The sequence below is a fragment of the Rhineura floridana genome, chromosome 7 (genome assembly GCF_030035675.1).
Source record: "Rhineura floridana isolate rRhiFlo1 chromosome 7, rRhiFlo1.hap2, whole genome shotgun sequence".
NCBI lineage: Eukaryota > Metazoa > Chordata > Lepidosauria > Squamata > Rhineuridae > Rhineura > Rhineura floridana.
In genome coordinates, this window is record NC_084486.1 from 91,884,240 (window position 1) to 92,141,387 (window position 257,148).

General features: G+C 42.4%; 6 protein-coding genes and 1 long non-coding RNA gene across 19 annotated transcripts; 4 read left to right on the plus strand and 3 right to left on the minus strand.

Moving 5' to 3' along the window:
• Positions 1-518: 518 nt before the first annotated feature.
• LOC133388452 (nuclear body protein SP140-like protein) lies at positions 519-59,774 on the plus strand. 2 transcript variants are annotated; one of them, XM_061634412.1, is made up of 13 exons: positions 519-687; positions 3,863-4,004; positions 5,608-5,773; positions 10,799-10,897; positions 21,452-21,562; positions 37,813-37,958; positions 38,861-38,908; positions 47,762-47,833; positions 49,738-49,844; positions 54,496-54,601; positions 56,389-56,460; positions 57,546-57,657; positions 59,007-59,774. In XM_061634412.1, exons 2-12 carry the CDS (start codon positions 3,864-3,866, stop codon positions 57,627-57,629), a joined length of 1,152 nt encoding a protein of 383 aa, XP_061490396.1. In that variant the 5' UTR covers positions 519-687; position 3,863; the 3' UTR covers positions 57,630-57,657; positions 59,007-59,774. The 2 variants fall into 2 exon arrangements, with proteins under 2 accessions (XP_061490396.1, XP_061490395.1); XM_061634411.1 differs by having other exon boundaries at positions 57,546-59,774.
• A 2,940-nt stretch (positions 59,775-62,714) lies between these two features.
• LOC133388454 (uncharacterized) lies at positions 62,715-72,297 on the minus strand. The gene is made up of 3 exons (XR_009763814.1): positions 72,209-72,297; positions 71,414-71,707; positions 62,715-62,916 (listed from the first exon to the last, which is right to left on the minus strand). It is a non-coding gene; the product is annotated as an uncharacterized LOC133388454 (long non-coding RNA).
• LOC133388453 (nuclear body protein SP140-like protein) lies at positions 71,549-122,204 on the plus strand. Of its 2 annotated transcripts, XM_061634413.1 has the most exons (12): positions 71,549-71,728; positions 90,169-90,310; positions 91,862-92,027; positions 95,687-95,785; positions 102,612-102,713; positions 105,381-105,523; positions 107,299-107,346; positions 114,856-114,974; positions 118,445-118,541; positions 120,212-120,283; positions 120,400-120,543; positions 121,234-122,203. In XM_061634413.1, exons 2-12 carry the CDS (start codon positions 90,170-90,172, stop codon positions 121,315-121,317), a joined length of 1,215 nt encoding a protein of 404 aa, XP_061490397.1. In that variant the 5' UTR covers positions 71,549-71,728; position 90,169; the 3' UTR covers positions 121,318-122,203. The 2 variants fall into 2 exon arrangements, with proteins under 2 accessions (XP_061490397.1, XP_061490398.1); XM_061634414.1 differs by lacking the exons at positions 71,549-71,728; positions 90,169-90,310; positions 91,862-92,027; positions 95,687-95,785 and adding an exon at positions 99,539-99,986 and having other exon boundaries at positions 121,234-122,204.
• A 2,652-nt stretch (positions 122,205-124,856) lies between these two features.
• Positions 124,857-150,108, minus strand: AIRE (autoimmune regulator). Its single transcript, XM_061637708.1, has 16 exons — positions 149,956-150,108; positions 149,087-149,261; positions 148,151-148,306; positions 145,064-145,138; positions 144,565-144,698; positions 144,054-144,209; positions 143,179-143,256; positions 139,564-139,632; positions 138,943-139,055; positions 137,902-137,998; positions 136,623-136,664; positions 133,720-133,872; positions 131,284-131,405; positions 129,402-129,504; positions 128,052-128,120; positions 124,857-127,631 (listed from the first exon to the last, which is right to left on the minus strand). Exons 1-16 carry the CDS (start codon positions 150,106-150,108, stop codon positions 127,551-127,553), a joined length of 1,776 nt encoding a protein of 591 aa, XP_061493692.1. The 3' UTR covers positions 124,857-127,550.
• Positions 150,109-159,405: 9,297 nt separating this feature from the next.
• LOC133389222 (uncharacterized) lies at positions 159,406-163,576 on the minus strand. 5 transcript variants are annotated; one of them, XM_061636479.1, is made up of 2 exons: positions 163,416-163,576; positions 159,406-161,367 (listed from the first exon to the last, which is right to left on the minus strand). In XM_061636479.1, the coding sequence occupies exons 1-2, from the start codon at positions 163,513-163,515 to the stop codon at positions 160,460-160,462; spliced, it is 1,008 nt and encodes a 335-aa protein (XP_061492463.1). In that variant the 5' UTR covers positions 163,516-163,576; the 3' UTR covers positions 159,406-160,459. The 5 variants fall into 5 exon arrangements, with proteins under 5 accessions (XP_061492463.1, XP_061492464.1, XP_061492467.1 ...); XM_061636480.1 differs by having other exon boundaries at positions 163,040-163,492; XM_061636483.1 differs by lacking the exon at positions 163,416-163,576 and adding an exon at positions 162,934-162,957.
• Positions 163,244-186,143, plus strand: SCLY (selenocysteine lyase). 7 transcript variants are annotated; one of them, XM_061636474.1, is made up of 14 exons: positions 163,953-164,175; positions 165,950-166,020; positions 166,129-166,243; positions 166,830-166,942; positions 167,300-167,400; positions 167,836-168,019; positions 168,840-168,967; positions 170,777-170,941; positions 174,691-174,797; positions 175,757-175,793; positions 179,966-180,049; positions 180,484-180,586; positions 181,407-181,482; positions 184,981-186,143. In XM_061636474.1, the coding sequence occupies exons 3-14, from the start codon at positions 166,146-166,148 to the stop codon at positions 185,123-185,125; spliced, it is 1,341 nt and encodes a 446-aa protein (XP_061492458.1). In that variant the 5' UTR covers positions 163,953-164,175; positions 165,950-166,020; positions 166,129-166,145; the 3' UTR covers positions 185,126-186,143. The 7 variants fall into 7 exon arrangements, with proteins under 7 accessions (XP_061492457.1, XP_061492461.1, XP_061492460.1 ...); XM_061636473.1 differs by lacking the exons at positions 163,953-164,175; positions 165,950-166,020 and adding an exon at positions 163,244-163,453; XM_061636477.1 differs by lacking the exons at positions 163,953-164,175; positions 165,950-166,020 and adding an exon at positions 163,700-163,798.
• Positions 186,144-189,250: 3,107 nt separating this feature from the next.
• On the plus strand, positions 189,251-246,684 carry ESPNL (espin like). The gene is made up of 10 exons (XM_061637709.1): positions 189,251-189,784; positions 191,735-191,925; positions 205,528-205,714; positions 207,220-207,402; positions 209,153-209,284; positions 226,196-226,276; positions 227,784-227,877; positions 230,596-230,681; positions 231,222-231,407; positions 244,754-246,684. The coding sequence occupies exons 1-10, from the start codon at positions 189,491-189,493 to the stop codon at positions 246,311-246,313; spliced, it is 2,994 nt and encodes a 997-aa protein (XP_061493693.1). The 5' UTR covers positions 189,251-189,490; the 3' UTR covers positions 246,314-246,684.
• The last annotated feature ends 10,464 nt before the right edge of the window (positions 246,685-257,148 follow it).

Below are 257,148 nucleotides of genomic sequence, written 5' to 3' on the forward strand. Positions count from 1 at the left end.
TCCAAATTGGCGCTCCATATAACATTTGAGGGATGATTTTATTTTTAAATATCTGGATGGCCGCTGGAATGAATTTTCCCCCTTTGTAGTAGAAGTAAAGGGTCAGACTGTTTAGGGAATTTTTGATTCTCCTTAACATCGTTCTTACATGAAAAGACCAATTCATTGAAGAGTGAAAGGAGATACCAAGGTATTTATAGTGGGCTACTTGTTCAATTGGATGATTGTTGACTATCCAAACTGGGGTGGTTATTCGCTTGGAGAACACTAGAATTTTGGTTTTATCAAAATTTATCGCTAGATGGTTCTTTGTGCAATAGGACATAAACGCCCTTAGTGTACATTTTAGGCCAACCTTCGATAATGAGAGAATCACAGCATCATCCGCATAAAGTAGCAGAGGGCATCTCTCATCTGCAATCTTGGGGGTATGGAAATCATGAGCCCCACCTGTTAACAACCAGCCATGGCCAACAACGGGATCTCCTCAGCTAAGAGGAAGGAATACGGTCAGTTTCGTTTCCTTGAGAGAAAGATTGACGGAGAAGCTTGAGTCATCCATGCGTATTTCGAGCTCTCCCTTATGTGAGGGGACATCTTGTGCTGGAGTGTTTTGCTTTTATTGGAGCCCGGTGCAGCTTCCTCCCGGCCTCTCCTGGCTCTACTCTGTTGAGGAAACGCAGAAAGGTAAGTGACTGGCTGGTTGATCTCCGCAAGGAAAAAGGCGCCTCCGAGGCTCTGATTTTCTCTGCTCATCCTTTTGTACCTGAAATACCTATAAAAGGGCCGCCCATCTCTTTCCACTGACCCAATTGAAAACGCAGGGAGATCGGGGCGTTGGCCCAAGTGTGTAAGGCGTAGCTTGCTCAGGACAGTCCTAAATACCTTTCTGCTAGCGCAAATCGGGGCAACGCACCGGTCCAAGTCCCCGTGCATCGCCCTGCAAACATATCCGAACGAAGGCTGGGTAAAGACCGGATATAATTTAATCTCGACTAAGCTTGGTGCAAGCAAATCAGGATAAAATGCTCAATAAATCAGTCTCCTGGAGGAACCCTTGCCTCTAAAATACCAGGTTGTCTTGAAAATAGCATACTGAGGCTGCGATCCTACAAACTCTACCTGGGCTGGGAATAAGTGCCGTCGAACTCGGTTGGCCATACTTACGAGCAGGCAAGCCTAGGATTGTTTTTCTGCTATTTGCCAAAGTGTGTCTTTCCTCCATATCGGGCTGGACTAGAGAAGATGCTCTTTATTCGGGCGTTCTCCCTCCGAGGTTAAAAGGCGGGGCGGGGCGGGGGAGAGAGACTGCACGTCTGCAAAGGAGAGCCTGCTTTACGTGTAAGGTCCCGGCCCTCCCGGACTGGAACACGCGCTCCTGGTTCTGAAGTTCAGTAAGATGCGATTTCGAGGTGCAAACGTACTTCTCATTTGGGATTCGAGCTCAAATATAAAGCGCCAAAGGGCACACCCCATGTGAACCCAATTTCCCTCTTCCTGCTCTTACTTCAAAAGAGGTCCCCGCCTTCTTCTCACCCCTTCTGGACAAGCTCTAAAGAAACAAGCTGTGCTGGCTTCCCTCAGCCAATGCAGTCAGTTTCTCCCTCCCTGATAAGCAAACTAGTACGGTTAGCACACTTGGAATGAAAAGAATATGTCCTGCTTCCGGTAAACATATTGGAAGTACCAGAAGTCTAGGAGGAAAGCCACTGTTCAGCTAAAATCACCCATACCTCTGAAACAGAAGAGTTTCAAAAATAAATACGGATAGGATTTTAGATGGTTGTCAATACCTTTGTCACACAGCTATCAACTGAAATGTTCAGCTTTTTATTATAAATATCTGAATCAAATGGTAATTTCACTGGACTAAAGGGCAGCACCTGTTTGCTGCTGCCAGGGATATTCAGATTGCAGGGATATTCAGATATGCCATCAATGGGCACAGCCAGTTTTAGCCTCCCCCAAACTCTGTGGAATTTGGTGACAGCCAGGTACAAACCTCAAATCAGACATAAAGGTGATCTTGGGACAGTCATGTAGCCTACCTCACAATGTTGTTGTATGGATAAAATAATGGTGGAGAGCCTTGTATGAAATTCTCCTTGAAGGAAGAGTAGGATTGAAATGAAACGAATAACCTTTCAGCCTTCTTTGAAACCTATTCCCATCCCCACTTTCTTTGTGTCTCTTGATTATTCTGATTAAAATGAACCCTGCTATGCTGCTTAACTCACCTTGAGATTTCACTTTGGCTACAACTGGGTATTCTAAGTAGAAATAATAGAATATCCATTTAATTCTGTTCAGTGATAATCACAATCTTTCAGCCTTCTCAGACCTTTCTCTCTCCCCTGCGCCCCCTATGTATGACTCTTGTTAATCCATGTTAAAATGAATCCAACTAGGCTGCTAAATTCACTTTGAGCTCTCACTTGGTAGTCACTTTGGTTACAGCTGCATTCTCAAAGTAAATATATAAGAATACTCATTTAAGCTAGGTTGGTAATAGTTATACATATCACCCGAAACTGGGTAGAAGTGGGAAGAGGAATCATAATTGTGCAGGCTGATCTCAGGCTAAGAATTTGTTAAGCCTCAAATATTTTATTTTATTTTATTTTGGAAGTGAGATCTTTCTAGTTGTTGTTGTTGTTGTTATGTGCCTCCAAGTCAACTACGACTTTTGGCGTCCCTATGAATCAGAGACCTCCAAGAGCATCTGTCATGAACCACCCTGTTCACATCTTGTAAGTTCAGGTCAGTGGATTCCTTTATGGAATCAATCCATCTCGTTTGGCCTTCCTCTTTTTCTATTCCCTTCAGTCTTTCCCAGCATTATTGTCTTTTCTAACGAATCATGTCCTCATTATGTGTCCAAAGTATGATAACCTCAGTTTCATCATTTTTGCTTCTAGTGACAGTTCTGGTTTAACTGACCCAATTATTTATCTTTTCCGCAGTCCATGGTATGCGCAAAGCTCTCCTCCAACACATTTCAAATGAGTTGATTTTTCTCTTATCCACTTTTTTCACTGTGCAACTTTCACATCCATACATTGGGAATACCATGGTCTGAATGATCCTGACTTTAGTGTTCAGTGATATATCTTTGCATTTGAGGACCTTTTCTAGTTCTCTCAAAGCGGCCCTCCCCAGTCCTAGCCTTCTTCTGATTTCTTGACTATTGTCTCCATTTTGGGTAATGACTGTGCCAAGGTATTGATAATCCTTGACAAGTTCAATGTCCTCATTGTCAACTGTAAAGTTACATAAATCTTCTGTTGTCATTACTTTAGTCTTTTTGACGTTCAGCTGTAGTGCTGCTTTTGTGCTTTCCTCTTTAATTTTCATCAGCATTCGTTTCAAATCATTACTGGTTTCTGGTCCAGTCCTGCTTTCCGTACGATATGTTCCGTGTATAGATTAAATAAATAGGGTGATAAAATACACCCGTCTCACACCCTTTTCAATGGGGAACCAATCGGTTTCTCCATATTCTGTCCATACAGTAGCCTCTTGTCCAGAGTATAGGTTGCACATCAGAACAATCAGATGCTGTGGTACCCTCATTTCTTTTAAAGCATTCCATAGTTTTTCATGATCTACACCATCAAAGGCTTTGCTGTAATCTGTAAAGCACAGGGTGATTTTCTTCTGAAATTCCTTGGTCGGTTCCATTATCCAATGTATGTTTGCGATATGATCTCTGGTGCCTCTTCCCTTTCTAAAATGCAGATAATTATTGATTTTGGTTGTGATTATAATGCTAGAAAGTCTTCTTTAACTAGCCATATAATTTCTATTACTTTCCTTTAGGTTTTGAAGGTATTTGACAAATTGTCTTGCTTTTTATTTACAGCATGGCTAATCCAAGTACTTCAAATGAAATTTTGAAATGGTTCAGAGCCCATAAAGTGCTGATTTCTGATGCAATCAACGATTTGTTTCCTTTTCTCTATGTTCTACGAGACAAGCAAATAATCTCTGAAGAAGAATTCAAGGTGACTATTTTTAGGCATAGAATTCATTTTCCAAGCCCTACCTGGGCATTTGGAGTTCCTATAGGCTTTTCCTGGGGCCAAACCTAATGTGATGGGGGCCTCTGTTCACGTGTCTGCCCAGCTAATACATAAAGCAAGGGATGGGAGGAGTCTTACTTTAACAATAAGGACCACACTGGAGAGGGCGCTGAACCTTCCTCCTGTGTCTTAACTCCCTGGAGTCAGTTGCTCTTGGCACTTTGTCCTTTCCCAGGTCCAATGCTAGAAGCCAGCCAAGAAGGGAGGAAAATGGCTGAAGCACTGGGCTAAGGAAAAATAGGAGGCAAGAGGTGGAAAACTGCAGCACTCTTCTCCCATGTGCTGTTTAAATGTTGTATAGGGAAACATTATACCCGACTTGCAACTGGAAAGGTTTTCAGAATGACATGAGGAACACCAATGAGAGATAGTGTAGTGTAGTGTAGAGAGTGTCAGACTCAGATTCAAAGATCTGGGCTCAAGCTCCACTCATTGATAGAGTTCCCTGGGTGAACATGGGCCAGTTGGATTTCTCCCAGCTGCCCTAACCTTCCCCACAGGATTCTGGGATAATCTTCCTATAACCCATCCTGAGTTCCTTTAGGAGAGGTTGGGATACAAACAGTATGAGAACAGCAGCCATTGCACAGAAGAAAAAACCTTGGAAGTGTTACTTTGAATCAGTATAGCGACAGATGAGACAAGATACTTGATCACAGGTTTGCACACAAGAGTTTACCAGAAGGAAGACATGTTTACATCTTGGAGCAAAGAACTCGCAGTACCAGGCATAGCTGCCTATCAACAGGAGGGTTAGAAGGAAGAAAAGAAAAAGAACAAAGGGAGGGAAGTGAAGCAGGGAGATAAGGAGAGAGAGACTGGAGGTGACAAAGTGTTTTGACCAATATGCCCTTCCGCCATCTCAACAAGATTAACCCTTGGAGTTCAGGTTCCCAGTGACTTAAAGGTCGTGGGTCACTGGAGTAGTCCCGTGCCCATTCAGTGATGCTGATGCTGTGAGCCCGGCAGGAGCTTCATCAGCCACCATTTACTCAGATGGGCAATATCTCAATTCAACCACCTTCTGCTCCACCAAGTCCCTTATCTGGTGATACTTGATGTCGATGTGCTTCATCCATGGTCACAGCTTCTCACTAGGTGCCAACTTTATAAACCCTTGGCTGTCCTCATGTATCACTGTGGCTTCAGAGGTCTCCAGTCCCATTTTGGTGAATAGCTGTGTAAGCCACGTCACCTCACAGTATGCAGTGGCTGTTGGCACATGTTCTGCTTGTGTGGATGAACCAGCCACAATTTCCTGCATCTTGCTGGCCCAGCTAATGCTCCCCCCCCCCAGCCATACATAAACAGGATCCCTGACGTGAACTTGCAACCCGACTCATCCCTTGCATTTGACTTGGTGAAGGAGATAAATTAAAACTGCCTTGATTAGTTTTGATTCCTTTAGTTGTGCTGGACTAGCTGCTCAACTAATCTGTTGGATATGGTGGGAAATGGTGAGTTACTCTATACATTCAGTCTAAAAGATGTTTTGAAGACAAACAACCTGTGTGGTTTCTTTTAGAATTGCCAAGATAAGGTAGATTCAAATCCAAATGGTATTCATAAAGCGGTATATGAGGTCCTTGAAAACATTAAAACCAATGTGTCTGCAGTAATGGAGGTCTTCTCCAAGGAGAATTTGAAAAAACATCAAGATTTACAGCCATTACACTCAAGCCTACAAAATGGTAAGTTGTCTTGTTGGCTGTGCTAAACCTAAAAGGTGAGCCTTAAAAATAAATAGCCCAAACAAAACAAAAATCATCAGCATTTATTGAGAAAGAGGGTAGTGAGTGTTTTAGCCATGGAGACCTTGTTCAAGGCTCTCCCTAGCCATGCATTCACTTTGTCTCAGCTCTCTGACTGCCATCTGGGAATAACAATAATATTGGTGCATCTGTCTATCTATCTGTCTGTCTGTCTAAAATAATTTATAGGCTGCTCATTACTGTGAAAAATAAAAAGGTGGTTTGCAAAATGGAACCATTAAAATAACATAACAAGCTAACATAAACCAGAATATTCAAAGTTCAGTAAAGCCAGTACTAAGGCTCAGTGCTGTCTGAATAAATAGGCAAGCTTTTATCAACCTGTACCTGTCATGTCTGTAAAGGGAGGTCATTCCACCTTCTTCGAGGTGCCATAAAATGTATCTCTGCTGCACACATCACAGCTAGAAGGGCTTCCAGCAATAACAGCAACATATGAAAGGTGGCACACTCTCAGGTAGTCTGGTCCCAAGCTGTTTAGAGCTTTATATGTCAACAACAAAATCTTAAAACTTGGCTCAGTAGCAATCAGTGCAGTTCCTCCAGCACTGGTGTAATATGTGCATGGAAGGATAAGATAATTGGTCAGATAATTGGTCAGTTGCCTGCTTTGGATGGGGTCGTACTCCCTCTGAAAAAGCAGGACTTCCCAGGAGGAATCGCTCCGCCTGTGCTGCCTCTGGGACGGGCTCCCGTCTTGGTGGAAACTTTTTCAGTTTAAAAACCAGTCAGAAGGGCTTTTTGACTGGGGAAGATTTCTTCCGGATAAGGAAGAAACGTAGAGATTTTCCACAGAGCTTTGTTGCGTTTTGTTGGAGGTTGGAATTCTGTGAAAGAAGGTCTTCCAGCACGGAGCTAGGATTTCCAACCAGCTCAACTGATTAAGTGAGCCGTTTTTTTTTCTTCAAAGAAAAACGGATTAACAGGCAAGCATTCTCCTGTCCTTTCTCATTATTTTGTTATCAATACAGCTAAAGAGAGTTGTCAAAGAATCAGCAATTAAGAAATCCTGGATGAGTCATAGCTTTCTCTTTTATTCACGGAGCTAAGGGGAAGAAAATAGAAATAGTCTATCTTTATTTTTATTGCAAAAAGCTGGCATGGAATTCAGCATTATAAAGATTACAAACGGCTGAGGGGTTTCTAATTTAAAGAGAGAAATTGTTTTCTTTGATTTATAAGACTTTTGAGTAATATATGTCTGGGACTATTTTTCCGGTTTACTTTTTTTTTTTTTGACGAATCTGCTCATTCTTCCTGCTACTAATTATTTGGATGCTGTGAATTAAAGTTGTTTTGGCACTTTTGGACATACAAGAGATAAGGCAGTTCGTCTTGTCTAGAGGGTGACGTCAGCTGGCTTGAAAGATTAACTCCTTTGTAACTGGATAAAGAAATAAACTGTTCTTTGCTTGGGACATTGGAAATTGAAGGGATTGTGTTTTTTTTTTGGTTTTAAGAATGACAATCAAGAAGGTGGTTGAGATCATGGATGTACAAGAAGGGACTTTCTCTTTAGATATGTTTCAGAAAATAATGAATGAGATTAAGCTAATAAAACAAGAATTCAGAGATAACAGACAAGTGATGATAAGTGGATTTGGTGAAATGAGACAGGAGCTGAAAGAAATTCAGGATTCTATGAGAAAGGAGAACAAAGATAAATTTGGGAAATTAAAAAAGGATGAAAGAAAAATTAAAGGGAAGGTTCAAGCCCTGGAGATTGGATTAAATATGGTCTTGGAAAAAGATTTGGATTTCCTGGCTGTGATGGATCCTGGAGACAAATATTACTGTTTGGAATTCAGCGGTGTCCCTGAAGGAATTGGTGAAGAGATTGGAGATAAAGATATCATCGGTTCGAAAAAATTCATGGACTGGAAGGATTTGATGGAACTTGAAATGGAGAAAGTTTACAGAATTAATTCCTGTTTTGTGACAATGAAAAACTCTTCAAGAGATGTGCTAGTGCATTCTGTAAAAAAGAGGAACAGAGATGCGGTTCTGCAACAATACTTCAGTGATATGTTCGGAAATGATGGCAAGAAAATATTTGTGATGACGGAAATCCCTATTAGACTCTTATCATATGACTATGACAGCAAGATTATTGGGTGCGTAAAGATGGAAGATGGAATCAACACGGATAAAGGAAGAAGAGCGATTTGAAATTACTGGATTTAATAGACTTGAAGAGTTGGATTAATTGACATGTTTATCTAGAAAAAAATTGATGGACATATATCTCAAGGATTGGAAACTTCTCTTTGACTTTTTGTAGAAGAATAAAATGATATGATGTTAATGAGATTTGATACCAACTAAGATAACTGCTGGAGGAAGGTGATTTTATAATTTATCAAGAGACAGGTTTGTTATATATTATAGACCTGTAGCTGAACTACGACAAATCGGAAGTCAAAAGTTTTTCTTTTTTTTCTTTTTATTGTATTAGTTTTAATTTGTGTTTTTCTTTTTGTATTGTCTTGATTTTGAAAATTTGAATAAAAATTAATTGGAAAAAAAAAAATGAAAGAGCAGGTCTGTAGTCCGGAGGTGCTCCTAGTTCCATCTTCGTCGCTAGAGTGACTTCAGTGGCTAGGAGTGCCTTTTACCAGCTTCGGCTGATAAGACATCTGCGGCCATTTCTGGACCGGGATAGCCTGACCACTGTTGTCCATGCACTGGTAACCTCCAGGCTGGATTACTGTAATGCCCTCTATGTGGGGCTGCCCTTGACTGCAGCTGGTGCAAAATATGGCAGCGAGACTGCTCACTGGGGCAGGGTATCGCCAACATGTCACCCCGCTGCTGAAAGAATTGCACTGGCTGCCCATTTGCTACCAGACCAAGTTCAAGGTTCCAGTTTTGGTGTACAAAGCCCTATACAGATTGGGACCAGGATACCTGAAAGACTGTCTTGTCCCTTATATACCCAGTTGATCACTGCGCTCTGCAGGTGAGGGCCTCCTGCAGATACCATCTTATGAGGAGGTCCATTCCGCACAACATAGGAAATGGACCTTTAGTGTAGTGGCACCTACCCTGTGGAATTCCCTCCCCTTAAATATTAGACAGGCGGCATCTCTGTTATCTTTTCAGCGCCTATTGAAGACCTTCCTCTTTCAACAAGCCTTTTAAGTTGAGACCTTATCCCAGTCTGCGTGTTTTGTAATTGCCTTTTAGTATGTTTTTAAACCTTTTTTTACAAACATTTTTTAACCTTTTTTTAAAAAAAAGTCTTCAAAGCTTTTTAAAAAAATGTTTTTAAAGTTGTTTTATTTTAATGTATTTTAAAGTCTGTTTTTATGATGTTTTTAGTGCTTGTGTTTGCTGCCTTGGGCTCCTGATGGGAGGAAGAGCGGGATATAAATCAAATAATAAATATATAAATAAATAAGGATGTTCCCAGGGCTAGCGCCAGAAGGCGGCCAGGTTGGGCCGTAGCTGAGGGCCCCTGAAGGTCCCCACCTTAGGGTGGGTGGGTAGCACTCCCATGATCTGCAGTAGCATTGGTTCTGACCCTGCTGCAGATTACAGATAGGGAGCTCCCAGGCACTCCCCCTACAACTGTTGTGTACCGAGCCCAATTCAAGGTGTTGGTGTTAACCTTTAAAGCCCTATACAGTGTCGGTCCAGTTTATCTAAAGGAGCACCTCCAGCATCACCAAATATGCCGCCTGACGAGATCTGCCTCACAAGACCTTCTCTCGGTCCCACCAGTTAAGACAGCTAGGCTGGTGCGGACCAGAGAGAGGGCATTCTCAGTTGTGGCCCCCACCCTCTGGAACTCTCTGCCATACGACCTTCGCCATGCCCCCTCCCTGGTAGGTTTCCGCCAAGGATTGAAAACTTGGTTGTTTCAGCGGGCATACAAGTCTCCTAGATAATTTTAGTTTACAGTGTATAGATGTAGGTTGGTGGATTATAATTGTTTTATATGTTAAAACTGTATTATATGTTGTATTTTTAATTATGTACGCCGCCTAGAGTGGCCGTTCATTCGGCCAGATAGGCGGCCTAAAAATAAAATTTTATTATTATTATTATTAACTGTGCAGGCCCGCAATTCCCACCTGCACGCCCAACCTACCTCTCCCATTGTGTTGACAGCTGGCTGCACTGTGCGTGCATGCCTGCCATCAACCAAGATGGCGGCTGAGGCTTCCCTAAGGAGCTGATGCCCTTGACGCCATCTTGGTTGATGGCAGGCATGCACACACAGCATGGCCAGCATTTACCACAGCGGGAGAGGTAGCTGTGAGTGGGCATCATGGGCCCGGCGCAGGCTAGTGCCCAAGGGCCCAGTCATGCCTGGTGCCGGCCCTGGATACTCCACTAAGCATTTTGCCTGAGCTGCAGTTTCTTACAGGCTGTTGTAAGGATTACTGAGAATGAATGTGAAATGCTTTGAATATGTGAAACAGGCTGTTTAAATGCTATGTATTATTATGATCAAGTGCACAAGTATTACCTTTTTGTGTTATGTATCACAGAGCAACTAGACTGGTGTGTCTGACAAGTTATATGTGCCTGGGAAGAATTGAGCGTTGATATGACTAAGTGGCTATTGGAAGGGTGGTTTAAAGTAGGGGTTAGAAATTGGGGCTCCTGGGCCAACTTTGACTACTGGAGAAGTGCCACTTGGCCCCCTCAGTTGCCAACCTTGGCACAAAACAGGTTTTTAGCAGTTATATTACTAGACCCTGCTGGCAGGCCAGATCAAACTGCCCCTCCAAATGTGTAGAATTTTTGCTTACTAGTGCAGCTGGTTCTGACACTACAGGGGAAACGAAACCGTTAAAAAGATTGTCCAAACCAAACATCTGAAATTTACTTGAGGCTGTAGGCTCTTTTCTAAACAATAAATGATTAGACTTTACAATGCACTTTTGCCATTTAATTTAATATTAAGGAATCAATCTGAATACATATTTTCTTCAGTTCTCCAGCCTGCTGGAAATAACTCTGCCACAGAACCTGGGAGCAGCAACTTGCTCCAGACAAACAAGGACAACTCTGAGTCCTCTATAAGGAAAGAAGGTAAGCTCCACACCAGTCTGTAAATGAGTTTAAGGCTTAAATAGTGGCAAGATCTCTCTGACGAGGTGCGCCTGGTGCCAACACTGTTATCTTTTCGGCGCCAGGTCAAGACTTTCCTCTTCTCCCAGGCATTTTAGCATGTGTTTTATATTGTTTTAAACTTTTAAATTGTAATTGTTATTTTTAAAATATGTGTTTTAAATTGTATATTTGTTTTAATGTTTTTGATTGCTGTAAACCGCCCAGAGAGCTTTGGCTATGGGGTGGTATACAAGTGCAATACAAAAAAAAGAGAGAAAAATAAGCAGAATAATTTAAGGCAGGGATTCTCAAACTTTTTACCATTAGTGTAGTGGCAAATGCAGAAGTGTAGGGTCCCTTCATAATAGTCACAACCACGCCCCTTCTAAGATGATAAATAATGTGGCCAGGCTTGAATACTGCTTTCTGCTTCTCTGTCAGTGTCACCATTTGACTGTCTTTTCTCACTGTCAGATATACTGCTTGAATTATGAATTCAGTGTCTACACATTGATCTCTTGCTACCACAAAACTGGTTGATGAGGTAGATGGGATGCTATCATTAGGATTCACTGTGCCTTCTTCTGCAGTTACAGAACTCTCACTCTCCAAAATATAGCTTTTCAAAGTAGGAACTGATAGGAACTCCTTTCACGCTGCACCGATCAGCAGGAAAGGACAAAGAGGCACAATAGAAGACTCTTCCCAATGGTTAACACACTCCCTTTTCATGCTGATTGGCTCATAGGATGCTGGAGACATAGAACCCTGCTGGGACCTGGCTCCCCAAAAAGTAAGGGGTCTAAGACCCCCTGAGACCCTGGATGGCTACACTCCTGCTTTCTACCCACAGAGCCCTCTTGAGACAGCTGAAAATTCCTGAGCCCCACCAGTCACATAATGGTGGCATATGGAGACAAAGTTTGGCATAATCAGCTGGGAATTACTGCCATCTTTTTCAACTGATATATAACCCATCTTTGGACATTACTAAATTCTTTGCCACAGCATTTCCTTGAGGCAAGGACTTCCATAACTTAGCTTTCCTCAAGGCAGTGCAGACATTTACTCTGGAGGAATTGTGACTCAGCCTCCCCATTCTAGGCACAATTTGTTAATCCAGAGGCTCTCAACAGAGGTTTTTCTCTCTTTTTTTTACATTTCCCTCTTCCCCTCCCCACTTTCATCCCACAGTATTCTTACCCATCTGCTATCATTTCTTCTCCCGTTCCCCTTTCACGCTCAACTGCCTAATTTTCCCCACACACCCTAATTTTCATTCCTCCTCCCTGGTCCTTTTATGTTAACGTCTTCATCTTAAATAATTAACCTATTAAACTTCTATCTTGCCATCTAATTTCCTTCAACATACTTAAAAGTATTGAACACCAACAGATTTTCTGTGCTACTTGGTGGAACTTTATTACTTATGCTAATAATGCTGTCTTACAATGTTCATTCCAAATGTCATGTGATGTAGGTAATGTAACTTTTTGGAAATCTGGCTTTTACCCGATACTGACTGACGCTTGTAGTATGGAATATGTATGCTCTTTATGAAGCAATGTATGGTTTTCCCTGGATTCCTCTTGTTGATGCTATATTGTCTTTTTTCCTTTGTTCTTTAAACAAAAATACCTAAAAGAAAAAAAAAAGGCACAGTAAGATGCTAGTTCATCGCTTGGGATCAGCCCTGTAGTCAGCCTCCCTTGTTAGGTGGGGCAGCCACATTTCTAGGTGGGACATTGGGGGGCAGATTCAATGAGCCAGCCAATCCCTCCCCTCCCCCCATTGGTGGAGAGGACATGAGGGCTGGGCCAGGGGAAGGGAAATGCAGTGACCTTCCCCCTCACTCCTCCTCCACCCAGAATGTGTTAACTTTTAATGAAGTTTAAACGGTTCAACTGTCTCATCCTTTTTTGAGAGATCTCCAGGAATACCAAACTCAAACGCTTGCCTTTGCCTATAGCTACAGTCTTCTTTCACCTGTGGTCTGTCCCTGTGTTCTGATTCTTCATGAACTGAACTACTTTGGGAATGACAGCGAGCTTCTGAGCTTGGCTGTGATGCTGCATTAGGTTTTAGATTCCACCCGAAAAACAAACTGGTCCATGCTACAAGTTTAGGGAAGGGCAGAGAGAAAATAAATACTTTAGGGTGTGTTTGTTAACTCATCCTTGAGAGCCTCTCCTTCAAGACTTGTTCCTGACCTTTAGATTTTCATTCTTGTTGGATAATCAAGGGAAAGCTTTTTACCTGCTGCTATATAAAGTTCTAACCAGAGCTTGGAAGATTACTTTTAAAAAGTAATAAATTACCGTTACAGTTACATGGCCCCAAAAAGTAGTAATCACCATTACACTTACAATTGCTCTGAAAGTAACTGATTACTTTACTTTTCCTTCAAAGTAATCACTACAATTACATTTCAGTTACTTTAAACAATAGCCCAGAAGGTGCTGGCCTTGGCTGCTGCACATCTACGTAGCCTAAAACAACATTAAAAATAAACCCACACATACAGAAGTAGTAGAATAATTATTTTTATTCATAAGATAGAAATGGTGGTCTCTCCGCTGGTAAGGGTGGTGGGGAGGGAGGCTGAGGCCACTACTCAGATCTTTGCACGTCAAACCAAGTGCAACCCCTCCACTCAGCCAGCCAGTATAATCTCTCTCACTCAACCACCTCCCAGACCGTGCCCTGCCACCAACTAAGGGACACTCACTCAAGCAAACATTTTCCCCTGAGATGCAAAAAAGTTAAAATACGGCAAATGTAGCACAGTAGCCAGAGAGGGTGGTGGAGGCCACTTTGTGTGCCAAGTGCAAACACAGTATTCTCTCTCTCTCTCTCTCTCTCTCTCTCTCTCTCTCTCACACACACACACACACACACACACACACACACACACACACGTCATCTTTCACCTCCACAGTTCTTTATCTCCATTCTGCTGCTGCCTCCTTCTCCTCCTTTATCCATGTTCTTGACCTCTGGATCCTTTTCCCCTCCACTCCATTCTTCATCACCACTACCCATTTTTTTAAATAATTGTTTTCTCCACTCCACCCCGTCTCACTCTCCACCTCCTCCCTCGTCGCCTCCTACTCATCCACAGAGCGTGAGGAAAGAGCGACACTGCACAGAAACCCAGTTTGAGGCACATGATTTTCATCCACAAATCAGAGGAGCAGAAGGCTTCCCCTGCTCCCCCCCAAGTAATGCCCAAAAGTAATTCTGGAAACATTACAATTACTCCACAAAAGTAGTAAAATTACTCCTAGTTCTATTACAATCAAAATGTAAAGGAATTACCCACTCGTTACTCAAAAAAGTAATGAATTGCAAGTAATTCGTTACTTGTAACTAGTTACTTCCAAGCTCTGGTTCTAACTAAACAATTGGAAACTAATTATGGAAATCAGTTTAATTTTTTTAAGTGATTGCTGGGTTGATTTTTCCATCCACAAACCCCGAAAAGGCATCATGCTGAGCTGCACATATTGGGAAAATCAGAAATTGGGCCTGAATTACATCCGAGGTGGCCAGCCAGCCAGCCAGGTAGCTAACTGTAGTGTACACAGCAATATTTCTGTTCCACTATGGCTGTTTTCATCCTTTGCCATCAAGTATTTAAGAAAATGAAGGGAGGAAGTCACTACGTGAGTATAGTGAATGCTTTAAAAGAGTAAAGTGTAGTCATTTTTTCAGATCACTTTAAGTTATCTCTTTATTTCACCCTTTAGCAATAAGCCCCCAATCCGACTTTATTCATTATAATAACTGCAGAATAAACAAACTACTTCTTATTGCAAGCAAGCAAACTGTTGTATTGTAAACAATTTAAGAGACACCAGAAATCAGTCTTCATCCTCTTTATTCCAGCCACATTCTGCTCCACGTTCAAACTCCTCCCCTTCCTGTTCTATATCTCCCAGCCTTATTTTACTACCAATCCCAATATGCAATTCCCTTAGCACGATATCACATATCCCTTTTATCTAAGAAAACTACTTCCTGCCACCCTACCAAACATATATGTAACACAGCAAACAATAACCAACCTAGTAACCTTCTTTGCTTTAGAAATTACATAACATAGTCTTTAGCCCACACCTGCTGCGTGTCAACTGTTGATCAAGAGGGAGTTCTGGTTGGCAATTTTGTGCATGAGGCAATCCATTAGAGCAATCAGTATGAACTAGGTTATCAGTAATATTATTCGCTGGATCACCACAATCAGGGGCCAGATGCATAGCCTGCCCGATCTGGTCATATGAAGTTGGGTCATGCTGAATAGGGGCCACATGGCAGGCATTCCATATACGGCCATCTGACAGTTTATAGGTGTATTTCACTACTCTGGCAAGTACCTTGAAGGGGAGCGTAAATCATGTTTCCCCTTTCCGCAGGATGCCTTGTTTCCTGACCCGTACAAATGAACCACATCGTATCCCTGGTTCCTTAGCTCCATTTTGGCAATCTGCATACCTCTTATATTTTTGTTGTTTTTGGTGTACTATTTGTTTCATGCCTGGCTGTAAAGAAGCATCTGACTTAGGCATGAGCAGCCCAGCAACATTCAGCTTTGTGCACATCTCCCGTCCATGTAACAATTCAGCTGGAGACTTTTGTGTTGTGGCATGCTGGGTAGATCTATAAACTTGTAAGAAATCTGTGACAAAGGGTTCCCACGCTTTACCTTCTAGTTCAGCCATTTGTAGACTTTGTTTCAAACTCCTATTAAAATGTTCTATCTCACCATTTGCCTGCGGATAATAAACTGATGAGCGCCTGTGGCGAATATTTCTTTCTGACAGGAAAATCTCAAATTCTACCGAGGTAAACTGGGTGCCATTGTCAGAAATCAGTTCCATTGGATCTCCTTCTTGACTGAAAACTGCAGAAAGGAAGGTGATAGCAGCAGCAGAAGTAGCGTGGGAAGTAAAAGCTACTTCAGGCCACTTACTAAAATAGTCTATAAGGGTAATGGCATAACGACAATCAGCAGGTGCCCTCTCAAATGGGCCCACAATATCAATGGCCAACTTCTCCCAAGCTGAATCAGGAAGTGGGACAGGCTGCAATGGTGTGATTGCAGTCTTGTCATGACGCTGGCAAGTCACACAAGATTTAATAGTATCTTCAACCTGCTTATCCATACCAGGCCACCAATATAAATCATGCAATCGTTGCTTCATTCGTACAATCCCTTGGTGTGTTTCATGGGCCAATTGTATCAATTTCGCTTGTAACTCTGGTGGGACAATGAGACGATGAGTACCACGGATTACAAGACCATCATATAGAGACAGCTCATTGCGTATTTTAAAGAAAGGCAACAGAGTCTGATCCTCATTACGCATGTGGCATGGCCATTTCCCTTCAAGGAAATCCCGTAACTTGCCATGTATTGGACGGGCCAAACAAGCAGCTGTAAACTGCTCTTTGGAAATGGCTGTCAGGGCAGGTGCAATGAGAGCAACCACTTCTGCATCATCTTCATGCTCACTGTCTGTGGATGGCAGACGTAGGCAGGATAAACAGTCGCTGTTACATTCTCAGTCCCAGGCCTGTACTCCATCTTGTATGTGAAAGCCAACAGCTTAGCTGACCACCTAGCAATTCCCATTCCAGCTCTCCCTAAACCTTTAGATGTCAGGAAGGTTGTCAAAGGGCTGTGGTCAGTGCGTAATGTGAATGTGTGACCCCACAGATATGTGTGCCATTTCTCTGTGGGCCAGACATATGCAAGTGCCTCTTTCTCAACTGTAGAATATGACCTTTCTGCCTCTTGTAATGTCCTGGATGCAAATGCAACTGTCCTTTCTTGCTTGTCTCCATGAACTTGAGTTAGAACAGGACCAAGCCCATAATGAGAGGCATCAGTAGTCACAATAGTAGGTAAGGCTGGATCAAATAAGGCTAGAGCCGGGCTATGTACAATCAAAGACTTCACTGCGTCAAAACTGGTTTGTGCATCTGATGTCCAAGCCCAGGTTGTAGATCCACGGAGCAGCCGCCTTAGAGGTTCCACTATAGATGTGTAATCAGGCACAAATTTTGCATACCAAGATGTAAGACCCAAGAAGGAGCGTAGTGTTTGTACATCTTTAGGTGGTGGGGCCTCTGTAACTGCTCTAACATGGTCTGGATCAGGTTTTAACCCATCTTGTGATATATGTCCCAAAAAAGGTAGCTCAGTCCATCTGAACACGCATTTAGAAAGGTTCAACTTTAATCCTGCATCAGCTATACACTGTAAGACAGCCTGTAGTCGTTCATCATGCTCTGCTGGCGTCTGTCCCACCACAATGACATCATCCAAATAACACTGTACTCCTGATTGGTTCTTAAGGATGAGCAACATCATCTTTTGAAAAGCACTGGGGGGGCGATGCTAAACCATATGGGACACGCTTAAAATGAAACAAGCATCATGGGTGATGAATGCTGTGAGGTCCCTACTATCTTCATGCAATAAAACTTGATGATAAGCACTTTGCAAGTCAAGAGTAGAGAATACTGTGCCCCCCCTCAGTTCAGCGAAGACTTCCTCTATATGAGGGAGTGGGTGGCTATCAATTACCACTGCCTTGTTTGGCTCCCTCAAATCCACACAGAGACGAATACTTCCTGTGTTTTTTTGTATTACCACAATTGGAGAAACCCACTCAGAAGAATCAATTGCCTCAATGATGTCATTCTGCACTATATTTTTTAAGTTCCTGTGATACAGCCTCTCTCACAGCAAATGGCAACTGGTGCAGCCTCTGTTGTCTTCACATTATCTTTAATTTTAACTCTGTGAATGAACCCCTTTGCACAGCCCACAGGTTCCTCCCGTCTGTGAGTGATTATAGTTGCAAGCGATGCTGGCTCCATAGTACTGTTGGAAGGTATTGAAGTGATAGTCCCATTCAGTACTTGCATATGCAATGCAACAAACAGGTCTCTGCCCAGAATGGGAGTTCCCTCTGGTACCACATAGAATTCAGCTGCCACAGCATTTTTCTCAAATGCTACTGTTGCTGCTAGACAACCAAGAACTGCAGTTGGATGCCTTGAATAACTTATGAGACGCAGTTTAGGTGCTGTAAGTGGTGAGCTACAAAAGTATTGCATATAAACTGACTTGGGTAGTATGGAAACTGCAGAGCCTGTGTCTAACATCAACTCAATATCCTAAGAAGTGTTTTCTGCAAGAGCAGACACTGTTACAATGCATGTCAATCTATCCACTATAGCAGCCTGAGCAAGATCATCCATGCTCAAAACAGTAACTTCTGGTACAGCAACTTCATTTGTAGGTTGCAAGGACTGGGAACTCTGGCAGACCCGTGCAAAATGTCCTTCTTTTTGCACTGTCTGCATTGAGCTTCCTTTGCAGGGCAGTTAGCATAATTTGCTGCATGTTGTCTCGAACCACAGTGGTAACATTGTACACATTTTGCAGGTTGCAAAGTTTTATTTGCACCATCTTTAACATTGCCCAAAGATCTTTTTGTTTTCTGCAGTTGCAAAGGCTGCACAGTCTGTACAGGTTCTGTCATGCTTTGACCCATTAACTTCGCTTCTGCCACTGCAGTTTCTATCTGGCTAGCAATTGTTATGGCTTTCTGCAGGGTAAGGTCAGGTTCTAGCAAGAGGCATTCCCTGATGCGAGGCATCCCTGTCTTCTCTATCAACTGATTACAAATCATTTCCTCTGCCATATTTCCAAAATTACAAGTAACAGCTAATTCTCTTAAAGCAGCAATATATTGATCTGTCTTTTCTCCATGCTTCTGTCCCCGCTGGCGAAATTTATAGCGTTCTGCCACAATATTGACTCTAGGCACAAAGAAATTCCTTAAAGCAGTCAACGCTGTCTCATATTTATGATCCACAATAGGCAGATTATGGAAGATTCTCTGAGCTTCTGCTCCCAAACAATGAATAAGTAATGTTCTTGCCTCTGGAAGTTCCTCATCATGACTAGTACATATGTATCAAACATTCTAATCCAAGAAGTAAATGGAATCACAGGCTAACCCGGGGTTTGAAGGAAAGGTGATGGGGGAGACAAAGGCAAAAGCGCTATCCCACCTTCGTCGCCAAAGTTGTTGTATTGTAAACAGTTTAAGAGAGACACCAGATATCAGTCTTCATCCTCTTTATTCCAGCCACATTCTGCTCCATCCGTTCAAACTCCTCCCCTTCCTGTTCTATATCTCCCAGCCTTATTTTACTACCAATCCCAATATGCAATTCCTTTAGCACGATATCACACAAACATGCTACTGTATTGCTGGCTGGGTAGAGAACACAAATGAAAATGAAAACAGAGCAAAGGAAAGTCCAAGAGGTGGAGTCTAACTGTAGGCCATAGTACAAAGTTCTAATATTTAACTCTTCAAGGATCATGTCACTATACAGGATGTTTTTTTTCAGAATCACTTAAGAAATTATAGGGTGATTGTGATCATTCCATCCTGAGTTAGGGACAATCTTGAATGAGCAGACTTTGGGGATTCTTCCAGATGAGGCTTTTGCTGTGCACTTGCCCTGCCTTACTTTAAGGGCTCTGCTCTTAAATTGTTCCTGTTCTTAAAACAAGCTGTTGTTCTTTAAATGGAGGTTGTCATCATCTGTCCTGTCACAAATTAAAAAGACAATATCTCTAAAAATCCTGGGGGGGGGGGAAGCACAGCTCAGGGAGGCAGTGCCCCATTTGTTCCCCCTGCTACAGGCCTACTTGGGGGTACTCCTGAATCCAACATTGTCACTTGAGGTCGAGGTGGCCTCAGTGCTAGATGCATCTATTTCCAGCTCTGACTGGTTTGCCAGCCCTGGCTCCATTTGGGCAGAGATGACCTGGCCACTGTAGTCCACAGACAGGTAACTTCCAGATTTGATTATTGCAATGCACTCTGCGTGGGGCTGGCATTGAAGATGACTTGAAAACTTTAACTGGTCCAAAACACAGCAGCCAGATTACTGGCTGGGGTTACTTTTAAGCTAGCGTTTAAAGCTCTAAACTATTTAAGGCCTAAATATCTGAGAGACTGCCTCCTTCCCTATAGACCCTCTCGTGTGTTAAGATCAGTGGAGAAGGCGCTCTTAGTAATTCCACCACCCTTAGTTCAGGGGGTGGTAGCTCAGGAGAGGACATTCTTAGTGGCATTTCCCTCCTGAAGATGTTCATTTGACACCTTCACTGTACGGTTTTTGGAAAATGCTGAAGATTCACCTCTTTAACCTGGCCTTTGACACCTAAGATGTATGTTTTCAGGACCCACCCTATTACTGTAATATGTTTCAATTGTTTTTAAGATTAAATTTTAAACTATTGTAACCTGCCCTAGGACCTATTGGTGAATGGCAGGTAATAAATTTAATGATGATGATCATGATGATAAATATGGGTCCAAGGAACTTTTTTCAGATTGTTATAACCTGACTTTCCAGTTCTCTTAACAATTGATAGAAACCAATTGTTTCCTATTCTCTCTCAAGCCTAATTGCAAAATATAGGTGCATCCCTGTGCCATTAGTGATGATAGGAATTATAGTTCAATGACATTTGGAGGGCACAACATTGCTCTCCCTTCTGTGAGCTATAAGGGGCTCAGACAGGGCATTCCACCACCTCCAACTGACTTAATATTTTGTAGCTGCTCTGCATGGGCAGTCCTTATTGGACTACTTGGGGAAAATTTTGTTTTTTTAGCTTTGTTTCCTAGTGATTTTTTTTGTACTTCTGCAAATCCCAGGTTTTCCTGAACATGGTTTCCTCTTGCTTCTATATGGGCCCCATTTTGGCACTCACCACCGGAGTCCCTACTTTCTCCAATAAACATTGGAGAAATTGCAGGAGCCATACAGGAGAAGCCTCTAATTTGGCCACTATACTCCATGCTCTGGTAACTTCCAGATTGGATTATTGCAATGCAATCTACGTGGGGTTGCCCTTGAAAATGACTTGAAAACTCCAACTGGTTCAAAATACAACTGATAGATTACTGGCTAGGGTTCCATTTGGAACCACAAGCCTGCTGTTTTAAAATAGCTGTGTTGGTTGCCAGCTTGTTTCCTGACCCTTTCAAGGTCTTCTGTGCTGTTATCAGGGGCAAGAATGTGGTATTAGGAGGTAAAGGGTTTGGTATATGTTTGCTCTTCCTTTCTCACCCACATCTCCTTCCTATTTTGGGACTTAAGTTGATGGAGCTGTGCTGGTGGAGCACACATGTTTGCAAAGGGTTGCACCAGAGTATCTGCACAATTGTTGCACCAGTATATCTCTATGGTGGAGGTGTAACTTGAGTTCTTCTGGCAGAGTGCGCCTTCCATCATGTCCTGTGGCTTTTCAACCAGTGAATCTTTGGGATAGGGTTGAGACCTAATATCTTAAAATGACATGAAATGTACATTCCATACTACATCCTGTTCAGCAGAATCAATAGTCTGGTAGGATCACTGTCATTTTCTGGAAGCCAAGAAAAAAAATGGAATTGTAAACTTTGATATCAATGTCTTGATTTCATCTAGGGGAGAAAATGCAAAATCAGAAAAAACAAAATCTGGTTGTCCAGGTCCAAAGACTGAAGGTAACCTGTGGAAAATCAAAAGGTTTCTTATATAAGACCAAACTGGAAACAGGTAACCATTGCTTTGGGAGAGTATAATTATATGTTTAATTCATCTGTTAAAGTTGATACCAAGAGCAGATTAAAATCTTTGTGTTTGTGTGCATATGTGTATACGGAGGAGGGGGCAACCATGTGAGCATTATAAGGTATCATTTATCTTTAGGAACACTTAAAATACTCATTTCCTATAAGACTATTTATTTTCCTCTGTATCCTTCGTCGTGGAGATAGCCTACAACAATTCCATCAGTATCACAGTGGGTTTTCAGTACTTTTGAAATCCTTTCTTAATCATAAATACATCCTTAAGTGATTTTCTTCAGCTTTAAAAGCATGATTATCAGGGGCGTACCTAGCGATTATCAGGGGCGTATTTGATACCCGGAGTGGATAATTTTTTAACACCCGCCTCCTCTATACGGCAAAATTATTTTCAGTAATAAACATGAAAAGAAACAAATAATAATAATGGCCAGAAAATAAACGCAGACAGTGAAAATTTTCTTATATTGAACTTCATATATATAATCATGCCAGTAAAATAAATAAAAAAATTACAGTACAAAAAAGGAAAAAAGTAATGGATTAATACTTTTAAATTACATTAATGTATTTTTTGAAAAAAGGGAAAAATATATACCTATATATTGGTCTGTCGCAGTAATGAATAATAACATTATAGTTTCTGTTCTTGAGCCTTAACTTCTGCAAATCTGTCAATGACTTCATCAAAATTGATCTTCTTTGCATATTCACGTTCGATAGACAGTAGAGCCAGATTAGTCAATCTATCTTCGCTCACAGTTGATCGAAGAACACTTTTTAATTTATTTTAATTTTGACAAGTTTCTTTCACATGAAGCAACAGATATACAAATAGTTAGGAAAAGTCTTAAACATAAGGATAAGTTTGGCAGAGATTAATAAAAATCCAATTTCACAATACATTCCAGAAATTGCAATATTGTCCATGTCTTTGTTTCTTTGGGATCGATTCTAGCGGCTTTCAGTTGTCTCCGCAGTTGAAAAATTTCCACTAAAATGTAAGGTGGTTAGGCTGAGAGACTGTACCTGGCCCAAGGTCACCAGTGAGCTTCATGGATGAGTGGGGATTTGAACTATGGTCTCCTAGGTCCTAGTATGACACTCTAACCACTACACCACAAAAGTGTGACACTCTAACCACTACACCACAAAATTGAACCCTTTGTCAGGGCAAGATTGACTAGCAGACCGGAGGTTCCCCACCGCTGATACAGTGCATACTGCATGTCAAATCCATTTTAACATTTGAAAATGCCAGGAAATAAATGGAAAGAAAGCACAACGTGGACCTGCTTTCCCAACCCTCATTAAAACAATGAAAGTTATGTACTGTGATCACAGCATGTCCTGTCAATAGTAAGCATGATTATACTATCCACAATATGGAAGGCAAGTAACGGGGAGACCTAACTCTAAACAGGCTAACTGCAAACATTTAGGCTATTCCTATTTACCACAGACATTTCTAATTCCTGTCTGTTATATTCACTTTCTGACTTCCAGGCAAGATGGAGGCAGGTACGCAGCTCATTTTACAGCTCTCTTCCTATGAACTATTTTAACAGTTTAAAAAAGGGCTACTGCAGCAGATAGTAGGCTATTAGTCTCCCGGTTTAGCCTCCCTGCCTCCCCCCCTCTGGAATGTGTTTTTGCTGCTCAGAGTTTTATTGTTTTATTGTTAGACGGACATAAACCTGTCACCATTAAACGCAGCGTTTGGGGAGTGCCCAACGCCGAACATTTCTACTAGTAGAAGCTGAAACAGAAGCAGAAACCCGAAGAGGCAAGGCGTTTTTCTACTGATAAAGTCATTATCCAAGACAGATAATTTTTCCACCTTGTCTCTCAGTTTTATGTTTCCTACAACATGGTTTTAACTAGGAAAAAGTGCAAAGAACTTGAGGGGAAATCTCAGTTGGTTGAAATTCCTCCACCTGATTTACAGCCAAAGATCACCCAATTTTTCCCATCTTCAATGGAAACTTACCTCTTTACAGAAAGGCCTTTGTCGCCTCCCCCTCATTTGCCTCCTTCGCCTCCTATCATGGACTGGTCCTTGGACCACATAAATGATATTTACGAGCTGAAAGGAGGCCCTCCTTCCCTGTCCTTGGCAGGGGAGCTTGCACTGGCAGACAACCATCATTCTCCAGAACCCACGCTCCTTGCTACAGAACTGGCACGATCATCCCCACTTTCTCTCGATTCTGCCAAGTCTGCAAGGAATATATCAGCCCCTTCCTTGGAAGTAAAATCTAACAACAACTCCCTGGTAGGATGGTCCCTTTTGATTTTGGATGAATTAGAAAGTATTAAAACCTTCCTCTCCGAGTGCAACGCCCTCCTAAATACACTGGTGTCAGCTGCCAAAACGCTTAAGTCTGACAACATGACCCAAGCAGGAGATGTTAGCGCTAAGCACCCCAGGAAGCTGAAAACTAAGCCAAAGAAGCCCACCTTCCAACCCCCCTATTTGAGGCTAGGAAAGACCAAACATCATCCAACTTCTTGTTGTCGAAGGAACGCATCACAAAAGAAAACAAAGAATATTAAGAACTTTAAACAACCTCGCTACAAGAAGCTAAACTTTAAACCGCTCTTTGCTCTCCTAAAATCTCTATCCAACGGGACTTTTCAATCCCCCAGAGGGACCCGCTCTCCAGCGAATTTTAAGGAACAGGGAAGTGCTAAAGGGAAATACGTGGCTGGTATTACTACCACTATTCCAACTCCACTGGTGAGCGTCCCTTCCTCCCCTCCTCCAGCCCGGCCCCGTCCCATAAACCGGCTCCCAGTCCTAGTTCTCCTTTGGCAGTACAGGAGGCCCCACCATGTATTTTCCAGGCAAAATGGTACTGGAACTTGATTCTGGTACAGAACAAACTGGTCTTCCTCAATTATCCTAAGCCCCCTCGAAAGCAGGAGCAACATCTTAGTAAATTTCAGTTTTGGGAAATTTTGGAGCCCTTTTTTCCAGCACAGCTCCATCTTTCAGATATTCTACATATCTACTTTCTTTATAACAGCTACAAGACTGTGAAAATAATTGTTACCTTTAAGAATCCAGCCATTGTAAAAATGGCCTATAGCCTAAAAGAGCGCCTAGGAAACTCTGGTATACACATTCGACGGTATTTCAAAAATGCGGCTCCCCCGCAGCCTCTCTTCCCTTTCCCTCATACATCTCCAACCTATAAGCCAAGAACTGTTCCACAATTGGTCAGACCTGAGATGAATCCGCCAACCCATCCTCCAGTCACTTTACATTCTCTTACTTCACTAGAAGTTCAAGCTCCTCCAACTGCTCCCTCCGATGATCCACGTGAACCAGAGGATCTACAGCTGTTGGAAGTTTTCGGGGACTTACCCAAGGAGGAACAGCTGGCAATAATCCATAGACTAGACCGTCTTAGAATGGATTTGTCAGACCTGCAAGCCAACAATCCTAACCAAAGCAAACATGGAGGGACTGACAACATTCCAGCCCTCTGAGACAGGATTACAATTGCTGCTAGACCAAAATCTTCTGACAACCTGACATGGATTGACATGACCCGCTTGGACCCAGAGGAATTGGGGTCTCCAGTCAAGATCTCCCACGCACCACAATCTCCATTACGTTACAATAGCCCTCCATTCTCTAATGTCTGTATTCAGAGTTCAGAAATTGATCAAATCACACCCCTGAGAGACGACAGGGAATGACAAGATCGGCCCTCTGTTGTGTCGACTTTACCCCCGATAAAGTCCTCCCTAGACAGCGCTGTTTCGCCTCTGTCCCTTACAAACTTCGTCTTTTGGAACATAGCAGGTTGGAACAATAAGGCAGCAGACCTGGAATTAATCACCTTTCTTCAATCTTTTGACTTGGTCTGCTTACAAGAGACATGGCTACTTAAAGAAAACCATATCCTCATTGATGGCTTTAAATCTTGGTCTAAACCGGCGAAGCGCTCTGCTAACATGGGCTGTGGCAGTGGCGGCCTTGCAATTCTGATAGCCACTTCTATGGATGTGCTTGCCGTGGAATTACCCTGTGCAGCTCCCGATTTTTGTCAAGCTCTTCATATAACACCTACCTCAGATTTCCCACCTTTTATCTGTATCAATGTCTATCTCCCTCCCTTACGTTCTTCACAAATGATGTTAAAGTGGCAGGAATTTGATGATTTTATCGATAATGTTCTATGTGAATTCCCCCTGTGTTCTTTGCTTGTGGGAGGGGATTTCAATGCCAGGATGGGTGTTAGCTATCCAGGAATTTATGATACTCTTGACTTCACCCCCTGCGAGCTAGCGCTTCTGCCCCGAGCTTCCCGAGATAGGCTAACCAATAGCAACGGTTTAGCTTTATTCAGGAGGTTGATCAAATTCCAACTAATTTGCCTAAATGGCACCCACCTGGATTCCTCCAAAGGTTTCTTCACTTATATATCTAGTAAGGGAGCTAGTGTGGTGGACTATGTATTGGGTTCCCCTTCATTGATTAGCCTTGTCGGGGAACTATCTATAGGAGATAGACTTGACAGTGACCATCTTCCCCTGAAACTATCCTTCTGCAGCCCTCTCCACCACGTCATTCCTCACCCATCGATGCTGCTATTAGATGATTTGCAATGGACCAGGCGCCTTAAATGGTCTCAAGCTATAGAGGCTACCATAAGACAATCCTTGGTGGTCACAAAGCTAACTGAGCTACGCCAAAAGGTCCTCTCCTCTCCAAATGCTATCCTCCCGGCGTACGAGGAGGTCATTTCAACCCTTAAACCCCTAGTCTCTACATCAATTGCCCCTAGACCCTCCCAGGGCTCCAAACCGTGGTACGATAAGGTCTGTCAAGCCAAAAAAAGAGAACTCTGTACCCAAATAAGATTCACTAGACGCCATCACTCAGAAGCAGCAGTTTCTTGTCTCCTTTTTTTGAAAAGGGAATATAAGAAACTTCTTAATGAGAAAAAACTAATCTTTATTGCCAATAGTTGGCACTCATTGGGTCTTGCTGCTCTGCAAAGGAATGACGTGGAGTTCTGGAGACTGGCCCGGGGAGGGTTGTCCCAAAATGTTTCAGTACCGGTGCCACCAATCCTCCCGGAAACCTGGACTTCTCATTTTCACTTAATTTTTGGGAACTCAGTCTCAATATCCCCAAACACTAAGGTAGTTCCCTCTGATTTACCCCCCTGGCCGCCAGTTACATGTGCGGATATTGGAGACTTAATATCCGCTCTCCGACCAGGGAAAGCCCCAGGAGAGGACATGATTCCACCTGAGTTATTTTTACTCGATCCCTTATGGTGGAGCCCCATTCTCACAATACTCTTCACAAAGATCAATGACACCGGTACCATTCCCCCAGGCTGGCACACCAGCATTGTGATACCCATATTTAAAAAAGGCGACCCCTCTGATCCACGTAACTATAGACCGATCAGCTTGCTGGACGTGACATCTAAATTATATGGGCGATTCTTACTGAATAAATTACTTGAGTGGGAAAATAGCCACTCCATTATTTATGAAGAACAGGCAGGGTTTAGAGAAGGCAGAAGCACTCTCGATCACGTGTTTCTATTACAGCACCTTATAAGCAAGATCAAAACGGGCGTTTAAGTCCCTATATTTGGCATTTATCGATTTCTCAGCGGCGTTTGACTCTATCGACAGGACACTACTATGGCAGAAACTCAATCAGGCAGGTATCGAGAAGAGATTACTGTGGCTCCTCCAAGTCCTGCACCAGGATACATTCCTAAGGATCCGCTTAGGTTTAAACGGATCCCTCTCCCACAAAATCCCCATTAAAAGAGGCGTAAAGCAAGGATGTATCCTGGCCCCTTTTTTGTTTAACTTCTTCATTAATGATATTATTCCCTCAATGACCTCCCCTGCCTTTTCCCCCCAGTAAAGCTCAGGAAGATCTCGGCATTACTTTATGCCGATGACCTGGTTCTCCTTTCATTAAATAAGATTGGACTCAAAAGAATGCTGTCTTGACTGCAAGAATATAGTGAGGTCCAACATTTACAGGTCAATCATACTAAATCTAAAATCATGGTCTGTGGGGAGTATAATAGAACAGTGTCAATTTGGACCCTAGATGGTCAGCCATTAGAACAGGTAAATACCTTTAAATATCTTGGTATTTGTTTCATCAATAATCTGGTGTGGACCCCCCACTTGGAATGCGTTAAGCTTCAGGCCTCCAGATCTTGCAGCCAACTAAAGAAATTATTTTATTCCCATGGTGGCCAATTAATAAGACCAATGACCAAACTCTTTGTGGCCAAAATTCTTCCCAAAATCCTTTATGGGATAGAACTGTGGGGGTACCCTGTACGCCCTAATCTTGAAGTTCTTCAAAATTCTTTTTTGAAACAGATTATGGGGCTTCCTAAAGGCACCCCCTCAGCACACATCAGGGCTGAGCTTGGCCTACCATCTTTACTGGCCTGGACCGACCTTGCATTCCTTTGCTTTTGGAAAAAATTGTCCTTGTTGGAGACTCCATCTCCTGTGAAACTGTGTTGGGAAGAAGACCAATTGGAGAAAGGGGGTTGGGCAGCTAAATTTGATGAGCTAGCGTCCCGTTACAATCTCACTCAAAATAATCTTAAGAACTTTAACCATGCTGAACCGCGCAATAGGATCTTTGATTATGATACGCAGCAAGACAGGGCTTTGATAGCCACTGGACCCTTTTCCTTATGGTTCCCATACATTAAACCTAACCACGCTTGGGCTCCCTATCTTGATATTTTGACATGTGCACCTCTCCGCAGGGCCTTCACGGAATTAAGATTCCAAACCATGCCGACTGCATTTTTACAAGGCAGGTATGATGGCACACCACATGCAGAACGCCTCTGTATCAATGGCTGTACGGTCCCCGAAGATCTAGTCCATTACATGTTTTTCTGCCCTTTATACCAGTCTCCGAGAGAGAAATTTATAGTCCCTCTCATAGATACGATCGAAGGGATTCCCATCGCCTAATTGGTAATTAGTTTATTGTCGGCCCCACATAAGCAAATCATAATTGCAGTTGCTAATTTTGCGCTGGCTGCTAAAAAGATTAGAGCTGCATTTGTTAAAACCATCTGAGATGTACAGAATTCTTCCCTCATGCTGCAAATTTTACTCTGTATAGATGTTTTTAACCTTGTTGTGTTGTTTTATTTTTATCTGTTTATGTTGCAACGGCTTTTTGGCTATATGCAATAAATATACTTTAATCACAGACATTTCTAATTCCTGTCTGTTATAATCACTTTCTCTAGTTTGCCTTAAAAAAAAAAGGTTAGTGTGTGAACACACACCAAAAGTCTTCAGTTTCCAACCCCTTCCCAGCATCTAGAAGTTGAACTGTGAGGTGCGGCAAGGTGGCACAGGAAGAGATACAACTTGAATCTAGTGCATATGCATGTAAATGCACAATAACTAACACCAAATATCAGAGAACTGCTCAACCTCTACACACACCACAAAACAGATAATGAAACTGATCAACTTTTTATTATAGAATTATTAGCAAAATGTCCATCATATATACATCCACGGCCGGTTCTAAAGGGCAGCCAAGTTGGGCACTGGCCCAAGGGCCCCAGAGCTACAGGAGCCCCTGAGGGGCCCTCCACCCCCCCACGTGATCTGCGCCCCCCCATGCCCCCACTTACCTGTCAGCCAGCTTTTTAGCATTGCCCTTAATGAAGATGGTGGCCGCAGCTTCCCAAAGGTACTGAAGCCGCTGCCGCCATCTTAGTTGATGGCAGAGATGTGTGTGAGTATCACGCATGTGTGCCATGAACAAAGATGGTGGCGGAGGCTTCATTCCCCTTAGGGAAGCCACGGCCGCCATCTTCATTAAGGGCAATGCTAAAACAGACCATTAAGGGCAATGCTAATGCCCAGACAGGTAAGGGGGGCTGTGGGGGGGGCACCGGGGGGCAGGACAATCTGATGCCCAAGGGCCCCCGCATGCCTGGAGCCAGCCCTGTATACATCAATAGTCTCCATTTATCAGGCGTGCTCTCTATTTTCTGCTACCTGTCTCTATATTGTGTGATTGTGTGTGATTGCTTTTAGCTACACACCACTGCTGTTCCTGCTTTGGCTTTTAGGGAGATGGCCATTTAAAAAGAGTGTACCAGTTTCCCTTTCAACCTCCTAAAGCTAACCTGTTGTTATAGTAAATGCAACAGAACATGTTTTGAGCTGAAGATATTTTACTTGAAACATGAACAACCTGATCTGTACTGAAAATTAAGATATTCTATTAGTCATCCTTAAGATTAAAAAATAAGAAACTGTTAGGGATTAGTTTAGTAATATATTTGCTTCAGAAGCTAGTTCAGGGCAGAGGATTACAGCAAATTAACTTTTATTGTTTCAACTAAAGTAGCCAATTTAAGAGAATGCAGAGGTAAATTAACAGAAAAACCTTTAGCAAAGGCAGGGTGAGTGGCTTCAGTCAGACTGTGATCCCTGCTGTAAGAAAAGAATAGAATATCAATGATATTTGATTTTTGTTTTCTCTCTTCCTCTGGAACATACTGGAGGTGGCAGCGAACGGTCACCTTAGAGCAGAGATGGGGAACCTCAGGCCGGGGAGTTAAATGCAGCCCTCAGATCTCTCTATCTGGCCCCTGGGACTCTCCCTAAACCACCCCCCTGTGCATTTGTCAGTGCAGAACAAACTCTGATCATGCCTCTTACTCTCCTGGATGGAGGATAGAGAGCGATGTCTGGGAGCCTATAGGAAATAGCCTACTATACAAAGGTAAAATATACTCTGTCCACTTTTGCTTCTGGCCCCATCAACCACTGGCATGTACCCCTCCCCTCCAGGTTGCCCAGATAGGAATGCAACCCTCAGGTAGGGAAAAAACCCTCCTCTTTTTAGAGCTTTGCAGGCCCAATCCTAATCATGTTTTGACTTTGATATAAGTCCCATGGAAGCCAACACGCCTTGCCTCATAGTAAGGGGAAGATATAACTATGGACTAGGGCTAAAAAAACTAATAATTCTCCTTTTCCCCCCCACATCATCTTACAAAATTCTTGAGCAGGCACTGGGAAGCCCCTCTCCCCTCTTTTTCTTACCAGAGAGTCCATAGAGCTGTTCCTCAAGCCGGAGGCTGCGATGACCAGCAAAAACCACAGATGCGCAAGACTAAGTCCCTTCTCCCATATTTGAAAACGTTGCTTTATCCCACGGCGCACGCGCACCAATAGAAAAGGCCATTCATTGGCCAGGCGTCTTTTGTGAGGTGTCTCACAAAAAGGAGGCAGGGGGTGGTGGACGGAAAGGATGGAAGGAAAACCGAAGTTTTTAAAAATTCTATACTTGATGTAGACCCGCACAGAAGATTAACTTGTGGGTTTACTTTGGCCACCTGGGCGGAAGTTGAATGTGTCCATAGGCAACAGAGGAGAAAGCTTGGATTTTAACGTGACCGTGATTGAACTGCAGCACGTCTTCACCACCCCAAAACAGCACTAAAAAAAAGCAGTTTCTGCTGTAACTCAGGACTTCCTCTGTATGAAAGTTAAGATTTTTTAAAAGAATATTTTTTTTTTATGGGAACAGTGACCGCAACAATTGGGTATAATAGACAATGCACCCCCTTATTGCCTACACCCGTGGCGGACCACACCCACCGCTCTGCCCTTGGTACGCCACTGATGATTATAACAAAACAAGATTTTTTAATTTCTTCAGCTTTACTTGGTATAGCATATCATTTATGCATTAGACTAAATTTAAACACAGTAGTTATGATAACAATCTATAAATTGTGAACTGAAAATAATTGGCAATTCCACTTTTTCTTTTTAAAGAGACAACTGATTGTGTACAAATATGTGATGCTAGTTTTCAGAACCATGTATTTATAATCCTACCAAATACACATTACATTAGAAACACATTTTACTCATCACCTTATTTGAAAATGAAATTGATGCTGTTTTACTGATATCACTCTCAGGCCTGGCATTGGGATTACGAATTAGTCAGGTTGGGCACTGGCCGAAGACCCCAGAGCTCGGAATGGCCCCTCACTGGCCTAACTTGCCACCCACTTTCCCTCAGTCCCAGGAGGCGGAATATGGGCACTGCTTGGGAGTCAAATTTGGCTCCCATTCACAGCAGCCAGCTAGCCACCTACATTCCCTTCCCAGCTGCCTCGCCTCTTAGAAAGAGCCAATGGGCTCCTTCTTTTCAGAGCCAGGCATGCTAGGTGAGCTGGCCAGGAAAATGCCTGTGCCACTGCAATGGTTTGCCACAGTGGCTAGAAAGTTTTTTAAAACATCTTTCTAGCTCCCAGGGCAAACCACAGTGATGGCACAGACATTCTTTGGACTGCTTGTTGGTCGGTTCCGGTTTCGGCGTCGGTTCGCTGGTTGCCGTGGCTGCGACATGTTTATGAGTCCTGGATCGCTGGATCGCTGCTGCTGGGTTTCTGCCTGCTTGCCGCCACTCCATTCAAGCTCGCTGGATTGCTGCTGCTGGGTTCCGCTGCTTCTGTCTGCTCCTTGTAGCTGTTTCACCGTGGCTTTCTGCCTGCTTGCCGCCACTCCATTCAAGTTCGCTGGATCGCTGCTGCTGGGTTCCACTGCTTCTGCCTGCTCCTTTGTCGCTGTTTCATCGTGGCTTTCTGCCTGCTTGCCGCCACTCCATTCAAGTTCGCTGCTTGGGGCGTGTCCTGTCCTTCTGGCTTGCTTACTTGTTTGCTTATTGGGTCGCGGGTAGATATTTTACAACTTTATTTGAAGACATTACTTACGGACGAAGCTTGATGCGGAGGAGTATTTTTAATGCCGGCTATTGCTGTTGTTTGGGTGCATTTTAATTGTTTGTTTGTTTGTTTGTTGTGTGTGTGAATGAGATTGTGTGGATGTGTTTGTATGTATTTATGTGCATTTTATGTGTTGCTGTGTGAATGTGCCTGTTGTGTTTAAGTATTTTTAAATATGTGCCTGGGAAAGCATACTTTGTATTCAACGGGGGGGCTTTCGGGGGCCCCAATTAGCGTAGTGACGGGTTATGGGAGGTATGGTGCTAGGAGGAGAACGTGCCAGGTAAGGGGAACTCGCCCCAGACAAGTTGTGTCTGTGCCTTGTTCCAGTTCTCCTCAAGGCCACAGAACTGCTGGTTGTTCTATCAGCCAGCCCTTAGATCTCCAGGTGCTGCTTTTGAATGCCAGGTCGGTATATAATAAAACCTCCCTTGTCCACGATTTAATTGTGGATAAGGGTGCCGACCTGGCATGTATAACCGAGACCTGGGTGGGTGAGCAGGGAGAAGTTGCTCTCTCTCAGCTTTGTCCACCTGGGTATATGGTGCAGCACTATGGTAGATCTGAGGGTCGGGGAGGCGGGGTCGCTGTGGTCTATAGGAGTACTTTCTCTCTCACCAGGCATCCTGTCCAGATGGCGACTGGAAAACTGGTAGAAAGTATTATTAAAGCTAGATTAACTAAGCACATAGAAGAACAAGCCTTGCTGAAGCAGAGCCAGCATGTCTTCTGCAAGGGAAAGTCCTGTCTCAGTAACCTATTAGAATTCTTTGAGAGTGTCAACAAGCATATAGATAGAGGTGATCCAGTGGACATAGTGTACTTAGACTTTCAAAAAGCGTTTGACAAGGTACCTCACCAAAGGCTTCTTAGGAAGCTTAGCAGTCATGGAATAAGAGGAGAGGTCCTCTTGTGGATAAGGAATTGGTTAAGAAGCAGAAAGCAGAGAGTAGGAATAAATGGACAGTTCTCCCAATGGAGGGCTGTAGAAAGTGGAGTCCCTCAAGGATCGGTATTGGGACCTGTACTTTTCAACTTGTTCATTAATGACCTAGAATTAGGAGTGAGCAGTGAAGTGGCCAAGTTTGCTGACGACACTAAATTGTTTAGGGTTGTTAAAACAAAAAGGGATTGCGAAGAGCTCCAAAAAGACCTCTCCAAACTGAGTGAATGGGCGGAAAAATGGCAAATGCAATTCAATATAAACAAGTGTAAAATTATGCATATTGGAGCAAAAAATCTTAATTTCACATATACGCTCATGGGGTCTGAACTGGCGGTGACCGACCAGGAGAGAGACCTCGGGGTTGTAGTGGACAGCACGATGAAAATGTCGACCCAGTGTGCGGCAGCTGTGAAAAAGGCAAATTCCATGCTAGCAATAATTAGGAAAGGTATTGAAAATAAAACAGCCGATATCATAATGCCGTTGTATAAATCTATGGTGCGGCCGCATTTGGAATACTGTGTACAGTTCTGGTCGCCTCATCTCAAAAAGGATATTCTAGAGTTGGAAAAGGTTCAGAAGAGGGCAACCAGAATGATCAAGGGGATGGAGCGACTCCCTTACGAGGAAAGGTTGCAGCATTTGGGGCTTTATAGTTTAGAGAAAAGGCGGGTCAGAGGAGACATGATAGAAGTGTATAAAATTATGCATGGCATTGAGAAAGTGGATAGAGAAAAGTTCTCCCTCTCTCATAATACTAGAACTCGTGGACATTCAAAGAAGCTGGATGTTGGAAGATTCAGGACAGACAAAAGGAAGTACTTCTTTACTCAGCGCATAGTTAAACTATGGAATTTGCTCCCACAAGATGCAGTAATGGCCACCAGCTTGGATGGCTTTAAAAGAAGATTAGACAAATTCATGGAGGACAGGGCTATCAATGGCTACTAGCCATGATGGCTGTGCTGTGCCACCCTAGTCAGAGGCAGCATGCTTCTGAAAACCAGTTGCCGAAAGCCTCAGGAGGGGAGAGTGTTCTTGCACTCGGGTCCTGCTTGCGGGCTTCCCCCAGGCACCTGGTTGGCCACTGTGAGAACAGGATGCTGGACTAGATGGGCCACTGGCCTGATCCAGCAGGCTCTTCTTATGTTCTTATGAGTGCCTCCACCTTGTGCTGGGCCAAGGAGACAGACTGGGAATCCTGTTGGTGTACCGCCCACCTTGCTGCCCAACAGCTTCCCTAGCTGAGCTGACAGAGATAGTCTCGGGGGTATTGTTGAGGTCCCCCAAACTTGTAGTGTTGGGGGATATCAACATTCATGCCGAGACTGTCTTATCTGGGGCGGCTCAGGACTTCATGGCCTCCATGACAACCATGGGGCTGTCTCAATTTGTTACTGGCCCAACGCATGTGTCGGGTCACACTCTTGATTTGATCTTCGCCACTGGTCATGGAGATGGCGATCTGGAGGTGGGGTGTTTTTCATCTACTCCATTGTCATGGACAGATCACCGGCTGCTGAGTTTTAGACTTACGACGACTCTTTCCCTCTGCAAGGGTGGGGGACCTATTAAGTTGGTCCGCTCTCGGAGGCTTATGGATCCTATTGGTTTTCAGAGGGCTCTGGGAGTTTTTCCAGCTGATAGTACTGGCGCTCCTGTCGAGGCCTTGGTCGAACTGCGGAATACGGAGATGGCCCGGGCTATCGACATGATTGCTCCCGCGTGCCCTCTTCGATGCAGAGCTCATACAGCTCTGTGGTATACCCCGGAGCTGAGAGTGATGAAGCAAGAGAGAAGGAGGCTGGAGTGCAGATGGAGACGAACTCCAGACGGATGCAGTTATGCTTTGGTAAGTGCCTCCACTAAGTCGTATATAAAAGCGGTAAGGGCGGCGAAGAAGTCCCACTTCGCTGCCTCTATCAGGACATCTCTCTGCCGCCCTGCAGAGCTTTTTAGGGTTGTATGAGGACTCTTACATTCTGGTCCTCGAGATACCATTGAAACATCTGAAGCTCGTTGTAACGACATCGCAGGGCACTTCCAAAATAAAATCGCATGCATCCGTAGGGACCTAGACTCCGATGTTATGACAGATGAATCCATTGAAGTGTCCAGAACACGGTCTTGTCTTTCATTATTGGATGAGTTTCAGTTGGTGCAGCTTGAGGAAGTGGACAAGGTGCTTGGATTGGTGCGGGCGACCACGTCTGCTCTAGATCCTTGTCCATCTTGGCTAGTGAAGGCTAGCAGGACTAGTACCACCGGCTGGGCCAAGGAAGTGATAAATGCCTCCTTGAGTGAGGGAGTAGTCCCTAGTAGTCTCAAGGAGGCAGTAGTGAGACCTCTTTTGAAGAAACCTTCCTTAGACCCAGATAACTTGAACAATTATAGACCGGTGGCGAATGTCACCTTTTTGGGCAAGGTTCTGGAGCGGGTGGTCACCGGTCAACTCCAGGTGCTCTTGGATGAGACCGATTATCTGGATCCGTTTCAATCCGGTTTTAGGCCTGGTTTTGGCACTGAAACAGCCTTGGTCGCCCTGTATGATGACCTCTGTCAGGAGAGGGACAGAGGGAGTGTGACTCTGTTGATTCTCCTTGATCTCTCAGCGGCGTTTGATACCATCGACCATGGTATCCTTCTGGGGAGACTCGCGGAGTTGGGAGTTGGAGGCACTGCTTGGCAGTGGTTCCGCTCCTACTTGGCGGATCGTCGCCAGAAGGTAGTACTTGGGGAACATTGCTCGACACCTTGGACTCTCCATTGTGGAGTCCCTCAGGGGTCGGTTTTGTCCCCCATGCTTTTTAACATCTACATGCAGCCTCTGGGTGCTGTCATCAGGAGTTTTGGAGTGCGTTGCCACCAGTACGCTGATGACACGCAGCTCTATTTCTCCTTTTCATCTTCTACAGGTGAGTCTGTGGATGTGCTGAATCACTGCCTGACCGCGATAATGGACTGGATGAGAGCTAATAAACTGAGACTCAATCCAGACAAGACTGAGACACTGTTGGTGAGTGCCTTCCCTGCCCAGATGGTGGATGTTTACCCTGTTCTAGATGGGGTTACACTCCCCTTGAAGGAACAGGTTCATAGTCTTGGGGTTCTTTTCGATCCTTCCTTGTCTCTTGAGGCGCAAGTGGCCTCGGTGGCAAGGAATGCGTTCTACCACCTTCGGTTGGTAGCCCAGCTACGCCACTATCTGGACAGGGATGACCTCGCCTCAGTTGTTCATGCTCTGGTAACTTCTAGGTTGGATTACTGTAATGCGCTCTACGTAGGGCTGCCCTTGAAGACAGTTCGGAAGCTTCAGCTAGTGCAAAATGCAGCAGCCAGACTGCTGACGAGGACCAGCCGGTCAGCGCATATAACACCTGTTCTGGCCCGTTTGCACTGGCTACCCATTTGTTTCCGAGCCAGATTCAAGGTGCTGGTTTTGACCTATAAAGCCTTACATGGCGTGGGACCACAGTATCTTGTGGAACGCCTTTCCCGTTATGAACCGACCCGGTCACTTCGCTCAGCATCTAAGGCCCTCCTCCGGGTACCAACCCATCAGGAAGCCCGGAGGACAGTTACTCAATCTAGGGCCTTTTCTGTAGTGGCCCCCGAACTGTGGAACAGCCTCCCCGAAGAAGTACGCCTGGTGCCGCTTCTATCTTTTCGGCGCCAGGTTAAGACCTGGCTATGCTCCCAGGCATTTTAAGCGTTTAATGTTATAACTTTAAATCTTTTTTGTTTGCTGTTTATGTTTACTGTTGGTAGGTTGATTTTATTGTGATATTCTGTATTTTAAGCTTCTTGTACACCGCCCAGAGAGCCACTCGCTATGGGCGGTTTAAAAATGAAACAAATAAATAAATAAATACATTCTCCTGGCCATGTCACCCAGAATGCTTGGCTTTGAGAGGAAGGACTCCCTTGGCCCTTCCTCAGTGCCCGAGTGCTGTGCAGCTGCCAATGCTGTCACTGGTATTGCATCAGTGAAGAATGTTTTTTAAAGCATTCAAGAGAAGGTGCAGGGGCCAGAGCAGGAGGATTGGAAGGGGGAGGAAGAGGGTGGTGGCGGTGCTGCCATAAAGAAGATGGGTGGCAGGGAGTCCAGCAACAGTGAGGGGTGAGTGTCCCCTGAACCTAGACCATGCTGAAGGCCCCCTGCAGTCTGATTTCAGGCCTGGTCAGGTCACATGCTGACATTTCTTTCCAACAAGCATACCACAATCTCTGTTCATATGTTTTTCCTTAGGTTTGTTTGCTTGGGTTGTTTTTAACTGTTTTTAATTATATGTTTTTAAATTGTTGTAACCCACCCTGGAACCTTTGAGTGAATGGCAGGTAATAAATTTGGATGATGAAGATAATAAGTAGACATTGCATAAGAACCACATTTTGGCCGAACTTCTTTCTCTCTTCAGTGAACTCTGCAGAACTGGAGATGTTTGTAACGTTGATGTGACTTCTGTTTATCAGGCCCAGGAAGTCCAAAGTGTATCAAGGCTTCTAATGGAAACTGGTACACACTAAGAGAATTTGTGATTAAAGGAGGACATGCAAGTTGGAAAAGTTGGAGAAGTAGTATCCAATATAATGGACTTCCTTTAGAAAAATTAATAAAGGTATGTAACTTATATTACTTGTAACTTGTAATACCTCTAATTTTATTGCCTCATATTTTTTACTTGTAATCTGAAAGGAATTTCAGATACCATCAAACCTTTCTAGACAATTATCCACACATTTTATTCTTATCACAAGAATAATATCCTGCACCACAACTGAATAGCAGCACAATTGTTGCATGCAAAAGCCATTGTGTAAATTCTAGAATGCCCTTCTGTTATATAACATTGGGCAGACATAAGGTATGTGCCAAATAAAGGTAAGATGTATATTCCATGGAACAATAATCTATGAACATTTTGTGCATGCATTGCAATAAAAGGTATCTGTGATACTTATAAAAACAACAAAGAATCTTGTGGCACTTTAAAGAGTAACACATTTTATGGGGTACTCTTTTCTGGACTGGAGTCCACTTCAGATGTATGAAGTGTAATCTTCAGTTGTGGTGATGGGGACTTGTAAGCAGTGAGGTCAAAGGAAACTGAAATATAAAGTCAGTGACAGTTCAGTTAGAGCTGGCATGTATGCCAATTACATTGTAATAAGTGAAAAAACAATCAACTTAGTAATGCTGAGTTAATTAACACCTGTAGTGGGAGAATAAACCACTCTCTCTCTTTTCAATCCCAAATGAACTGAATTGAACTTTTTGATTAACTGTAGTTCAATTTCACATTGGAGCCTATCTTAGACATTCCTTTGTTCAAGTATGGCCACCTTAAGATCAGTTGCAGAGTGTCCAAGCAGAATGAGATTTTCTCCTACTAGTTTTTTTTACATAAATATCTATAGTAAATTGCCAGTAATGGGTCTAATTTCTTTTGAGTTTATTCCCTAGATTCAGATGGTATTTTGGGATTCTGTTTGTGCCTAATAATTGTGATGTTTATTTCAGTGGGGAGATGTGCTGAATCTATATCAGAGACGCTTGAGGATAAAGAAGGTAAACAATTCTGGAACAGTTTTACTAGATTGTTGAGTTATCCACAATCTGAAATGGCATATGTAATTCCACTTCATTCCAGGTTATTTATTCATTCCAGACAGGCTTCATGCCATGTAGGCAAATTACAGACCCCATTTGTAAACTGAATTTATTAGCTAATAGTAAAAACATACATTCTCCATTAGCAATGTTAACTTTGGATGTATTCAAAGCTTTTGTTACAGCAGAATGGGGTTTTCTAAAAAATAGAAATAATCTGAATTTGGATTGAAATTTGTTAGTTTAATTGGACAAATATATTCACCATCAATGGCAACTGTAACAATCAGTAAGCTAGATTCTAAACAACTTCAGCTCCTGTGAGGTACCAAGTAAGGATGCCCTTTATCTCCCCTTCTATTTGCCCTTATAATGGAACCCCTAGCAACTAAAGTAAGAACAAATATTCAGGTCAAAGCAATAGAAACAAACAAGAATGAAGGTAAATTGGGATTATGCGCGCAGATTATATATTTATTACATTAAAAAAGCCAGAGGAAGCAGTAGGAGCAATAAAGGAAGAATTGGAGGAGTATTATAGGGTTGCTGGTTTAAGAGTAAAATGTGGCAAATCTGAAATAATGTTTAGTAATATTCCCCTATTACATATACATTACAACACTTGGCATGACTGAATGGACAGGAATGGGGCATTTTCAATCAGACAACTACAAAATATTTTATGCAGGAAATGAGAAATTAAGAAGAAATGGGGTTGCTTTAATAGTGAGAAGTGATGTAGCAAAAGCAATTAGGAGCTACAACGCAAGGCCTGAGCGAGCAATATCAATGAGATTAAATGGGAAACCTATTAACATAACCATCGTCCAAGTCTATGCTCCAAAGGCAAACAGAGAAGAAGAGGAATTGGAGAGATTTTACACAGAAGTACAGGAGGAAATTGATTACACACCAAAACAAGATGTGCTGATAATCATGAGGGATTGGAATGCAAAAGTAGGGAACAGAGAAGAACTAGGAATTGTGGGGAAATGGGGCTTAAGAGACAAATGAAGCAGGAGAAAGTAGGGCCCCGCCGTAAAGTGGAAATTGCCGTAAAGCAGAACCCCATTCATTTTAATGGGACGCATCGCGCGAAAATGCCGCAAAATGTCACAAAAGCGGCTTTAAAAGGGGAGAAAAGCCGCCGCATTAGCGGAGTCCCGGGAAGCGGAGTCCCGGGAAGCGGGGCCCTACTGTATTGAATTCTGTGAAGCCAATAATTTGTTTCTTGCCAACACATTTTTTGAACAACCGAAAGGAAGACTGTACACATGGACATCACCAAATAGTCAATATAGGAATCAAATTGATTACATAATTGGTAGCAGAAGATGGAGAAGTTCCATACGTTCTGCAAGAACAAGACCAGGAGCAGACTGTGGTACAGATCGTGAACTGGTTGTATCGAAAATCAGAGTAAATCTAAAGAACAACAACAAAGCAATCATAATGCCAAAATACAATTTAAATAACATCCCAGAAGAATATAAAGATCAAATAAGGAACACATTTGAGGCTTTAAACTTAGTTGACAGAGAACCAGAAGAACTATGGACTGAAGTCAGAGACATTATCAGGGAAGAATGCAAAAAGACAATACCTCTAGTTAAAAAGTGGGAAGGACCTCAGTAGATGACTGAAGAAACTCTTAAAATGGTTAAAGAGAGAAGGAAAGCAAAAGAAAGGAGATAGAAACATGGTCAGAACCCTAAATGCAACAATACAGCAACTAGTGTGTAGGGACAAAGAGAACTATTACAATAGTTATTGCATAGAAATAGGTCAACAAAAAGGGAAGGACAAGAGTCCTATTCCAAAAGATTAGAGAAATTAAAGGGAAATTTAAACCACAAGTAGGGATGTGGAATAATCAACAGGGGAACACACTGACAGACCTAGATGAAATAAAAGGAAGATGGAAGCAATACACTGAAGAACTCTATAGGGAATCCAGGATGACAGATTCATTCATGGAGGAACCGTATGATGAAGAACCAGAAATTTTCGAATGTGAGGTGAAAGCTGCTCTTAAAATACTTGGAAGAAACAAATCACTGGGAACAGATGACAATAGAGTTGCTACAAGCTACTGAGACTGAATCTGTCCAAAGTTTGACAAAAATTTGTCAAGAAATATGGAAAACTAAACAATGGCCCATGGACTGGAAGCATTCAATATATATCCCAATTCCAAAGAAAGGGGATCCCAGGGAATGCAGTAATTATCGAACTATTGCCTTAATATCCCATGCAAGTAAAGTAATGCTCAAGATTCTACAACAAAGGCTCTTACCATATATGGAGCAAGAAATGCCAGATGTCCAAACTGGATTTAGAAAAGGAAGAGGTACCAGAGATCATATCGCAAACATACATTGGATAATGGAACAGACCAAGGAATTTCAGAAGAAAATCACTCTGTGCTTTATAGATTACAGCAAAGCCTTTGACTATGTAGATCATGAAAAACTATGGAATGCTTTAAAAGAAATGGGGATACCACAGCATCTGATTGTCCTGATGCGCAACCTATACTCTGCACAAGAGGCTACTGTAAGGACAGAATATGGAGAAACCGATTGGCTCCCAATAGGAAAGGGTGTGAGACAGGTGTGTATTTTATCACCCTATTTGTTTAATCTATACATACGGAAAGCAGGATTGGACCAAGATGAAGGAGGTATGAAAATTGGAGGGAGAAATATCAATAATTTAAGATATGCAGATGATACCATACTACTAGCAGAAACCAGTAATGATATGAAACGAATACAGATGAAAGTTAAAGAGGAAAACACAAAAGCAGGACTACAGCTGAATGTCAAAAATGCTAAAGTAATGACAACAGATTTATGTAACTTTAAAGTTGACAATGAGGACATTGAACTTGTCAAGGTTATCAATAGCTCATCACAGTCATTAACCAAAATGGAGACAATAATCAAGAAATCAGAAGAAGGCTAGGACTGGGGAGGGCAGCTATGAGAGAACTAGAAAAGGCCCTCAAATGCAAAGATGTATCACTGAACACCAAAGTCAGGATAATTCAGACCATGGTATTCCCGATCTCTATGTATGGATGTGAAAGTTGCACAGTGAAAAAAGCGGATAAGAGAAAAATCAACTCATTTGAAATGTGGTGTTGAAGGAGAGCTTTGTGCATACCATGGACTGCAAAAAAGACAAATAATTGGGTGTTAGAACAAATTAAACCAGAACTGTCACTAGAAGCTAAAATGATGAAACTGAGGTTATCATACTTTGGACACATAATGAGAAGACAGGATTCACTAGAAAAGACCATAACCATAATGCTGGGAAAAACAGAAAGGAGTAGAAAAAGAGGAAGGCCAAACAAGAGATGGATTGATTCCATAAAGGAAGCCACTGACCTGAGCGTACAAGATCTGAACAGGGTGGTTCGTGACTGATGCTCTTGGAGGTCGCTGATTCATAGGGTCACCATACGTTGTAATCGACTTGAAGGCATGTAACAACAACAAATATTCCCCCGTGAATCCAGCAAGAAATAGTTAAAGAATTTCAAATATGTAATTGTTATACCAACTTCAGATATTTAGCAGCAAAAATCCCCTGAAACCTTAGTATACTTCATAAAATTAAGGTTTGGTATGGAAGGGCATTAGTCAGGATATAATTAGATGGGGAAAAGCCTGTATGTCCATTATAGATAGGTTAACAGCAGTAAAGATTATAATATTACCTAGAGTTTATTTTTATTTAGAACAATTCCAATTTTAGTTTCTTGGGTGCAATAAATATAATGGCAGAGACAGATTAATAAATTTATATTAGCAACATCTAAAGTTTGGATACGTAAGTAACTATTATACTGAGCAGTTAATCAGATTGGGGAATATCAGATTTTCTGTTCTATTTTGAAGCATGTCAACTTACAAATATAATTTCGTTTGCTAAAGAAGATCCCTTGGACCAATGGGTGAAATTGGAAAGGATAGTTATTGACAGGACTCAGATTCACAATTGCCTATATTCATTAATAGGCAAAAAACCTTGCGGTTTAAGAACGTACCTATAGCCCACAGATATTTCTATCTCGAAAATTGAAACGGGCACACAAGGACAAAGCCTATTGCCAATAAAATCAATGATTATCAAACAGTTTATTAAACTTTTATTGAGACATGGCATGATGGTGCAATTTTAGTCAAAGGCAGGCATCCTGCTCAAAGTTTCTTTGAAATTTAAACTACAGCTGCTCACACTGCCAAAGAGGTGGCATATATTCTTAGGGAAGGTGATTGAGAGGGTTGTGGTGCAGCAATTGCAGGTAGTCTTGGATGAAACAGATTATCTTGACCCATCCCAGTCTGGGTTCAGGCCTGATTATGGGACTGAATCGGCCTTGGTCGCCCTGATGGATGACCTTTATCGGGAGAAGGACAGGGGGAATGCAACCCTGTTATTCTTACTTGATCTCTCAGCGGCTTTTGATACCATTGACCATGGTATTCTTGTGGGCCGACTTGATGAGCTGGGTATTGGGGGCACTGTTTTACAGTGGTTCCGATCCTATCTGTAGGGTTGGTCTCAGAGAATACCATTGGGTGACTGCCTTTCGGCCCTCTGGCAGCTGTGCTGTGGGGTGCCGCAGGGTACCATCTTGTCCCCCATGCTGTTTAACATCTGTATGAAGCCCTTGGGAGCACTCATCAGGAGCTTTGGGATGAGGTGTCAGCAGTATGCTGATGATACCCAGCTCTATTTCTCTGTAACATCTGAATCGGAAGAGGCCGTGCAAGCCCTGGACCGCTGCCTGGACTCGGTGGTGGGCTGGATGAGGGCCAATAAACTGAGTCTGAATCCTAGCAAGACGGAGGCGCTGTGGGTTGGTGGATCCCGAGTTGGGATAATTGGTCAGTTGCCTGCTTTGAGCGGGATCGTACTCCCTCTGAAAGAGCAGGTCCGTAGCCTGGGGGTGCTCCTGGATCCATCTTTGTTGCTAGAGGCCCAGGTGACCTCAGTGGCTAGGAGTGCCTTTTACCAGCTTCGGCTGGTGAGACACCTGTGGCCATTTCTGGACCAGGATAGCCTGACCACTGTTGTCCATGCACTGGTAACCTCCAGGCTGGATTACTGTAATGCGCTCTATGTGGGTCTGCCCTTGAGGTTGGTCCGGAAGCTGCAGCTGGTGCAAAATGCGGCGGCTAGACTGCTCACTGGGGCAGGGTATCACCAACATGTCACCCTGCTGCTGAAAGAATTGTACTGGCTGCCTGTTTGCTACCGGGCCAAGTTCAAGGTTCTAGTTTTGTTTTTTTTTTACAATAATTTTTATTCAAATTTTCATAAAACATAGAAAACAAAATCATAAAACATTCAAAGACAAAAAACAAAACAAAACAAAAATGATTAAACAAAAAAAAATAAAATGTTGACTTCCCATTTGTCACATATCAAATCAGTTATAGGTCTACAATATATAACAATCCTGTCTCTTAAATCATATTATAAAATCACTTTCCTCCAGTAGTTATCTTAATTAATCATCAAATCTCATAAACATTACTTTATTCTTTCCACAAAAAGTCAAAGAGAGGTTTCAATTCTTTAAGAAATATATCTATCAATTTTTCTCCAAATAAACATGTCAATTAATCCATCTCGTTAATAATTATAATAATCTTATTGTCATAACCATAGTCCAAATAAACATTTCGATTAATCCATCTCATCAGAATCTGTTAGGTCCAATAATTTCAATAGCCATTATTCCATTATCCCTATTAGTTCCATCTTCCATCTTCAATAGTCCTGTTAAGTCCAGTAATTTCAGTGTCCAATCTTCCATTATCAGTATTCCATAATAATCTTGCTGTTGTAGCCATAGTCATATAATAAGAGTCTGATGGGAATTTCCTCTATCCCAAATATTTTCTTGCCATCCATTCTGAATAAGTTGCTGAAATACTGTTGTAAAGTCATATCTGTGTTCTTCTTTTTTACAAAATGCACTGGCTCATCTCTTAAGAGTTTTTCCATTGTCACATGGCTGCAGTTAATTCCATAGATTTTCTCTATATCAAGCTCCATCACATCATTCCAGTCCAGAAGATTATCCAAGCCATTGATAACTTTATCTCTAATATCTTCATTAATTTCTTCAGAGATAACGTTAAATTCCAAACAGTAGATTTTATTTCTAAAATCCATAAACTCCAGATCTTTTTCCAATTCCACATTTGTTCCAATCTCCAGGGCTTGTATCTTCCCTTTATTTTTTCTTTTCTCATCTCTGATCTCATTCTCCTCTCTCACAGGATCCCCTATTTCTTTAAGCTCCTGCGTCATTTTGCTCAGTTCAATTTTCAGCTCCTTACTACCCTGTCGCAGGGTTTGTTTCGTTATCTCAATCTCATCCATTATTTTCTGAAACATAATTACTTCCAGATTCTCAGCCACTTTCTTGATTGCCATTTTTAAAACCACGAAAACAAAGCAAAACAAAAATAAAGAAGAACCACTTCTTATTTCAGCAACAATTGGGTTAATATTCCAGGCTTGATGACATCACAGTATAAACAGAGCAACCTGCCTTATCTCTCTATGCTCAAGAATGCAAAACAAATTTAGTTCCCAGCATCAAAACAGTTAGTGGCGTCGTGAAGAAGCAGATTCGTCAAAATAAAATAGACCAAAAAGAGAATAGTCCCAGACAATATAATATTCCTCGGAATAGAAATCAGGAATAGAAATCCCTCTTCTGTTTATTATCTTTAGAATGCACTTCCAGGACAGCTTTTTGCGACAGAAACAGAGATAAGCTGTTAATTTCGTGAATAACAGAGAAGAGCTATATCTCACCCAGAAGTTGTCCAAAGCCGATCAATCTGACAAATCTCCTTTTGCTGCAACAATTTAAACCAAGTAAAAAAAATAATAGAAAGAAGGGTGCTTGCCTGTTAGTCCGTTCTCTCTTTAAAGAAAAGATAAACGTATCGCTTAAGCAGATAGAGCTTGTTAGGAAGTCCGTCCGGCATTGTTGGCTGGACCTTATCTCATAAATTAATGAAATCCAGTCCTCCCAACAAAAACAGGCTTTTGAGGTTGATCTCTACGTTTCTCCCTGCCTGGGAGAAATTTCATCAGTCAAAAAAAAAATGTTCTGACTGATTTATATCTGAATAAGCTTCTTTTGAGGCGGGAGCCCGTCCCAAAAGCAGGCACAAGCGAAGTCACCCTTCCCGGAAGTCCCAAGGTTCTAGTTTTGGTGTACAAAGCCCTATACAGCTCAGGACCAGGATACCTGAAAGACTGTCTTATCCCTTATGTACCCAGTCGATCACTGCGCTCTGCAGGTGAGGGCCTCCTGCAGATTCCATCTTATCAGGAGGTTCGTTCTGCAGAATATAGGAAACGGACCTTTAGTGTGGCAGCACCTACCCTGTGGAATTCCCACCCTGTGGAATTCCCTCCCTTTGAATATTAGGCAAGCACCATCTCTGCTATATTTTCGGCGCCTTTTGAAGACTTTCCTCTTTCAACAAGCCTTTTAGGTTGAGACCTATCCCAGTCTGCGTCTGTGTTAGAATTGCTTAATTGTTTTTTAATAATGCTTTTAACCCTTTTTTAAAGTTGGTTTTCTTTAATGTTTTAATGCTGTTTTGTCTTAATGTATTTTAAGATCTGTTTTTATGATTTTTAAAGTGTTTTTAGCGCTTTGTGTGCTGCCCTGGGCTCCTGCTGGGAGGAAGGGCGGGATACAAATTAAATAATAAATAAATGAATAAAATATATTAAACCATAAATCTGAAGCTGCTTTTAGCTCAAGGGCTGCATTCCCTTGTAGTTAACCCAGGGGCTATATGCCAGTAGTGAGCGGAGCCAAAGTCACAAACACACCCTTTTCATACTTAGGAGCCAGCTGGCCCAGTGTGGTGGAGTTGCATACTTTCATAACCTTACAGCATGGGCATGACTGCCACTCACCAGGAGGGGCTATGTGGGTGCACCAGCAGGAGCACTGGATTCTACTGGTAGACCCACACAGCTCCAACCTTACTGTCACCATAACCCTCCTCTCCTGGTAAGTGGCAGCAATGCTGCTGCTTAGAGGCTATTGCTGTGGCTCCAACCCAATGGGCAAGCCCCTCCTGCTCACACTCATGTTCAGCTAATTGATAGGCCCGTCAATGTTTGATCCCTACTGGTTGACTTAGGTCTACACATACTATGAGCCAGTATCTCTCTTAGGCTCTTCTATCTTCTATATGCAAATAAGGAGCCGTTTTACATATAGAAGATAGAGGAACCTAAGAGATATACTGGTTCATAGTATGTGTAGACCTAGGTCAACCAGTAGGGATCAAATATTGATTGGTACAGCAGTAAGAGGTAATTTTCCCTGTGGGAATTGCAGTGTTTGTGAGAATTGTAATAAAGGGGAATTATTTGTGAACCCAATTAATCATATTTTTTATTACAGCTGGTTGATAGGAACAGCTGAGAAGTGGGGGGGAAGAGTTGGCAAAGGTGACACAGGGTTGAGGAGAGTGCACAGGGCATAGGAGGAGAGGCTGGCAGGGCAGATTGGGTCAGAGGTTCCCTGCTCTGGCTTTACACTGAAATGTGGCTTGCCTGTTTAGCTGTTCAAGCAACTGCAGTGGGAGCTAGTGTGGTTTTCCTTTATACATCCATGTAGTTTTGGCAGATCATAGTCAAAAGTGTGCTAATTTATACTGGTTTTGTGAAAGATGGGAAATGCAAAAACACTGAAAACCACATCAAGCACAATACGTAAATGACTATGAAATTCTATATGCTCAGACCAAGACTGGAACTGTAAATGTAGCAGATCATGGAATGACTCCTCCCTCTCAACATCCTTTGTCTTCCCAGGTTAGTTCTTCTGACTTCTTAGACTTATGACTGCCCTGCAGATCACCCTTTTTCTATGTGTTGCTCATTTATGTTTTTTATATCACATGTGTTTATGGTAAACTTTCTTATCACTGCTTCAATGGTAGAAGTATACAAGTGGGATCGGCTACATGTTGTAGTGTATCTTCATCTGCTAGCAGAAGTGTTCCTTTTCAGGATTCCTGCCAGCCAGCTATGACCTTCTGCAGGATACGGTAAGGAGTGCCCTCTAGATGATATTGAACTCCAGCTCCCATCGGCCTCAGCCAGCATGGCCAGTAGTCAGAGTATATGGGAGTTACAGGCCAACAACATTTAGAGGGCACACAAACACACACATACATGTTATTTACTTTTTAACCTGCTACTTTGTGCAAATCTAAGAGATCAAATATTCTGCATTTAAAAGATTTTTTTAAATGGCTTTTTAAACTTTGTTTTGTAAGACATTTGCTGGTTTCCAGAGCTGTGTGGAAGCACTAATTGAGGGGAGGATGAAATAACACACAGTGTGAATGCGTCCCATCAAGCACCACCCCCTCATGTGGATTGGCAACAACTATACAGATTTTGAAGGCATTAAATTGAAAGTGCTTGTGTCTGTGGACCATGGTGTGCAAACGCACACACAGTAACCCATATTCGTATTAACACCCTAGGGTGGACACTGCCTACATTGGCTACCCCTGCTATAGGGAGCTCAGACATGGTATTCTACCACCACCCCTTTTCCATTTTCCTTTTCTGACTGATGCTCTACATCCTATAGCTGCTGCACATGGTCAGTCCTAATTGGGCTGTTTTGGGGAGGCTTTTTCCTTAAAGATATTTCATACTTCATCACTTCCTCTTGTTTCCCAGTGGCCCTGTTTTGGCACTCATCACCTGAGTGTGCTATCCCTGCTCTTTCCCAACATAAATGGGGATCATTGCAGGACCACCCAGGACAAGCCTATGGTAGCAGTACAAAAATATTGACGGGAAAAGGTTGACCAAGGCTGTGAGCACACTAGCCACTTATAGCAAAGTGTTTTAGCCACACCTGGAGGGGGAACAGGTTGATCTGCCGATCAGTTGCGAGATCTCTTTTAAGTGAATTGTGGGGGGGGGGGCGCACTCAAGCTGATCCTGTCAGTAAAAAGGGACCGGGTTTCACTAGAGTTGTGCACCTCCATTTTCAGAAAAGAGAGGTGGAGATGCACTAAAACTGGCAGAACAGTGAGTGTTTCTCTACCCCAAGAAAAGGCAACGTACCCCTATGGAACAAGCACTGCTTCATGTGTGCAATTTAAGAAGGGAGAATATACAAAATGGGGACATTCAAAAAGGCTTTTGTTCGCCATGACAATTTACTAGTGCTGTGAGTGGTAGTCTGTCAGTGGTGAGTAATTTTACAAGGAAGCATTTGTTTATACACCCTCTCCTTAGTGCAGCAAGAAGTGATGCTTTCATGGTCCAAAACATGTTACCTGTTTGTCAGCATCCTGCACTTCTATTTGCCACAAAAGTAGAGACTTAAGAAAACAGGACTATACCAAGAGGATATTGTCTAATAAATTAGATACCTTCAGTGACTACTATATATTTAAAGAGAAAGAGAGAGGTTTTAACTGGTCACATTCTTCAGGTTATCAGTTGCAGCAAAAATATCTGTCTATTTAATTTTTTCCTCCATACCAATATATATGTTGTTGTCGATGATATGATATACCTGCCAACTAAAGTTTCTTTATTAAAGCATTTTTAAACCACTTTTGGGACACATTGCCGTCACAAGGTGGCATACAAGAAATTTCACAGGTTAAAACCTCTCTTTCTCTCTCTCTCACATAACGTTTGATAAATTTATTTTTCACAGTGACTATTTTTTCTTTTTCCTTTAGCCACAATGTGCTGCTTGTAAAGAAGGAGGGTCACTGGTGTGCTGCTGTTCATGCTCTCGATTCTTTCATTGTTTTTGCCATGTTCCACAGGAATCTGCTGGGAAAAGGTAGTCCCCCACCCTTCATCCCAGAATTCTAGAGTAAGGTGAACTATGAAATAGCCAGGAAAGGCTTGCGTAGACACTGTCAGTATTTTTGCAGCTAAGGCAGCTGCTACACTTGTCAAATAGAACAAAGTTTCACAACATTATTGTAGGTCATGATTCAGATTAAAACTGGACCTATGTGAAGCCCAACAATAACTTGCTAAACTCTAGGTATCTCAGCTGTGAACTTTTGAATTAATATTGACAGTAGCATACTTTGTATTGTAAACCAATCTTAGTAGTATTCTCATTATACAGCCACAAGAGTGGCTGTATACTATAGCCAGTGTGGATTTTTCGCATTCCGCAATGTTAAATTGAAGATAGCCCCCATGCCATTCTGATGCTTCCCATAAGCTCATTTCAAAACAAAACCTTACAAAACCTATAGTCCTAAACTCAGAAACATTTGCTTAACAACCCTCTAAATTTCCATAGCGATACACAAAACAGTCAGAGAGAATCGAGAGTTCAAAGTGTAAAAAGAGAGAAAAAAACCCAGACCCCTTGTGGACTTGTTTCTGTCAGAGTTCTCATAATTTGTTGAAATTAATTAAAAATCAGCCATATTCACAGAGTACCCATAATCCTATTACTAACCTTACCCTGTACTCTGACCTTCATCTTCTGCAGTTTAAACGTTTTTTAAAAAGCCTGGCTGATTTTTAATTAATTTAAGAAATTTTGCATTAAACTCGATGATAATGTCAGGCGTGCTCAGTAGGAACCAACTGTCAGTGTTCTAAAAGCCACACTCACAGCTGCTGGGCTTGCCTAATCAGGGGGCCACACCAGACTTTTATTTCACTAACTACACTTACCAGGATTCTTTGGGGGAGCTATGACTGTCTAAAGTGAAATAAAGACCTAGTGTGGATGTGGCCAGAGACAGGTTTGGTTTAAATTTGGCTGGGAGGCTATGTGCGCCTGCTGTAGAATAAAAAGGTGGGGGAAATGCTGAAAAGCAATGATACTGTTCACAACGTTTTCCTTTTGGAAAGGAAAGGGGCTTCCTCTCTGCCCAGTGCCCACCCACCCAATCTCTTGCCCCTTCCTGTCCCTCCCCCAGGTCGGTTTTACCTATCCTAAACATAATTACACAGAAATAAATCCCACTGCACTCAAAAAGTATGCAAATGATCAAACCCACCCTCCCTTCTCCTCCTCCCTCCCTCCTGCCCCTTCCCTCCCCCTCCTCTTCCAATCTCCTCCTTCCCCCTCCACCTCCTCCTCCCCATGGTCAGTTTTACCTATCTTAAGCATGATTGCATGGGAGTAAATCCCATTGAACTCCATAAACATGCAAATTATCAAACCTGCCCTCACCTCCTCCTTCCTCCCATCACCTCCCTTTTGCCCCTTCCCTCCCCCTTCCTTTGCCCGTCCCCTTCTAATCCCCTCCTTCCGCTCCCCTCTCCCCTCCCTTTCTCCTTCCCTCTCCTCTCCCCTCCCCCTTCTCCTCCCCCATGGTCACTTTTATCTATCCTAACCATGACTGCATGGGAGTAAATCCCATTGACCACAATAAGCATGCAAATGATCAGATCTGCATTTTCTCTCCTACCCCTCTCCCTTCCTCCTCCCCTCCCCAGTCTAGCCCTCCCCCCCGGTTAGTTTTACCTATCCTAAGCATTATTGCATGAGAGTAATTCCCACTGAACTCAATAAACATGCAAATGATCAAACCTACCCTTCTTCTCCCCTCCCCCTACTACCTGCTCCCCTCCACCTCCTCCCCTCTGCCCTTCCTCCCATCCCCTGTGGTCAGTTTCACCTATCCTAAGCATGGTTGCAGGGGAGTAAATCCCACTGAAGTCAATAAGCATGCAAATGATCAATCCATTCTCAGCAAACTTGTACAGGATCCCATTTCTTACCTCTGGGATTAAAAAGCAGAGAAATTCACTAATAGGCAAAAAAACATTGTGGTTTAAGAACATACCTATAACCCATAGATATTTCTATCAAATTTTAAAAAGCAAGGAGATTGGGCAGCTATAGTGAATGCACCAGGGGAGCAGGAGACCTGACCTCCTCTCTGAGATATTGTACTGCCCTGCAAATTTGTCAAAATGCAAACACAATTTGGGTTGGTCTTTCACAGTCCAATCTACTTCCTGTGTAGCTTGGAAAAATTTGGTAACATGTACCCCTGAGCATATGGTGAGTGGTGGCAACATCTGCTATCAGTGCAAGTAATAGAAAGAAGACATGTACTGTGCTGATCTTGTTTTAGCAGGGAAGAAGCAACAATATTAAGATACAGTTGATATAGTTCAGATAGTCACTTTAAATATGTTTGATTTACTTTACAATTTTAGTGAAGTTTCCTATAGTAAATCATTTTCTTTTGTTTTTGTTTCTGTGAATACGTGAAGCACAACAACGCTTTGCAAAATATACACTAAAAAGCTTCAAAAACAATTGTGGAATAATAGCACTGACTCTTCTGCAGAATAGTCTCCAGTGGACATTAGGAGTGAAATATATTCTAGCAAATTTCTAGGTGTGCTCTATATTTTAATTGACCATGCCCATCTTTCCTTAAATGAAGTGGTTTAAACATAGCAGGCTGAAAACATGCATATTGGACAGGCCAAGTTTGTTTTTTCCAACAGCTAGAGTCATTGTTCAAGTAGCAACAAATTGTAATCAGTCTGATTTTACATCAAACTTCAGTTTCAGATTCAACTGTTAATGCACCCAAAATAGAAATAGAACATTACCTCCAATTTGAAACACAAAAAGCTATCTTCACCATCATATGACATTGACCAATAAAAAGGCTTTGAAATTAATAAAAATAAATTTGACAGTTTTCTAGGATGAATAATGAGGGGAATATCTTCTAGATAGATTCTCTGTAGAAACAATAATAACACAGGAAAGAAGCAAAGTAAGAAGTGTCAAAGATCCATCCCCTTGGGGTTCCTTACCCTCAGTACTCCAAGGGGGTTCTTTGCTTCTGAGAACAGTCCCCACCCCACTGGGTTCCCGCTTCTCAGGCACACTCCTCCCTTTCCACGGAAGTAACTATCCCTGGTATTCACTGCCACCACCCTTCTTTCTAAATTCTTCCCCTGAGTGAAGGGACCTCAGAGAACTATGTGATTTTAGAGGGATTTACCCTCACTAATCAATCTGTAGTGTTCAGCCTTCCAGCACTAGATTAGAATCCTTCATTCCAAGCCAATACACACCTTTTATACAAAGATTGTTTATTTAAGAGCAGATACGTTGGTATATACAGAAGGAGAAATAGTAGTTTGATTCCTTAAAGCTAATCACCCTCAGGCGGGTTACACACGGTCACTGGCATAACAAAAGGAGAGATGTTCAATACAGACACAAAACAAAAGAAAGACTTATCCTAACTGAGATCCTATACTTACATCCAGGTAGCTCTATTCTTTCGTGGAGCAGCCGGGTTCCCTAACGGCTGTCCCTGTTGCACGTCAGCGAGTCGAGGTAGATGGAACAAGAGGGAACTCTGTTTTGAAAGAACCCTCTTCATATTTATGGGTTTCTTTTCCTCAACAAGGAGGGGGGTCAGTAAATAGCCATATCCCGCCCCTGCTGGGGATCCCTTCCTTTGAAGTCTTTGAAGATTGAGAAAGCTAGACAGAATCATCCACAACATCCCCTCTTCCTGACTTTTAATCCCAGGAAGCTGATAAGGGGCAACACCTAAGAATCAATTGCATTTCCTTGCAAGGTTGTAAATTGCCTGTCTGACACTGAGCTTCGGATCTTCCCCAGTAGGGAATCTTAAGGAGGCCACAGGCTCCCAGAATTCTCTCTGGTTGCCTCACTTCAGCTTGACCCAAGTTAGCTATCCTTGACAAGAAGAACAGCAACAAACATACAAAAATGTAATTCTCCATCTTTGGAGATGGCAGGTGTTGCCACCGCTCCCCATATGCTCAGAGGCACAGGTTAACAAATTCTTCCAAGCTACACAGGAAGTGGATTGAACCGTGAAAGACCAATCCAAATTGTGTTTGCCTTTAGACAAATTTGATGGGCAGTTCAATATCTCAGAGAGGAGGTCAGGTCTCCTGCTCCCCTGGTGCATTCACTATAGCTGCCCAATTTCCTTGCTTTTTAAAGTTTGATAGAAATATATTTTGGCTATAGGTACGTTCTTAATCCGCAAGGTTTTTTGCATCTTAGTGAATATTAAGTAAAGGTGCACATCTATGTAAGCAAAACTGCACTGATTAAAAAAACCTTGTAAAAGTATTTCATCTCCGCTGTTAAATGAATATTAGTCCTGTTCTGTATTGAAGCTATACTAAACTATAATGGTAGCTTTCAATGATATGTTGTAGCCAAGTGAGTAGCACTACTTTTTTTTTGTAGAATATCTAGTTCATGGTAGTGCTTAATATAAATGAATATTATAATTAGTCCTCTTCTTATAGTTAATTCGGGCGCTTACTTAGATCTAATGGAGGATTTAATATTCCAAGTTGCTTCCTGTAAGGAGTTTCAAAATAAGGAAGTCTAGGTTATATAGCAACCCTACCACTGTGCTATTAACAATAACAACTTCCAGTAGTCTCTGCAAATTGCATGCAACAGTATTATCGCACTTTGTACTGCATTTTAGAAAGAAGTGGAAATGCACCCTTTGCAAATTGGAAATGCACTGTGCAGCATATTCCCTTTCCGATGACCAGGTTTTAAAATTGAAAATAATTGGCAAGAATACTCTGGTGAGTTACATCCAACTTTTTCTATTTCAGTTTAATGATTGGCAAAGTAGTGAAATTAGAAGTGTATCATTAATTGCTTAAAAATGCTGGATGATGAAAACCTTGCCTCCTTTTAATTACGCCAGCCACTTCTGGCTGCCAGTGAGCTATTGGACCCAATTCCAGGTGTTAGTACTAGCATACAAAGCCCTATATAAACTGCTGTTTCTCTGTTTTTGGAGGACAGAGGAAGTTGCATGTCGCTGGCTACTGTTTTGTGCAGAGATTGCCAACTTTTTTGGACCAAAGGACACATTTCAAATTTTAAGAGAGTGCTGGGGGCATCAATCACAAAATGGCTGCCATGGGGGTGTGGCATAACACAAAATTAGAGAGTAGTCAAGGTGAAGCTTCTCCCATAATTGTATTTCAATATGAGAAAAGGCTTGACCTGTTGAATTTCTGCTTGCCATACAGCTAAAGGCATAAGAACCCTGTTTTTCCCCAATGCCAACCCAGAACAAAAGCCTAGGCTGCCACCCTGTACGCACATACCTGCAAGTAAGCCCCATCAAACACAGAGACTTACTTCTGAGTAGACATTTATATCATTGTACTGAAGATAAACTATACAGTAAATACTTCATGAGTGCCTGGTCTTTAGCTCCTGCAAAGCAGAACACATGTCGAAGCCTTTAAATTGCTTGGAAGGGTCCCTGCACATTTTGCTGCAAAACTTTCTTTCTAGGAGGGCTAGAGACTTACTTCTGTATTAAAATGAAAGCTCAGATTCGTACCACTGAAGGGCTTTGTGGGTGTCATGCACCCACAGGTGACAGGTTGGCAAGCAGCCCCTGGTTTGGGGCATCTTAGGAGTCAAGAAGGACCGCTGTTATTTTCTTGGGGATGGCCTATAACTGGCTATTGCTGGGAATTGTGGCAGGAGGGAGGATGAAATGCCTATAGCTGGCCTCTACTGGGAATCTGCTGTGAGTATTTGTGACCTACAAGACTGTTCTAATCATATTGAACCTTAAAGGGAAAAGTTATGCAGAACTCGAAAGCTTGTCACTGTCATGATCCTGGAGCGAGATTCCTCATCTTCAGGGGATGAGGGTGAGGACTCTGCAGCAGAAGAGGAAGGACACGTGACCAGCCCCAAAAGCACATCCATCATTGGTGCCTTGGATGTAGCATTGCCATCCTCAGATTTGGAGGACTCCAGGGCAGAAGGCCCAGTCAAACCAGTCTGTTGCAGTAGGGGACTACTGGAGAGGGCTGGGTCCCCTTAATTAAAGCAGCATATTACAATGCTGGTGGTGCTAGCAATTAGGATGCAACTGCTACTATATGGGGCTCAGTCTCAGTTGATTTCTAGCTGAAGCAACATTAGAGCTTGGCTTTCCCCAGTGTTAGTGCTTGCTTCACAACGGTCGCTATTGGCACTAATAAAGGTATTGCCCTACAGGGGAGTTTGGGGTTTGTTTTTTTCGTATTGACTAACATGGCTACCTTTGCTTATTAAAGTTATTATTCCTGCTTAAGCTTGATTATTGATTACAGTTTTTTAATTCGGTTGCATTCTTAAGTAAAGTTTCTGAAGGTAACATTACCAAGGAAACAGTGATAATCTCTTTTTGGTGAATATATATATTGTATATATATAATTAAGGACACTTCTTTGAATGCAAGTTTCATTCAAATAACTGGGATTTGTTTCCAAGTAAATATAATAAAGCTATGTCTATTGGCATGGGCTCTCTATTTTATTTGAGGCCTCTTAAACATTGATTTCTTCTATTTTATAGAAATGTGCGTTCCTGCTTTTGAAGATCTGGTGTGAGCCTAAAAGTTTTCATTTTGCTGACAAACCAACTACAGTAAGTTGCACTTCCAAGGAAGCCCTTTAGTGAACTGAAAACTTACTTTGTGGGGAGGCCTCAAGATATTACTTGGGGAGCAGGAGTTCTCCTTTGCTGGAGTTCTTCTAGCAGAAACTGGACAGCCATCTGTTGGTTGGGCGTGTTCCAGCAGTGGATATCCTGCATCAAGTGGAGGGATGAACTAGATGCCCTCTAAGACCCCCTTGAACTCTGTTGTTATGCTATCTGCCTTTATTTAAAACATTTATTTTCATTTCTAAGTAGTGTACATAAAAAGCCATACATAAAATAAACTATAGAATAAAATAATTGTAACGCTCAAACACTATCTTCAAATGCCTGCTGGAACAAGAAGGTTTAATCATGTGCCTAACGTTCAATAAGGAGGTGCTTGTCTGGGAGGGCCTTCCACAGGCTTGAACCCACTAGTCAGCTTCTAGTCATTACGAGCTGTGAATTTGAGCCCTGGGGGATCGCCAACAGAGACACCCCGCAAAATTTCACTGATCAGACTGGAGTGTAAGGGATTAGGTAGTCCTCAAGATATCCCGGAGCCAAGTTATTAAAGGCCTTGTAAATTAATATAGAACCTTGAACCTGGCCTGGAAACATATGAGCAGCCAATGCCAGCTTTTAAGCACTAGAGTTAGGTGCTGAAAGCATTTTGCACCAGAGTTGTGTGCTGAAGGCATTTTGCTGGAGTTTCTGGACCAGGCACAAGGGTCGCCCCACATAGAGCACATTGCAGTAATCAAGTCTTCAGGTTACCAATGCATGAATCATTGCAGCCAGACTATTCCTGTTCAAGAATGGCCGTAGTTGGCACAGCAGCCATAGGCACTCCTAGCCACCCAGACTACCTGAGCCTCAAGTGACAAAGATGGATCCAGGAGCAGTCCCAAACTACAGACTTGTGTATAAGCTGCCATGAGAAACTGAACTGGGTAGTTTAGAGGAACAACAGAAATATTTCAACCAGTTCAATTGCTGTAGATGTTTTGAAGAGAAATGGTAAAATGTAAAAATCAAGCAACAAGCTTCATACATATCAAAGTGAACATTTCAATATTTTTTCCATTCAGGGTCAGAAAATTGCAGAAGATGGAAGAGAACTGCAAAATGAATTTGAGAAGAGCTTTGACGAAGTGTTTCTATTTTGTAACTAATCGCTTAAGTTCATCTGTCTTCAGACATGTGAGCCACTTTCTCAGCTAACCAGCTTTTTGTGCGTTATTTAAAAATTGGAGAAAAATTAAGTAGATTTCTCTACTTCTCTGTGTGCCTGGAATTAAAGATGCTATACTGGCAGGCACATGGGAAAGAGCCTTTCCAGCCATAGCCCCCAAACTTTAGAACACCCTACCCCAAAAAGCCCACTCTGCTCCCTCCCTGATGGTGTTCCGGAGATGTTTGAAAACCGTTTTGTTCTGGAGAGCCTTTGCGGGTGGGGCTGAAGATAGAGCCTGAAACTAATTTTATACCCTCTTTTAGTTTTACCTCTTTAGTCCCCTTTTCATATTACTCCCCTAGATTTCTTAATTGTGTTTTAGGTATTTTTATTTATTTTAATGTTTTTTACTGTGTATGATTTTATTGTAAGCCGCCCAGAGTGCCCTACTGTAGGGGAAAAGGGCAGAATAGAAATATTTTAAATAAATAAAATATACATCAAACTTTACACAAGTTTCTTAAAAGAAATGTCCTTTATATATCTATAAATAAATCATTTTTATTATTTGGGATAGCAGAATGCTATCTGGATTCTTTAGGAATTAGAATTTGAATTGCCACAGGGGTTTTAGATGGGTTTGCAGGGATTACTGGGAAAATTTCTTCTGTTCTCAGATCGTAGGGCCAAACAAAGAGAGATTTGTATCAGTGATGGGATGGTTTCCACAGTTTCTCTGACTTAATCCTGTCATTCTCTCCCCCCTTCTCCCACTCCCATTAGCAATGGACAGAGGGAAAAGGAGCAGGCATTTGTATCATACTTATTTCTCCCCCCCCCTCCACCTAGTAGCACCTTTTCAGATGAAGTACAGTTTAAATCAGGGAAAAGACAGTGGGAGGCTTAATCCCCCCCCCCTCTTGCAGCAGCTATAATCCAAATTTGCTCCCACGGCCGGTTTTAGCCAAATAAAAATTTCAGGATATCAGATGTTGGCTCTGGCTGGCACATCACATTAAGTTTGGCCCTTAGTCTTTTATTAGCTTGCTAAAGTGTGGCAAGTTTACTGAGAAAATTGTGGCTGGACTGAATTTTGTTGAGGTTCTGTTTGGGGAAAAAAACAGATATTACTGTGTTTCTGATTCTTCCTTCTGCCGTTGGATTCCCTTGATTTACAACGGACTCCTACTGGGAGGAAGGGTGGGATATAAATATAAATAAATAAATGAAGGTTATTTAACCAGTGCAGTGTGGAGAGCATATGAGCCCAAGGCATGCTCTCATGTTCCACCTTCCACCTTTTATTATGTATTCTCCAGTATATGCATGAACTCATTGTTTGTATCAAGCTTAAACTTCTGGGTTTCTTCTACAGATCACTTAGCACACATAAGGTACTTTTTATGACCCTGAGAGTGTGTAGAAGAACTGCTGTTGTGACAAAAACACACAGAAAAAACAAAAAGTCTTGTGGCATTTTAAAGGTTGACACATTTCTGGTGACAGGAGCAGACACAAAGGACAGAAGAGAATGGAAGAGAGCCCAGACCAGACCATAATTTGAGTTAGGGTTCTTTAGGGCAGTAAAGCAGGGATCTCATAAATCCTGTGGAGCATTCCTGGAGTGATCAAGAAGAAGAGAGGGGCCTATTGGCTTGCAACAAAAAGGTGCCGAAACAGAATGCTTCAGCACTTTTGACAGGAACAGCTCCTCTCCCTTAGCTCCAGTTACAACCGAGGGAATGCTGGCTGACCAGGAGCCAACCCCTTCTCCTCCGCTCGACCTCCCACTTCGCCCGAACTGCCACCAGCATGCACACCACCTCTAGAGGAGGAGGATCTCAATGAGGTGCCATCGCCTTGGATGAGCAGACAGCTGCGCTGGTAGGCTCAGATGGCCCCACTTTTCCAACTAGGAGGAGTGCTTGCTTGCTCATGCACTTCCATTCTGTGACACCTTACTCACGCAAGCAAAAAGAGCCTACCCTGAACCTCCTTAAGGGCTTTAGGGTGTGTGTCTAAATGTTGTGACAATGTCTTAACTTTGAGTGTCATGCCTAGTTATGCTGTGTAGAGATGGAGAATCCTGTATAACCTGTAATTTGATCCATGAAATGCTTTGGACATGAAATTCAACATTAAACATAACACAGAAAAATATGCTAGCGAGTCTGAGTCTGAATCCAACAGGGTTGGCCAGGACAAGGGGTAACGGGGAACAAGTGGCCCTCCAGATGTCGTTGGATTCTAACTCCCATTAGCCCCAACTAGCATGACTAATAGTCAGGGATGATGGAAGCTGGGGTGCAACAGCTGGAGGAGCACAGGTTCCCAATCCCTGATGTAAAGCACTGGGGTCTATCTGAACATGTACATATGCATTTCCCAAGGGAAGCCCAAAGTAACTTCAGAGCAATTCAACATAAATTATTATTTTTATTACTATTCTGCTTATATACCAAAATCACTTCTAAGAGGTTTACAGCATAAGATCAATTATGAAATACATACACAATTAAAATACCCAAGTGCAATTCAATCAGAACGTTAAAATATCCTTAATTAAAATATACAATGAAACAAGCCAGTTAAAAATATGACAATGAAAACAAGCAATCAAACCAGTTAATAAAACTGAAAGTTCAAGTGCAGAGGAACACTTGCCTAAACAGGTATGCCTTCAGGAGCCAGCGGAATACCAATACGGATGGAACTTCTTATATTTCAATAGGGGGAAACATTCCACAACACTGGTACCACCTGTGAAAAAGCCTGCCTCAGTGTCACTACAGCACAAGCCAATAATCACCAGGTCATGGCAAAACTAACCAGGTTCCATTTGCTGAATGCAATGCCTTTACCAGGCAATTGGAGTGGAAGACAGTTTTTGAGGTAACCTGGTCCAGAGTTATTTAGGGTTTTGTGTTAATAGCAGAACCTTAAATCTGGCTTGATGGCTAATAGACAGGCAGTGCAAATCCCTCAGCACTGACATATGCCCAATACGGACCAACACTCATTACCCAGGCTATGTTCTGCATCAGCTGCACCCTCTAGGCCAGTGGCAAGGGAAGCCCCACACAGAGTACCTTAGGATAGTTCACATGTGAGGTTACCAGTGCATGTGTCGCAGTGGCCAAATTATACCTGTCCAACAAAGGGCACAATTGATATACCAGCCAAGGCTAGTGATCAGCACTCTTTGACATGGAGGCCACTTGGGCCTCCATGGACAGATGGTTCCAAGATCACCCTTAAACCGCACACCTGTTCCACCAGAGGGAATGCAACCCTGTCTAGAACAGACAGTGCTCTTGGAGGTCGCTGATTCAGAGGGTCACCATAAGTCGTAGTCGACTTGAAGGAACATAACAAACTAGAACACACAAAGACTTCCTGGTTCGTGGCGCTGGGAACCACTTACCCATAGTGTCAGTCCAATAACAAAGCATGGGCTATATCAAAATATTGTTATTGGGTTGAGATAGATTATTTCTATGAGTCCCCTTCCAGCCTCTGATTTGGAACCCTGCACCTGGAGGTCAGCTCTGCAGCTGAGAAATCTGCTCTGCCTGTCAGATGAGTCTCCTTTGTTAATCTAACAGAGTGGGCAGGTGGGCTAATGTGTCTGTCAGGTGCCCGTTAACTGGTGAATGGGCCAGGAGATCCTATTGTTATTGAAACTCTTCAGGAGAGCCCCGCCCCTGGGCCTAAGACAGGCTTGTGTTTTTAGTGAGTCTGAGGAAAAGCTGGGAACTGGAGACATGCAGAGAGGCCTGCTCCCCGCACGATGGCTTCAGGATGCCTCTTATAAGCCTGATGGAAAAGCAAGATCTATTGGACTGCTGATGCTTTGAACCCCTCCATTTTATGCTCAGACTGTGGACATGTGTAAATAAACCAGTCTTCATAAAGACACCACAGACTCTGCTGATGTTCTTTCCTAGGTAACCAAACCCTGGGCAAGCGCAGGGCCCCTGGAAGTCTTGCACTGCTCGAAGATTAGGGTGGCTCACAACAATATAAAGCATGAAGTCTAAATAAATGTCAAAACAGGCCCAAATGCAATCTATTTAACACAATAATTCATTCAACAAAATAGTCTCCTTTTGACCTTAGTGTCCCCACCCTATGTCCCCATACCTGGCCTCCTTTGCTGTAGTACAAAGCTCTGCAAGACGGCAGCATCCAGGGTGGCAAGACGTGTACCTCCCTGCAGAAGTCACCTTAAGAACATAAGAAGAGCCTGCTGGATCAGGCCAGTGGCCCATCTAGTCCAGCATCCTGTTCTCACAGTGGCCAACCAGGTGCCTGGGGGAAGCCCGCAAGCAGGACCCGAGTGCAAGAACACTCTCCCCTCCTGAGGCTTCCAGCAACTGGTTTTCAGAAGCATGCTGCCTCTGACTAGGGTGGCAGAGCACAAACATCACGGCTAGTAGCCATTGATAGCCCTGTCCTCCATGAATTTGTCTAATCTTTTAAAGCCATCCAAGCTGGTGGCCATTACTGCATCTTGTGGGAGCAAATTCCATAGTTTAACTATGCACTGAGTAAAGAAGTACTTCCTTTTGTCTGTCCTGAATCTTCCAACATTCAGCTTCTTTGAATGTCCACGAGTTCTAGTATTATGAGAGAGGGAGAAGAACTTTTCTCTATCCACTTTCTCAATGCCATGCATAATTTTATACACTTCTATCATGTCTCCTCTGACCCGCCTTTTCTCTAAACTAAAAAGCCCCAAATGCTGCAACCTTTCCTCGTAAGGGAGTCGCTCCATCCCCTTGATCATTCTGGTTGCTCTCTTCTGAACCTTTTCCAACTCTATAATATCCTTTTTGAGATAAGGCAACCAGAACTGTACACAGTATTCCAAATGCGGCCGCACCATAGATTTATTAACCTTGAAGCCAAATGTTAATGTCCAAAGGTGGGAATTCTCTAGCCTAGAGCGGTTCCTCTGTCAGCTCAGCTCTTTACTCTTCACCACCATGGCAGCAACAAGGAACCGGGATCTTCAAGTATTACAAAGACCTACTTGCTCATCAGCCCTTCCTGGTCACTGCACTCTAAGCCGGATGAATTCACTAGATCATTCATTCAGAGGTAACAGATTAAAATGCACCTCTTTCAAGCCAATTGGTCATGTCTCTGGACAGGTAGCTTCCCAAATAAGTACCTGGGCTTGGGTGAGACTAGCAAAGCAATTTCAGTTGCTGCCTTCAGGTGGTATCAATCCAGTCCAATTGCTCAACCATTATTGAGGCCCATCAGATGTCTTGTAAGATCTAGATGGAAAAAAATACTGATTTCAAAATGATTCCAGTTTCCAATATAAGAAATTAATTTTTGAGGCATCACATTCCCAAAACAGTCTAATGCTGTGGTGGGAAACTTTAGGCTTTGGAGCTTTTTTTCAGATGACACCCTTCATCGGCCCTGCTCCACATTCGCTTCAAGTGCTTTTACCAGGCTATATAGAACATGGTCTTAAACAGTGATAATTGCTTTTCTTTGCTCACTCACTCTCTGTGTGGAAAACTCTGACTTTTGCATGGCTGGAATGTCACCTACTGGAGAAAATTAAGAGTTTCGCCCACTTCTTGCCTCTAGCTGGCAAAAAGGTTTTGGCACCAGAAGATTGCCCAGGAGGGAATATGGCCCTCAGTCTAGAAAAGGTTCTGCACCCTTCCTCTAACACAGGAGCTGTTGGGGTACATTGGACCCCACAGTGCTATCTTAAATTCCTCATAGGGTATTGAGAACCCCAGGAGAAGAAATCATAAGATGTACATAAGTGAAATACTGGGTTCTAGATAAATAATGAGAGGGCCTCAATGTCCCCCCAATAGACTAATAGTTTTTTAATTAAAAAGAACATTATAGATACAAAATCAGTGCTGTAAATTTGCTCTTTGAGACTCTTAATTCCTATGTCAAGACAGAGCCAGCTTATGACAGAATTAATCCCCTAAGGGCAAGACTCCTGGGGTCCAATGAACCTCTGCAATGGTATGTAAATGGTATTTTGAGGCAACGGGGCAACCAGGAGTTTATAAGTGGAAAATACAAAAACAAATCTACTCCATTGCTCTTGAAGTTCAAATGCAAAGATGCATCACAGAACACTAAAGTCAGGATCATTCAGACCATGGTATTTCTGATCTCTATGTATGGATGTGAAAGTTGGACAGTGAAAAAAGCTGATAAGAGAAAAATCAATGCATCTGAAATGTGGTGTTGGAGAAGAGCTTTGCAGATACCATGGACTGCAAAAAAGGCAAATAATTGGGTGTTAGAACAAATTAAACCAGAACTATCACTAGAAGCTAAAATGATGAAACTGAGGTTATCATACTTTGGACACATAATGAGAGGGCATGATTCATTAGAAAAGATAATAATGCTTGGGAAAAAAGAAGGAAGTAGAAAAAGAGGAAGGCCAAACAAGAGATGGATTGATTCCATAAAAGAAGCCACAGAGCTGAACTTACAAGATCTGAACAGGGTGGTTCATGACAGATGCTCTTGGAGGTCACTGATTCATAGGGTTGCCATAAGTCGTAATCGACTTGGAGGCACATAACAACAACAAGCTCTTGAAGTGATATAGCTAAAAAAAAAAAAAGATTCAGGCAAAACGTTATTTTTCCCAACCTATTTTTGAGAGGTTGCCAGGGATAGAATGGTCCCTGGTACTTTCATTTTTCAGTAGGGGTAAATCAGGCTCCTGATAGCGTTGGGAAATCTTTATATACAAACAATAAGCAAAATATATTATTTTATAAAGCTATAAAGGTTTATAACATTTTAATAGATTAGTTTAACATTAACTGCCCTGTTGAGTGGCAATAACTTGTTTAAAAAATAATTAGAACACTAGATCATAGAACTTTGCTAATTTATTAAAAATACAAGGATCAATAGTAGTATAACAGACTGAAAGAATGGGATGAGGTAAGTGTTTTTCACTCCGATACACAAAATAATGGTAATAATGTTCTGTGTATATATGTTAGGTGATCCTGGAAAATACCTAGAACTTTTTGGAAATAGTCTCTGGATTGCAACCTTATATACGTGCTTGAATCTTAGCAATTAATAGTCCATACAACCAGGAGACAGGCTGCAAATGGATACCTAATAATTTTACCTAATAAACCCCAAACCAATACTTTCTTTAATGGTGTATAATATGGTATTTTTAAGAGTGTAGGAGTTTGAAAATTATTGATTAGGGGTATAAAGGGGAATTTATAACAAGGAATTTTGAGAGGTCTGGTTTGACATGAGTTTGATATGAACAGAAAATATCACTCGCGTAAAGAAATTTGTAAGAGAACTAGGAACAACCACAAAACTTCCTGTTATTCCAGCTAGAGAGAATTGCTACAGAGATGACCACAAGAAAAAGGGGAAGTATAACTAAACTGGTTAGAGAATCTTCATAAATTGAGCATTCATGCTAAAATCTACTATAGAAGTAGCAGAAGATATGACCGCTGGTTCCCACATCACATTAAGCAAAGGCTCACGGTTTGTTGCTCCTACATCTTACTCACCATGATGTGGCAATGAGGCCTGGGTGTTGTTTTCGTTGCTACATGCCCAATCATGTCTTTCCCATGGCATATAGAGAAGGCCTCCCTCCCCACCAAAAGTTGCATGCCACACAGGTACATGTTGATTCCTGTACAGAAGTGGCTTCCACTTAAATTTGTGAAAGAATGAATTATTGAAAATATGTCTTTTGCCTATAATTTGATGAATGCAAAATAGACACTGAAATATCTCAATAATAATAAAAATAAATCTTTTTTCAAACAATAATAGCCAGTGCTGTTGCTAGATCCTTAAAAGACACAGGGTGCATTGGTCCATGAGAGAAATTTACACGTGCTAATTCATATACCACAGCTCTTCGCAATTCTTGCATGAGTGAGGACTACAGAATGAAAGTAGTGTTAAATGTAAATCATGGTGTGAGCAACCAGCAATGTTGTGCATATATTTGCACAAGTAAAATGCTAACACACGAGGGGGGGGTGAAGCTTGGATGCATGCAAGATGGCAGCGTAGAGTGGGAGCTCCCAAGCCCTCTTACAAAATAACCAGGAGAAAGAGAGAGAGGCAATAGCACTGGACCCCAGTTAGAGATGCCCAAGAGGGGAATGCCAGAGGGAACACCGTGATATAAAGATTACGATCTTACTCAATACTTTAAAACAATGGGGAAGAAAAAGAAGGCCGCTCTGGATCGAGTGACAGGAAGAAGGACGAAGATGGCACCAGTTCACGCTAAAGCGTCTACAGGAGCGCATATTGATGACCTGCCTGGCACTCTGGCAGTGGCCACAGCAATAACAAAGGAAGATATGAATGAACAGTTTTAAATCTTTTAAACAAGAAATCCTTGATTGCTGGTTGACGATATTGGAAACTACGTTAGGTGAGCTGCACAATAGGACTGAACTGGCTGAGTCAACCATGACGAGCATAGCAGTGCGGTTAAACATACAGAAGGAAAAAGGTAAGAACCTGCAGAAAGACCACAAAAATAAGAAGCTGGAGGATTTGGAAAATCAGAATGGGCAATTATATGTACACGTTCGTGGTGTGGAGGATATAGAAAAAGGCTTCCTGGTGTAATGGTTGAATTTGCTCCTGACAGCCTTTACTTTGGAGGAGGAGGACTTTGAGAGGGCGCACACGGCACTTGGGCCTAAGCAGAAAGATGGTCCCAGGGATATTATAGTCTGATTTGCACAATATACTAAGAAGGAGAGACTGCTTAAATATCTGCAGGATACGGAGTTGGTGAAACATGACGACTCAGCTGTTTTAGTCTTAAAAGATCTGGCCCCCAAGACTCTGCAAAGGTGAACGACAGATAAGACTTTTACCCTAAAGATTCAGGAAACCAGGCTCCGGCATTACTGGGGCTTTCCCTTCCATCTTATTCTTCAATGCAAAGGCACCACTTACTTCAGCAGCGAATGGCAGAGGGAGGGATGGTGGTTGGAGAGGGAAGGGGGATGGATGGAACCACCTCTGAGAGGCAAGGAGGCAAAATAAGGCAGGAGTTGGTATGGATATATTGTGGCAAGTAACATAAAGGTCATTTAAAGTGCATTTTGTGGATTGAACCTGGAAGCATCAAGAGCGGCATTGGGGCTAGTAGGTTTTTCCTATTCTCCAGCAACTTTGAAAATGCACTCAAAAAGGCGGGTAAAGCCTAAGGGTTCAATCCTCAGAAAGTGTCTGGGCATGCAAAATGCACTTCTGTACCAGGTCTCACCATCCCCTTTCCTGATTGGTTAGGGCTTCAAAACTTCCCCCTATTGGGTGACGTAGCTGTAGAGGGGTCACTTGTCCCTATTGGGCCGACCTGGAGAGGGGGGTGGAAATTTCCGGCACCTTAATTTGACCTAAGGGACATAAACCTCTTCAGATTGGTCTCCTGGAGACCACGTGCTTGTAGAGGGGTCACATGCCCTTATAGAGACCAATCTGGGACCCCGTTATGAGTAAAAATATGCCCTTTGGTCCAGTGGGGGGCATATGCTCACAGGAGGTCACATGGCTTCCTTTTCCAGGATGGAACATGAGGGATGGGGCTTCTGGGGGGCAGGATATCCGGTGAAGTCATTGGGGGACCGGAACTACCAGGGTGGGATTTCTGGGGTGCGAGTTCTGGGGAGGGGTATCTGCTGACATCATCAATCAAACTCAAAAGGGGCGGGGCATAACAGCTTGACAGGAGGAGGTCTTATCCACTACTCAGGCTCTACAAATTTGTTTGGGACTTGCAACCCAAAGTGTTAATGCTACAAAAAAACACATAAGGCCAAATTAATGGAGGCATTCCTTAACAGCAAGCAATGGAAACAAATTTCTGGCAAAAGGAAGCAGCAAGGCAAGGGGAATGGCAGTATTGTTTCATGAGGATATTCAATTTGAACCTCAAAGGATCCACACTGATAGGCAAGGGAGGTCTCTTTTTGTAGAAGGGCATCTGGACAAAACAAGGCTGGTCACCTTTGTTACTTTCTATGCACCCAATGTTGGTCAGCTATTTCCCCCCCATAAATTGTTGGATCACTTGCAAAGGCAGATGCCATTCTGGACGGTGACACAAATCTGAATCTGAGAGAGAGAAGTGGAATAAGGGAGGTAGGAGGACGAGGAGAGATGGGACTTGAGGCAGTGCAATCTCTAAATGTAGGACACAAACTCAGTAATATATGGACTTGCTGCACAAGGAAGGCCTGAGGGAAATTTGGTTTGAGGTAAATCCTGTAGATTTCAGCCACACCTACTCCAGGCTGCATGGCACATTCTTGAATTGGATTCCCTTAGTGTCTCAGATCTTCTACTGAAATGGGTACAGAATTTGGATATTTGTGGTATTTGGGTCACACACCATGAGCCAGTAAGCATGAGCTTGGCAAATGCACCAGGTGAGCCAGTGCGTATCTCTTGGAGGCTCAGCCCACTGTTGCTGTCTTCATTGTTGAGTAGGAAGAGAACTGTTGGAATGTATGAGGTTCAACTCCAACTTGGTGGGTTGAGGCTGCATTTATTATTTATTTATTTATTATTTAATTTATTAGTCGCCCATCTGGCTGGTTGACCAGCCACTCTGGGCGACGTACAAGGTAAAAACAGTACATTAGGCATAAAAAATTTAAAACATAACAATAAAAGCCTAACCCATCTTAAAAGCTTTCCTGAAGAGCCAGGTCTTCAAAGTCCGGCGGAAGGTCATCTCAGAAGGGGCATGATGGAGGTCATTTGGGAGAGAGTTCCATAGGGTGGGGGCCACTATTGAGAAAGCCCTCTCTCTAGTCCTCACCAGTCTCGCTGTTCTTACCGGTGGGATTGAGAGAAGGTCTTCTGAGGCTGATCTTGTTGAGCGGCATCCCTGATGATGCTGGAGGCGCTCCTTCAGATAGACTGGGCCAAAACCGTATAGGGTTTTAAAGGTCAAAACCAACACCTTGAATTGGGTTCGGTAAACAACCGGTAACCAGTGCAACTCCTTCAGCACTGGAGTGATGTGATCTTGCCGGCGGCTGCCTTTAATCAGACGAGCTGCCGCATTCTGTACCAGTTGCAACTTCCGGACCGTTTTCAAGGGTAACCCTACGTAGAGTGCATTACAGTAGTCTAGGCGAGAGGTGACCAAGGCATGTACCACCGGTGGGAGCAGATGGTTGGGAAGGTAGGGGCACAGCCTCCGTATCAGATGGAGTTGATACAGCGCCCTCCGGCTCACAGCAGAGACTTGAGCCTCCATGGACAGCTGGGAGTCCAAAATGACCCCCAGGCTGCAGACCTGGTCTTTCAGGGGTAAACGTACCCCATTGAGCACCAGGTCCACATCCCCCAACCTTCCCTTGTCTCCCACAAACAGTACCTCGGGGTTAAAAAGGGTAGCTAGGGAGACCTTGTTGCTAAGCTATATCTGTCCTTTGATCCTTGCCATCTCTCCCCCTCCTGCTAGACTGATATGCAAAGGATGTTGATCCCAGTTCTTTCCCTCCTTCCCAGTTCCTTCTTCTCTCTCGAGAGGGGAGCAGACATCTTTCCTTTGTCTCTCCCTCTCAACCAGCATGAGAGCTGCACTGGGACCAGTGCAGACTGCTCCAACATAGCTAATTAGCAAGGTCCTTGAACATGTGGTTGCGGGCTGGTTCCAGACGCTCTTGGATGAGACCGATTATCTGGATCCATTTCAGTCGGGTTTCAGGCCTGGTTTTGGCACAGAAACAGCCTTGGTTGCCCTGTATGATGACCTTTGTTGGGAGAGAGACAGGGGGAGTGTGACTCTATTGATTCTCCTTGATCTCTCAGCGGCTTTCGATACCATCGACCATGGTATCCTTCTGGGGAGACTGGCTGAGTTGGGAGTGGGAGGTACTGCATTGCAGTGGTTCTGCTCCTACTTGGCAGGTCGCCTCCAGAAGGTGGTGCTTGGGGAGCATTGCTCGGCACCCTGGACTCTCCAGTATGCGGTTCGGCAGGGATCAGTTCTATCCCCCATGTAGTTCAACATCTACATGAAACCGTTGGGTGCGGTCATCCGGAGCTTTGGAGTGCATTGCCATCAGTATGCTGATGACACGCAGCTCTATTTCTCCTTTTCATCTTCCTCAGGTGAGGCTGTCAGTGTGCTGAACCGGTGTCTGGCTGTGACAATGGACTGGATGAGGGCTAATAAACTGAGGCTCAATGCAGACAAGACTGAGATGCTGCTAGTGGGTGGTTCTTCTGACCGGATGGTGGATGTCCAACCTGTCCTGGATGGGGTTGCACTCTCCCTGAAGGAGCAGGTTCATAGCTTGGGGGTACTCCTAGAATCATCTCTGTCACTTGAGGCTCAGGTAGCCTCAGTGGCACGGACTGCCTTCCACCAACTTCGGTTGGTGGCCCAGATAAGCTCCTATCTGGACAGGGATAACCTGGCTTCAGTTGTCCATGCTCTGGTAACCTCCAAGTTAGATTACTGCAATGAGCTCTACATGGGGCTGCCTTTGAAGACGGTTCGGAAACTGCAGCTTGTGCAAAATGTAGCGGCCAGATTGGTAACAGGGACCAGACGGTCCGAACATATAAAACCGATTCTGGCCCGCTTGCACTGGCTGCCTGTATGTTTCCAAGCTCGATTCAAGGTGCTGGTTTTGACCTATAAAGCCTTACACGGCTTGGGGCCACAATACCTGATGGAACGCCTCTCCTGATACAAACCCACCCATACACTACGTTCAAGATCAAAGGCTCTCCTCCAGGTGCCTACTCCAAGGGAAGCTCGGAGGATGGCAACAAGGGAGAGGGCCTTCTCAGTGGTGGCCCCCAAATTATGGAATGATTGTGATGACGAGGTGCGCCTGGCGCCAACACTGTTATCTTTTTAGCTCCAGGTCAAGACTTTCCTCTTCTCCCAGGCATTTTAGCATGTGTTTTGTATTGTTTTAAATTTTTAAATTGTGTTTTACATTGTTTTTTTAAAAAAGATGTATTTTAAATTCTATTTGTTTTTAGTTACTGTAAACCGCCCAGAGAGCTTCGGCTGTGGGGCGGTATACAAGTATAATAAAATAAATAAATAAATAAATAAATAAATATAGGACTCTTTCCTGTCAAGCATGTACTTCTAGAATAAAGTAGTTGTTTCTTATTTTACAGCTTAAAGTCTCTGACTAATTTGCAGGGAAGGTAGAATCTTAGTAAAGATTCAAACGTACACATGTAAGCTCGCTCAATACTCTCCGTTCTGCTACGCAACTCAATAGAATTCCGACAAGAACAATGCTGCAGAGGAAATTATGGAGGAAGTTTGGTGGGAGGCAATGAAGACAGTGATATGGAGCATCTGTGTAAGTGAATGGACTTACATTAAAAGAAGTAAGAAACAACGGAGGGTTAGACTGGAAAAGAAATTGGCAACTTATCGGCAGGTCAGTCCATTCCCCCTCCAGATGTGACTAATGGAAACGCTTTGCTCTGGCCGCCCTTGACTCTGCTCAACCATTGCTTTAAGTCGCAACCATATTTATACAAGTATTCATGATAAGAAGACCAGATTGCCCATTGCAATATTATCTCAAAATTCGTAAAGAAAGGCACTGAAGGGGAACTAGAGGGAAATCCCAAGATTGTACTCATGCCAGTAAGGCTGCAAGCTGTAGTCATGATTGGTGATGGAAAGAGGAGACTCCGAGTAAGAGATTGTGACAAGAGCAATAATTTTAAAAAGTAAGACATATCGTAAGCATAACTCACAGGGGAGGGGACACTCATCATTTTTCTGCCAGAGTTAATCACCGTTTTCTATTCTGACTTGAAATTGGCCAAGTTCGAAGTTTTTCCAGCCCCGCCTTTTAACAACGGGATCTCCTCAGCTAAGAGGAAGGAATACGGTCAGTTTCGTTTCCTTGAGAGAAAGATTGACGGAGAAGCTTGAGTCATCCATGCGTATTTCGAGCTCTCCCTTATGTGAGGGGACATCTTGTGCTGGAGTGTTTTGCTTTTATTGGAGCCCGGTGCAGCTTCCTCCCGGCCTCTCCCGGCTCTACTCTGTTGAGGAAACGCAGAAAGGTAAGTGACTGGCTGGTTGATCTCCGCAAGGAAAAAGGCGCCTCCCAGGCTCTGATTTTCTCTGCTCATCCTTTTGTACCTGAAATACCTATAAACGGGCCGCCCATCGCTTTCCACTGACCCAATTGAAAACGCAGGGAGATCGGGGCGTTGGCCCAAGTGTGTAAGGCGTAGCTTGCTCAGGACAGTCCTAAATACCTTTCTGCTAGCGCAAATCGGGGCAACGCACCGGTCCAAGTCCCCGTGCATCGCCCTGCAAACATATCCGAACGAAGGCTGGGTAAAGACCAGATATAATTTAATCTCGACTAAGCTTGGTGCAAGCAAATCAGGATAAAATGCTCAATAAATCGGTCTCCTGGAGGAACCCTTGCCTCTAAAATACCAGGTTGTCTTGAAAATAGCATACTGAGGCTGCGATCCTACAAACTCTACCTGGGCTGGGAATAAGTGCCGTCGAACTCGGTTGGCCATACTTACGAACAGACAAGTCTAGGATCGTTTTTCTGCTATTTGCCACAGTGTGTTTTTCCTCCATATCGGGCTGGACTAGAGAAGATGCTCTTTATTCGGGCGTTCTCCCTCCGAGGTTAAAAGGCGGGGCGGGGCGGGGGAGAGAGACTGCACGTCTGCAAAGGAGAGCCTGCTTTACGTGTAAGGTCCCGGCCCTCCCGGACTGGAACACGGACCGCGCTCCTGGTTCTGAAGTTCAGTAAGATGCGATTTCGAGGTGCAAACGTACTTCTCATTTGGGATTCGAGCTCAAATATAAAGCGCCAAAGGGCACACCCCATGTGAACCCAATTTCCCTCTTCCTGCTCTTACTTCAAAAGAGGTCCCCGCACTCTTCTCACCCCTTCTGCACAAGCTCTAAAGAAACAAGCTGTGCTGACTTCCCTCAGCCAATGCAGTCAGTTTCTCCCTCCCTGGTAAGCAATCTAGTACGGTTAGCACACTTGGAATGAAAAGAATATGTCCTGCTTCCGGTAAACATATTGGAAGTAACGACGCTGAAGTTGGTTCCTAGTTCCCAGTTCCCAGTTCCTTATTTGTGTAAAATTTCAGTCACTAACAAAGAAGAAAAGTTGACAGCTACAGCAACGTCAAGCCAAATTTAAAATGCCCCTGAACCCCAAAATAAATAATGGGGTACCCTGTATGATATATCGCTGTAATCAGGAGTCTCTCCCCGTCAAGAACGACAATAAATTTATACAATCAAAATCATCAGGATTCCGATATTATCATAAATACATAATGATGTCATAAAATCATAAATCATAAGTAACTGGGGATACACACCCCAAAATCTGCTCTGGGCCAGGACAAATCATACACCCCAGGAAAGGGGAGGGTGTCCCCTACAAGATGCCACTGCGTCCCGCCCGGCCCAGAGCCTCTACTGGGCACCAGGCACTCACGAGGGCATCTATGCAAAATCAAACTGGACAAAAACTTACAGGAAAAAATAAGTAACTGGGGGTACACGCCCCAAAATCTGCTCTGGGCCAGGACAAATCATATACCCCAGGAAAGGGGAGGGTGTCCCCTACGAGATGCCACTGAGTCCCGTCTGGCCCAGAGCTTCTGCTGGGTGCAGGGCACATGGGAGGGCATCTATCCAAAATCAAACTGGACAAAACCTTACAGGAAAAAATAAGTAACTGGGGGTACACGCCCCTAAATCTGCTCTGGGCGAGGACAAATCATATACCCCAGGAAAGGGGAGGGTGTCCCCTACGAGATTCCACTGCGTCCCGCCTGGCCCAGAGCCTCTGCTGGGTGCAGGGCACATGGGAGGGCATCTATCCAAAATCAAACTGGACAAAAACTTACAGGAAAAAATAAGTAACTGGGGGTACACGCCCCAAAATCTGCTCTGGGCCAGGACATATCTTATACCCCAGGAAAGGGGAGGGTGTCCCCTACGAGATGCCACTGAGTCCCGTCCGGCCCAGTGCCTCTGCTGGGTGCAGGGCACATGGAAGGGCATCTATCCAAAATCAAACTGGACAAAAACACGCAGGAAAAAATAAGTAACTGGGGGTACACGCCCCAAAATCTGCTCTGGGCCAGGACAAATCTTATACCCCAGGAAAAGGGGAGGGTGTCCCCTACGAGATGCCACTGAGTCCCGTCCGGCCCAGAGCTTCTGCTGGGCACCAGCCACTCACGAGGGCATCTATGCAAAATCGAACTGGACAAAAACATACAGGAAAAAATAAGTAACTGGGGGTACACGCCCCAAAATCTGCTCTGGGCCAGGACAAATTGTATACCCCCGGAAAGGGGAGGGTGTCCCCTACAAGATGCCACTGCGTCCCGCCTGGCCCAGAGCCTCTGCTGGGTGCAGGGCACATGGGAGGGCACCTATCCAAAATCAAACTGGACAAAAACTTACAGGAAAAAATAAGTAACTGGGGGTACACGCCCCAAAGTCTGCTCTGGGCCAGGACAAATCATATACCACCGGAAAGGGGAGGGTGTCCCCTACGAGATTCCACTGTGTCCCGCCTGGCCCAGAGCCTCTGCTGGGTGCAGGGCACATGGGAGGGCATCTATCCAAAATCAAACTGGACAAAAACTTACAGGAAAAAATAAGTAACTGGGGGTACATGCCCCAAAATCTGCTCTGGGCCAGGACAAATCGTATATTCCAGGAAAGGGGGGGTTGTCCCCTACAAGATTCCACTGTGTCCCGCCTGGCCCAGAGCCTCTGCTGGGTGCAGGGCACATGGGAGGGCAACTATCCAAAATCAAACTGGACAAAAACTTACAGGAAAAAATAAGTAACTGGGGGTACACGCCCCAAAATCTGCTCTGGGCCAGGACAAATCATATACCCCAGGAAATGGGAGGGTGTCCCCTATGAGATGCCACTGAGTCCCGTCCGGCCCAGAGCTTCTGCTGGGCACCAGACACTCACGAGGGCATCTATGCAAAATCGAACTGGACAAAAACATACAGGAAAAAATAAGTAACTGGGGGTACACGCCCCAAAATCTGCTGTGGGCCAGGACAAATCATATACCCCAGGAAAGGGGAGGGTGTCCCCTACGAGTTGCCACTGAGTCCCGTCCGGCCCAGAGCTTCTGCTGGGTGCAGGGCACATGGGAGGGCATCTATCCAAAATCAAATTGGACAAAAACTTACAGGAAAAAATAAGTAACTGGGGGTACACGCCCCAAAATCTGCTCTGGGCCAGGACAAATCGTATACCCCAGGAAAGGGGAGGGTGTCCCCTACAAGATGCCACTGCATCCCGCCTGGCCCAGAGCCTCTGCTGGGTGCAGGGCACATGGGAGGGCACCTATCCAAAATCAAACTGGACAAAAACTTACAGGAAAAAATAAGTAACTGGGGGTACACGCCCCAAAATCTGCTCTGGGCCAGGACAAATCATATACCCCAGGAAATGGGAGGGTGTCCCCTACGAGATGCCACTGAGTCCCGTCTGGCCCAGAGCTTCTGCTGGGCACCAGACACTCACGAGGGCATCTATGCAAAATCGAACTGGACAAAAACATACAGAAAAAAATAAGTAACTGGGGGTACACGCCCCAAAATCTGCTCTGGGCCAGGACAAATCATATACCCCAGGAAATGGGAGGGTGTCCCCTACAAGATGCCACTGAGTCCCGTCCGGCCCAGAGCTTCTGCTGGGCACCAGACACTCACGAGGGCATCTATGCAAAATCGAACTGGACAAAAACACGCAGAAAAAAATGAGTAACTGGGGGTACACGCCCCAAAATCTGCTCTGGGCCAGGACAAATCTTATACCCCAGGAAAGGGGAGGGTATCCCCTACGAGATGCCACTGAGTCCCGTCCGGTCCAGAGCTTCTGCTGGGTGCAGGGCACATGGGAGGGCATCTATCCAAAATCAAACTGGACAAAAACTTACAGGAAAAAATAAGTAACTGGGGGTACATGCCCCAAAATCTGCTCTGGGCCAGGACAAATCATATACCCCCGGAAAGGGGATGGTGTCCCCTACAAGATTCCACTGCGTCTCGCCTGGCCCAGAGCCTCTGCTGGGTGCAGGGCACATGGGAGGGCACCTATCCAAATCAAGCTGGACAAAAACTTACAGGAAAAAACAAGTAACTGGGGGTACACGCCCCAAAATCTGCTCTGGGCCAGGACAAATCATATATTCCAGGAAAGGGGGGGTTGTCCCCTACAAGATTCCACTGTGTCCCGCCTGGCCCAGAGCCTCTGCTGGGTGCAGGGCACATGGGAGGGCAACTATCCAAAATCAAACTGGACAAAAACTTACAGGAAAAAATAAGTAACTGGGGGTACACGCCCCAAAATCTGCTCTGGGCAGGACAAATCATATACCCCAGGAAATGGGAGGGTGTCCCCTACGAGATGCCACTGAGTCCCGTCCGGCCCAGAGCTTCTGCTGGGCACCAGACACTCACGAGGGCATCTATGCAAAATCGAACTGGACAAAAACATGCTGGAAAAAATAAGTAACTGGGGGTACACGCCCCAAAATCTGCTCTGGGCCAGGACAAATCATATACCCCCGGAAAAAGGAAGGTGTCCCCTACAAGATTCCACTGCGTCCCGCCTGGCCCAGAGCCTCTGCTGGGTGCAGGGCACATGGGAGGGCACCTATCCAAAATCAAACTGGACAAAAACTTACAGGAAAAAATAAGTAACTGGGGGTACATGCCCCCAAATCTGCTCTGGGCCAGGACAAATCGTATATTCCAGGAAAGGGGGGGTTGTCCCCTACAAGATTCCACTGTGTCCCGCCTGGCCCAGAGCCTCTGCTGGGTGCAGGGCACATGGGAGGGCAACTATCCAAAATCAAACTGGACAAAAACTTACAGGAAAAAATAAGTAACTGGGGGTACACGCCCCAAAATCTGCTCTGGGCCAGGACAAATCATATACCCCAGGAAATGGGAGGGTGTCCCCTACGAGATGCCACTGAGTCCCGTCCGGCCCAGAGCTTCTGCTGGGCACCAGACACTCACGAGGGCATCTATGCAAAATCGAACTGGACAAAAACATACAGGAAAAAATAAGTAACTGGGGGTACACGCCCCAAAATCTGCTGTGGGCCAGGACAAATCATATACCCCAGGAAAGGGGAGGGTGTCCCCTACGAGTTGCCACTGAGTCCCGTCCGGCCCAGAGCTTCTGCTGGGTGCAGGGCACATGGGAGTTCATCTATCCAAAATCAAACTGGACAAAAACTTACAGGAAAAAATAAGTAACTGGGGGTACACGCCCCAAAATCTGCTCTGGGCCAGGACAAATCGTATACCCCCGGAAAGGGGAGGGTGTCCCCTACAAGATGCCACTGCGTCCCGCCTGGCCCAGAGCCTCTGCTGGGTGCAGGGCACATGGGAGGGCACCTATCCAAAATCAAACTGGACAAAAACTTACAGGAAAAAATAAGTAACTGGGGGTACACGCCCCAAAATCTGCTCTGGGCCAGGACAAATCATATACTCCAGGAAAGGGGAGGGTGTCCCCTACGAGATGCCACTGTGTCCCGCCTGGCCCAGAGCCTCTGCTGGGTGCAGGGCATATGGGAGGGCATCTATCCAAAATCAAACTGGACAAAAACTTACAGGAAAAAATAAGTAACTGGGGATACACGCCCCAAAATCTGCTCTGGGCCAGGACAAATCGTATATCCCTGGAAAGGGGAGGGTGTCCCCTACAAGATTCCACTGTGTCCCACCTGGCCCAGAGCCTCTGCTGGGTGCAGGGCACATGGGAGGGCATCTATGCAAAATCAAACTGGACAAAAACACTCAGAAAAAAATAAGTAACTGGGGGTACACGCCCCAAAATCTGCTCTGGGCCATGACAAATCATACACTCCAGGAAAGGGGAGGGTGTCCTCTATAACATTCCAGTGCGTCCTGCTTAGCCCAGAGGTTGTGGAGGCCACAGGGCGTGTATGATGGCATGTACTCACAACTAAAATGGACAAAAACATTCTCTACAAGAATCCATGGCTTCCTGACTTGCCCAGAATTTCTTGTGTGCAGAAGGAGTGGATCTGAGCAACTATACACATCCAAATGTTTAAATTAGGTAGGGGAAAAAAGGATCTGGTGGTGCCCACCCCAAAACTTTATTTGAAGTATTATATATCATTCATTCATTCATTTCATTCATTCATTCATTAGCGATCACTCGTGGCCGAGTAAGACTGTAAGGTCTTTAGCGGTGGGTCCATAAGTGACTGTAGAGGCCAATTCTGGATCCGCACAGCCTCCCACAGTGAGGACATAGGTTTCCAAATGGAAGATGGTCACGATGAGGTTTTGCTTGGCGTGCCTTCCGCTTAGCTCGCTTGTCCCTTTTGCCCTCTACTCGTGCTTCTTCAAAGTCCATAGCACCTTTGATAATGGCCGACCTCCATTTGGGACGTTCATGGGCCAAGGCTTCCCAGTTCTTAATGCATGTTACATCTTTTAAGATTAGCTTTGATAACATCTTTAAACCTCTTTTGCTGTCCACTGATATTCCTTTTTCCATCCTTAAGTTGGGAGCAAAGTACCTGCTTTGGAAGACAGTGATCAGGCATTCGAACCACATGGCTGGTCCAGCGAAGTTGGGGTTGAAGGATCATTGCTTCAACACTGGTGGTCTTTGCTTCTTCCAATACGCTAAAATTAGTCCGCCTATCTTCCCAAGTAATTTGCAGAATTTTCTGGAGGCAGCGTTGGTGGAATCTTTCAATAAGTTGGGAGTGGCGTTTATAGATGGTCCATGTTTCACAGGCGTACGGTAAGGTCAGTAGTACAATGGCTTTGTAAATAAGCATTTTGGTCTCCCTGCGAATATCCCAATCCTCATACACTCTACGTTTCATTTGGGAGAATGCAGCACTTGCAGAACTCAGATGATGCTGAATTTCAGCATCGATGTCAGCTTTTACAGAGAGATGGCTGCCAAGATAAGAAAATTGATCGACATTCTCCAGCATTGCACCATTAAACTGGATTGACGGTGCTACAGAGGAATTGGTTCGCACTTGCTGATGAAGCACTTTGGGTTTTTTTATGTTAAGCGAGAGGCCAAGCTTTTCATATGCTTCTGCAAAGACATTTAGGATAGTTTGAAGATCTTCCTCTGAATGTGTGGAGACTACATTATCATCGGCATATTGAAGTTCTATGACAGAGGTTATAATTACCTTACTTTTTGCTTTCAGCCTACTGAGATTAAAAAGCTTTCCATCTGTTCGATATGTGATTTCCACGACAGTGGGAAGTTTCCCCTCAACAAGGTGTAGAATCATGGCGATAAAAATAGCAAATAAGGTCCGAGCAATGACACATCCCTGTTTGACGCCTGATCCCACTTTGAATGGATCACTTTGAGAGCCACTGTTATCCAAAATTGTTTCCCTCGTGTCGTCATGGAGGAGTCGCAAAACATTCACAAATTTATCAGGGCATCCAATTTTCAGAAGGATGGTCCAGAGGGCGGTTCGATTTACAGTATCAAAGGCCTTAGTCAGATCAATAAATGCCATATACAGAGGTCGGTTTTGCTCCCTGCATTTTTCTTGAAGCTGTTGTGCAGTGAAGATCATGTCCACTGTCCTCCTGGAAGGGTGGAAACCATTTTGGGATTCAGGGAGAATGTCTTCTGAAATAGGTAGGAGGCAATTTGCAAGGATCCTTGCAAGGATTTTACCTGCGGTAGCAAGAAGAGAGATACCTCGGTAGTTCCCACAATCTGTTCTATCATCCTTCTTGAAAAGAGTGATAATTATGGCATCCCTAAAGTCTTCCGGGATCTCCTCCCTCATCCAGATTTTTTCGATGAGCTTATTAAGTTGTTGTGTAAGTTCAGGCCCACCTTTTTTAAAGACTTCAGCAGGAATCCCATCAGGTCCACTAGCTTTGTTATTTTTCATTTGATTAATGGCTTTACTGACTTCATCCAAATTAGGGGATACTGCAAGCTCATCTCTAATTTGTTGTTGCGGGATTTGCGAAAAGACCTCATCAGCCACAATAGAGTTACGATTAAGGAGATCGTGGTAATGCTCTTTCAAACGCAGTGCAATAGACTCTTTGTCCTTTAGAAGTTTGGTACCATCTATTGAACGTAAGGGATTTGTACCATAATTTGTTGGTCCGTAGATGGCCTTTGTGGCATTAAAAAAGCCCCGTGCATCATGAGCATCTGCAAAATGTTGGATTTCTTGAGCTTTCTTTATCCACTGGGCGTTCTTCTCTAGTTCTTCTTTGGACCTCAGCCTTTGCACTAGCATAGATTTTTTTCTTAGCAGCACAGTTAATGTCTTTTTGCCATATCTGGAAGGCTTTCCTTTTCTTGTCAATGATATGTTCAATCTCACTATCATTCTCATCAAACCAGTCCTGATGTTTCTTAGTTTGGTATCCAATAGTTTGTTCACATGCTGCAATAATGGATGTCTTCAGTTTAATCCAGTGTTCCTCGACATTTTCAGGGAGTTCCGTCAGTAGATGTTTCTTGAGAGTTGTTTGAAAGCAAGCTCACTTAATAGGATCTTGAAGGGCATGGATGTTCATTTTATGCCTTGGTTTTCTTCCTTGGAGCCTACGTTGAGGAACAATATTAATGGCCATAGTGGATTGAATTAATCGGTGATCTGTCCAGCAGTCATTGGCGCTCATCATGGCCCTGGTGAGGAGTACATCACGACGATCTCTGGCACGGACAATGATGTAATCCAGGAGATGCCAGTGCTTCGACCGAGGGTGCTTCCATGATGCTTTAAATTTATATTTCTGTCGAAAGAGTGTGTTTGTGATAACAAGATTATGCTCTGAACATTAACTCAGAAGTAGAGTTCCATTCAGGTTGCTATTGCCAACTCCTTCTTTCCCAAAGATTTCTGGCCATAAATCAAAATCACGCCCAACTCTTGCATTGAAATCGCCCAGGAGGATAATTTTGTCCTCCTTAGGTATCTCTGATAAGATGGTGTCCAGCTGGGTATAAAAAATTTCCTTGATGTCTTCATCAGCATCTAATGTTGGTGCATAAGCACTTACAATAGTTGCCTGCTGGTTTTTGGCAAGTTTTAATTAGAGAGTTAAGAGTTGTTCATTAATGCCAGTAGGAACTTCTGACAAGAGCTTCACAACATCATTTTTAATAGCAAAGCCTACTCCATGTATTCATCGTTCATGTTCAGGCAGTCCTTTCCAGAAGAAGGTGTAACCACCTTTTTCTTCCTTCAATTGTCCCTCTCCTGCTCTTCGAGTTTCTTGGAGTGCTGCTATGTCAATACCAAAACATCTCAACTCCCTCTCAATGATGGCAGTTCTGCGTTCAGGACATTCACTATCTGTATTGTCCAGCAATGTCCGTATATTCCACGTTCCAAAGTTCATTTGTTTTTTGCGACTGCTAAGTGGTGACCCCACTGGACGTGGTAATCCAGTCAGGGAGAGAGATGAGGCAGACTATATTTAGGGCACCTTTTCTAGCACCTTCCCCATAAGGGGTGAGCAGTGTGGATCCTGAATCGGAATGCTCAGTCATGGATACAGCTGCCGAACAACTCAACTGCCTCGGTCCTTGAGCCAGGACTACTGAGTCTGTATCCACTGCCCATGTGCCGGTCCATGACTAGCGGCTTCCGGATTTCACAGTCCTGCCCCCGTTGCCATCTGCCAATCGCCATGTGACTTTTGGTTTGGTTTGGTTGGAAGACGCCTGTGCGTGAATTTGTTTTATGTGGGGAGATCAGTGCACGACGATCAACACACAATCTTGATAGAAAAAGGCTTTGATCCAATGGCATGGATACCACATTGATTGGAAGTCTTTTATCTGCTGCAGCCTTCATCCGCCTTCACAGCCGTTGTAACATACACATTGTTATCCTCCGCTTGTTCTGCCGTTGAGGACTTTCTTTGATTGTTCTTTGTCTGGTTCCTCTCCCTTGACCTTACCGCCATGGATGACCCCGCTGGGAGTACATGACTCCCGACGGCATCACTCACAGGTTTCATTGGAACACGCAAGCCCACTCACCACTGCAAGGTGACGATCCATACACATATTCATACAGGACAGGGTCCTCTACAAGATGGCATTGGTTCCAACCCAGGTCAGAGCTTTTTGTTCAGTTATAGCTCAGACAAGGTCATTTATCATTTCTGATTTTAGAGTGTTTTGAACTGTATTTAATTATGCATTTTATAACTTTTGTGATCCGCCTGAAACGTTTTAGTTAACTGCAGGGAATAAATCTAAACAACACCAACAACATTAATTTATGTATCAGAAGAATAGCCAAAATCTATAGGAAACATTATAAGAAACTTGGATGCCCATTCCAAATTATGATTTGGGGCACCACGAATCATAGTTCCACACATCAGGGATACTGTCTTCTATTAGATGCCATCCATGCATAGTTTAGAGTCTCATCTATGAAATTACATCTTTATGCTTCTTCAGTGAATCGTTGTCTGGTGATCCGGCCAAGTTTCCATCTGCCATGGCACCAGATAACATAGAGTCATACTGTGAGAAGAATTGTTGTGCATTTGATTTATTATATCTCTAAATAAATTACTACACATATATATTATATTTCTCCAACAGGTAAGAACCAAGTATACAAATGAACATATAAACAAGTGCAGACTTAATTTAAAAAACAAATAAGGAAGTCACATTTATCAGAACTGGTAAAACGGTAAAAAACATTTTGCTTAGAAATATATTAGAACATTTTTGCAGTTTACAAAATCAACACCATTTCACGTGGGCTGGAATTAAACAATTTCACCCATACGAAATAATCTCCTGGTTTTCAAACATCTCTGAAATAGTAGTAGATTTAGAAGAGGACCTTCTGAACTGCACATTGCACATCATCGTTATTGTTTGGTCCTTTATAGCCTCGTTGCTACAATATGACTTGGAGTACTATTTTTCTTTGTGAAGTCTTGGAACAACTCATTTGTTGCACAAACATCACCACATTTGCCCAGGGTGGCAAAAAAGTGATACCCCCCAAGTCTTTTAAAAACATCTTAAAAACAAAAGATCTTTACAAAATCAAATACAAAACATTGAAAAACACCTTTTGAAAATTACAAAACATTGTTGAAAACATCTTGAATATAATTCCAATACAGATGCACACTGGGACAAGGTCTCTCCTTAAAAGGGTTGTTGAAAGATGGGATTTTCTTATGTTTAATTTTTGTATCGGTCTACCCTCTTACTCACCTTGTTACAGCTCAAATATTATTATTTCAAAAAGTCATTGGTATTGGCGACAGAAGGAAACGTGGCAGGTTAAACAACAATGATTTCTTGAAGATGTAATTTCATAATTGACACTAAAAAGCATTCATGGATGGCATCTCAGAGAAGACACTCTTCCAGGTGCAATGTAGTATGTTTTATGGTGCCCCAAACCATCTTTTGTGATGGGCACCTCATTTCCTTATTCTTTTCCTGTACATATTTGCTATATTTTCTAATACATATATATATGCCCTTGTCTGTGCCATACAGATACAAGAAATTCTGAATTGGGTGGGAACCCTCTCCAGAATGCATGGGTGTATGACCTGCAGTGCCCAAAGCATGTTTGATGGTGTAATCCCACAGTTCCTTATGTATTTTTTACATAGCTTGATTATTGTTGTTGTGCATAGATGTCGATACCTGTTCCGTATGACCACAAACCATGCCAGGCAGGATGCAGTGGCATCTCACGGAGGACACTATTCACTTTGCTCAAGTGAATGATTTTTCATAGCCCACAGAAGATTTTGTAGTGGTCACCACAAATTATTTATTTATTTATTTATTTATAGAATTTATTAGTCGCCCATCTGGCTGGCTGTCCAGCCACTCTGGGTGATGTACAACATAGGCATATAATACCTAGACATTGAAAATCTAAAAACAATGAAGATAAAATCTAGCCCACCCCAAAAGCCTGCCTGAAGAGCCCAGTCTTCAAGGCCCAGCAGAAGCTCATCACAGGAGGGACATGGCGGAGATCATTTGGGAGAGAGTTCCACAGGGTGGGGGCCACAATTGAAAAAGCCCTCTCTCTAGTCCTCACCAGTTTGGCTGTTTTGACTGATGGGATGGAGAGAAGGTCTTTTGAGGCTGATCTTGTTGGGCGGCATAGCTGATAAGGCTGGAGGCGCTCCTTTAGATAGACTGGGCCGAAACCGTATTGGGTTTTAAAGGTCAAAACCAACACCTTGAATTGGGCCCAGTAAGCAACTGGTAACCAGTGCAGCTCTTTTAGCACTGGAGTGATATGATCTCACCAGCAGCTGCCTTTAATCAGGCGCGCCGCCCCGTTCTGTACCAGTTTTGCCATATTTACTCTTCATTATTTTAGCTGGGAAAGACATGCGTGTCATAGAGTACACCATCTTTTTTCCTGGGGTATATGATTTGTCCTGGCCCAGAGCAGATTTTGGGGCGTGTACCCCCAGTTACTTATTTTGTCCTGCATGTTTTTGTCCAGTTCGATTTTGCATAGATGCCCTCCCATGTGCCCTGCATCCAGCAGAGGCTCTGGACCAGGCGGGACGCAGTTGAATCTTGTAGGGGACACCCTCCCCTTTCCTGGGGTATAAGATTTGTCCTGGCCCAGAGCAGATTTTGGGGCGTGTACCCCCAGTTACTTATTTTTTCCTGCATGTTTTTGTCCAGTTTGATTTTGCATAGATGCCCTCGTGAGTGTCTGGTGCCCAGCAGAAGCTCTGGGCCGGACGGGACTCAGTGGCATCTCTTAGGGCACACCCTCCCCTTTCCGGGGGTATATGATTTGTCCTGGCCCAGAGCAGATTTTGGGGCGTGTACCCCCAGTTACTTATTTTTTCCTGTAAGTTTTTGTCCAGTTTGATTTTGGATAGATGCCCTCCCATGTGCCCTGCACCCAGCAGAGGCTCTGGGCCAGGCAGGACGCAGTGGAATCCCATTGGGGACACCCTCCCCTTTCCGGGGGTATATGATTTGTCCTGGCCCAGAGCAGATTTTGGGGCGTGTACCCCTAGTTACTTATTTTTTCCTGCATGTTTTTGTCCAGTTCTATTTTGCATAGATGCACTCGTGAGTGTCTGGTGCCCAGCAGAAGCTCTGGGCCGGATGGGACTCAGTGGCATCTCGTAGGGGACACCCTCCCCTTTCCAGTGGTATATGATTTGTCCTGGCCCAGAGCAGATTTTGGGGCGTGTACCCCCAGTTACTTATTTTTTCCTGTAAGTTTTTGTCCAGTTTGATTTTGGATAGATGCCCTCCCATGTGCCCTGCACCCAGCAGAGGCTCTGGGCCAGGCAGGACGCAGTAGAATCCCATAGGGGACACCCTCCCCTTTCTGGGGGTATATGATTTGTCCTGGCCCAGAGCAGATTTTGGGGCGTGTACCCCCAGTTACTTATTTTTTCCTGTAAGTTTTTGTCCAGTTTGATTTTGGATAGATGCCCTCCCATGTGCCCTGCACCCAGCAGAGGCTCTGGACCAGGCGGGACGCAGTGGAATCTTGTAGGGGACACCCTCCCCTTTCCTGGGGTATATGATTTGTCCTGGCCCAGAGCAGATTTTGGGGCGTGTACCCCCAGTTACTTATTTTTTCCTGTAAGTTTTTGTCCAGTTTGATTTTGGATAGATGCCCTCCCATGTGCCCTGCACCCAGCAGAGGCTCTGGGCCAGGCGGGACGCAGTGGCATCTTGTAGGGGACACCCTCCCCTTTCTGGGGGTATATGATTTGTCCTGGCCCAGAGCAGATTTTGGGGCGTGTACCCCCAGTTACTTATTTTTTCCAGCATGTTTTTGTCCAGTTCGATTTTGCATAGATGCCCTTGTGAGTGGCTGGTGCCCAGCAGAAGCTCTGGGCCGGACGGGACTCAGTGGCATCTCGTAGGGGACACCCTCCCCTTTCCGGTGGTATATGATTTGTCCTGGCCCAGAGCAGATTTTGGGGCATGTACCCCCAGTTACTTATTTTTTCCTGCATGTTTTTGTCCAGTTCGATTTTGCATAGATGCCCTCGTGAGTGTCTGGTGCCCAGCAGAAGCTCTAGGCCAGGCGGGACGCAGTGGTATCCCGTAGGGAACACCCTCCCCTTTCCGGGGGTATATGATTTGTCCTGGCCCAGAGCAGATTTTGGGGCGTGTACCCCCAGTTACTTATTTTTTCCTGTAAGTTTTTGTCCAGTTTGATTTTGGATAGATGCCCTCCCATGTGCCCTGCACCCAGCAGAGGCTCTGGGCCAGGCGGGACGCAGTGGCATTTAGTAGGGGACACCCTCCCCTTTCCTGGGGTATATGATTTGTCCTGGCCCACAGCAGAGTTTGGGGTGTGTACCCCCAGTTACTTATTTTTTTCTGCGTGTTTTTGTCCAGTTCGATTTTGCATAGATGCCCTCGTGAGTACCTGGTGCCCAGTAGAGGTTCTGGGCCGGGCGGGACGCAGTGGCATCTTGTAGGGGACACCCTCCCCTTTCCTGGGGTGTATGATTTGTCCTGGCCCAGAGCAGATTTTGGGGTGTGTATCCCCAGTTACTTATGATTTATGATTTTATGACATCATTATGTATTTATGATAATATCGGAATCCTGATGATTTTGATTGTATAAATTTATTGTCATTCTTGACAGCGAGAGTCTCCTGATTACAGCAATATATCATACAGGGTACCCCATTATTTATTTTGGGGTTCAGGGGCATTTTAAATTTGGCTTGACGTTGCTGTAGCTGTCAACTTTTCTTCTTTGTTAGTGACTGAAATTTCACACAAATAAGGAACTGGGAACTGGGAACTAGGAACCAACTTCAGCGTCGTTTCGAAGTACCAGAAGTCTAGTTTAGGAGGAAAGCCACTATTCAGCTAAAATCACCCATACCTCTGAAACAGAAGAGTTTCAAACCTAAGTATGGATAGGATTTTAGATGGTTGTCAATACCTTTGTCACACAGCTATCAACTGAAATGTTCAGCTTTTTATTATAAATATCTGAATCAAATGGTAATTTCACTGGACTAAAGGACAGCACCTGTTTGCTGCTGCCAGGGATATTCAGATTGCACATATGCCATCAATGGGCACAGCCAGTTTTAGCCTCCCCCAAACTCTGTGGTACAAACTTCAAATCAGACATAAAGGTGATCTTGGGACAGTCACTTAGCCTAATCTACCTCACAAGGTTGTTGTATGGATAAAATAATGGTGGAGAGCCTTGTATGAAATTCTCCTTGGAGGAAGAGTAGGATTGAAATGAAACGAATAACCTTTCAGCCTTCTTTGAAACCTATTCCCATCCCCACTTTCTGTGTGTCTCTTGATTATCCTGATTAAAATGAACCCTGCTAAACTCACCTTGAGATTTCACTTTGGCTACAACTGGGTATTCTAAGCAGAAATAATAAAATAACCATTTAATTCTGGTCAGTGATAATCACAATCTTTCAGCCTCCTCTCTCTCTCCCCTGCACCCCCTATGTGTGACTCTTGTTAATCCATGTTAAAATGAATCCAACTAGGCTGCTAAACTCATAAGAACATAAGAACATAAGAACATAAGAAGAGCCTGCTGGATCAGGCCAGTGGCCCATCTAGTCCAGCATCCTGTTCTCACAGTGGCCAACCAGGTGCCTGGGGGAAGCCCGCAAGCAGGACCCGAGTGCAAGAACACTCTCCCCTCCTGAGGCTTCCGGCAACTGGTTTTCAGAAGCATGCTGCCTCTGACTAGGGTGGCAGAGCACAGCCATCACAGCTAGTAGCCATTGATAGCCCTGTCCTCCATGAATTTGTCTAATCTTTTAAAGCCATCCAAGCTGGTGGCCATTACTGCATCTTGTGGGAGCAAATTCCATAGTTTAACTATGCGCTGAGTAAAGAAGTACTTCCTTTTGTCTGTCCTGAATCTTCCAACATTCAGCTTCTTGGAATGTCCACGAGTTCTAGTATTATGAGAGAGGGAGAAGAACTTTTCTCTATCCACTTTCTCAATGCCATGCATAATTTTATACACTTCTATCATGTCTCCTCTGACCTGCCTTTTCTCTAAACTAAAAAGCCCCAAATGCTGCAACCTTTCCTCGTAAGGGAGTCGCTCCATCCCCTTGATCATTCTGGTTGCCCTCTTCTGAACCTTTTCCAACTCTAGAATATCCTTTTTGAGATGAGGCGACCAGAACTGTACACAGTATTCCAAATGCGGCCGCACCATAGATTTATACAACGGCATTATGATATCGGCTGTTTTATTTTCAATACCTTTCCTAATTATTGCTAGCATGGAATTTGCCTTTTTCACAGCTGCCGCACACTGGGTCGACATTTTCATCGTGCTGTCCACTACAACCCCGAGGTCTCTCTCCTGGTCGGTCACCGCCAGTTCAGACCCCATGAGCGTATATGTGAAATTAAGATTTTTTGCTCCAATATGCATAATTTTACACTTGTTTATATTGAATTGCATTTGCCATTTTTCTGCCCATTCACTCAGTTTGGAGAGGTCTTTTTGGAGCTCTTCGCAATCCCTTTTTGTTTTAACAACCCTGAAACAATTTAGTGTCATCAGCAAACTTGGCCACTTCACTGCTCACTCCTAATTCTAGGTCATTAATGAACAAGTTGAAAAGTACAGGTCCCAATACCGATCCTTGAGGGACTCCACTTTCTACAGCCCTCCATTGGGAGAACTGTCCGTTTATTCCTACTCTCTGCTTTCTGCTTCTTAACCAATTCCTTATCCACGAGAGGACCTCTCCTCTTATTCCATGACTGCTAAGCTTCCTAAGAAGCCTTTGGTGAGGTACCTTGTCAAATGCTTTTTGAGATCTCACTTGGTAGTCACTCTGGCTACAGCTGCATTCTCAAAGTAAGCTGGTTCTACTGGATCTCTCAGCGGCTTTCGATACCATCGATCATGGTATCCTTCTGGGCCGCCTTGCCGAGATGGGACTTGGGGGCACTGTTTTACAGTGGCTCCAATCCTTCCTGGAGGATCAAACCCAGAAGGTGGTACTGGGGGACTCCTGCTCGACCCCTTGGCCATTGACCTATGGGGTCCCTCAGGGTTCTGTTTTGTCCCCCATGTTATTTAACATCTACATGAAACTGCTGGGAGAGGTTGTCCGGGGTTTTGGTGTTCGGTGCCATCAGTATGCTGATGACACTCAACTCTATTTCTCTTTTCCACCTGAAGCCAAGGAAGCCGTACAGACCCTAAACCAGTGTCTGGCATCAGTGATGGACTGGATGAAGGTAAACAAGTTGAGATTAAATCCTGACAAACAGAGGTACTCCTGGTCAGTCGGAGGGCAGATCAGGGAATAGGGGTTCAACCGGTACTGGATGGGGTCGCACTCCCCCTGAAGTCTCAGGTTTGCAGTCCGGGTGTACTCCTGGACTCAGCTTTGAATTTGGAGGCCCAGATTGCTGCAGTATCCAGGAGCGCATTTGCCCAATTAAAACTGGTGCGCCAGCTGCGCCCATTCCTGGACCTGCCTGATCTGACCAGGGTGATGCATGCCTTGGTTACATCCCGCTTAGACATTGTAACGCGGTCTACGTGGGGCTGCCTTTGAAGACTGTTCGGAAACTTAAATTGGTACAAAGAGCTGCAGCCAGAGTACTAACTGGGGCTGGTTACAGGCACCATACAACTCCCCTGTTACAACAGCTCCACTGGCTGCCAATTTGTTTCCGGTCACAATTCAAAGTGCTGGTTTTGACCTACAAAGCCCTATACGGCTCAGGTCCAGACTATTTGACAGATCGTATCTCCCTACATGAACCTGCCCGGGACTTGAGATTTTTAGGTGAGGCCCTTCTTGTGTTCCCTACACCTTCGCAAGCACATTTGACGCGGACACGAGATAGGGCCTTTTCGGTGGTCGCCCCTAGGTTGTGGAACTCCCTCCCGAGTGAGGTACGATCAGCTCCCTCCTTGCCGTCTTTTCGGCGACAAGTAAAGACTGTTTTATTTCAGCGGGCATTTGGGACAGGGAACGACCAGGATTAATGTCTTATAGGCTTGGTGATCATATTATATGATTTTATTATTTTAAATTGTTCGCTGTTTTAACTTTTATCTTATAGTTTTTAATTTTCCCTTATAGTTTAATTCTTTTTTAATAATATATTCTGTATGTTTTAATGATGTTGTTTTCAGTTGTAAGCCACTCTGAGTCCTATTGGAAAAGGGCGGGGTAAAAATAAAGTTTTATTATTATTATTATTTTATTATTAAGTATATAAGGCTAGGAATTTGTTAAGCCTCAAATATTTTATTTTATTTTATTTTGGAAGTGAGTTCTTTCTAGTTAAATGCAGATAATTATTGATTTTGGTTTTGATTATAATGCTAGAAAGTCTTCTTTAAATAGCCATATAATTTCTATTACTTTCATTTAGGTTTTGAAGGTATTCTGACAAATTGTCTTGCTTTTTATTTACAGCATGGCTAATCCAAGTACTTCAAATGAAATTTTGGAATGGTTCAGAGCCAATAAAGTGCTGATTTCTGCTGCAATCAAAGATTTGTTTCCTTTTCTCTATGTTCTACGAGACAAGCAAATAATCTCTGAAGAAGAATTCAAGGTGACTATTTTTAGGCATAGAATTCATTTTCCAAGCCCTACCTGGGCATTTGGAGTTCCTATAGGCTTTTCCTGGGGCCAAACCTAATGCGATGGGGGCCTCTGTTCACGTGTCTGCCCAGCTAATACATAAAGCAAGGGATGGGAGGAGTCTTACTTTAACAATAAGGACCACACTGGAGAGGGGTGCTGAACCTTCCTCCTGTGGCTAGAAGCCAGCCAAGAAGGGAGGAAAATGGCTGAAACATTGGGCTAAGGAAAAATAGGATGCAAGAGGTGGAAAACTGCAGCACTCTTCTACCATGTGCTGTTTAAATGTTGCATAGGGAAACATTATACCCGACTTGCAACTGGAAAGGTTTTCAGAATGACATGAGGAACACCAATGAGAGATAGTGTAGTGTAGTGTAGAGGGTGTCAGATTCAGATGCAAAGATCTGGGCTCAAATTCCACTCATTCATCGAGTTCCCTGGGTGAATGTGGGCCAGTTGGATTTCTCCCAGCCGCCCTAACCTTCCCCACAGGATTCTGGGATAATCTTCCTATAACCCATCCTGAGTTCCTTTAGGAGAGGCTGGGATACAAACAGTATGAGAACAGCAGCCATTGCACAGAAGGAGAAACCTTGGAAGTAAGTGTTATTTTGAATCAGTATAGCGACAGATGAGACAAGATACTTGATCACAGGTTTGCACACAAGAGTTTACCAGAAGGAAGACATGTTTACATCTTGGAGCAAAGAACTCGCAGTACCAGGCATAGCTGCCTATCAACAGGAGGGTTAGAAGGAAGAAGAGAAAAAGAACAAAGGGAGGAAAGTGAAGCAGGGAGATAAGGAGAGAGAGACTAGAGGTGACAAAGTGTTTTGACCAATATCCCCTCCCGCCATCTCAACAAGATTAACCCTTGGAGTTCAGGTTCCCAGTGACTTAAAGGTCGTGGGTCACTGGAGTAGTCCCGTGCCCATTCAGTGATGCTGATGCTGTGAGCCCGGCAGGAGCTTCATCAGCCACCATTTACTCAGATGGGCAATATCTCAATTCAACCACCTTCTGCTCCACCAAGTCCCTTATCTGGTGATACTTGATGTCGATGTGCTTCATCCATGGTCACAGCTTCTCACTAGGTGCCAACTTTATAAACCCTTGGCTGTCCTCATGTATCACTGTGGCTTCAGAGGTTTCCAGTCCCATTTTGGTGAATAGCTGTGTAAGCCATGTCACCTCATAGTATGCAGTGGCTGTTGGCATATGTTCTGCTTCTGTGGATGAGCCAGCCACAATTTCTTGCTGCTTTCTGGCCCAGCTAATGCTCCCCCCCCAGCCATACATAAACAGGATCCCTGACGTGAACTTGCAACTTGACTCATCCCTTGCATTTGACTTGGTGAGGGAGATAAATTAAAACTGCCTTGATTAGTTTTGATTCCTTTAGTTGTGCTGGGCTAGCTGTTCAAGTAATCTGTTGGATATGGTGGGAAATGGTGAGTTACTCTATACATTAAGTCTAAAAGATGTTTTGAAGACAAACAACCTGTGTGGTTTCTTTTAGAATTGGAAAGATAAGGTACATTCAAATCCAAATGATATTCGTAAAGTGGTATATGAGGTCCTTGAAAACATTAAAACCAATGTGTCTGCAGTAATGGAGGTCTTCTCCAAGGAGAATTTGAAAAATTATCAAGATTTACAGTCATTACACTCAAGCCTACAAAATGGTAAGTTGTCTTGTTGGCTGTGCTAAACCTAAAAGGTGAGCCTTAAAAATAAATAGCCCAAACAAAACAAAAATCATCAGCATTTATTGAGAAAGAGGGTAGTGAGTGTTTTAGCCATGGAGACCTTGTTCAAGGCTCTCCCTAGCCATGCATTCACTTTGTCTCAGCTCTCTGACTGCCATCTGGGAATAACAATAATATTGGTGCATCTGTCTATCTATCTATCTATCTATCTATCTATCTATCTATCTATCTATCTATCTATCTATCTATCTATCTATCTATCTATCTATCTATCTATCTATCTATCTATCTATCTATCTGTCTGTCTGTCTGTCTGTCTGTCTGTCTGTCTGTCTGTCTAAAATAATTTATAGGCTGCTCATTATTGTGAAAAATAAAAAGGTGGTTTGCAAAATGGAACCATTAAAATAACATAGCAAGCTAACATAAACCAGAATATTCAAAGTTCAGTAAAGCCAGTACTAAGGCTCAGTGCTGAGTAATGTCTGAATAAATAGGCAAGCTTTTATCAACCTGTACCTGTCATGTCTGTAAAGGGAGGTCATTCCACCTTCTTCGAGGTGCCATAAAATGTATATCTGCTGCACACATCACAGCTAGAAGGGCTTCCAGCAATAACAGCAACATATGAAAGGAGGCACACTCTCAGGTAGTCTGGTCCTGAGCTGTTCAGAGCGTTATATGTCAACAACAAAATCTTAAAACTTGGTTCAGTAGCAATCAGTGCAGTTCCTCCAGCACTGGTGTAATATGTGCATGGAAGGATAAGATAATTGGTCAGTTGCCTGCTTTGGGTGGGGTCGTACTCCCTCTGAAAGAGCAGATCTGTAGTCCGGAGGTGCTCCTAGTTCCATCTTCGTCGCTAGAGTGACTTCAGTGGATAGGAGTGCCTTTTACCAGCTTCGGCTGATAAGACAGCTGTGGCCATTTCTGGACCAGGATAGCCTGTCCACTGTTGTCCACGCACTGGTAACCTCTAGGCTGGATTACTGTAATGCCCTCTATGTGGGGCTGCCCTTGAGGTTGGTCCGGAAGCTGCAGCTGGTGCAAAATGGGGTGGCGAGACTGCTCACCGGGGCAGGGTATTGCCAACATGTCACCCCGCTGCTGAAAGAATTGCACTGGCTGCCCATTTGCTACCGGGCCAAGTTCAAGGTTCTAGTTTTGGTGTACAAAGTCCTATACAGATTGGGACCAGGATACCTGAAAGACCGTCTTATCCCTTATATACCCAGTCGATCATTGCACTCTGCAGGTGAGGGCCTCCTGCAGATTCCATCTTATCAAGAGGTCCATTCCGCACAACATAGGAAACGGACCTTTAGTGTGGTGGCACCTACCCTGTGGAATTCCCTCCCCTTAAATATTAGATAGGCACCATCTCTGTTATCTTTTCAGCGCCTATTGAAGACCTTCCTCTTTCAACTAGCCTTTTAAGATGAGACCTTATCCCAGTCTGCTTCTGTGTTGGTGTTGCTCTTTAATATGCTTTTAAACCTTTTATTTTTAAATATGTTTTTAAAGCTTTTTTTGAAAAAAAGTCTTCAAAGCTTTAAAAAAAAAGTTTTTAAAGTTGTTTTGTTTTAATGTATTTTAATGTCTATTTTTATGATGTTTTAAAGTGTTTTAGTGCTTGTGTTTGCTGCCCTGGGCTCCTGCTGGGAGGAAGGGTGGGATATTTATTTATTTATTTCATTTGTATACTGCCCCGTAGCCAAAGCTCTCTGGGCAGTTTACAACAATTAAAAACGTTAAAAACAAATATACAAATTTAGAAACACATTTTTAAAAAACTATTTAAAAACACATGCTTAAATGCCTGGGAGAAGAAGAAAGTCTTGACCTGGCACCGAAAAGTTCAGTGTTGGCGCCAGGTGCACCTCGTCAGGGAGATCCTTCCAAATTACTGAGAAGGCCCTCTCCCTTGTTGCCAGTCTCCAAGCTTCCCTCCGAGTAGGCACCTGGAGGAGGGCCTTGGATGTTGAGCGTAGTGTACGGGTGGGTTCATGTCGGGAGAGGCGTTCCATCAGGTATTGTAGCCCTAAGCCGTATAAGGCTCTATAGGTTAAAACCAGCACTTTGAATCGAGCTTGGAAACATACATGCAGCCCATGCAGGCAGGCCAGAATTTGTTTTATATGTTCGAACCATCTGGTCCCTGTTACCAATCTGGCCGCTGCATTTTGTACAAGCTACAGATTCCGAACCGTCTTCAAAGGCAGCCCCACGTAGAGTGCATTGCAGTAATCTAACTGGGAGGTTACCAGAGCATGGGCAACTGAAGCCAGGTTATCCCTGTCCAGATAGGAGCTTATCTGGGCCACCAACCGAAGTTGGTAGAAGGCACTCTGTGCCACCGAGGCTACCTGAGCCTCAAGTGACAGAGATAGTTCTAGGAGAACCCCTAAGCTACGAACCTGCTCCTTCAGGGAGAGTGTAACCCCATCCAGGACAGGTTAAACATCCACCATCCAGTCAGAAGAACCACCCACTAGCTAGCAGCATCTCAGTCTTCTCTGGATTGCGCCTCAGTTTATTATATAAATCAAACAATAAACAAACAAGCAAACAAACAAATAAATAAACAAGGATGCTCCTAGGGCTAGCGCCAGAGGGCGGCCAGGTTGGGCCCTGGCCAAGGGCCCCTGACGGTCCCCTTCTTAGGGTGGGTGGGTATCACTCCCGTTCCACGATCTGCAGAAGCATTGGTTCTGACCCTGTTGCAGATCACAGATAAGGAGCTCCCAGGTACTCTCCTACAACCGTGCAGGCCCGCAATGCCTGCCTGCATGCCCAACCTACCTCTCCCATTGTGGTGACTGCTGGCTGCACTGCGTGTGCATGCCTACCATCAACCAAGATGGTGGCCGAGGCTTCCCTAAGGAACTGATACCCTTGACGCCATCTTGGTTGATGGCAGGCATCCATGCACAGCGTGGCCAGCATTTACCACAGCGGGAGTGGTAGCTGTGGGTGGGCATCATGGGCCCGGGGCAAGCTGGTGGCGGCCCTGGATGCTCCACTAAGCATTTTGCCTGAGCTGCAGTTTCTTACAGGCTGTTGTAAGGATTACTGAGAATGAATGTGAAATGCTTTGAATAAGTGAAACAGGCTGTATAAATGCTATGTATTATTATGATCAAGCGCACAAGTATTTTACTACCTTTTTGTGTTATGTGTCACAGAGCGACTAGACTGGTGTGTCTGACAAGTTATATGTGCCTGGGAAGAATTGAGAGTTGATATGACTAAGTGGCTATTGGAAGGGTGGTTTAAAGTAGGGGTTAGAAATTGGGGCTCCTGGGCCAACTTTGACCACTGGAGAGGTGCCACTTGGCCCCCTCAGTTGCCAACCTTGGCACAAAATAGGTGTTCAGAAAATAGTAGTTATAATACCCTGCTGGCAGGCCAGATCAAACTGCCCCTCCAAATGCGTAGAATATTTGCTTACTAGTGCAGCTGGTTCTGACATTACAGGGGAAATCAAACTGTTAAGAAGATTATCCAAACCTAACATCTGAAATTTACTTGAGGCTGTAGGCTCTTTTCTAAACAATAAATGATTAGACGTTACAATGCACTTTTGCCATGTAATTTAATATCAAGGAATCAATCTGAATACATATTTTCTTCAGTTCTCCAGTCTGCTGGAAATAGCTCTGCCACAGAACCTGGGAGCAGCAACTTGCTCCAGACAAACAAGGACAACTCTGAGTCCTCTATAAGGAAACAAGGTAAGCTCCACACTAGTCTGTAGATGAATTTAAGACTTAAACAGTGTCAAGAAAAAATAGGCAGAATAATTTAAGGCAGGGATTCTTAACTTTCTACCAGTAGTGTAGTGGCAAATTCAGAAGTGCAGGGTCCCTTCATAATAGTCACAGCCATGACCCCTCACAACCACTTCTAAGATTATAGACCTGTGCCATAAGTCCCTGTCACTTCTTTAAGGGGAGGTCATTGGGGGGACCATCAGAGAGAAGGCCTTTTTTGTGTCAGCAAAGATGTATGTCTACTGAACACATCACAACAAGATGGGCCTCCAACAATGACAATGAATGAACTGGCCTAAATGAAAACAGGTGCACTCTCAGGTAGCCCAGTCCTGAGCTGTTCAGGCCCTTATATGTCAACAACAAAATTTGATTGGCCATTGTGAGAACAGGATGCTGGACTAGGTGGGCAGGTTCTTCTTATGTTCTCAAAATCTTAAACTTGGCTCAGTAGCAAATAGGCTGTCTGTGCAATTCCTCCAGCACCAGGGCATGTTAATAGACCCTTCTGGCAGGCCTGATAAAACTTCCCTCGTCCAAATATGTAGAATATTTGTTTACTTGTATAGCTGGTTGTGACACCACAGAGGAAACCAAACCAAGCAAGCCATTAAGAAGGTTGATTTGAAGCATAAATAGCAGCGAGAGAAGAATAGACAGACTCGTTTAAGGCAGGGGTTCTCAAATTCTGTACCCACAGGGCCTACCTGAGATGGCTGAAAACTAGAATCCCTCCATACATCCTTTTTATAGTGCATTCATGATTATTTGTGCTCATGATGCTGCGATGCTTCCCCAGTGCTCCAGACACCAGTCTGTAGGGGCCCTTATTGAGGCCCACCAACCACAGCAGATGTAGACAGAGTTTGCCATAATCAGCTACCAATTGCTAAGATAATTTTCAACTGATATCTAATCCATTTTAGGAAATAGCTAGATTCTTTGCCAATTTGTTTTCCTTATGGCAAAGCTCAGGTTTTCTCTAGCTAAGTACAGACAATCTCTGGGGAGGTATTGTGTCACAGCCTCCCCATTCTAGGAGAATTTGCTGATACAGAGAACACTTTTACATTTTCCCCCTCCCATTGTCACCTGTCTCCCAAACTATTGTTACCCATGTCCTGTAATGTCTCCTTCCATTCTCCTTTCACATTAGGGATGTGCTAGAATTCCGCCCAATTTAGATTTGGTACAAAATTTTCCATTAATTTCCTTATTCTCAATTGCTGAGAATCAGATTTTAATATAGCAAATTTCTGGGGCTATTTTTGAAAACTGACTTTTTTAAAGTCTGCCACTAAAACATCAATTGTAAAAATGATAATTTATCGATATTTCCTTTTACAACATTGATATTTCCTTCAAAATATCAATTATTTTCTTTTAAAATATTGATATTAATATTGCACAGTAAAAGGAACTGAGGAAACTGCTCCATGGGGCCCAGTAACAATCTTCTAAAAATGTAGGAAGGAAGCCAGGCCATAGATCACATGGTCTTCAATGTTTGTATACTAATACCCAGAGTATGGAAAACAATCAGGATGAACTTGAACTCTTAATACAGGAAAGTAAATATGACTTGATAACTTGTCCAAAAAGAACAGAAGGAATAGAAAGGGAGGTGTGGGTCGTGTTATATGTTAAAAATATATATCCCTGCACAAAAATACAGGAAGATGAGCGTGGTAGCTCCACCGAGAGTATCTGGATTAAAATTAATGGGGCAAGGAATAAAAGGAACATGGTGGTTGGAGTCTACTACCAACCACCCAATCAAGGAGAAGACGAGGATGAAACGTTTGAAAAGCAAATTGCCAATGTTTCAAAGAGGCATGATGTAGCAGTAATGGGGGACTTCAATTACCCCAATATCTGTTGGGAGACAAATTCTGCCAAACACGCCCCTCCAAGAAATTCCTGACTTCTGTTGGAGATAGCTTTCTCCAACAGAAAGTGGAGGAAGCAACTAGAACATCAGCTATGCTTGACTTTATTCTAACCAATAGAGATGACTTGATGAAGTGACAGTTATGGGAACTCTGAGAGAAAGTGACTATGCTATACTTAAGTTCTTGATTTTAAAGGAAGCAAAAGCTGAGAGTAGCCATATGCATACCCTGGACTTCAGGAAAGCTGATTTTAATAAACTCTGAACAATTATAAGTAAGGTTACGTCGTGGCAAGCAGCCCTAATGAGAAAAGGAGTCCAAGATGGGTGGGAGTTTCTAAAAAAAGATATTTTAAAGGCACAATGGCAAACAATTCCATCAAGGAAAAAAGGGGGAAGACAGCAGAAGAAGCCAATTTAGCTTCATAGAAAGCTTAGAGATGACCTGAAAACAAAAAAGGACACATACAGGAAGTGAAAGGAAGGCTGGATCATGAAGGAAGAGTACAGACAGGTAGCACGGAATTGCAATGATGGCATCAGGAAGGCTAAACCTGAAAATGAGCTGAGGTTAGCGAGCGATGCCAAAAGCAACAAAAAAGCTTTCTTCAGGTACAACCATAGTAAAAGACAGGGAAAAGAAATGGTGGTACAGCTACTCAATGAGGATGGCAAAATGATGACAGATGACAAAAAAAAGGCAGAAGTGCTCAATTCCTACTTTGGCTCAGTCTTCTCTCAAAAGATGGCCTATGAACCTCCTGGCAAACGTGAAGTTGAAGGGGCAGAATTATAGCTTGAAATTCATAGAAAAATGGTCAAGGAATACCTAATCACTTTGAATGAGTTTAAATCTGCAGGGCCCAACAATCTGCATCCAAGAGTATTGAAGGGACTGGCTAAAGAACTCTCGGAACCACTATCTATTCTCTTTGTGAAATCATGGAGGATGGATGAAGTGCCGGTTGATTGGGGGAGGGCGAATGGTGTCCCAATCTTCAAAAAGGGCAAAAAGAAAGAACCTGGGAACTACAGACCAGTCAGCTTGACATCAATCCCTGGGAAAATTCTGAAGCAGATTATAAAGAGGTCAGTCTATAAGCACCTTGAAAACAAGGTAGTGATTACTAGAAGCCAACATGGATTTGTCAAGAACAAATCTTGCCAGACTAATCTTATTTCATTTTTTGATCACATCACCTTCCTGGTAGATGGTGGAAATGCTGTGGACATAATATATCTCAACTTCAGCAAAGCTTTTGACAAAGTGCTCCATGATATTCTGATTAGCAAGCTAGCTAAATGTGGGCTGGATGGAACAACTATCAGGTGGATCCATAGTTGGCTACAGAATTTTATTCAAATGGTTCCTTCTCAAACTGGGGGGAGGTAATGAGTGGAGTACTGCAGGGCTCAGTCCTTGGCCCAGTGCTCGTCAACATTTTCATTAGTGACTTGGATGAGGAGGTGTAGGGAATGCTTATCAAATTTGATACAAAATTGGAAGGGATAGCTAATATCTTGGAAGACAGAAACAAAATTCAAAGTGATCTTGATAGGCTGGAGCATTGAGCTGAAAACAACAGGATGAAATTTAACAGGAATAAGTGCACAGTTCTACACCTAGAAAAAAGAAACCAAATGCACAGTTATAAGTTGGGGGATACTTCGCTCAGCAATACTACATGTGAGAAGGATCTTGGGATTGTTGTTGATCACAAGCTGGATATGAGCCAGCAGTGTGATGTGCAAAAAAGGCAAATGCTATTTGAGGCTGCATTAACAGAAGTACCGTTTCCAAATCATTTGAAGTACTAGTTCCCCTCTGTTCAGCACTGGTTAGGCCTCATCTTCAGTACTTCTTCCAGTTCTGAACACCACAGTTTAAGAAGGATGCAGACAAACTGGAAAACGTTCAGAGAAGGGCAACAAGGATGATCAGGGGACGGCAAACAGAGCCTTCTGAGGATAAACTGAAAGAACTGAGCATGTTTAGCCTTGAGAAGAGAAGACTGAGGGGAGTTATGATAGCACTGTTCAAGTACTCGAAAGGTTGCCAGACAGAGGAGGGCCAGGATCTCTTCTTGATCATCCCAGAGTACAGGACATGGAATAATGGGCTCAAGTTGCAGGAAGCCAGATTTTGGCTGAACATCAGGAAAAACTTCCTAAGTGTTAGAGCGGTACGACAATGGAACCAATTACCTAGGGAGGTGGTGAACTCTCCAACACTGGAGGCATTCAAGAGGCAGCTGGACAGCCACCTGTCAGGTATGCTTTAATTTGGATTCCTGCACTTAGCAGAGAGTTAGACTCAATGGCCTTATATGCCCCTTCCAACTCTATGATTCTGTGACCTCTGGCCTAGCTCAGGAATGTTGGCTGGGCTGTGGTCATTGGGCTACATATTACCATTTTTTGGTGGGAATGCTAAGTTGTCAAGAACTTTTGGTCTGAGATATATCAGGAAAACAATATTATTTGAGACCCAGTACAAATTACACCCCAGTAATCATTATTATCATTTTTGAGGACATTAATATGGATATTAAACCAAAGGAATTGCTAATTTTTCTGTTAGTTGCTGCTAGATTGTCAATCACACAGTCATTGCAAGAGCCAAACATTTCCCTTTGGTATAATAATTTTTGGAATGTAGCCATTTCTAAGGCGATAACACATAATTTAAAAATATTGAAAGGTATTGAAGACCCAGAGACTTGTTACGCTACGTGGTGGGACTTTTTGATTAATGCTAATAGTGCTGACTTGCAGTGTTCATTACTAACAACATCACTTGAAATTTAGAACTCTGGAATGTTACATTTTGGAAATATTCTTCTGGCTGTTACTGAACAGTATCAATAACAATACTTGTAGTATGGGATCATATGTATGCCCTTTATGAAGCATTGTATAACTTCCCGTGTTTCTATTTTCTTATTGTTGCTGCGTTGTGTTTTTTCCTTTGTTTTTCTAATAAAAAAAAAAATACAAAAAGAAAGCCTGGAAAAGCCTGCATGCTAATCCTCACAGGGCAGGCTGGCACTGCAGTTGTGTTTTATGTATTACAAATTTACCACAAATTATGCTAGGGGGGAAAAGGCAATACAGGAAAACAGGTTAACAATGGCATTTGGGTTTTCTTTTAAAAATGAGTAAAAAAAAAGGATGGCAATTCCCAATTAAATGGCTAATGTGGAAGCAACCTTTGTATCATTTTCTTCAGTACTGAAATGTGCTGGTGTAACAAAGAAAACCACAATAAAAATGCCTCAAGGACAATCTAATACCAGTGGGAAAATGAAAGGTCTTCTAAAAGGTAAAAAAAAAAGTGTGGTGGTGGTATAGATTTCCCATTGGTTCTCCAGACTGCCTCCCCCCAGTTCTCCAAATACAACTTTGCCATATACCCTAGAAACCAGGCATGTATATTGTTCATGTGTCGCCTACCTCCCAAAAATTCCTACTTGCCATTTTGGCCATTTCTTTTTTTTTTATGTCTGTGCCTCCATTACCCAGTTCCTTGGGGTTTTTTTTGAAGTTTTAAATGTAAACAAGCCGTGTTAACCATTACTAGTACTCACATGTCCTGTTATGATGGAAATTGTCCTATCTTTGCTATGTGTTGAAAGCTATCCCCTTTGCTCTATTATTCAAGGAACTTACTTCACATTGTGGTTATGTGTTGCAACTTGAGTCCTTAGTTGCTTGTTCTTTTAAAAGTTATTTGTTCTTTTCCTAGTCTCTCTCAAGCCTAACCGCAAGCTACATTTCCTGTCAAAGCTGCATCCCTGTCCTATCAGAAATGATAGGAGCTATAGTTCAACAACATCTGGAGGCAAAGATGGTCATGCATGTTTGGCCAGTTGTAGTAATGGCTGACACAGAGTGACTGACAGTTGCCTTCAGGGAGCTTACCTGCATGTGGGAGCGCATGCTTACACGGATATGTTCTCTTTGGGAGACACCCTGTCAACTGAGTTGTGGTCTCCTTGTTGGGGATTTCTTTACTGGTGGTAGTTTGCTTTTATGTAGGGTAGAGTCACACTCACTGTTCTGCCAGTTGCAGTGTGTCTCCACCTCTTTTATGAAAACGGGGGCACATGATGCTAGTCAAATACTACCCCTTTTTACTGTAAAAGCTGATGGGCTCAGCTCGAGTGCATTTAAAAAAAAATCTCTTCAAAGAGATTTTGCAACCGATTGGCAGATCGACCTGTTACTCCTCTGCCAATGGAAACACTTTTCTGTAGGTGACTAGTGTCCTCGCAGCCTTAGATGCAGAATTATGCTAAATTCTGTACTGTTGTAGGGAGGTAGCTTGGGCAAGAGGATGAATGAGATGTAGAGGCAGCTGTTCTTTTTTGTATGTGCATATCTTCTCCCTTGTGTTGTATGGATGACATTTTCTTTACTCTTGCTACATAAAGAAAATTTATGTAGCTAACACAAAATAGTGCTATCATCAGGATAAGGAATGTGATATTAAGAGGTATAGGATTTGGTGCATCTCTGCTCTTCCCATTTACTGCCCATGCCTCCTCCCCATTTTGGGACTTGGGTTGGTGGAGCTGCACTGATGGACCACATAGGTCTGCATAGAATTGTACTGGAGTATCTGTGATTCTGTCCAAGTCATCAGTGTATCTCCATGGCGGAGGTGTAACGTGAGACCTGCTGGCAGGGTGGGTCTTCCAACATCTCCTGTAACTCTTCAGCCACTGTATTTTTGGTATAGGGATGCATCCTCACAACTTAATGTGACATGACATACACACTCCATGCCACATCCTGTTACCGGAATCTGTAGTCTGGTAGGACTGCTATCATTTTCTGGAAGCCAAAAAAAGAAAGACTTGTAACCTTTGACATTGATTTCTTGATTTCATCTAGGAAAAGGGATACAAAATAAGGAAAGAAAAAAAATCCTGGGCCCGTTAATTGTACTTTGTGGAAAACTGAAAGGCGTTTTATATAAGCGAAAGTTGGCAGCAGGTAAACATTGTTTTGGAAGAGTATATGTATAATTACATCTGTTAAAGGAATTCTATACCAAGAGCAGATTAAAATCTTTGTGCGTGGGTCTATGTGTGTTGGGAGTAGGGTGTATCCATGCGGGTATATCCATGTGGGTATCATTTATGTTTGGGAACACTTAAAAATACTAATTTCCTATAAGACTATTGTTTTCCACTGTATCTTGTGGACTCAGTGCAGCTTAAAGCAATTCCTTCAATATCATAATTCAGTTTTCAGTACTTTTGAAATCCTTTCCTATTCATAGATGCATACTTAAGTGATTCCTTCAGCTTTAAAACAGTATTATAAGACAGTATTCTATTGACGTTTTCCATTTTAATTGGTGCAGCATATCATTTATGTATTAGACTGAATTTATACATTGCAGTTATGACAACCCCATACATTGTTAATTCCTTCATTTTTTGTTTTAAAGAAAAAAGACTACTCTCTGAACAAATATATTCACTGATAGGCAAAAAACCCATGTGGTTTAAGAATCTGAAACTGCAGTTTCATGTAAAATCAAAGTGATTACAATAAGTTGCTACTTAAGCAATAAATTTAGCTTGGCCTGCCCAAGATGTGTGTTTTCAGCCTGCTATGCTTAAACCACTCCACTTAAGGAAAGGTGGGAATGGCCAGTTAAAAACAGAGCACAGTTAGAAATTTGCTAGAATTTATGTCACCTCCCGCTGTTTTATCTTGTACAAACTGAGACACTGCTCATGTGCACTGGAGACTATTCTGCAGAATACTCAGTGCCATTATTCCACAATTGTTTTTGGAGTTTTTTAATGTAAATTTGCAAAGTGTTGCTGCACTTCACATATTCACAGAACCAGAAGCAAAAGAAAATGATTTACTAAAGGAAACTTAACTAAAATTGCAAAGTAAATCAAACATATTTAAAGTGACTATCTGAACTATATCAACTGTCTTAATATTGTTGCTTCCTCCCTGCTAAAACAAGATCAGCATAGCTTATGTCTTGTTTCTGTTATTTGGGCTGATGGCAGGTATTGCCACCACTCACCATATGCTCAGAGGCAAATGTTACCAAATTTTTCCAAGCTACACAGGAAGTAGATTGGACTGTGAAAGACCAACCCAAATTGTGTTTGCATTTAAACAAATGTGTAGGTCAGCACAATATCTCAGGTCTCCTGCTCCCCTGGTGCATTCACTATAGCTGCCAAATTTCCCTGCTTTCTAAAGTTTGATAGAAATATCTGTTGGCAATAGGTACGTTTTAAACTGCAACGTTTTTTCCGCCTATTAGTGAATTTCTCTGCTTTTTAACCCAGGAGGTAAGTAATGGTTCCTGTGCAAGTTTGCTGAGAATGGATTGATCATTTACATGCTTACTGAGTTCAATGGAATTTATTCCCCTGCAATAATGCTTAGGATAGGTGAAACTGACCACAGGGGGATGGGGAGAGGAGGAGGTAGAAGCTCAGGGGAACGGGAGGAGGAGGAGGGCAGGTTTGATCATTTGCATGTTTATTGAGTTCAGTGGAATTTACTCCCATCATGCTTAGGATAGGTGAAATTGACCATGAGGGAGGAGGAGAGAGGGATGGAGGGAGGGAGGGCTGAAGTGAGCAGGAGAGGAGGAAGGAGGGATAGGAGGAAGGAGGGAGAGGAGAGGGGGAGGGGAAAGGCAGGTCTGATCGTTTGCCTGCTTATTGAGTTCAATGGGATTTACTCCCATGCAATTATGGTTAGAATAGGTAAAACTGACTGAGGAGGGCAAGTGGACAGGAGAGGGAAGGAGGAAGGGAGAGGGGAGGGGATTGGAAGGGAAGGGAGGATGAGGGGAGGACAGGTTTGATCATTTGCATTGTTTTTGAGTTCAGGGGGATTTACTCCTGTACAATCATGCTTACGATTAGTGAAACTGACGTGGGGGAGGGGCAGAGAGGGGGAAGGAGGGGGAGGGGAGAGGGAGGGGAGGAGATTGGGTGGGCGATCACTGGGCAGAGGGAAAGCCCCTTTCCTTTCCAAAAGGAAAACATTGTGAACAGTAACATTCTTTTTCAGGGTTTTCCCCACCTTTTTATTCTACAGCAGGTACATGTAGCCTCCCACCCAAATTCAAACCAAAGCTGTCCCTGGTCACATCCACACTAGGCCTTTTTTTCACTTTAGATAGTCATGGCTTCCCCCAACGAATCCTGGGAAGTGTAGTTCGTGAAGGGTGCTGAGAGTTGCTAGGAGATGCCCTGTTCCCCTCACAGAGCTGCAATCCTCAGAAGAGGGGCTGACTGTTAAACCTCTCTGGCCACTGGAGCTTTGTTGAAAGGGAGGGGAGGGAGGAGAGCAGAAGGAATGGGGATGGCAGGAGGGAAGAGGAGGACAGCGGTGCTGCTGCCACAAATAAAAAGGTGGGAACAGGGGGTCCAGAAATGATGAGGAGCATCGGCTGGACCATTGTGAGGGCCCCCTGAAGTCTGGTGTTGGTCCTGATCAGGTCTCATTCTGAAATATGTTTCCAGTGTCCATTCCATAATCTCTGTTCATGTGATTTTTCCTACGTAGATATTGGATAAGAAAATCCTGTTGGCAGAATTTCTTTCTCCGTTCACTGACCTTTGCTGAATGGGATAACTGTATAGCATTGATGTGACTTCTTTCTTACAGGAGTTACACAGAAATGTATCAGGGGTCTGAATGGAGTATGGTACACACCACGAGAATTTGAGATTGCAGGAGGATGTGTAAATGCAAAATCCTGGAGAAGAAGTATCCGCTGTCGTGGGGTTACTTTAGAAACATTAATAAAGGTATGCAGTTCACTTGTAACACCTCCAAATGTTAATGCCTCATATTTTTTACTTGTAACCGCAAAGGAATTTCAGATAATACCATCAAGACTTTCCACACAATTATCCATATATTTTATTCTTAGAAGAAAATCTTTATTCTTGTAAAAAATAATATTCTACATCACAACTAAATAGCAGCACAACTGTTGCATGAAAAAGCCATTGTCTAGATTCTAGAATACCCTTCTGGTATATAGAACTGAGCAAACATAAGGTATGTGCCAAATAAAGGCAAGCACTGTATATTGCATGGAACCATAATCTATGAAAGTGTTCTGCTTGTATTGCAACAAAAAGTATATATGTGATAGTTATAAAAACAACAAAAATATTGTAGAACTTTAAAGAGTAACACATTTATTATGGCATAAGCATTTTTGGACTGGAATCCACTTCATCAGATGCATGAAATATAATCCCCAGTTATGGTGAAGAGGGGAATCCTCAGTGGGAGGGACTTGTAAGCAATGAAGTCAGAGGGAAATAAATGCAAGAGGTACAGAAAATGGTAATTTAATCAGAGCTGGAATTTTTATTTAATGATCTATAGGGCTTCTTTCAAGGTTACCTCTTCCAATTCAACTATTAACACATTAAAAAACAACATATTCCAAGTCTAAAATCATAGCGTACAACACAAGTATGCAAAATAAGCACTGTGACAGCAGCAATAATGATCATTGGTAAAACTTATGGTTGTATTCAAAGTAGTGCTAAACCAAACAGTCCATCAGCGCAAGGATTTTTATTTACTTATTCAATTCATATCCCACCCTTCCCCTCAGAAGGAGCCCAGGACACCAAAGAAGTGATAAAACACTAAAAGCATCTTTTAAAAATCTTAAAAACAAAACATCTTTAAAAAACAATTCCAACACAGATTGCAGGTTGTGTTCCAACAGTTGTGTTGTGTGTTGGAAGGATTTTTCCTTGTGCAATGGACGGTTCTTCCCCTCTCCTCCCCCTATGCACCCCCTAAATCTGTTCAGGGTTTCCCCCCAGCACTCCAGACCAGATTTGGAGATAGCACGGGATGCCCACGGGTGAGAGAGAAATCCCCCTGCACTATTTGGAGTCTTACCATTAGTGCAAGGATTTAATTGAATACAGCCAAGAGACAGTGAATTCAGTTACACTGGAATGTATGCAGCATACATTGTTGTGGCCTTTTCCAACAAGCATTAGGTGATAAAACAGTCAATTTAGTAATGCTGTTAATTAACATTTGTAGTGGAAGAGGAAACCACTCTCTCTTTTCAGACCATAATGAACTGAATTAAACTTCTTGGTAAATCGTAATTCAGTTGTTTCACATTGGAGTCTACCTTTGACATTCTTTTGTTCAAGTATAGCCACCTTAAGATTCATTAGCAGACTGTCCCGGCAGAATGAAGTGTTCTCCTATTAGTGTTTAAACAATTATCAATAGTAATGTTTATCTAGGCATTTGATGGCTGAAGGAGACCGACATCCCAGAGCTCACCATATGGAAGAATGTTTTATCTGCAATTATGTTTAGAATAGTATTTGTTGCTGTTAAAATGTTTTGTTGTAAATGCGTTTCCTCCCCTGGGCACCTTTGGGAGGATCAGCAGAACATAAATGTAAATAGTAATGATAATAATAATATGCTAGTAATAAGTCTAATTTCTCTTGTGTTTATTCCCTGAATTCAGGTGATATTTTTGGATTCTGCCTCAGAGTAAACCTAATAAATGTGATGTTTCTTTCAGAGAGGAGATCTACCTGAACCAGCACGAAAATCCCTCAAGAAAGTGAAGGTAAACAATTCCTAAACTGTTTTACTAGATTGTTGTGTTATCCACAATCAATCTAAATTGGCATATATGCATTTAATTTATTCAATTATGTATTAAGATATTTCTATACTGTCCTTCACCAAAAATGGTCACGGGGTAGTCTACATCAAAATAAGGCAATGCAAAAGATAATGCATAACAAACAAAAACATTAAAACAGTATTCAAATTCATAAATAATTAGCATCCATCAAAACCCAGACTTCACCCTGACACAAAATGTGAGTTTTACCTGGCTTCTAAGTGCTTATCCAAACGGAGCGGGATAATCCATGGTTTCCATATTCGGTTTGTCATCTGATAGTCCTCACTTTGCCTTTTAGTTCGCTCTTTCCCAATTAAAAAAAATGCTTTTTTGCACCCCCACATGCAGTGGTAAGACTGCTACATTCTTTTTGCTTTTTCCAAGCTCCACCTCTAAAACCTCCCCCTATCAACCAATTGGTCAGCAAAAAAATGACATATGCTCCTCTCCCCCTTTGCAACGAAGCGCAATATGGCTGTAAAGGAGTTCTCGCTGCGGAAGGAAAGGGAGAAGGAGGGTGGTGGTCGGTTTCAGCCTACCTCTGGAAAGCTTTGTCAATTTCATTCTACTCGCTGGGGTTTTTGCTTCAAATCATTTCGGGAAGGAAAGGGAGAAGGGGGGGTGACACGTTTCTTGCTTTTTTGGAGAAATAAGTGTAATTGCCAGCGTGTGTATCTCCTTAAATATCCATAAAGGCAGAAAAGCATACATTCGTTTAAGCGTAATATGGCAAATACAAACAAGAAAGGCGCTGCTGCTCGGTTTCACGCCTGCCTCCGGAAAGCTTTGTCAATTTCATTCTACTCGCATACATTCCATGTCACCCCCTCTCCTTCTCCCTTTCCTTCCAACAGCAAAATGATTTGAAACAAAAACCCCAGCCAGTAGAATAAAATTGACAAAGCTTTCGGAAGTAGGCGTGAAACCGACCAGCAGCCCCGTTCTCGCTTGCTGTGCATTGCAGATCTCACCCAGAGCGGCTGCCCAGTTTGCAGGCTGGCAAAAAATAAAATGCATCTGCGCGGTAGTGGCAGATCCCCCCCAACACCCCACCATTGCGATGATTGGTTCAATTTTCCCAGGCTTATTCTCGCACATGCGCAAAAGTGCAGATATGTGATAGGCTGGAATGAGGAGAAGGGGCCAGGGGAAATGCCCAAGAACCGCCTATCAGCTGTAAAGTCTGCCGTATTGCATCCTAACTCCTGAAGGCACAGCGAATGAATCCCGATTTTAAACAGCAAATCACATTTTTGCCGGTATTGCAAGGAGCGGATTTAACCTGTGAAAATGCGTAACAGCGCAAGACGTCATTTGGACGACCGAAAAATAATGAACACACATAGCGGGCATGTCACACATTTTGCAGTCGTCTGGATGAGCCCTAAATGAGCATAAAGTGGGGACAAGAGGCATCTCAGTGGGGAGGTAATTCTACAGATATGGCGCCATTACCAAAACAAATTTATGAATTGTTCAAATTTATATGTAAACCTATCCTTTAGGATGCAGACCTGCTAACTTACATTCTGTAGAATTGTACAGTTTAAGAAAAGATGGCTCTCTGTCTCTTTCTCGGTATCTTATATATAAGAAATGCTGAACGAAAATATTTGCCATCTCTCCAGAATGTTTGCTCCTTTGTCACCTGTTCAAGATGCTTTCCTCTCCCTAACTTCTTTCTTTCTCCACACCCAGTACAGAAATGCAGCAAGCTGCCAATGAAGGAAGAGAATGATCTCTTATTCCCCTGACAGTGGGCACACCCTCTCTTCTTTGCAGCTCTGCTATTCCCCACCAATCACTGTGCTGCTCCAGTGTTATTATTATTATTATTTATTACATTTGTATACCGCCCCATAGCTGAAACTCTCTGGGCGGTTTACAACAATTAAAAACGTTAAAAACAAATAAAACAAATTTCAAATCAGAGTTTGGAGACGGTCTTGTTCCAGAGACATTCTCCTAAATAAGAATTCAGCCTGTTTTGGATGGGGTAGCATGCCCCTTGAAGAACCAGGTTCATAGGGGATGGTTTTGGACTCAGCTTTGCACTTGGATGCTCAGGTAGTGATTATAGCCAGGAGTGCCTTTGCCCAGTTTAGGCTATTGTGTCAACTTTGCCCATTCCCAATGAGGTCAGTCCTGATCATGGCAACACATGCCTTAGTTATGTACTCTCTCTTATGGTTCGCCATATGCTGGACTGGTGCTGCATCGAGTACTTGATGCAGCACCAGGCCAGGTCAGAGGGGTGGGATGGGGTTGTTATCCATAAAAAATCCATCTTCCTTGCCAGGAGTGCAATCCGCACCGTGTCTAGATTTGAGGGATTTTTTTTGTGGAGCTGGGCCAGAAAGGCAGAATGGAAATGGTGTTTCCCACGAAATCACACTGCTCAGCTGGTCAGAGATGGCAGAGAGAGGAGACCGGGAAGTGCTTGAGAGAAGAGGCTGGCAGGCCAAATTGGAAGGCCCAGTGGTCTGTATCCAGTTCATGGGCTGGAGGTTCTCTGTTCCTACTTTAAACTGAAAAGTGACTTGCCTCTTTAACAGTTCAACCAACTGCTCTCCTATACATACATGTAGCTTTGGTGGAGCAGTTAAAAGTTTGCTTACTTATACTGTATTAGTTTTGTGATATATGGAAAATGCAAAAACATTACAAATTTGATTTTAAGAAATCACAATTCCAGTCAATGCCTACAGAGTAAGAAAGTTACGTGTTCAAGTCCACGTCAAACACAATTTGTAAATTTTACACCTGCAGACCTAGACTGGATTTCTAAATCTAGCAGATCATGGAATGATTTCTCTGTCTACATCCTTTGCCTTCTCAGGAGTAGTTCTGATTACTTGTGTGACTGTACTGCAGATCACCCTTTTCTTGTTTTTTTACATCACATGTGTATATAGTCCTTTGTCTTATCAGTGCTTCAGTATTAAAAGCATACAAATGGAACCTGCTATAAAATATTGCAGTATATCTTCACCTGCTAACATGAGTGCTCCTTATCCTGCCAGCCAGCAATGCGGTCCTGCAGAATGCCCTCAAGATGTTCAATTCCCAAGCATCAGGAATGATGGGAGTTATGGTCCAACAGCATCTGGAGGGCATTGCGTTGGCTATCCCTGCTCTAAGGCAAAGGGGCTCAGAAAAGGCATTCCATTAGCCCTCTTTTGCATTTTTCTTGTCCAACTGACACTCAGTATTCTGTAGCTGTTGAGCATCCTTACTCCTCATTTTTTGTGAGGGAAGGGACCTTAAAGATTTTTTTTTATCCTTTTGCAAATAAAGTCTTTCTAAAATATGGTGATAGCTTCCTCTTGTATCCCAGCAGCCCCATTCTGACATTCACCACCTGAGTGTGTTATCCCCACTCTCCCCCAGCACGCATGGGAGTGATTGCAGGACCCCTCCAAGAGGACACGCCTAGAGAGCAGTACAGAAATATTGAAGGGAAAAAGTTCGCTGAGAAAAGGCAAAGTAGCCTGGTGAAGCAAGCAATGGTTCTTGTGTGCAATTTATGAAGGAAGAATATACGAAATGGGGATATTCAAAAAAGCTCTTTTCTTAGAAGCTCCCATGTTAGCCATGGCCATTTACTAGTGCTGCTAGTGATTGTCAATGGGGTGAGTAAGGGTGGATGAGTTTTTATATTGTCCATTAAGCCTAGAACATTTTGGGACAAGCCGGGCCTGTACAAAAGGGACGGGCTCCACTTGAACCAGAATGGAACCAGACTGCTGGCACTTAAAATTAAAAAGGTAGCAGAGCAGCTTTTAAACTGACTGAGGGGGGAAACCCGACAGGAGCTGAGAAAGGTCCGGTTCGGAATAAACCTCCCCCCTGGGATAAAAACCAAAGCAATGATGAAATTTTAAAAGGGGTAGGCCTAGAAGTAGGCATTGTGAGAGCAGGGGCACAGGATATAAATTCAGAAGAGCAAAATTACCACAGGCCTAACCACAAGTGCCAAAGACACTTGAAGAGAGACACTGCTTACAAGTGCCTGTACGCTAATGCTAGGAGCCTCCGAACCAAGATGGGAGAACTGGAGTGCTTGGTCTTAGAGGAGAGCATTGATATAGTGAGCATAACGGAGACCTGGTGGAATGGAGAAAACCAGTGGGATACGGTTATCCCTGGATATAAACTATATCGGAAGGACAGGGAAGGACGTATTGGTGACGGAGTCGCTCTATACGTGAAAGAAGGCATTGAATCCAGCAAGCTCGAAACCCCAAAAGAGGCAGACTCCTCCACAGAATCGTTGTGGGTGGTGACACCGTGCCCCAGGAGGGACTTAATACTGGGAACGATCTATCGTCCCCCTGATCAAAATGCTCAGGGAGACCTTGAGATGAGATATGAAATTGAGGAAGCATCCAAACTAGGAAAGGTGGTAGTAATGGGTGACTTCAACTACCCGGACATAGACTGGCTGCATATGTGTTCCAGTCATGACAAAGAAGCAAAGTTTCTAGATATTCTAAATGACTATTCCCTAGATCAGTTGGTCATGGAACCGACCAGAGGGATGGCAACCCTGGACTTAATCCTCAGTGGGGACCGGGACCTGGTGCGAGATGTAAGTGTTGTTGAACCGATTGGGAGCAGTGACCACAGTGCTATTAAATTAAACATACATGTAACTGGCCAATTGCCAAGAAAATCCAACACGGTCACATTTGACTTCAAAAGAGGAAACTTCACAAAAATGAGGGGATTGGTAAAAAGAAAGCTGAAAAACAAAGTCCAGAGGGTCACATCACTCGAAAATGCTTGGAAGTTGTTTAAAAACACTATATTAGAAGCTCAACTGGAGTGCGTACCGCAGATCAGAAAAGGTACCGCCAGGGCCAAGAAGATGCCAGCATGGTTAACGAGCAAAGTCAAGGAAGCTCTTAGAGGCAAAAAGTCTTCCTTCAGAAAATGGAAGTCTTGTCCGAATGAAGAAAATAAAAAAGAACACAAACTCTGGCAAAAGAAATGCAAGAAGACAATAAGGGATGCTAAAAAAGAATTTGAGGAGCACATTGCTAAGAACATAAAAACCAACAACAAAAAATTCTATAAATACATTCAAAGCAGGAGACCATCTAGGGAGGCGATTGGACCCTTGGATGATAAGGGAGTCAAAGGTGTACTAAAGAACGATAAGGAGATTGCAGAGAAGCTAAATGAATTCTTTGCATCTGTCTTCACAGTGGAAGATATAGGGCAGATCCCTGAACCTGAACTAACATTTGCAGGAAGGGATTCTGAGGAACTGAGACAAATAGTGGTAACAAGAGAGGAAGTTCTAAGCTTAATGGACAATATAAAAACTGACAAATCACCGGGCCCGGATGGCATCCACCCGAGAGTTCTCAAAGAACTCAAAGGTGAAATTGCTGATCTGCTAACTAAAATATGTAACTTGTCCCTCGGGTCCTCCTCCGTGCCTGAGGACTGGAAAGTGGAAAATGTAACGCCAATCTTCAAAAAGGGATCCAGAGGGGATCCCGGAAATTACAGGCCAGTTAGCTTAACTTCTGTCCCTGGAAAACTGGTAGAAAGTATTATTAAAGCTAGATTAACCAAGCACATAGAAGAACAAGCCTTGCTGAAGCAGAGCCAGCATGGCTTCTGCAAGGGAAAGTCCTGTCTCAGTAACCTATTAGAATTCTTTGAGAGTGTCAACAAACATATAGATAGAGGTGATCCAGTGGACATAGTGTACTTAGACTTTCAAAAAGCGTTTGACAAGGTACCTCACCAAAGGCTTCTGAGGAAGCTTAGCAGTCATGGAATAAGAGGAGAGGTCCTCTTGTGGATAAGGAATTGGTTAAGAAGCAGAAAGCAGAGAGTAGGAATAAACGGACAATTCTCCCAATGGAGGGCTGTAGAAAGTGGAGTCCCTCAAGGATCGGTATTGGGACCTGTACTTTTCAACTTGTTCATTAATGACCTAGAATTAGGAGTGAGCAGTGAAGTGGCCAAGTTTGCTGACGACACTAAATTGTTCAGGCTTGTTAAAACAAAAAGGGATTGCGAAGAGCTCCAAAAAGACCTCTCCAAACTGAGTGAATGGGCGGAAAAATGGCAAATGCAATTCAATATAAACAAGTGTAAAATTATGCATATTGGAGCAAAAAATCTTAATTTCACATATACGCTCATGGGGTCTGAACTGGCGGTGACCGACCAGGAGAGAGACCTCGGGGTTGTAGTGGACAGCACGATGAAAATGTCGACCCAGTGTGCGGCAGCTGTGAAAAAGGCAAATTCCATGCTAGCAATAATTAGGAAAGGTATTGAAAATAAAACAGCCGATATCATAATGCCGTTGTATAAATCTATGGTGCGGCCGCATTTGGAATACTGTGTACAGTTCTGGTCGCCTCATCTCAAAAAGGATATTCTAGAGTTGGAAAAGGTTCAGAAGAGGGCAACCAGAATGATCAAGGGGATGGAGCGACTCCCTTACGAGGAAAGGTTGCAGCACTTGGGGCTTTTTAGTTTAGAGAAAAGGCGGGTCAGAGGAGACATGATAGAAGTGTATAAAATTATGCATGGCATTGAGAAAGTGGATAGAGAAAAGTTCTTCTCCCTCTCTCATAATACTAGAACTCGTGGACATTCAAAGAAGCTGAATTTTGGAAGATTCAGGACAGACAAAAGGAAGTACTTCTTTACTCAGCGCATAGTTAAACTATGGAATTTGCTCCCACAAGATGCAGTAATGGCCACCAGCTTGGATGGCTTTAAAAGAAGATTAGACAAATTCATGGAGGACAGGGCTATCAATGGCTACTAGCCATGATGGCTGTGCTCTGCCACCCTAGTCAGAGGCAGCATGCTTCTGAAAACCAGTTGCCGGAAGCCTCAGGAGGGGAGAGTGTTCTTGCACTCGGGTCCTGCTTGCGGGCTTCCCCCAGGCACCTGGTTGGCCACTGTGAGAACAGGATGCTGGACTTGATGGGCCACTGGCCTGATCCAGCAGGCTCTTCTTTTGTTCTTATGTTCTTATGTTCTTAGTGCAGCAAGAAGTGATGCTTTCATGGTCCAGAAAATGTTACCTGTTTGTCAGCTTCCTGCTCTTCTAGTTTGCCACAAAAGGACTGAACTGAGTGGATTATTTTTTTAATATTGGACACTTTCAGTGACTGACCACTATATATTTTAAGACAACTTCCAGAGGTTCTCTTTTGCAGCAAAAACAATGTCTATTTAAAAATATTTTTCTCTCTCCACACAGATGTATAGGATGTTGTTGATGATATTGTATGATATATCTGCCAACTGAAGTTTCTTTATTAAAGTATTTTTTAAACCACCTTTCAGGGCGCATTGCCCTCACAAGGTGGTATACAAGAACTATCACAAATGAAAACCTCTCACTCACATAGTTTTGATAAATTTATTTTTCATAGTAACTAATTTTATTTTGCTTTGTTTTAGCCTGAAAATGATGACACATGTGAAGTGTGTATGGAAGCAGGGTCAGAGATGCTCTGCCATTCATGCTGTCGATCCTTTCATTATTCTTGCCATATTCCACAAGAACCTCCTGGGAGAAGGTAGTTTCCCCACCCCCCATCCCAGAATTCTAGAGTAAGGTGAAGTATGAAAGAGTCAGGAAAGCAGCTGCTGTATTTGCCAAGACACACAACATTATTGTAGCTCGTGATTCAGGCTAAAACTTAACCTATCTGAAGCTCAGCGATAACCTAGAGCTCAGCAAGTTATCTCAACCTGAAAATTTGAATTTATATCGACAATAGTGTACTTTGCATTGCAAATATATTTTAGTATTTTTCTCATATTACTTAAGGTGCATGTCTATATAAACAAAACTGCACTGTTTAACAAAATCTTGTAACAATATTTCATCTCTCCTGTTTCATGAAGCTATACTAAACTATAATAGAACAGTAGCTTTCAGTGATATGGTATATTTTATTTATTTAAAAGTTTTATAAAGCACACTTTCATATAAAATGTCTCAAGGGAGTATATAGATTAAAAACACAGTAATGTTATAAAAATATCAAACACATCAGTAAGAGCTGGTTGGCAAAAAAAATCTCAGATTTGAAAGGCCTGTCTGAATAATATAGTTTTTAGATGCCATCTAAATCTCTCCTGACATACCTCTATTGGCAAGGAGTTACATAGGGCATGGCCTCTCAAGGTTTGGCTCTCATAAAGGCCAGCTGAACATCAGGAGCATGTGGGACCACAAACAGTGGCCCATCAGAAGACCTCAGTGACTGAGGAAGAGCCTAAGACATCAGGCAGTCCTTAAGGTACTTTGGGCCCAGGTTATTTAGGGGGTTGTGAATTAACACAAGAACCTTGAACCTGGCACAGTAGCAGATTGGTAACCAGTGCAACTCTGTTAGCAGTAGAGTAACAAGTTGTCAATAACCTGCTCCTGTAAGCAGTCTGACCACTTTATTCTGCACTAGCTGCAGCCTCTGAACCAGATGCAAGGGCAGCCCACATTAAGCTCCTTACAGTAACTGAGTCTTCAGTTTACCACTCCAAAATGTTTGGGAGTTGTTAAAAAAAAAACAATATTAGAAACTCAACTGGGGTGTATACCGCAGATCAGGAAAGCTACCACCAGAGCCAAGAAGATGCCAGCCTGGTTAAAAAGCAGAGTCAAAGAAGCTATTAGAGGCAAGAAGGCTTCCTTCAAAAAATAGAAGTCTTATCCAAATGAGAAGAATAAAAAAGAACACAAACTCTGGCAAAAGAAATGCAAGAAGACAATAAGGAATGCTAAAAACATAAAAACCAACAGCAAACAATTCTTTAAATACTTTGAAAGCAGGAGACTACGTAGAGAGGCAGTTGGACCCTTGGATGACAAGGGAGTCAAAGGTGTGCTTAAGCAGCATAAGGAGACTGCAGAGAAGCTAAATGAATTCTTTGCATCTGTCTACACAGTGGCGGATCCTTGTGCCTGTACTAACTCTTGCAGGAAGGGAGTCTGGGGAACTGAGGCAAATAGTGGTGGAGTTCTAGGGTTAATAGACAAAATAAAAACTGACAAAAAACTGATAAATTTAATTGTTGTAAACCGCCCAGAGAGCTTCAGCTATAGGGCGGTATACAAATGGAATAAATAAACAAATAAATCGCTGGGTCCGGATGGCATCCACCAAAGAGTTCTCAAAGAACTCAAATATGAGATTGCTGATCTTCTAACAAAAATATGTAACTTATCCCTCAGATCTGCCTCCTTACCTTAGGACTGGAAAGTGTCCAATGTAACACTTTAAAAAGGGATCCAGGAAGGATCCTGGAAATTTCAGGCCAGGTAGCTTAACATCTGTCCCAAGAAAACTGGTAGAAAGTATTGTTAAAGATAATATAACCAAGGATATAGGAGAGCAAACCTTGCTGAAGCAAAACCAGCATAGCTTCTGCAAGGTGTAAGTCCAGTCTCACTAATCTATTACTTTGAGAGTGTTAACAAGCATATAGAGAGCGGTGATCCTGTGGACATAGTGTACTTGGACTTTCAAAAAGCTTTTGACAAGGTGCCTCACCAAAAACTCCTGAGTAAGCTTAGCAGTCATGGAATAAGGAGAGGTCCTCTTGAGGATCAGGAATTGGTTAAGTAGCAGGAAGCAGAGAGGGTAGAGACACACTTACTGTTCTGCTGGTTCCAGTGCATCTCCACCTCCCTTTTCTGAAGACAAGGGCACTTCAGACAGATTTCACAACTGATCAGCAAATCAACCCGTTCCTCTTCCAGGTGTGGCCAATGAAAACACTTTGCTGTGGGCGACTAGTGTGCTCACAGCCTAGGAATAAATGGACAATTCTCCCAATAGAAGGATGTAGAAAGTGGAGGATTGTTATTGGGATCAGTGCTTTTTAACTTGTTCATAAGCAAGTTTTGAACAATGAGCCAAGTTTGCTGATAATACTAAATTGTTCAGAATTGTTAAAACAAAAAGGAATTGTAAAGAGCTCCGAAAGGATCTCTCCAAACTAAGTGAATGGGCGATAAAATGGCAAATGCAGTTCAATGTAAAGTAGTATGAAGTTATGCATTTTGGAGCAAAAAATCTTAATTTCACATATGTGCTCATTGGGCTTGAACCAGCAGTGACTGACCTTGGGGTTGTAGTAAATAGCTCAATGAAGATGTCGACCCAGCAGGCAGCAGCTGTGAAAAAGGCAAATTCCATGCTAGGGATCATTAGGAAAGGTATTAAAAATAAAATTTGCTGATATCATAATGCCATTATATAAATCTATGTGGTGCGGCTGCATTTGGAATACTGTGTACAGTTCTGGTCGTCTCACCTCAAAAAGGATATTGTAGAGCTAGAAAAGTTTCAGAAAAGGGTGATCAAAATGAGCAAGGGGTGGAGCGGCTCCCCTATGAAGAAAGGTTGCAGTGTTTGGAGCTTTAGAGAAAAGGCAAGCAAGAGGTGACATGCTAGAAGTGTATAAATGTATGCATGGCATAGAGAAAGTGGATACAGAAAAGCTTTTCCCCTTCTCTTATAACACTAGAACTCGTGAACATCCAATGAAGCTGAATGTTGGAAGGTATAGGAGGGGCTGGTACCAATTCAAGTTCAGTCTTTGTTTGCAAGCTGCTGCTTTTACCAATGTGTTTTTCCTCTTCAGATTTTAAAAGGAAATATAGATATTTTGAAAGGAAATATTGATAAAAATATCAATATTATCAATATTTTAGACGTGGATTTTTTTAAAAAAACAGTTTCTGAAAATAGCTGTGGAAAATCACTACATAAAAATCCGATGCACAACAATAGCAAAAAAGTGAATTAATGGAAAATTCAGTACTAGATATGAATTGGGTGGCATTCTGCATATCCCTATTACTTGCTCAGTTATCTAATATTCTATGTCTCTTTCTGTAAGGAGGACTGTTAGTTTAAGAATGCCCTGGTTATGGCAAACCTGCAAACTTAATAATAATAAAAATAACAACTTCCACTATGGTAGTATTGTCTGCAGAATGCACCCAACAGTATTATCACGTTTGTACTCATTTTAGAAGGATGTGGAAATGCACCCTTTGCAAATGGAAAAATTCCCTTTTCCACAAAGAAGACAAGGTTCTAAAGCAGAGAATGGCTGCCAAACAGACTCTGGTGAGTTCCATCCAACCTTTCTTATTTCTGTTTAATGATCAGCAAAGTAGTAAAATTAGGGTTCTAGTATTAATTGCTTAAAAATCCAGGATGGTCAAAAACCTGTCTGCTTTTAATTAGGCCAGCCTCCTGGTTCAGCTTCCTAATCCTTCAACAACTAAGCCATCCTGTGTAAGTTGACAGGCAGCTCATCCAATCTCTGTGGCAGCTAAATTGGTAACCCAGCCGTGGAAGGAACCCCGGGCATGTTTAAAGACATTGCTGTGGCAGGATGGAAATGTTTCACAAGGTTCACTTCCCAGGTTCCCCATACAGCTCTTCATTAGTCTTGGCTACCAAGCTGTTTGAGTGCTTTCTCTGCTACACTGTCTGGCTATTTCCTTTTTGCTTGTTTATCCTATCTCTGTTGAGAGTGGAGGACATTACATCTTGATCCCCACTCTAGGCAATAAAGATGCCATACTGAGTATCTAAGGCAATAATTAATTGGGGGGACATCTTATAGGATTAGCCATTGATGGAATAGTATATTGTATAGACTGTTTACTTTTATTTGGAGGGTAGAGGAAGTCGCATGTAGCTGGCTACTGTTTGGGACATCTTAAGTGTCCAGAAGGACCACTGTTATCTTCATGGGGGTGGCCTATGACTGGCCACTGCTGAGAATTTGGGGAGGGGGCTGAATTGCCTATGGCTGGCCACTGTTAGGAATCCGCTTTGAATATTTGTGACCTGAGAGACTGTTCTAATCTTCCAGAACATTAGTGAAGAATTCTGGGGAAGGGCTTTAGCTCAGTGGTAGAGCAACTGCTATTCCTGCAGAAGGTCCTAGGTTCAGTCCCTGGCATTTCCAGATAAGGCTGGGAATGCCTCCTGTTTTAAACCCTGGAGAATCACTGTTAGTCAGTGTAGACAGTACCAAACTGTGCAAATTACTGTGCAATTTTGTTTTTATTGTGTTTGCGATTTTTGATTATACTGTAAACTGCTGTGAGGTTTCTTTTGAAGTAAGAAGTGGTATACAAATTAAATAATGATAATAAATAAGTAGATGGTCTGACCAAACTTTGTCACAGTTTTCTGACATTTTGGTAGTTCTAATAAGCAATTGCCCAACAATGAATTTTTGGGTTGTTTTTCTTATGGACCAACATGGCTACCTTCACTTATTAAATTTATTACTGCTCTGTTACAACAAACAGAACTAGAAAAGAGGGTGTTGGAAATCACAGTAGCAGCATGATAGCTAGAAGTTTAATCCTGTGTTCTTTCAATGTTGATATTGTTATTTTTATTGAAATTCTTTTTTTGTTACTAGAAAAAATTCAATAGAATAAAATGTTATTTTTCTGTTAATTTTTTGTTCTATGCATATGCAAATTTAAATAATTAACCAACCAACAACTGCTCTATTATCAATTATAATTTCTTAATTAGGTTGCTTTCCTACATAACATCTCTGAAGGCAACATTACCAAGGAACCAATGATAGTCTCCTTTGGTGAATTCTTGGTTGTTGTGTGATATATATTAAGGATACTCCTTTGAATGCAAGTTTTATTCAAATAACTGGGACTTGTTTCCAAGTAAATATATTCAATTTATGTCTATCAGCATGGGCTCCTTATTTTATTTAAGGCCCCTTAAACGTTGGCTTTTCTGTTTTATAGGCATGTGAGTTCCTGCTTCTGAAGGTCTGGTGTGAGCCAGAAAGTGTTGTTTTTGCTTACCAACCAATTACGGTAAGTCACACTGATGGCAAGAGTAAAATAACACATTATTAGTGGCATTGTTGCAGAAGTTGTTCTTTAAAATATGTCAAGTCCTTGAGCTGATTTCAGTACTTACACTATTACAGACACAAAGCTATGACAACTGCCTAAGTAGACCCATGTGGCTCAAGCAGATAAATGAGAAGCTGCGTGAAAAACAGTATGAAACCGTGGGGGATTTCATTGGAGATATGAGGCTGGTGTTCTGCAATGATCAGATGTTTAATCAGGTAAGCACCTGTCTTTCCCTTCTTTTCAATTCCTCGCCTGTGAATGTAAAATATATGGGAGTGGGCAGAGGAGGTCAAGTTATATTTCTATTCTACATTGAAATTAAAAACCCAAGGTGATTTAGTCTCATCTCTCTCATGCACGTGTATGTGCACACACTCTCCCATAATGACCACAGTAACTCACCATCAGTTCATTGCTGTATGGCTTACAATCCCCATGCAGCCCCAAGAAAACACACCTGGATCCTTCCTTATTTTTAAAAGCTTGGTAAGCTGCAGAACTACGTTGTGGGGAGGCCTCAAGCTATTACTTGGGGAGAAGGAATTTTCCTGTGCTGAAGGTCTTCAAGCAGAAGCTGAACAAATCACTGTTGGGAGACGCTCTTGATCTGGATTTTCTGTATCAAGCAGGAGAATGAACTAGATGCCCTATCAGGCCCCCTTCAACTCTTGCTTTTGGAATGCCTGCTGCTATTATAAGTGGTTCTGCTATTTCATTGTGATAATTTCATTGCATTTGTGCAAAAGCTGCCATAACAATCTGATCTGAAGAATTTAGGACAGCAGAAATATATAAATATCTTCCATTGCTTTAGATATTTTGAAGATAAATGGTAAAATGTAAATAATTAAAGCAACAAGTGCCACACGTATCAAAGACAACATTTTATTATTTTCTCCCTTCAGGGCCAGAAGACTGCAGAAGATGGGAGAAAACTCCAAAGTGAATTTGAAAATAACTTTCGGGAAGTGTTTTCTATTTGTAAATAACTTGTAATGGGAAGCCCAAATGGCAACTCAGCACAAAATATCAATCTAATAACAATACATGGCCTATATCAAAATATAAAACAAGTCAAATCTAAATTAATATCTTAACACTCTCAGATACAATCTATTTAACACTATAATTCATTCAACAAGAACTTACAATTCAATCCTAACTATGTCTACTCAGAAGTAAGTCTCATTGCATTCAATGAGGCTTTTCTCAGGTAAGTGGGGTTAGGATTGCAGCCTTAATGTCCCTGCCCCATGTCCCCATACCTGGCCTCCTTTGTGCAGTGATGGGAGCTGCTTTGCTGTAGTACAAAGCTGAGCAAGACAGCAACAGCCAGGTGGTAAGATATGTACCTCCCTGCAGAAGTCACCTTGACGCCAAATGTTAATGCCCAAAGGTGGGAGTTCTGTAGCCTAGAGCAGTTCCTCTGTCAGCCCAGCTCTTTATTCTTCACCATCACGGCAATAAGGAACCAGGATCTTCAGGTGTTACAAAGACCTAAACTCTTTCAAGCCAATTGCTCACCTCTCTGGACAGGCAGCTTCCCAAATAAGTACCTGGGCTTGGGTATGACTAGCAAAGCAAATTCAGTTGCTGGCTTCAACACTAAGGACCCATCCATACCTAACCACAAAATCCATTATTTCCATATTTGGTTGGTGGCCTCGAGGTCCATACATGTCCTGTTTGTGATCGGATTATTATGAAAACCCAATTATCAAGCATCCATACGTGTGGGCTTTTTTTTCTAAATTGCTTTAAGAACATAAGAACATAAGAAGAGCCTGCTGGATCAGGCCAGTGGCCCATCTAGTCCAGCATCCTGTTCTCACAGTGGCCAACCAGGTGCCTGGGGGAAGCCCGCAAGCAGGACCCGAGTGCAAGAACACTCTCCCCTCCTGAGGCTTCCGGCAACTGGTTTTCAGAAGCATGCTGCCTCTGACTAGGGTGGCAGAGCACAGCCATCATGGCTAGTAGCCATTGATAGCCCTGTCCTCCATGAATTTGTCTAATCTTCTTTTAAAGCCATCCAAGCTGGTGGCCATTACTGCATCTTGTGGGAGCAAATTCCATAGTTTAACTATGCGCTGAGTAAAGAAGTACTTCCTTTTGTCTGTCCTGAATCTTCCAACATTCAGCTTCTTGGAATGTCCACGAGTTCTAGTATTATGAGAGAGGGAGAAGAACTTTTCTCTATCCACTTTCTCAATGCCATGCATAATTTTATACACTTCTATCATGTCTCCTCTGACCCGCCTTTTCTCTAAACTAAAAAGCCCCAAATGCTGCAACCTTTCCTCGTAAGGGAGTCGCTCCATCCCCTTGATCATTCTGGTTGCCCTCTTCTGAACCTTTTCCAACTCTATAATATCCTTTTTGAGATGAGGCGACCAGAACTGTACACAGTATTCCAAATGCGGCCGCACCATAGATTTATACAACGGCATTATGATATCGGCTGTTTTATTTTCAATACCTTTCCTAATTATTGCTAGCATGGAATTTGCCTTTTTCACAGCTGCCGCACACTGGGTCGACATTTTCATCGTGCTGTCCACTACAACCCCGAGGTCTCTCTCCTGGTCGGTCACCGCCAGTTCAGACCCCATGAGCGTATATGTGAAATTAAGATTTTTTGCTCCAATATGCATAATTTTACACTTGTTTATATTGAATTGCATTTGCCATTTTTCCGCCCATTCACTCAGTTTGGAGAGGTCTTTTTGGAGCTCTTCGCAATCCCTTTTTGTTTTAACAAGCCTGAACAATTTAGTGTCGTCAGCAAACTTGGCCACTTCACTGCTCACTCCTAATTCTAGGTCATTAATGAACAAGTTGAAAAGTACAGGTCCCAATACCGATCCTTGAGGGACTCCACTTTCTACAGCCCTCCATTGGGAGAACTGTCCGTTTATTCCTACTCTCTGCTTTCTGCTTCTTAACCAATTCCTTATCCACAAGAGGACCTCTCAGATGCAGATGCAAAGAATTCATTTAGCTTCTCTGCAATCTCCTTATCGTTCTTTAGTACACCTTTGACTCCCTTATCATCCAAGGGTCCAATTGTCTCCCTAGATGGTCTCCTGCTTTGAATGTATTTATAGAATTTTTTGTTGTTGGTTTTTATGTTCTTAGCAATGTGCTCCTCAAATTCTTTTTTAGCATCCCTTATTGTCTTCTTGCATTTCTTTTGCCAGAGTTTGTGTTCTTTTTTATTTTCTTCATTCGGACAAGACTTCCATTTTCTGAAGGAAGACTTTTTGCCTCTAAGAGCTTCCTTGACTTTGCTCGTTAACCATGCTGGCATCTTCTTGGCCCTGGTGGTACCTTTTCTGATCTGCGGTATGCACTCCAGTTGAGCTTCTAATATAGTGTTTTTAAACAACTTCCAAGCATTTTCGAGTGATGTGACCCTCTGGACTTTGTTTTTCAGCTTTCTTTTTACCAATCCCCTCATTTTTGTGAAGTTTCCTCTTTTGAAGTCAAATGTGACTGTGTTGGATTTTCTTGGCAATTGGCCAGTTACATGTATGTTTAATTTAATAGCACTGTGGTCACTGCTCCCAATCGGTTCAACAACACTTACATCTCGCACCAGGTCCCGGTCCCCACTGAGGATTAAGTCCAGGGTTGCCGTTCCTCTGGTCGGTTCCATGACCAACTGATCTAGGGAATAGTCATTTAGAATATCTAGAAACTTTGCTTCTTTGTCATGACTGGAACACATATGCAGCCAGTCTATGGCTTTAGCATTGGCCACTCCCCTACGTCCACCTCTTGTTAAGTGATTCGTCCATAATGATAGTTTGCTTTTTGCGTGCTTTTGCGGAAGAGCACAGAAGCTTTTTTTTTTAATTCCCACTCGTGCAGGTTTGTGGATGTGCTATTGGGTGGGAAGGAGACACGGGGCTTGCCATATGATGGAAGAACGCCCATGGACCACATATTGCAGGAAAGTCCACGGCATTGCATCTGAGCCCACAGACATTAATGCAATTGATTATCAGTTTAGGAAAGCATATCGGTTTTTTTGTGGTATTTCCAATGCAGATTTGTTAACGTGAAAATCCATACTACCAATATCATATGGACAATGGTGAATTAATGAGGACACAAAGCTATAACATTGCAGATTATACAGTTGTATGAACAGGTCCTAAGTCACAACAGCCAGGCTTCTCACGCACCAGTGATTAAGGAACAAAGCTTTCATGACAGAGGATGTGGTATCTGACCTTGGCTCTATTGTCAATCTAAAGTGCCCCAAACCCTTCAGTGTTACATATAGATTTGGTCACTAATTTCCTTGTGGGGGCTCATAGGGAGATTGTGAGGTGTTGGGAGAATTCAAGGGGACTTACAATGACAAGGTGGCTTGACAGAGTATGGAATATAGCACTTTCAGAATACTTAACATGGCGTAATAGTCATTAGAGGTGTCACAGAATGTGACCAATTTGACAGGGTATGGTTCCCATTTCTAAGTTATGTAAACAAAAACAGAAACTTGCTGGATAGTTGTGTCTGTTCATCACATTCAGCTTAAATCTCTGGCTCGCTAATTTGAACAATTACATGCCTTGTATTGTATGTTTTTAGGTGCTCTGGAAGTCAACCTCCACTCACAATTTTTGGTGTACTTGTTTTATTGTGTGTTTGCTTACATTTTTGAAAACCAATAAAAAGGAGGATGTCATACCAAGGCAGTCCAGCTCTTTTTAAAAAAAATGATTCATTGGGCTAGCCTTTATAAATATCCAATAATTAACCAAAAAGCAGGATGTTTTACTTTCAGGCATTAATTATTTGTAACAACTTTGTTTAGGAAAAATAAGCAGGTGGGAGAGTGCATCCCTCCCCTGTCACATCAAGGAATGCCTTTTTTAAGATGGTGCCTGTGGTGGTATATGCTTATATCATCTAAAAGCAAATAAATCAATTACTACTTCTTCAGAATTTATTTCAATCATATAAAATATATGGACATTTCATTAATTAAATTAATATCTCACATTTAATAAAATTAATCAACTAAGAGCTCTGCTCAGGAGCTGTGTGTTTTTGCAGTACATTATACACATTTCCAAACCCAACTCTATACACTGGCTTAACCCTTGCACAGCATTATTTTTAACAGTATCAATCTGCTGTTTGGTGTCCAACATGTCTTTAAAGATCTAGCTGGCAATAATTGATTTCAAAATGTTTCCAGTTTAATATAAGAAATTGCTTTTGTTAGTATTATATTCCAAAAACATAGTCTGTTACAGGGGTTGGAAACTCAGTCTAGAGGCCAAACTCAGTCTAGAGACCCTCTTCTCAGGCCACACACCTCACTGGCCTTGCTGCACACCCTCTTCATGCATTTGCCTGGCTGGCATGTATTTTCCAACAGTGGTAATGCCTCTTCCTTGCCTGGCTGGAGAAGTGTGCACACGTAGAAATCTGACTTTTGTGTGGTTGGAATGTTGCCTCCTGTACATAATTGGGAGGCACTAGGCATGGAGGAGATACGCCATTCAGTTCACATTTAAAGCCAACCCTATCAGATTCACACTTTCAAAACAATATGAGAACCAAAACACAGCCATCCTCTGAAATTTGCACTTGACCAAATTTTGTGATGCAGTTCTCCAACCAACCAATGTTTACAAAAATGCAAATATTAGTGGAAAGTGTGCACAAAATGAAAATATTGGTGAAAAAACCTGCACAAATGTGTATATTAGTCAAAACCACCTACAAAAATGTGTATTGGGCAAAATTCACACTAAAATTCTGAAGAATTTCTTACTAGGATTTTTAAAAATTAACAAATTGCAAATTTGCTGCAGAAGTGTAGAAAACTGAATTTAAGACTAGAAAAATGAGAAACGGAATGAACCAAAATTTAACAGCTTTCCATCCCTGTGAGCCGCACCCATTTTTTGCCTCTGGCCCTGCCCACCAGTGGGAGGGGGTCTGGATACTGAATTAACCCCATTGTCATGGTCAGACCATTATCTGCTGAAGTTTGGTGTTGCAGCACCAATCCCCACTGCAGGGGTGGAGGACACATTAGGATGGTCCTGTCCTGGATAGTTATGGAATCCAAGAGATTCCTGAAATCTTTGCAGGATTTTCCAGAAGCCAGAGATAGTCATCCTGTCAAGGGCTTGGTCTTGCCATGGAATGGTGAAATATGCCAGGCTGTGGACACAATTGCTTCTGAGTTGACACAGTTGACCAGGCTGTTGACACAATTGCCCTCTCCGACACTCTGGCACTTCCAAGCTGTGAAACAGGTCATCCGAACTTTGGTAATTAATAAAAAGGGGAGGGGAAAGGATTAATAGTATAAGTGATTGAAAGAATGGGAATATAGATTGAAAAAACATAGGGAATAAGCAAAATCACCCAAGGGCAGTCCACAAATACCTATGAGATCCCATAATCATGTAAGCAACACTTATTATCAACTATGTGAAATGTCACAGAAAGAAATTCCCCTCTTGATCTTGACTCATACTGATATAGTTAAGGCAGTTTGCTTCTATGATGTTCATCATGTCTTGACCAGCTTTGACTTTCTGGTATAATGGACCATGTTCTGACCACGACTGGGAAGCTTGGAATTGCCTCTTGACTTCAGCCTTCAGAAACTTAAATCTGAAGCAGATTCTTCTCTGCTTGTTTCTTATATACCAGGCAGAGAAGGAAACCTGTAGCCCTCCAGATATGCTGGACTACACTTCCCATCATCCCTGACCATTGCCTATGCTGGCTGGGGCTAATAGGAGCTTGAATCCATAGCATCTGGAAGGCCACATGTTTCCTATCCCTATTGTTTACATTTTGTCCTAGAATATTCCCTTAGGTAGCTTGGATTCTCCCTTTTCTTATTCTAGAGCATCTATGAGCTTCTGCTGTGTTTTATCACTTCTTGTTACACAGTTTCCTTTAAATGCTGTCTGAAATGGTTCCTAGAACCTAAACATTCCTGGTAATTAAATTTGGAGAGTGGTTTAGAGAAAACACCTGGTCAGATCTAGGTTGTAGCACTCTATCTGAATGACAGAGTGATAAGTAATTCTTTCCATTGGAAATGAGCATAGAAGCATCAATTTAACAGAACTATCATCACAGTAAATAGAGATCACATAAGCAAGTTGTTTTGGGGGCCCATGTTTCAGCAAAAGACAAATGAGAATGTGTCCGGCAAAACAGTACCAAATCCAGAGTCCTATGAGAAAAAGCCTTGGGTGTCTGACAGCGGACGAGACATGCTCTGGAATGCCCAATGCAAGATTCCATCAAAGGTATTCTAGAAGATTACAGAGAAAATAAAAGGAATTTTATTTGTCTAACTTATCATTATTAAAATATGAAGAGTAGCACTTCATAAGAGCAGAATATAGTCAGTAGAAAAATATAGAAGTATTCTCTTCCTCTAAAGTTCACTGACTTTTTGTGTGCAGATTCATCAGGCATAACTTTAACCTGCCATTGTTTCTAGCAACTCATAAGAGTTTCTGCTGTGTTACTGGATGTGATAAAAGTACTCAAGGTACAACTACTAGAGTGCAAAGTATTGAAATTAAGAACAAGTTAATTTCAAGAAGGACCTAAATTCTTCTGAAGCCTCACAAACATTGCAGTTGTCCATCCCAGAATTTGCAGACCTGTTCAGTAATGTTTTACATCACTGAGCAATTATAGCACAAGAAGATTTGTTTTCCATTACCTCCCCTAAGAGAGAGTCCAGCTCATTCTTGTTCAGAAGAGGTTCAGTCCCAGCAGATTCTTCCACCACCTAGGATACAAAATATCATCTCACAGTGCAATCCTATGCATATCTAATCTACCCACAAGTAAAACCCAAAGAATTCAATGGAACTTACTCCTGAGTCCCAGGTAACTGTTTATAGGACTGTAGCCTTAGTAAGTCTCTGTCATATACATGCTGGGTAACATAATCAACTGGGAGAAGGGAAATCCCCTATACTGGATGTAGCCTCCAATTAGCGTGAAGACAAATACTGTATAATGTCTCTAGAACAGTGGGGCTGCTGTGTAAGTGACCTTAATGTGATTATCCCAAATGGGATGGCTGGAATGGGATAGATTCCTAACCATGATTGACTCCTAATAATGTCACCAAGAACTCTTCTGCCATCCCTGGAACACTTTTTTAAAGTTTCCCTTTTTAAAATATAGTGACAGGTAGTTGGATTTTATACGACTTCATCATTTCAGTTGCAAAGCCAAGATGAATCCAGGTTCAATTTGCAACTGAATGGCAAGCTAAGAACTTTCTTTTTCTATTGTTTCAGGTCTTCACCCTTATGTACAAGGGATAAACACCATGGGATACACAGTTATATGATATTCAACTAATGCATGTGGCAATTTGCTTTGTCAGATTATTGACTTCACCCATTCTCCCATGCTGTTCCCTATGCCAACCCAAGTTTGTGAATGTAACTGCATCTGCTTACATTCACTCCTTCCTGCCTTTTGTCTTTCCTTCCCTCCATTCACTGTTTAGTGTCGAGTGAAAGCTGTTTGGACAGGGACCTGGCTTTTTGATTTTGTTATGAAACTAAAGCATCATGTACATTTGATGTTATAGAAATATTCACAATTGCGAGAACCAGTGTAGCATAATGGTTAGAATGTTGGACTAGGACTGGGAAGACCCAAGTTCAAATCCCCACTCAGCCAGTTCTCTCTCAGTCTAACTTACCTCACTGGGTAGTTGAGAGGATAAAATGGGAGTGGGGGGAGAGACTGCAAGAAGGATGGGATTAAAAAGTAAATAATAAATTAGGAGGATGAGTTTGTGCAAAATCAAGACTGACAATTTATTTAAAAATATTTCTTGACTGCCTTTATGAATATGCTAAACCCATCTGTAAAATGGGGGAATTGTAACAATGCTATGATGCTTTTCAATCATGTTCCTAGGAATCCTGAAACAGAAGATCATGTAAAAATGAAAATATTGTCTTCGGGTCCCCCAAAGTTCCTTAAATTACTTCTACTTTTACTCATTAGCCACTAAAAAGATGAAAAGATTACAGACAATCCAGACCTTTACTGCTCTTAGTGTAGGAGTATTCAAGTTTGTTGCTCCTTCTAAGCTGATGGTTGCAGAATAGTTGCTACTAGTGCAGGATTTGCAGATTAAGATTCCACTGAAACAGAACATGAGGATCTTAAGTACATAAATCCTTTGCAGTCATAAACCTATATTTCACAAACCTCAGTTAGGGGATTAAATCTGGATTGGCAGGGTCTCATATGGCTGAATGCTCTTCCATATAAAACATTCCAACTTCATAGAAAACTAGATATCATGCAAAAGGTTAGGCTAGAACCCTTCTCCCTGACATCTACCTTTTTAAATGCAGGGATTTCTTTTTATATGGAGATACTCAGCGCTCATCTATATAATGGTTTACTGTGTGTTTGGTGCTACTCACATCTCCTTTAAATTTGCATATTTCACATGATGTTATCAACAAACAGAAGCTATCGTGCAGTTTTCCCTCTGTAAAACGGTACTAATTCAATCTGCTGTTAATACGAAAAGTGGGGGGGAAAGTCTCCTCTCCATTTTCTGTAGTGGTTGCAGATGCTTTGCTCTGATGCTTTTAGGTGGGTGTGTCAATTGTTTCCCTATCCATGCCCAATATCTCCTCCTCCCTTCTTTCATTTTGTTTTCTGTGGGCTGACAAGCAACTTTCCACTGCTTTCCTCTGTTTTGTTGGCCTTTTTTATGTTGCTGCAAAGAGTGCCTTTATTTCCTTTTTCTTGTATGCAAAAGCATAACACTGCTTAAGTAAAGATTTGTATTTCAGCTGTATCCTACCAACCACAGGCAGGGAAAACACAGATATTTGTACTTCCTGGGTTTTTTTATAAAGGAACCTACTGCAGGTGGTGGAACAGACTGAGCATGCTCAGTCACCTAGCAACCAGAGGGAATGGAAATGTATAATTAGAGGGTGGGGCCACAAGGAAACAGCAAGACTAATGCTTCCCAGAGGAATGCCTACTTGTGTGAATGGGAAAAATCTACTGGCAGCTACCACTGAGCAGGAACTGCAGATGGTACAAATCAAAAGCAAAGGTAAAAATGTATTTGCTATGAAGAAATGCTTCAGTGTAGATGAGCCCTCAGTCATATAGGCCCCTACCTGCAGTGGTAGAGTTCAGACACAGACTTATCTTATTCATCTATTTTTCATGAGAGTCCTAAAAGTAGAGGGAAGACAGGCCACATAATATTTCCTGATTAAACTTAAGCTTGAGTCATAGAATTCAAAACAGACTTTGGCATCCAACTGTATGAGAGAGCCATCAGACAAGAGGTTTCCTAGACATTAAACTCATCATGCAACCAGGGCCAGCTTCCAATTATACGAAACCAGGGCCAGCAGAGATATGCTATTTAAAAATAATATAGGAACTTCAATGTTATCTGGTTAGCTATAGTCCACACTGGACACTCCAGGATATGAATGGCTGTGCAGTAAAATGCATGGACACCACTGCAAAACTCTGGGTTTTGCCTGCCCTGAAATCAAGATAATTGCCTTGAGTAAAATATTGGAACATCTATCTGGAAGGGATTTAATTGATTCCAGACAGAAGTGTTATTTTGTTTTTTTACAAGTGTCAGAGACACCATTTTGACACACTTGATACCTGTCTGTGCAAATCATAAATGTGCCAGTCTCCATGCTCATCCAACCTGAGGGCAGCACAGTTCAGAAGAGCAACACTTACACAAACAAAACTCCCATGTTAATTTAGAGCCTCTTTCTTGTGGTGCCTGTCCCACATTTCTGCTTTAGTGCTAAGACACTCAACCAGCCCCATCAAGTTATCATCTGGACAAGGCCTCATAAACAGCAGCTAGGAAGTCAGGGGGAGCTAATGAAGGCTTTATTCTTAGATGTAATTGACACCTGATTTGATCTGCACGGGCAGGAAAATGGCAGGGCCAGTGGAAAGCCCGGAAACATTTATTGCAGTAGATCAAGTCACCTCCTTTTCTGCATATACCGCATTTGTCCCCAATGGTCAATTTCTGCACAAAAATAAACATAAAAATTTTGGAGTCAATTTCTAGCAAGACTTTTCCTCTTCAGAGCTGTCCTGTGCTGCATGTGCCCATGTCTTCTTTTCTACCTTATGTTTTGCTTAACTGGTTTACTGTAATTGCTTAGATTTCTGACCTATCCCATCCTTAATGGCTTGGGTACAAAAATAATTTAAATTTAATAAAAATAGCAAGATTCAAGACTCAATTTAAATAATAAAAACTGATCAGGAAATGGGGCAGGCTGTCTTGTCCACCTAGGGTTGCCAGGTTCAGGGCCTGAGACTGATCCTGTATCTTTAGGAAAAGAGAAAGTCAGCCAAGTGCAGGTGTTCTTGCAACTCTGTAATGGGAAAAACCACAAGGTGGAATTCACCCTTCCCCCTGCACAACTTTTAAAGATACAGAAGACCTCTTGGAGGCCAGGCCTGGCAACCAAGAGGGCTTCTGTATCTTTAAAAGTTGTGCAGGGGAAAGGGAGAATTCCATCTTGTGGTTTTTCCCATTACACTGTTGCAAGAACACCTGCACTTGGCTGACTTTCTCTTCTCCTAAAGATACAGGATCAGTCTCAGGCTCTCAGCCTGACAACCCTATGTCCACCCAAGTCTTAGTAACACAAGTAATGTTGTTAGTTATTCTTATGAATTAAATTATAAATGGGTGAAGTTTTGCCATTCATCTTATATTCTAAAGCAGCAGTAGATGAAAACTTTACTTGCCCCAACCCTTCAATATCTTGGGAACAAGTTAATAGGTACATGCTATTTTTCTGTCCCAACACTTTAGGCTGATGATGATCAGAAGAAACAGGAAGGCAACAATCCAAGTCTGGAACCCAGAACTGTTGCATACAACATGAATTTCTTATATGGCTTTCTATAACTTCCATGTAGGAATCTGCATATGCTCTATGTCCTCACCTGTTTAGACCACCATTCCCTGCTATTATATACATGCACATTCTTCACATGTGAAAATGTACATGCAGGGTACATACAATTTCCTATACAGAAGTAAGGATAATAATGCAGGAGTATAATTTGGTAGTCACCATAGGCTTTGATAGTTCTTTACTGCTTTAGAGTCCTTTTAGGAAGGAAGTTGCCATTGTAAGCTTCTTCAGGGGCCCATGAAAATGCAGAGAACTGGCCAAGCAAAGTACAGTTTAATCACAACAATGTTAGTATCAAACAAATACTTAAATTGTGGCCTAGCAGACTGTCATGGATGTCAGCCCAAATGTAGCTTGCATAGCAGGAATGAGGAACCAGTGATATTTCTAAACTCCCATCAGCCTTTAGTGACCATGGGGCTGTTGGGAGTTGGATTCCATCATCTTCAGGAGGGCCATGTCCTTGCTGGACAGAGAGAGATTGAGTCCTAAATAAAAGCTGGGTCAGAATTGCTCCAGATTCTAGTATGTGCTAGAAAAAAATGGAGTGGATCACTAAATGTTGTTATATTTCATATAGATCCCATTTTGTGCTAATTAGGGATGGGAAACCTGTGGACCTCCAGACGTTGTTGGACTGCAGTTCCCATAATCCCTGACCACTGACTGAGGCTGATGGGAGTTGGAATCCAACAACATTTGGGGATGGGGAAGAAATTCGATTCAATTCGCCTTTAAAGGTGAACCTACCTAATTCGAGCTTTCCGAAACAATACATGAACCAAACAAAACACAGCCATCCTTCAGAATGTACACTTCTCCGAATTTGTCAGTACGGTTCACCAGTCAAGTGATGTGTACAAAAATGCACGTACTAGGGTGAAGTGTGCAAAAAATGCATGTATTAGTAAAAATAACATACAAAATGCATTATACTGGGGGCAATTGCTTTGCAAATATGTGTATTTTAGGAGAAATTAGCACTAAAATGTTGATGAATTTTCATGAGGGTATTTTTTAAAAAAATTGCATGTAGAAACATGGAGAACTGAACTTAAGATAAGAAAAATGAGAAACTGAAATGGACAGATTCCCTACCAGTGGTCCTCCAGATTCCCCATCCCTGCCACAGAGGGTAAAAGTGAATGTCACCAACTGAGTCATCCTTCCTCTTTGTTATGTCTTAATTGCAGATGTAGAAGCTCAAACAATCTTTTCCTCCACTGAATCTGAAAACTCTCCTGTAGCCCTCTAACCTTCAGAACCTGCTATGTGCAAGCTTTCTGACAGATGAAAAGCACAACTTAGGCAACAAAATGGTTGCAGTTTCTAGTTCTTATGTAAAGCATTTGAAATGACCAAGCCCAGTGAACTGTGAAAAGTTCCACAGACAGGTGGGATGCTGACCAGCTGCTTCTCTGTTCCCGGAGTCTGAACTGGCGGTGCTGCCATGGGCATGGGGGACATGGAAGGCAGAGGCTGTCTGAAGGAGGCACAGACAGGTTCTTTTATGAGAACCCTCATCCCATCTTCAGTTGTTCTCTGGACATATACAGCACCCTAAGCAGGTATGAGAAATATATAATATTGCTAGAATATATCATATAATTTACAAGAGAAAAATCAACTCATTTGAAATGGGGTGTTGGAGGAGAGCTTTGCGGATAGCATGGACTGCGAAAAAGACAAATAATTGGGTGTTAGAACAAAATAAATAAATAAATAAATAAATTTTATTTGTTAGTCGCCTATCTGTCCGAATTAACGGACACTCTAGGCGACTTACAGCAACATAATAAAATACAATAACAATCCAGAACACAATTATCTATTAAAACTAACAGCAGAACATCAAGTAGTATATTAAAAGCTAAGCTACCCCAAATTTCCCATAGGCCTGCCTGAATAGCCAGGTCTTAAGAGCTCGGCAAAAACCCATCAGGGAGGAGGCATGTTGAAGATCATAAGGAAGAGAATTCCAGAGGGTGGGGGCCATAACCGAGAACGCCCTCTCCCTGGTCCACACCAGTCTAGCTGTTTTGACCGGTGGGACCGAGAGGAGGTCCTGTGCGGCTGATCTTGTAAGGCGGCCTAATTGGTGATACTGGAGGCGGTCCTTCAGATAAACTGGGCCAAAACCATATAGGGTTTTAAAGGTCAATACCAACACCTTGAATTGGGCCCGGTAAACTACTGGTAACCAGTGTAGATCTACCAACACTGGGGTGATGTGATCTCGGCGACGGCTATGCTTAATCAGGCGTGCCGCTGCATTCTGTACCAGCTGCAATTTCCGGACCGTTTTCAAGGGTAACCCCACGTAGAGCGCATTGCAGTAGTCTAAGCGAGAGGAGACCAGGGCATGTATCACTCGTGGGAGCAGATGCAAAGGAAGGTAGGGTTGCAGCCTCTGTATCAGATGTAGTTGATACCAAGCTGCCCGACTCACTGCTGAGCCTCCATGGACAGCTGGGAGTCAAGAATGACCCCGAGGCTACGGACCTGGTCTTTGAGGGGTAATCTCACCCCATTAAGCACCAAGTCAACGTCTCCCAACCTTCTCCTGTCACCCACGAGCAACACCTCGGTCTTGTCGGGATTTAGCTTCAGCCTGTTCTCGCCCATCCATCCACTTACGGCCTCCAGGCACTTGGATATGGTCTGCACAGCCAGCTCTGGTGAGGACTTAAATGAGAGATAGAGCTGAGTGTCATCTGCATATTGGTGACACTGCAGCCCAAAACTCCTGATGATAGCCCCCAGCGGCTTTACGTAAATGTTAAATAGCATGGGGGAGAGGATAGAACCCTGTGGTACTCCACAGTTAAGAGGCCAAGGGTCTAAAACCTCATCCCCCAATGCCACCCGTTGGTACCTGCCTGAGAGATAGGAATGGAACCACCATAAAACCGTGCCCCCCATTCCCAATCCCTCTAGGCGATTTAACAGGATACCATGGTCAATGGTATCAAAAGCCGCTGAGAGATCCAGGAGGACGAGGAAGGTATATTCTCCCCTATCCAACGCCCTTCTCATATCATCCACCAGAGCGACCAAGGCTGTTTCAGTTCCATGTCCGGTCCTGAAGCCCGATTGGAAAGGATCTAAATAATCTGCTTCATCCAAGTGTGTGTAGCTGTTTGGCCACCACTCGCTCTATCACCTTGCCCAAGAATGGTAAATTAGAGACTGGGTGAAAGTTGTCTAACTCTAGGGGATCCAAGGAGGGTTTTTTTAAGATGGGCTTTATCACTGCCTCCTTGAGGGCTAATGGTATTGCACCCTCTTCCAAGGATGCATTTACCACTGCCTTGATCCCTTCGCCCAGTCTTTGTTTGCAGCTCATAATGAGCCACGAAGGGCAAGGATCAAGCAAACAGGTGGTTGGCTTTACAGTAGAGAGCACCTTGTCCACTTCCTCAGCGAGGAGAGGCTGAAACCGATCCCACCGGACCGGAGTGCAACTGGCCGACTCTGGCCCACTTCCTGTATCCACGGCGTATGAAATCTTGCTCTTCAGGCACTCGATTTTATCGGCAAAGTGTTTAGCAAATATGTCACAGGAGGCTTTAGAGTGCTCCATGGGTTCCTGGGCAGCTGGACCGACCAGGCTTCGGACCACTTGGAACAACCTCCTGGGACAGCACTCTGCCGACGCAATAGAGGCAGCAAAAAAATTCCTCTTTGCTGCCTTTGTTGCCATCTGGTAGGCCGCTATTGCTGCTCTAACCAGTGTCCGATCGTCTTCAGTGCATGATTTCCGCCACCGGCGCTCTAGTCGTCTCACCTCCTGTCTCAGATTCCGCAACCATGGTGTATACCAAGGTGCTGCCTGAGTTCTATTCAGGGGGAGAGGGCGTTTCGGAGCCACCCGGTCTACCACCCTGGTGATCTCCCTATTCCACTCCGCTACCAGGGTTTCGACCGGGTGTCCTTCAGTCAGCTCCAGTTCCCCCAGCGCATTCAGGAATCCCTTAGATTCCATCAGGCATCTGGGGCGGACCATCCTAATGGGTCCTTGTCCCCTGCGGAGGGTGTGCAGCATTGAGAGGTCTATATTCACCAGATAGTGATCTGACCATGTGATTAAACCAGAACTGTCACTGGAAGCTAAAATGATGAAACTGAGGTTATCATACTTTGGACACATAATGAGAAGACAGGATTCATTAGAAAAGATAATAATGCTGGGAAAAACAGAAGGGAGTAGAAAAAGAGGAAGGCCAAACAAGAGATGGATTGATTCCATAAAGGAAGCCAAAGACCTGAACTTACAAGATCTGAACAGGGTGGTTCATGACAGATGCTCTTGGAGGTTGCTGATTCATAAGGTCGCCATAAGTCATAGTCGACTTGGAGGAACATAACAACAAAATCTAATTTACACATTCCACAAGAAAATGGGTGTGCTCATTATATAAGTGAGATCAAGGCCTACAAAATAATATAACAGAAGCTGTCTGGAGATTTTCACTTAGTAAAAGATTCACTAGCTATAGCCATTAAGATGGCCCTTCAAGGCACTGGACTCTTTGGAACTCCCAAAAGATTGGGGGAGGGGGAAGGTGATGCCTAATGTTGGCACTCTAATAGAGATAAGGGGGATTTAATTCACTTGCACTGGAAATGCAGTAAAGCAAATGAATTCTGGTTGCAAATGTCCTAAAAGAAATATTCAGGTATAGCATACTAATAATTCTTTCACATAATTTATCAAAACAAAGCAAAAGGTTTAACAGAGCCAGTTTATCGGACTCAAAATTATATGTCATAACAAATGGCTAGAGTGTTATAAGCAGAATCATGAAAAGAAGCTCACAAACCTAGGTAAGAGGAATTTATTAAGGAAATTCTAGGAACAGCTAAGTATAATTAAATTAACTTTGATGACTAAAGACGGGAAGATTTACAGTTGTTATAAACAGCTGGAACTTGGTAACTCAATATATTAAGAACAAATTAGACATCTCAGGGAAAGGAACTGATTATATATATTTATGGTGTAAGAAAGCAGTTCCTCTCTTTCTTGCATGTTGCATTTAGTATTTAAAAATAGAAAACATCTAATGGAAATCTATTCATAAACAAATATATGTTTTTGCAGTAATTTATAGCTAAACATATTAAACTGCATTTTTAATTTTTTTACTTCTGTTGTAATATTGTATATTTATTGTTGACCTACAGTAACAACAACAACTATGTTAGAGAGAAACGAATCACTACAGTCCCTATTTAATAGCAATTAAAAATAGCCACAAGGGGGCATTGCAGGATACTGTATATATTTCAGCAGTTTGGGAATCATGTTCAGATCATAAAATGCCTTTTAGAGACTGCAATTTTGTTCAAATTAAGGATGATTGCATTGCAAATGTCTGGGCTATTCCATCTCCTTTTTCTCATGAAGGAAAATTAGATTGCGATAAAGGATGACAAAAGGACCTCAACCACTGGAAATATTTGAAGAAAAAGAGCAGTGCCTTAGAGCTGCTTCATATAGGACATTTTCCTATAAGGAGGAGAAGAGAAGAGTGTGAAAACACAGGGAGTTCCTGGGCACTGCGAAAGCAAGGATCACAGCTGTACCTGAGTTTGAGAAAGTGCATTTCTGTTGTTTTCTTCTTCATTGTGCCTGTCCTGTTTCACCTTCCCAGGGGAGCAGGAATCACACCTCCATGTCCCACTACCCCAAAGGAGAAAGACGGAAGCAGGATCATATATAATACAGAAAGAGAAAGGGATGAAAGACTTAAACAGAAACCATTCTTCCCTGTGAAAAATGTACATCTCAGAATACTACCACCAATCTCAGACCCGCTGTTGCCAATGAGGACAGAGAGACACAGCCAGACTGCAGTTTTCTGGGTGTAGGAAATGTCCTAGGAAAGAATAGGATAGATGCCTTTTTCCTCCTAGGACACTCCCTATCTTCAGAGGGGATGTTCTGTGCAGATCCAGTAATCATCCCTATCTGCTGTGCAAAATCTGCCTAAAACTGAATTTTTTAAAAGACTGCACTGGAGCTGATTTAATCAGAGTTTTAGAGTAAAAAGGGGCAGAGCTTAACTAGCATTATGTGCCCCCATTTTCAGAAAAGAGAGGTGGAGACACACTAGAACTGGCATAACAGAAAGTGTCTCTCTACCCATAGTCTGGGCACTTATTTTCAGCCATCATACCCTGTGTTTCTAACAAGTATTTAATGTAGCTTACATTCCATATAAAGTATGCTCTGTACTAGGGTTGCTAGGCTCAGGGCCTGAGACTGATCCTGTATCTTTAGGATAAGAGAAAGTCAGCCAAGTGCAGGTGTTCTTGCAACACTATAACAGGAAAAACCACAAGGTGGCTCCTCCTGCACAACTTTTAAAGATACAGAAGACCTCTTGGTTGCCAGGCCTGGCCTCCAAGAGGTCTTCTGTATCTTTAAAAGTTGTGCAGCAGGAAGGGAGAATTCCACCTTGTGGTTTTTCCCATTACAGTGTTGCAAGAATACTTGCACTTGGCTAACTTCCTTTCTCCTAAAGATACAGGATCAGTCTCAGGTCCTGAACCTGGCAACCCTACTCTGTACCCAGACACATCTGTGACTCCAGGTGGATATAAAAATACTAACACTGTCATTACCTGGGAATCTCTGTCAGTGGGGGCACCAGGCAGGTGAGATGAAAGGCCTTAGGGCACCCATCACAGCAGATCAGCTCCCCACCATCCCTGCAGACAGCACATTCATCATCGTTCTTCTGGCCCAGCAAATTTTGGGAGAATTAAAACAGAAAGAAGATTCTGTTTTCAGATGGTTTCCCTGCACATGGCTGAGAAGCAACACCAACATTGCCTTCACTCGCCTACCCAGATCACCATTTCCTGCTATTTTCATCACCATCATCACTTAAAGTGCAGAAAATTTACTAAGTGCTCTACATAGATTTTTCAAAAATAAGATAGATGGTAAAACTGCAGGCAGGGACTAATAGACACAGCACAAAAGGAAAAGGGAGTGGGGAGGGAAGAGAAAAGCAAACAAGTTCAGGTACCAATTTATGAGGCTACACACATTCTGCACATGCAACCCAGCAGTCCTTAGTTCCCTGGCCAGTGGCAGTGGTCAAAGCACACTTCCCTTCAGCTCTGCAGTCCCAGGGCAACAAGCATTTGGAGCTGAGGATTCTTTCTAGCAGGCAAGATTCCTACTAAATGGGTAGTTTAATTGCCCTGTCCTGTTTTGCATCTGATCACACTACTTACCAGTGAGCCGGAGGAATCATCTAGCAGGACAAGGAGAAGAAAAAAAACACAATAGCTGTGCAAGGCTCTACGTCAGGGTCTTCCTGATGTTGTTGGACTCCAATTCCCATCAGCCCCAGTCAGCCAGCCAACAGGCAGGGAGTAGGAGTGTGACAACATCTGGAAGGCAACAGCTTCCTCACAACAGGATTGCTGAAACAGCAGTAGAGCTGTCCAGCCATGTAGCCAAAGATCTACAGCAAAGCTCAAACAGCTACTCTACAGAGGCACTGCACAAACACCACCTAAGCAGCTACTGAAATATTTTATAGCTGTCCCTGTAGCCTCACCCTTCCTTATGCATTCGTGGGGAGACTGATCCTGGTAATACTTAAGTTAATTATCTTTCATTAGGAACAGTGCAATGACAAGGGAGGCCCAGGTGGCAAGCTGTGCATTTGATCTATTCCCATTGGCTTTTACAGCTCCTGGAAATTGGGAGAGGGGGTAATCCTGAGATGTGTCGGGCAATGAAACCATGGCTAGGACCCCAGATTCAGCAAGTTCCAAGATAGGGGAATTCTCTATGGCTGGTATCCACAGGAGTCTTCATCAGGGTGTTTGATTCCTCCTGGCCTCCACATAGACCTGGGGGCTATGGTGTGGTCCTCCTCCAAAGGTGAAACTCTGCAGCTGATGCAAAGGCTGTGGGCACATTAGTCACTTGAGATGCAGCCAGAATGGCTTTTCTGGGTGTTTTCTGAAGCAACACTCATCACACCTCCCTTCCCTGCTGCCTTCAGACCTTTCAAGATAGCACAGCAAAGCATTGGGCCAATTACTGTCTCTGCCTGAACGTGTAGCAAAGCATTTCAATTGACCACACCTGGAAGACAAAGGGGTCAATCTACTAATCTGTTATAAAACCTCCCTGAAGCTGATTTTTTTTTTAAATGCACTGGAGCTGATCTGACAAGGTTTTAAGAGTAAAAAGGGGTGGGGTTTGACTAGCATCATGTGACCCCATTTTGAGAAAAGAACTGGCACAACAGTACGTGTGTCTCTACCCAAAGTCTCAGTAATCCAGCCTCTTCTTCTTGTGATGATGTCCATTCTGATTCAGGTACTGGGAGTTCACAAATCTGGACAACATAGACCAGAAACACTGAAAGAAAGCATCACTCTCGGTGTCTCAAAGCTGGTTTGTCTAACTGTGCCTTTAGGGCAGACATGGTGAATATATAGCCTTCCAGATGATACTGGACTCCAACTCCCATTCCTCACCATTGGCAATACTGGCTGAGGCTGATGGGAGGTGGAGTCCAACAACATCCAGAGGGACCAGAGGTTCCCCATCCCTGCTTTAGGGAATGAGAATATTGCTGGCAAAGGTGAGACAAGGGGGTGGAGATAAAAGCATGGTGGCAAGCAACAGACCTTGTGATTCTTAAACCCTTGGCCTTCAGAACTTGGGCCATTTCTGCAGCAGAGTCTAAAAATGTATGAATGTCTGACTCTGACAAAGTACTACTTCCTATATGAAACAGTGCTTGTTCTATCCTTTGGTTTTTGTTCGTCTACATGTAGTTGCTTTTTTTACAAAAGTTGGACAGTTTTGATGGGATGCACAGAGGGTACGCAATGGACAAAAGAATCGAACCTTTACATACTTTGCTATGACGATGGACTGCCTTCAAGTCGATCCCGACTTATGGCAACCCTACGAATAGGATTTTCATGGTAAGCGGTATTCAAAGGGGGTTTATCATTGCCTTCCTCTGAGGCTGAGAGGCAGTGACTGGCCCAAGGTCACCCAGTGAGCTTCATGGCTGTGTGGGGATCCAAACCCTTGTCTCCCAGATCGTAGTCCAACACTCAAACCACTATGTTAAGAGAGGAGGCTTCAAAAGGAAAAACCAGCTGAGCAGGAGAAGGTAATGACCAATATCATCTTTGATGTCAGCTGTAGCAAGGCTATTCATTACTCCAACACCTTTTAACTTTGAAATCTTTGGGGAATTCCATCTTGGCAGGAGTGGCATGAAACTTTGCCAAGGAACAAGGTTTCTCCTGGTCAGTCTTTGTCCCATGGGTGAATCTGGCACCAGTTCAAGCAGCTGAGGAAATCTGGGACTTCCCAAGCAAGGTGGAACTTTCAAGAAATAATGAATGATATGTCACGGCTTAGTGGAGATTAGCTTTCTGCTTATGATCTGGACTGAAACTCATCAGGAAAACAACACAAGGCATGCCACTCAACATGCCCATGTCAGACATGCTCCTCACAGCAGAATCTATGACAGTTGTGATGGTCTTCTCTTCTCACAGCACATTTTCTCTATAAAGAAAAGGCATTTTTCAGGCCAAAAGCCTGGCTACGCTATCCTTCTCTCTGCTCCTGTTTTTGGCATGATTTGTAACTGAAGGTACTGCTATGTCCTGTCTTAATCAGTTGCCAATTACATTAAAAAGTGAAGGCCATTTCACGTTTTCCCTGGCAGATGTGTCTCCAGGTGCCACTGTGTATCTCACAACAAATATAATGTTTGCCTATAACCACATGGGGATGTATGTATGTAATCACATGAGGAGATGCACCAGGGAGTTCCTACTGGCAGCGTCTGCAGGTTTCCAGATGTATCCTTCAAATGTTACAGTGTTCACTGCTTATCTGTGAGGTGGATACCTGGAAAATACATCTGCAGCATAATACATAAAGCTTCCCTCATTAAAATGGTATCAACAGTTGCGACATATCCCTTCTACCTGTTTCAATAGACTAACTGGCTGGCTGTTCTCCTTCCACATTTTCTTTTCTTCTCTCTTTTTTTCTTTAAATTTAGCATAATACCGAAAATGCATATTTCCACATACTAATCTGTCCCTTTTCCTGTGTTAGTGTGTGCTTGTGTTTAATCTCAAGGTTCTGTCCCCCTCCCCCCCTCCCGCCACTATGCCCAGCTAGTGAATTCTAAATCCCATGGAGACAGATGCTCTTCCCTCTTCTCTTTGCACTCTAAAAAGTCAGTGTGATGGAGTGGATAGTGCACTAGAGCTGGGACTGGGCAGACCTGAATTCAAATACCCACTTGGCAATGAAGTTCACTGGGTGGCTTTGGGAAAGTCACTATTTCTCGGCCTAACCTACCTCACAGGGTTGTTGCAAAGATAAAATAGGATAATCCTATGTATATCACCTGAACCCCTTTCCAGGAAGGGTAGAATATAAATATGATTAATAACAAAACAAGGTGTAATTGTTGGGTGTAAGGGTGAACAACTTTCCAAGTTACTATAAGACACAGAGAGAGAGAGAGAGAGAGAGAGAGAGAGAGAAAGAACATCCCATTATACCAGGCATAAAGAACCTTTGGACCTCTAGATGTTGCTGAACTACAACCCCCATCATCCCTGGCCATTGGCCATGCTTGCTGGGGCTGATGGAAGTTGGAGTTAAGGAACATCTGTAGGGCCAAAGGTTCCCCACACCTGCACTATACCAAGAGGTACAAATGTACACAAAGAGCACCACTGGGGCCAAAACAACAAAACTATATTATGAAGAGTGCTAACAGAGGGAAACTGGCATAGGCATACCCTTGGTGCAGAGAAAGGAAAAAATATTCTTCTTATTACCTGCTGGGGAGCTGGATCCCCAGTATGAAAAGGGATGGTGAGGCACCTATTCTGCAAGTTTGCTTTTTGACTTCCATTCTGAAAATGAAGGGAAGAATTAGGATGTACAAATGAACTAAGAAGTAAATCCCAATGAACACAGCAGTACTTACTTGCAAGTAGGATTGGAGAAGATCAGCCTTCCCTAACCTGGTACTCTCCAGATGTGTTTGGGACTGATGGGGCTTGTAGTCCAAAACATCTGGAAGGCATCAGGTTGGGAAAGGCTGCATGAGATTAGGCTCATTCATAATGCAGAGTACTGGCCTTTCAGTTTGTTTGCACTTTGACTGAAAAGCCAACTGATGCCTCTTCTTGCAGCTCCTCCCCAATGACACAGGGAGACAGGAGAACAGGTCTCCAAAGAGAACTGGCAGATATGGATCTTCCACAGTCTTGCAGTACATTTGTCCATCAGTGCTGTTTTCTCTGATGCTGACTTTTGTGCAGCAGCTGCAGTGATAATGCACAACTTTATTTATTTAACAGTTTTTTCTAAACTACAACTTTTTCAATCTCTCAGTGATATACAAAAATAACAAACAAATATCATACAAAGCTTTGTGATGGATATTAAAGCACAGCTGAACCAGAGCCTAACAACACTGGTTCAGCTAAATTCCCATTAGTAGCCTTTAAGTTTAATGGGATGTGTGTGAAACCTACACAAGCTTCCCCATAGGTAAAAGGACCAAGCTGAGCTGTGAAGCAAGTCGCACTGGAAGGAAGGGTACTGGTTGGGGTGGCCAGCTGAAAGAAAAGGCAGAGCTCCTACACCTGTAAGAGTTGTTGCAGAAGAGGGAATTGCAGCTGATGTAGCTTGCCATTTAACCTACACCTGCTGCTGACACTCCTTCTTCTAAAAGGTGCAGGAGGCCTGCCTTCTCTTCCAGCTGGCCAGCCCCATTCTGGCTCTTTGATGCAGTACTAGATGAAGGGTTCACTTGTGCAGCTGCTTGTTTTGTTTTGTTCTGTTCTGTCTGTGGAATTCCCTGAGTGTGGTGAATGGGTCATGTGACTCTTTTACCATGAGCGGAAGGTGCCAGGCTAGCACCTTAATATAGGCTGGTAGTTGCACGCAAAACTAATTTTGAAGCACCTGACTGTTGGTGCTCTATAAATAATAACTAGCAGTATATGCTTACAGCAAAATGAATCAAATGCCCCACCCACCGGTCACCATGGCCTGAAAGACTATGTGGCCACCAAAAGCTTGCTAGAAATTTTATTTTTTAAAATGTTATTTTTTAAAAAAGTATACACTGCTTGAATGTAAAGACCTCTAAGCCATGTACAAAAAGGGTCTGAGAAACCTTGAAGGGATTAGAAGTATATTGAGTTACATACATATTCACAGACCTGGGATTCTTTGGCTTTCCCATCAGGCTTTGGTTCATGAGCTTTATTTCTCTCTCCAAGATCTTCCAATTTGTTTGGCACATAAAACTCACCACCAGCTTTGATACATTTCTTAGCATCATCTGGAAAATGGAAGATCACACTGGTTTTATCTCATCAAAACAGGAACAAAGTTGATATGGTCCAAGTGTTGAAGATGTCTGTATCAACTTTATAGTCCCTATTTTGATCTAAAACAGGGGTGGCTAACCTTTGACCCCTCCAGATGTTGTTGGGACTCCAATTCCCATTAGTTCCAGCCAGCCAGCATGGCCAAAGGCCAGCAATAACAGGAAACATAGTTCAACAACATCTGAAGGGCCACAGGTTCCTCATCCCTTATCTATAATAAGAAATAGTGTATGGTAATTTTTGAGTGGGAAATAAGTTAAGGTACAGAGTTAGGATAGTACTGTATAGATAGACAAAATAAAAATGCTGCACTTACCACCATTTGGAAGAGGGTAATGCTGAATCTCAACATTCTCTGATCTCTTCACAGATTTTGCCTTTGGAAGGGACCCTGTTGATTTATAGGATGTGTGTTACAATTAAGAACATAAGAACATAAGAAGAGCCTGCTGGATCAGGCCAGTGGCCCATCTAGTCCAGCATCCTGTTCTCACAGTGGCCAACCAGGTGCCTGGGGGAAGCCCGCAAGCAGGACCCGAGTGCAAGAACACTCTCCCCTCCTGAGGCTTCCGGCAACTGGTTTTCAGAAGCATGCTGCCTCTGACTAGGGTGGCAGAGCACAGCCATCATGGCTAGTAGCCATTGATAGCCCTGTCCTCCATGAATTTGTCTAATCTTCTTTTAAAGCCGTCCAAGCTGGTGGCCATTACTGCATCTTGTGGGAGCAAATTCCATAGTTTAACTATGCGCTGAGTAAAGAAGTACTTCCTTTTGTCTGTCCTGAATCTTCCAACATTCAGCTTCTTTGAATGTCCACGAGTTCTGGTATTATGAGAGAGGGAGAAGAACTTTTCTCTATCCACTTTCTCAATGCCATGCATAATTTTATACACTTCTATCATGTCTCCTCTGACCCGCCTTTTCTCTAAACTAAAAAGCCCCAAATGCTGCAACCTTTCCTCGTAAGGGAGTCGCTCCATCCCCTTGATCATTCTGGTTGCCCTCTTCTGAACCTTTTCCAACTCTATAATATCCTTTTTGAGATGAGGCGACCAGAACTGTACACAGTATTCCAAATGCGGCCGCACCATAGATTTATACAATGGCATTATGATATCGGCTGTTTTATTTTCAATACCTTTCCTAATTATCGCTAGCATGGAATTTGCCTTTTTCACAGCTGCCGCACACTGGGTCGACATTTTCATCGTGCTGTCCACTACAACCCCGAGGTCTCTCTGCTGGTCGGTCACCGCCAGTTCAGACCCCATGAGCGTATATGTGAAATTAAGATTTTTTGCTCCAATATGCATAATTTTACACTTTATATTGAATTGCATTTGCCATTTTTCCGCCCATTCACTCAGTTTGGAGAGGTCTTTTTGGAGCTCTTCGCAATCCCTTTTTGTTTTAACAAGCCTGAACAATTTAGTGTCATCAGCAAACTTGGCCACTTCACTGCTCACTCCTAATTCTAGGTCATTAATGAACAAGTTGAAAAGTACAGGTCCCAATACCGATCCTTGAGGGACTCCACTTTCTACAGCCCTCCATTGGGAGAACTGTCCATTTATTCCTACTCTCTGCTTTCTGCTTCTTAACCAATTCCTTATCCACAAGAGGACCTCTCCTCTTATTCCATGACTGCTAAGCTTCCTCAGAACCCTTTGGTGAGGTACCTTGTCAAACGCTTTTTGAAAGTCTAAGTACACTATGTCCACTGGATCACCTCTATCTATATGCTTGTTGACACTCTCAAAGAATTCTAATAGGTTACTGAGACAGGACTTTCCCTTGCAGAAGCCATGTTGGCTCTGCTTCAGCAAGGCTTGTTCTTCTATGTGCTTAGTTAATCTAGCTTTAATAATACTTTCTACCAGTTTTCCAGGGACAGAAGTTAAGCTAACTGGCCTGTAATTTCCGGGATCCCCTCTGGATCCCTTTTTGAAGATTGGTGTTACATTTGCCACTTTCCAGTCCTCAGGCACGGAGGAGGACCCGAGGGACAAGTTACATATTTTAGTTAGCAGATCAGCAATTTCACCTTTGAGTTCTTTGAGAACTCTCGGGTGGATGCCATCCGGGCCCGGTGATTTGTCAGTTTTTATATTGTCCATTAAGCTTAGAACTTCCTCTCTCGTTACCGCTATTTGTCTCAGTTCCTCAGAATCCCTTCCTGCAAATGTTAGTTCAGGTTCAGGGATCTGCCCTAAATCTTCCACTGTGAAGACAGATGCAAAGAATTCATTTAGCTTCTCTGCAATCTCCTTATCGTTCTTTAGTACACCTTTGACTCCCTTATCATCCAAGGGTCCAATCGTCTCCCTAGATGGTCTCCTGCTTTGAATGTATTTATAGAATTTTTTGTTGTTGGTTTTTATGTTCTTAGCAATGTGCTCCTCAAATTCTTTTTTAGCATCCCTTATTGTCTTCTTGCATTTCTTTTGCCAGAGTTTGTGTTCTTTTTTATTTTCTTCATTCGGACAAGACTTCCATTTTCTGAAGGAAGACTTTTTGCCTCTAAGAGCTTCCTTGACTTTGCTCGTTAACCATGCTGGCATCTTCTTGGCCCTGGCGGTACCTTTTCTGATTCTTTCTTTTCTGATTCTGATTCTGAAAGCAGGGACTGTCTTTTCTTCCCAAAATGCACAGCAGTTACACATCTCAGATAATCTTACCCCTTATATACCCAGTCAATTACTGCACTCCGCAGGTGAGCGCCTCTTGCAGATTCCCTCTTATCAGGAGGTCCATTCCGTACAACATAGGAAGGGGATCTTTAGTGTAGTGGCACTACCCTTTGGAATTCCCTCCCCTTACATATTAGACATGCGCCATCTCTGTTATCTTTTTGGTGTCTACTGAAGACCTTTCTCTTTTAACACGCCTTTTAAGCAGAGGCCTTATCCCAATCAGTGTTGGAGCTGCTTTCTAATATGTTTAAGATTTTTAAAAAACATGTTTTTAAGATGTTTTGTTTTTAAGATGTCTTTAAAACGTTTTGTTTTTAAGATGTTTTAGCCTCTTATTCCTTGTTTGTCATCCTGGGTTCCTTCTCGGAGGAAGGGCAGGATAGAAATTTAATAAACAATAAATAATAATAACAACTTTTAGATTATGGATATTCTGAGCCTTTGTCAGAAGCACATGCGGCCTTAGTACCACCTAGACCCTAGTGTTCCAAGGGAGGTGGCCACCATATACTGTCTTTTACAAATACTGTAACAAAAAGGCAGTGCATTATGCTGACATTGTTACAATGGAAAATCTCCCTCTGGATCTTTTTTTCTCCTCGTTGATGTTGTTCCTGTTCTTTTTTTAAAAAAAAAACTCTTTCTCTTTGGTATATTTCGCTTAGCTCTAGCATCTGCGCAGAGCACAGCAAAAAGTTCTACAGTATTACCAAGTTGTGGGGCGCCTCTTGCTGAAGGTTGAGGAGGGTGCAAACCATCTTTTTCCTCTGTTGCTTTTCTCTTTCCTTGGGACTTGTGCTGAGTCAATACCTTAGGACTGGTTGGGAGTTTCCTTGGCCTGATGTGATACCTGCTGAAATCCATGTCTGAAAAGAAAGCAAATGCTGAGACTGGGGGTGCTTCCAGACCCAGCTTAATACTGTAAATGGGTCACTAAGATGGGCTATTGGCAACAAATTTTCCCCAGAAAGGGTAAATGCAGATTAAAAATGAGGAGAGATTAAATTAGTGGGGGGATACAGGCTGACATTTTGATGCCAATGATGTTGTGGGCACTGTAAAAGACATGCATGCATGAGGAGCATAGATCCAACAATAAACATTTGTTTGGAAGCCCCGCTAATGGGATTCTTGTCCAGGCTTATAGAAGCTGTGCTTCTGAAAATAAAAAAAACAATACTCCCTTGAGTAGGAAAACACAGCATATCATGCTGTAAAATAAACAAGCTACTATGTATGGCTTTTGTAAGTATGGGCTAAGTTTTTTTTTAAATGATATCAGATATGTGGGGCACTACCCTTACCTCCTCCCCAGCAGCCATTTTAGTGAAGAAATACTGTGCCTCTCAAGTAGGTTCAATAAATTCATTATGGCTGAAGGCTTGCAAAGAACAGAAAAGTGAAAATGAACAATTCCCAGATTCTAAAGCAGCCTATCCCAACCTTTGGGTTTCCAGATGTTGCTGGACTACAATTCCCATCTTTCCTGACCACTGGCCAAGCTAGCTGGGGCTGATGGAAGTTGTAGTTTAACATCATATGGGGACCCGATGGTTGGAAAAAGTGTTTCCAAAGTTCAGGGAGGTATATCCCTGTATTCATTTATAATTCAGGTTCTTCTGGGCTATGATGATCTCAGTTAATACCTTTGGGAAAGCTGCTCCGAATGGACTGAAGTTTGGAATATCTCTCTAGGTTGTAATCCTTGAAGAGGACCCTCCAGAAGCCCTGGATGGAAGATGAGTCCCGGTTCAGCAGCCATGTCAACATGGCATGAAAGGCCTTGTGGCAACCCTCCTTCTCCTTCAGATGGAGAGTGCCCTTCAAGAAGAAAGAAAAAGCAAAGTCAATCTAATCTCCAAAGAGATTTTGATTCTCCCCTAGATTTCTTATGATATACTTCAGTGTGATCCATCTTCTGCAGGTAGAAGAACCTAACAGAATTTGAGCAAGAGTCTCGAATTCTGGCATTGAATGTGTATTACAGAAGAACTGTAAAGTGTCAATAAAACTAAAAAAGGGGAAGCCAAGGAACAAGAAGTGTGCTATCCACACAGGTACTCCAGAACTGCTCAGCTCCTGAATTAAACACTTTGAAGATCTACAGTACAGTATAATTTCACAGGACTCAGAATTTTGTGCCATTTGCAATAATTTTTACACCCATGTAAAATGAGACACAAAACTTCCAGAGTATTACAGTGCTATGGTACACCTAGTATTTACCACCAATTAAAATCTCCCCCCCCCAAAAAAAGACTAGGCTCAGATAAACAGAAATCAAAATACCCCCCCCCCCCAAAATTAAAGCTTTAGAGAAAAATCAAAGAAATTAAGGTTGGACATGAGTCATACACCAGTTTTGTATAAACTAAAAAATGAAGGTACATACTGTAACTTATCCTATATACAAATGATAAAACACCATAAAATAATGTGAGATTGTAATAGCACTTAGCATAATAAACTCAAGTTTAAGTTTTAGCAGGCTTAGTATTGTTCTTATTTCTCTTACCTTGAACATTTCTTCCGTGATAACATCATGATCTGCAAGTCCATGAAGCAATGGAAAGACATCATCAACTGCCATAGAGATCTCCGTGCGATAAAGTTTAAGCAATTTCCGCAAATCCCCCTCTCCTAATGGTCTATTATCAGAACTGAACATCCTGTGACAGGATAATATTTACAGGATTGTTAGGAGCATCCATCCTCCAGGTCCATTTTTTTGTCACTTGCATCTGTTAATCCTTACTAAAAGATACCTTAACTGCTACTGTGTCTGTGATGTACACTTGTTTTGGTCTTGGCAAATGCTGTGAAAGAGCATGCATCTTTGATGCAACTGACCTACAGAATAGTGTAAGCCGTCACAACCCTCTATAGGAGGATAAGCAGTTGAATCCTGGATTATTTTACAACTCACTCTCAAGACACCTGTCTCTGGAAATTCAGATTTGTAAGTATCACTTGCAAAAATACACTTATATTTACATTACTCCTTTTCTATTATACATTTCTTTCTTTCACCTCTTTGATGACTGCTGAGCATCCAGATTAGATTTATTTTGCTCACTCTATCCTTATGAATTAAAGGAGAAAGACATCACTGTTGGCCTCACCTGTCATACAAAGATGCTATATAGTATCTGTATTTGGGTTTAGGGTAAACCTGTTTTCTGTAATTCTTTGTGCTCTTTATATGCTCAGTCTGTGGAGAGGGAGGAGATGTAGAGTGAAACAACAACAACTATTGATGAACCAGTAGAATCTCTTTTGATAAATCTGGGAAGCTGAAGCTATCTCCAATTAAGCTTATTTGGCCTGCTTCATTATCTGAAAGTGCTTGAGAGAGCTTCACTCCACCCTGCACACACCTAAAAGACTCAAAAATGGAAGGGTTGCTGTGTATGGGAGGTACTTACAAAACAAATACATTAGTTGGGCTATATTAGCCCAGTGTTGGGGCTATGTTATTGGATTAGAAAACACTACAATATCTGCAGAGGTGACTATAGCCAGCTATGCAACCATCTTGAGAAATAAGCCCTAGATTCATGTTATGACAATTTCTGATTTCAAAAATAGCAAGAACCCTTGGGTGGGTCAAGAGGGCAGATCAGGAATGGAGTCATGATATAATCTAGCAGGTCAGTGCCAAGGGTGCAGCTAGGGAAGTATCCAGTGGATCACAGTCAGAGTAAGGGTGCAAACTGTCAGATTGCAAATGGATCTTGATTGGCAGAATCTGATGGGCAATCAGCAGAACTTGGAAGAATCAAGGTTTTATTGTCTCTTTAGATCCTAATATCAGGCTTTTTATAGAAAGTGGCTCTATTAGACAGACAAGTAAATTATTGACTGGTTGGCACTTCTCAATACTTTCCAGCTTTAAGTTAAAACAAGGGGTCTTTTATTTTGGACTGATATGGAAGAAAATCCTTCTACCCACAAGTAAGAACTGCTTTTCCAGATTCTTTCTGCACTATATCAAGCAGCTCTGGGGTTGCTTGTTATGATAGACTCTTAGTAAGATCTGTGTGTTGCCCCACCTCTCCAAACTTTAATGTACTTCCCAGAATTCTTTTAGAAATCCAACACTTTTCTTGCTTGTTCTCTAGTGTAATTCAGGATGACTGGGAGCAGCTAATTACAAGGCAGTAGGTGGGTTTGCTTTTTACATAATACTTCTGGGAGAACAAGTTCAGAGACTACTGCTCATGCAAAAATAACTATACAATAACTCCCAAGTATACTACTGGTTTCAAAACACCTTGATATGTCTCTGACAGTAGCTGTGGGCACTCTCAAAATATAAAGACTTTTATAAAGGAGGTAAGCAGTTAGTAATATCTAGCTATTAACACTAACTGCTTACCTCCCTTCCTACTGAATGAAGCTAGGAAAAGAGACAAGGCTTATGGTAATCTAAAATAGTGCCACACAACACAAAACACTTTTTTATTTTTACTACATTCAAGCAGGGTCATACTGCTGTGTTCACCACAGAAAAATGTTTGACATTTTAAAAGCTGTTTTGTTTTTAACTCATTTGCTATTAACCCCCTTTTTCTCCCGATGTCCCATCTTGGCTGGCACCCAGGGAGCAGTACTGACCCCTTTTAGTCCCCCTCCCCCCACTTTCTGCCTTCATTCTCTTCATTTGTTTCTGTATTCCTTGCTTGCTTGCTTCCATCCAGTTTATCTCTACCTCCCATTTGAGTTCAGTGACAAGAAGTTACTGCCCTTAGAGCTTTCATTCTTCTAGCAATTCACACAGTGAGCAGCACAGATGGGATAAACCGCAGCATGGCTGGTTGATGGCATGCTCACCTGTAGAAAAACTTGTGCCAACACCACCACATGCCTCTGAAAGACAAGGAGTGCAGAAGCTAGTTAAAAGTCCCATCTGAAATCCAGGAAAGTTGCCAGTCTGGTCTATAGACAATACTGAGCTAGATGATCTAATGTTTGTTTGAGTAGATATAAGGCAGCTTCCTGTGATGTCCTTCTGCAGCCCCTAGATGTTCCCACAAACATGAAGCAAGGCTGCAAATGAGTATTTGGAATTCTTTGGTAAGGGACAAATAGGGAGACACATGATAAGAAACATTTTTTTCCTAAGAGGGAGATCAAAATGAAGCCTCCAAGGATGCTCCTGGCAAAATTATGATTCACTAATAAGCAAAAAACCTTTGCAGTTTAAGAACATACCTATAGCCAACAGATATTTCTATCAAACTTTAAAAAGCAGGGAAATTGGACAGCTATATTGAATGCACCAGAGGAGCAGGACACCTGACCTCTCTGAGATATTGTACTGCGCTACAAATTTGTAAAAGTGCAAACACAATTTGGGTTGGTCTTTCACAGTCCAATCCACTTCCTGTGTAGCTTGGAAGAATTTAGTAACATGCGCCTCTGAGCATATGGTGAGTGGTGCCAACACCTGCCATCTCCAAAGATGGAGAATTATATTTTTGTGTTTGTTGGTGTTCTTCTTGCTTTGCTTCTTTCCTGTGTTACTTCTGTTTCTATGGAGAATCTAAGCTAGAAAATTATATTTCTCTCATTATTCATCCTAGAAATCTGTGTCAAATTTATTTTTTATTAATTTCAAAGCCTTTTTATTGGTCAATGCCACATGATGGGGAAGACAGCCTTTTGTGTTTCAAACTGGAGGTTGTGTTCTATTTTTATTTGGGGTGCATTAACAGTTGGATCTGAAACTACAGTTTGATGTAAAATTAGACCGATTACAATATGTTGCCAATTAAGCAATAAATCTAGCTGTTGGAAAAAACAAACCTGGCCTGCCCAAGATGCATGTTTTCAGCGTGTTATGCTTAAACCACTTAAGGAAGGGTGGGCATGGCCAATTAAAAACACAGAGCGCACCTTCCACTGTTTTATCTTGTGCAAACTGAGACGCTCCTCATGCCCATTGGAGACTATTCTGCGGAATACTCAGTGCCATTATTCCACAATTGTTTTTGGAGGTTGTTTTAGTGTAAATTATGCAAAGTGTTGCTGTACTTCACATATTCACAGAAACAGAAGCAAAAGAAAATGATTCACTATAGGAAACTTCACTAAAATTGCAAAGTAAATCAAACATATTTAAAGTGACTATCTGAGTAGCTAGATGCCCTGTTCCCTTCACAGAGCTACAGTGTCCAGAAGAGGGGCTGACCACCCACGCTGGCCACTGGAGCTCTGTCAGTGGAACTGGAGTCTCCTAAGAACTCTCAAAACCCTTCACAAACTACACTTCCCAGGATTCTTTGGGGGGAGCCATGACTGTTTCAAGTGTGAAAAAATGTCTGGTGTGGCCCCTTGATTAGCCAAGCCAAACGGCTGTGAGTCTAGCTTTTAGAGCCATGATGGTTCTTACTGAGCATGCCTGACACTGTAATAGACTTCAATGTTAAATTTCTTAAATTAATTAAAAATCAGCCAGGCATTTTTTTGAACTTTTAAACTGCAGAAAATGAAGGTCAGAGTATGGGGCAAGGTCAGTAATAGGATTACAGGTACTCAGTGAACATGGCTGATTTTTAATTAATTTGAACAAATTATGAGACCATTGACAAAAAAGTCCAACAGGGGTCTGGATTTTTTTTCTCTTGCTTTAGACTTTGAACTCTTGATTCTCTCTGAATGTTTTGTGTATCGCCATGAAAACTTAGAGGATTGTTAAGCAAGCATTTCTGAGTTCAGGACTATAAATATTGCAAAGTTTTGTTTTGAAATGAGCTTATGGGAAGCAGCAGAATGGCATGGGGGTATTTTCAATTTAACATTGAAGAATGCAAAAAATCCACACTAGCTATAGTATACTTGTATAGTATAGTACAGTAGGGCCCCGCTTACTGGCATTCCGTTTTGCGGCGTTCCGCTGATGCGGCGACTCTCAATTAGTGGAAATTCCCCGTTTTAAAGCCGATATTGCAATTTTACGGCATTTTGTGAAATTTTCACGTCATTCTCGCGCGACGCACCCCATTCTAGTCAATGGGTTCCACTTTATGGCGATTTCTGCTTTACGGCGGGGGCCCGGTCCCAAACCTGCCATATAAGTGGGGCCCTACTGTATACAAGTGGCTGTATAATTATTGTTTAAATGTTTAGCATGTTCATCCTGTAAAGCTCATGGAGCTGACAATAAAGCATTAAAGCAAAACTTTAAAAAGGTTGCATAAAACAGAAATATAAAGCTAAAATAACCACACGAGTGTCCAAAATACAATCACGGCCACTATATGCTTGCCAAAGTTAAGTGTTGTGCTATTTAATTGTAATAATAGTAAGAGTGGAAAATGTTTAAGGTTAGCATGACAAACCTTTAGAAGAACGATTCAAATATTTTTCTAGGCATTACGTCCAAAGAAACATAGTGCACAGATCACACCACCAAGACAATGTATGCAGCCAATTGTAAACAATTTGGATGGGACACAGGAAAGGTTCTCTCTTTCTTTTAGATCTTTGATGGGTAACATGAGCATGTTGTGCCTAGAAGCCTATAGATAGCCACAAGGATAGAGATGTGAAGGCCGCAGAAAAAAACATGGAACAATACAGAGAAAAACTGTTGTTGTTTTTACCTTTTTTCCAAAGCCTTTTTTGATTTTTTCCAAAAAGTGGAAAAGTTTTGGATCTTTTTTTTCCAGTGATAAAATGTTTAAGACAAGGCGTTTGTATAGTTCCTCCCCCAAATGATTTAAAAAACCAAGTAACAGCAAGACCTCTAAATAAGACTATGTACAGCATCAGATCATTACAATTCCTGTATATTGAGGACAAGCAAATTCTGAGTTGTATAATTCTTAATGCAGAGCAAGATGCTTTTCTGCCTCTAAGAGGCACTGCCATTTGACATAAGAAAGGTTTCATTGCCTTCTTTGCCTGTGGGCTTTCTCTTGTTAGCATTATCAAACTGTTCCTGTCCTCTTGACTAGGCGTCAAAGAACTGGGAGTGGGAGAAAGTACAGAGGCAACACAAGAGAGCAGAAACTGATAGCAATAGAGAACATGAGACTGATTCACTGTCATGTAATATTCACTGTGTCTTGGTTCCCCTGCTCCCCCTTTTTCTCAGCTCTTCCTATGGAAATGCTTTGTGTCTGCTTGATGCTGGAGGAGACATAATTTACAGATTTTTTTTGTTTTACTTTAAAGATGTTTTTAGATGCTTGTGTGTTTGCAATCTTGGGCTCTTTGAGAGGAAGGACAAGTTATAAATTTAATTAATAAATATGTTTATGGCTTCTTCTATTTTTAATTGTTGTTTTTTTGCCTGCTCCTCATAAACTGGCAAAACCAAAGAGATGCTAGGTTCCTTAAAATTCATCAGCTTGTACCTCAATTTGTAACAAATATTTTAAAACATGAATGCAATTTGTAAACTGTACTTTTAATATACTCAGCATGAATATTTTATGGACAAACCAAGTTATACATAATACAGTTTATGTTCCTAAAGTGATAAGGTGAGTTTTGACATGTAAAGGGTGCTAAAAAAATAAGTATTGCTTATTTTTCCATTTTGCTCAAAATTTCCATTTTTTTCCCCATGGCCTCAAAATTTCTGGAAATTTTACATCTCTATACAAGCATACTGTGGGTTTGGCACATGTCTCCTGCTACCAGAAACAAAACCCCATGTTTTACATCAGTTGCAGAGTAGATTTCTAAGACAGCTCTGTTAAAAAACACTGCTGTTTCTGAGGATCGAGGACATTGACATCTTGTGTTACCCAGGTGCTTGGCAACACTTCCACAGCAATGGGGCTATTCTCCGGTGGCCATGGTAGGCCCAGTGAGGCAATAACAGCAAACAAGAGGGCTGGGGAGAAGACTTCTTACAGAGCGGTCCCCCAGCACCTCCAACTACCACCTCCGCCGAGAGTTCTGAAAGCAGAAGCTGCTGATACCATCTGCCCACTGAGGTCTACAAGATGCAGGTGACGCTGTATTGGAAATGTGCTTTAGAATAAATTAATTTCTGCCCTATTAAGATAGCTTTTTCTTGAAAAACAGTATATACATATTCTAAATAAATCAAGTCAACATTAGATATGAATATAAAAGGGGCAGCCTCACCAGTGGACTAATTTGATGAAAAACCTTCATAGCCACTGCTGCAATCTGATATTCTAGGCAGAACAAGCAGCTTACTAGTCTGCCTGATTGTAACCTTGATAATTGGACACTCCTATGCATGTATAGGCAGAAGCACTTGATATTGCTAGTACAGAGACCCCAACCAGAACACAAAATGTAAACATTTTCAGAGGAAGCAAACACACCCACTTTCTCTTTTGCAGCTTTGTTTGTAACATGACTGGTCTGTTAAGAAAATCAACATGCTCTTTTGGTCCTGTCGTCAACAGAAGATTCCAGAAACCTTTAGCACTGGGCCCGATTATTCTTACTTATTTTCTTTTAAGTAGCACTAATTCAGTGCCGAGAAGAGTGGCAATACCATTGCTACTAAACCACAACCCCCCATCCCAGTTACTTTTAGTATTAACTGAGCCTAACCAGTCAATACTAACAAATGGGGAAAGATTCATTAGCTGTTGCTGTTTTTGCAATGTGTTTACAGAGCAAGCCATTTGTATGTATGTTACTCATTAGGTGTAAAATTTAAATTTTCAGCAATGAAAAATGTACCTGTGGTGTAATTTTACCCCCAAATGTCTGGGTTAAGGTTAACCCCAAAAAGTTTTTTCCCCTCAGAGTGCCTGTTAAAGGCTTCAAATCAAATGCATAATATTAGGTCTGAAACAGTAATCAGGAAACAGCAGCAGTAGTGGTTAGATTAGATCTAAACAAGAAACTTGAGCTAGAAACTTGTGCAGAGCTGGATAAAGTCAGAGGAAGGAGTAATAAGTACATAGCCAAATGTAAGTTTGGGAAACATTATAAAGGCCTCCAGTTGCAGGCATACCCAGGTACAATTATCTTTCTATACCAATCAGGTTTTTTTACTATTGGCATTAACCCATCTCCCACCCAGAATATTGATCTTATTTAATCTTTCCAAGGGTCTTCACAAATGTTTATCGTGGTGTGTTGGTGGCATAGTTGCAAGACCTGGCAGACATTCAGGAATAGCTGTTTAGTGATTCTACTCATTCTTGGCTAGAAAAGACTCACTTCAACCCAAAGGCGTTGAGTGACTGCTTATCAAGGCTTTCATATGACGTCAGGTGGATCCAAGCCCACTGGGCAGCTGTAAAGTTTACACTCAGTGCTCAATTTAAACAGTGCCAAATGCAAACCCAATTGCAAAGCTCTATCGCTCCTACATATGCCAAAAGCTTTACCTGTCCACGTGCTGTCATATGACACAAGGTGAAAAACAGGTGGGCATGGCTGGTGGGAAATGGCCTCACAAGCCAACGTAGGAGCACTGCTGGGCCTAATTTTGTGTATGGGGCACAGATTCTCCATGCTTGCTGCAGAAGTTTAAATATCATATGTGTACATGTAAAAAAATTGATGTACTGCACACATGGAGGAATTATTTCTGAAGTAATTAATTTAAAATTGTGAGACTATATCCCAACAACTTCAATGGGAATTGCAAGCTCACTTGCAGTCTAATATCTTGTGCTCAAGTATTTGTACCAGTATAGCTGCTTGTATTACTGACATAATGCAGGTCACAGCCCTGTTCTTCCAGTAAGCTTTTTTGACATGCATGTCTTAGGGACATGCTATCCTTCATTCAGGAGTATCATGTAGATCAGAAGGAAGGGTAGATAAGAGTAATAAATCATTGTTTTTTACCTTGACATAACATGCAAATAATACTGCATGAACTAATGGCTTGGTCCATATGGAAAATTCAACAAACTAAAACTATTTCTGGTGAAAGCCTTTGGGGTAGAAGGATCATTTCTAAAAGTAACCATTTAATGCTGTGAAATACTCGTATCTATGGAAATTACATGAGCAAAACTCCAGAAGGCAAAGAATACTATGCTTACTTCATCAGGCCAATTATATCACCTAATATCTATTCAAATACATTCCATTTTAGTGGAATTCCATTCACACCTTAAACTAAGAGCCATCAGGCGGCGATAGATCAAGTGATGTACATAAACCAATTCCAAAACCCCATGATTTTCAGCATGGACATACTGTATAGCCAATAAGGACAGTGTACTGAGAATTATGCTGTTCCCCACTATGATGGGCAATATGCTCATGTGTGCATCAAAGACGTCCCCCCCTTTCTGAAGTAGGATTACAGCAACTCCACATATGGATGGATATGTATATACCACGTGACGCAAAGGTCATGTGGAGTAGGAGTAATACATGTGCAAGCCACCATTCATACACTATGTTTGGATTTGAAACTGTATAAACCAGCCATTATCAGTATGCTGCAAATAAGCCTAACTTTGAAATGGAAAGAAAATATCTGCAAGTCTGCAACTGTGTTCGAATTGCTTTTTAATATATTTTTAAACCTTCTTTTTAATGTTTTTAAAGCTTTTTCAAAAATGTTTTAAATAATGTTTTAATATGTTTTTAATGGTTGTTGTGTTTTAATATATTTTAAAGTCTGTTTTTAATGATGTTTTAAAGTGTTTTTAGTACTTTTGTTTGCTGCCTTGGGCTCCTACTGGGAGAAAGGGTGGGATATAAATCAAATAAATAAATAAAAGATGTACTACCTATAACTACTATAGGCAGAACCACATTTTTCCAAGGCTTTTAAGACTTGTTTCTGATTCAGTGGATATTATAACTATAGTACTGCTAGGTCCTTCTGTTGTTGCAAACATCATGGTGCATTCATTTGGAATTTGTGGCCCATGAGAAAAGAAATTTGAAGTCTTGAAAATGATGCTTAATGGAGTTCTGCCCCATGCTATGTTCAGTGCATTATACATTTTCATGTACAAATATTTTCAATTACAAACTCTACTTTTCCACACCATTTCTCACCACTGATATTTAATTGCTAAGAATGCAGAAAATATACAAATAGTTGTCACCACATTTATACCTAAAACCATTGTTAAAATTCCCTAACCCTTCTTTTCATCCCACACGAGCCACTGCTATCTATTAAAGCTGGTTGTCAAAACTGTAGAGGTCTCTTAGGAACTATGCATCTGCAAGATCAAGCAAAGGAATCTATTTTCTTTCTCCTGCAAATACTTAGTCTGAAAGGTGCAGAACCCCTTCAAGTCTCCATGAATTAATGGCAAGTTGTATATGTTCAGTCTCTTAAAACCACACACGTATTAGAGGCTGGGGGGGCAGCGTTGCAGAAAACTACAGCACATTCTACACCCAAGCCAATTACTGTTTTCCCTTAAGGGGTGCTTAGTGGTTGCAACAGCCAGATAGTCAGCCATCTATTGTGAACCTCAAAAAAATTTTGCATTGTGACATACAGCTTCAGGACCACATTTTCCTTTTAGCTGCCATCTCATTTGTTACCACTTTTTTGAATTGTACATAGTCTTCCAGTCTTGGGAGATACTGAGGTTGGAATGGGCAACAGGTTATTTAATGTGTCTTTTGTAGGATGAGATTTTGCATTTTTTCCTCACATTTCTGTGTTTTAGGAGTGTACAGCCCAACATGAAGACTGTATGTAATGGAGAATGCACCACCTTCCTAAGAAGTCTGTTCCAGTGGTTAAATTACTCTTAGGTAACTTAATCTATTCTTGTGCATTTGGTTTCTTTACTTCCAAATATTGGTTTTTCTGTCTTTCTTTGCTACACTATAGCTTTTAGTACCTAATGATTTCACCTTGTGAAGGTATCAATACAGGACTAAACAAATCATATTTTATTTTAATCTTTTTCAGTAAGCTAAAAGCCCATTTCTACTGGTGCTATTGATTTGGTGTTGTTGCTGTACATTAATGGAGCCCAACATAATTATCTACATCAACTTCCAATTACTCAGGGTATTAAGATCTCCCAAAACTCTGTAAACTTCAACAGAAACAACCTCCTCTAGAGATTTTGAATAAGCTAGCAGTTTTCATATTTGTCAAAAGTCTCATAGAATCCTGGTCTGACTTTTCTGATGCTCATACGTATATGCTGACACTCAGGTGGAACTGACTCGCTATAGCTAGTTGAAGTTGCTGTCCCAGTAATCCAACCAGAAGATAGACGTTTTCTTTTTGCCTTATGTGAAAAGTCTCCAATTCCTTTGCTGCGTTCAAGGCAGGTGTCATCTTTATTCCTATTTTTTACATCTTCAACTGGTTGCTCATCTCTATTGGAAGTCATTCCTTTACGCTTACAAGCTTCTCTCTCCTCTTCTGCAATCTTCCTGAAGTGCTCCAGTGACTCTACTTTTCTTCGTCTTTCTATTGTTTCCATTTGTTTCTTATCCATGAAGTCCTCAAAGTACATTTTTCTTTCACTCCTCTGATCTTCAAGAAATTTCCACTCAATGTCAGTCATCTTCACACCACTGTATTTTTCCAATTTCTCTCTTGTTACTGTATCTGTACAAAATATATCAAAAAGCTGCTCTGAGCTCCTGTTGAAATCATCTGCTTTCTGTGTAAACAGCTCATTTTTTCTTCGCTTTCTGGACTGATACAATTTTGAGAATTCCTCGTACACTTTAAGAATATGCATCTTTATGCTCTGTGTTGCTATGGTATACAAATTGCAAAACAACCAGTGTTCCTGCAAAAGTTCAGCAAGCAACTGGGCAGCATCTTCTTTAGATCGCTGGGCTTGCCCGGCCCTTTTTGGATGCAACAGATATAACATGTTCTGAATGACATCCTTCTTTGTAGGCAGAATTCCTTGTGCAAATTCTGATGACTCCACATAATCAACAGTTCCCAGAGTTTTTTTTGCTTTTGCTTTAGTATCCAAAGCTGCCATCATTCCTTTCCAGTGTAACTTTGTATCAAAAGCTGAAAAAAAGAGATATTACAGAGATGAAATAGAGTAACTGTAGCAACAAGAACCAAAACAAAAATGATTACTTCTGAAGCTATGAACATTCCTGATATTTTTTTAAGTTATAAAATTGTTCAAGACTGCAACCAAAATAGGTAATCAAATATTTTCTAGAGAAACTCATTTGCATCCTTTTGAGCTAAGTAAGTTCCCATCTACAAGAGAAAACTGTCATATTGAGCAGTAAAGCATTGATAACATATTTTATTCTTGTTAGCTGCGTTCTGAATTTCCTCCATGATCTGTTGTTGGCACAGATAAGTAATTCACATCTTTCCAATACCATTTTGTATGCTTATAACATATTTTTAATATAATAAAATATAAGATGACATTCAAATAAATCATAGACCAGAGTACTTGTCCTTTGATTTCAGTGGGTCTATTCCAAGTATGACTAACATTAGATATCATTTTACTTTATTAGAGAACATACAAAAAGAATGCTAGCAATGGTGCAGGTGTTTCTCTGGACTTCCAATGAACTGCAAATCACCTTGATAAGCAGTCTCATACCTGCATTCTATCCATCATAAATGAGAAATCTGTGGTGGCCAAGCTATTTTCAAGTATTAAAATTTATTTATTTACAATATTTATATGCCATTTTCCCACTACACACACAACCCTCAACTGATTGTATTGCAATAGTTCCAAATATTGCAAAAATTTCTCAACCTTGCTTTTTCAAGGCTGTCTACTGTTAGAAGTGCCCCAGCTACAACTACATTAATCTTCCTGACAGTGTAACCCTATGCATGTATATTCAGATAAATGTTCCAATGAGTTTACACTGGGATTTATTTCCAGATGTGCATAGCATTGCAACATGAGATGGAATAAAGTATTTTATAAAAGCAAGACTAATTTCAGAATAGAAAGAGACAAATAGCATCTATCAGGCAACATCCAATGATGTTTCTAAGTTTTAGTATTTAGCCAATTTCATATTCTCAAACTGGAACAAATTATCAATTGTGTCTTTTATTGCAGGGCGCACAATTACAGATTTTAATAAGTTGAAATTACAGACTTTATGAAATCCTGCTCTGGCATTTGGAAAATACGCGCAGGTTGAAACCAAAGAGTCTTGAGAGCTTAACCTCTCACGACCAGCTTCTGAAGCCCAACAGAGAATTTAAATAGCTGACCAAAGAGGCTAAAGGAGCAAGAGACAGATGGGGAAGGAAGGCTTTCTAATCTAGAACGTGTTAAGCGAACCAGCTCTGTAGCCGCGGGCGCCTAAACCACGGGGCTGTCCAGAAAACCAGAGAACACCTGTGCACCTCATTTCCCGTCTACATGACAGGGATCACGCATTGCACTCTCAAGGCCTAAAGAAAAGCAGCTCCTCGTACGGCAGCTGCCGGTCCTTATTGCCCGCCTTGGAAAACAACACCAGAAAACTACCCAGAGAAGCGAAAGCAGCCACAGGCTCTATAAGGAGCTTAGGAGTGGGGGGGGGCTCGTCCTCCTTCTCAGCCCCATCAAGTTTCTCCCCACCCCCAGGCCAAAGCCACCTGAGACCCTGGCGCAGACTCCACTTCCCCTGCGAGGCCGGCCACAGCCGATTAGCCCAGGCTGGCCGGATCTAATACCCCCTTTCCCGTCATTCCCAAGACCTGCCTTAGATCACCAGAACCAGCAAAAACGGGTAGGCGTCAGTTAAAAGCCCGCGGCCCATCCGCCGCCATCTTGGTAAGTGAAAGCGAGAAAGCGCTACGCAGCGGGAAAAGGGAAAGCGATGCCATCGCCGCCATCTTGAAGAAGGGCAGCGCTAGCCTCTCTTCCCACGTTAGGTCTGTCATGCCGTCGTCTCTATGATCTAAACTGTCATTCAGGAGTTGCTTTGAAAAATAAAGTGGGCGTTGGCAGTTTGTCTTTCTTCCCGATTCTATAGGTGAGACGAAAATGGGGCCTAAGAAGCCTCCTTCTGGGAGAAAGGAACGAAAGAACAACAACGACAACTAGGGCAGCAACAAGAAAAAACTCAATAACCAACCACCGTCTGGCGAGGAGAGCCAGTAAACGAAGCCGAAGGTAAACAGAGGAAGGGGACTTGCTTCCTTAGGGGAAGATTGGATTCGAGGGGGTGAGGACATTGTCCTTGTGAAGGAACCGATTGGTTAGCTAGCACAAACGGGACAAGCCGATAGCCAATAGGCACTTGCAGAGGAGAAAGCTGATTGGTCCTCGAGGTGTCCTGCCTGATTCGCGATTAATCTAGCCTCGCTTGGGTGGAAGCTGAAGCTACACCAGTACCAGGCTCTATCATTGGCCAATCAGCTCCTTCCGGAGACTGTCGTAATGTTTCTAACGATGGTGAGAGTGGGAAGTGGATAAGCGGATGCCCCTGTTTTCAGTTTCCTACGCCCCATGCCCCCGGTAATGTCAGTCTGAATTGTGTTGTATGTATCTGATTTGTCAGCGGCTGGAGTATTAAGCGGAAGCAGCAGCCAATAGCTGCGTGGTGAGTTGTAGGACGCAGATTGGTTCGTAACTGAATTATTATGGCATACTAGCCAATAGCTGTGCCTCAAAGTTTGCATAAAAATAGTCTCACAGGCTGCAGCCCATTTATTGAAACATTGTGCGTGCTTGTTGTCTGATCTGGCTAAGACGTGCTGAGAACAATTCTCCATTTTGTTTAGTAGAAGTTCAACAGTAATACTTCCTACGATAAATAAAATGAAATGAGCTACTTTTGTTATTCATACAAATTAATTTCTAATATTAGTATGGTGCTATCCGTGTTCAGAATGGTAAGTTTAAAAAAGTGAGGTGACTTAAGTGTCTGTCCCGACGATCTCCCAATACACAAATAGGCAGGGGATAACAAAGAAAGGAGAGGGAAGCGGAGCGAAATATTCAGTTATTACTTTTAATATGTGTACTTAGGCATAATTACTAGGGTATTGGGAGTAGAGGCTTGCAGTAAGGACTTACGGAAAGAGGGGGTTTTGAATGCAAAAACAAAATAACCATAAATTGGGAGGGAAGAATAATAGCAAGTGTAGACAAAATGTAGGACTGTGCAAGACACCTGAGGTATTTGTATATAGATAATGGATTATTGCTAGATTCCGGGGGTTCTCCAATTCCATTGCATAAGACTAGGTTTCATGGGTTGTCTAGCTAATTTTATTTTGGTAATGTGTTGGAAACATATGTGAAGCTACAAACCTATACAGTATGACTTGGGAGTGCAGGAGGGAAGTGAGCCCATGCACTCAGGTCATGCTTATTTATTTTATTATTTATTACATTTATACCCTGCCTTTCTTTTCATGATTGAAACCCAAGGCGGCTTACATATAGTTCCCACGCTGTCTCCCATCCAAGCACTGACCATCCTACTTAACTTCAGCAGGGAGCTGGCCTTGTGTCCCTTCAGACCATAGCCTGGGACTGCTTGTAGGTTTACCACAGGGATCTGGAAGTCTACTGTGAGAACAGGATGCTGTACTAGATGGGTCACTGGCCTGATCCAGCAGGGTTTTATGTTCCTGTGTTCTTAGGACTCAGTATAAACATCTTCCTATGTTCCACTATCCTTCAGCTGCAGTTCCCCTTCCCCCAAATCAGGAATGTTGTTTTGCTTTACACTGTTGTAAGAATTAGAACTAAATAATGTATGTGAAGTGCCTTGAATACTTGAAAGCTTTATATAAATATTAAGTATAATCTCTGGGCAAGGACCTGACAGCCTTAGCTGTAGAAACTAGTGGGCATAGCCTTGGTACTTGATCAGTGCTAGACCTGTATGATGTGCTGCATACTCATTGGTTCTGTGAGCGGGTGGTATATAAATACTTTATAAAATCCATGTTAAGGGCCCCCTTGGAAAACAGCTGCCAGTCACTGAACATTTCCAAAGGGAGACTTGTGGAAAGGTGGAAGGGTAGAAAATGCTGGGCAGGTTGGGCAGAGCAAAGTGAGAAGTGAACAAATGGTATAAGGAACAGCCTTGTACTTGCTGTTAACAGGTATATAAGAATTCTTAATTCTCATGCATGTACAATATCTTTTGTATGAGCTACAAGCTACATATGAGGCACAAGCCTTCAGATTTGATCAGTGTAGTGCTAATTTTGATACCAACTGGTTTTGGAAAGGCATGGTATTTGTTCCTATTGTAGCTAATGAGTTAAACTATGGAATTTGCTTCTAGAAAATGTGGTGATGGATTCCAGCTGGGGCTGCAGTCCAATAGACACTTACCTGGGAGTCAGTCCCACTGAATACAGTGGCACGTACATCTGAGTAGACATAGATTGGATTGCACTCTTAGATAGCTTTAAAGGGGGAATATAGAGATGCATGAAGGATAAGGCTCTCAATGAGTACTAGATATGATGGGTATATATATTTACCTCAACTGTCTGAGACAGTATGTTTCTCAATGCCAGTTGCTGGGGAACATGGCTATGAGAATACTATTGCACTCATGTCCTGCTTGTGGACTTTCCATGGGTATTTGGTTGGCCACTGTGAGAAAGAGGATGGTTTGATCTGATCCAGAAGGACTCTTCTTAGGTTTTCACAAAAAGCATCTTTGGAGGTAAATCTACAGAATGAGAATGCAATATTCATGAAGACTCAGCAGAGTGAGTAGCAATGTCTTTTTTTTTATTAATGCAGAAAACAAGTCAGAATTAAATTGTATGCAATTTGAAGTTTATTGTTTAATTGTACATAGTCGTGGTATTTTGTAGAAGTAGGTTGGTGAAGAATGGAAGAGAACCAAATGCAGAAGGTATTAATGAACCAAGGAAAAGGGAACAGTGAGAAAATCTGCTGTGATGGAGAAGAGAACAACTCATCAGACAGGTTTGTAGCTTGTCTTGACTTCAGAGATGGAGACCATTTTTTGACAATGCAAAGTGTTGAGATTTTGCTGTTTTTATCTAGGATTTGCCTTGGGAGTAAGTCCTGTTGAATTAAGTAGAACTTATTTTCAAGTAAACGTGTCTGGGCTTGGATTGTGAAGCTCCAATAACAAGTAAAAGATCCTAGGATTGATCATTGAAACAGAACAGTTATTCGTCATTTGCATAAATTTGATAGAAAGGTCATAATTGTGAACAAAAGCACTAAAAATATTAGCAAATATATTGTGGCATAAGCTTTCATAGGCCAGGATCCACGTTGACAGATTCATGTGAGTTTATCAGATGTTCATCAGAACCAATATGATATTTTAAAGTTGGGCAGGTGGGGGATAGTGATGTTTTGATTTTGAAATTCCAGAATCATCTCTTTGGAGAGCATGTGGCAATTATGACTTAAGAAGTTGTTTTGTTAGGGCACCATTTTCCATAACCAAATGATGCAGCTTTTGCCTGAAGAGCAATAGGGTATTGTATTTTATTCCTTCTTTTCTATCGTAACTATTTTTCCATTCCATTTCCTGCAGGAAGATATACCTAGATTACAATGCAACCACCCCTCTGGCACCAGACGTGATTCAGACAGTTATAGAAGCCATGCATGACACATGGGGTAATCCAAGCAGCTCTTACACAGAAGGTGAGAGCAAAGTTTGATGGAAACATTCTGTGAAAACTTCCATCTCATTTATATTTTCAGCTTGCTTTTTTTATCCAACTCGTGATCCAGTCTCACTCACTCACTGGAACAAACGCTGATGCGAGGAATATAGAGCCAAATGTGGCATTTCTTTATGTCATCTAAATTATTCTGTACTGAAATAATTAAATTCTTCTAAATTTGGGTAGACATAATAATTTGTTTATCACCTTATTATATTTATATCCTGTCCTCCTATCCTGAAACTCAAGGTGGCACTCTTCCTATAATGACACCTTTTGGAATCTTTTTTCTTTGCCTTAGTAATAAAGAAAATGTTGTGCCTTGATATCTCAGGTCAAAGGGCTAAAAGGATTATAGACAAAGCCCGTAAAAGTCTGGCTAGAATGGTAGGAGGACAATTCCAGGACATCATCTTCACTTCTGGAGGAACAGAGGTGAGATATGGGATTCTGCTAGCTCTGTTTTGACCTAGACATAACATACTAGCTGTCCTTTTCTCGCTGCAGTCTGACTTTATTTGCATCTCATAGCAGTGGCAACTCCATCCTTATTAGTGCCAAGCAACATGAAGCAAGCACCAGTCAGTCAGATCAAAAGAAAGTCTATCCCTCTCCTGTAGAATGCCTCTATCTTTTATTTAAAACCTGCAAAGGACCATGCATTGCAATTTGACTTGTAATGACTCCAAATCAGTCTTCTACCTCTGATGCCTCTGAGACTGAACCACAAGCATCTTGCTGAACTAATTGCTGAGCAAAAGCACTGTAGTTAGAAATTCAGTGTTGTCTTCTTCAAAGGACTACATTGTCAAATCTGGGTTTTCATAACAACAGATGACAAAGGGATGTGTACCCCTCCTTTTCCGGCAGGCAAACAACTTGGTGATCCACACTGCAGTGAAGCATTTTAAGGAAAGCAACCAGCAAAGATCTGATAGACCAGGAGAAGATCAACTGAAGACTCTGTGGACACGTCCACATTTAATTACATCTTGCATTGAACATGACTCAGTCCGTCTCCCTGTGGAGCACCTCGTGAAAGAACATGAGGCTGGTGAGTGCAGGCCACTGCAGCAGATGGTCAGATATCACTGATAAATTATACCCCGTACTTAACATCCTCACTCGGCAGCAGCTCCTTTTCAGCAATTTTAGTCCCTGGGTCGCAGATGCTATTTTTGTTCTTAGCATACTCTCTCTGTACTGGTTTGTTTGGAATATAAGTTGGCTAAAGCTGGCTCTGCAGCACTTTCTCTGTGGTGCCAGTGATCCAGCATCAGTGGCAGTTCTGAACCTTTCATTCAAGTTCATATTTTTGTGTCACTTTCCTGTCTTTTTCAGTTCTCATATATCAAAAAGCTACTAATGCAAGCTGTCATGGAATCAGCGAAGGCATTCCTAATCTGGGTGATGAGTGGACCCATCACTGCATAGGGAGGAAAACATGGTTTGCATTCATTGAATCCTAGGTTTGAACTCTGGTACCTGTCCAATTGAGCAGGATCATGGCAGGTCTCTAGAGGAAGCTCTTAGCTCAGGCTTTGGCAAAGTAAAGATTGTTCAACAGCACCCAGCTGCCTTCCCCTCTATCTTATCTACCAGGCATCTAACTGAAGTCCAGGATAATCTGTTTTTGGCCCAGCTGCCTCTTTCTTTAAATGTTGCTTTTAAGCCAACAGCCACATCTTCCCAAATTCCCTTATGACTGCCATATCTTAAATCTTACATGACTAAGGAATGCATGTATGTTGCCTACCAATGGGTGCCTCTCTGCTATCGCCTGTGACATCCTTAAGTACTGCCAGAAATACAGTAATTGCTGATGATTGTATTGAGTTATGGGATTAACATCGTTTTTGCATCCTGATTTGCAGAAGCCACTTTTGTCCCAGTGTCCAAAGTGACTGGACAAGTGGAAGTGGATGACATTGTTGCAGCAATCCGTCCAGCTACCTGTCTGGTTTCCATTATGCTGGCCAATAATGAGACAGGGGTCATCATGGTGAGTCGTGCCGTCCATTCTTATTACTCACATGTTTAAGGGTATGGGGTTCAGGTCTGTGATTAAATCATGGCAAGAGGTACTGGATGCTCCCCTAAAATATTTCCCGCTTCCCATTCACAGTCATTGTATTGGTGTTTTATGTGTATAACAAAATGTGTAGCAGTTTTTTGTCACCCCGTTGCTCCCCCAATCTGGTTTGTCTGGAGTTGCCCCCATCTTCTATTTGATAAAGTTACTTAGTATCAAATATGGATCACATAGGTTTCTTAAGGCTGGAAAAGCCTTTCTTTCTTTCTTTCTTTCTTTCTTTCTTTCTTTCTTTCTTTCTTTCTTTCTTACATACATACATACATACATACATACATACATACATACATACATACATACATACATACATACATACATACATACATACATACATACATAACCATGTTAGGGTTTTTCTTATCCTCTCCTCTATTCCTCTTTTACTTAGGGATTAGTTTCCTAGTTTTAATTGTCACAGATGCGAGATACAATTATAAAATATATAACCTCCCTTGTAGACTGTGGGAATGCTGTGGATGTAACATATCTCGACTTCAGCAAAGCTTTTGACAAAGTGCCCCGTGATATTCTGATGAGCAAACTAGTTAAATATGGGCTGGATGGACTATCAGGTGGATCCACAATTGGCTACAGAATCATACTCAAAGAGTGCTTATCAGTGGTTTTTCACAGTGAGGAGAAGGTAATGAATGGGGTACCAGAGAGCTCGGTCCTGGGCCCAGTGCTCTTCAACATTTTTATTAATGACTTGGATGAGGAGGTGCATGCTTATTAAATTTGCAGATGATACAAAATTGGGAGGGATAGTTAATACCCTAAAAGACAGAAACAAAATTCAAAGGGATCTTGATAGGCTGGAGCATTGGGCTGAAAATAACAAAATGAAATGTAACAGGGATAAGCACAAAGTTCTATACGTAGGAAATAGAAACCAAATGCACAGTTAAAAGATGAGGGATACTTGCCTCAGCAATGCTACATGCGAGAAGGGTCTTGGAATTGTTGTTGATCAAAAGGTGAACATGAGCCAACTGTGCAATGTAGCTGCAAAAAAGGCAAATGATATTTTAGGCTGCATTAACAGAAATATAGTTTTCAAATAGTGTGAAGTATTGGTTCCCCTCTATTTGGCACTGGTTAGGCCTCATTTTAAGAACAGTGTTCAGTTCTGGACACCGCACCTTAAGAAGGATGCAGACAAACTGGAATGGGATCAGAGGAGGGCAGTGAGGATGTTCAGGGGACTAGAAATAAACCCCACGAGGAGAGACTGAACAAACTGGGCATGTTTAGCCTTGAGAAGAGAAGACTGGGAGGAGATATGATAGCACTCTTCAAGTATGTGAAAGGTTGCACACAGAGGAGGGCCATTCTGCCAGTACTTCTGGATTTCTGCCAAACCCTAAGTCCCCTTGGCCAGTGGTTGTCAACTATAGGACTGCACTCTAAGTGCAATCTGTTAGCTCTAGTCTTATTAGGGTGGCAGGCAAATAGTGCAATCGGGAAAGGGGGTGGTGATGATAATAATAATTTATTTATATTGCACACCTCTGCCAAAAGTATTCAGAGTAGTGTACTACATAATAATAAGACCGTACAATACCTTCAGTAAAAAATACTAATGCAACCACCAGCCTTCCATGCAAGTAGTTCCACAAAGCATCATATACCAGCCAGTAGGGCAGACAGGAAAGACACAGCCAGTACACTGATATTCCTAGAGAGATGAGACCTTTTGACAGCACTCTTTTTCACCAGCCCATCTCAGAACTCAGTCAACAGATTCAAGCTCTAAATCAGAAGAGAATAGCATCTGGTCTGCCACAGATCTTGGTACACACAGATGCAGCACAGATGATTGGGAAGGGCCGAGTGGATGTGCAGGATCTGGGAGTGGACTACCTCACTATTGTGGGGCACAAGGTATGGCTGTTCTCTTTTTCATCTACAGTGTGGTTTCTTCTTGCAGGATAAGAGATGTCTATGCATCTAGATCATCTGCCACTGTGGTAATTCCAATACCTATTGAGCGAAGAGTTGCTCTAAGCTCATAGATTTATTCTTTACTGTGGACAAAATATTTACAGAGAAATAAAAGAAAGAATATGTCAAGTTTCCTTGCACACCAAACATCATTCTGAGCAGTAACAATAATCCAGATGTGTTTGCATGCCAGGAAGCTGGCAATGAAAATGTTGATGCACATGTTAAGTTCTCTCACTCACGGATCTCATTATGCAGGATTGCAGACAATCAGGTGACAGGTGTTTTCCCTACCTTATTTCATAAAAGACCCTAATGCGTGCTGTCTCCATCCTTGTTTCCAAAAGCAGTTATATTTAAGATGTATTTTTCCTCTACTCCAGTGGATCTTTGAGGGTTTGAGTGTGTGTGCATACTCTTTTCATCTGAGAGTTTTTCTTTCTTCACTTATTACCCCCACAGACAATTATACAGCCACAAGAGTAGCTGTATACTATAGCCCGTGGGGATTTTTCACATTCTGCAATGTTAAATTGAAAATACCCCCCATGCCATTCTGATGCTTCCCATAAGCTCATTTCAAAACAAAACCTTACAAAACTTTTAGTCCTGAACTCAGAAACGCTTGCTTAACAACCCTCTCCATTTTCATGGTGATACACAAAACAGTCAGAGAGAATAGACAGTTCAAAATGTAAAAACAGAGGGGGAAAACCCAGAGCCCTTTTGGACTTTTTTCTCTGAGAGTTCTCATAATCTGTTGAAATTCATTAAAAATCAGCCATGTTCACAGAGTACCTGTAATCCTAATACTGACCTTGCCCCATACTCTGACCTTCATCTTCTGCAGTTTAAAAGTTAAAAAAAATGTCTGGCTGATTTGTAATTTATTTAATAAATTTTGGCTGGAACCCTATGATAACATCGGGCATGCTCAGTAAGAACCAACTGTCAGAGTTCTAAAAGCCAGACTCACAGCTGCTGGGCTTGCCTAATCAGGGGACCACACCCACACCACACTTTGATTTCACTTGAGACAGTCATGGCTTCCCTCAGAGAATCCTGGGAAGTGTAGTTTGTGAAGGGTCTTGAGAGGAGACCCATGTTCCACTGAGAGATCTTCAGTGGCCAGACTGGTTTAACAGTCAGCCACTCTGATTGAAGTCTGTGAGGGGAACAGGGCGTCTCCTAGCAACTCTCAGCACCTTTCACTAACTACACTTCCCAGGATTCTTTGAGAGAAGCCATGACTGTCCAAAGTGAAATAAAAGCCTGGTGTGGATGTGGCCAGGGACAGCTTTGGTTTAAATTTGGGTGGGAGGCTACATGTGCCTGCTGTAGAATAAAAAGGTGGGGGAAAGGCTGAAAAGCAATGATACTGTTCACTTCACAATGTCTTCCTTTTGGAAAGGAAAGGGGCTTCCCCTCTGCCCAGTGCCCACCCACCCAATCTCCTCCCCTCCCTCCCCCAGGTCAGTGTTGGACTATGACCTGGGAGATTAGGATTTGAATCCCCACACAGCCATGAAGCGCACTGGGTGATCTTGGGCCAATCACTGCCTCTCAGCCTCAGAGGGAGGCAATGGTAAAACTACCTCTGAATACCGTTTACCATGAAAATCCTATTCATAGGGTCGACATAAGTCGGGATTGACTTGAAGGCAGTCCATTTCCATTTTCAAACATGATTGCACAGAAATAAATCCCATTGAACTCAAGAAGTATGCAAATGATCAAACCCTCCCTCCCTTCTCCTTCCTCCTATCCCCCCTCTTGCCCCTTCCCTCCCCCTTCTTTTGCCCCTCCCTCCCCATCCCCATCCCCTTCCAATCCCCTCCTTCCCCTTCCCCCTCCTCCCGCTCCCTTTTCTCATCCCCATGGTCAGTTTTACCTATATTAAGCATGATTGCACGGAGGTAAATGCCATTGAACTCTATAAGCATGCAAATGATCAAACCTGCCCTCTCCTCCCCCTTGCTTTGTCCCCCTCCAATACGCTCCTTCCCCCTCCCCCTCCTCCCCCATGGTCAGTTTTTTCTATCCTAACCATGATTGCATAGGAGTAAATCGCACTGAATTCAATAAACATGCAAATGATCAAATCTGTCCTTCTACTCCCCTCCCCCTTCTGCCTGCTCCCATTCCAGTCCTCCCCTCTGCATTTCCTCCCCTCCCTCCCTCCTCCTCCCCCTCCCCTCCCCATCCCCTGTGGTCAGTCTCACCTATCCTAAGCATGATTGCAGGGGAGTAAATCCTACTGAACTTAATAAGCATGCAAATGATCAGTCCACTCTCAGCAAACTTGCACAGGATCCCATTTCTTACCTCCCGGATTAAAAAGCAGGGAAATTCACTAATAGGCAAAAAACCTTGTGGTTTAAGAACATACCTATAGCCAAGAGGTATTTCTATCAAACTTTAAAAAGCAGGGAAATTCCACAGCTATAGTGAATGCACCAGGGGAGCAGGAGACCAGACCTCCTCTCTGAGATATTGGACTGCCCTACAAATTTGCTCAGAGGCACATGTTACCAAATTCTTCCAAGCTACACAGGAAGTGGATTGGAATGTGAAAGACCAACCCAAATTGTGTTTGCATTTTGACAAATTTGTAGGGCAGTCGAATATCTGAGAGAGGAGGTCAGGTCTCTTGCTCCCCTGGTGCATTCACTATAGCTGCTCAATTTCCCTGCTTTTAAAAGTTTGATAGAAATACCTCTTGGCTATAGGTACATTCTTAAACCACAAGGTTTTTTGCCTATTAGTGAATATGTGTACATACTGCTGAGAATAAACAATGAGGTCTCACTGTGGCCTCTTCTAAACTTTGGAGATTCAGTGCACTAGAGCAGCAATTCTTCATTTTTGTTGAATTGGGAATTCTGATTTGCTTTTTCCTTGCTGGCAACTATATTTTCCTATGGCTGCCATGCCGCAGGCTTCTTAAAAGGCTGTCATATGCTGACTGTAATGTAAACTCTGCCCTGAATAGTATCTTAACATGCATCTTGGTGGTACAGAGCATGCACAAATGTACCAATGCCTCTCTGCTGCTTATCAAAGCTTCCCCCTTCTCTTCACCCCATACATCTGTTATTACAGGTGCATTGACGTGCAAAAAGGGCCAATTGTTTAAACTGACTTTTATTTTCATCATGATTTTTAGGACCACCTAAAAATTAATAGTGGACACAATCTATCTCATTCTTTAGGTGACTAAATGACTTCTCCACTAGATGGCATTGTGGGAACAATGTTAAGTGAAATTGTCACGTTTTCACATAGTGTAGAAGAGCATGTCATGACAGGAGATATCCTGTGTCAACATCACTTTCCATTACAATATTCAATAACAGCTTTTCATTATTTTTGGCAGTAGCCAAGTAATGAGTAAGGTTAAGCTCCAGACATAATTAGTTTAATAATTGTGGCATCTAGGAACATGTTTGCCATGTGTTTGTTAAGCACACAGATGCCTGTCAAATGTTATAAAAACGATACAGTCAACAGGAGGAGAAAACACAGAACATTCTTTTCCCTATAGGCAATCATGATTTTCCTAGGGATTAATGTTTGCTTCTCTGCTCTTGCCAGTCTTACTTCTATATGGCCAAAGTACCTGAGTTAACCTGTTAGTCACCCCTTAGTTCTTGTCTACAGGTAGTTAGCTTTGTGATTTATCATTGCAGTTTTATGCCCCACGTATTGGAGCGCTGTATGTGCGAGGGCCTGGTGTCACCACTCCTCTCTATCCCTTGCTGTTTGGAGGTGGGCAGGAACAGAACTTCCGTCCTGGGTAAGAAGGATGAGGGCGCTGAGTGAGCTAGTAAACCTGTTGAGGGGCCAAATTAGCACATAGCCATGCTAGGGGGTGTGAGCAATATGTGAGTAACCCATATTCTCTTTCTTTGTGGGGGTGAGGGTTTGTAAGAGAAGACTCTAAAAAGGGAAATGTGATACAGGCATACCCCGCTTTCACATACGCAATGGGACCAGGGCATGTATGTAAAGTGAAAATGTACTTAAAGTGAAGCAATTATCTATGCATGTACTGCATGGCAATCGCCACTAGATGGCAGCGGCGTCATGCCATTAAGTGTCCATAATTGCGAAGCACGCGTACGTTAAGCAGGGTATGGTGGCGTATGGAGCATGTACGTTATAGCGAGGCAACGTTAAGTGAAGCAACATTAAGCGGGGTATGCCTGTATTCTTTTAAAGAAACTTTCCTGTGAGCTTGAGATTTGTACCCTAAAGATACATAAACAAGTGAGTGAAAGGCTAGGCTTTTGACAATCTTCCCCCTTTGTGTCATGCTCCTCATTTGGCCATTTTGCACAAAGTATGGAGTGTTTCAAGATAAGCTGGTATACAGTATAGGGTTTAAATCATGGGCTATGGCTCATTGGTAGAGCACATGCTTTACATGCAAAATGGTCCTGGGTTCAAAGACGCCTGCCTGAAACCCTGGAGAATTGCTGCCAGTCAGTGTAGACAATACTGAGCTAGAAGGACCAATGGTCTGACTCAGTATAAGGTAGCTTCCACTGTCGCTAAGTCACATACAGATAATAAGAAGACCAGATCTTTATTTCCCCCACTGAATAACGCAGGTGCAATAGCTCCCATTATGTGGCACACCATCTTCAGTTCCTGCATTATTTTACTTAGCCAAGTAGACATAGCCTGTGCAATTGTGGCACTTTTATTATTCTTTGGGAATAAATACACACACTCTGCACTTCTCTGTTCTAGGACTGAGAATACTCCAATGATTGCTGGCCTTGGCAAGGTAAGCTGAGAAGTGAAAAGAGGTAAATATGATAATTGTGGATTGAACATAAGATATCTTAATGAAAGCTTGCCTGGTTTATTGTATTCCTTAAATATAATAATAATAATAATAATAATAATAATAATAATAATAATAATAATAATAATTCCTTAAATACAAATCATTTAAGAGAGAAAAACATCTGCTGCTAGCAAGGCTTAGGTTTAAACCTAACATTCTTCGCACACTGACTTAATGTCGTCAGCCATGTTAGCGGGGTGGACCAGTGACCAGGAGGGGGGTGAGGAGGACTTGGACTGGGATGTTCCAGTTGAGGAAGGACCCAGCAAGGGGAAGGACGATGAGGCGGCCCCTGCTCCAGATGTTAACAGGTCACCTCCAGCAGTCCTAGACACCCCCCTGGAGAGACCACCAGACCCGCCTGTCACTCCTCTGCCTGACAAGGTGCCTCTCGTAATTGGTTCCATTGTTGTACCACTCTAACAGTTAGGAACAGTTGATGTTTCCTGATGTATAGCTGAAATCTGGCTTCTTGTAACTTGAGCCAGCAGACAGCCTTCCCCCTGCAGAGGGAGAGGACGGGACAGAAACCAAGGCGCCACCTTCACCCTGGTCCAGGAGGCGAATCCAGTGGGAGATTCAACAATCCCAGCTTAGGAGGAGTCTGCGCTTATGTGCGCACACCCAACAGTGACTCAGGGTACATGCAAGCAGGGAGCCCGCCCAGCCCTACTTAAGCTAAGCAAGGGGGGAGAGTTAGTTGCTGAGTCAATGTCTTATTGCCGCCAAGTTGTGCCTAGTTAGCTAGAGAGGGATACTGAGTTCTGAGTAAGTTATAGGTAGATTCATAAAGCCCACTGAACTGAAGCTTTCTCTTCCTTCAATAAAAGGAAAAACTACAGCTATGTCTGAGTTCTTCGAGTTTGGGCAGGACACTTAAAGGCTGAAGCACCACAACAGATTTCAATGGGCTTGCTTAGCAATGCCAATGCTTTTGTTCTCCTGTTCTCTTGCCAAAGCCGGGGTGTTAGTTTCACCTGTGGAGCAGAAGTTCTAGATCTGCGTTACTTGCAGGCCTCTTTATGCACAGTGGAACACTGATAGGAGATAATGATGCTTACAAGTGTTTTGCTGTAAACTCAGGTGATTTCTCTTCATTGTGAGAATCTAGTTATGAAGGTTGGGTGAAATATTAGGGGTTACGATTCTAGGCATATTCTTCCGAGCAAGTGCCTAAATGTTACAGTATCTGCAGCTGTAGACATAGCTTGCCAGAACAAGAAAGGTACATCAGGTTGGCCTATAAATAGGGAGGGAAGTGTTAGAATCATAGAATAGTAGAGTTGGAAGAGGCCTAAAAGGCCATTGAGTCCAACCCCCTGCTCAGTGCTGGAATAACTTAAAGCATACCCGGCAGATGCCTGTCCAGCTGCCTCTTGAATGCCTCCAGTGTTGGAGAGCCCACCATCTCCCTAGGTAATTGGTTCCATTGTTGTACCACTCTAACAGTTAGGAACAGTCAGCGTTTCCTGATGTATAGCCGAAATCTGGCTTCCTGTAACTTGAGCCCATTATTCCGTGCCTTGCACTCTGGGATGATTGAGAAGAGATCTTGGCCCTCCTCTGTGTGACAACCTTTCAAGTACTTAAATAATGATGTTATCTCCCCTCAGTCTTCTCTTCTCAAAGCTAAATGTGTTCTAAACTGTTCAATGTCCAGATGCTGTTTTAGGGCCCCTTGAATAATATGCCAATATTTTCTCTCGCCCTCTTCATGTGTTCCTTGCGCAAACACACAAACCTTAATTTTATTGTATTTGACTAAAAGCCATCACAACCCGAAATAATATATATATATACAAAAACAAAGTACAAACAAATTCAATTTAATGAGTCCCCTGTACAGTCCACTGAAATTGCGTTCACGGTATTTGCTCGAATATGTTTTGCTGCCTTAGCGAACAGAGCTGTTTTATATGTAACATACGGGTCACAATCAGACAGTAACCAACAAACTTTCACATAAGGAGTCTCTCCCTGTAAAGCTGTCAAAATCTGTCCCAGGAATCTCTCTCTAGGGGTCTGATATAGGTGGCAAAATAGTAAGTAGTGAGGGATATCCTCTACCTCTCCCCCACCACAGATACAGAGCCGTAGGTTTCTTGAGATTCGCCTATATCTTCCATCCAAAACGGCCGAGGGCATAGTTTGAAAACATAGTTCTGTAAATGCAACTCTCAGGGAGGGAAAGTGAGCATTTATAAGTATTGGGCTCTTTCGTGGTTTGATTTCAGCCAACAATACCAGTGGAGAAATTTGATAATTTGATTAGATCTAAATCCTGATTGTTATCCAGCCTGTATAACCAGTCTCCCAGTTTATTTTTAAATCCAGGGATAATTAAAAAAAAGTCCAATGGGAGGTTTTTAGAAATCAGTAGCTCTTGGCATGACTTGGCCCAACCGCCCTTCCTCCATTGCTCTCTCAGGCATAACTTTGGAAGACGGTCTTCTGTCATATCCAGAACCCTCTTGCAATATAGAAGGGCTGCCTTCTGCGCCCTAGCTTTGACCGAAACCATGCCTGTCTCTGTCCTGATAAACGGGGCTGGGGTCCCTGGAGGTACTGCCAATAAGTATCTCAAAAATTTATTTTGGCAAACTTCCAGCTCCTTCAAGTTGTTCTGCCTTATTCCCCAAATCTCAATACCATATTGGATTTGGGGAACCACCTTCCCAAGGAACACTTTCAGTGCAGGGTTAACCAACTCAGTGCTATTGGTAACAGAAGATGGGGAGAAGCAGAATGGGACATTGGATAATAGTTTTGGATAGTTTTATCTGTTATGTTTGGTTTATTTATTTTGTTATGTTATGTACATTGTTGAGATTTATTGTTTAGTTATGTTTATTTAAAAAGTGATTATTTTTCCTTTTAATTGTATTGAATATAAATTGTATATTATATATTGTATTTGTTTTTATGTTGTAAACCACCCAGAGAGCTTTGGCTATGGGACAGTATAGAAATCTAATTAATAATAATAATAATAATAATAATAATAATAACCTGCCTCCCCTAGAGTAAAACAATTTGAGGATAGCTCAGGTAGTTCTCTGCGCTGTCATTTTAACATTCTGTAGATGAGTGTTCCAAGAATGTTTCTCATAAAAATATACTCCCAGATACGTAAAGTAGGAAACCTGTTCTATCTTATTACCACCTAAGACCCAGTTACTCTTGGGGGGACGTCTGCCAAAAACCATAGCTTTAGATTTAGCATAATTAATTACAAGATGTTCTTTTATGCAGTAATCATGGAGTTTTCTCAAGCTTCTCTTCAGCCCAATTTTGTTCAAAGATAGCAATACCAAGTCATCTGCATATATTAGTATAGCAGTTTTGTGGTTGCCTATTGAAGGGGGGAAATGCTCTGGGCGATTTAACTCAGTTACCATATCATTAATATAGAGATGTGTTACTTGCTTGAATGGACAACATAGATACCAAGGGGCTGTGGATCAGTGCATTTATTCCCATGTCTAAAGTTGTGTAGCTTCTCCCAACTCCTCAAGTGTTGTAGTTATTACAATTCACTTACATACTCCTTTTTGACAAAGCCCCCCAAAGTAGTAGACAGCATATTAAAACAAAAGATACAGCAAAGGAATATGTTCGAAAACAGGGAGGCTTTTTATCTGTGTAGGCTCCCCATGCAATGTAGAATCCTGGAAGATCAGGAGAGTAACATGTGTAAAGGACTTGAGGCTGAAACTCGGATCAGGTTGAAACTTGGATCACGTATATAGTTCTATGGTTAATTGGCTTTCTTTTAATTGATTGAGAGAGTTGGGTACCTGGTGGTGGTGGTGAGATGCTGTAGAGGGAAACAAGGCATGTGAAACTGTGCCATGTAGCTTTTCCTTGGTCTCTGGCAAATCATCCCCAGATGAAAGAAGCACCTTATGGACAGGCACAAAAGGTAACTGTGATTCCATTCTAGTTTGGCTAACCATGTTTAGTTACCCATTTCAGTGCTTCATCTAATATCCTGCTTTATTTTCACCTTGTCTGGATGGGGACATTCTAGGGAATTATCAGTGCCCTCATAGCTTTGTCTCAGTTGTAGGCACTGAGAAACTTGGTTTGCTTATTGTCTTCGTTTGCAGGCAGCAGAGCTGGTGAACAGGCACTGTGAGATTTATGAAGCTCATATGCAGAAGATCCGGGATCACCTGGAAGAGAGTCTTGAAGTGAGTTCACTTGCTGCCTGTCTTCTAGATTGGTCTGCAGCTTCTGTGTGGGGAAAGGAGATGGGGCCAGGAATATCACAGAGGGAAAGCTATGCTATGCATTGCTACTGTGACAGAGTCAGAATGAATGGTCACCATACAGGGGGGAGTTCAATTCAAACTGAAGTGGAGCAATGCAGCCATCACACAGGAACACCTTATAGACCATCTTCCCACCCCTGCCATCAAGATGTCAGTCCATCTCTAAGCAACACATCCCAAGACCCACTCCCAACCTCTGCCATATATTTTTTTTGTCCCTGTTTGTATATAGAATTGTACAACACTTTCTTTGTGCTGATTTCTTTTGTAGAATTGCCATGCCCAGAGGTGTTTGGGGGGAGGGCAGGAATCACTAACTAACATTTCTCAAAAGTGTTATTTTCACATTCTAGGCTGCGTTTGGAGAACAAGGAGTCCATTTTAATTGTCGACTGAAAGGCTCTAGGAGACTGTGCAATACCTGTAATTTTTCTGTTTTGGGCTCAGGATTGAAAGGTATCCTCTGTGGCTCTAAACTTCTACTATTCCTATATGACTACTGTCAGTCTACATTAGAGTTTTTTTACCCAAAGTCTTCTCAGTGACCAGCACAAAACCTCAGGTTAATCCTGCCCATAGAGCTCAAGGCAGCATTGCTCTTAAAACTGGTCTTCCGTCTGCTCTGAAACTGGCTGCTGTGTTATCAAAAGAACAGCGAGATGCTAAAATAAATGTTGTGGGTTTTTTTAAATGAAATTGGCTTTGTAATTAGCTAAATGAACTCCAGACTACAAAATTTTGCCAAGAGACAGAGAAAATGAATTTCAAGCCTTGACCGTTTAAAAAGTTGACATGAATTTCATGTTTATGTCTTGAGGGATTTTAATTGTGAAATACACATCCTGATTTTATCCATAAAACCATTTTGCCATTAAAACACTACTTTTGCTTGTTCACATTTGCATTTGACAATTTTATATGTATGAGACACAATTAATTTTGCATTTGTTTATTTCTTTCTCCAGCAATAGTGGGAAGCCAGTCCTAGCAAATGTGGGTGGGCTATGGATTTTTTATTTTATTTTGATGATATAAGGCAGGTCTGGGTAACCTTTGGCTGTCCAAATCTTGCTAAACTGAACTTCCATTATCCCTGGCCATTGGCCATGCTTGCTGGGGCTGATGGGAGTTATAATTCAGCAACATCTGGAGGGCCAAAGGTTCCTCACACCTGGTACAAGAGGAGGCTGAAAGCAGATTTTGTGAGTTCCTCCTACACCTAGGTCCTTAAGAATTTCCTGAGATTGAAGAGGCCTTTGTCTTGTCATTTCTGCAGGTCATCTGGTGCTGTCTCACTGTAGGATTTTGCTTGCCAGTGTTGGTGCTGCATGCCACTCTGAGAAGGGTGACCAGTAAGGAACCATGTTGTGGAACTGGGTATTCTGTGGTTGGAGGGGATGTAGAAAAGTGAAAGGAAAGGGTACAAGCAGCCCTGCAAATAATTGGCCAGTTATGGACACTTTCTGTCACATAGGTGCTCAGAGGACTTGGTTTCTTAATAGTTAGTAATGGTGTGTTATTATTTTTTATTATTATTTATTTAATTTGTATCCCGCCCTTCCTCCCAGCAGGAGCCTAGGGCGGCAAACAAGGCACTAAAAACACTTTAAAACATCATAAAAACAAATCTTAAAATACATCAAGACAAAACAGCGTTAAAAACATTTTAAAAACTTTTTAAAAAGGGTTAAAAACATTATTTAAAAAACATATTAAGCAATTCTGACACAGACACAGACTGGGATAGCTCTCAACTTAAAAGGTTAGAAAACATTGTGACCGTAACCCTAGCCCATATGTCTCCTTAAATTGCTCCCTCCTGCTACCCCAAGATTCACACAGATGTTTCCCATTTCCAGACTTGAAATCCACCTGCTCTAGGAATAGACTGCCAGAGTCACCTTCCACAATTCCTCACACTGTATCCTAGCTATGCCATTTGCCCCTGGACAGTGAGCAGACTAACCCTGCCTTTCCACTTATCTGTTGTAGCTGTGTGAGCTGCTGTTCTCCTGGCTTTAAAGAGCCACTGATCTAAGACTAAGAAGGGGAAAGAGTTAAACTCTACAGTTTCCCACAGCACTGCCGCTGTTTTCCCACGTGGAAAGCAGCACATGGAAGGATGCTAGGAGCAGGGAATTACTGAGACAGTGTCACAGACTGTTGCCAGCTGTTCAGGAGTTGGTTCATGTCTTTGTATCCTAGCAGGGGGAAAAATGTTTTCCTTGCACTTTTGTGCAAGTTGGTTTTACATAAACTGTGATCCTTCCACTACAGTGCAGGAATAACTTAAAGCATACCCGGCAGATGCTGTAGGGGTATGGTTCAGCTGGATAGCAAAGTGAGTGATCAGCTAAGTGCCTATGATTAGGATGTCATCAAGTGGTTTTGCTTTGAATAGACAGAGCAGTATAGTGTGACAGATCATGTGTCTGAGTAGCCACTTGCTCCTCTGCTGTTGTGTGCTGCGTGTTTCTGATACTAGAGAGAGCAGTGGAAACATAAGCACTTTGCATTGTATTTATTTCTTCTAAAGATTTCCCCAGAATGTTTATAGTCCAATATTTTGTTTGACACATAAATCATTTTTTAAATGAACGTATGAGCATACCCGTATGACAAGCAGTGTCTCTATTGGTTATCCACATAATGCTGGAGCCAAATCTGTGAGTAGAACTTGCTAAAATTGAGGCTTTTGCTCACAAACCTGCTCCAGAAAAGTTATATGGATAATACATTTCCATACTACTTTTCCATAAGGATGGAAAAAAGCAAAAAGCAGCCCAGAATACCAAGCATTAAGGGCCAAAGTAAATGAGATGTCGTTCACACAAGTAACAACCGCAGGAGTGAGGGGCAAAGTTTAGATTTATTATTTACTTAATGATATCCCTCTCTTCCTCCCAGAAGGAGCCCAGGGTGGCAAGCTTGGGACCCTGATGTGGGAGACGGAGCGGTGGTCCCAGCCTGGATTGGGGGAGCCTTTGCCTATTATTTGTATTGGGAAAAAGCTTCCATTTGAGCAATAGGAAGCATTTTTTCCAGTGCAAATAACAGGTATGGGGGGCCCATCCACACTGGGACCACAGTAGAGGCAGAGGGTTTAAGCTGTCCTACCTCCATGCCAGGGTCCCAATTCAGATCTGAATGCTAATTGTGTGAAGGGTGCTGCATCTAGTCTGGCTTTAAGTCAGATTTATTTATTTATTACATTCCTGTCCCATCCCTCCTCTGACAATCTCAGGGCAGCACACGTGGTTCGTTGACCCTCTTTTATTTTCACAACAAACTTGTGAGATAGATTAGCTAGTAATGGACCCAAGGTCAGCTAGTTATGACTGAGCTGGGACTTATTACTATTATTATTCACATTTATATCCTGCCCTTCCTCCCAAAGAAGCCCAGGGTAGCTAACAAAACAATTTAACAACAAACAAAAGGAAAAAAGCATTCTAAAAACAATTAAAAACATTCTAAAAACAGTTCCAGCTAAAACATTATAAAAAACAGCTACAGATAAAAACATTCTAAAAACAAATGCAAATAAAAACATTATTATATTTAGTGATAACTGGGTTGCCAGGAACAGTCTCTTTCATCCATCAAGTGCCTGGGTAAACAGGAATGTTTTCAAATTCCTCCTAAAAGTCAGTAATGTTGGAGACAGACACACTTTACTGGGAAGGGCATTCTGCAAATGGGAAGCCACCACTAAAAAGGCCTGGTCATGGGTCAATGCCAACTGGACAGCTGCCGGTGGTGGCACCACCAACGAAACCCCACATAGGGTCCAAGATGGTTGATACTGGAGAAGGCGCTGTTTTAGGTGGTAGGGTCCTAAGCCATTTAGGGCTTTATATGCTAGTACCTTGAATTGGGCCTGGTAGTTCACTGGCTATTAGTGCAGTCCTTTTGGGACAGTGACATATGGTCCCATTGGACTGTTCCACTTACCAGTCTAGCAGCTGCATTCTGTACTAGTTGCAGCCTCTGGACCATCTTCAAGGGCAGCTCCACATATGATGCATTACAGTAGTCTAGATGGGATATCACCAGAGTCAGACTATCCTAGCGTAGGAATGGCAGTAGCTGGTGAATCAGCCTCAGCTGGGCATAAGCACTCCTAGCCACTTGGAAGTTTCGTGTCAAGTTGGAATCCAGGTGTACTCTCAGACTCTGAATCTGTTCCTTCAAGGGGAGTACAACTCCTCCCAGAACAGGTTGTACACCTAATTTCTAGATACGGGAACCACCCACCCACAGCACTTGTATCTTATCAAGATTCAATCTCAGTTTACTAGCCCTCATCACTGCCTCCAGACACCAGTACACCTTCATAGTCATGCCTGATTCAGATGGAATGGAGAGATAGAACTGTGTGTCATCAGCATACTGATGACACCATGCTCCAAATTGCTGGATAACAGCTCCCAACAGTTTCATATAGATACTAAATATCACAGCAGACAGAATGGACCCTTGTGGGTTTCCCCAGTCTAATCTGACACTCTAACCACTGTACTCATGATGGGGAACCTTTTTCAGCCACCTTCCCTCATGGGCAACCTTCCAGAGGCTGCATGTGAGAGGAAAGTGTTGCCCATCATTTAAAATGGACACTGCAGTTGATCTGCTCCTAAGCAGAGTTGGCTGTAGCTTTTTTAGGAAAAATGGTGATGTGAATATGCACTAAGGAGGCAGATTTCTTTGGGTCTGATATTGAAACTAACGAGACTTAGAAATGTGTACAGGACTACATAAATTATGTTTGCTTGCTCTGTTTATTTCTTGGATCTGCTGTAGGGGATTTCAGAGGATTAAACTTTGCTTTCCTTGTATTTGTTCCTCAGGCCATCCTCTATCTTGCTTAGCTGCGGAATTCCTTACAATGTGGCGCAGAATGCCTTACGTCTCAGCGTGGGGCGTGATACTAGCAAGGAAGATGTGGACCTGATTGTGGAAGATCTGAAGCAGGCTGTGGCTCAGCTACAATAGGCCAGATTCTCACAGTCACCCAATGAGGGGTTTTGCACACCAGAATCAGGAGCTTATCCAGCCCTGAGTTTCTATTGCTCTAGTTGCTACTCATGACACACCAGAAACAATTTTCCACAAGCATTTTGTGCATTGGAAGCTATTAGCTCTAGTCCCACAAGAAGAGGATAGACTCTACACAACCCAGGGAGACAGGAATCATCACATTTCCTTGGACAGACTGTCCTCAAATGGAAGGGTATTATCTTTTCCCTGTCAAAAGAGTTCAGGGAAGTTCTGAAAAATAGGAATGTTGCCTAGCACCCTGTTTCACAGTAGGTGATCCCTAATGCTTCAGAGGATTTATCACATCAGTAGGAACAAATGTTTTAATTTTTAACTAGTCAACTTCTTTTCTTGTGTTCCTGGGACCTAGACTGATTCCTGGCACCTAGACTGAGGCAGATCTGCATCAGCTCCCTTAGCTTCTGTGGAGAATGACTCACTGACACTAATTGATGGGAAAGGACTGATTAAAGGAATCTTGCTGAAATGAGGAGGATTGCCAGGCATATTGGGGAGATGTGAGCTCCCCCAAGAGAGGAGATAATGTCAGTCTAGAAATTTTTATATACTTTATGTATGTATTTCTTGAAAGCTTTTGAGTTTCAGAACCATGGTGGAAGGGTTTCAAAGACGACAATTAAGTAGGACCCGGGATAGGCTCACGTCTATTTCAACTTCTTTTGCTACAGCCAGTCCAGTTAATGTTTCTAACAGGAATGAGGTGAAGAGATCATGACTGGTTTCCTGGTTCTGTTGCTGTTTTAATGGGAAATAATCCATCACAAGCCATTTGCCAACTTTTCAACATGTTAATCTTGTTTGTTTGTTTGTAGCCTGCGCTTTTCTGTAGGGCCGAGGTGGGTAATATTGTAAAAGCAGATATACACTTACAATCTAAAATACTTGAAAATGTGCTAAATTAAAAATAAGCCTGTATCAGTGCCAACCTGAATTTAAAAAAGTTTTGCTATGATGTAGTCTTTTTCGGTTATTCATAGAAATGCAGATTTTAGCATGCAAACATAGCAGCCAGGCAATGTATCTGCACTTTTTATCATACTTAAGTGCTAATTTGAGGGTTCTATTCTCATGCACCCTTGTATTTCCCATTCTGGATACCTTCCGTTTGGGTTTTGACCTGTCTCATTCCCTCTGTTGTGTGAGGCACTTGAAGAGAAGTAGCTGAAGAGTTGGCAGTAGGATGTTTGTGAACATCCATTTAGTCATTCTGGGATCTGAGAGACAGCTAATCTGTCTGAGATCCCTCAACTCTTATCTGTTCTCCTGGATTACTACGGATGCATTAATCTGCATGGCTTTCCCAGATTGGAAGAATGGCAGTTTCCCTTATCCTCTTCTGTCAAATGCCTCACTCCCTCTTTCTGACTTTAGCCACAATCCTTTTGGAAGTCAGTCCAGCTATGATAAGTGCTGTGTCTGGTTACTCATCTGTTTTGTACAGCTGTTCCAAGCACTGCATTTATTGCCCCAGCCAAATTATGTGCCAGAGCTTTGTAATTGTTGTCTAGTCTTCCATACTAATGACCAGTAGGACTAGAGTTGTGGCATTCTGTTCACCTGTAGCAGGGCTGCCCCCCTTTATAAGGATGTTATTGCTGACAAAGGGGGAGTTCAATAACATTCCATGACATATATTAGCATGCACTTCACATCTTCTCAGCAATACTACATGCAAGAAGGAACTTGGAATTGTTGTTGATCACAAGCTGAATATGAGCCAACAGTGCGATGGCGCTGAAAAAAAGGCAAATGTTATTTTAGGCTGCATTAACAGAAGTACAATTTCCAAATTGTGTGAAGTACTAGTTTCCCTCCATTCAACACTGGTTAGGCCTCATCTTGAGTACTACGTCCAGTTCTGGACATCACACTTTAAGAAAGATGCAGATAAACTGGAACAGGTTCAGAGGAGGACAACAAGGATGATCAGGAAAGTAGAAACATAGCCCTATGAGAAGAGGCTGAAGGGGCTGAGAATGTTTAGCCTTGAGAAGAGAAGACTAAGGGGAGATATGATAGTATTCTTCCAAGTACTTGAAAGGTCACACAGAGGAGGGCCAGGATCTCTTTTTGATCATTTCAGAGTACAGAACAGTTACAGGAAGCCAGATTTCAGCTGAATATCAGGAAAACCTTCCTAACTGTTAGAGCGGTATGACAATGGAATCAATTACTGAGGGAGGTGGTGGGTCCTCCCAACCCTGGAGGCATTCAAGAGGCACCTGTCAGGTATGCTTTAAGTTGGATTCATGCATTGAGCAGGGGGTTGGACTCGAAGGCCTTACAGGCCCCTTCCAGTTCAACTATTCTCTGGTTCTATGATGTAACATATATCTAACCTTTATCATCTTTACTGACAACATGGAAATTGCCAGTATAGTCCAATGTGCTGAATCCGACTTCCAAAACTATTTTAAGTGGTCCTAATAGGCTCACCAATTTTCAGCTAAGTGATAGATGTTTTATGTCAAAAGCCATCCATGACAGTATGTCAGAATATACACCTGGCCCCTTGGCTAGCCTCTGGAAAACAGTGGCCCTCAAGGAAATGGGAGTTGGCTATCATGGGTATGGTATGAATTTGAAGAGGGAAGAACCTTTTAGCATCAGTTTACTAGACTTCAAAACTGGACGTGTTATGAGTTTGCGAAGGTTTAATGTATATCAGCCCATATACACAATTCAAAAGAAAAGGATGCTGTTACTACCTGCAATTATGCTTTTCTCTGGATTTTTGTTTTCAGATAAGAGGGTGAGAGATTTCTAGAAGGATGGAAATACACACATTAAGTTGCACAGCTTTATAGCTCCAGTTGAGACAATAGGTCAGATGGGCATAGGGGAAGAGCGCTGTTGACTGGCAGAATATACGTTTTACATGCAGAAGTTTGCAGGGTCAAGTGCTGTCATCTCCAACTATAAGCATTTGGAGTGGGGATGGCATGGCCTTGGACCTTGAAGAGCTGATAAGACAGCTCCATGTGTTCACATATGACCCAGGGTGTGTGGGCAGAGAGTGCGCTTTGTAGTACAGGACGCTGGAAGAAGTAAATGACCAGTCAAAATGCATAATGAATGGGGATTTGGGTTTGGAGCCAGTATTAGTTCAAGTAAAAATAAGCTGATCTTCAGTGCAGGGACAGCCATAGACTCAAAGGGAATGAGGATAAAACAATTACTCTGTTCCCTCAAATAGAAATATATATATATTCTCCGTTTAAAAAAAACTGAAAAGGGAATGAGGATAAAACAATTATTCTGTTCCCTCAAATAGAAATATATATATATTCTCCGTTTAAAAAAAACTGAATTGGAAGATTGTGTTCCCTCACATCTAGAGCTGACAATAATCCAAAGAGGAATACCCTGGGAAAAATTAACTCTCCTGGAAGGAGGAAAAAATATTTGGTTTGATTATTTGTTTATGTAATTTGCATAGATTTATTATGAAACATTTGTAGATGCTTTAAATATTTTGGGTTGGAAACAATGTTTTAAATAATGACTGATGGTTGTATAGTATCTGTTTCCATTCATTATAAAGAAAATGAAATAAAATATAAGGCAGCTTTGACAAGTTGGCTCTATAACAAGGTCTTTATTAACTGACAATGAATTGTAAGGATTTGCACTCTTTAGCAGTATTAGAATGCTCATTTCTTTGATACTGGAGGATTGTTGTAATCCCTGTGTGGCAGAAGTCTGCAGAACCAAATTCTTTAGCTATTCACAATCAGATCAGCAGTTTTTATCACATTGGAATTTCCATAGTTTAAACATAAAACGGCCATACCATACTAGAGGTATGTACATTGCCATTATGGGGAAAATATTAGCTATGGGACTTTTCTGTTTACAGATGTGATTGTTACGAATGTGAATCTGTTAAAATACACATAGATTAAATAAGCTGTGAGGTGGTTTATCAGTAACACAAGAAAATACTTCAAAAACCTAAACAGATACTAACTGCATTGTAAAAGTGTTGCTCATGAAAGTCTGATTCAAATTTTCCAGATGAGCGTCAAGTTTACTCTACATTTAATCGCACCACTCTATAATAATTCAGGATTCAGTGCTACAAGAGGCAGAGCTAGCATCCCTGACTCTGCCAGTAGCTTTTAGCCGTTCTCTCTCGTCAGACATATGTCCCTTCTTTTACGTCCTCCTGTTGTACATATGCTTTCTGCAGTACCTTACCATGTAACTGGAGACGCACACCACCTGGCTGGTACATAAAACAAAGAGACTCGGAGAAAGTAGGACCTTCCAGTAAAGACAACAGCAAGGCTCCCAGAGATGGGAGACCATAGGGCTATTTTAGCTGCCAAGGAAGGGGACTTGACTACGTTGGAGCAGCTGCACATAGATGGTACCCTGGGCCAGAACATCACCGACTGCTTGGGAGCAGGCCTGGTGCATCATGCATCACGGGCAGGCAGGCTGGAGTGCCTCAAGTTCCTGGTGCTGCAAGCAAAGCTTCCCAGAAATCAGAGAGCAAACAATGGTGCGACACCAGCACATGATGCAGCAGCCATGGGCAACTTAGCTGAGCTGCAGTGGCTGATCAAAGACAGAGGGTACAGCATGCAGGTAAGGTGGCTGACAGAAACAGGAATCTCTACAAGAAAAAGGTAAAAGGAAGCTTTCAGCTAGACATACATGCAGTGTTTTTATCCATATTGCTACTCTAGATTAGTCTTCTGTGGCAAAAAGTGCTAACAACCCCTGTCTACAAACAGCCCTTCATGCTGGACTGCCATTGGCATTTAATCCTCATCCAAGGAATTCTCTGGTGTCTAACAAGTTTCCCTTCATTATTGTGTGTGTTGTATTTAAAGGGAGGCTTGTATATTGCAAAAAGCTTGTAGGTAAATTTTATTTATTTATTTAATTGATTTATATCCCACCCTGCCTTCCAGCAGGAGCCAAGGGCAGCAAACAAAAGCACTAAAACACTTTAAAACATCATAAAAACAGACTTTAAAATATTATTATTATTATTATTAACTTTTATTTATTATTATGGATGGCCAGCCAGATGGGCAACTAAGAAATCCAATAAATTAAATTAAATTGTTATTGTTATTGTTATTATTAAATTTTATTTATACCCCGCCTTTCGGCCAAATGCCCTCAAATACATTAAAACATCTTTAAAAACTTTTTTTTAAAAAAGCTTTCAAAACAATGTGTACAATGTGTACTCTGCCTATGGAGAAACATATTACAGCTGCATGATCTCTGTCACTGAGTGCTGGACCACCCAGTGTTGGGAGAGTTTGGCAAATTTTGACCACATAGCAATTTCCCCCAATTGCAGCACTTTCCCTCTTCCCACATTTGTGAATGGCAACTATTCAATCTTTGGTCAGAAAGTAAACCGGCATGCTTGGGGACATCATGCGTAAACTTGGAGCATAAACTTGTTCCCTTCCTCTCATGCCCCAGCCACTGGAAACCAAGCTCCTGTCTGTGTAGCGGACCCGTTCTGGGTTCTGTTTCTCTTTCATGATAGAATGTGATGGAATTTGGGGCATTGGCTTTTTGATAAATATAAAATGACAGGCTTCAGTTGCAGATTGTTGCATATCAATGGATGAAAATAAACTAGAAGCACAAGAGTGCAGAAAGTGTCTACATGGAGCAGCCATCTAAGGAGATGGCCAAACAACTCCATCACACGTTTACTGAGCACGTTAAGGGATGGTGGGATTGTGCCTGCAAGCCACACACCCAGCTGATGCAGCACTGCACTGCACATAAACCTGCTGCATGCAAACAGGAATCTTGACATATTAGGGTTCCTGTTCATACAGAGGAGTCCTATGCATATACATCACATTTATTTACACAAAATGCACAGCTGACCAGTGAGCACATCAACATCAAGGGACATGGCTTGTAGTCATAGTCCCACTATGTCCCATTCTATGAGCACTCAGTACTCACAGGGAAAGCCCAGTCGTATCCTTTCAGGTACTCACTGCTCCCACAATCCTGCTGAGGTACTTTAACTAGCGGTTGTTTCTACAAATATCTAGCTCCAACTAAAGCCTTATATATACCCTGCCTGGGCTGTAGTGCAGGAATCCCTGCTTCCCCAGAAGAGCTGGCTGGTTACTATTAAAGGGCCCACACCTTATTATGCAGCCTTTGGATCAGGCTGGGGAGACAGAGGTACCATGGGAGGCTGCTGTGAATCAGAGAACAGACTCACAGGAGGATTAGGCTCCGGATTAATAAATCCGGAGCCTAATCCTCCTGTGAGTCTGTCACACGGAACATGGGTCGTGGGTCATGATGACACACTGTCATTATTAAATTTATATATAGTCATCACCATCAATGAATATTTCCTGGGGACTACCCCCTAATGCTTTTGGTAAGTGGAGAGGGGCTTCTTTGATCACCTCATAAAGGTGATCAAGTAGTCTCCATGTCACAATTATAACTTATAAACTGGTTCTGAGAGTAGTGTTGAAGTGCGGATGGGTGGGGAAGAATTAACCACTATTCCTGAACAATCTGTTCTCTCTGTAGGAGCAAGATGCTTCGGGGGCTTCTCCACTTCATTTAGCTGCTCGCTTTGGACATCCAGAAGTCATCGAGTGGCTGGTCCAGGCAGGCTTTGACACTGCAATGGAGACACGGGAAGGTGCAGTGCCAGCTCATTATGCAGCAGCCAAGGGAGATCTCGCGTGTCTCAAATTGCTGGTTGCTGCAGACCACAGGTAGGCAAGAGCACAGCACGCTGCTCTTCAGGGGACAGCACATTTGGGGTATGCCATAGAAAGCAAGACACTGTTTCCCTACTTGGATCTGTCACTCATGCCTAGTCAACGCATGCAAGATATAGGAACATTTTCTGTGATTGCCCCATGCAAAGTGTGGGAACGTTATTTTTTGTGATTGCCCTAGCACAGTCTGAAATGGTCCATTCTGCATTTTTCAACTCTTTCTGCTGCAGGCAGTGATGCTGTCAGGGCAGGACTTTGGGGCAAACATCCAGGATCACACTCCGGGGAGTGCCCCCAAGCACATCAGGGCTGGCTTTCCACATTTTGAAGTAATAAACATGGCCATCTAAAGAATATACATACCCAAATAAGATCATTGTCCAGGGTCACCGGCAGCATGTGTAACCTAGAGAGCACACATCCTGTTTGTATAAGAATTCTTCAGTAAAATGAAATCGCTGTAGCTGACTGATTTTCAGTACACTACTACAGCATTCCTACCTAGGCCATTCATGTGCCGAACCATGCTGGCCAGGGCTGATGGGAATTATAATCTAACAACAACTGGAGGGCACCAATTTGGGGAAAGCTGCCCTAGGATTACATAAAGGAAGTAATCTGAGAGCTGGCAGAACCAACATGGGTATGCGGTTGCATGACCTCTACAATTGTAGCTGTGCTTTCTGGTGCTGTGATCATGCAAGACACTGTGATTGTGGAAAATGCTGCAAAAAAAAAAGGTGTACAAGTGTACTTGTTGTTCATGCTGCACTTTCTTCATGCAAATGTGTACACTCGTATGGAGAAAAGCTGCTCACAATAGCCATTTTCAGATCTCTGAAAGCATAGAGCTAGCAGTGTGGAGTTTTCCTTAGTGTTTTATTTCCATGCCTCAGCATTTCTAGATGCTCAGAGTTTGTCAACAGAAAAGAAGGCAAGCATTTATTTATTATTTTATTTATATACCGCCCCTCCTCCCAGCAGGAGCCCAAGGCAGCAAACAAAAGCACTAAAAACACTTTAAAACATCATAAACACAGACATTAAAATATATTAAAACAAAACAACGTTAAAAACATTTTTTAAAAAAGCTTTAAAGACGTCTTTAAAAAAGGGTAAAAGAAATTGTTTAAAAATATATATTAAAAAGCAATTCCAACACAGACACAGACTGGGACAGGTCTCAACTTAAAAGGCTTGTTGAAAGAGGAAAGTCTTCAAAAGGTGCTGAAAAGGTAGCAGAGATGGCGCCTGCCTAATATTTAAGGGGAGGGAATTCCACAGGGTAGGTGCTGCCACACTAAAGGTCCGTTTCCTATATTGTGCAGAACGAATCTCCTGATAAGATGGTATCTGCAGGAGGCCCTCATCTACAGAGCGCAGTGATCAGCTGGGTATATAAGGGGTAAGGCGGTCTTTTAGGTATCCTGGTCCCAAGCTGTGTAGGGCTTTGTACACCAAAACTAGAACCTTGAACTTGGCCTGGTGATCTTTAGTGAAGCAGATCGTTTTTCCAACAGCAAATCTCACAATCATCCGTCTCGGTGCTTTAAATGTCTTCCATGATCTGCTACAGTCCAGTACCGCTCATATCATTTTTTCTGCAAAGGCATTCAGAAGCTACACAGTCTCGAGGAGGACTGGGGAACCTTTATCATGCTGGAGCTGCATTCCCTTCTGGGCAAACTTACAAGGACCACATGCCAGTGATGGGCAAGGCCAGAGTCATAAGTGGACAGAGCAACAAATGTAAATGTTGCCTTTTGTACACAGTAGTTTAGTTTCTATGCACACTCACACACCCTTCTCTATCCTCATCCAGACAAACTAGAGGCTTTATCAGAGTTCAAGGACACATTCCAGCCAGGCAAAAACACTTAAGCTGGGAAGCAGAGGGGTGTGGCCTGGGGAGAGTTCCAAGGGTCACATAGAGAGGCATAGAGGGCTGCATTTGTTCCCCTAGGCCTGAGGTTCCCCACCCCTGGTGTGGAGCCTGCACTACTACTCCATAATGATGCAATCCTATACATATATACTCAGCGGCAAGTGCCGTAGAATTCAGTGAGACTTACACCCAGCAAAGGGTCATAGGAGGGATGGGAACCTGTGGCCCTCCTGATGTGGCTGGACTACAACTCCCATCATCCATGGAGATTGGCCATGCTGGTTGGTATCTAACAACATCTGGAGGGCCAAACTATCCTGGTGCATAGGATTGCAGCCTGAATCTATGAACTCTGGGACAATGTACATTCAGCAAAATGATCCAGGGCTCAAAATCAAGAAATAAATATTTAAAAGATGGCCCAGAGGTAGGCTTGTTTGGTGGGAAGTGATGGTAGTGGCTCTATTTTATCTAATTTTGCTTCCCAACTCCCAATGGAGCTCCTGCTGTAGAAGAATACTGGTGCAACAGAATGTGAGCAATGGGTTGCCTCTTAGCCAGGTCATAGCATATGGACGGGCGGGGGGGGTGTCATTTAGCAGCCTGGCCACACACTGCCTCCTCACTTCCATTCCTGTGAAGGTTTTTGTTTTTGCAGCACCTGCACAGTGCAGCTTGGACCTACTTCTTCAGTCTCTTCACATCTAAGCAGCACCTTTTTAGATGCTGCTGCATATTATACAGGTGCCATATGTGTTGAGTCCCTCCCCGATCACCTGGTGACCAGTAGCATCTACCAGTTTGATACAAAGATGCTCAGCTTTTGCCATTTTCTGGGAGACCCCTAAATTTGCGCAGGGTATTGATGTTTAAGCAAGCTACCTGCTGCCGTGGTCCCAGGAACAGAAGTGGAACTGGGTGAAGTTATCCATCTGAGAGCGGGATTACTGGAGGGATTCACTGGATTCTAGCAGGAGGGTTCAGCCTCGAACAGATGCAAAAGGTTCACAACTCAAGCTGTAGAAACATAGGAATCTCTGTCTTATACAAGGTTGTCCTGTACATGTTGCCAAACAAGAGGAAACGTGTCACCCCAAAATCATGCCTCATATTTACATATAATTTACGTATTCTAATATATGTATAGATGCAAATTTAGATGTAATTACTATAATTTAAATAAAAATACAATACATCTTGTCATAGTGGGGAAAACTATGACTTCGCAGCCAATGGCCTGTGCAGTCTGCTGTTCAGGTGCTCACAGCTGATGGGCAATTTCAAGGCCCCTACTCTCCCTTCTTACGGCTCTTTGTCTTTAGAGCAGACTTGGACAGACATGGGCACACTAATCTTATATCAGGTCAGACTATTTGTCCTCCATCTGTCCCAGAGCTTTCTGCTCTGGTATTGGCTTTCCAGGGTCTCAGGCAGAGGGCTTTCCTATCACCCACTGCTACCTGAGCATCTTTACTGGAGATACCAGAGACTGATACCGGGACCTTCTCCATTCTCCTCTCCTTGGCAAGCCTAAAATCTTCCAGAATTCATAGAAGTCTATATGGGAGCTTTTCCCAATCCCTTGCTTCAGTGGGCTGTGGCCACAAACAGAGAAACAGGGTCTATAGGAGGGGCATCTGGTTCTTGCAATGACTGAGGCTGTTGACGACTGTCTTTCTTCTCCACATTTTCCAGAATGGCTTAACAACCAATCCCTCTTGCCAGGGAACTCTGAGAATCGTAGCTCTGTGAGGGAAATAGGAGTCTCCTAACAACTCTCAGCACCCTTAGCAGGCTACAGCTCCCAGGACTATTTGGGGGAAGCCACACCTGTTTAAAGTGGTGTGATACTGCTTTAAGTGTATAGTACATATGGGGCCTGATATTCCCAAAGAACCAGATTCCTAATTACCAAGAGGCAGTTGCCCTTACAGCTTGTGTGCTGTTACAATTCCCTCCAGGAGACCTTGGGCTCATTTTTCATGCAGAGGCTAACAAAGACTTGTTATCTCCTATGATCACCTGTCTCTCAGCTGTGCTTCCTCTTGGGGAAACATGAGGAGCAAAAATGGCAGGAAAGGGAGGGTGAAGAGAGAGGAGAATGTAGAACTATCAGTGAAAGCACAGTTGAGGCAGGTTATGGAGTACTCTAAAGCTATTTGGTCAACATAGATTACCTTGTTTGTCTCAAAGGTTGAATACATTGTGAGAGACTTTTTTTATAGTCTCTCATTCAGTTTGCATTTAAAGGCGAACTTACCTAATTTGCACTTTCCAAAACAGTACACAAACTGAAGTACAACCATCTTTTGAAATTCACACTTCTCCAAATTTTGCAGAACAATTCTCCAACCATGTAATGTGTACTTATTAGGGAAAATAACACAAAAAATGCAGTAGTGGAAATTGCTTTGCAAAAATGTGTAGATTAGGCAAAACTGCATACAGAAATATTTGTATTAAGAGAAATTTGCACTGAAATGCTGATAGATTTTCATGACTTTAAAAAAAGAGAAACTTGCAACCAGATGTGATACTGAAAAAGAAAAAAAGAAAAATGACAGTTTCATCTATCCCTTCTGTCTCTCTTTCATATACATATTTATTATTATTATTATTATTATTATTATTATTATTATTATTATTATTATTATTATTATTATTATTATTATTATTATTATGTCCCTTCTCCCAGAAGGATTCCAGGACGGCAGTTGCCATTAGGCCACAACTATCATTAGGCAGAGTGAGACAACTGCCTCAGGCAGTTTCTGATGAGTGTAATGAAAGGGCAATACTTTGTTTGTTAGTTAATGTATTATTTTAGTATTTTTATTACCAGGAAGGGAGAGGTGCTTGTGGGGATGTTTTTGCTTCAGGTTCCAGAATAACTTGTCTGGCCATGGGTACTATGTACTTTGATTTGCTGGGGAAGATATTTGCCACTCTGCCTCAGGTAACAAAATGTCTTGAGCTGGCCAGGGTACTATTAAATGTTGGAGATGGTACAGAAGCAGGGTCAGAAGGAAGCACAGCTGAGAAGTGATAGGATGTCTGGCCAAGGCCATTATCATATGGAGAGCTTACATCACCTTGTAGCTCTTCTTGAATACTTAACACCTGCTCATTGTTGCTGTGGAAGAGAAAGTTGTGGAGAGGCATTTGTAACGATGAAGAATTCTGGCCCATATTGTTGTACTTTTCATTAACAATTAATGAAAGAATTAATAAAGAAACTTTGAAAGATTGGGTGTGAAAATGTCCTAGTTTGAAGAACCTATTTATCCAGAACACAAAAGCTACAGGCAATGATATATCCACTCACCTGTGTTATCCAGGAGGAGAGAGGATGGTGATATGAAAGAAACATGGTTGCCCTCTGCTGGTAATGACAATAACTTAATATGAAGTCTAGTATAAAACACCTAGCATAATTCTGGGCCCTTTCACATGGAGACTTACAGTGAGATAGGGGCTACCTGCATCCCTGTTTAATTTGCAGGGTTTACATGATGTTGCTTGCAAAGGGAAGGTGTGTTGCTGCTTTTCCCTTTAAATCCGAATTAAACCAACCTGCTGAAAATGCAAAAAGTAAGGAAAAACCATATCTGCTTCGTTGCACTCCTCCCATGTAGGCACTTTGCTCCGATGTTTCCTGCTGGGGGGTGGATTGTCACATTCAGATACTCTCCTTTCTCCACCCTCTAAACTCTCCACTGAAATTCATTTTGTTTCTGTCGGCTTAGCAAGCCACTTCCAGTTTCTCTAGCCTTCCTTTCCCCTCCCCCCCCAGTTAAGTTTCTTCCCTCGCTTTTAGTCTATGGTTGAAATAAATAACAATGAAGGCCAGATGCGTCACTAGAGCACGGTGGGCTGGAAAGTGTTATTTGCACACACACTTGGCCTCTTTTATAGGCAACAATAGCTTGGGCTATTGATGCTCTATGGGTGCTTTCACACTGCACTTTATTCTGTTATTCTGACAATTTCTTACCTGGTAATTTGCACATTATATTTGAGCTTTCACACGACATAATGGGTAGCTCTGGAATTCTGGTGGAATGTAGTGCAAGTGTAGCGCTAATTTCTGCAATAAATGATACCAAGGCTGGGAACCTGGAAGATCGCGGGAGTGTTTCGCTAGCTGCTGCCACTCATGTGACAGGCATCCCAGTATGCAGTGCGTTCCTGCCGTTGAGTCATGCAGGTTTTTTTTATTTTTTGCCTGATGAACATTGTACCGGTATTCCGGCATCGGCGCAAATGGCAGCAGCATTTCACACACACACCCATCTTGATACAACTAAAACAATTTAAAAAGTCAGATCCTAAAGGGAGAGGGCTTGCATGGCAACGGGACAAGATCTTAGACCTCCTATACAGTGGGGAATAGTGTGCCTGAGTGAAGGAAGAAAACAAGCTGTGTGAAAGACAGTTGTGTGAAATGCCACTATATCGGCTGAAAATGTACTGTTCCTTATCGCAAGAGGTACTGCAGTGTGAAAGGGGTTTTAAAGATCGGGACAGAAGCGCCAACTTTTTAATCCGTTAAACTAGCGCTATTAGCCCCATGTGTGAAAGCAGCCCATCTGTCAGGAGGTTATCTGTGATTATTGGTAACGGCCATTCCTCCTTCTCTCTGTGGCTGGAGGGGGATTTGGGTTGATACCCAAGCCCTGGGGGGGGGAGTAACAGAAAGAGATACTTGGTCAGACACACGCATCAGTGTGAGGAGCGGAGAGGAAGAGGGGCAGGAATTGGAGTGGCGACCACCTCATCCGCTCAGAAGGCGCTTCCCCTTAGGGATGGTGCGGTCTCCTTGGGAGCAGGAGAGTGAAGCTCTGGCGCTTGTGTGAACATTTCTTCTGAAGTAAGCCCTGCTGTGGTTGGTGGGCCTCCTTTGTAGGCAAATATGTACAGTAGGGCCCCGCTTTACGGCGCTTCGCTTTAAGGCACTTCATTAATGCGGCAGTCCCAATTAGACGCAATTAGACTAAAGCCTCACTCATACGGCGCTTGTTCCGTCTTTAAGACCGTTGTTGGGCATTGCGTGCCATTCTATTCAATGAGTTCCGCTTTAAAGCAGTTTTTGCTTTACAGCGAGGGTCCAGAAAGTAACCCGCCGTATGAGTGGGGCCCTACTGTATTGGGTTATAACCTTGTGTATTGCCCTCTTGCTTGAGGGTGAGCCATGCCGAGGCTTACTTCTGAGTGAATAAAGACTGGAAAGTCGTTTGAGGCTGCAGCCTGCGCACATATACACGGGAATAAATCACACTGGGCACACCGGGACTGACTTCTGAATAGACAGGCTGCATAGTATTGCGTGTATAGCAGCAATTTTAGCAATGCCTGCCTGAGGAAGTCAGGCTCCTTGAGTTTACAAGAAACAACAGAACAACCCCGCCGCCCCTTCTCCATTAGCAATACTGTACTCCGGAGGGAGTAAACATGTAAATTTGGAGGCAGGCCCACAAGGAAATAGCAATACTAAATGTGAATGGAAAATAGCAGATTGAAAGGTAGAGGAAATCTATTGTGAAGGGAAAAGCTGCATCTTTAATCAGAAGTTCACCTCCCATGTTAACCGGTCCTCTGTGTGGTGCTTCCAGTTTGTTTACTTCACTTGTTTTTAGAAGATACAAGAGATTTTAGTAGCAAATGTTCATTTACATGAGCCCAGTACAAAACTGTTCTGTGTTGTTATGTGCCTTCAAGTCGATTACGACTTATGGTGACCCTATGAATCAGCGACCTCCAAGAGCATCTGACATGAACCACCCTGCTCAGATCTTGTAACTTCAGGTCTGTGACTTCCTTTATGGAATCAATCCATCTCTTGTTTGGTCTTCCTCTTTTTCTACTCCCTTCTGTTTTCCCCAGCATTGTCTTTTCTAGTGAATCATGTCTTCTCATTATGTGTCCAAAGTATGATAACTTCAGTTTCATCATTTTAGCTTCTAGTGACAGTTCTGGTTTAATTTGTTCTGACACCCAATTATTTGTCTTTTTCACAGTCCATGGTATGTGCAAAGCTCTCCTCCAACACCACATTTCAAATGAGTTGATTTTTCTCTTATCCACTTTTTTCACTGTCCATACATAGAGATCGCGAATACCATGGTCTGAATGATCTTTAGTGTTCAGTGATATATCTTTGCATTTGAGGACCTTTTCTAGTTCTCTCATAGCTGCCCTCCCCAGTCCTAGCCTTCTTCTGATTTCTTGACTATGGTCCCCAATTCAGTTAATGACTGTGCCAAGGTATTGATAATCCTTGACAAGTTCAATGTCTTCATTGTCAACTGTAAAGTTACATAAATCTTTTGTTGTCATTACTTTAGTCTTTTTGACGTTCGGCTGTAGTCTTGCTTTTGTGCTTTCCTCTTTAACTTTCATCAGCATTCGTTTCAAATCATTACTGGTTTCTGCTAGTAATATGGTATTGTCAGCATATCTTAAATGATTGATATTTCTCCCTCCAATTTTCACATCTCCTTCATCTTGGTCCAATCCTGCTTTCCATATGATATGTTTTGTGCATAGATTAAACAAATAGGGTGATAAAATACACTCCTGTCTCACACCCTTTCCGATTGGGAACCAGTCGGTTTCTCCATATTCTGTCGTTACAGTAGCCTCTTGTGCAGAATATAGGTTGCGCATCAGGACAATCAGGTGCTGTGGCACCCCCATTTCTTTTAAAGCATTCCATAGTTTTTCATGATCTACACAATCAAAGGCTTTGCTGTAATCTATAAAGCACAGGGTGATTTTCTTCTGAAATTCCTTGGTCCATTCCATTATCCAACATATGTTTGCAATATGATCTCTGGTACCTCTTCCCTTTCTAAATCCAGCTTGGATGTCTGGCATTTCTCACTCCATATATGGTAAGAGCCTTTGTTGTAGAATCTTGAGCATTACTTTATTTGCATAGGATATTAAGGCAATAGTTTGATAATTATTGCATTCCCTGGGATACTCTTTCTTCAAAAAGCTCAAGGCAGCATATGTGGTTCTTCCCTCTCTCTCCCACACACCCCAATTTTAACTTCACAATAAACCTGTGAGGTAGCTTTGGTTAAGAAGGAACGATGGGCCCAAAATCACCAAGTGAGTCTCATGGTAGAGCAGGGATTTGAACCTGGGTCTCCTCATTCTAAGTCCAACACTCTACTAAAGGGATAGCCAATCTGGTGCCCTCCAGTTGTTGTTGGACTGCATCTCCCATTAGCCACAGCCAGCATGGCCAATGGTCAGGCATGATAGGAATTGTAGAGAACGCTGGTTCTCTGTTTATTTGGTCGCTTTCACCCTTAACCCAGTATGTATCTCTTTTTGCACCATTGTCCCTGAAATTCTAAGGGCTTGTCCACATTTGAACTGGATCTCACTTGGAATCCACCTTTTCTCCATTACAATTTGACCTCATTAGTCCACACACACATGCATTTGCAGTTGAAGACCAAATTTGCGTGTTCCTTCCTGCCCATACCAGTAGGCATTCGCTTTTGTCTTTGTCCCCACCTTCCAATTAATTAATTTGAATGTGATCGTTTTGCACAGATGGGGCATGCATGCAAGTATCAGCTGAGCAGTGCATGCATCTTGTTAAAAAAAAAAGTGTCTGCCCAGGAATTGCACAACAGCACACATCTAGGAATTCCTAATTCAATGCAAGCTTGCGTGCACACTTTAGCTTAAGTTCAATCTTAAAAAGATGGGCATTTCCCGTTCCAGAACAGGAAGATGGTTGTGGGAGAAATAAATATAGTAAGTTAGGACCAGGATTCCTGAAAGATCATCTTACCTGTTGTCTACCCAGTCGATCACTACGCTCTGCGAGTGAAGGCCTCCTGCAGATACCATCTCATCAGGAGGTCTGTTGTGCACAACATAGGAAGCGTACCTCAGAGCTTGGAAATGTTACTTTTTTGAACTACAGCTCCCATCAACCCAATCCAGTGGCCATGCTGGCTGGGGCTGATGGGAGTTGTAGTTTAAAAAAGTAACTTTTCCAAGCTCTGGCGTACCTTTAGTATATTGGCACCTACCCTTCAGAATTCCCTCCCCTTAAATATTAGACAGGTGCCATCTCTGTTATCTTTTCAGTACCTACTGAAGACCTTCCTCCTTCAACAAGCCTTTTAAGTAGGGACCTTATCCCAGTCTGCATTTGTATTGGAATTGTTTTTTAAGATGTTTTTAAAGCTTTTTTAAAATGATGTTTTTAAAGATATTTTGTTGTAATATATTTTAAAGTCTCATTTTATGACTTTTTAGAGAGTGTAGTGCTTTTGTTTGCCACCCCGGGCTCTTATAGGGAGGAAGAGCGGGATATAAAAGTGAAACCAATAGGAAAAAATGAAGCAGGGAGATCTGGAGAAATACCACTTCTTGTTCTAATCACCTTTCTCCATATGAACCTAACTGCCTATGTTCATCTTCAGGGACTTTTGTTTGGGTGATGACTAGGGAAAGGACCTTTTCATGGTGACATCCCAATTATGGAATACTCTGCCTAGGCTGGGTTGCCTGGCACTTACTGTGATGGCATTTTGATAAGAACATAAGAACATAAGAAGAGCCTGCTGGATCAGGCCAGTGGCCCATCTAGTCCAGCATCCTGTTCTCACAGTGGCCAACCAGGTGCCTGGGGGAAGCCCGCAAGCAGGACCTGAGTGCAAGAACACTCTCCCCTCCTGAGGCTTCCGGCAACTGGTTTTCAGAAGCATGCTGCCTCTGACTAGGGTGGCAGAGCACAGCCATCATGGCTAGTAGCCATTGATAGCCCTGTCCTCCATGAATTTGTCTAATCTTCTTTTAAAGCCATCCAAGCTGGTGGCCATTACTGCATCTTGTGGGAGCAAATTCCATAGTTTAACTATGCGCTGAGTAAAGAAGTACTTCCTTTTGTCTGTCCTGAATCTTCCAACATTCAGCTTCTTTGAGTGTCCACGAGTTCTAGTATTATGAGAGAGGGAGAAGAACTTTTCTCTATCCACTTTCTCAATGCCATGCATAATTTTATACACTTCTATCATGTCTCCTCTGACCCGCCTTTTCTCTAAACTATAAAGCCCCAAATGCTGCAACCTTTCCTCGTAAGGGAGTCGCTCCATCCCCTTGATCATTCTGGTTGCCCTCTTCTGAACGTTTTCCAACTCTATAATATCCTTTTTGAGATGAGGTGACCAGAACTGTACACAGTATTCCAAATGCGGCCGCACCATAGATTTATACAACGGCATTATGATATTGGCTGTTTTATTTTCTTTCTTTTTTTTACAATAATTTTTATTCAAATTTTCATAAAACATAGAAAACAAAATCATAAAACATTCAAAGACAAAAAACAAAACAAAACAAAAATGATTAAACAAAAAAAAATAAAATGTTGACTTCCCATTTGTCACATATCAAATCAGTTATAGGTCTACAATATATAACAATCCTGTCTCTTAAATCATATTATAAAATCACTTTCCTCCAGTAGTTATCTTAATTAATCATCAAATCTCATAAACATTACTTTATTCTTTCCACAAAAAGTCAAAGAGAGGTTTCAATTCTTTAAGAAATATATCTATCAATTTTTCTCCAAATAAACATGTCAATTAATCCATCTCGTTAATAATTATAATAATCTTATTGTCATAATCATAGTCCAAATAAACATTTCGATTAATCCATCTCATCAGAATCTGTTAGGTCCAATAATTTCAATAGCCATTATTCCATTATCCCTATTAGTTCCATCTTCCATCTTCAATAGTCCTGTTAAGTCCAGTAATTTCAGTGTCCAATCTTCCATTATCAGTATTCCATAATAATCTTGCTGTTGTAGCCATAGTCATATAATAAGAGTCTGATGGGAATTTCCTCTATCCCAAATATTTTCTTGCCATCCATTCTAAATAAGTTGCTGAAACATTGTTGTAAATTCATATCTGTGTTCTTCTTTTTTAGAAAATGCACTGGCTCATCTCTTAAGAGTTTTTCCATTGTCACATGACTGCAGATAATTCCATAGATTTTCTCTATATCAAGCTCCATCACATCATTCCAGTCCAGAAGATTATCCAAGCCATTGATAACTTTATCTCTAATATCTTCATTAATTTCTTCAGAGATAACGTTAAATTCCAAACAGTAGATTTTATTTCTAAAATCCATAAACTCCAGATCTTTTTCCAATTCCACATTTGTTCCAATCTCCAGGGCTTGTATCTTCCCTTTATTTTTTCTTTTCTCATCTCTGATCTCATTCTCCTCTCTCACAGGGTCCCCTATTTCTTTAAACTCCTGCGTCATTTTGCTCAGTTCAATTTTCAGCTCCTTACTACCCTGTCGCAGGGTTTGTTTCGTTATCTCAATCTCATCCATTATTTTCTGAAACATAATTACTTCCAGATTCTCAGCCACTTTCTTGATTGCCATTTTTAAAACCACGAAAACAAAGCAAAACAAAAATAAAGAAGAACCACTTCTTATTTCAGCAACAATTGGGTTAATATTCCAGGCTTGATGACATCACAGTATAAACAGAGCAACCTGTGATATTGGCTGTTTTATTTTCAATACCTTTCCTAATTATCACTAGCATGGAATTTGCCTTTTTCACAGCTGCTGCACACTGGGTCGACATTTTCATCGTGCTGTCCACTACAACCCCGAGGTCTCTCTCCTGGTCAGTCACCGCCAGTTCAGACCCCATGAGCGTATATGTGAAATTCAGATTTTTTGCTCCAATATGCATAATTTTACACTTGTTTATATTGAATTGCATTTGCCATTTTTCCGCCCATTCACTCAGTTTGGAGAGGTCTTTTTGGAGCTCTTCGCAATCCCTTTTTGTTTTAACAAGCCTGAACAATTTAGTGTCATCAGCAAACTTGGCCACTTCACTGCTCACTCCTAATTCTAGGTCATTAATGAACAAGTTGAAAAGTACAGGTCCCAATACCGATCCTTGAGGGACTCCACTTTCTACAGCCCTCCATTGGGAGAACTGTCCGTTTATTCCTACTCTCTGCTTTCTGCTTCTTAACCAATTCCTTATCCACGAGAGGACCTCTCCTCTTATTCCATGACTGCTAAGCTTCCTCAGAAGCCTTTGGTGAAGTACCTTGTCAAACGCTTTTTGAAAGTCTAAGTAGACTATGTCCACTGGATCACCTCTATCTATATGCTTGTTGACACTCTCAAAGAATTCTAATAGGTTACTGAGACAGGACTTTCCCTTGCAGAAGCCATGCTGGCTCTGCTTCAGCAAGGCTTGTTCTTCTATGTGCTTAGTTAATCTAGCTTTAATAATACTTTCTACCAGTTTTCCAGGGACAGAAGTTAAGCTAACTGGCCTGTAATTTCCGGGATCCCCTCTGGATCCCTTTTTGAAGATTGGCGTTACATTTGCCACTTTCCAGCCAAAGACATTATAATTTGCCCAGAAATTTTACTGATGTGTTCTTCTTCCATATTTGGTTTGTATGTGGCTCCATCTGTTGTTTTGATATTATTGCTGTCGTTATTGTATTGTATTGTATTGTATTTGTTTTATGTTATATTATTGTATTTTGTTGGAAGCTGCTCTGGGTAAATGTGTGTGTGTGGGTGCGAGAAAGGATGGGTATTAATATCTAAATAAGTAATGAAATAACAGAAGTGAAATCTCTTCTAAAACCTCTATAATTTCTCTCCTCCAACAGCTGTGTGAACAAGCAAACTCAGAGTGGAGCCACTGCACTGTATCTTGCCTGCCAGGAGGGCCACCTCCACATCATCCAGTTCCTGGTGAAGGACTGTGAGGCTGATGTTCACCTGAGAGCACATGATGGCATGACAGTCCTGCATGCAGCTGCTTGTGTTGGCCACTATGCTGTTGTCATCTGGCTGGTAAATTGTACTTTTACATTTTAGCATGGTTTTTAGACAGCAATACGAATATGCTCCTTTAGATAGTTTTGTCACTGAGAGCTCCTCCAGACATCCTTTTCACTGTGTGTTCATGATGATTTGTGCTCATGATGCTGTTTGGATAGTTGCACAAAATCCTGCTTTCAGTACTGTTTGCACTGCAAAAGTTTTGGGGAAGGTCACACTGCTTCATTTTCAATCAGTGCATAACTTCCTGCTGAAATTCCATAACATGTTATACCACAAATGTTCTAGTTTATTTTTGTCCCACCTTTGTTGCACTGTAGTCCCTTCAGACAGTGATAATATGATAGTATTAAAGAAGCATCACAAACCAAACCAAAGCAGAATAAATCCACCACTAATGCAGTACTATTGTGTCAAGATCATGTTGCAGAATACACCCGCAATAAAACGTCAGTCTAGAGGGGCCCTTAGGCTGCAATTCTGTACACATCCCTGGGAGCAACTTCCATTGGATTGAAAAGGACTCACTTCTGAATATATTGCATTAACCTCTCCTTCAAGTGGTAATAATATTGTTTGTACTCAGTCCTGGAAGGCATTATGCATTCTGTCAAGTGAGCTTAAATTTCTCTGTTGTGCCAGCGTACAGATTCCACTACTTTTCCCAAACCATGTTCACTTTCTACTTCTCTCACCATCCAATATTTACCTGAAAATTAAATCTGAAACACCATATAGGTAAATAACTAGTATGACTTTGACTGGGCTTCCCCACCCCCATTTATATATAAAAATAATACAATTAAAAATAAAATAGAATGACATACTCCAGAAGACATCAGGATAAAAATTGCTAATCCAATGCTAGTTGAAAATTGCCTCAAGGTAATTGGAGCCTTTGTTTTCATATTTATTTAAATATATACATCAATATGCAAGAAGCACATACTCCCCCCAAAAATATCCATTTTACTTTTTAGCAATGAAACTATAATACGTAAATCGAACCATGACATCATTTTATCCTCTATAGATTATTCTGAAGTGATATACCAAACATGAGACCCAATATTCCTTTTGTTATCATACAAGTTCTCAAATGCTGTAACTAGTTAAGTAACTGTCACCCATATCTTTCATAATCACTCTCTCATTCAGAATCTTACGATAGTCTGTCACCAAAAGGCTTAATTGCTCTTGTACACCCTTATTTATGTAATATAAAAGGCATGCTGACATGTCAAGTCTTAATTAATGTCTCAACATATTTTCTCTAATGCCCAGACACAGTTCTGTAGTGCACATGCCATTCAGTGTATATAGAAAGCAAATTACAGAAATTACAGGAACTGCGGGTGCTTCCGCACTATTTATCTGTTGGCATATTTCCCCCTTTCATTCTGCAATAAAGCACCCAAGGCAGCTGCAGCAACAGGTGAATGGGGGAAAAAATCCATCATAGAAGGACCGTTTTGGTTTAACTCCTATTTAATCCTCCCTTTTTTTCTTTCATGTAGGTTACCTTCACTGACCTCAGCCTCACAGCCCAGGATGCAGAAGGAGCCAGTGTGCTCCACTTTGCTGCTAGAGAGGGACACACTGCAATTGTTGACAGACTCCTCCTTATGGGAGCTGAGATGGTGCTGGACCATTGGGGAGGAACTCCACTCCATGATGCAGCTGAGAATGGGCACCTGGAGGTATTTGGTGATGCCATGTGGAGAACATGAGATTAGGAGGGAAACAAGCCCTGGGCTAGAACTCAATTGATGGCATGGCCATATTCGCATGTGATAATCTGTGATTTGTCATGACACGTGCATTGCCATTACCCCTCCCTCTTCTCCTCTTAATGTGATTAAGAGGAGAATTTTGGGAGCTTTTATCAGTTTTAATAAACCATGGCTTGCTGTTTCATCTGAACCAGGGATCATGGTTTAATGCTGGCTATTGTCAATTTCAAAGCAAGCTAACTTCAAATCATGGGTTATGAAGCTGACTTGTTTAAACTAACCAATGCTAGTGTATACCATGATCCCTAATTCAGATGAAACAGGAAGCTGTGGTTTACTAAAAATGGAAGTGAAAGCTTCCAAAGGTATCCTCCTAGCAGTGAGGGGGGAGGAGGAGGAGGAGGAAGGAGGAGTGCATGAGCACAAGGCTAGTTGTGGCCCATGCACCTCGTAACAAACCATGGTTTAGTGTGATTTGCAAACTGGGCCAGTGTCTCCCTTAACATTGACTCTTCCCCCCTCCCAACCCACCACCCAGGAGACCACCCCGGTGGTCATTTTGCAGATTCAGAGTAGTCTGAACTTGGCTGTTTAAATAAACTGCTCCTGCATCCTGTGTTCATATCAATCCAGCACCCATAGTGTTTCCATGGAGTAGGCAGGAATTTTAGAATAGAGGGCCCAAAGCAAACAAATGATGGAGTGCAGTGCAAACAGATTTTAAGTGACGTCAGCCTACCTTTTTAGGATTTGATGCACCGCAGGTAATGTGGTGAAGCTGACCTTATTGAAGAACCAGCCCTGCAGCATGTCTTGCTCCCCCTGGTGGTTACACACAAGTTCCATCAATAACCACAAGTTTAAAAAACTGAAACTATCCTATCAACAAGGCAGAATACTCTGTGATGCAATTACCCGAACAGTAAAAAAATCTTCTTATCTGAGTGCAAATTAAGTGAGTGATACTGCTTAGTATGTGGGGTGGGGGTAAGCATAAACCAGATGTGGAGCATCTTTTCCAGCCACATTCCCTCATTGGCAACCTTCTGTGGAGCACATGCCAGTGGTGGACAGGGCCAGAGGCAAAAGACAGAGGATTCTACACACCCACACACCTCCCCATCCAGGCAACCAGAAAGCATTATCACAGTTCAAGCACACATTCCAGCCAGACAAAACCACTCAAGGAGGATTTGGAGCGCAGCAAGTGAGGGGTGTGGCCTGGGCAGGGGGTGTCACCTAGGAATCCCAAGGGCTGGAAAGAAATGGCTGGAGGGCTGCATTTGTCCTGGATCCGAGGTTCAACTATATATGTTTGCAGCATGGGCCTCTCACACAAGGCACGTTGGTGCAAGGTCATTTTGTCTGATGTAGCTTTAGGGCAAATTTACATGGCAAGATGATAATTGCAGCTAACAGGAAATAGCCCCCCTGAATGAAACACTCATCACAGATTTCCTATCACAGTAATCTTTTCTTGCAAACCCCATACTCGCCATGCATGCATATATAATAAAGTTGACGCAAAAAGCTTCACTTGGAAAGTATTACATCATTTGACTGTTCTGGCACTAAGTCATTGCCACTTATGAAAAGTTATTGTCTAGCTATGGGAATTGCATTGGCAAAAAAATTTAAGAGAAATTCTTCCCTTATATGCAGATAAATTGGTTGTATGGATTAGGGTGACAGTGATTGTTTATGCATTTGTTTGCAGTGCTGTCAAACCTTGATCTCCCATCAAATAGATCCAGGCATCCGTGATGGGGATGGTTACACTGCACGGGACCTGGCAGAATACAATGGACATAGGCAGTGTGTGTGCTACCTGCAGGAAGCAGAGAAGCTGGTAATTTAAACATTTATATATATATTTTAGTGTTTTCATGAGTTACTGGAGATAGTCTTCTACGCTGTAGGCAGGATATGTCAACACAAGGCAGAAGACTGCCACATCATGTGGATGTTAGTTCTGCTGGTTTCCAAGATATTATATAGCTCTTGTTAAAAATAGAAGCAGAAACCTTCTAAAAAGGTTACTTCTAAAAAATAAGGCTTTCATATAACTGTTGGATATGACAAATACTTAACCCAGCCTTTCCCAACCAGTGTGTCTCCAGATGTTGTTGGACCACAATTCCCATCTTTCCTGACCATTGGCAATGCTGGCTGAGGCTGATGGGAGTTGTGGTCCAACAACATCTGGAGGCACACTGGTTGGGAAAGGCTGACTTAACCACTAAGAAAATCAAGAAATTTAAATATCCATTGAAAACACATTGTAAGACTGACTAAATATATTAAATCAACAAAGGGTCTTCTAGTACCATAAAGACTAACAAATTTGTTATGGCGTAAGGTAAGCTTGCATGGGCTGCAGTCTACTTCATCAGACGTATGAAGTGTTTTCCTGAGGTGCAGGTAATTTTATTAATACAGCATATTTGTTGGCCACATTCTATCAGATGCTAGAAAAGTAAATGCTGGCAATAAGCAACTGAGGGCAATGAAAAAAAATTAGAATCATTTTCCCTTTCCCTTACTTTTAAAGGAACTCTTCCCTGTATTCACAGCTGGCCCTACCATTTGGGATAACGAGGTGGCCACCTCAGGTGGTGGATGATGGGTTTGAGTGGTGGTGAAGTTTTGAAGTACAGAGCTGTGTGTCCCGCATGGTCTGTCTTGCATAAAGTCACCCAAGCTGCCCTGCTGCCCTCAGGAACAGTGGAGAATGTTGTCTCATCACCAGTGCTGAAGTAAAATTCCCTCAACCTGCTGGCAATCTGTTGACAAGAACTGCTGCTTATGTACATATATTACCAATCTGAACAGTTATTTTGAATCCACAGTCTTGATTTAAGATATATTTACTTAACAGATTTTAAATCTGCCTTTCAGAATTCCTGCCCTCACAAGGAATTTTACAACAGTTATAAGTTGCTCAAAAACCATAGTCATATAATTATTAAATAACATTTAAACATTAAAATAACATTAAAAAGACATGAACAGCTAATTAAAAACTTAGGCAGCTTGACTGAACCAACTCTCAGCCTAACCTACCTCTCGATCGTTGCAAAGATAAAAGGAGGGAAGGAAGACCCAGGAAGAAAAGCGAGGTCCAAATAGATCATGTCATATTCATAAACTAGATAGTGAGGTGGAAAAAAAGCAAGCACAAAGGCAGACCCCCCTCAATTGCTTTAACTGCAACTTTCCACAGTCCTGATATTTTATAGAAAATTACCGGGGGGAAAACCACCAAAAACTTGCCAACACACACACACGTTAATACTTTAAGCATGTGCACCTTGAATCAATCAACTCTCAGCTAACCTACCTCATGGTGTTGTTGGACAGACTACACACACATAGGAGCTGCAAAAATACATACACCCCATATAATAATTATTGTCAGAATCAGTTGCTCATTGCAGAACATTATTTTATTTATTTATTTATATCCTGCTCTTCCTTCCAGAAGGAGCCCAGAGTAAGAAACAAAACATTAAAAACACTCTAAAACATCTTAAAAATAGACTTTAAAATATATTAAAACAAAACATCTTTAAAAACATCTTAAAACAAAACATTGTTAAAAGCATCTTTTTAAAAAAAGTTTTAAAAACATCTTAAAAAGCAATTCCAACACAGATGCAGACTGGGATAAGTTCTCTGCTTAAAAGGCTTGTTGAAAGAGGAGGGTCTTCAGTAGGTGCAGAAAAGATAATAGAGATGGTGCCTGTCTAGTAAGGGAAGGAATTCCAAAGGGTAGGTGCCACTACATGAAAGGTCCACTTCCTATGTTGTGTGGAACAGACCTTCTGATAAGATGATATCTGCAGGAGGCCATCACCTGCAGAGCTCAGTGATCAACTGGGTATATAAGGGGTATGACAATCTTTCAGGTATCCTGGTCCCAAGTTGTATAGGGCTTTGTACACAAAAACCAGAACCTTGCACTTGGCCCGGTAGCTAATGGGCAGCCAGTGCAATTCTTTCATCAGCAGAGTGACATGTTGGCAATACCCTGCCCCAGTGAGCAGCTGTGCTGCCGCATTTTGCACCAGCTGCAGCTTCCGGACCAACCTCAAAGGCAGCCCCACATAGAGCGCATTATAGTAATCCACCTGGAGGTTACCAATGTGTGGACAACAGTGGTCAGGCTATCCCAGTCCAGAAATGTCTTACCAGCTGAAGCTAATAAAAGACACTTCTAGCCACTGAGGTCACCTGGGCCTCTAGTGACAAAGATGGATCCAGGAGCACCCCCAGATGTTCTTTCTGCTCTACAAATCTGCTCTTTCACAGGGAGTACGACCCCATTCAAAGCAGGCAACTGACCAATTATCTGAACTCAGGAACCACCAAACCACAGCTCCTCTGTCTTGCTAGGATTCAGAGTCAGTTTATTGGCTGTCATCCAGCCATCACCAAGTCCAGGCACTGGTCCAGGGCTTGCATGGCCTCTCCTGATTCAGATGGTACAGAGAAATAGAGCTGGGTATCATCAGCGTACTGCTGACACCTTGCTCCAGGTCTCCTAATGACCACTCCCAAGGGCTTCATATAGATGTTAAACAGCATTGGGGACAAGATGGTGTCCTGTGTCACCCCACAGCACAACTGCCAGGGAGCCGTAATACAGTCACCCAATGCTATTCTCTGAAAATGACCCTGGAGATAGGATTGGAACCACTGTAAACAGTCCTGCTGATACCCATCTCACCAAGTTGGCCCAGAAGGATACCATGGTCAATGGTATCAAAAGCCACTGAGAGATCAAGTAAGACTAACGGGGCTGCACTTTCCCATCCTTTTCCCAATAAAGGTCATCCTTCAGGGCGACCAAGGATGATTCAGCCCCTTAACCAGACCTGAACCCAGATTGGAATGGGTCAAAGATAATCGGTTTCATCTAAGAGTACTTGCAATTGCTGCACCACAGCAATCATCTCAAACCCTCTCAATCATCTTCCCTAAAAAAGGAGTATTTGTGACTGGGTGGTAGTTGTCACAAACCAATTGATCCAGGGTGGGTTTTTTCAGGAATGATTGGATCACCACCTCTTTCAGGGTGGCTGGGACCAGTCCCTCTCACAAAGACAGTTTGATCACACCCTGGATCCACTCGGTCATACCCCCTCAGCAAGCTTTAATAAGCCAAGAGGGGCAAAGGTCAAGAGGACACATTGCTGGCCACATTGTCGCAAACACCTTTTTCATATCATCAGACTGCATCAACTGAAACTGATCCCAAGAAGTTGCCGCAGACTTTGCACTGGACACTTCACTGAGAACTATAGTAGATGAGGATGGGGCATCAAGGTTGCTACAGCGGCGAGCAACTTTACCCTCAAAGTTCTTTACAAACAATTCACAATGGGTTTCTGATGGGTCTAAAACTCCATTTCCTGAAGCTGATGTTAACAGACCCCTGACAATACAAAAAAGCTCCACTGGATGGCTACCTGAGGATGCGATGAAGTCAGAGAAGAGGGCTTTCTTTGCTGCCCTCACCACCACTCAGTACGCACAGTTATGTTTTATTCGTGCCCAATCAGCCTCACAACACGTCTTTTGCCACTTGCACTCTAGCCATCTAGATTGATTAGATTCATTGTGCAGTAGCAAAACGACACCTCAGTCATATACACAATCATATATGCTAATAGTGAACTCAAATCCTGAGTTATGCTGGATATGTAGTCAAAAAGGGACTACTGAGAAATAAGACTGAGATATCAGTCTTCTTTGGAGAACCCCAAGGTTTGCAGTAGTAGAAAAATATTTAGGAGAAAACATCAAAACCAGCCCACTGGACCAAAACCAGCCCACTGAGAACTGAGCATGCTCATTGACTGTGCAATGCTGTCAACTTGGAAGGGAGGCTTGGGAAATGGAAAACCAGAGGGGAGGAGGAAATGGAATGGAGTATTGTGAAAGAATACATGGCTGGTTGGCTGGAACACTGAGCAGGAGCACATCACACTGCAACCTTTTGTGGCAGGTGCCACTTGTTAGTCACTTGTTAGCTCATTACCTGAGCCCTTCCCCTCTGAATCCTTAGATCTGTTTGCCCCATACCCATTTAATCCCCATGAACTTATCACCCTGTCTCACCAAATTCCGCATTGTCAGACAGAGATCAGAGAGATGTGTCACAGCGTTTCCACAATCTCTAGCATTTTTCCACAATCTCCAAGCTGGAATAAGTGGATGGCTCCCTGCTGCAGCTCTGAAGGAATCCTATCTATGACCCTCCTGCCTTTGCAGCTATTTTTGGCTTACTGTTAAGCAGAGTGGAAATTTTTCACCTATTTATGTCCCTGGCACAGGGTAGTAAGTGGGCAAGCATGTTGAAAAGCCTACTGGCTTCCTCTGGCAGTGTTAGGACAGGGATACTAGAAAACAATTAGCTGGCAGCTAGAGATGTAAGAAGGTGTTATTTTCCATTCTGCCCTGTTTTTGTCACAGGCAGAACTGTTTCCGTTCCACTGCAGTTTGTCTTCCATCAAAAATTACATTATTTGTCTCACTGTCTGCTGTGGCCAAATTACATAGCATACTTGATTTATGTAAGTTATGTTGTCATTACATTATGCATTGCATTCATTTCAATGCAAATGAAACAGTGCAGATGGGGATAGGGGACATAATCAATTATGTATTGTTTGCAGACTGAAAGCAACAACAGCAGCAAATACTCCTTGTATTTGCTGGATTGATTTCCATTGTAGACAAGGGACAAATAATCAAACATCGTCAATTTCCTTTCCCATTTATGTTTTTGTTGGAATTCTCTTCTGGCAACATCCCTGATGGCAACTGATGGTGAGATAAGAAGGGTCTAAAGGAGAAGCTCAGAAGCTACTCTCTTGATTGAGTGTCTTCAGCAGAGCATCTAGGTTTCTACAATTGTTTCCATGGCTGAGGCTTTTCAGTAGCAAGAGGAAAGCACAATCGGGCTTCAGAATGGCACTGTGGCTAACTTGAGAAGCTAGCTCTGAAAATCCTAATTAAGCTCTTAAGTTTCACTGAACAAAGCATAGCAAATCCATGCCACAGCCTGAGATTTGGAATGGGACCTTCTGAAACCAGAGTCCCCAGCCATCACTCAGTTTCCCATTAAAAAATTAATGGGGGGAAAAACCTCTTCAGAACACTTCTTGGCAATGACTAATTAAAACAATTCTGTGTCCCACATGTAGGTCTGGAGATGCAAGGAGCTCTGGATTTCTCTTGTTCAAATTTTATGGGCTGATATTCTTGAGAGGGCAAGGAGACACTTAAACAACACCAGTCACTGATAAACTGACTCCCAAAGTTACACAGTCAGCAGCCTTTGCCTTGTCATGGAGGAAGGTCTTTTTACTATGAAGGAGCATTTAGAACATGCACACGCACACCCTTCTGCAGTCTAAAACAACAGAGGACAACAAAAGCTGAACGAGCTGGCTGGGTCACATTCACAGCATACATTTAAAATGCTGTTATACCGCTGTAAGAGTCATGGCTTCTACGACAGAGCTACAGTTACCCTTAACAAACTACAGCTCCTGGGATTCTTTGGGGGAAGCCATACCTCTTAAAGTGGTATAACTGATTTTATTTTCCCTCCCCTTTTTTAGTGTTACCTCTTTAGTCCCCTTTTAATATTACTCCCCTAGATTTCTTAACTATTTTTATCTATTTTAATTTTTTGTGTGTTTTTATTGTGTGTGATTTTATTGTGAGCCGCCCTGAGTGTCCTATTTTAGGGGAGAAGGATGGGATAGAAATATTTTAAGTAAGTAAATAAACTCAGTCAGGTTTGTTCATGCTGTCATTGTATTTTGAAGCTACTTCATTTACATACATAGAGAATGTTTGAGGGAGAGATTCTGGGCTTGTTTACATGGGACCCACAATCCACATTAAAAATGCTGCTTTTTCCAGCATGATTGATTTGGACGGTTCATATATGTCCGTCCTCGCTGCAAATAAACTTGCTGTTTTGCTTTTTAGCGTTTACATGCGCTCGCGTTTATTGCTATCAGGTTTTTTTTCCTTGCCGTGCCCCAATATTAGAATGTTAACTGTGGAGGCGTGGAAGGGGTGGTGCTTCCCTGTCTACTGCAGGTAAAGTCTGGAGACACTGGGGGGGTGCTATTCTCCTCTTTTCCTGCTGTCAGTTTCATTTCCTCCAGGCAAAACCTCCGTCCCTGTGGTGCAGGCTTTCTCCCTCCACCCTCATTCTGTGGCTGCTAGGGTGTCCCATTGTGACTTCAGGGATCCCTTTCCAGCACCAAGGAACACCAAACCATTGACGCAAACATTCCCCATCCCAAGCAGCGCTGAGGCAGGTCAACAGCAACAAGGAAGGATTCGGCTTTCACATTAGCCTGCCGTGCTGCTGGTGTGCATTCTCACGGCTGGTGAGACCTTCCAAGTAGGGAAATTGCTTAAAGCCACCACCCGTCCCTGCAGGACAGGCTTTCTCTGCAACCCCCGCTGCCCCCCATGGCTCCTTGGGTGTCCCTAAGCGAGTTCGGGGGGGATGCCTTTTGCAGCAAGTAAAAAAAGAGGGAGAGAAACCCAACAGCAACCAGGAAGGATTAGCCTTTCACAGCACCCCACCATGCTGATCCCCTGTGGCTTCTTGGGGGTCCATCAGCGAGTTCAGGGGGGTGACTTTTGCAGTGCCACGGAAAACTGGAAGCAGGCACGGGGGATCAGCACGGTGGGGTGCTGTGAAAGGCTAATCCTTCCTGGTTGCTGTTGCGTGATTCCCCCCCTCTTTTTTTACTTGCTGCAATTTTCTCTGGACACCATGCTTCATCTTCCACGGCGCTGCAAAAGGTACCCCCCTGAACTCACTGAGGGACCCCCAAGCAGCCATGCGGGATCAGCACAGTGGGGTGCTGTGAAAGGCTAATCCTTCCTCGTTGCTGTTGCGTGATTGTTTCCCCCCCTTTCTTTTACTTGCTGCAATTTTTCTAAGACAGCATGCTGCGTCTTCCGCAGCGCTGCAAAAGCCCCCCCAAACTCACTGAGGAACCCCCAAGCAGACATGGGGGATCAGCATGGTGGGGTGCTGTGAAAGGCTAATCCTTCAAGGAATGCTTGTGTGTGTGTGTGGGGGGGGAATAATGGCCATGATCGCTGGAAACAGTTTGCACTGAACAAGAGAATAGTTGCTGGACATTAACTGGAGATGTGTTAGCCTGACAGGGAAAACCTTACACGGGATTGCAAACAGCAAGGAAAAAGGTTGCCCCCTGGTGCTCTGTGCTGGAATATATTGTGGGGGAAGCGGGAGAAAGGGAGGCAAGAGTGACTGGAAGTTTCTTCGTCAGCGGCAGGAAACAAAATGACGGCCATAGACAGTGCAAGGGGCAGAGTAAGGGAGGATCTAAAAAAAACAGCGAAGAAAAACGATTACACGCTAAATTGGCACTGAAGCAGGTGCGGTTTTTTAAGGCAAATTCGGATTTTTATTGCATCGATTAAATCCAGAATTAAAGGCAAAAGCAGGAGAATGCACGCGCGTTGGCAAAAACGTCAAGTAAACAGTCCAAATTAAAAAGATCTGCAAAAAGCACCAGATGCAGATTTTTCCGGCATGTAAACAGGCCCATGTGTATAACAGAACCATTTCTCAGTTGCATGCATGGGTGCCTAAGAAGATGGTTTTTATACCATATGCTATGCCAGAATTGGGAACAACCTAAGGAAAATGTATTGTAAGAACGGATAATGTTTTTATGAGTGTGGTTGATTTCCACACCAGTTCACTTAACCTGAAACAGGCAAATACTCTTCAAGAGGGGCCATGTTTCCTCGTCTTACATCTTTCATCAGTATTGCATGAAGCACCATTGACTTTATCTGACATGACATAGCCTGTCCTGCTTTGATGCTTAACAAACCAGTGCTATGTGAAAATCAGGGACAGGTTAGTTCTTTCACCTAAAAGATGTATAGCCAGAAATCAGCTAGCAAGAGTGGTGCACAAGGATTCCTGTAGAAGACTAGCATCCCTGAATGGGGCATTGGAAAAAGCTCACTTCTGCTTTAACATTTTAGTGAGCCAGGCCATTTCCTCAGTGCCTTCTACAGCTCCACCCAAGCTGATAGTATTACAACAGACCAGGCAGATTCCCTCCAAATCATATCTGAAAACTGGAGATACAGATAATAGTTGTCTGGATTAATGCTCACAAGTGCTCTGATTTTTCAGGACAGGGATGCTCAATTTCTGCATCTTGCCTTGGAGTATCATTGAACCTGCACTTCTAATATCCTGTTCACATCTCATAGACTCAAGCTGAATATTGTAAAGCAAAATTTATGTATTATATATTAAGTAAGGGAGTGGGACTGTACAAATGCCCTTGATGGTTTAGAAAATATTTCTGTATTGTGTTTAGTGGGAATATAATGATAAGCAGATTTTTAAATTAAAAAAAATAAGGTTAGCCTAGTTGTCAAACAAGATCAAAGTGTCTTTACTAACTTACTAAGTGTTGAAGCAATGACTGTGAATCCACTCCCTTGAGAGTCTGAGGTGCTGACACTGTGGCCCTAATAATAGTTCCCCATTTGTCCATTAAACTATTGTTACCAGCTCTGGCACAAGCCAGGATCTAAAACCAACTTCAAAATGTGGTTTAAGATCCTCATTTGTTCCAAAGAGGGTTATCATGGTTTCCCTGTTAGTACAAAATATGATTCATCAGAGATTTCCTTGTTTAATTGCAAGAGGGACTGCAGGTAAGGAAAAAAGGCTTGCCTTAATAAACCAAGATATGATAATCCAAACACAGTGTGTTGGTGAGATATATATCCACACATACATCACTTTTCATGAGATGACTTTAAGCTTGAATCACATGCTCAGTGTAGCAACCTTCCTGGAATATGGAGAAAGAAGTGTTTTTATTCTCTTGGACCACAAAGCCAAGGGAAGTCAAAATGCTCCAGTATCAACTTGATATGTGACTCTTCAAACCCGTATTTCAGTTGTGTACAATAACTTAATAGACATGACTAGATTCCACGTGTGTTATGTAGTCCATGTGTGGACTAGTTGTCAGTCCATTGTTTCCAATCTTGGACAGAGACTGGTCTCAATTTAGCTAGTCACTCATTTTCACTTGCTCTTCTTTCCTTGTCATAACAAGGAGTGCAATGTGTTGAGAGTAGAGATTCTCCCACTGGAGGAGCAGAAGAAATGCCCTGCTATTTGAACAAATTTTGAGGAAAAGGTGAACTCAGGAAAGTAAGGCAATTACTGCTCACAATTTTACTACCAATTTAATGACAAATCCTACCCCAAAGTATATCAACAGGGCAAATTTGACACAAAACCCACAAACATTTGTCACAGCCTTCCTACATACGTATATATTGCACCAGGATGTCATGGACCATATTTCCCAACCAACAGTGTGCATAAGATGGTGCCTGGCTGGGAGATGAGGCCATTTGTTTTTTCTTGGTAGATATTTACAGGTGTTCTGTTCTCTGCCTTTTCTGTAATTAGCACCCCTGTACATAGATGTCTGTGCTGAGAGGCTCTGTTCACTTACATCCTTGGTTAGAATTACATGTTCTTCTCAGCACCTTTGACATACATACTTTGATCCTATTTCCTGTTTGCAAGCACAGCCTTTGTTCCATCATGGACCGTTTACTTCTTGCATTTGTATGATGTCTTCATAGCCATGGGGAGCAGCATTTTTTCTTTGGGAGGCAGCTGCAAGAGGAGTATAGTATGGGAGCTTCTTTGCAACATTCTTAAGAATGATTCCTTTCTGTTTGGAGCCAGCAAATTAACCAAAAGTGTCCTCTTAAGGTTACCAGTTGACTATCAGATCAGGACATCTAGAATAAAGATCAGTGCTTGGTAAGGTAATCAACCTCTAAGTATGAACACACAGCTCCTAAAGACCCACCAAAGCTCAACACTGAATGCGTTTTAGAAGCACGTTGGTCAGGTGGCTGGAATAATTGGGAAGAATGTTGAGGAGAGAAGTTATCTCTTTTCTGCTCTTTTGAAAAAATTTGAAATGGACAGCCTTCAAGTCAGTCATGACTCTGTGAATAGGGTTTTCATGGTAAGCAGTATTCAGAGGGGGTTTACCATTGCCTTCCTCTGAGGCTGAGGGGCAGTGAATGGCCCAAGGTCACCCAGTGAGCTTCATGGCTGTGTGGGGATTCGAACCCTGGTCTCCCAGGTCATAGTCCAACATTCTAACCACTATGCCTCACTGGGTCTTTTAATTTAATATTAATATGATATTTTATATTTATGCATCCCAGGAGATAGAGATGGGCTCATGCTAGCAATACCATCAAATAAATAGATTGCATGCTCAAGAAACGTTTAACTGTTTTTATTGATAATTTTAATGCATTTTGTAAACAGCTTAAAGGTTTTTCACAATCAAGCGGTATATAAATGTTGTTTAATAAAAATAAAAAGGAGATAAATATTATTTTGGAATAACACTTGAAACTATCATTTCATTGAAAATTGCTAGCAGGATCGGGGCAGTAATTATCTCCCTAAACCCTGTTAATAGCTCTGAGTTCATTAGTCTTGTAGTTCATTATTTTATTCAAACCCCATACTTAAATTACACTGTTGTAATCTATCGCTGCCAATCCATTATATCCATATATAATGTATGGAGGCTGATCTGATGAGAGAAGTTATTCATGTAAGGGCCATGCCCACATGACATGGGCATTCCATGGTCAGATCTCACATCTTTCTTTTTTATTTTAAAGCCACCATGGGGGCTACAATTTGATCTGAGCAAAGGCACTCACAAAAGAGTGGTTAGCCCTTTGTCTCCTTATTGTTTTTCCTGAAATAACTACTCTGAACCTGCTGTTAGCTCTGCAGCATTAAAAAAAAAGCAGACATGATATATTTCCTCCCCTCCCCATACACTGCACAGTTAATAGCAGCTTCAGGGTGCATGGGGGCAACTTAGATCTGGAAAATGGCATATGGCAAAGGAAAATCAAATACCCCCTCCCCAGTGCTTCTGCTATGATCAACATTAGAGCGCTCTGTGGTGTTTCTTTTTGTTTAAGCCATCACATGCGATAGATCTCAACTCATTGCAGATGAATCTGGGAGAATTCAGCAACCCACTTTACTCAGAATGCCTAGGGAAATTGGAACAACTCAGGCAGCCTCAGGGTCTCAGTATTTTCTATGTCCTCTTTCTGGACAAAACTCATACATTTTCAAAAATGAATGGAAAAGGAAGAAAGCCACAGGCAGTTTAGGGAACCAAGGCACTCAGCCATGTCTCCTTGTTACAGCTAAAGGTTCTAGACCCCCTGTGCTGTCTTGCCACCTGATGCCCAGCCTTCAAATATTAATGCAATGCTAATTGTGACTCCCTGACCTCCACCCTTTCTCCTGCTGGCATTTACCACACAATACAGTCTCTGGCTGCCTCTAGACCAAGTGAGTTCTCCAGTTTCTCCTCCTCTTGAAAGTAGTTAATAATATTCACTGGCTTATTATGAAATTCTGATCTCCCCAAGGACTGGATCTAATCTGAGCAGTATTTGTTCATCTTCTCTCTTCTGTTCCAAATGGACCCCACATGGGACAGAAGGTGAATGACTGGTATGTATCTCTTTGAACAGTTCCATAATTTGTGCTATCATTTCTGCCCAGTAGAGTATATGCGAGCCCCTAGTGGTGGTGCTGGAGTTGGGGCCAGCACTTTTTTTTTGGAGTTAACATGTCTGCTAGTGGGTCTAAAATCTAGCCTGATAGTTCAAAAACTACACAACAAACTCAGAATATTTTAATGTTTTGAACTCCAGTTGTGCTGAGATTTTTTTCCCCCCTGAAATGCAGTCTACTGATGGAATCTTCCAGTATCAAAAGATGTGTTTCGGCTTAAGATACTGGATGCTTTAATGGATTCATTGGTGGGGCTTAGAATTAAAGGCATACTTATTTATACTTTGAGGTTAATCATTCTAATGTATTATTGTAGTAAGTGAAAAATAAAATGTTAAAGATAATCTTTTAATAATGAAAGGTGACTTTGGTTTACTAAGTTGCATATTATCTTTCACATCTTTCAATACCTTTGGTATTGGTGGTTCTGGTGATATATTTCAATCCAACTGATCAGTTGATTGTTAACAGGAAGAAAATTGATCAACTACTTTTTTAATTGGTTGATAGCCCTAATGTAACAGTGCATAAGACTAATGTTAATACCAAGATATATAGGGCAAATACCACACCCATTCAATGGACAGAGATACAACACCACCTAGCATATACCTACACAAGTCACCCCCTAACAGCAGCTGTAGACAGATTCCCATAAATATTCTCTCTGCACCTAATCATGGGAACAGATCCTCTACATACCAGAGATTAGACCACAAACATTTAGCAGAAAGTGCATAGGCAAGCAATAAAGCACAAATCCAGTATGTATGTAAAAAGATCATCCAGAGTGAAAGACAGGATAACAAATTGGACAACAGGATGCCGATTAGCTTACAGATGTAAGCAGGAGTGTACCTTAGCACGAGTATAGGATCAGGTTGTAAAACAGCTATATAACTTTCACTAAAATATCATTAACTGTAAGGTTAATTCTGTGTGCTGTTACATCACCCCATGTAATTGAGCTCTTCAGCCCTATGTTTTCCAATTTCTTCCAATGTTTGTTCTCCTTCTTGTGACTCAAGTACTATTGTGCTCTCATTTAAAGCTGCACATTCCATATTCCTCCCTCAGTGTTTTTTCTCATGATAATGCAGATATATACAGGAGTACTGTGTGCTGAATTGCTGAGATATCTTCTCCAGTTCTTGATGCTCTGATTGCCTAGAGAAAATCCCAATACAGTCATGGGAATGTGCAAGAAACATTTGTATTTAGAACATCTAGGATGGTTTCCAAGGGGCTGCTGTACTAATTCCTCTCTTACCATCTATAGTCCACAATGGATAGCCTCACTTCACTGCACAAACATGCACTTAAAAGCAGGGACATGAACTAATGATCTAGACCTAATCTTGAGCCTGCTCAAGAACAGTGTTCAACATCTGAGACCTTGCTCTGTGTTTTGCCATATTTGGAAGGGTGCTTGATGGGGACACAAAAACAGGTTGGTAAAGGCACCCAGACTGTGAAACTCCCTCTCAAAATAGATTTGGTTGCCCCTCTCTCATGAGTCGTAGGAGAGCAGCAAAGACTGTTTTATTCTGACATGCCTTTAAGTTGTTTGAACTTCCTATTGTGGTAAACTGACCCAGCTGTTTTATGCCCCCTTTTTGCTGCTGTTTTAATTAATTGAGCTATGCATTGTGTTCTTCTTCTTTCATTATTTTTATTCTTGTGTTTTTAAGCCACCTTGGGGGCTAAAAGGATAGGACAGACATTTTCTGAAATAACCTCTTCTTTGAGTAACTTACAGAAATATGTGTGCATGGTGATGACAGGGCCATTGCTTTCAAAAGGCAAGTTGAAACAATTGTCTCAGGTGGTGGGCAAAAGGACCAGTGAATTGATACTCTCCCCATCGTGATCCCTGTTTGCTTTCCTCACCAGCCCTGCTGTTGCCACCACACACCTACCTGGCTACGTTCCTGCATGGCTCTCCCTCTCTTCCCCACCTCACCCTCTGAGGAAGGGCCAAAGGGGGTCTAGAAGGAGGCATTCTTGGTGAGGTGTCCAGGAGAATGCCTCTACTGCCACTGCATTACCACAATGGCTAGAAATTCTGTTTGAGCTTATTTTAAAGTTTAATATTTTAGCAGCTGCAGCTAGAGAGCAAAAGAGTAGTGGAAGGGCTTTCCCAGTTATCTTGCCCAGAATCAGTGGTGTAGTGGCAAATTCAGAAGTGCAGGGTCCCTTCATGATAGTGACAGCCAGCCACGCCATGCCCCCTCCCCTCCCCTCCCCCTTGAGAATGAGAGCCTTGTTATTGCCTTCTCCCACCACAACAGATGTTCCTAGGAGCCAATGAGCATGAAAGAGGAGTGTGTTAGCTACCAAGAAGGGCCTTCTCAGTGGCTGACTCATCTCCTTTCCCTCTGATTGGCTCCTATCAGCAGGAAAGGACAGGAAAGGAAGCATGTTAGAAGACTCTTCTTAGTGGCTAACGCTCTCCCCTTTCATGCTGATTGGCTCATAGGACGCAGGAGACATAGATACCTTGTTGGGACCCTGCTCCTAAAAAAGTATGGAGTCTAAGACCCCCTGAGACCCTGGACAACTACACCCCTGCCCAGAACGTCTCACACTGAGGAAGGACCCCTAGAAAAAACTACCGTACACACGCTCTTGGTTTGACCAAGAGTGCAGAACAGCAAAAAGAAAGCTTAAGGCCTCTCTCTCCCTGTCCCTTAAATTTCCGACTCAACAATCTCTCTCTTTCTTTAAATTAAAGAAGGCCTCTTATAGAAGCCTTCTCAGACAAAAAAAAATAGATTTCGCAGAATCCCGCTGGCAGCGATTAATCAACGCTATTTCCAAAAACCAAGAGCGCCAATTTTGGCAATTGGTAAAGGATGGGTCTCATTTTATTACTTCCTCTAAGGTGGAGCACATTCTGTCCTCAACTTGGTATGCCCATTATCTTGGACTTTACTCTCCATCCACGACCCCGCATAACATCCCATTTGATCTGGACATTACGAACACGCCGCCGTGGCCCCCTGTTACAGCTCAAGAAATCAGACTCCTCATTGATTCACTGAAAAATGGAAAATCTCCGGGAGAAGATTTTCTTCCCCCTGAAGTTTTCAAACAATTTCCTGAATGGTGGGCCCCCTTTTTGGCAAGTTTATTCACCAGAATAAACGACTCTGGTATAATACCTGAAGGGTGGAGATGTAATATTATTATCCCTATTTATAAAAAAGGTGATCCCTCCATACCTTCAAATTTTAGTCCGATCAGTTTGTTGAATGTTGCCTCCAAGCTTTACAGTAAATTTCTCCTCAATAAGGTAGTAGACTGGGTGGAATTTCATCAGATTATCCACCCTGAACAAGTTGGCTTTCGAACAGGTTCTTCCCCAATTGACCATTGCCTAACTCTCCATTTCTTGGCAAAACAAAGCATCGCCGGTCCCACAAAACATCTATATGCTGCTTTCGTTGACTTGGCCGCAGCTTTTGACTCGGTAGACAGGAACGCCCTATGGCTTAAATTGTTCAACTTGAATATTGACTCTCGTCTTTTATTCCTCATTAGAGCTTTATATAATAACACCTATGCCTTAGTTAGAACAAACCAATCTGGAGCTCTGTCTGAACCGATAGCGGTAGAGAGGGGTGTTAAGCAAGGTTGTCTTTTAGCTCCTCTGCTTTTCAATCTGTTCTTAAATAACATCATCCCCGCTCTATCTGGCCCTCAATATTTTCCACCTTCCATTGGGCAAAGGAAAGTGTCGGTGTTGTTGTACGCCAACGATATGGTCCTTCTTTCCTTAGTTCCCATTGGACTAAGAAAGCTGCTGAGAAGCCTACAGTCCTTTTGTATTGGGGAAAAGCTGAAAATAAATTACGATAAAACGAAAGTCTTAGTCTTTGGGAAGAGATTCGAAGGCCACCGTTGGCATATGGCAGATCATCAGATAGAGCAGTCTCGAGAGTATAAATATTTGGGAGTATACTTCTCGGATACTCTCTCGTGGAAATGCCATCTCCAATATATTAAATCACTAGCGGCAAAAACAGTGAGTGCTATTCTAAAATTTTATCGGTCTACAGGCGGTAATCAGATCCTCCCAGCCTTAAAAATCTTTAAAGCTAAGGTGGTCCCACAGATAATGTACGGAGTCTCTGTTTGGGGATGGGACAATAGGAATATAACCTTCCTAGAGTCTATCCAAAACAACTTTCTTAGGCGCTTATTGTCCCTTCCTCCGGGTACATCAGCAGCAATGCTACGGGCAGAGACAGGCCTCCCCCCGCTGTGTGCACATTTACATCTTACTCTCATGAAATTCTTGAGATCTACCTATGCACTCCAAGGTAGGGAAATCCTAAAACTCTGTCTCGATCACCCCTTCTCCTTCAATTTATGGGGTTGTAAATTAGATGATCTGATACATAGATATCATTTCTCACCACAGGAATTTACCTCAATTCCAAATAACAATCAGCTCTGTGAGGTTGTCTTTCTCCACTCAATGAATTTAGACAGACTAGCTTTAATCAATTCTAAGGTAGCCCCTTGGTTTTGGAGGCTTAAGTTTGACTACCAATGTTCCTTATACCTTACACATCCCCTCCCTCTCGCACTTAGACAGGCTTTTACAGCTCTATGTTTTTTCTCTCTCCCTAACGACGATAGAGAGGGCCGGATCTCTGGAATCCCTAAGGATCAAAGGTTCTGTATTTGTGGTTCTAATATGGCGGAGGACCTCCCTCACGTAATGCTTTACTGTCCAATCTATAAAAATCCTAGATCTAGATTCCTTTGGAAATGGACAGATACCTACCTGCTTAATTCAGTAGAGGACAAAATAATCTTCCTATTGTCTGACTCCAATTTGGAGGTGACCTACAATGTATCCTTGTTCGCAATTGCTGCGCGAAAACTTCGAGCTAATTATAATACGTTATATGAAGTAGATGGGTTGTATTCCTGTAACAGTTAGGGAAACGTTGTTGTCTGTTTTAACATTTTGTTTTAAATCTAGATAAATTTTATTGTACCTGTTTTATGCACTTGTGTTGGCCAATGGCCCTGCAATTCTTAATAAAGCTAAACATACCAGCAGGAGTTAGACAAGATTGTCTGCAGGTGCTGAATGATGATGATGCCAAAAGTATGCAAAATGGCCAGGTACTGACTATGCTTTAGAAGTTATTTGGGGGGGGGCAGGAATCTCATAACCTTGTTGAGTGAAACTCTCCCACTGTTTAACCTCACTACCATGTTTTGGCTTTTTGGCTTTGATAATAAAATTTGACTTGGGTTTCACTCCATATATGAGGTAAGACAATGTTATAACATTAATTTTAGAGATGGAAAATGCAGGCCACAAAGTGCTGTTGCTATACGGAATGTCCATGGAACAGCTAGAAGTCAAGAATGGCTGTCTTACATTTTAGACCAGCTACTAACTGCTTTAGAGATGCCTGTGTTGCTGTTGATGCATAAGTGCATACCTCTGTTTTTTGGGATTTATGCAAGAAAAAACAGATGTAGAGGCCTCATTTGAACATCACATGAAACCATAGTTAAAAATAAACAACAGTTTAATGTGAACGAGAAGCATGCTGGTGCATACTGCTCAAAAATGTAGCTTCACTCTTCCCCAGCTTCTGCTGTTGCCTTCTGGTGGAGGAAACAAACCAGCTTCATATTATATGTAAGCCAGTGTTCCTGATTGCTCTCTCTCCAAACAAACCACAAGCAGAAACCAAGGTTTATTCTTGATTTACCACTTGGAAATTACTTGGGGAATACAAAACACAAGTGCTGGTTTGCACATAAAGTCCAGCCAGCCCCTGGTTTGTTTCCTCCAGTGGTGCAGCAACAGTGTTGTGAGCCAAGCAGGGAGGTGGCGGAAAGACGAGGGCAAAATACAGGATGAGGACATGGATTGGGAACCTGGAGGGGGGGCAGACAGCGGGATGGACTCTCTGGGTGCCCCAGCCCCCATCTTGGACAGCTCAGCCCCCTCAGCTCCTGACCCCCCTGTGGAAACGCCACTTGGCACATCTGATGCTCTCCAACTGGACACGCTGCCGCCACAATCAGAGAACCAACTTTGCACATCAGACATTTCCCAGCTGAGTGCTCCACAGCTCCCCCACATGAACTGACATCTAGCAGCCCCCCTTTGTCAGAGCTGAGATCAAAACACCTTCACCCCGTCCTCAGAGGCATTTGAGGCAGGAAGTTCAACAGACTGAGCTGAGCAGGAGCTTTCATTTGTGTGCAAGATCCAAGCCTACTTAAGGGGACTGGGTGGGGGGGAGACTCAGTTGCTGAGTCAACGTCTTAGAGTCATGAGGTCATGCTTAGTCAGAGTTAGAGCAGTGCAAAGTTCATAGAAGGAGTAGATGAGGTGAACTGCTTTGGATGTATCTATTACTTTAATAGAAAGATAAAAAGCCGCAGCCAAGTCTGAGCCTGGTTTCCTCGACTTCAGGCAGGATAAACAGAAGGACGGGGGGGAGGGGGGGAAAGGAGGAGTGAAGGAGCACCAGCATGCTGCTCGTTCACATTAAGCCATTGTTTATTTTTAACTATGTTTAATGTGAAGTACTAAGCAGGCCAGAGACAAAAAACTGCTTTTATTTTCCAACAGTTAAACTTCCAAACTTCTGTTGTATATTTTTAGACCCAGCGGCCAATGAGACCTCTTCAATCAAGTATAAGCCACAGATCGAGTATGCAGAAAGAAGACATTAACGGCCATCTTCAGAAAGCACCCAGTGAGTAAGGTCACCCTATTAAATTTCCTGTGCCAGACAAATATAAATGCTAAAGATCGCTGTAAATCAGTGAAATAGACCCTTTCAGATAGGAACATAGGAAAATAGGAAGCTGCCTTCCTATAAAGTCAGTCCATTGGTCCATCTAGCTTCATATTCTGCCCCTCCGGCTTGTCCTGCTGCCCCAACGCCGTTGCTGACACCGCCGACATGGAAGAGCTGGTGGTGGAGGTGTGAGGCTCCAATGGGGCCTTCTACAAGCGGTGTGGACTGTGGCTCCTACTTGCCCATGCACGTGCACCCACACCAGCTCAGCCCCATGGGTCATTCTTCCATGGCAGGTGCGCACTTGCACACCCACCACCCGCTTGGGCAGGGCTCCAGTCACCACCACCATCACCACCACCAGCCGGGCTACGGGAGCACCGGACTGGCCTTCAACTCTTCCAACTGTCTGGACTACAAGGAGCTGACCCCAGCTGCAGCCTCTTCCTGGAAGCTGAACTTCAACTCCCCGGACTGCCTAGACTACAAAGACCAGGCGTCTTGGCGCTTCCAAGTGTGTGAGGAGGCAGGCAGAAAGTAAGGCAAGGGCGGAAGCCAGCTTGGTCGGTCTCCCTCAGCATCCACAGTCCCTCCAGCACCCTTGGGACATTCTTTCTTTACTCAAGCCCAGCACCAACGCGCCCACCCTGTTCAGCTCTCCACCAAGCGCCTCCTCCCCCTACCTCTTAGATCTGTTCTTCTCATTCAGACCAGATCATTATCTTTTTTTATTTATTTAAAGAAAAGGAAAGAAAAATGTAAGCGGCCTGTCCAAATAACAAACCCATTTCCCAGCTCATTCCCATAACCAAATACGTGGCTAAAGGCTGCTGAATCAGGCCTGCTCCTGTTGCTGCTGCTCAACACTCCTCGGACTCTTTCATATCAGCTTGACTCCTGGTGTGTTATTTATTGGCTCTCTGAGATTATGTTCCATGTTGTACTTACTATTTTTACTTATTAAGCAGTCATTTAACTTTTGTAAATTGTATTATTTTATTGATGTATTTTATATTGTATTTTTATATTTGTGTTTTTTGTAAGCCGCCTTCAGGGCCTTTGGCCGGAAGGCAGGGTATGAATGAATGAATGAATGGATGGATGAATGATGATGATGATGATGATAATAATAATATTGTCTACACTGACTGGCAGTGGCTCTCCAGGGTTTCAGGCACAGAGTCTTTCCCAGCCCTACCTGGAGATGCTTGGGATTGAACCTAGGACCTTTTGCATGCAAGGTACATGCTCTAACTACTGAGCTATGGCTCTAGGTTCAGTGACATCTAAGCATTCATCTAACTCTTGAAATGCAGCCTGCATGATAAGGGATCCTGCCATTTTCAAAGTTCTCAATTGGATAGAAAGAGTGTATGTGCATGCAGAGGCCTCATTAGACCTTTGGAAGAAACATGAAGGTTTGGAGTGCAGGCAGAGAGTGAGATCCTGAATCTTTCCCTACCCTTCCCAAGATGCTCACCAAACTCCTGCAAAATGCTCCTGTGGAAGATGTAGTGAGGAGGCTGTTTATGCCAGAAGGCAATCTCTTACTTCTCATGATTCAGGTTAAGAGTGATTGCATATCATGTGGGAGAAAAAAGAAAAAGCAGAAAGGCACATAACAGGAGAAGTAGGGGAGGAACCTTTAGGTCTACATCTGCATACCACTTGGAACAGACTCACTAGAGTAGTGGCATTTATTTCTTACCTTCTGTTCATCATAATGTCCCAGAGTGGGTTACAACAATAGATTATACAATTATAAAAACAAATAAAACCATTACAGTTATAAGACGCATAAAACTGTTCCAAATGAAACAGAACAGTATGCATCCAGCCAAAGAGGTGGGTTCCACAAAACAAAAAATCTTAACTGTCAAAGGCCAGAGAAAAGAGGTGCATCTTCAGCATATGGCAAAGCTGTACAATGAAGTAGCCAAAGTTGTGCCCTCCAGATGTTGCTGGACTACAATTCCAATCATCCCTGACCATGCTCGGTGGGGCTGATGGGAGCTAGAGCCCATCACATCTGGAAGACACCACGGTGGCTACCCCTGTTTGACTAGAGATTAAAGCTGAGATTGGTTGTGCTTAAGGATGCCCTGAGAATGATTGAAACATATTGGATGAGATCTAATAAAAACATATTTCTGTTCACCATGAGATGTCCTCTCCTCCTTTTGTAGACCAGTGCTGATGCAAACACACTTAGTATACCACTATATGCCGTGGTGGAATACTATCAGTTCCAAACTTCTGCATCTCTGGCTTAATCAATCTGCTTGGTGGGTTGTAATTCTTTATTTTGCACTACGAGGCAAAAATCAACTTTCAGTGGGATGCAATTTCAATCATGAAAAGGCATGAAGAAAAATGTCCCCTGCAGTAACTCCTTTGCTCTTTATAAAACAATATGGGATATCATGTTAACGGATCTCCCACATCATGTCTAGTTTGGCCATCATATTAGGTGTAATGTGTGCAATGTTCCTTTGCTGGCATGACAATTTGTGTGGATGTCTAGATTACTTCCTCATCATTTGGGGGAAATTAACCTGTTCTCAACTGTGCAGAACAGAGAAGTTTAGAATTATCAGTGGGCAATTGTATCTTCTAGCTCTCAGTGTGGATTTTGGTACATCACTGTAGGATTCTACTGTGTTTGTCTTTCAGCTTCAAAGACCTTCAGCATGGTGAAACCTACCGAATCAAACAAATCACTGATAAATGAACTGAAGATCAATAAATCTCTGCAGAATGCAAGGATCACCACATTGTTTCCAAACTCTGTATGTTGTATGATGATCTACATTTCTCTCTCTCTCTCATCTCTTTTGTGTTATTTGCCATTCCCATTCTCTGCTGGAATTCTCTTTCACTTATTTCCCTTCTATGTTTTATTTGTCTTACTCTTTTCCTGCTAGGCCTAGCCATTAACCTGACCTGCCTCCAAACAACTCCTGAGGTATCAAGGTAACTAAGCCACAGAAGGAGATATCTCAGCTTTATATTTTGGAGCAGAGATGGGGAACCTGTTGGCCCTCCAGATGCTGCTAGACAAGAACTCCCATCATTCGTGACCATTGGCCAAGCTGATTGGGGCTGATGAGAGTCAGAGTCCATCAACATTTGAGAGCTTACAGGTTCCCCGTCCCTGTTCTAAAAGCACTTCTGATTACTTTGGGTTTCCTTAGAAGGCACGTACCATAATGTTTTGAAGTCAGTTGGGGTATGTTCATGAGCATCTATTCTTTAAAGTGCTGAAAAGTCATTAACAAATACGTATATCCTTTATGCAGGGTGAGAAGAAAGATGCCACAGTACCAGGCAAACTTCTATCGATGCTGGATGAGCTGGGAATATCAGATATTGATGTTCTGGTGCCTACTCATGATGAGCGAGGCTGTTCAATTCCAGAGTGGAAGCGTCAAGTGATGGTGAGGAAATTACAGGCCCAGCTGGCATCTGAAGAGATGGGCAGGAAGGTACTGTATTGAGCCAATTGAAGGAAAGGTGTCACTGTGCTATCTTTCCTAGTTCATACTCTGGCTTCTCATCAATTCATTCTATAACAATTCTAGTCCTTCATTTTGGGCCCTCAAGTGATGGGAATGCCCTTTCTTGATAGATTTTGATACAATGTTATCCCTAATTCAAACCTGGCTATAAGAACAGACTGACAAATCATGTACACTTATGTATGTTTTATAAATGTGCCCTTGCTCAATATCTGTTCTAGGAAATGTGGGTTCAAAGTAATTCCCAGACCTTCCTTTTATCTGGATATCACTCATTTGAGGCATTTGTCTCTATGTAAATGAATACCACTTGGCAAAACATTAACCCTTCCCTTATCTTAATGGCCTGCTGGTTAGACCTTTTAATCTTATGAATACCCTATTTGAAGACTCCTTCGTACCCACTATTAACATATTGGGAATTCTTACCTTGTAAACCACTTAGAGGTCTTTACATTCAACCAGTATATTTGTTGTTATGTGCCTTCAAGTCGACCACGACTTATGGCAACTCTATGAATCAGCGACTTCCAATAGCATCTGTCATGAACCACCCTGTTCAGACATTGTAAGTTCAGGTCTGTGGCTTCCTTTATGGAATCAATCCATCTCTTGTTTGGCCTTCCTCTTTTTCTACCCCCTTCTGTTTTTCCCAACATTATTGTCTTTTCTAGTGAATCATGTCTTCTCATTATGTGTCCAAAGTATGATAACCTCAGTTTCATCATTCTAGCTTCTAGTGACAGTTCTGGTTTAATTTGTTCTAACACCCAATTATTTGTCTTTTTCGCAGTCCATTGTATGTGCAAAGCTCTCCTCCAACACCACATTCCAAATGAGTTGATTTTTCTCTTATCCACTTTTTTCACTGTCCAACTTTCACATCCATACCTAGAGAACGGGAATACCATGGTCTGAATAATCTTGACTTTAGTATTCAGTGATACATCTTTGCATTTGAGGACCTTTTCTAGTTCTCTCATAGCTGCCCTCCCCAGTCCTAGCCTTCTTCTGATTTCTTGACTATTGTCTCCATTTTGGTTAATGACTGTGCCGAGGTATTGATTATCCTTGACAAGTTCAATGTCCTCATTGTCAAATTTAAAGTTACATAAATCTTCTGTTGTTACTTTAGTCTTTTTGACGTTCAGCTGTAGTCCTGCTTTTGTGCTTTCCTTTTTAATTTTCATCAGCATTCGTTTCAAAACGTTACTGGTTTCTGCTAGTAGTATGGTATCGTCAGCATATCTTAAATTATTGATATTTCTCCCGCCAATTTTCACACCATCTTGGTCCAGTCCTGCTTTCTGTATGATATGTTCTGCGTACAGATTGAATAAATAGGGTGATAAAATACACCCCTGTCTCACACCCTTTCCAATTGGGAACCAATTGGTTTCGCCATATTCCCTCCTTACAGTAGCTTCCTGTCCAGAGTATAGGTTGCGCATCAGGGCAATCAGATGCTGTGGTACCCACATTCCTTTTAAAGCATTCCATAGTTTTTCATGATCTACACAGTCAAAAGCTTTCCTGTAATCTATAAAGCACAGAGTGATTTTCTTCTGAAATTCCTTGGTTCTTTCCATTATCCAACTTACGTTTGCGATATGATCTCTGGTGCCTCTTCCCTTTCTAAATCCAGCTTGGACATCTGGCATTTCTTGCTCCATATATGGTAAGAGCCTTTGTTGTAGAATCTTGAGCATGACTTTACTTGCATGGGATATTAAGGCAATAGTTCGATAATTACTGCATTCCCTGGGATCCCCTTTCTTTGGAATTGGGATGTATATTGAACGCTTCCAGTCTGTGGGCCATTGTTTAGTTTTCCATATTTCTTGACAAATTTTTGTCAAAATTTGGACAGATTCAGTCTCAGTAGCTTGTAGCATCTCTATTGGTATGCCATCTGTTATTATTATTATTATAATAAATTTATTTATACCCCGCCTTTCGGCCAAAGGCCCTCAAGGCAGCTTACAAAGAAAAAGAAAAACACATCAATGAAAGCAATACAATTTACAAAAATTAAACTAAATAACAAATAACATTATTAAGAAAAAAAAATGTCCAGGAAAGAAACTCAGAATAAATTACATTATCTGTTGCTGATGATTTGTTTCTTCCAAGTATTTTAAGAGCAGCTTTTAACTCACATTCTAAAATTTCTGGTTCCTCCATGAATGAATCTGTCATCCTGGCATCTCTTTTATAGTGTTCTTCAGTGTATTGCTTCCATCTTCCTTTTATTTCATCTGAGGGAGACAGTAGGTTCCCCTGTTGATTATTCAACATCCCTACTCGTGGTTTAAATTTCCCTTTCATTTGTCTAATCTTTTGGAATAGGGCTCTTTGTTCTTCCCTTTTTGTTGTCCTCTTCTATTTCTCTACAATAACTCTTGTAATAGTTCTCTTTGTCCCTACGTACTAGTCGCTGTATTGTTGCATTTAGGGTTCTGACCGTGTTTCCGTCTCCTTTTGCTTTTGTCTTCCTTCTTTCTTTAACCATTGTCGGAAGGCAGAGCTGGGGTCCCAATCCCGGGGAGCTGGATCCCGGAGAGCTGGATCCCGGAGAGTTGGGAGAAGAGTATTCGGATGGATGGCAGAGGGAAGGGGGAGGAACTTCCCCCCTTTGGAGCGAAGACGAAACAGAGGAACTGCCAGTGATAAGGTCGCTTAGCAACGGGGAGCCTGAGCCCTCCCTGGACATTCTCACGCCTCCCCCTCTTTCAGGCTCAGAGCAAGAGGGGAAAGAGGGAGGGCTGCTCACAGCCAAAAAGCGGGGAGGCAGTTTACCATCAGCTCCTCCCCTATCCCCCATCCTGGAATCGGAAACTTCAGAAGAGGAGGGGGTGATGCTTCCCCCCTCACCGCGCACACGCAGGCAGCTGAAAAGACAGGAGAGAAGGGGGGGAAGGTGGGCAGTACCTGAGGGGCAGTTAAGGAGGAGCGAAAGATTGCGCGCCCGTTTGGCCCCTTCTTAAAGAACAGGCGGGAAGAAGTCCCTTGCTCTGTCAACTTTCTCCCAATGCCGCAGGACCTGTATCCCTCTATTGCTTCATGAGAAAACGCAGTCTTTGTTTCGACATTACCCTAATAAAACACGAATTAACTACAGCCGTTGGTCTGGTTCCTGAGTCACATCCTGGGCCTGACAGCTTGACAGAGCCACCTAAATCACCCTCAACGCTCTCTTCACTTGACTGGGACAAGATGTCAAAGGGAGCAGCGGGGGGGACGAACCCCACTTCTGAGACGGAAGAAGTGGAACTCTTGAGGACTAAGGTAGCTGATTTGCAGACGGATGTTCAAGCCCTGCTAGCAGCAGTCAAGGCGCTGAAGACGGATAATCAAACCTTGAAGGCCACGATAGACCAGATGCGAACAGCCCCTCCAGCTGCCATAGTAAAGGTTCCCATTGGATTGCCCCCAAAATACGCAGGACAAAGTGATCAGTTGGCAACCTTCGTGGCTCAGTGTGAGTTATATCTGGATGTCAGGCACACGGAATTTCCAGACGATGGGGCTAAAGTAGCTTTCGTGATTAGCCTCCTGGAGGGAGAAGCTGCAAAATGGGTGACTCCGTATCTCGTGAGAAAGGATACTGTCTTAGGAAGGTACAGAGGATTTATACAGGAGATGACCGAGATGTTTCAAGACCCGCAAAGGGCTGAAACAGTAGCGCGGCAACTAGGCGCACTGAAGCAAGCTAAAGGGACTGTTTCCGAGTACACTAACGCTTTTAAAATTCTGTCCCAGGAAACTGGTTACAATGACGCCGCCCTGATGTTTATGTACCGGAGTGGATTAAATGCTGAAATCCTGGATGAGTTGGCCAGGACCTCCCCCCCCCCCCCGCTGACCTACCAGGGCTCATCCGGCTATGCCTACAGATAGATCACCGGATGGAAGGAAGGCGCCTGGAAAGGAAGCAGGAGGTCCCGAGATACTCAGCCTCGGCATCCCGCAACAAGACCCTTCCCACTGCAGGGATGGCAGGTAATGCAACTGAGGGACAGGGAGGGGCTAGGCCAAGACTGTCGGAAGAATAAAAGGAAAGACGACGCCGGGAATGTTTATGCTTTTATTGTTCAAAGCCGGGCCATGTGGCCAGAGACTGTGGACTGAAAGGGGGGAAAGCCGAGCCGTCGGGAAACTAGAACACCCAGTCCACGTGCAGGCCGGTGGACTGGGGGCAGCGTTGTATAAAGGCCCCCCAACGATCCAACCTCCCTCAAAGGGGGTGTTGGTCTTGCCTATTCGGATTACAACTTCCAGAGGAGTGGTGTTTAATTCCACTGCCTTAATTGACAGTGGAGCCTCCACAAATTTTATTGATGCAAAGTTAGTCAAGCGTCATGGAATTTCCCGGTGGAAACTGGACGCTCCCCTAGCTGTGGAGACTATCGATGGGAGACCCCTGAAGTCAGGAGGGGTGACACAAGCCACGGAGGAAGTGAAACTTCAAATCCCTGGGCACGAAGAGTTCATTTCGCTATACGTGTCAGATCTCTCGAACTTTGAGGTGATTCTGGGAATGCCCTGGCTAGCAAAGCATGAACCCAAATTAAGTTGGAAGGAGGCGGTGGTGTGGTTCACCTCACAGTATTGCCAGGAGAACTGTCAACCTGAAGGAATCAAGAACACCTTAGTGGGGGCAGTGCAAGAGATCGAGCAAGTGACCCTGCTGCCAAAGTATGAAGAATTCAAAGATGTGTTTGATGAAAAAGAGGCAGAGACTTTACCCCCCCCACCGCCCTTACGACTGTGCGATTGACCTAGTGCCAGGAGCCAGCATCCCATCAGGGAGAATCTACTCTCTCACAGAGAATGAGAGGGAGGCCCTGAAGGAATTCCTGGATAAAAACTTGAGGCGAGGATTCATACGCCCCTCACAATCCCCTGCTGGAGCGCCACTATTGTTTGTGAAAAAGAAGGGGGGGGGAACTCAGACCCTGTAACGACTATCACGCATTGAACCAGATCACCATCCCCAACAGCTACCCGCTGCCCCTGATCTCAGAGTTGCTGGACCGACTGCGCTCTGCAAAAATCTTCATGAAGTTGGATTTGAGAGGAGCATACAATCTGATCAGAATGAAGGAGGGAGATGAATGGAAAACAGGATTCTTGACCGCTTACGGACAGTATGAATACCTGGTCATGCCGTTCGGGCTTTGTGGAAGTCCAGGAATTTTTCAAAAATTCATGAACGACGTGTTTAGAGACTTGTTGGACACATATGTAATCTGTTACTTAGATGATATCCTGGTGTTCTCAAAGAACCAGGAAGACCACGACCAGCATGTGAAGACGGTGTTGAAGAGACTGAGAGAAAATCACCTGTATGCTAAATTAGAGAAATGTGGATTTGACCTCAAGTCTCTAGACTTCCTTGGATATCGAATCTCAGCGGAAGGCGTGGAGATGGACCCAGGGAAAGTAAGCTGCATATTGGACTGGGGCCAACCTGTCACCAAAAAGGATGTACAATGGTTTTGGGGGTTTGCCAATTATTACAGAAAGTTCATTCCAGGGTTTTCCAAATTAACAGCTCCTCTGACTGACAGTTTAAGGGGGAAGAAGAAGTTTCAATGGACAGAGAACGCCACCGAGGCCTTTGAGGAGCTGAAGAGAAGGTTTGCTACTGAGCCCATTCTGCGCTTTGCTGATCCGAACCGCCCTTTCGTACTGGAAGCGGATGCTTCAGATTTTGCCATCGGGGGGGTCCTGCTACAATTAGACCAAGAAGGGAAGGAGCTGCACCCCTGTGCGTACTTCTCTCGGAAGTTAAAGCCTGCAGAGAAGAACTACACAGTTTGGGAGAAGGAGCTGCTGGCCATCAAGGACTCTTTTGAAAACTGGAGACAATACCTAGAGGGGACCTCTCATCGAATTGAAGTGCGCTCCGACCACAAGAATCTTGAAAGCCTCTAAACAGCCAGAAAGCTGAACCAGAGACAGATAAGATGGTCCCAGTTCTTCACTAGGTTTAACTTCCAGATTACTTACCATGCCCAAGCCAAAAACCAGAGAGCGGATGCCTTATCCAGACAGCCACAATACAAAGAAAGTGAATCCGAGGACCAGCCTCAGTACGTAATCCCGCCAGAGAAATTAACGTTGGGAGTATGCCAGCCTTCATGGGAAGAGGAACTCAAAAAGGCACAACAAGAAGATGCAGACATGCTAAAATATCAGCAGGAGACGGGACAAGGTCAAGACTCAGAAGTAACCTTTCACTGGAGAAATGGACTGTTATGGTTCAAAACCGCCAGATATGTGCCAGAAGGGGAATTAAGGCTCAGAATCCTACGCCAGTGTCATGATTCCATCACAGCGGGACACTTTGGGATTTACAAGACCATTCAGAACGTGGCCAAGGACTTCTGGTGGCCTAAAATGCGTGGGGATATTGAGAGTTATGTAAAGTCCTGCTCTGTCTGTCTGCGGACAAAAACACAAACAGGGACACCAGCAGGACTGTTACAACCGTTGCCTGTCCCACACGAACCCTGGAAGGACCTCTCCATGGATTTTATAACTGATCTACCCAAGTCCCAAGGAATGACAGCCATCTTAGTAGTGGTGGATCTACTTACCAAAATGGCACACTTTCTTCCTTGTGCAGGGGCCTTAGAGGCTAAAGAAACGGCCAAGTTATTCATAAAAGAAGTCTACCGGCTGCATGGATTGCCAAACAGCGTAGTCTCAGACCGAGGAACTCAGTTCACAGCCAAATTTTGGAGAGCAATGTGGAAACAGTTGCAGACGGAATTAAAACTCTCCTCCGCCCATCACCCCCAGACAGATGGGCAGACGGAACGCTTGAATGCCGTTTTGGAAAGATATTTACGAAGTTATGTGTCCTATCAACAGACTGACTGGGTATCATATTTGCATTTTGCAGAGTTCGCCTACAACAATTCTCTGCACTCCAGCACTCAACAAACCCCGTTCTTCGCTAATTATGGATTCCATCCTAAAGTCTTTCCAAGCAGCTCAGAAGGAATGCTGGTACCGGCAGCTGAGAACTTCCTTAAGGAATTGCAAGCGGCGCAACAGACACTGAAACAGCAGTTAAACGAAGCCAAAACGGAGTACAAGCGAGTTGCTGACCTGCACAGGAAGGAGGGCCCCCCCCTTCAACCGGGAGACCAGGTATGGCTGTCCACCCGCTTCCTCCAGATGCCGGGCAAATGTAGAAAATTACAAGACAAGAGGGTGGGTCCTTTCGAAATAGAAACTCAAATCAATCCCGTGGCGTACCGACTGAAGCTGCCTGACACGTTTAAATTACATCCTGTGTTCCATCGATCCCTCTTAACGAAAGCCGCCCCTCCCAGTGAGTTACGGCCGGAGGAACCTCCCGGAGCTCCACTCCTGGTAAATGAGCAGCTTGAGTTTGAAGTTGAGGAGATCTTAGATTCCAGGATCAGACGCCACAAGCTGCAGTACTTGATTCACTGGAAAGGCTATGGGGTGGCTGACAGATCATGGGAAGATGCAGCTGATGTGCATGCTCCAGAATTGGTAAAACTTTTCCATCAATGTTTTCCCCACCGTCCCAAGCCAGACAAGGGGAGGGGGGCACAGCCTGGGAGGGGGGATGGTGTCGGAAGGCAGAGCTGGGGTCCCAATCCCGGGGAGCTGTATCCCGGAGGGTTGGGAGAAGAGTATTCGGATGGATGGCAGAGGGAAGGGGGAGGAACTTCCCCCCTTTGGAGTGAAGATGAAACAGAGGAACTGCCAGTGATAAGGTCGCTTAGCAACGGGGAGCCTGAGCCCTCCCTGGACATTCTCACGCCTCCCCCTCTTTCAGGCTCAGAGCAAGAGGGGAAAGAGGGAGGGCTGCTCACAGCCGAAAAGCGGGGAGGCAGTTTACCATCAGCCCCTCCCCTATCCCCCATCCTGGAATCGGAAACTTCAGAAGAGGAGGGGGTGATGCTTCCCCCCTCACCGCGCACACGCAGACAGCTGAAAAGACAGGAGAGAAGGGGGGGAAGGTGGGCAGTACCTGAGGGGCAGTTAAGGAGGAGCGAAAGATTGCGCGCCCGTTTGGCCCCTTCTTAAAGAACAGGCGGGAAGAAGTCCCTTGCTCTGTCAACTTTCTCCCAATGCCGCAGGACCTGTATCCCTGTATTGCTTCATGAGAAAACGCAGTCTTTGTTTGGACATTACCCTAATAAAACACGAATTACTACAGCCGTTGGTCTGGTTCCTGAGTCACATCCTGGGCCTGACAACCATTTTAAGAGTTTCTTCAGTCATCCATTGAGGTTTTTCTTTCTTTTTAATGAGAGGTACTGTCTTTTTGCATCCTTCCCTGATAATGTCTCTGACTTCACTCCATAGTTCTTCTGGTTCTCTGTCAACTAAGTTTAAAGCCTCAAACCTGTTCCTTATTTGATCTTTATATGCTACTGGGATGCTATTTAAATTGTATTTTGGCGTTATGATTGCTTTGTTGTTCTTCTTTAGCTTTACTCTGATTTTCAATACAATCAGTTCACGATCTGTACCACAGTCTGCTCCCGGTTTTGTTTTTGCAGAAAGTATGGAACTTCTCCATCTTCTGCTACCAATTATATAATCAATTTGATTCCTATATTGACCATTTGATGATGTCCACGTGTACAATCGTCTTTTTGGTTGTTCAAAAAATGTGTTCGCAAGACACAAATTATTGGCTTCACAGAATTCAATAAGTCTTTCTCCTGCTTCATTTCTGTCTCCTAAGCCCAATTTCCCCACAATTCCTAGTTCTTCTGTGTTCCCTATTTTTGCATGCCAGTCCCCCATGATTATCAGAACATCTTGCTTTGGTGTGTGATCAATTTCTTCTTGTACTTCTGCGGAAAATCTCTCCAATTCCTCTTCTTCTGCGTTTACCATTGGAGCATAGACTTGGATGATGGTTACGTTCATAGGTTTCCCGTTTAATCTCATTGATATCACTCACTCAGACCTTGCGTTGTAGCTCCTAATTGCTTTTGCTACATCACTTCTCACTATTAAAGCAACCCATTTCTTCTTAATTTCTCATTTCCTGCATAAAATATTTTGTAGTTGCCTGATTGAAAATGTCCCATTCCCATCCATTTTCATTCATTCATGCCAAGTATTGTAATGTTGATACGTTCCATTTCTTGCTTGACAATTTCTAGCTTTCCTTGGTTCATGCTTCTCACATTCCATGTTCCTATTGTGTGCTTTGTACAACTCCGGACTCTCCTTTCGCATCTGTGCGCATCAGCCTCTGGGCTTCCTTTCGGCTTTGACCCAGCTGCGTCATTAGTCACAGCGCTACTCGTACTTGTCCTTTGTTCTTCCCCAGTTGCTCAGTGAGTGCCTTCTGACCTGGGGGGTCTCATTTTCCAGCACTATCTCGTGTTGCTTTTTGGATACTCTGTTCATAGGGTTTTCGTGGTAAGAGATATTCAGAGGTGGTTTACCATTGCCTTCCTTTAAGTTTGGATGCATCTTAGTCTGGTGTCTCAGCTTTGACCATTCCGCCTTGGGTGCTCCTGCTAGGAGTTAAGCCTCTTGGTCTAGACTCCTGACGGCATTACTCTCAGCTTCTTCAACACTCTCAAACCCCCTCACCACATTAAGGTGTGCATCCTAGAGGGGGAACTGGTATAGTTTTTGTTAAATAAAATAAAACAAGTTCCCACCAGGCCACAGAAGCCTGGAAGTATTGTGAGGATTGGCTGGTCCTGAATTACCTTCTTAAATTGCCTTGGCCCTCTTGAAAGCTGATTACACCACCACTCCAAAAGCTAAATTTAATTTATTTGTTTATTTATTTGTTAAAATATTTTAAAACCAACCTTTATCAATTAGCTATTAGAGCGTTGTATAAAATACGATTTAAAATACTTATACTCTGGCTTTTTACCAATGGGCTCTATGGAGGTTTACATACAAAATTAAATAATAAAATATTAATAAAACAGACTAATATAATAAGTAACAGGTAAATCCCATAAATAGTTTCATAGTTATATCCCACCAGAAGTTGGTGAAGGTCTTTCAATATCAGGAAATAAGATGCCAATTTATGCTTGCAATCAGTGATATGGTTGTCACTAGAAACAGCCATTTCTGCACAATTTTATATTGGGCACAGCTTCTCATTGGATGTAGTACCTTCAACCATGCCTGTTGCAACCCCTCAAAAAGACTAGTTAATTACCTTGGTACAGCTGGAATTGCTGCAAGTGTGTCAGGAATCACTTGACATAACACCCTGCCACATGAAGTTTTTATCAATGTGGATGTGTTTCAGATCATGTACTGACATCATATATGATCTGGTTTTAAGAACAAATTAGGCAAAAATTTGGTTGGGCTAGGATGGACCAAACCTAGTCCTGGTCTGAAGACACATGAGTTCACCACTATGCTGAAGCTAAGCAGGTTTGGGGCTGGTCAGTTCCTGGACGGGTGATTGTCTAAGAACCACATGGTCACCTTCTTGGATTCCATGATAGATGAAAGCTAGGATACAAATGTAAGAAATTATTATTATTATTTTATTCATTTATATCCCGTCTTTTCCCCAGAAATAGGACTCAAGGTGGCTTACAAAAACTAAAACAAATACAGTTAAAAACATATAAATAAACCATACAGAAGTTATAATTAAAATGTAATTAAACTAACTATAAAATCAAAAGCATTTAAAACATAGTGATTAAAAAAACAAAATGCAAATCAGTAAAAACAGCACTCTATTTGCAGTCAGTTCCTTTTTTTTTTTTTTTACAATAATTTTTATTCAAATTTTCATAAAACATAGAAAACAAAATCATAAAACATTCAAAGACAAAAAACAAAACAAAACAAAAATGATTAAACAAAAAAAAATAAATAAAATAAAATGTTGACTTCCCATTTGTCACATATCAAATCAGTTATAGGTCTACAATATATAACAATCCTGTCTCTTAAATCATATTATAAAATCACTTTCCTCCAGTAGTTATCTTAATTAATCATCAAATCTCATAAACATTACTTTATTCTTTCCACAAAAAGTCAAAGAGAGGTTTCAATTCTTTAAGAAATATATCTATCAATTTTTCTCCAAATAAACATGTCAATTAATCCATCTCGTTAATAATTATAATAATCTTATTGTCATAACCATAGTCCAAATAAACATTTCGATTAATCCATCTCATCAGAATCTGTTAGGTCCAATAATTTCAATAGCCATTATTCCATTATCCCTATTAGTTCCATCTTCCATCTTCAATAGTCCTGTTAAGTCCAGTAATTTCAGTGTCCAATCTTCCATTATCAGTATTCCATAATAATCTTGCTGTTGCAGCCATAGTCATATAATAAGAGTCTGATGGGAATTTCCTCTATCCCAAATATTTTCTTGCCATCCATTCTGAATAAGTTGCTGAAATACTGTTGTAAAGTCATATCTGTGTTCTTCTTTTTTACAAAATGCACTGGCTCATCTCTTAAGAGTTTTTCCATTGTCACATGGCTGCAGTTAATTCCATAGATTTTCTCTATATCAAGCTCCATCACATCATTCCAGTCCAGAAGATTATCCAAGCCATTGATAACTTTATCTCTAATATCTTCATTAATTTCTTCAGAGATAACGTTAAATTCCAAACAGTAGATTTTATTTCTAAAATCCATAAACTCCAGATCTTTTTCCAATTCCACATTTGTTCCAATCTCCAGGGCTTGTATCTTCCCTTTATTTTTTCTTTTCTCATCTCTGATCTCATTCTCCTCTCTCACAGGGTCCCCTATTTCTTTAAGCTCCTGCGTCATTTTGCTCAGTTCAATTTTCAGCTCCTTACTACCCTGTCGCAGGGTTTGTTTCGTTATCTCAATCTCATCCATTATTTTCTGAAACATAATTACTTCCAGATTCTCAGCCACTTTCTTGATTGCCATTTTTAAAACCACGAAAACAAAGCAAAACAAAAATAAAGAAGAACCACTTCTTATTTCAGCAACAATTGGGTTAATATTCCAGGCTTGATGACATCACAGTATAAACAGAGCAACCTGCCTTATCTCTCTTGTGCAAGAATGCAAAACAAATTTAGTTCCCAGCATCAAAACAGTTAGTGGCGTCGTGAAGAAGCAGATTCGTCAAAATAAAATAGACCAAAAAGAGAATAGTCCCAGACAATATAATATTCCTCGGAATAGAAATCAGGAATAGAAATCCCTCTTCTGTTTATTATCTTTAGAATGCACTTCCAGGACAGCTTTTTGCGACAGAAACAGAGATAAGCTGTTAATTTCGTGAATAACAGAGAAGAGCTATATCTCACCCAGAAGTTGTCCAAAGCCGATCAATCTGACAAATCTCCTTTTGCTGCAACAATTTAAACCAAGTAAAAAAAATAATAGAAAGAAGGGTGCTTGCCTGTTAGTCCGTTCTCTCTTTGAAGAAAAGATAAAAGTATCGCTTAAGCAGATAGAGCTTGTTAGAAAGTCCGTCCGGCATTGTTGGCTGGACCTTATCTCATAAATTAATGAAATCCAGTCCTCCCAACAAAAACAGGCTTTGAGGTTGATCTCTACGTTTCTCCCTGCCCGGGAGAAATTTCATCAGTCAAAAAAAAAAATGTTCTGACTGATTTATATCTGAATAAGCTTCTTTTGAGGCGGGAGCCCGTCCCAAAAGCAGGCACAAGCGAAGTCACCCTTCCCGGAAGTCTATTTGCAGTCAGTTCCGAGAAGACTGTCAGAACAGAAAAGTCTTCACCTGTCGAAGGAAGGCCAGCAGAGAGGGAGCTTGTCTGGCCTTCATAGGAAGGGAGTTATAGAGCTTGAGGGCAGCCACTGAGAAGTCATTGAGAAGGCTCTTTCCTGTATTCTCACCACACATTTCTGTGAGGGATGTGGGACTGAAAGAAAGGCCTCTTCTGATGATCTCAGGGCTTGGACAGGCTCATATGGGAAGATATAGTCCTTCAAATAGCCTGGACCTGAGCCATACAGGGATTTCAAGGTCATAACCAGCACTTTAGATGGATAGATTTAATCCCAAAAGCAGGAGGATAATTTTACAGTTGTATATCCAAAGTGTTCATAAGTGTAGTTGAGGATACATAGCCCTATGACAAGGATAATTTTATATTGGATTCTTGCCTCTATCAGAACTGGACTTGATAATCCATGAGATCTGTTCCAGCTCTATATTTCTGTGAATATGTGACTCTTTACTATAAAATTTTGGCAGGCTAGGGAAAGGGCACTGAAGTGATGTCTTTGAATGTAACAGATGGCATTCTTTCTTTTCCCCCACCCCCCTCATCTAGAACAAGGGAAGTTGCATACTGGAGATGGATGACTGGCAGTACTCTCAGCCTTACAATGCCATTCTGGGCCCTTATGGGGAATTACTCACTGAGGATGACCTGCTGTACTTAGAGAAGCAGATTGAGAAACTGCAGATGAAGAAGAAATGCCAGGAATATGAGAGTGAGCTAGAACGCCTGACAGAGGAGTTACAGACAATTCTCCCTGCTCCTATTGTCAGTGTCACAGTCAACCATCAGTTTCTGCAACAGGGCTCTGAGGATGACAACCAAGAGCTCCCTGCCTGGTGCAGTCATGTGTCTGGACTGGTAAAAAGCATGTCTCTGCTGCTCACCAACATCAGTGGCATGAAAAAAGGGGAGGATAATGAGAAACCAACTCCAAAGGCTTCTCCTAAGTCAAGCAAGACCAGACGTTTTCCAGGAGGCAATGTCAAGAGGGAGATCCTGGAGTGTGGTGTCTCTGTCAGGAATCTGAGAGGCAATTTTGAAAAACAGGATCCTTTGGGACCATACAAACCTTTTGAGCACCAAGGATTGAAGAACATGCCCTGGGAACATGGGGCAGCCAAGGAGTCATCCCCTCAAGCGTTATCAGATATCTGTAAGAACAAGAGGAAATTGGACTGTGAGGAACATGAGTCTGGAGATGTGGAGAATGCCAGTGATTCTGGCATCAGCTGTGAGGGAGCCTCCTCTGATGTGAGTGGCTCTTGTGTCTCAATAGGTGAGTCTAGCACCCTCCAAAAAGAGCGTATTGTGCTGCTTTTTCTCAGTCACTGGAAGAAATCTGCCTGCACTCCTTCCTTGAAACTTATGGCCAGGAAGACTCTTGACACCCAGCTGCCTGAAAAAGTGGGCCTGGGAGAGGTGGTCAAGAAGAAGCAGGCTCCAATACAGAAGCCCTTGATGGAAATGAGTAGGCTTGGCCATTTAGTTCAGCAGAGATACACTATCAAGAATCTGATCAGTCACTGGAAAAACATCATCTCTCTTGCACCATCTCAGCAGATCAGGTACCTCAATCACCAGCATACAATCTATTCTCCGGAACAATTTCTGCCATATGTCAATGGTGAGCCTGCTGACTACAGTTGCTTAACTCTTGACCTGTTTATGCTTGGCTATTTCCACATCCTGGAGCTGGACCTCTCTCCAGAAGAACGTAAGGCAAGGCATCTCCTTTGTTTCGAAGTTTTTGACCACTTGGGTAGGCATCGGTGGGAAACAGTGCGTGCCTTCCACAAAACAGTGATTGACGAGATTGCTGCAGGCAAAAGAAGCTGGAAAGACAGTTTTGAGGATATTAAGATACATTTTTTTGGTAATAATAAGGACTCAGATATGAACATGGAACTCAAAAGATCATCAGTGGAAACAAATCTGAAACCAATATCCAAATCAAGGGTCCCAAATATGTCTCTTGAGCAGGGAGACTCTTCGTCTGGAAAATGCTTTGAATTAGGCAGCTTTAGCAATGAAGACATCTACAGGTATATTAACAGGAGTTTTGCTTTCTGGAAAGAAAAGGAAGCAGAGATCTTTAGATTTGAGGTGTGAGGACTTTTTGCATTAATAGTCTTTATAGGAGTCTGTAAGGGTAGAAACGCACTCACTGTTCTGCTGGTTCTAGTGCACCTCCACCTCTCTCTTCTGAAAACGGGGGCACACGATGCTAGTCAAACCCTGCCCCTTTTTCAGTAAAACCTGATGGGAGCAGCTTGAGTGCATTGTTTTTTAAAATTCAACTTCATATAGATTTTGCAAGTAATCAGCAGTTCAACCCATTCCCCCTCCAGGTGTGCTAATGGAAACATTTTGTTCTGGTGACTAGTGTGTTTACAGCCTAGGATTCAGAGTGCACAGAGCAGCCTGTCAGCACTCTAACCTATTATTTCAAAGACACTGCATGAAATAACAGACTCAGGGCTTGTCCACATTGAGCATTATTTAGATATTAATCTACTTTTCCCCCATTTGAATTAGACTGGAGTAGTCCACATTTGAATTTGTATATGAGGAGCAACTTCAGTCATTCTGGGAGGAGTAGCATAAAGTGACAACGGATCCACCTACCCCAAAATACCAAAACAAATAGTTTGCAACCCTGAGTGGAGCAGTTTGGAGCCTGATTCTCCCCAATTTATCAGATTATCCCTGTATTGGGTAAACCCACATTTACAGAGGGAAAGCACTGAGATTGGTGTCTGAGGTTAGCATCATGTGGTGTACACAAATTAAATAGGGCTGCAAACAGTAAACTCCAGTGTGAATTAGTCCATAAACTGTTTATTTTGCAAATGCTAGAAATGCCTGCAAGGTTAATAAGCAAGGGAGCCAACTGCAGGTGATACAAAGTCCCAGTTGGCTACCTTTCTGCGGCAAAGCATCCTCAGCAGAAGGGGCAGGAGGAAGGGAATGCTTAACCTCTCCTCTTCCAGTTCCTCTCCCCACTCCAAAAACCCTTTCCCTCCATCTAGCTACTTTTACTTCCACTAGGGTTCTAGACCTGCATTAACCTTGTTGAGGAACCACACTGAGGAGGTAGCAGGGGGGAAATGGGCACGCTGCTGCTTCTCCACTTAGAAAAAGGAGAAAGAATAGTCAGGCTTTCATCATATATGCTTCCCTCCAACTTAGTTTTTTTTCTCACACATTGTAAACTACTGTGTTCTGACATGGCCTGAAGAGATGTATCTTTGTAGCTTATGAAATGTCAGATATGTGTCTGTTCATCTCCCCAATAGGCATTTGGAAGATGTTCGGCTAAACATGTGTTGGGAAGTTAAAATGGTTATGGACCTGACAGTTCACAAATTATAAAGGTGCACATTTTCCAGTCACTTCCCCACATGTATCTTAGGGCCAGTTTATATGGGGATTTGTGGTGTAGCCGTCATGGAGAGACTATACCATCTTAATTTCATGCAGAGAAGTCTCTGCTTGAATACAGGAAATCACAGAACTTACAATAAGAACTTAAAAATAAAGTTTCAGTCAATCAATCAATCAATATTTCATTGGGATTTAATTATGTTCAAGCATTATGTCCACTGTGATTTAGGCCACAATTCTAAGCTGGCCAAGACTGACTGAGACTTAGAATACGGTATAAGTACTGCCCTGTGAGTGGACAGATCATTGCCAGGGCAGCACTCATAGCCCATGGAAAGCTCTGCAGGTGTGGATGTACCACTCTTGATGTGTTGCTGGCAGTAAGGCTTGAGGGGGCAAATTGCAGGAGGCCCCAAATCTGCAGGTTGCAAAGCTCCCATTGGCACACACACCCTGAAATTGGCAGAAAACTATGCCCACCCTGATGTCAATAGGAGATTTAAAAAATATATAAAATTAAGAAAACAGGAAAAGAGAGAAAAGCCTCCCTTCCAACTTCTGTCCTGACTAGGAAGTGGTCTTCCTCTACTATGGGATCTCTACCTTCACATTCTTTGGTTTGTATCCAAGATTTCAAAAACAGATAACAAAAAAGTTTTCCATATAATTACAAACAATTCACCAACAAAATGATCTAACCTGAAAATGCCACCAAGCCTCTTTCTTTCACTTTTTCTTTTCTTGTGTCTTCAACGGGCTTAAATAGAGGTCTGCACCAAAGGGACACCAACTTTTGGCATCCTCTTTGAGCATGTTCTGAATCCCTTTAGCATCCACTGCAATGAGTCTAGTAACACTGAACCAGAAATCTTATGTTATGCTACTTACTTAACTAGACTTATGATCTGGACACCTGAATGGATGTCCTAGTATGAATATTTCATTTTGTAATTGTATATGTGTTTTCTATTTTGAATTATTTTCATGTAGACTGCAGGCTTAATAAAAACATTTCTCTCAGTACAAACAAGTATTCCCATAACAGTATTACTAAGAGAAATTACTAGTATTTTTTAATGATCAGACAAAATGTGGGTTTTTGACCTAAGAATCTTTGTCTCCCCTGAGAAGGAAATATAATGGCTTTGTTTGGATTCCTGCAGAATATTTTTCCCCATTCGTGTTACTTTCAGAAGACAATTTTCTGAGAAAATTTCTGATCTTTTTCTTTTATCTGTCTTATTTGCTGAAAAAGAAAGCCACTTTGCAGAATTTTCTCAGATTTTTTTCCTACAGAAAGTGGGGGAAGCAACTAGGGATCAGCTGTCGTCTTGATTCTAAGCAATAGAGACTACTTGGTGGATGAAGTTGCAGTTATGGGAACTCTGGGGGAAAGTGACCATATTATACTTTAAAGGAAGCAAAGCGAGAGTAGCCAACCACGTACCCTGGATGTCAGGAAAGCCGATTTTAATAAACTCAGAACAATGGTAAGTAAGGTTCCATGGGCAAGCAACCCTAATGAGAGAAGGAGTCCAAGATGGGTGGTAGTTTCTAAAAAAGGAAATTCTAAAGGCACAATGACAAACAATTCCATCAAGGAAAAAATGGGGAAGACAGCAGAAGGGAACCTAATGTGGCTTCACAGAAAACGTAGAGGTGACCTAAAAACAAAGAAAGAACACACATAGGAAGTGGAAGAAAGGTTAGGCCACAAATGAAGAGTACAGACAGGTAGCATGGAATTGCAGGGATGGTGTCAGGAAGGCTAAAGCTGAGAATGAGCTGAGGTTAGAGAGAGATGCCAAAAGCAACAAAAAAAACTTTCTTCAGGTACATCTATAGTAACAGGCAGAGAAAAGAAATGGTGACACATCTACTCAATGAAGATGGCAAAATGATAACAGATGACAAAGAAAAGATAGAAGTGCTTAATTCCTACTTTGGCTCAGTCTTCTCTCAAAAGAGGGTCTATGGACCCTCCTAAGAAACGTGAAGTTGAAGGGGCAGGATTGCAGCTTGAAATTGATAGAAAAAAGGCCTAGGAATACATAATTACTTTGAACGAGTTCAAATCTGCAGGGCCCAATGAACTGCATCCTAGAGTATTGAAGGAACTGGCTGAAGAACTCTCAGCACCACTGTCTATTATCTTTGCGAAATCGTGGAGGATGGGTGAAGTGTCGGATGATTGCAGGAGGATTAATGTTGTCCCTATCTTCAAAAAGGGCAAAAGGGAGGAATCTGGGAACTACCGGCCAGTCAGCCTGATATCTATCAGTGGGAAAATTCTGGAGCAGATTATAAAGCGGTCAATCTGTAAGCATCTTGAAAACAATGCAGTGATTGCTAGAACCCAACATGGATTTATGAAGAACAAATCCTGCTAAACTAATCTTATCTCATTTTTTGTTTGGGTAACCTCCCTTGTAGACTGTGGGAATGCTGTGGACATAATATATCTCAATGTCAGCAAAGCTTTTGACAAAGTGACCCATGATATACTAATTAACAAGCTAGCTAAACGGGCTGGATGAAACAACTATCAGGTGGATCCACAGCTGGCTACAGAATCGTACTCAGAGTGCTTATAAAGGATTCCTTCTCAAACTTGGGGGAGGTAACGAGTGGGGTACCACAGGGCTCAGTCCTGGGCCCAGTGCTCTTCAACATTTTATTAATGACTTGGACAAGGAGGTGCAGGGAATCCTTATCAAATTTGCAGATGATACAAAATTGGGAGGGATCGCTAATACCTTGGAAGACAGTAACAAAATTCAAAGGGATCTTGATAGGCTGGAGAACTGGGCTGAAAACAACAGAATGAAATCTAACAGGTTTGTTGTTGTTATGTGCTTCCAAGTCGACTGCGACTTATGGCGACCCTATGAATCAGCGACCTCCAAGAGCATCTGTCACAAACCACCCTGTTCAGATCTTGCGAGTTCAGGTCTGTGGCTTCCTTTATGGAATCAATCCATCTCTTGTCTGGCCTTCCTCTTTTTCTACCCCCTTCTGTTTTTCCCAACATTATTGTCTTTTCTAGTGAATCATGTCTTCTCATTATGTGTCCAAAGTATGATAATCTCAGTTTCTTCATTTTAGCTTCTAGTGACAGTTCTGGTTTAATTTATTCTAACACCCAATTATTTGTCTTTTTTGCAGTCCATGGTATGCGCAAAGGTCTCCTCCAACACCACGTTTCAAATGAGTTGATTTTTCTCTTATCTGCTTTTTTCACTGTCCAACTTTCACATCCATACATAGAGATCGGGAATACCATGGTCTGAATGATCCTGACTTTAGTGTTCAGCAATACATCTTTGCATTTGAGGACCTTTTCTAGTTCTCTCACAGCTGCCCTTCCCAGTCCTAGCCTTCTTTTGATTTCTTGACTATTGTCTCCATTTTGGTTAATGACTGTGTCGAGGTATTGATAATCCTTGACAAGTTCAATGTCCTCATTGTCAACTGTAAAGTTACATAAATCTTCTGTTGTCATTACTTTAGTCTTTTTAACGTTCAGCTGTAGTCCTGCTTTTGTGCTTTCCTCTTTAACTTTCATCAGCATTTGTTTCAAATAATTACTGGTTTCTGCTAGTAGTATGGTATCGTCAGCATATCTTAAATGATTGATATTTCTCCCTCCAGTTTCCACACCTCCTTCATCTTGGTCCAATCCCGCTTTCCGTATGATATGTTCTGTGTATAGATTAAATAAATAGGGTGATAAAATACACCCCTGTCTCACACCCTTTCCAATGGGGAACCATTCAGTTTCTCCATATTCCGTCCTTACAGTAGCCTCTTGTGCATAGTATAGGTTGAGCATCAGGACAATCAGATGCTGTGGCACCCCCATTTCTTTTAAAGCATTCCATAGTTTTTCATGATCTACACAGTCAAAGGCTTTGTTGTAATCTACAAAGCACAGGGTGAATTTCTTCTGAAATTCCTTGGTCCTTTTCATTATCCAACATATGTTTGAGATATGATCTCTGGTGCCTCTTCCCTTTCTAAATCCAGCTTGGACATCTGGCATTTCTTGCTCCATATATGGTAAGAGCCTTTGTTATAGAATCTTGAGCATGACTTTACTTGCATGGGATATTAAGGCAATAGTTCGATAATTACTGCATTCCCTGGGATCCCCTTTCTTTGGAATTGGGATGTATATTGAACGCTTCCAGTCTGTGGGCCATTGTTTAGATTTCCATATTTCTTGACAAATTTTTGTCAAATTTTGGACAGATTCAGTCTCAGTACCTTGTAGCAACTCTATTGGTATGCCATCTATTCCTGATGATTTGTTTCTTCCAAGTATTTTAAGAGCAGCTTTCAGCTCGCATTCTAAAATTTCTGGTTCTTCATACGGTTCCTCCATGAATGAATCTGTCATCCAGGCATCTCTTTTGTAGAGTTCTTCAGTGTATTGCTTCCATCTTCCTTTTATTTCATCTCGGTCAGTCAGTGTGTACCTCTGTTGATTATTCAACATCCCTACTCATGGTTTCAATTTCCCTTTCATTTCTCTAATCTTTTCGAACAGGGGTCTTGTTCTACCCTTATTGTTGTCCTCTTCTATTTCTATACAGTAACTATTGTAAAAGTTCTCTTTGTCCCTGCGTACTAGTCGCTGTATTGTTGCATTTAGGGTTCTGACCGTGTTCCTATCTCCTTTTGCTTTCCTTCTCTCTTTAACCATTTTAAGAGTTTCTTCAGTCATCCATTGAGGTCTTTTTCTCTTTTTAATGAGAGGTACTGTCTTTTTGCATCCTTCCCTAATAATGTCTCTGACTTCACTCCATAGTTCTTCTGGTTCTCTGTCAACTAAGTTTAAAGCCTCAAACCTGTTCCTTATTTGAACTTTATATGCTACTGGGATGTTATTTAAATTGTATTTTGGCATTATGATAGCTTTGTTGTTCTCTTTAGCTGTACTCTGATTTTCGATACGACCAGTTCATGATCTGTACCACAGTCTGCTCCTGGTCTTGTTCCTCAGAAAGTATGGAAATTCTCCATCTTCTGCTACCAATGATATAATCAATTTGATTCCTATATTGACCATTTGGTGATGTCCACGTGTACAGTTGTCTTTTTGGTTGCTCAAAAAATGTGTTTGCAATAAACAAATTATTGTCTTCACAGAATTCAATAAGTCTTTCTCCTGCTTCGTTTCTGTCTCCTAGGCCCCATTTCCCCACAATTCCTAGTTCTTCTGTGTTCCCTATTTTTGCATGCCAGTCCCCCATGATTATCAGCACATCTTGCTTTGGTGTGTGATCAATTTCTTCTTGTACTTCTATGTAAAATCTCTCCAATTCCTCTTCTTCTGTGTTTTCCATTGGAGCATAGACTTGGATGATGGTTATGTTGATAGGTTTCCCATATAATCTCATTGATATCACTGGCTCAGACCTTGCATTGTAGCTCCTAACTGCTTTTGCTACATCACTTCTCACTATTAAAGCAATCCCATTTCTTTGTAATTTCTCATTTCCTGCATAAAATATTTTGTAGTTGCCTGATTGAAAATGTCCCATTCCCGTCCATTTGAGTTCGCTCACACCAAGTATTGTAATGTTGATGCGTTCCATTTCTTGCTTGACAATTTCTAACTTTCCCTGGTTCATGCTTCTCACATTCCATGTTCCTATTGCATGCTTTGTACAACTCTCCTTTCGCATCTGTGCGCATCAGCCTCTGGGCTTCCTTTCGGCTTTGACCCAGCTGCGTCAGTCACAGCACTACTCATACTTGTCCTTTGTTCTTCCCAGTAGCTCGGTGAGTGCCTTCTGACCTGCGGGTCTCATCTTCCAGCACTATCTCATGTTGCATTTTGGATACTCTGTTCATAGGCTTTTCGTGGTAAGAGATATTCAGAGGTGGTTTACCATTGCCTTCCTCTGAGTTAGTCTGGTGTTTCAGCTTTGATCATTCCACCTTGGGTGCCCCTGCTAGGAGTCTAGCCTCTTTGTCTAAACTCCTGACGGCATTGCTCTTAGCTTCTGCAACACTCTCAAACCCCCTCACCACGTTAAGGTGTGCATCCTAGAGGGGGAACAGGTATAAGGGAAAGTTCTATAACTAGGAAAAAGAAATCAAATGCACAGTTGTAAGATAGGGGATACTTGACTCAGCAATACTACATGCAAGAAGGATCTTGGGATTGTTGTTGATCACAAGCTGAATATGAGTCAACAGTGCCAAGTGGCTGCAAAAAAGGCAAATGCTATTTTAGGCTGCATTAACAGAAATATAGTTTCCAAAGTACGTGAAGTACTAGTTCCCCTCTATTCGGCACTGGCAAGGCCTCATCTTGAGTACCATGTCCAGTTCTGGACACCGCACTTTAAGAAGGATACAGACAAACTGGAACAGGTTCAGAGGAGGGCAACAAGGATGATCAGGGGACTGGAAACAAAGCCCTATGAGGAGAGACTGAAAGAACTGGGCATGTTTAGCTTTGAGAAGAGAAGACTGAGGGGTGATATGATAGCATTCCAAGTACTTGAAAGAGGGCCAGAATCTCTTCTCAATCGTCCCAGTGTGCAGGACACAGAATAATGGGCTAAACTTACAGGAAGCTAGATTTTGAATGAACATCAGGAAAAACTTCCTAAGTGGTACAACAATGGGACCAATTACATAGGGAGGTGATGGGTTCTTCAACATTGGAGGCATTCAAGAAGCAGCTGGACAGCCACCAGTCTGGTATGCTTTAATTTGGATTCCTGAATTGATCCTATGACTCTGTGATTCTCTGAGCATCCACTGTTTTTTGAGAAAATGACACTAGATCCATAGCATTATGGAGGATACCAGATGGTACCCAGCTGCCAATACAGTTGACGCCAGTGCAACCTTAGGAAGTAAATAAAGAACCTTGCTACTGCCACTGCTAATAGTGAGCAGGGCTGGTGCTATCATTAGGCCAGCTAGGCAGCCGCCTAGGGCGCAGACCACAGAGGGGCGCAGTACTGACCTTTGAGGGGCACAGTTTTATACAGATTAGTTTTTTTTAACCCTTGGAAAAAATGCAACTGAAATAAATTTAGCAGTTTCAAGTTTTGTGTTTTTCATTTTTTCTACAAGACATCTGTTTTTGAAAATTGAATTTAGCAAATTTTTTTGGGGGGTGCAAGTAGTTAGCCTTGCCTAGGGCACAAAATAGCCTGGCACCGGCACTGATAGTGAGTCCCATCTCCTAAGAAACTGTTGAAGAATTCCTCCTCCTTCTGAAGAAATTCAGTTTCTCTGCCCCAAAATATTTATTTATTTATTTATTTATTTATTTATTTATTAAACTTGTATACCGCCCCATAGCCGAAGCTCTCTGGGCGGTTTACAATAACTAAAAACAAATACAATTTAAAATACATCTTTTAAAAAACAATTTAAAACACAATTTAAAAATTTAAAACAATATAGAACACATGCTAAAATGCCTGGGAGAAGAGGAAAGTCTTGACCTGGCGCCGAAAAAATAACAGTGTTGGCGCCAGGCGCACCTCGTCAAAAACATCATTCCATAATTTGGGGGCCACCACTGAGAAGGCCCTCTCCCTTGTTGCCATTCTCCGAGCTTCCCTCGGAGTAGGCACCCGGAGGAGGGCCTTTGATCTTGAACGTAGCGTACGGGTGGGTTCGTATCGGGAGAGGCGTTCCATCAAGAATTCCAAGAGGCGATTTGCACATAGTCCTTTCAACAGCACAAAGAGGACTCAAACTGTAACTTCAATACTACTACTACTAGCCCACACTATATGGCTTCTCTAGCCCAGTTTTAATTGCCAGATGAGCTTAGGCAGTGGGCTTTCAAGGGAAGGAGAGGAAAAGCAAGCAAACAGAAGACAGCTTTGTTTTCTCATGGCAACTTCTGCTAAACCCATCACTGACATTGTGGATTTCTAAGTGTTACTGTAAACTAGATTGAGCATTTTACTTTTTTCATTAAAGTATAAATGCTTTAAATAAATATTTTTTCTTAATTCATTCACAATCACCTGCAAAGACACAGAACTCACAAACCTTGACACAAAAAAATGTGGGGAAATCTCCCAAAGACACTTGTTTGGGCCAGAGAGCCGCCTACATCCAAATATGATGTTTTGCATATATGAGTGTCTGTATGCAACCAGTCATGGCATTCATTTTATGAAACATAAGGAACAACATTTCTGTACTTGTCATCACTGGAGTAACTGTTTTGCTGCTAAGATATACAAGGAAGAGACTGATCCAGTGTGCTGGGAATGGGGAAACCGAACAGAGGTCAAGCGCATGAGGCATCAGTCAGGCTGACTCACCATGGAACCTCCATATTTTGCCTGCCTGGTGCCACATTCAGACCCTTTATTTATGACATGATGTGGGACAGTAACAGCAGCGTACTCTTTGCTGCAGATGGAAATGCTATCCTCTCAACCTCTCTGTGGCTGTTGCCCTGATTTATTTGTGGACATTGTTGGGAAAGGAGTGAGGCACTACATAGGGAACCCAGTGCAAGCTCTACTATAAGTAGCTCATTGGTCTATATTTAGCAATCATCAGTGAGAACTGCAGAAAGTTTTACAGTAAAAAAGGTGAGTGAATGGTTCAATCATCACCTGAATAAATCAAGGGATGAGGTAGCTTTCCTTGCATTGTTATCCTTTTGTACCATTCCTAAATAAAGGATTTAAGATCCTGTCTTGAAATAATTTTTGGCAGTCCATGGCTCATAAGCCACTCCTCTTTTTCCCCTGAATTTCTCTCTTTAGATTATTAATTCATTGTGCAAAAAGAAATAAAATCTAGAGTGCATTTGTTCAACACCATCCATACATCCTCATATGCCTTCCTCCCCATGTAAATTACACACAGCCTGAAAAAAAGCTCTGTGTGTATGACTAGCACCACTCTTTGAGGCCCCTAGCCATAATAACAATTAAAAAATTACAGCACATGAAAAAATAAGGCATGAAAAACAGAATGAATGGTTTGTTTAAATAATGAGCTGATGAGAGCGGGCACATTCATCACCTTTTAATCTTGTGCCACCAAATCCAATTTATTTTATTAGTATTTATGAACATTTAAACACTTTAATATGATAAAATTTATATCAGTTGTTAAAAGAAGTATTACCAAATCACTTCTCTTATTTACTTAAATTTGTAGCTCTAAGTGAAATTGTGTGGACAGTTTGGTCCAATGCACATAAATACAAGTTGTGAAACTTTTCAAATGCCAGAACATTAATAAGTGTCTGAATCTGAGTTCTCTTTTGAGCTTGAGGCCCAGGCCTAATGGGCCTCCTGCCCTCCCCCCTCTGATTAGCCCTGTTGGCATGCAGCCTCCCACCACCCTCCTACTGCTGCATGTGGACCTCAGGGACAAAAAGACTGCCCGCTCCACCCTTGAACTAAACCCTGATCTATTTAGGCTTAACTCTTGTTTCTCTGTCTGAACCTGCCCCAGATAATTAGGTATGGTTTGTTTGGGGCCAACAAACCATCATCTGAGACCATGGTTTGAAGTTGGCTTAGTTTGTGTTGCTACACCTAAACTCAGCG

Coding starts and splice junctions, on each gene's coding strand:
- LOC133388452 (XM_061634411.1), top strand. CDS start 3,864: ATGGCTAATCCAAGTACTTCAAATGAAATTTTGAAATGGTTCAGAGCC. Junction 38,909..47,761: donor GACGCTTGAGGATAAAGAAG/GTAAACAATTCT, acceptor CTATATGCTCAG/ACCAAGACTGGAACTGTAAA. Junction 49,845..54,495: donor CAGGAATCTGCTGGGAAAAG/GTAGTCCCCCAC, acceptor ACTGCATTTTAG/AAAGAAGTGGAAATGCACCC.
- LOC133388453 (XM_061634413.1), top strand. CDS start 90,170: ATGGCTAATCCAAGTACTTCAAATGAAATTTTGGAATGGTTCAGAGCC. Junction 92,028..95,686: donor ACACTCAAGCCTACAAAATG/GTAAGTTGTCTT, acceptor TATTTTCTTCAG/TTCTCCAGTCTGCTGGAAAT. Junction 105,524..107,298: donor CTTTAGAAACATTAATAAAG/GTATGCAGTTCA, acceptor TGTTTCTTTCAG/AGAGGAGATCTACCTGAACC.
- AIRE (XM_061637708.1), bottom strand. CDS start 150,108: ATGTTCAGTTCTGATAATAGACCATTAGGAGAGGGGGATTTGCGGAAA. Junction 145,139..148,150: donor AAGAGGCGCCCCACAACTTG/GTAATACTGTAG, acceptor ATAAATCAACAG/GGTCCCTTCCAAAGGCAAAA. Junction 128,121..129,401: donor CTACACTAAGAGCAGTAAAG/GTCTGGATTGTC, acceptor TTTGTATCCTAG/GTGGTGGAAGAATCTGCTGG.
- LOC133389222 (XM_061636479.1), bottom strand. CDS start 163,515: ATGTCCTCACCCCCTCGAATCCAATCTTCCCCTAAGGAAGCAAGTCCC. Junction 161,368..163,415: donor GCTCTCCTCGCCAGACGGTG/GTTGGTTATTGA, acceptor TCTTTTTTTCAG/CTTTTGATACAAAGTTACAC.
- SCLY (XM_061636473.1), top strand. CDS start 166,146: ATGGAAGAGAACCAAATGCAGAAGGTATTAATGAACCAAGGAAAAGGG. Junction 180,587..181,406: donor TTTGGGCTCAGGATTGAAAG/GTATCCTCTGTG, acceptor TCATTTCTGCAG/GTCATCTGGTGCTGTCTCAC. Junction 181,483..184,980: donor CACTCTGAGAAGGGTGACCA/GTAAGGAACCAT, acceptor TTTGTTCCTCAG/GCCATCCTCTATCTTGCTTA.
- ESPNL (XM_061637709.1), top strand. CDS start 189,491: ATGGGAGACCATAGGGCTATTTTAGCTGCCAAGGAAGGGGACTTGACT. Junction 205,715..207,219: donor ATGCTGTTGTCATCTGGCTG/GTAAATTGTACT, acceptor TCTTTCATGTAG/GTTACCTTCACTGACCTCAG. Junction 231,408..244,753: donor CTGAAGAGATGGGCAGGAAG/GTACTGTATTGA, acceptor CCCCTCATCTAG/AACAAGGGAAGTTGCATACT.